General features: G+C 47.0%; 5 protein-coding genes, 1 long non-coding RNA gene, 3 other non-coding genes and 2 pseudogenes across 45 annotated transcripts, besides 23 other annotated features; 8 read left to right on the top strand and 3 right to left on the bottom strand.

Annotated features, from left to right (window-relative positions):
* On the top strand, positions 5,435–8,553 carry HSD17B10 (hydroxysteroid 17-beta dehydrogenase 10). Of its 2 annotated transcripts, none has more exons than NM_001037811.2 (6): positions 5,435–5,492; positions 5,925–6,089; positions 7,400–7,564; positions 7,695–7,823; positions 7,905–7,986; positions 8,217–8,553. In NM_001037811.2, exons 1-6 carry the CDS (start codon positions 5,466–5,468, stop codon positions 8,405–8,407), a joined length of 759 nt encoding a protein of 252 aa, NP_001032900.1. In that variant the 5' UTR covers positions 5,435–5,465; the 3' UTR covers positions 8,408–8,553. The 2 variants fall into 2 exon arrangements, with proteins under 2 accessions (NP_001032900.1, NP_004484.1); NM_004493.3 differs by having other exon boundaries at positions 5,441–5,492; positions 7,905–8,013; positions 8,217–8,550.
* RIBC1 (RIB43A domain with coiled-coils 1) lies at positions 8,696–16,938 on the bottom strand. Of its 5 annotated transcripts, none has more exons than XM_005261988.5 (8): positions 16,673–16,938; positions 16,409–16,497; positions 13,418–13,534; positions 11,727–11,808; positions 11,184–11,528; positions 9,839–9,957; positions 9,021–9,415; positions 8,696–8,904 (listed from the first exon to the last, which is right to left on the bottom strand). In XM_005261988.5, the coding sequence occupies exons 3-8, from the start codon at positions 13,532–13,534 to the stop codon at positions 8,823–8,825; spliced, it is 1,140 nt and encodes a 379-aa protein (XP_005262045.1). In that variant the 5' UTR covers positions 16,409–16,497; positions 16,673–16,938; the 3' UTR covers positions 8,696–8,822. The 5 variants fall into 5 exon arrangements, with proteins under 5 accessions (XP_005262045.1, NP_001026915.1, XP_005262047.1 ...); NM_001031745.5 differs by having other exon boundaries at positions 16,807–16,938; XM_005261990.5 differs by lacking the exon at positions 11,184–11,528 and having other exon boundaries at positions 16,807–16,938.
* Positions 16,054–17,025: an enhancer, noted in NCBI's record as "H3K27ac hESC enhancer chrX:53449735-53450706 (GRCh37/hg19 assembly coordinates)". NCBI's record gives its function as "activates a minimal SCP1, AML or CMV promoter by ChIP-STARR-seq in primed H9 embryonic stem cells {active_cell/tissue: H9 hESC(primed)}" and the evidence as "EXISTENCE:reporter gene assay evidence [ECO:0000049][PMID:30033119]".
* Positions 16,850–16,899: an enhancer, noted in NCBI's record as "active region_29662". NCBI's record gives its function as "activates an Ori minimal core promoter by ATAC-STARR-seq in GM12878 lymphoblastoid cells {active_cell/tissue: GM12878}" and the evidence as "EXISTENCE:reporter gene assay evidence [ECO:0000049][PMID:35858748]".
* Positions 17,026–18,000: an enhancer, noted in NCBI's record as "H3K27ac hESC enhancer chrX:53448761-53449734 (GRCh37/hg19 assembly coordinates)". NCBI's record gives its function as "activates a minimal SCP1, AML or CMV promoter by ChIP-STARR-seq in naive and primed H9 embryonic stem cells {active_cell/tissue: H9 hESC(naive and primed)}" and the evidence as "EXISTENCE:reporter gene assay evidence [ECO:0000049][PMID:30033119]".
* Positions 17,083–65,662, top strand: SMC1A (structural maintenance of chromosomes 1A). Of its 2 annotated transcripts, NM_001281463.1 has the most exons (26): positions 17,083–17,319; positions 17,771–17,916; positions 24,642–24,830; positions 24,941–25,053; positions 26,376–26,579; positions 26,673–26,911; positions 27,558–27,816; positions 27,910–28,050; positions 30,308–30,390; positions 30,542–30,749; positions 33,855–34,040; positions 34,139–34,318; positions 34,420–34,566; positions 34,662–34,799; positions 35,918–36,034; positions 36,139–36,245; positions 40,081–40,222; positions 43,194–43,339; positions 43,431–43,584; positions 44,923–45,033; positions 56,558–56,714; positions 57,151–57,305; positions 57,428–57,579; positions 58,724–58,793; positions 59,081–59,191; positions 59,625–65,662. In NM_001281463.1, exons 2-26 carry the CDS (start codon positions 17,874–17,876, stop codon positions 59,706–59,708), a joined length of 3,636 nt encoding a protein of 1,211 aa, NP_001268392.1. In that variant the 5' UTR covers positions 17,083–17,319; positions 17,771–17,873; the 3' UTR covers positions 59,709–65,662. The 2 variants fall into 2 exon arrangements, with proteins under 2 accessions (NP_001268392.1, NP_006297.2); NM_006306.4 differs by lacking the exon at positions 17,771–17,916 and having other exon boundaries at positions 17,157–17,319.
* Positions 17,190–17,369: an enhancer, noted in NCBI's record as "active region_29661". NCBI's record gives its function as "activates an Ori minimal core promoter by ATAC-STARR-seq in GM12878 lymphoblastoid cells {active_cell/tissue: GM12878}" and the evidence as "EXISTENCE:reporter gene assay evidence [ECO:0000049][PMID:35858748]".
* Positions 17,560–17,609: an enhancer, noted in NCBI's record as "active region_29660". NCBI's record gives its function as "activates an Ori minimal core promoter by ATAC-STARR-seq in GM12878 lymphoblastoid cells {active_cell/tissue: GM12878}" and the evidence as "EXISTENCE:reporter gene assay evidence [ECO:0000049][PMID:35858748]".
* Positions 17,730–17,909: an enhancer, noted in NCBI's record as "active region_29659". NCBI's record gives its function as "activates an Ori minimal core promoter by ATAC-STARR-seq in GM12878 lymphoblastoid cells {active_cell/tissue: GM12878}" and the evidence as "EXISTENCE:reporter gene assay evidence [ECO:0000049][PMID:35858748]".
* On the top strand, positions 34,046–34,138 carry MIR6857 (microRNA 6857). The gene has a single exon (NR_106916.1). It is a non-coding gene; the product is annotated as a microRNA 6857 (primary transcript).
* Positions 39,479–40,014: an enhancer, noted in NCBI's record as "NANOG hESC enhancer chrX:53426719-53427254 (GRCh37/hg19 assembly coordinates)". NCBI's record gives its function as "activates a minimal SCP1, AML or CMV promoter by ChIP-STARR-seq in naive H9 embryonic stem cells {active_cell/tissue: H9 hESC(naive)}" and the evidence as "EXISTENCE:reporter gene assay evidence [ECO:0000049][PMID:30033119]".
* LOC124905191 (uncharacterized) lies at positions 69,031–78,288 on the top strand. Its single transcript, XR_007068243.1, has 2 exons — positions 69,031–75,602; positions 78,102–78,288. It is a non-coding gene; the product is annotated as an uncharacterized LOC124905191 (long non-coding RNA).
* Positions 78,289–98,291: 20,003 nt separating this feature from the next.
* Positions 98,292–98,833, bottom strand: MPV17L2P1 (MPV17L2 pseudogene 1; annotated as a pseudogene).
* On the bottom strand, positions 116,093–116,784 carry RPSAP62 (ribosomal protein SA pseudogene 62; annotated as a pseudogene).
* IQSEC2 (IQ motif and Sec7 domain ArfGEF 2) lies at positions 118,461–213,998 on the top strand. 21 transcript variants are annotated; one of them, XM_006724582.5, is made up of 16 exons: positions 118,461–119,394; positions 147,887–147,916; positions 160,152–160,247; positions 183,750–184,011; positions 184,880–185,281; positions 188,637–189,532; positions 190,929–191,090; positions 191,575–191,697; positions 192,676–192,842; positions 196,340–196,479; positions 197,902–198,027; positions 200,517–200,616; positions 201,505–201,666; positions 203,316–203,489; positions 203,979–204,028; positions 211,946–213,998. In XM_006724582.5, the coding sequence occupies exons 1-16, from the start codon at positions 118,688–118,690 to the stop codon at positions 211,985–211,987; spliced, it is 3,639 nt and encodes a 1,212-aa protein (XP_006724645.1). In that variant the 5' UTR covers positions 118,461–118,687; the 3' UTR covers positions 211,988–213,998. The 21 variants fall into 21 exon arrangements, 20 of the variants coding, with proteins under 20 accessions (XP_006724645.1, XP_006724644.1, XP_006724642.1 ...); XM_006724581.5 differs by lacking the exon at positions 211,946–213,998 and adding an exon at positions 207,941–211,916; XM_006724579.4 differs by lacking the exon at positions 211,946–213,998 and adding an exon at positions 204,627–206,935.
* Positions 122,066–122,165: a silencer, noted in NCBI's record as "silent region_20858". NCBI's record gives its function as "represses an Ori minimal core promoter by ATAC-STARR-seq in GM12878 lymphoblastoid cells {active_cell/tissue: GM12878}" and the evidence as "EXISTENCE:reporter gene assay evidence [ECO:0000049][PMID:35858748]".
* Positions 122,176–122,225: a silencer, noted in NCBI's record as "silent region_20857". NCBI's record gives its function as "represses an Ori minimal core promoter by ATAC-STARR-seq in GM12878 lymphoblastoid cells {active_cell/tissue: GM12878}" and the evidence as "EXISTENCE:reporter gene assay evidence [ECO:0000049][PMID:35858748]".
* Positions 150,809–151,700: an enhancer, noted in NCBI's record as "H3K4me1 hESC enhancer chrX:53317293-53318184 (GRCh37/hg19 assembly coordinates)". NCBI's record gives its function as "activates a minimal SCP1, AML or CMV promoter by ChIP-STARR-seq in naive and primed H9 embryonic stem cells {active_cell/tissue: H9 hESC(naive and primed)}" and the evidence as "EXISTENCE:reporter gene assay evidence [ECO:0000049][PMID:30033119]".
* Positions 151,310–151,604: a silencer, noted in NCBI's record as "tiled region #3296; HepG2 Repressive DNase matched - State 9:DNaseU, and K562 Repressive DNase unmatched - State 10:DNaseD". NCBI's record gives its function as "represses a minimal TATA promoter and a strong SV40 promoter by Sharpr-MPRA in HepG2 and K562 cells {active_cell/tissue: HepG2 | K562}" and the evidence as "EXISTENCE:reporter gene assay evidence [ECO:0000049][PMID:27701403]".
* Positions 157,796–158,623: an enhancer, noted in NCBI's record as "H3K4me1 hESC enhancer chrX:53310370-53311197 (GRCh37/hg19 assembly coordinates)". NCBI's record gives its function as "activates a minimal SCP1, AML or CMV promoter by ChIP-STARR-seq in primed H9 embryonic stem cells {active_cell/tissue: H9 hESC(primed)}" and the evidence as "EXISTENCE:reporter gene assay evidence [ECO:0000049][PMID:30033119]".
* Positions 159,544–159,743: a silencer, noted in NCBI's record as "fragment chrX:53309250-53309449 (GRCh37/hg19 assembly coordinates)". NCBI's record gives its function as "represses an EF-1alpha promoter that drives an FKBP-Casp9 reporter gene in an ReSE screen in HepG2 liver carcinoma cells {active_cell/tissue: HepG2}" and the evidence as "EXISTENCE:reporter gene assay evidence [ECO:0000049][PMID:32094911]".
* Positions 182,555–183,150: an enhancer, noted in NCBI's record as "H3K4me1 hESC enhancer chrX:53285843-53286438 (GRCh37/hg19 assembly coordinates)". NCBI's record gives its function as "activates a minimal SCP1, AML or CMV promoter by ChIP-STARR-seq in naive H9 embryonic stem cells {active_cell/tissue: H9 hESC(naive)}" and the evidence as "EXISTENCE:reporter gene assay evidence [ECO:0000049][PMID:30033119]".
* Positions 214,210–214,504: an enhancer, noted in NCBI's record as "tiled region #5919; HepG2 Activating non-DNase unmatched - State 1:Tss, and K562 Activating DNase unmatched - State 1:Tss". NCBI's record gives its function as "activates a minimal TATA promoter and a strong SV40 promoter by Sharpr-MPRA in HepG2 and K562 cells {active_cell/tissue: HepG2 | K562}" and the evidence as "EXISTENCE:reporter gene assay evidence [ECO:0000049][PMID:27701403]".
* Positions 214,210–214,722: a biological region, named in NCBI's record as "Sharpr-MPRA regulatory region 5919".
* Positions 214,283–214,332: an enhancer, noted in NCBI's record as "active region_29658". NCBI's record gives its function as "activates an Ori minimal core promoter by ATAC-STARR-seq in GM12878 lymphoblastoid cells {active_cell/tissue: GM12878}" and the evidence as "EXISTENCE:reporter gene assay evidence [ECO:0000049][PMID:35858748]".
* Positions 214,343–214,722: an enhancer, noted in NCBI's record as "active region_29657". NCBI's record gives its function as "activates an Ori minimal core promoter by ATAC-STARR-seq in GM12878 lymphoblastoid cells {active_cell/tissue: GM12878}" and the evidence as "EXISTENCE:reporter gene assay evidence [ECO:0000049][PMID:35858748]".
* KDM5C (lysine demethylase 5C) lies at positions 214,604–263,534 on the top strand. 11 transcript variants are annotated; one of them, NR_148673.2, is made up of 27 exons: positions 214,604–215,071; positions 218,895–218,972; positions 221,413–221,535; positions 221,845–222,015; positions 222,537–222,668; positions 223,614–223,737; positions 223,835–224,016; positions 224,964–225,122; positions 227,905–228,024; positions 228,156–228,314; positions 228,954–229,135; positions 229,235–229,397; positions 237,838–237,957; positions 238,067–238,261; positions 240,653–240,834; positions 240,923–241,047; positions 241,174–241,321; positions 241,935–242,040; positions 242,767–243,125; positions 243,757–243,895; positions 244,401–244,580; positions 244,743–244,880; positions 245,073–245,672; positions 245,960–246,029; positions 246,175–246,374; positions 259,985–260,066; positions 263,189–263,534. NR_148673.2 is itself a non-coding variant. In NM_001353982.2 (26 exons), the coding sequence occupies exons 1-26, from the start codon at positions 214,922–214,924 to the stop codon at positions 263,228–263,230; spliced, it is 4,347 nt and encodes a 1,448-aa protein (NP_001340911.1). In that variant the 5' UTR covers positions 214,604–214,921; the 3' UTR covers positions 263,231–263,534. The 11 variants fall into 11 exon arrangements, 8 of the variants coding, with proteins under 8 accessions (NP_001340911.1, NP_001340908.1, NP_001340910.1 ...); NR_148672.2 differs by having other exon boundaries at positions 222,534–222,668; positions 245,960–246,038; NR_148674.2 differs by lacking the exon at positions 221,413–221,535 and having other exon boundaries at positions 222,534–222,668.
* Positions 214,963–215,062: an enhancer, noted in NCBI's record as "active region_29656". NCBI's record gives its function as "activates an Ori minimal core promoter by ATAC-STARR-seq in GM12878 lymphoblastoid cells {active_cell/tissue: GM12878}" and the evidence as "EXISTENCE:reporter gene assay evidence [ECO:0000049][PMID:35858748]".
* Positions 240,866–240,922, top strand: MIR6894 (microRNA 6894). The gene has a single exon (NR_106954.1). It is a non-coding gene; the product is annotated as a microRNA 6894 (primary transcript).
* On the top strand, positions 244,323–244,400 carry MIR6895 (microRNA 6895). Its single transcript, NR_106955.1, has one exon. It is a non-coding gene; the product is annotated as a microRNA 6895 (primary transcript).
* Positions 249,933–249,982: an enhancer, noted in NCBI's record as "active region_29655". NCBI's record gives its function as "activates an Ori minimal core promoter by ATAC-STARR-seq in GM12878 lymphoblastoid cells {active_cell/tissue: GM12878}" and the evidence as "EXISTENCE:reporter gene assay evidence [ECO:0000049][PMID:35858748]".
* Positions 250,353–250,632: an enhancer, noted in NCBI's record as "active region_29654". NCBI's record gives its function as "activates an Ori minimal core promoter by ATAC-STARR-seq in GM12878 lymphoblastoid cells {active_cell/tissue: GM12878}" and the evidence as "EXISTENCE:reporter gene assay evidence [ECO:0000049][PMID:35858748]".
* Positions 250,813–250,892: a silencer, noted in NCBI's record as "silent region_20856". NCBI's record gives its function as "represses an Ori minimal core promoter by ATAC-STARR-seq in GM12878 lymphoblastoid cells {active_cell/tissue: GM12878}" and the evidence as "EXISTENCE:reporter gene assay evidence [ECO:0000049][PMID:35858748]".
* Positions 275,914–276,448: an enhancer, noted in NCBI's record as "OCT4-NANOG hESC enhancer chrX:53192545-53193079 (GRCh37/hg19 assembly coordinates)". NCBI's record gives its function as "activates a minimal SCP1, AML or CMV promoter by ChIP-STARR-seq in naive H9 embryonic stem cells {active_cell/tissue: H9 hESC(naive)}" and the evidence as "EXISTENCE:reporter gene assay evidence [ECO:0000049][PMID:30033119]".

Genomic DNA, 279,992 nt, shown 5'->3' with positions numbered 1-279,992 from the left:
GGCTGAGGCAGGAGAATTGCTTGAATCCAGGAGGCAGAGGTTGCAGTGAGCTGAGATCGTGCCACTGCACTCCAGCCTGAGTGACGGAGCAAGATTCTGTCTCAAAAAAAAAAAATTCATCTTTATCTGAAATTCAAATTGAATTACTGAGCATCCTATACCTCATCTGGCAACACTACTGTGGGGGTATCAAGTAGTGTGTTGTTACTGGAAAGTGTCGTGTTATAGAGGCCGAAGTTAGCCAGCAGCCATCGGATTATGGAAAGCCTTAAAAGTGAGGAGGTGGGGGCCGGGCGCGGTGGCTCACGCCTGTAATCTCAGCACTTTGGGAGGCCGAGGTGGGCAGATCACCTGAGGTCATGAGTTCGAAACCAGCCTGGCCAACATGGTGAAACCCTGTCTCTACTAAAAATACAAAAATTAGCCGGGTGTGGTGGTGGGCGCCTGTAGTCCCAGCTACTCGGGAGGCTGAGGCATGAGAATGGCTTGAACCTGGGAGGTGGAGGCTGCAGTAAGCCGAGATTGTGCCACTGCACTCCAGCCTGGGCGACAGAGCAAGATTCCCTCCAAAAAAAAAAAAAAGTGAAGAGGGGGCACTGAAGGGGTTTGAAAGCAAGTGGGTAACAATAAAAATTGGGTTTTAGGAAGAGGCTTCTGCTGGTTTCTTGGATGATCCTTTTAAGAGCAACAATAGTGGAGTCTGACCAGTTGCAATTGTACAGGCAAGAGATTTTGGATGGTGATAATAGGAAAGTAGGTGGGAGGAGGTGCCAGATCCAAAAAGTATGTAGGAGTTAAATCAGCAGGACTTGGCAGTTGCTTAGATGGGGTGAAGAGGGCGTGAGTCCCAGGATCTGGCTTGGGTGTCTGGGAAGTTAGTACTGCAACCAATTGAGATACAGCAGTTTTAGGGGGCAATGATTGAGTTTAATTTAGGGCATCTGGTGTAGAGGGCCAGCAAATTATTTGCTATATGATTCTGAAGTTCAGTGGAGAAGATGAGCTCAAAGTAGAGACTGGGAAGTCCTCAGCAGAGAGGGAGTATTGAAACCAGGAGATGGATAAGCTCCCCAGAGAGGGGGCAGAAGAAAAAGAACCCAGGGAAGAGACAAAAGAACAATCAGGGGAGTACAAGAAACCAGGAGAGTCAGGCTTCCTGGAAGCCAAGTGGGAGTTTCTAGGAAGAGCAAGTGATGAATATGTCAAATGCAGCCAGAAAGGTCTGATTACACAAAGCCTGAAAAATTACAGTTGATTTAGGCAACGGTAAAGTCACCATAACCTGAGGCTGTCATCCTTCAGGTTCATTCAGACATCAGCCCCATTTATTCAAGTGGCAAACACTCAGCCAACATGCGTCCTCAGCATCCTCTCAAACGCTCGCCACAGTAATTTTCATGTCCCCTGCAGTCCTTCAGCGTTTAAACCAATCATTCAGATTGTGCCCCAGCTCACTCAGAAATGACAGGCTCTGTATAATCATCACTTGGGGTTCTTCTTTTCCCCTCACATAGATGATGATATAATTGGGATTCTTTATATTTGTCAATGTCACCTCAGAGCCAGCTGGAACCAGTGCAGCTCTGTCTTTGCAGAGGTAACTGCAGGTGCCCACAAGAGTTAAATGGGTTATCTTGTGGTTTTTATCTCCCAGGAGTGAAGACCACCCAGGAGTAAAGACCACCTTTATTCTTCTCTGTTTCCTGGCAGGGCTAATTTGACACAATGCTGCGTGTTGCTTGTTTTGGTGTCCTTGCTGGGCCCCTTTGCGCACCTCTGGCCCTCAGGTTCCCATGAGACATGCATCCAAACTGTTGAGTATGTGCGTGTAAAGGTTGACATCACTTTATTCCCTATTTTTTTGTGTGTGTGGAGACAGGGTCTTGCTATGTTGCCCAGGCTGGTCTCAAACTCCTGGGCTCAAGACATCCTGCTGCTTCAGCCTCCCAAAATGTTAGGATTACAGGCGTGAACCACTGCACTCAGCCCCTATTCCCTATTTTCTAATGGTTTTGAGACAGAGGTGCGTGCAATCAAGAGAGAGGATGCTCAGTAGCAGAAATCCCCAAGAAAGTGGGAGGGGCTGGGACACAAAACCCAGTGGAAGGGTGAGCCCTAAACAGGACATCTCTGAGACCCAAGGAAAGGATGGTGTGGGTGGGTAGAGACAATTTTGGAGGTGGCAAGAGAGAAGTATTCACTAATGGCTTCCGTTTGCTCTAAAAACAGTTCTTTTAATTGTGCAGCCCTCAGAACCAGAAGAAGTTCAGAGAGCTCCCTCTAAACACAGTTCTTAACCCACAATCCAAAAGACCCCTGAGGAGTCAGTGAATAGAATTCAAAGAGCCCATGGACTTGGATAGAGGGGAAATTGCATCATTATTTTCACTATTACTAACAGAAATATAGCATATCCTTCCAGGGGATGTGGGTAACAAACTGCAGTAATATTAGCACCTGTGACTTTGACACTAAGAGAGATCAGATTTTCATTATTACGGTTGTTGCATATCTCTCAAAATAACATCACTATTTCAAAAATCATGGTTGTCACTAGACCTGTTGATAGAGCTTGCTATTTAATGTGTTAATAAAGAAGCACATATATTACTACATTACAGGTGCGTTTCCTTTTATTTTGAAAATTGTACCCCAATATAATTGGTTTCTTTTGTAATCCTACTTATAGGACGCATGCATTATTCTGGGAAGGGGTTCCTAAGACTTCACCAGACTCCCATAGGTGTCCGTAGCATAGAAAAGGATGAGAAACACTGCTCTGAAGAGTAACCATAGCTAACACTTATATAGCTCTTGCTAAAGGCCAAGCACTGTTCCAAGTCCTTTTTAAATACATAGTTGTTAACTCATTTATTCCTAACAACCCTACGAATAGTCATTTGTTTATACTCATTTTACAGAAGAGGAAACTGAGGCACATCAGTTAAGTAACTTGTCCAGGGTCATTCGGCTAGTAAATAATAGAGCTGAGGCTGGGCGCGATGGCTCATGCCTGTAATCCCAACACTTTGGGAGGCTGAGGCAGGGCGGATCACCTGAGGTCAGGAGTTCAACACCAGACTGGCCAACATGGTAAAATCCCATCTCTACTAAAAATACAAAAATTAGCCAGGCGTGGTGGCCCATGCCTGTAATTTCAGCTACTCTGGAAGCTGAGGCAGGAGAATTGCTTGCACCCAGGAAGCGGAGGTTGCAGTGAGCCAAGATGCGCCACTGCACTCCAGCCTGGGCAGCGGGAGACTCCATCTCAAAAAAAAAAAAAAAAGCGGTAGAGGGGAAGAGATCCAAGACAACTCGAGAACATGGTCAGAGAGAGAAAAGATGGTGTGTAGATGCTGGGGAGGGCAGGAGGTTATTCCAGGGAATGACAAGTGCAATAAGGTGGCCTGGACAGGTGGTTAAAGTAGAGAGGAGGTGAAGGTTCCCGGAGTTGGGCAGGTGAAAGAATCATGAAACTGTGCCTGGAAATTCTTCCAAGATTAATTCATTAATTCATTTATTTCACACATTTGTTTTAAGTGTCTTGTACACGCCAAGCAGTGTTCTCGGCATTAGGTGAACCAGCTGGACAAGCCCCTGGTGCCATGGGGCTTACCTTCCAGCAGGGGGAGAACTACACAAACAAGGCCAGGTTAGCGGAGCATGCAGGCTCACAAGCCTGTAGGCACAATCCTGCAATGCCAAAACTTCTGAAAAGCATAAGGTTGTTTTTTCATACTTTGGAGCCCAAACTCAATAGATGACAAAACCTGACCTGAAGTAGTGTGAGGCTATTTATAGTCTTTATTCACACTTGGTGTGAATTTTCATACCTTTCACTTCAGAAATATTAATATTTCATTACGATGCTCCAGGCTTTTCTCAATAGTTATATAATATAGACTATACAAAAAGTTATGTTTGACTAGTTTTTTTAAAGAGTTATGTAATATAAATTACATGTCTTCCTTTCTCAAATTGAAAAAAACTCTGAATTCCACAGCACATCTGGCCCTAAGGTTGGAAAATGGATTACGGACATGCAAGTGCTATGAAGATAATTCAAATATGCAATGGGATAGTGTCTAGGTGGCTACAGTTTGAATATTTAGGGAGGACCCCTCTGGGAAGGTGATATTTAAGCTTAGTTCTGAATGAAAAAAAATAAAAGCAGTCATGCAAAGATCAGGGGAGAGCATTCCAAGCAGAGGGAGCAGCTAATGCAAAGATGAACACAAAGGAGGCCACTGTGGCTACAGCATATTGGGCCGGATGAAGAGTGCTATAAATTGATGGAAGCACTTCATGTAGATAGGAAAATTGTGAGACCGGTGTGCTAAATCCTTTGGTAAATACGGTGTAGTGATTATGAGTGTGGTGGCTGTCAACAACTAGAAGGCCTGGAGGGGAATCTTCCTGGGTGAGAAAGCAAGTGGGGGGAGATATTTCAGATAGAGAAAACATAAAGCAGTTCTGAGGCTGAAATGGTGGGCTAAGATTTATGGCCTGAAGACCTTGGTTTGAGGAAAAGTATAGAAGGAAGACAGATTAGATATCTGGGCTCAAGACTCTAATGACATAGCTTCTGGAAGCTGCCTGAAAGATGTTCTAGGATGACAAAGACCTGGGTCTTAAATAATAGTCTCTGGTTGAAGTCCAATCTGCAGTGTGTGATCTGGGCTTTTGGACTTAAATTAGACAAAGATAGAGGAGAGTAGCAAAGCCTGAACTGATGAAAGATGTTTTTGCCTCTTTAGGTTTGTGCTTCTCAGCAGCTGTCCTAGAATGTCTGTCTCCAAGCATCTCTCTTAGCGGCTTTCCACATTCATCTCTCTGTGATCCTACCTGGCATCTCTCTTCCTATCTCGGCCTCAACATATTTCTCTTTACATGGCTCTCTCTCTCTCTAACTCAGACTCCTCATCTTTGGATCTCCTTGTCTGAGTGTCCCAGAATCTGGTTCCGTCCATTCGTCTGTGTCTGTACTGTAATTCTCTTTCTCCACCTGGACTGTGCCCTCCTGGAAGGCATGAATCTTTTATTATTCCGCTGGGTATCCCAGGTGCCCCGCACACCGTCTAGCATATAGGAGTCTCAAATACATTCATACTTGAATTAAGACTTTTTCAGAGGAGAAAGGCATCCGTTCTCAATATCCACCCCTCTTCCCCCACGCGGAGCAGGCCACTTGCCAAAAGGCCAGCTAGAGAGTAGGGCGAGGGGTGTTGTGGTATTGTACTTCTGCTATTGGTCTCTTTCCCCAGTTGAAATAACTCTGGGGATACCTTAGCAGGCGGAATCCGCCCTCTGGCCAAAGGACTAGCGTACCAGGCCACGCCCCCACGTCTCATGCGGCAGCGGCAGACGCCCCGGCCCGTCGCATCCGCCCCTTCCGCCGCTTCGCCTCGGCCAATCAACGAGCGCCCGCGCCCCCATCCCCATCCCGTGGAGTGGCCGGCGACAAGATGGCAGCAGCGTGTCGGAGCGTGAAGGTAGAAGGTTCTTTGCCTCTGTTGCTTGCCTTCCTTTACGGGCCGGGACAGCGCGGCCGTGGAACTAGGAGAAAGAGATCGGTTTCGAGGGAAAGGGTCATGCTTATGTAGGCCTGGTATTGTGGCCGTTGGGCTCAAGAGGTGAAAGTCAGCACTCCGCGGCGCATCTGTCTGTCTGTCTGTCTGTCTATCTATCTATCTATCAATCATCTATCTATCTATCGTCACGGGACGGGCTGTCTGGGGATGAGATCCCTTCTGCCCCCGAGGTCCCAACGCTGAGGAGAAGCAGCACACCTAGTTTACCCGCAGGGGTGACCACGACCTCTCCCCTCCCCCCTTCTCCTCAGAAGCCTGGAGAACAGGCAGGCGACAGCGTGGGGATGGTCTGGGCAATGTAACAGCTGACCCTGACCATGTCCCTTTTGACAGGGCCTGGTGGCGGTAATAACCGGAGGAGCCTCGGGCCTGGGCCTGGCCACGGCGGAGCGACTTGTGGGGCAGGGAGCCTCTGCTGTGCTTCTGGACCTGCCCAACTCGGGTGGGGAGGCCCAAGCCAAGAAGTTAGGAAACAACTGCGTTTTCGCCCCAGCCGACGTAAGTGGGGTCACCTCTCCTCTCCCAGGGTGTGCATGAGGTCACCAACACCGGCCTGGGAACCTGTGGGGGTCCCTCCCATAAGGGTCTCCTCTATGGGGGCGGTAGACCCATCTCCTTGTCTCTTTTGGCCTGAGCCTTCAAGCACTGTGGGACCACCTGTGATAAGGATTCTCTAAAGCTGGGATTCACAACAATGAGGATGGGGATTGGACGTAACAATCTCCTGGAGGAGTTATGTATGGTTTGAAAATGCATTTTGTGCCTTGTAATTTTATATTTACAAAGTCAAAAAACTTGTTTTCATGAAACAAACTACAGAAAGTGAAACTTGATGAAATCATCTTAGCAGGTAAGGATACAAAAAAGCTAGTTTATCTTCCTATCAATAATTCTCACAAGAGGGTTATTTTTTATTTTTATTTTTGAGATGGAGTCTCGCTCTGTTGCCCAGGCTGGAGTGCAGTGGCACAATCTCAGCTCCTTGCAACCTCCATCTTCTGGGTTCAAGCGATTTTCCTGCCTCAACCTCCCAAGTAGCTGGGATTACAGGCACCTGCCACCACGCCCAGCTAATTTTTTTTTTTGTATTTTTAGAAGAGATGGGGTTTCACCATGTTGGCCGGGCTGGTCTTGAACTCCTGATCTCACGTGATCCGCCCGCCTCGGCCTCCCAAAGTGCTGGGATTACAGGTGTGAGCCACTGCACCCAGCCTCACAACAGGGTTGCATTAGTGCTCTGATCCACAGCAATTAAGAATCTTCAGGAGCATGTGAATTTATCAAGAAGGTATTGATTTGAAAAATGTTTTTGCAACACTGCTCTATATTACCTAATATTTTCACCTTTGACCTACTCTCTCAATTTTTTTTTTTGGGACAGAGTCTCACTGTTGCCCAGGCTGCAGTGCAATGGCACGATCTCAGCTCACTGCAACCTCTGCCTCCCGGGTTCAAGCGATTCTTCTGCCTCAGCCTTCCAAGTAGCTGGGATTACAGGCATGTGTCACTATGCCGGCTAATTTTGTATTTTTAGTAGAGACGGGTTTTCACCACGTTGGCCAGGCTGGTCTCAAACTCCTGATCTTAAGTGATCCACCAGCCTCGGCCTCCCAAAGTGCTGAGATTACAGGCATGAGCCACCGCACCCAGCCTATCTCTCAAGTTTTACAACCTTTCTCTTGGCCTCTCCCTTCTCACAAATCTCTTCTCACCCAAGGACTGGGCATGCCCTGCCCTGCCCTCCCTCAGGTTTAGTGGGAAGAGTGGGTGCTGGGAGATGAATACCTTCTCCACTTCTCTCTTTGAAGGTGACCTCTGAGAAGGATGTGCAAACAGCTCTGGCTCTAGCAAAAGGAAAGTTTGGCCGTGTGGATGTAGCTGTCAACTGTGCAGGCATCGCGGTGGCTAGCAAGACGTACAACTTAAAGAAGGGCCAGACCCATACCTTGGAAGACTTCCAGCGAGTTCTTGATGTAAGGCCTTGGAAGTTCTCCAGGGATAGTGGTAGTAAGAAGTATCTGGCTGTGGAGGACCCCAAAGTTTTTAGGGGACAAAGGCTTCTTCTGCCTCAGGTCCTATAGCATGTCTCCATCTGTCCTACAGGTGAATCTCATGGGCACCTTCAATGTGATCCGCCTGGTGGCTGGTGAGATGGGCCAGAATGAACCAGACCAGGGAGGCCAACGTGGGGTCATCATCAACACTGCCAGTGTGGCTGCCTTCGAGGGTCAGGTGTGTGGGCAGGGGTAAGACTTATGCCTCCTAAGTGACTTGTTGGGGCCCTCCCACCTATGACTTCTACTCTTTCTCCAGGTTGGACAAGCTGCATACTCTGCTTCCAAGGGGGGAATAGTGGGCATGACACTGCCCATTGCTCGGGATCTGGCTCCCATAGGTATCCGGGTGATGACCATTGCCCCAGGTAGACATATCCCCTCTCTCCATCATACCTGGGATTGGGTGGGATCCATGGACAGTTGAGAGGGGAAGGTATCCACCACCTAAGCAGCAGCAGCCTTTTATCTTTGGGCCCCAGAGAAGCACCAAGAAGTAGGGCTAAAGTAAGGAAGAACCAGGTAATCATGAAAGCAAGGGTGAGTCTCTGAATTTGGCTATATTGTTTAGGTCTGTTTGGCACCCCACTGCTGACCAGCCTCCCAGAGAAAGTGTGCAACTTCTTGGCCAGCCAAGTGCCCTTCCCTAGCCGACTGGGTGACCCTGCTGAGTATGCTCACCTCGTACAGGCCATCATCGAGAACCCATTCCTCAATGGAGAGGTCATCCGGCTGGATGGGGCCATTCGTATGCAGCCTTGAAGGGAGAAGGCAGAGAAAACACACGCTCCTCTGCCCTTCCTTTCCCTGGGGTACTACTCTCCAGCTTGGGAGGAAGCCCAGTAGCCATTTTGTAACTGCCTACCAGTCGCCCTCTGTGCCTAATAAAGTCTCTTTTTCTCACAGAGTGTAGGCAGTGTTGTGTGCTAGGGGGCCTGGCATGGGGAAGAAATGTGAAGGCTGTGACAGGGTTGGATGCTCAGAGCTCCAGGGTGGGGTGGGAAAGGCAGTACCTTCATAATACTTTGTGTCCTGTTACAACATGTGGACTTGATTTTGAGTGCAGAACTTTATTACCTAGGTTAGAAGGTGGGAGTATGCAGCATTTTTCTCTTTGACTCCTAACCACCTGTGAGCTTGATGGAGGAGAAGGGAGAGAGAGATAGACATCCTGAACTTAGCGGCTGCTGGTGTTAAACTGCTGGTGATACTGGGCTGTAGGTTGATTGGTGTAGATTACTGAATTCAGGTAATCCTGCCTGTGAAAGAAGTCCAGAGGTCTCAGCTGACATGCTTTCCCTCTCTCCATGGTTCCTCACCATCCCTCCTCTCCCTCCCTTGGCATTTATCTCCACCACTACCACCTAGAACTCACTGGGCTTTTTGCTCATTAGCCAGCTGCTGGTTGAAGGATCCTAGACCCCTTTGAAATACAGCACACAATTCCCTCTCCTGCTCTTCTAGCTCCAGCACTGCCTGGGCTGAGCTCATGGTCTGGCTTTTCCATTCAGTATCCAGTGTTTTCTCAGCCTGACGGTGTGCTTGCTTCTTAGAGCGTTGTACTTCCTGCTCTTTCCTGATGGCAGCTTGCTGCTCTGGAGTCATGCCCTTCCAGCAATAGGGCAGGACCCGGTAGGGAGCCATAGGGTGTTGGGCGACCTGGGGGTTTTCAGTCAGTAGGTCACTCGTGCTCTGGTGCTGGATCTCCGCAAGGTTGGCCTTCTGTTCACGCTGACGCTCACAGCGCTGACGCCCAGCCTGCACAGCTGCCTGGTGGAGCCCCCAAATGCAAACATTTGGGTGCCCAACCTCAGGGAACTCTGTCACAGGGGAGGGGGGAACATGGCCCTACTCTTCCATCTCAAGGAGAAAGAACAGATACTGCATGGCCTTTCAATGCCCCTAATATGTGTTGGGGAGAATGGGCAGGGAACTTCTCTGCCTTCAGGAAGCCTTTAGACTGGGAAGCGGAGGATGAGAGGGCAATGTTCTATTCTCAAGTCATCCTGCTTCTGGAGGTGGGGAGAAGTGACTTGTACCCTAAGAGGGGCCTTCAGTGAAGGGGGAGTACTCAGATGAGAGGGCTGATGCTGATTTAAGAGGGGATGTAAGAGGAAGAATATGGCTAAGGTTCTCCAGGATTTTGTTCAGGAGTTGGGGAGAGCCCAAGGTACTGCATGGCTCAGGCCATACCTGCGCTTTGTTGGCGTTGGCCATGGCACACATCATGGCCGCACGACAGGACTCCTCCAGCCTGGCCAGATGGGTGGCCTGTGCATCCATGGCGAGGCGCAGCTGGTTACTGAGCGCATCTACACAGAGAAATATGGCCGGGGTACTGTACTGGCTTGCTCCATTCCTGTTTCACTCATCCAGCCATTTGTTCAGCAAGTTTTGTGTTTGTGTGTGTACGAATGTTTAGGAGGGGGTTAGTGTCCGAGTTGTAGGGATGTGGAAGGAACTAGGTGCAGCAACAACGATTTCTCAAGCGCATAACTAAAAGATGCCTCCAATGGACCTGGGTCCCAATGTCAGTTCTGCTGCTTCTGAGCTGTGTGATTTTGGGTAAATCATTTCATATCTCTGAATCTCAGTCTAAGGGCCATGTGCTGGGTTCTAATGATACCATCGAATTAAATCCTGTCCTCAGAGAACTCCCTGTCTAGTTGGGGACACAGATCAAACATAGACCACAATCTGGCAAGAGCAATGGCAGGGATGTACACAGGGTATTAAGAGGGTTTTGGATGGTGGAAAAGAGGAAGGCTTCCAGGAAGAGGTGATCCTTGAAATACATTTTGTATACAGGCTAAAAGAGCAAAGGGCATTCCAGGCTGAGGGCATGGCATGAGCAAAGGTACTGACAATTTTTTTCTGCTCCAGCCACACTGAGCTCCTTGCTGTTCCTAAGACCTGTCAGACACTGTACTATGCAACTGGGAGATGGGTAGACATGAAAGAGATGGTTCATCTTCAGTAGGCTGACATTTTAGGGAGAAGACAGATATTAAACAAATACTTTCACAATTAGCTACAACTACAATAAGTGGTCCAGCAGAACAGAGTGCTGTAACAGGGTTGATGTGAAGGGTGAACAGTGCAAGTAGATAAGACATGGTCCTTGCCCTTGAAGGGCTTCTTCTAATGGAAGAGAAGGATGTGGCCACAGACAATATCATAATAGTAGCTACTCTATGTGGTATAAATTATTATTCTCATTTTAAAGATGAAGAAACTGAAGCACAGAAGGGAAAATTCATTTGCCCAAACCAGCTAGTAAGTGGCAGAGCCATTAGGTCTGTCTGCACTGTGCTGCCTCCACGTAATGGAGTGCCAAACTAATCAAGAACAATGCTACACTGTCAGTTACTGAAGGAAGTCAGGGAGGTTGGGGTCTGCACAACCTAACATTTCAGCACCAACCCTATGGATAAGTGGACCTCCCCACACAGTTCTGGTCCCCTGGCTGCTGTACTCAGCTTAGGACAGATCCCCACTAGGCCTCAGGTCTCTGAGTCTGGAGGGCCGGGCTGCTTACCTGTATAATTCTCATCAACCTTGGCTTGCTGTTGCTCCTGCTGTTGCCTTTCCAAGTTGTACCTGAACTGCCCCTGCTGCATTCTCAGCCGTGTGTCCCTGTCTAGGTCTTCCCCAGAGAAGTACTGCAGGCTGGCTGGACCAGGATAGGTATTACTGTAACTAAGATAGGTTGGAAGCCCCTTCCAGACTTGGCCTGGATCCCAAAGACTAAATTCACGCCCGTTCTTGAGCTGCTGCTTCTGCTCCCGAAACTCCTGGACTTTCTTGGCCAGCTGACGTGTTCGATCTGCCTCTTCCTTCTCTAACATCTGGACTACCACATCATACTGCACCTGGCTGGTACCTGGGGGTGGTGAGCAAGGATATGGAGAAGATACCCCAGGAGGGACAGAGTCCACTTAGCATGTCCTCTACTCTCAAGGTCCATCCAATTTGTCCCACCACCCCAGGGCCTCAGGCCACAGAGGCAGAACTGCCCTACCTCAGCCCACTCGAGCTCTTTCTTTACACCCTTGTCTGGCCCCTGGCTTTTGGCTTTTACCATAAGCTGCCTCCTTGCTTCTTTCTGCTGCTTCCCGACGCTTTCGGTCTCCCACCTGGTTGTTCAGGGCCTGGACATCCACCTGATCCCAAAGAAAGGAGCACAATCAGAGTAGGGGCCCAGCAGGGGGCCTTCAATGTCCTACCACAAACTAATTAGAATTTACCTGTTTCAGAATCCTGTAGCTCCCCAGTACCTACTGGATAAAGTTCTAGCTCCTGAGCATGGTTTGTAAGCCTCTCCATGGTCTAGCCTCTGCCTCCTTCTCTGGCCTCATCTCTTAGTCCCACCTTACCCTTATGAGCTGTGCTTACAGTTCCCTGAATATCTTAGGCTGTTTTGAACCAATAGCCTTTGCTCAAGCTGCTCCCTCCACTTGGAACACTTTCCTCCCCTCTTTACACAAATTCCAATTTGTCCTTCGAGACCAGCTCAGCCTTCACTTTCCTGACCCCTCAGGCAGGTTCTACTCCTGTAGAATCTAGAACCCACTGTCTACATTATATTGATGTTCGCCTCTCTGTATTCTCTCCTCCACCAGACTGTGAACCCTTTCAGGGCAGAAACTGGGCCTTAGTCATTTTCGTATCCCCACTGCCCAACACAGTGCTTGGCACAGAGCAGGCCCCGAGGAAATGCTTGTCAGCTTGTCAGCTGGATCTCAATCAGAACACTAATACCCTAGCCAACTTCTTACGGCAGGCACTATGCACTGGTTTTCAAAGCTGCCACTCTGTGTTAACACTCACCTGACTTCCTTCAGCCTCATTTTACAGAAGAGGAGCCTGGGGCTCAGAGAAGACAGGTGATTTATCCAAAGCCACACACATAACAGTCAGCAGACCTGGCCTTAAATACTTACGGGGTCTTTTCCAGAATACCATGCTGCATCCCCCCTCTATCCACTCACCTAGCAATCTTTTGTTTCTTAAACTATCAATATTTTCTCTTTTATTATAATTCATTTATCACATTTCAAAATCATACAAAAAGGAATACAGTTTAGTGAGGCGTAAGTGTCCCTTCCATCTCTGTCTCTCAGCCTGGTTAAGTTTCTCAACATAGCCTTGCAGAGATAGTTTAGGTATATGCAGTAATTTTGAGACAGGGTCTCACTGTTGCTCAGGCTGGAGTGCAATGGTGTGATCTCGGCTCACTGTAACCTGCTCCTCCTGGATTCAAGTGATTCTTGTGCTTCAGCCTCCCAAGTAGCTGGGATTATAGGCATGCACAACCACGCCCAGCTAATTTTTGTATTTTCAGTAGAGACAGGGTTTCACCACGTTGGCCAGGCTGGTCTTTAACTCCTGACCTTGTGTGATCTGCTCACCTCAGCCTCCTAAAGTGCTGGGATTACAGGTGTAAGCCACTGCACCCGGACTCCAAATATTCTTTAGGCCTCTTTTAGCTCCATGTTGCCTGTCTCAAGAACCAGGTCACATGGCCCAGAGCTGACTGGAGAAGGGTCAGCCGTCTCCCCTAGTCTCTTCCCCTGCACTGACCTATCCCTCTTCCCAAGCTCTTCCCAGGCCTGTAGGGGTGGGTGCCTTCTCTCCCTCTCTTTCCTTTCCTGCCCTAGGGGCCTACTTGAATCAGGGGAAGGGCTATCATGGGCACTGTTACACATTCCTCTCCAGGTGTAAGAGTGAGGTGGCCCTGATCCTGAGCAACAGTCCCTACTACCCACTCACCCCCATGACTCGGTTCCGCACATTGAAGAATCGGTTTTGTCGCTCTTTTTCTCGATTTCTTCTAGCCTCGATGGCTGCTGCTTCCTTGGTATCTGTTGACTGTTTTATGTTATACATCTGGAGCAAAAGGGAGGTGGAATGGCCCATCAGTGCCGACCACCGTCTTTGACTACACGCCACCCCCATTCCTTTCTCCCTATAATATTTCAGCAGTTATTGATTCCTACTGATTTTACTTCCTGATATATTTCGTATCTGTGCCCTCCATCTCTGCTGTCACCAGCTTAATTCAGGCCTCACAATCTGGTGTCAGGCAGTATCTCAGGAGCCCCACTGGGTTCTCTTGCTCCAACGTTACCCTCTCTGCACTGGATTTCTCTGCACTGGCTACCAGAGTGATCTTTGGGAAGCAAATCTGACCATGGCACTCCTCAGCGTAAAGCCTTTGAAAGCACCTTTAAAGCAATGGCTCCCCAGTGCTTATAAGGCCCAACCCCCTTTGCCAGATTTATAAGGTTCTTCATGATCTGACCCCTGCTCACCTTTCTAAGCCTCAAACACATCTACAACACTCCTTTTTCATTATACTCTATTCAGTTTTCCTTATTTCAGTAAGTGGCACCACCATTCACCAAGTTGCTCCGGTCAAAAACCTAGGAGACATCCTTTAATCCTTCCTTTCCCTCACTCCTTCTTCTTTCAAAATAACCCTTATCCAAGCCACCATTGCCAGCTTCCTGAATAACCACAACTGTCTCCATGTTGGTATTCCAGCTTCCTCTATTGACTCCTATAGCCCAATCACAGAAACCAGAAGCAGCTTTCTTTTCTGAAATATATGTCCCCCCACCCTTTTTTTTTTTTTTTTTTTTTTTTTTACTTTTATTACTTATTTTCTGGTCAAATGAAAGGCTAGAAAGCTAAATTTGCCTGTGTTCCTTCATATTTTGGGAAGCTCACTTTTGGCATGTAACCCAGCCAAAGCTGCAGCCAAAAAAACTTTAGCAAACATAAATCTGATCATGTCTCTCACCTGCTTAAATCCTCCACTAGCTTCCCACTATACTTAGAATCAGATCCAAACTCCTTACTGTGGGCTTTCAAGATCTAGTTCCTGCACACCTCTCCAATTTGTCTCAAACCACTGTCTCCCTTGCTTACAGTGCTCCAGGCAAGCTGATCAAGTCCTCCAACACAGTAATTGTTCCCACCCCGGGGCCTTTGTATGTGCTGTTCCTTTGTTTGGAGCGTGATTCTTTAATTCCTCCTATAGCTATTTGGATCTTTTTGGTGTTTTGTTTTGTTTTCCATTTTGTAACTGTGAAGTAGTTGAACATATATGCCCGGCTGATTTTTGTATTTTTAGTAGAGATGGGGTTTCACAGTGTTAGCCAGGATAGTCTCAATCTCCTGACCTTATGATCCACCCTCCTTGGCCTCCCAAAGTGCTGGGATTACAGGCATGAGCCACCACACCTGGCCCCATTTAATTTTTTTTAATATAGATGGGGTCTCACTATATTGCCCAAGCTAGTCTTGAACTCAAGCAATTCTCCTGCCTCGGCCTCCCAAAGTGCTGGTATTACAGGCATGAGCCATTGTGCCCGGCGTCACTTAGGTTTTTAATCCACTTGGAGTTGCATTTTGTGTATGGTGTGAGATAAGGATCCAATTTAATTTTCCCCCCAAGTGCCATCTCATCTTTTTTAAATTTAAAATTTTATTTTATTTTTGGCCGGGCGCGGTGGCTCACGCCTGTAATCCCAGCACTTTGGGAGGCCGAGGCAGGTGGATCAGGAGGTCAGGAGTTCAAGACCAGCCTGGCCAACATAGTGAAACCCTGTCTTTACTAAAAATACAAAAAAATTAGCCAGGCGTGGCAGTGGGCACCTGTAATCCTAGCTACTTGGAAGGCTGAGGCAGAGAATAAAATTTATTTTATTTTTAATTTGTTTTAGATGGGGTCTCTCTCTGTTGCCCAGGATGGAGTGTAGTGGTGCAATCATGGCTCACTGCAGCCTCAAACTCCTGGGCTCAAAGGATCTTCCTGCCCCAGCCTCCTGAGTAGCTGGGACTACAGGTGTGTGCCACCATGCCTGCCTAATTTTTAAAATTTTTTTGTAGAGATTGGGTTTTGCTATGTTACCCAGGCTCACCATCTCATCTTTTAAAAGGGAACAGTATTTCCCCATGGATTACATGAGATTGCTGTCTTTTAGCCATTTTATCCCCTCAGCCTGATTGTTTCTCCCAGCTGAACTTCATTTATGGCTCCCCTACTAGATTCCATCTACCAAGCTTCCTCCCTTTATTTATTTTTGAGACAGGGTATTGCTCTGTCACCTAGGCTGGAGTGAAGTGGTGCGGACACCACTCACTACAGCCTCAACCTCCCAGGCTCAAGTGATCCTCCTGCTTCGGCATCCTGGGTAGACCAGAGGTGAGAGCTGCCACACCCAGCTAATTTTTTAATTTTTAGTAGAGATAGGGTCTCACTATGTTGCCCAGGCTGGTCTTGAACTGCTGGTCTCAAGTGATCCTCCTGCCTTGGCCTGCCTCCCTCACGATGGGATTACAGTTGTCAGCCACCATGCCCAGCCACTTCCTCACTTTCCTGGACTTGTCCTAAGTCTTTAGGACTCTTTCTAGCCTTCGGACATAATTTAATAAATAGTTAAAGGAATAATTATGGCAACCACCAGATCCTTTCCATGTTTAAGTCTGAGAATGGCACCAACTTACCTACTGGTTTCACCTGCCATTACAGTATAAGGTCACTGAAGGGGAAGATTCAGCTGACATTTTAAGCTTCTTGGATTGCTAAGGCCCCTGCCTTATTAATGATAGAGAGCAGAGAGGGAAGAGAGGTAAGGTGGCATTGTGGTATAGAGCTGTGGGAATGGGATGGGGGAGAGGCATGGAGGCAGAGGTAGGTGGAGGTGGAGAGCGCTGGCTTAGGGACCCTGACTCCTGGGGGTTCACACAAAATACCTTTCTCAGTAAGGAATCCCGATTTTGAAGCTCTTAGGTTGGCTCTGCATGCAACTTTGTTCTTGGGTTACGGCGGCAGTTTCTGAACTCTGCTTGGTACAACAGGAGGGAGGCAGGGGATAGGGGTAGTATCTCAGGCCGTAGCCTTCCCCAGCCTGTATCCCTGTTGCCTGGGAGTAGCCCCAGTCCCATTCACAACCCGTCCGCCTTCGCAACCCGTCCCGCCACCAATCCCACCCCACCATTAGCAAAGTCTGAGCTCACCTAACACTGAATCCTCCCGTTGGCCCCTCCTTCCCGTCCAGCTCTCCGCTCCCCCCGGGTCCTTCCAATTCCCGACCCTGTCCTTGTCCTAGCCTTGAAAGCTGGCCAGGCTAAAGCCACAGCCGAGCTCCCACCTTCCTCTTGCCCTGAGGGGCATAATCCTGCTGTGACTTCTGTCTCAGCAAGCGTGAGCTCAGGTCTCCCCCGCCTCCTTGAACCTCAAGAACTGCTCTGACTCCGCCCAGCAACAACTCCTCCGGGGATCTGGTCCGCAGGAGCAAGTGTTTGTTGTTGCCATGCAACAAGAAAGGGGGGCGGAGGCACCACGCCAGTCGTCAGCTCGCTCCTCGTATACGCAACATCAGTCCCCGCCCCTGGTCCCACTCCTGCCGGAAGGCGAAAATCCCGTTAGGCCTGGACGTATTCTCGCGACATTTGCCGGTCGCCCGGCTTGCACTGCGGCGTTTCCCGCGCGGGCTACCTCAGTTCTCGGGCGTACGGCGCGGCCTGTCCTACTGCCGCCGGCGCCGCGGCCGTCATGGGGTTCCTGAAACTGATTGAGATTGAGAACTTTAAGTCGTACAAGGGTCGACAGATTATCGGACCATTTCAGAGGTTCACCGCCATCATTGGACCCAATGGCTCTGGTGAGATAAACCTGGCCGCGGCCCTGCGCACGTCCCGGCCTGGACCCCTTATCCGGTGCCGGAGTAGTACAACCCAGCCCATGTAACCTGAAACGTCGCGGACCCTTACGGGTTCCTTGCCCGTCCAGAGGGGGTTCTGCTCGAACCCACTCTCCCCGCGCGGGTGCTCTAACTCGAACCCCTTCCAGGTGTCACTTGCCGCTTCCTGCGCGGCCCCCGCCCCGGCCCAGTGGTACAGGCCGAGCTGCCAGTTACCCCGCCTACTTCCCCCTCCCGCCAAAGGAGTCGCGTCTGGAACCAGCTTCCCGCCAGCTCAGTCCTCCGCCGCGCGGCTCCCCGCCGGACCGGCCGGAGCCGGCTTCCCAGCCTTACTTGACCCCCTCCGGAGAATGTGGGGACGCTGGTAGCTCTCCCGTGGCCTTCGGTCCCAAACGGTGCACTTCTGTTTCAGCCCAGCGTCCTCTCTCGCCTCGCATTGGTACACTCCAACTCCTTTCTACTCTTCTCTGGAGGCGGCACTTTTGAATTTCAGACCCAGCGCTCCAGTCTTTAGAATGCTTGAGGTGTCGATCCCCACCCCCCACCGCTATGTCAGAGGTAGTTGCCTCGAACTCGCCCTTTTCCTACCACCGAAACCGTCAAAAGCCGAAATTAACTAATTTACCAAATTTGTTGAATGCTTATTGTTTATCAGGAGTTATTCAGTTGCAAGTTGTGGAAACAGCGGAGAATAGAATAAACCAACTCCATGCTCACAGGGAACTTATATTCCAGAGGGGAAAGAAGATAAGGAGAAAATAAGATGGTTTTAGGCTGTCATAAGTGCTATACAGGAAATGAGACAGGTGGATGTGATAAAGTGACTTAGGTGGTGTCTTTAGAAAGGGTGGTCAGGTAAAGCCTCTATTTTGTGTCTTCCCAACTCTAAACGATACACCGTGGATTCCTCTCACCTCAGATGTCCATTTGGAATCCTGCTGTATTCTTCCACCCCAGAGATGTTCTAGCTGAATGATATCCTAGCCTAAGAGGCTGCCCTTGCTGAAGTAGCACATACTGAGTACCTTTCCTGGAGACTGAGTGTCTCAACAGTGGCACTATTGACATTTCCAGCGAGATAATCCTTTGCTGTGGGATGTGCTCTGTGCATTGTAGGATGTTTAACAGCATCTCTGGCATCTACCTGCTAGATAACAGTAGCACCCCTGCTCCCCAGGCATGACAATCAAAACTGTCTCTAGACATTGCTAGATGTCACAGAGGGTGTGTGTGATTCCCCCAACCCCCCAACTTGTTTGAGAACCACTGGCCTGGAGGGCTAATGCTTGGTGTCCACCCAGTTTCCTCGGGTTTTAGTGTAGTGGCCCCTGTTGGAAGAGCTAGGATGTACCTCTTGGCATTCAGTCCCCTCAGCATTAGTAGATTTGTATTCCCAGCTGTTCTGAAAAGGGCTATGGCACTCCCCCACTTGCCCCCGTTCTTCAAGGCCCACCTCTACAAGCCATTCCTTTAGTCCCTTTGGTGAGTGAGTCTTCCTCTGTGGCATACCGTAGACACTTGGTACACGTTAATGTTTATTAAGTCCTATATTGATGGTGCATGTTTTTGTATCTTCATTGGCCTGTGAGTACCCTAAAGCAGACATTCCTTGAAACGTTTTACTGGTGTTCAGTCCATAATATATATTACAAAAATGTTTACCATATTGATTGTGATTAGAGAGGCTTGGGGTTGTGAGATGATGTTGTCCTCCCTGGAAATGATGGGAGAAGCCCAAAGGTTGGATATTGGTTCCTAAAAGGCTGACTCCTGGTCTGCATGATGTGCTAGTCCTGCTGTGATGAGGGAGACAGCTGAGTCCAGACTTAGGATAGGACTAATTAATTGAGTACCTACTCTGTGTGTCAAGTACTTTATTTATTGGGACCCTGTTTTTTCTTTTTCTTTTTCTTTTCTTTTTTTTTTTTTTTGAGACAGTCTTGCTCTGTTGTCCAGGCTGGAGTGCAGTGGCATGATGTTGGCTCACTGCAACCTCTGCCTCTTGGGTTCAAGTGATTCTCGTGCCTCAGCCTCCCAAGTAGCTGGGACTACAGGCGTGCGCCACCCCATCTGGCTAGTTCTTGTATTTTTAGTAGAGTTGGTGTTTCTCCCAGTTGGCCAGGCTGGTCTCAAACTCCTGGGCTCAAGTGATCTGCCTGCCTCAGCCTCCCAAAGTGCTGGGATTACAGGCATGAGCCACTGCACCCAGCCAAGGGACCCTTTACAATTAAATTCTCAAAATGACCCTAGGAGGAAAATGCCAATAGCTTCGTTTTATACATGAGGAGACTAAGGCACAGAGGTGTGATAACTTGTCCGTGGTTCTCAGAACCCATGCCTGTGCTCCTGCCACTCCAATAGAGAAGTATGTGCCGCACATATTTTTAGACCCGTGAATTGTGGTTTTTTTCATCTTTTTCCAGGTGAGGGAATGGAAGGTCAGCTAAGTGGTAGTGAAAGTAAGATTAGAACCTGGTCTGTTGGTTCTAAGCCCAAGTTTGCAAGCTTTTTTAGATGGAGTCTCACTCTGACGCCCACACTGGAGTGCAGTGGCATGACCTCGGCTCACTGCAACTTCTGCCTGCTGGGTTCAAGTGATTCTTTTCTTTTTTTTCTTTTTTTTTTTTTTGAGATGAAGTCTTTCTCTGTCGCCCAGGCTGGAGTGCAGTGGCGTGATCTCAGCTCACTGCAACCTCTGCCTCCCGGGTTCAAGCTATTCTCCTGCCTCAGCCTCCTGAGGAGCTGGGATTACAGGCGTGCACCACTATGCCCGGCCAGTTTTTGTATTTTTAGTAGAGACGGGGTTTCACCACGTTGTTCAGGCTGGTCTCAAACTCCTGACCCCGTGATCTGCCCACCTGGGCCTCCCAAAGTGCTGCGATTACAGGTGTGAGCCACCGCGCCTGGCCTATTTTTTTTTTTTTTGGAGTCAGGGTCTTGCTCTGTCACCAAGGCTGGCATACAGTGGCACAATCATGGCTCACTGCAGCCTCAACTTCTCGGGCTCAAGCAACCCTCCCATCTCAGCCTTCCCAGTAGTCAGGACAACTGGAGTGTGCCACCATGCCGAGCCAATTTTTGTATTTTTTGTAGAGATGGGATTTTGCCATGTTGTCCAGGCTGGTCTCAAACTCCCGAGGTCAAGTGATCCACCCACGTCTGCTTCCCAGAGTGCTGGGATTACAGGCGTGAGATGCCGTGTCCAACCTAATCATAGTCTTATACCGTCTCTATGGAAGGACTTGGGCTGCTGTTTTTATGGCTGAGTAGAAAGGTGTTGGAAATCAGATCTTCAGTTCAAAGTCATATATAAGTTCTTTAGGGACAGTCTTGAGATAGAAATTATAGAGACTAAACTGTTCCTCCTTATCCACCAGCCCGACTAAACTTTTTTTTTTTTTTTTTTTTTTTTGAGACAGAGTCTCTCTCTGTCGCCCAGGTTGGAGTGCAGTGGCGCGATCTCAGCTCACTGTAACCTCCACCTCCTGGGTTTAAGCGATTCTCGTGCCTCAGCCTCCCGAGTAGCTGGGATTATAGGCACACAACCGTGCCTGGCTAATTTTTGTATTTTTAGTAGGGACGGGGTTTCACCATGTTGGCCAGGCTGGTCTCAAACTCCTGACCTCAGGTGATCCGCCTGCCTCGGCCTTTCAAAGTGCTGGGATTACAGTCATGAGCCACTGCACCCGGCCTAAACTTTTAAAACAATATCTATTTTTTGGCCAGGAACGGTGGCTCATGCCTGTAACCCCAGCACTTTGGGAGTCCAAGGTGGAGGATCTCTGGAGCTCAGGAGTTTGAGACCAGCCTAGGCAACATAGGGAGACCCTGCTTCTGCAAAAATCCAAAAACTAGCTGGGCATGGTGGCTTATGCCCATGCTTCCCGCTACTTGGGAGGCTGAGACAGGAGGATCACTTGAGCCAAGGAGGTCAAGGCTGCAGAGAGCTGTGATACTGCTACTGCACTCCAGCCTGGGTGACAGAGTCAGACCCTGTCTCAATAAATAAATGAATAAGGTCTGGGCGTGGTAGCTTATGCCTGTAATCCCAGCACTTTAGGAGACCGAGGTGGGTGGATCACTTGAGGTCAGGAATTCGAGACCAGCCTGGCTAACATGATGAAACCCCATCTCTACTAAAAATACAAAAATTAACTAGGTGTGGTGGCACACGCTTGTCGTCCCAGCTATTCAGGAGACTGAGGCAGGAGAATCACTTGAACTTGGTAGGTGCAATCTAGCGTGGGCGATAGAGCGAGACTCCATCTCAAAAAATAAATAAAATAAGTAAATGAAACCTTTTTTGTTTTCGGATTCTAAAATGAACAAAGTAAAAGCTGTAACTCCACTACTGAAAAGATAGCCACTGTTAATGTTGAAAACCTTATTTATTTGAATAGCTGGTACATGTACATGGTATACAATTTTAAAAATCCTTAAGGATATACAGTAGTAAAAAGAAGACTCCCTTGACCCTAGCTGCTTAGTTTCCTTTTCAGAGGCAATCACTGCTGCACTGTTTACGTTTTCATATATTTGTTTCCTATGCCTTCTCTTCTCCCAAGTTTTATTATGAAAATTTGCAAGCATATATGTGCATTACTTAGTCATTTGGAAGTAAATTACAGACTCAATTACATTTCACCCCTAAGTGCTTCAGCATTCACCTCTTAAAATCATCATTCTCCTGTACTACCACTATTCAGTTATCACAACTAAGAAAATTTCCTCATGTCATCAATTATCCAGTTTATATTTAAGCTTCCTTAACTTGCTCCCCAAATGTCTTTTTGTTATTTTGGAACCAGAGTCCAGTCAAAGTTTGTGCACTGTTTACCTATGTCTCAGAAATCTCTCATGTTTTGGAATGGTTCGCTCACTTTTTTTTTTTTTTTTTTTTTGAGATGGAGTTTTGCTCTTGTTGCCCAGGCTGGAGTGCAATGGCGTGATCTTGGCTCACCGCAACCTTTGCCTCCCAGGTTCAAGCGAGTCTCCTGCCTCAGCCTCCTGAGTAGCTGGGATTACAGGCATGTGCCACCATGCCCAGCTAATTTTGTATTTTTAGTAGAGACGAGGTTTCTCCATGTTAGTCAGGCTGGTCTGGAACTCCCCAACCTCAGGTGATCCGCCCGCCTCGGCCACCCAAAGTGCTGGGATAACAGGCGTGAGCCACCGTGCCCGGCTCACCCTTTCTTTTTAGACACTGACTTTTTGAAAAGACCAGGCCATTTGTCTTTGAGAACATCCCACATTCTGTGTTTGTGTTAAGATTTCCTCATGAAAACCTTACTATGTTCCTCTATATTGTATTGCTGTATTTCCTAGGAACTGGAAGATAAGTCTGAAGGCTTGTTTAGATTCAGATTAGGCTGGATATGGTGGCTCATGCCTGTAATCCCAGCACTTTGGGAGGCCACGGCGGGAGGATCACTTGAGGCCAGGAGTTCAAGACTAGCCTGGGCAACACAGCGAGACCTTGTCTTTATTATAACAAAAAATTAAAAAAAGGAAAAAAATAGATTCAGGTTAAATATTTTTGGTAAGATACATCATAAATGATGCTGTGTGTTTCATATTGTTTCACAACAGGAATATGCACTTTTTTTAGATGGTGGTAAAATACACATAAAATTTCCTAAATTAACCATTTTTAAGTGTGCAGTTCAGTAGTGTTAAATATATTCACGTTTTTGTGCAAACGATCTCTAGAACTTTTTCATCTTGCAAAAATGAAAATCTATGCCCATTAAAAAACAACTCCCAGGCCAGGCGTGGTGGCTCATGCCTGTAATCCCAGCACTTTGGGAGGCCGAGGTGGGCGAATCACAAGGTCAGAAGATCGAGACCATCCTGGCCAACATGGTGAAACCCTGTCTCTACTAAAAATACAGAAAGTTAGCTGGGTGTGGTGATGTGTGCCTGTAATCCCAGCTATTCGGGAGGCTGAGGTGGGAGAATCCCTTGAACCAGGGAGTCGGAGGTTGTGGTGAGCTGAGATCACGCCACTGCACTCCAGCCTGGCAACAGAGCAAGACTCCATCTCAAAAGAAAAAAAAACCTCCCATTTTCCCCTCCTCCCAGCCTATTTTTAAATTTTACTTTACATTATTATTATTATTATTATTTTATTTTATTTTATTTTTTTTTTTTGAGATGGAGTCTTACTCTGTTGCCCAGGCTGGAGTGCAGTGGCACGATCTTGGCTCACTGCAGCCTCCACCTCCCAGGTTCAAGCGATTCTCCTGCCTCAGCCTTCCAAGTAGCTGGGATTACAGGCGCCCGCCACCACGCCCAGCTAAGTTTTGTATTTTTTAGTAGAGACAGGGTTTCACCATATTGGTCAGGCTGGTCTTGAACTCCTGACCTCAGGTGATCCACCTGCCTCAGCCTCCCAAAGTGCTGGGATTACAGGCGTGAGCCACCATGCCCGGCCCACTTTATATTATTTTAACATCGTTGAGTTTTGTGTCTTGTTTGTTTCACCTATTGTGGGCTTTTGTCCATGTCATTAAAGGTTGTAAAACTATCCATTCTGTGAATATACCATTTCTTTAGATTGGGTTCTAGCTTCTTTTTTTAAACTATTCTTTCCTCTTTTTTTTTTTTTTTCACTATTTTTTTAAAGAGAGTCTTGTTCTGTCACCCAGGCTGGAGTGCAGTGGTGTCATCATAGCTCATGCAGCTTTGAACTCTTGAGCTCAAGCGATCCTCCCTCCTCAGCCTTCTGAGTAGCTGAGACTACAGGCGCATGCCACTATGCCCAGCTAATTTTTTTTTTTTTTTTTTGAGATGGAGTCTCGCTCTGTCGCCCAGGCTAGAGTGCAGTGGCACGATCTCGGCTCACTGCAACCTCCGCCTCCCAGGTTCAAGGAATTCTCCTGCCTCAGCCTCCCGAGTAGCTCATGCCCAGCTAATTTTTAAAGTTTTTGTAGAGACTGGGTTTTGCCTTGTTGTCCAAGCTGGTTTCAAACTCCTGGCCTCAAGCGATCTTCCTGCCTCGGCATCCCAAAGTGCTGGGATTACAGGTGTGAGTCACTACGCTTATCCTGGGTTCTAGCTTCTGGCTGCTATATAGTAACTGCAAAAGGACTGTTTTTCCTAAGCCTTTGACCCAGAGGTTTGGTTGTGCTCAGTCTTTATGGGGACAGAGGAGTAGTCTCTCTTCCCATTAGTCTGAGTACTGAGTGATTAGGGGACATTTTTGTTCATCTCAATATCTTTATTCCTTTTCCTCTCCTCTTCATCCTGACTTTCCCTCTACTGCCTCGTCCCTCTTCCCTTAGGTAAGTCAAATCTCATGGATGCCATCAGCTTTGTGCTAGGTGAAAAAACCAGCAACCTGCGGGTAAAGACCCTGCGGGACCTGATCCATGGAGCTCCTGTGGGCAAGCCAGCTGCCAACCGGGCCTTTGTCAGCATGGTCTACTCTGAGGAGGGTGCTGAGGACCGTACCTTTGCCCGTGTCATTGTAGGTGGGTGAGGCTGGCCAGAAAGCTCTCCTTGGGTCCTGGGAGGTGGCTAGACTAGTTGATTGGGACAGGAAGGAGGCCTGACCCTTGCCAACTCATGCATTGTCTTGTAGGAGGTTCTTCTGAGTACAAGATCAACAACAAAGTGGTCCAACTACATGAGTACAGTGAGGAATTAGAGAAGTTGGGCATTCTCATCAAAGCTCGTAACTTCCTCGTTTTCCAGGTGGGCGTTTTTAACAGTTATTGGCTATCTGGTTTTTGCCAGACCATGTCCCATCCCCACTCTGTCTGCTCCATCTCAGGCTTTATCATCTCTCCCTTGAACTAATGTAGCACCTTGTTCACTGAGCTTCCCAACTTCAGTCTGGCCCCTGAGCCAGGTTCATCTTATGAGGACACACATTTGTTTTGTTTCCCCTCCCTTTTTTCCTTAAAACATTTCAGTGATTCCGTATTGCCTTACAATGGTGGTTCTTAAACTGTAGTCTCCAGACCAGCAGTATCAGCATTACCTGGTAACATGTTAGAAAATGCACATTCTCAGGCCCTATCCTAGACTTCCTGACTTGGAAGAAACTGTGGAGTGGGGCACAGCAGTTTGTGTTTTACCAAGCTCTCCAGTTTATTATGATGTCGGCCGAAATTTGAGAACTATTGCCTTAGGATGAGATCCAAACTCCTAAGCCTATCATTTAGGAAACACCATCATCAAAATCCAAATACCATCTGCATGTTCTTCTCCAGCCTTGCACTCCAGCCTACTTAAACCATTTATGGTTCTGCAAATTCACCTGCTTTCTTTGGCCTACAGGTCTTTGCATATTACTTTTCCTCTTCATAGAATAACTTTTTCTCTGTTTTTTTTGTTTGTTTGTTTTTTGTTCTTGTTTTTTTTTTTTTTTTTTGAGACGGAGTTTCGCTTGTCACCTAGGCTGGAGTGCAGTGGCACGACCTTGGCTCACTGCAACCTCCGTCTCCAGGGTTCAAGTGATTCTCCTGCCTCAGCCTCCCAAGTAGCTGGGACTACAGGCGCCCGCCGCCATGCCTGGCTAATTTTTGTATTTTGGGTAGAGATGGAGTTTTACCATTTTGGCTAGGCTGGTCTTGAACTCCTGATCTCAGGTGATCTGCCTGCCTCAGCCTCCCAAAGTGCTGGGATTACAGGTGTGAGCCACCGCGCCCGGCCACCTTTTTTCTTTTATTTTCTTGGTTAGTTTCCCTCCAGCTTCCAAACTCAGCACAGATGTCACCTTTGGGAAGCCTTCTGAGATAGATATCCCTATCAGTCTCCTACCCCCAAGCTTCATTTTGTCCTTTTCCTATGCTGCTTCTGTTACTGCACATAACACTTTGTTGTCTTTGTCCCTTTGGCTCCCTGTGCTCCTCAGAGGGCAAGGAATTTGTCCTCAAAGCCCAGTGTGAAATGTGGCAGCAGGGGCATGGGAGAGAAAGTTGGTAACTTTTTCTGGGTGAAGGAGTGGAAATGGGTAAGGTGAACTGGGTTGGCTGGGGTCTGAAGTGGAAGAGTGTTTCGACCTTTACTAGGGTGCTGTGGAATCTATTGCCATGAAGAACCCCAAAGAGAGGACAGCTCTATTTGAAGAGATTAGTCGTTCTGGGGAGCTGGCGCAGGAGTATGACAAGCGAAAGAAGGAAATGGTGAAGGCTGAAGAGGACACACAGTTTAATTACCATCGCAAGAAAAATATTGCGGCTGAACGCAAGGAAGCAAAGCAGGAGAAAGAAGAGGTAGGTGGCCAAGCTACCTCTTGGCTCTGAGGGACCAGGATGGAGCCAGTGCCTTATCGATGCACCCCTGCCACCATTCCCCTGTTTGCACAGGCTGACCGGTACCAGCGCCTGAAGGATGAGGTAGTACGGGCTCAGGTACAGCTGCAGCTCTTTAAGCTTTACCATAATGAAGTGGAAATTGAGAAGCTCAACAAGGAACTGGCCTCAAAGAACAAGGAGATCGAGAAGGACAAGAAGCGTATGGACAAGGTGGAGGATGAACTGAAGGAGAAGAAGAAGGAGCTGGGCAAAATGATGCGGGAGCAGCAGCAGATTGAGAAGGAGATCAAGTAAGAGGCAGACCTGGGCCTGCAACTTGTGGGAAACCAAGAGGCCGTGCTGTTTATTAGGGTTCCTCTGAGCCCGGAGTTCAGTACCTATACTCATTTCTCTGTTATTCTCCTAACTTGCTTTTGTAAGAACCAGGCACATTTCTTGACTTGCAGTTTAGACAAATAGAATATTTAAGCACTCAGGCCCTGGGTAGACAGGTGCTCAGATGAGGGAGAACTCAAAAGGGGTGGTGGCCTTGCCAAGAAAGAGGAACCAATGTGAGGCCGAGCCAATGGAGTGGCTGAGAAGGCCTTCCTAGAAGAGGAAACTGAAGCTAGAAGTTTAAAGGATAGGAATTTGAGGGGCCAACTAAGTAAATACAGGATGTTCTTGGGAGTTGTTAATGAGCTTCCTGGCCAGGGTTGAGGCAGAGTTGGTAGCTTTGCCTTATGGAGTGGCTGGAATGCCAGGCTGAAGTCATACCTTTCAGGGAGTAGTCAGACTGCCCCTTTTTTTCAGGATCTGTGGGGCATTACGCCCATGTTCTTTTAAGTAATTCCCTGAGGTTGGCTCAGGGGCTCAAGCTCTCCTTTGGGTGAAAAGCCTGGGAACCCTCCCTTCTTCCATAGTTCTCACTGGTTTCCCCCACCCCTCTGGCAAAAGGGAGAAGGACTCAGAATTGAACCAGAAGCGGCCTCAGTACATCAAAGCCAAGGAGAACACCTCCCACAAAATCAAGAAGCTGGAAGCAGCCAAGAAGTCTCTGCAGAATGCTCAGAAGCACTACAAGAAGCGTAAAGGTGACATGGATGAGCTGGAGAAGGAGATGCTGTCAGTGGAGAAGGCTCGGCAGGAGTTTGAAGAACGGATGGAAGAAGAGAGTCAGAGTCAGGGCAGAGATTTGACGTTGGAGGAGAATCAGGTAAGCTCTGGAAGGGGTTGGCAGGGAGGAGATCCCTGGGCTGACATCTGCTGACTTGGTCATCCCTGTTCTCCTTCCCTGTCCCTAACACAGGTGAAGAAATACCACCGGTTGAAAGAAGAAGCCAGCAAGAGAGCAGCTACCCTGGCCCAGGAGCTGGAGAAATTCAATCGAGACCAGAAAGCTGACCAGGACCGTCTGGATCTGGAAGAACGGAAGAAAGTAGAGACAGAGGTGGGCTATAGTTATAAGATTAGGGATGATGGTCCACAGAAAAGGATATATATAGGTTGAGCATCCCAAATCCAAAATAATCCAAAATCTGAAACGTTTCCGGTCCTAAGCATTTTGGATTAGAGTTACCCAACCTGTAATGATAGTCTTTTTTTTTGTTTTTTTGTTTTTTTGAGACAGAGTTTCGCTCTTGCCCAGGCTGGAGTGCAGTGATGTGATCTCAGCTCACCACAACCTTTGCCTCCCGGGTTCAAGCAATTCTCCTGCCTCAGCCTCCTGAGTAGCTGGGACTACAGGCGTGCGCCACCATGTCCAACTAATTTTTGTATTTTTAGTAGAGACAGGGTTTCACTACGTTGGCCAGGCTGGTCTCGAGCTCCTGACCTTGTGATCCACCCACTTCGGCCTCCCAAAGTGCTGGGATTACAGGCTTGAGCCACTGCGCCTGGCCATGATAATCTTAATGATAATGACAATGATAATGACAGTAGCTCACATCTGTTGAGCACTTACTGTATGATAGGCAATGTTCTTTACATGTATCCACTCATTTAATTCTTCATTTATTATTATCTTTATGGAATGGCTACTATTACCCTATTTTATGAATGAGGAAATTACAACACAGAGTAATTTGCCTAAGGTCACAAGATTATTGTTATTTTTGAGACAGAGTCTTTCTCTGTCATGCAGGCTGAGGTGCAGTGGTGCGACCATGGCTCACTGCAGCTTCGACTTCCCAGGCTTAAGCAATCTTCCAACCAGAGCCTCCTGAGTATCCAGCATTACTTGTGCTTGCCACCATGCCTGGCTACTTTTTTTTTTTTTTTTTTTGAGACAAAGCCTCACTCTGTTGCCCAGGCTGGAGTGCAGTGGCATGATCTCAGCTCACTGCAACCTCTGCCTGTCGGGTTCAAGTGATTCTTTTTATTTTTTTATTTTTATTTTTATTGTTTTTTGAGACGCAGTTTCTCTCTTGTTGCCCAGGCTGGAGTGCAATGGTGCCATCTCGGCTCACTACAACCTCTGTCTCCCAAGTTCAAGCAATTCTCCTGCCTCAGCCTCCCCAAGTAGCTGAGATTACAGGCACCAGCCACCATTCCCGGCTAATTTTTGTATTTTTAGTGGAGACGGGGTTTCACCTTGTTGGTCAGGCTGGTCTCGAACTCCTGACCTCAGGTGATCCACCCGCCTTGGCCTCCTAAAGTGCTGGGATTACAGGTGTGAGCCAACGCACCCAGCCCGGTTCCAGTGATTCTTGTGTCTCAGCCACCCGTGTAGGTGGGATGACAGGTGGGTGCCACCACACCTGGCTAAATTTTTTGTAGTTTTAGTAGAGATGGGATTTCACCATGTTGACCAGGCTGGTCTTGAACTTCCGAACTCAAGTGATCCGCCCGCCTCGGCCTCCTAATTTTTTAATTTTTATAGAGTCAGGGTTTCTGCTTGTTGCCCAGGCTGGTCTTAAACTCCTGCCTGCCTCTGCGATCAGCCTGCCTTGGCCTCCCAAAGTGTTGGGATTACAGGCGCGAGCCACCGTGCCCGGCCACTCACATAACTATTAAGTATCAGAACCAGACCCTGGGCATTGTAGCTCTAAAGCCCACACTCTTACCAAATATACTTTACTTACTGCCTCCCTGATATCAATATTGTAATAACAGCAATGATAGAAAGTTGTCATAGTGTCCCAGGAGTGTACAGTGTTCAGGCATTCTGCTAAGCACTTTTAAATATTTAAAAGAATGTTGGCCAGGCGTGGTGGATCACTTGAGGCCAGGAGTTTGAGATCAGCCTGAGCAACACAGTGAGACCCTGTCTCAAATTTTAAAAAATAATAAAAATTTTTTAAAAATAATGTGATAGTCATTAATATTAATAACAACCCTATATTAAGCACTTAATGTGTATTCTATGCAGTGGAGATTACCCACATTTTGCAGATGAGGAAACAGGTACAGAAAGGCCTGTGAAGCTTTATCTTGATTTGAGCCTCCATGGTTGGTGAAGAAGATGCCTTGGCTGGGTAGAACACCTATGAGAGGTTCTGGAGCTCTGGGAGGCCCCCATCATTAGTTAGTAGATCAAACCGAACACCATCTATGTCTGCTTTTTAGTAGGCCTCCTATATTAGTGACAGATTGTCCTGGACTGTTCGGCTCTTGGATGAGTGGGCACATAAAGGGTGTGATCTAGAGCCCCCATGGTCTTGGCGTAAACTCGTGCAGCCCCTGATGATGGAATGTTTGTTTCCCAGGCCAAGATCAAGCAAAAGCTGCGGGAAATTGAAGAGAATCAGAAGCGGATTGAGAAACTGGAGGAATACATCACCACTAGCAAGTATGTAGCTCTGCATCTGTCCCCCTTACTTCCAGGCCTGTTCTTGTGACCCTACCTACATGCCCCTCTTCATGCAGGACCCCCAGAGCTCTCTGAGCCAGGAGTATTTTCTCACCAGCAGGAGTAACTCCTGTGTGCCCTCACTTTGTAGGCAGTCCCTAGAAGAGCAGAAGAAGCTAGAGGGGGAGCTGACAGAGGAGGTGGAGATGGCCAAGCGGCGTATTGATGAAATCAATAAGGAGCTGAACCAGGTGATGGAGCAGCTAGGGGATGCCCGCATCGACCGCCAGGAGAGCAGCCGCCAGCAGCGAAAGGCAGAGATAATGGAAAGCATCAAGCGCCTTTACCCTGGCTCTGTGGTAAGAGCAGAGAGGGAACTCATTTCCTGAGCACTTACACTCACTGTCACACGATTTTCCCAGCAGCCCTGTAAGGACAGGGTTGCCAATCCCATTTTTATTGTTGGGGGAAATGAGGCTCGGAGAGGTTTAAAAAAGCACCGCTTCTAAGAGGAAGAACTGCAGTTCAAACCCAACTTGTTCTCCTGAGCTCATGTTCTTTTTTTTTTTTTTTTTTTTTTATTTTTCAACCTGTCATACTAGGCAATCATGTTCTTTTCATCATACCAATTGCGTCTTTCTGAAGGTTTTGTCTTGCTATGTCTATGCCTCTGGGAGGGGAATTGGAAAACCAGGAAAGATTTTGGAAGCAGGTGGGGCCATGGGGCTGGAATTACTCTCCCAGGAAGTAGCTCTGTGCAGTCTTATAAAGGGGCTCCCTTGGCATGTATTAACTGGTCCAGTAGCTTTTAGGGACACCCTGAGCTTTATCAGATCTCTTGATCTTTTGGCCTCTTTCACCAAATCCTGAGTTCCCAGGTTCCCTGAATATTATCCCATACCTGGGTTCAACTTAGTTTGGTTCCACTAATATTTCCCTATCACTTCTCTAGACACTGCTGGGGAGATAAGTATGGTTAGAGTCAGTCCCTGCCCCCTTAATCTGATAGTTCTTAGGGAACCAGGCTTGGTTTTGGAGGCTGCAGGAAGGGAACTGGTAGAAGAGATTGATTGATTGATTGATTGATTTTGAGATGGAGTCTCGCTCTGTCGCCCAGGCTGGAGTGCAGTGGCACAACCTCGGCTCACTGCAATCTCTGCCTCCTAGGCTCAAGTGATTCTCCTGCCTCAGCCTCCCAAGTAGCTGAGATTACAGGTGCTCGCCGCCATGCCCAACTAATTTTTTTGTATTTTTAGTAGAGACGGGGTTTCACCATGTTGGCCAGGCTGGTTTTAAACTCCTGACCTCAAGTGATCTGCCCGCCTCGGCCTCCCAAAGTGGTAGGGTTACAGGCGTGAGTCACCACGCCCAGCCAGATTTATTTTGCTAAGTGCTTGTGAGAATTTGAAATAATATATATAAGATACTTGGCATAGTGCCTGGGTGGTGGTGGTCTGTAAAATGGTAGATGTGAGGTTTAGAAAGATGATTCTGGATTCAGACACGACTGCCTGAAGTCATTGCTTGGGAACCAGAATAGGCTTTTCCTTGATAGCATGGGGGCTGTGTTCTTCTGTGAGATAGGAAAAAACCAAAGTGTTTTTTCTACTCTCACAACCAGCACAACACTTCACTTCTGACACCAGAAGTGTGGGGGTTTTTCCTCACACACCAAGCAATTCTCCAGCAGACACCAGCTGGGTGACCTATAATTCACTTCAGCTCTGACACTATTTATCTGGAGATAGCATCAGATCCTGTGGGTTAGGGGCTCAGTCCAAGACTTCAGGTGCCAATTGCAAGTCTCAGGTTGTGACTTGTGGTTCTGACTGACCTGCTATAAATTACAGTTCCCGAGAATCCCTCCCTGGGTTCGATTAATTTACTAGTGCAGCTCACAGAACTCAGGAAAATGTTTTACTTATGTTTACCCATTTATTATGAAGGATATTACAAAGGATACAGAGAACAGCCAGATGGATGCATAAGGCAAGGTATGGGAGAAGAGATGTGAAGCTTCCATGCCCAATCTGGGCAAGCCACCCTCCAGGTACCCCCACACAGGGGCTTCATTATGTAGTCATGATTGATCAGATCATCAGCCATCGGTGATCAGTTCAACCTTCAGCCCCTCTCCCCTCCTGAAGGTTGTAGGGGTGGAGCTAAGAGTCCCAAATCTAATCCTGCCTTGGTCTTTCTGGTAACCAGCCCCTATCCAGAAGCTATCTATGGGCCTCCAGCCATAATCATCTCATTAACATACAAAAGACACTGCTCATTCCTGAGATTCTAAGGGTTTTAGGAGTTGTGTGTCAGGAACTCACGGGTAGAAGACTAAATATATATTTCATAAAACCACAGTCCACTTTGATCTTCAAACACAGATCCCTTACATCAGAACAATCATGTAATAAATAGAAAGATGCTGGGAGCGGTAGCTCACGCCTGTAATCCTCGCACTTTGGGAGGCCGAGGCGGGCAGATCATCGGAGGTCAGGGGTTTGAGATCAGCCTGGCCAACATGGTGAAACCCCGTCTCTACTAAAAATACAAAAATTAGCCGGGCATGGTGGCGGGCACCTGTAATCCCAGCTACTCGGGAGGCTAAGGCAGGAGAATCACTTGAACCTGGGAGGTGGAGGTTGCAGTGAGCCAAGATTGCGCCACTGCACTTCAGCGTGGGCAACAGAGTGAGACTCCGTCTCCAAAAAAGAGTAGAAAGATACTGGCACATTACTAGAATCCCACTGAGTCATTAATTAATAATTAGTCTAGTCCATGATCATGTCATGTAAAAATGTCTCCTAGGGTGAGGCCATTCAGGTTTGCAGGCTTCTATTCAATCTTGTTAGGTTCCAAAACCAGGAGTGTTCTCGGCAAACATAGCTTCATACTTTCAGGCATCTGGGATAATTGTGCTAAGAGACAATATCATCTCTTGCTCTGAACCTCTTTTGAGGTGTTAATGTAATACTGAGTTTCCCTCATTACATAACTCATTTATTCATTTCTTTACCTCCCTTCTCTTACCCAAACTTTTCCACCTTTCAAAGGGACGTTAGGATTGGCCACTGTGCTGATCTGGAGTGCACACAGCAAGCTAGTCTGCAATTGCCTCCTCCTCAGTCCATACAGTCTCATTCAGATAGGGTAGGGTTGCATGGGTACAGAACTAGTGGGCTGTCTTTTTTGTTTGTTTTGAGACAGGGTCTCATTATGTTGCCCAGGCTGGTCTTGAACTCCTGGGCTTAAGCTGTCCTCCCATTGCAACCTCCCAAGTAGCTAGGATTACAAACACACACTACCATGCTTGGTATTGGGTTATCTTAACCACTAGGCAATACAGTTGCATTCACTTCCTGATATAGATTCTAGTCTGTCCCCCTTTCCATACTGGGAATTAGGATTCCTGAGCCAGCTTCCAAAAGCTTCATACTTCAGTTTTCCCTTCCTACTTTACTCAGTACGGCCGCCTCATTGACCTATGCCAGCCCACACAAAAGAAGTATCAGATTGCTGTAACCAAGGTTTTGGGCAAGAACATGGATGCCATTATTGTGGACTCGGAGAAGACAGGCCGGGACTGTATTCAGTATATCAAGGAGCAGCGTGGGGAGCCTGAGACCTTCTTGCCTCTTGACTACCTGGAGGTGAGGCTTGTTGGGGATTGGGTCAGGCCAGTGTTCAAGGGCCCCTCCTCTAGTACTCCCTGTTTGTGTTCTGCCACTGACTGAGCTTCTCCCCACAGGTGAAGCCTACAGATGAGAAACTCCGGGAGCTGAAGGGGGCCAAGCTAGTGATTGATGTGATTCGCTATGAGCCACCTCATATCAAAAAGGCCCTGCAGTATGCTTGTGGCAATGCCCTTGTCTGTGACAACGTGGAAGATGCCCGCCGCATTGCCTTTGGAGGCCACCAGCGCCACAAGGTGTGGATTCCCTTGCCCAGGCTGGAGCTGGACAGGCTCAGTACTGGAGATTCATTTGTTCAGCTTCTCCCCCTCTTCTCTCTTCCCCCTGCTGTGTGTAGACAGTGGCACTGGATGGAACCCTATTCCAGAAGTCAGGAGTGATCTCTGGTGGGGCCAGTGACCTGAAGGCCAAGGCACGGCGCTGGGATGAGAAAGCAGTAGACAAGTTGAAAGAGAAGAAGGAGCGCTTGACAGAGGAGCTGAAAGTAAGCCACAGGCAGTGCTGTTTTTAGCAGTGGGAGTCCTAAGCCTAGGTCAGCCACCACCTTACCACCTAGCCCTTCTTTCTTGTTCCCTTCAGGAGCAGATGAAGGCAAAACGGAAAGAGGCAGAGCTGCGTCAGGTGCAGTCTCAGGCCCATGGACTGCAGATGCGGCTCAAGTACTCCCAGAGTGACCTAGAACAGACCAAGACACGACATCTAGCCCTGAATCTGCAGGTGGGGCCTGGCCTTCAGCCCTGTTCTCCAAAGGCCATCCACACATTCCTGGCCTAGGTTTCTCTGGGGGTGGGGAACTTGTTTCACTTCCCCGTCTCCTCCCAGCCTGCCGCAGGGAGTCAGGTATAGCATAGAGTCAGACAGCCAGGGGTTCAGAGCTTGGCTCTGCCTTGAGTTTGACATTAGGCAAGTATTTTCACCTTTCAGTGTCAACCTTCACATCTTTATCTGTGAAATGCGAGTTAAGATGATACCTACTCGGCCGGGCACGGTGGATCACCTGTGGATCACCTGAGGTCAGGAGTTGGAGACCAGCCTGGCCAAACCTGTCTCTACTACAAATACAAAAAATTAGCTGGGCGTGGTGGCAGGCGCCTGTAATCCCAGCTACTTGGGAGGCTGAGGCAGGAGAATTGCTTGAACCCGGGAGGTGGAGGTTGCAGTGAGCCGAGATCATGCCATTGTACTCCAGCCTGGGTGACAGAGCGAGACTCTGTCTCAAAATAAATAAATGATACCTACTTTATAGGGTCATTATTGAATGAGTTAACATGTAAAGTGCTTAAGACTACCATGTGTTCAGTTTATGTTATGTGCTATTGTTAGCATAATTTATTCATTCAACAAATTTGAATTTTTGAAAGTGAGCTATGGGCATTTCAGTCCCTGCTTGTGGTAGTGGGCGGGGCGGGGGGGGACTGTTCTAGGTATATTAATGTGTTTTGTTTTTTTTACTGACTACTTCCCCAGACCGCCCTAGAGGTTTTATATGTAGTGTGTGTATTTATATATCTTTTTCTAAACTCAAAAAATCTAAACTGAATTCTGAAACAACTCTGCCCCCAGGGGTTGTAGATCAAAGACTGGGACCTATACCTAATGATGTTTACTGTGTCCCCAGCCCTGTGGATTGAAGCTGGCTGAACTGGATGCCAGGGAAGAAGCCATGTGATGGCTTCAGTGCAACATCATGGAGGCTTGACTAGGGCAGTAGTGCTAAGCCAGGTTCTCTCAGTTGTGGAGAGCTAGCCCTTCCTGACTGTGGGGCCAATGCAGTCAAGGTAGCTTTTTCTCCAAGGAGCCTGGTCTGCTTTGTCCTCTCAACCCATTGCCTGTAGGAAAAATCCAAGCTGGAGAGTGAGCTAGCCAACTTTGGGCCTCGCATTAATGATATCAAGAGGATCATTCAGAGCCGAGAGAGGGAAATGAAAGACTTGAAGGAGAAGATGAACCAGGTTGGTAGGGTGTGGGCCATGCCAGCGTGTGTGTCAGGGCAGGACTGGGACTGGAAGCAGGACAGACTAAAAGGGCCGATGCCCTCCCTGGCTTCTCTTCTCAGGTAGAGGATGAGGTGTTTGAAGAGTTTTGTCGGGAGATTGGTGTGCGCAACATCCGGGAGTTTGAGGAAGAAAAGGTGAAACGGCAGAATGAAATCGCCAAGAAGCGGTAGGTGGGAGGATTGGTAGAAGAGATTGGCATGCCCTTGAGCCTCTAGCTTGACATCCTTGGAAAACCAGATGCTGTCATAGGCAAGGGTCAGCTCTTAGAACTATGTGAGTTTATGTAGCTAGGCCTTAAAGAACAGAAATCAGGAGGGCAGTATGGCATAGTTATAGTGGTTAAGAGTGCCAACTCTAAACTTGATTTTCTGGATTCCTGGATTACAACCCCAGCTCCACAACTCGTTATCTTTGGCAGTGACTTGACTTCTGTAAGCTGCAATATCTGCAAAATGGTATAATGATACCTATCTCATGGCATTGTTGGGAGGATTAGGTGAAATAATTTTTTTTTTTTAAGATTACCTGTTTTACCTTTTTTTTTTTTTTTTTTTTTTTTTGACACAGGATCTCACTCTGTTTCCGAGACTGGAGTGCAGTGTCAATCTTGACCTTCCCAGGCTCAGGTGGTCCTCCCACCTCAGCCTCCTGAGTAGCTAGGACTACAGATGTTTGCCACCACGCCCGGCTAATTTTTCTTTTTTTGTTTTTTGTTGTTGTTGTTATTGTAGAGATGGGGTTTTGCCACATTGCCCAGGCTCGTCTTGATCTCCTGGGCTCAAGTGATCCTCCTGCCTCAGCCTCCCAAAGTGCTAGGATTATAGGTGTGAGCCATATTGCCGGCCCTTTTTTTTTTTTTTTTTGAGACAGAGTCTTGCTCTGTCGCCCAGGCTGGAGTGCAGTGGCATGATCTCGGCTCACTGCATTCTCCACCTTCCGGGCTCCCGTGTTCATGCAATTCTCCTGCCTTAGCCTCCTGAGTAGCTGGGACTATAAGTGCACGCCACCATGCCCGGCTAATTTTTCTTATTAGTAGAGATGGGGTTTCACCATGCTGGCCAGACTGATCTCGAACTCCTGACCTCGTGATCCACCCGCCTTGGCCTCCCAAAGTGCTGGGATTACAGGATGAGCCACCACGCCTGGCCCCAACCCCCGCCTGGCTTTTTTTTTTTTTTAACCTTTTTAAAAGGTATTTAGCAGCTTACATATCATCTACTAAGAGCAAGAAATAGTAGCTTTTGTTGTTATTATCATAATGGGCAACGTGAGGTGGAGGGAGGCGGGAGATGAAATTCTTGGTTGAAACAATAGTCAGAAGAAAATAATCTTCTCATTTTTCCTCACTTTAGTTGATTCATTCATTCAACAAACCTTTGTTGAGTACCTACCTTGTGCCAGGTTGTCTTGTGCTAGGTATTGGAAGGGGGACAAGGGAGATGGAGGTAAGACAGATGAACACAACACAGTCTTTGCTGAAGGAGGTCATCCCTTGTACCCTGGGCTTCAGTTAGCAGTTTAGCCCTTTGCCCATACAGTAAATATTCATTGCTGTCCTACTTCAAGCCAGTCTCAAGGGATATAGAATTGAATCAGACTGTATTTCTTTCCTCAGGAAACATATAGAGTACTGGGGGAAACATCAATTTGAGGACAGTGTGATCAATGGTGTAATTAAGGTAGATACAAAATACTGAAGAAATTTTCAAGGAACTGCAAATCAACAACAGGAAAAATAAAAAACAATGACAAGAAACCCAATGGAAATGTGGCTAAGTACTTATGATACCCAATGCAATGAAAAAAGTAAAAAAAAAAAAAGTGGCAAATAATATAGATAGGCTTTCATGGAAAGAGAAGTTCAAGTGGCTAATGACCATAGGAATTGAGGTCTAACCTCTTAATCAGAGAAATGCAAATTTAAAAGTCTGACAGTATTAGGTGGAAATCTATAGATGTCCTGTGTAGTATGTGAAAAAAATATATGTGTATATATATAATGTATATATATACACATATATAAAACCTATGGGTATATATCCCTGAGAGAGTCTTGCCATAGGGTCCCAAAGAGATACACATTCAGTGTCATTCATCTTGGCATAACTTGTAGTAGTGGGACATTGGTGGCAATGTAGATGGCCATTACTGGGGGAGCATAAGTCAAATGAATATATAGACTGGAATACTGTGTGGGAGTTCACAGCAAGAACTAGATTTGTGGGCAGTAATGGATAACTTATAAACCTGGTATTGACCAGAAAAAAGAATAAAATTTATAACACAGTAGATTTGTGTAAATTTTAGAACTAAGACATTTTACAAGGATATGCATTTTTAAGGAATGCATGTGTGTATGTCACTTTGTGGTGCATGTTCACAGTAGGGAAGGTAATGGGAATGGAAATTGGGGATTGAAACAAAGAGGACAAGGGAAGGGTCTTGCCCAGGCAGTGGTGATAAGTGTGTTATGAACTGTGGGATATGATTAACTTGCTTCTGCACCTAAAGTCTAAAAAGGGAGGAACCCAACAAAGTGTAATAGAAACTAGGAACCTGCTCAGAACCGTCAGGAAAGGTTTTACAAAACAGGGAGTGATGACTGGAGACCTGAAGAGTGAGTAGGATTTAGCCAGCCAGGCAGCGACAGAAAAAGTGAATTCCAAGCAGAGAGAACAGCATGCTTGGAAGTGTGAGAGAGCATGCCTTGTTCTGGATACTAAGTAGTTTTTAATGTCTGGAGCATAAAAGCAGGGTCAGGAAGAAGGTGGGGAGTGGTGGAGAGGTCAGCAGGGGCCGGATCACAGAGGCCTTTGTGAGTCATACTTAGGAGATTGGATATAAAATTGCATAGCTCAAAATTATAGAGTTAGTTATATTTCATTTGGATTATAGTGGCTAATAGGTTTAAGCTGCTAGCATGACATCTGGCAACATCTGTCACACCATATTGGGAGTTGGAGAGGGCAATTGGAAGTTAGTCCTGCCTGGCCTGCCAGTGCCTGTGTATGCTGGTTGCATACTCTTGAGTTTCTGAAGAGATGGAGAGGAGGACAATAGCAGGAATCCAGTATTTTCTCCATGTTTTTGTACTATCCAAGTTCTGCCCTTTAAGAGGTTCTGGGACCTTGGGGCAGAAGTTGGGATGCTGTAGTTGAAGCCCTTGGACAAAAGTAAGCTGAGTACAGTCAATATACCTGGTGATAATGGTAACTAAAATTGATTGAGTAGTTATCGTGGACTCGGTGTGGTTCTAAGGACTTTATACATATTAACTCATTTAAAAATCTCCCAATAACCCTGAGGTAGGTACTATTATTATGTTCATTTTGCAGATGGGGAAACAGGTCTGGAGAGTATAACCAACTTGCCTGAATGACATTACTAGTAAGTGGCAGAGTTGAGATGCCAGTCTTCTTAATCCACTACATTATGTTGCAGTGGTGGTATACTAGAAAGAGCCCGGGTTTTGGTGTTAAATCTGGGTTTCAGTCTCACATGTGCCATTTACTAGCTGTGTGGCCTTGGGCAAGGTCTTTTACCTCTTGGCCTAAGTTTTCCTCATTTGTAAAATTAGGATAATAATGCCTACTTGCAGAGCTGTTGATTAGAGGATTAGAGATAATGTATGTAAAGTACATAGAAGCCTAATAGGAATTACCATAGCTGGTAGAATCAGATGGACTCTTTTATGCCTCCTTGTAGGAACTTGGAGGGCGCTGGGGTCTTCATTGTTTAAAGGGGGATAAATAAGGTTTGGCCGAATCTTCCCTGCCTTATGCCATGTCCACAGGGCTAGGCTGAGGAACTTAGTTCTTCAGCTTCAGGGGACCGTTTTATGTGCATATGGATGGATGAAGCAAGTTGTGACTGAAAATCAGTAACTCTGGGTCCCTGAGCCCTGGGTCTAGTTTCCCTTTCTTCCCATAGTTGGATTTTGTACATTGGTTATCTCTGGCTGATGAGATTATGAGTGATTCTCCCCCCACCTTTATACACAGTTTGGAGTTTGAGAATCAGAAGACTCGCTTGGGCATTCAGTTGGATTTTGAAAAGAACCAACTGAAGGAGGACCAAGATAAAGTACACATGTGGGAGCAGACAGTGAAAAAAGATGAAAATGAGATAGAAAAGCTCAAAAAGGTAAGGAAGGAAAGAATTAAAAGACAGACTAATAACTGGGAGGAAAAATGGGAAGAAATACGACAGACAGAAGGATAATGTCCACAACTTAGAAATTTCTCATCTAAATCAATAAGAAAAATACCAAGACCTAAACGGGAAAAATGGATAAATGTCACAAACAGTTCAAGAAGACTTTCAAATAGTCCCTAAACACATACAAATAATTTAGTCTTACTAAAGAAATGCAAATTAAAGCAACAATTAGATACAATGTATTTTGTAACACATCGTGGAAAATGTAAAAACAGAAGACACAATGCTCAATACCAGCCATGGTATAGGAGACCAGTATTCTTTTTTTCTTTTTTTGAGATGGAGTCTTGCTCTGTTGCCCAGGCTGGAGTGCAGTGGCACTATCTTAGCTCACTGCAACCTCCGCCTCCCGGGTTCATGCCATTCTCCTGCCTCAGCCTCCCAAGCAGCTGGGACTACAGGTGCCTGCCACCACGCCCAGCTAATTTTTGTATTTTTAGTAGAGACGGGGTTTCACCATATTGGCCAGGCTGGTCTCGAACTCCTGACCTCATGATCCACCTGCCTCGGCCTCCCAAAGTGCTGGGATTACAAGCATGAGCCACCGTGCCTGGCCAGGAGACGAGTATTCTTATGTAATGTGGCACCATCCTTCAAGAAGCTTCACAATGCATTTATACTCTGTAACTCAGTAGTACCTGAGGAGATCATCCAAAATGCTGGCAAAGCTTTATGCAAACACTTTGATGTTTATAACAAGCATTATTTATAGTTCCAAATTGGAAACTACTCAGTGCCCCTTGGAAAGTGGGAATTTAGCAAATCATGCTACGTTTGTAACATTATTTATGTAGTGTCTTCAAACTTTAGTAATACACAGACCCTTTTTAAAGGAAAAATAGTCCCTAAGATTGCCAGTGTTGCCTTAAATCCGTGATGTTACTTAAGTATATATAAATATATATACTTAGAACACTTAACCAAATGCTAAGACAAAGTTAAAAATTAAATACTAACAAAATGAGCAAAATTTAGATTGACCATGTAAATTCAGTGCAACAAATGATGATGTTTTGCTGAAACCTAGTCACTTCACAGTGTGACTGTGCTACTGACTGCTACAGCTCAGTTCTTTTGAGTTTAGCATGCCTGTGCCACCATGTATTGTGTGATGACTCAATTTTCTCACACCCTTTCTCTTTAAACTACTATGAAGCCTTTGTTCCTTACAGCATTCCCTCCTGAGGTGATTTGGCCTTCTCTTGGTTTGAACTTATTGTTTGACTTATGTCTGCCTATGTTTGTCGCTTGTTTCTGTGTTTTCATCATTAACCCCTGATGATTAAAGTAGTCCTCTTTAGTGTCTGAAATCTTTTTTTTTTTTTTTTTTGAGACTCAGTTTTGATCTTGTTTCCTAGGCTAGAGTGCAATAGTACTTGGCTCACTGCAGCCTCTGCCTTCCAGGTTCAAGCGATAACTCCTGCCTCTGCCTCCTGAGTAGCTGGAATTACAGGCACCCGCCATCACGCCTGGCTAATTTTTTGTATTTTAGTAGAGATGGGGTTTCACAATGTTCGCCAGGCTGGTCTGGAACTCCTGGCCTCAAGTGATCCGCCCGCCTCTGCCTCCCAAAGTGCTGGGATTACAGGTGTGAGCCACCACGCCCGGCCTGGTGTCTGAAATCTTAAATGCAGTTGTAGCTTGGGCAGTAAAATCCTGAGGCAAGACAAGTTAGATACCTAGATGATTTGGGATATTACATATATGTAATTTTTTTACTTTTTATTTTGAAATAATTTTCAACTTTGCAAAAAATTGCAAGGAATAGTACAAAGAACTCCTATCTACCCATCACCAAGATTCATCGGTCATCAACATGTTGCCGCATTATCTTTTGCATTCTCTCTCTATATATATGCTTATTATTTTTTATGAGCCATTTGGGAGTAAGTTGCAGATATGTCCCCTTTATGTGATTATTATTTTTTTTTTTGAGACAAGGTCTCGCCCTGTCGCCCTGTTTAGAGTGCAGAGGCACGATCTCAGCTGACTGCAACCTCCGCCTCCCAGGCTCAAATGATCCTCCCGCCTCAACCTCTCAAGTAGCTGGGACCACAGGCGTGTGCCACCACACCCAGCTAATTTTTGTATTCTTTGTAGAGACGGGGTTTTGCCTTATTGTCCAGGCTGGTCTCGAACTCCTGGGCTCAAGCAATCTGCCCACCTTGGCTTCCCAAAGTGCTGGAATCACAAGTGTAAGCCACTCCACCAGGCCCCCTTTATGTGACTTAAGATCAAAATGAAAACAAAAATTTTCCTTTGTAAAAATCAGAACATTATACATAAGGCTATAATCCCCTTTGGCTGACCACTCTTCATCCTAGTCCCCTTCGTCTTGCCAGAGGTGATTCTTCCAGACCCTTTAAGGATTTACTTAAATACTTGTACATTTACATATGTGTATTCATAGAAAATGCACAGTATTGTTTGTGTGGGTTTAAAAAAAAAACAACAACAACAAATGTTACCATACTGCACATGACAAAGTTTTGATGTAGAAAAAAATGCTCAAATATAACATTAAGTCAGAATACAGAGTTTTAATTACAGTCTAGTCTCAACTATGTAAAACTGTCTGTAAATCAAATGCTGAAAGAAAATGTGCTAGAATGTTAATTGATTATCTAGCTGATGAGATTGTGAGTGATTCCCCACTTAATACTTTCTCTATACTTTTCTACATATATTAGATAACTTGTAAAATTGGGGTGTGTGGGAGAGGACAACCAAATTTTAAAAAGATAGGAGGCTGAGGGGTGATGGGGGTGTGAAAGCAAAGCTCATTGACGAGTGACTCCAATAAACTGCCTAGTAGGAAGGGTGGGAGCAGGAGAATATCCCAGGGTAAGATGGGGAAAGTCTTCACCTATTGTCCTGTTCCCACTGCTGGGACCAGGAGGAACAAAGACACATGAAGATCATAGATGAGACCATGGCTCAGCTACAAGACCTGAAGAATCAGCATCTGGCCAAGAAGTCGGAAGTGAATGACAAGAATCATGAGATGGAGGAGATTCGTAAGAAACTCGGGGGCGCCAACAAGTGAGTGGGTTCAGGCCTGGGGTGGGAGGACGTAGATAGAGCAGGCAGCCTGCCAGATTTGGGTCTCACCTAGCCCCTGGACCTTTTTTAGGGAAATGACCCATTTACAGAAGGAGGTGACAGCCATTGAGACCAAGCTTGAACAGAAGCGCAGTGACCGTCACAACTTGCTACAGGCCTGTAAGATGCAGGACATTAAGTTGCCACTGTCAAAAGGCACCATGGATGATATTAGTCAGGAAGAGGTGAGTATTGTGGCTGGTGGTGGGAGTGGGCGATGAACATCATTAACCAGGGATGGGGAGTGAAAGTGACCAGGAAGGGCAGTGAGAGAGAGAAAGATGGTGGGCAGATGGTGAAGGGACATGAAAAGGGATGCAGCAGAAATGAGGCAAGGTGCAGTGGTGAAGGCAGGTGAGGCGAAAGGTAATAATGGCTTTGGTGTGAGAGAGAAGTTGAATTGGGAGTAAAGCTGCAAGCCAGTGAGTGGGTGGTGAGAGAGTTGAGCCAGGAAAGAATGAAGTAATTCATTAACCTTAGGGACCTGAGCTATATTAGCTCCAGCAGGTGACAGAAATTGGTAGGAGTGGGAATTGAGGGACATTAGCCAAGAGCAAAGGAAGACAGAAAGCTAGGGGACCTGAGGGTGATAGCTTAGCTGCAGTGAGGAAGATTGGCCAGGAGAGGGTTAGGTAAGGGACATCAGCAATGCAGAGGTGAGGAAGTTTAGTTATAGGAAAACCAGAGATACTAGCCAAAGAGGAGCAGTGGAAGCAAAGATTTGTAGCAAGGGGATGGGAAATGTTAACTGAGAGGAGGTTTGCATATATTAATATCTTGTCTTAGACCTGGTTATATATCTCAGTCCCATGTATCTTTCTCCCTCCTCACTTTCCAAATGGCATTTCAGTTTAATTCAGTAAAATATTTTGAATACCAGAAATGTTCTGGGCATCATGGTAGCATGTGACATAATTACCCCAATCCTAACCACAGACCTGCCAGACAGGCATTATCCCCACATTACAGGTGAAGAGACTCAGGATCTGAGAATGTGACTTGCCCAAAATCACAATGTTAGTAAGTGTAGACCTCAAATTTTTTTTATTTATTTTTATTTTTATTTTTTGAGACAGAGTCTTGTTTTGTCACCCAGGCTGAAGTGCAGTGGCGTGATCTTGGCTCACTGCAGCCTCCGCCTCCCAGTTTCAAGTGATTCTTGTGCCTCAGTCTCCCATGTAGCTGGGATTACAGGCATGCACCACCACTCCTGGCTAATTTTTGTGTTTTTAGTAGAGACAGAGTTTCATTATGTTGGCCAGGCTGGTCTCAAACTCCTGACCTGAAGTGATTCACCTGCCTTGGCCTCCCAAAGTGCTGGGATTATAGGCGCAAGCCACTGCACCTGGCCATAGAGCTCAATTTTGAACTTGAGTCATTCTGCCTGCAAAGCCTCTGTTCCTTCTGCCATGGTGCTTTCTAGCAAGGTGCTTTCTCAAAGATTGAAGGCTGCAAAGGAGCTCCCTATAGAGGTGCACTCTCATGGCCAGTCTGCTCCACTTGACTCTCCGTTGCCATTGCAGGGTAGCTCCCAGGGGGAGGACTCAGTGAGTGGTTCACAGAGAATTTCCAGTATCTATGCACGAGAGGCCCTCATTGAGATTGACTACGGTGATCTGTGTGAGGATCTGAAGGTGAGGATCAACCACAGGGGTGTGGTGGGGGTGGGGGTTGGGTGGGAGTGGGACTATCTTCCTAGTTGTCCAGAGAGGAGGTCAGCCCATCTGGGGGCTCTGTGAAGACCATGGCTGGAAAGAGGGGAAAGCTGGCAAGGGTGGGAGGATTCAGTTGTGAGGCAGGATCTCCACCTCATATATTCAAACAGACATATGCACATTCCCTACCCCATACCCCAAGTTGCCCCTGCCCTTGCCTGCTATCAGTCTTCCCCTTCCATGTGTGTATATAACTAAGCTAAGCCTAGGTCCACACAGAGAAGAGACTTCAGTACAGTGAACAGATTGACCTCAGGTGTTCCTCAGGGCTCTTTCCTCCTCACTTGGCATTCTTTCATCCTGGATATCACTTTACTTCCGTGGCTTCCGCTGCAATCTCTATGCTAGGTCCCACAGGTACCTCAAGCCCTAGCCTTCCTCCCCATATTTACCCATCTCCTCAGTGCCACTCACATGCTCAGCCAGAAATTTGAGCCTCATCCTTGACTTCTCCCTCTTTCACTTTACATAATCAATTAATTACCAAGCACCAAGCCCTATGGATTCTGCCTCCTAAATATCTTTTTTTTTTTTTTTTTTTTTTGAGACGGAGTTTCACTCTTGTTGCCCAGGCTGGAGTGCAGTGGCATGATCTCGACTCACTGCTGCAACCTCTGCCTCCCAGGTTCAAGCGATTCTCCTGCCTCAGCCTCCCAAGTAGCTGAGATTACAGGTGCCCGCCATCATGCCCAGCTAATTTTTAGTAGAGGCGGGGTTCTACCATGTTGGTCAGGCTGGTCTTGAACTCCTGACCTCAGGTGATCTGCCTACCTTGGCCTCCCAAAGTGCTGAGATTACAGGTGTGAGCCACTGTGCCCGGCCCTAAATATCTATTGAATTCTGGTTTTTGTTTCCACTGTCTAATGCAGGCCACTTTCATCTCACATAGCCAACTACAGGAGCCTCCTAAATAGTTTATGATGTGTTTCAATCATCATTATATTCAGGAGGATTTGATTTTTTTAACTTATGGAAAATTTCAAGCATATGGAAGTAAAGAGAATGATAATAATGAACCTCAGGCACTCAGCTTCAACAGTTAAGCAATCTTATTTTTTATACCCCCCATTGGAGTATTTTAAAGAAAACTAGACATTACTCCATCCATAATTACCTCAGCATGTATCTCTAGAATATGAGAACTTTTAAGAAAAACAACCATAATATTATATCTGAAAATATTTAACAATAACTCCACAATATCATCTAATCAGTAAATGTTTAGATTTCCATGAAAGTCCCATAATATTTTTTTATTTTTATTTTTTTTGCAGTTTATGTGTTTAGATCAATATTCCAGTAAGGTCCATATGTTAAAATTGGTCTCTGCTAGTCTATAACATTTTCTTCTTCGTTTTTATTTTATTTTTTTCCTTCGTATTTATCTATGGAAGGAACTGGGTCGTTGGTACTATAGAATTGTCTGCATTCTAGATTTGGCTGATTATGTCCCCTTGATGTTACTGAACATGTTTTTTCTATTCCTTGTATTTCCTATAAACTGGTAGGTAAATCTAGGGTTTGATTGGATTCAAGTTCTTTTTTTGGCAAGAATATATCATAGGTGATGTTGTGTACTTGTGAACTTCCTTCTACATCACATCAGTAGACACCTGATGTCAGTTCTCACTTTCTTTGTAATGTTAACATTGACCAGTGTTCAACATTAGCTATGAAGTATTCTTGCCAAAAAACAAACGTGGATCTGATCAAGCTTCTATATCCAATCCTCCTGAATATGATGATTGAAACACATCATAAACTATTTAGGAGGCTCCTGTAGTTGGCTATGTGAGACGAAAGTGTCCTGCATTAGAGACAGTGGAAACAAAAACCAGAATTCAATAGATATTTAGGGCCGGGCACAGTGGCTCATGCCTGTAATCTCAGCACTTTGGGAACACTATCAGAAACACTGGTGCCAGAGGAATGTTAAAAAAGCACTTGAGGGTCAGGCGCGGTGGCTCACGCCTGTAATCCCAGCACTTTGAGAGGCTGAGGCAGGTGGATCACCTGAAGTCAGGAGTTTGAGACTAGCCTGGCCAACATGGTGAAACCCCGTCTCTACTAAAAATACAAAAATTAGCCGGGCATGGTGGTGCATACCTGTAATCCCAGCTACTCAGAAGGCTGAGGCAGAATCGCCTGAACCCAGGAGGCTGAGGTTGCAGTGAGCTGAGATTGTGCCATTGCACTCCAACCTGGGTGACAAGAGCAAAACTCCGTCTCAAAAAAAAATGCACAGGGATGTAGTTAACCAAATCCAGACTGGGAAATTTGTTTTTTTGTTTTTTGTTTTTTTTTTTTGAGACAGTCTCGCTCTGTCACCCAGGCTGGAGTGCAGTGGCGTGGTCTCGGCTCACTGCAAGCTCTGCCTCCCAGGTTCACTCGATTCTCCTTCCTCAGCCTCCCACGTAGCTGGGACTATGGGCACCTGCCACCACGCCCGGCTAAATTTTTTTGTATTTTTAGTAGAGACGGGGTTTCACCGTGTTATTCAGGATTGTCTCGATCTCCTGACCTCATGATCTGCCCACCTCAGCCTCCCAAAGTGCTGGGATTACAGGCGTGAGCCACTGTGCCCGGCCGTGGAAATTGTTAATATTTTTAAGTGTAATAGTGGTATTACTATTTTTTTTAAGTCCTTATCTTTTATAGGAGTGGTTCTCATTGAGAGGGTAGATATTTTGTTCCCCCAGGGGACATATGACAATGGCTGGAGATACTCTTGTCACGCCTACTTGTCGTAACTGGGGTAGGGGGGTTACTACTGGCATCTAGTGGGTAGACACCAGGGATGCTGCTAAACATCCTACTGTGCTCAGGACAATCCCTACAGCAACGAATTACCTGACCCAAAATGTCAATAGTTCAAGACCCTGTCTCAAAAAATAAAAAAATAAATAAATGTTGGCCAGGTGTGGTGACTCATGCCTGTAATCCCAGCACTTTGGGAGTCCAAGGCAGGAGGATTGCTTGAGCCCAAGAGCTAATTTTTAAAAATTAGCTGGGTGTGATGGCATGTACCTGTAGTCCCAGCTACTCAGGAGGCTGAGGCAGGAAGATCGCTTGATCCTGGGAGGTTGAGGCTGCACTGAACCTAGATCACACCAGTGCGCTGTAGCCTGGGTGACAGGGAGAACCTGTCTCAAAAAAGAAACTTCAATGTTTAGATGTCTTTTATGTTTCAATCTGTTGGAGTCATTTTTCTTCTTCTTCTCTTTTTTTTTTTTTTTTTAACGTGGAGACAAGGTCTCACTGTGTTGCCTAGGATGGTCTCGAACTTCTGGCCTCAAGTGATCCTCCTGTTTCAGCCTCCTGAAGTGTTGGGATTACAGGTGTGAGCCTCTGCACCTGGCCCATTTTTCTTTGTTTTTGTTTGAGACGGAGTCTCACTCTGTCACCCAGGCTGGAGTTCAGGGGCATGATCTCAGCTCACTGCAGCCTCTTGCCTCCTGGGTTCAAGTGATTCTCCTATCTCAGCGTCCTGAGTAGCTGGGATTACAGGCATGCGCCACCATGCCCAGATAATTTTTTTTATTTTTAGTAGAGACGGGGTTCTGCCATGTTGGCCAGGCTGGTCTTGAACTCCTGACCTCATGTGATCCCCCTGCCTTGGCCTCCTAAAGTGCTAGGATTACAGGCATGAGCCACCACACCTGGCCCCATTTTTCTTCTTTTTTTTTTTTTTTCTTTTTCTTTTTTTTTTTTTTTTTTTTTTTTGAGACGGAGTCTGGAGTTCAGTGGCGTGATCTCAGCTCACTGCAAGCTCTGCCTCCCGGGTTCACGTCATTCTCCTGCCTCAAGCTCCCAAGTAGCTGGGACTACAGGCACCCACCATCGCGTCCAGCTAATTTTTTGTATTTTTAGTAGAGACGGGGTTTCATCATGTTAGCCAGGATGGTATCGATCTCCTGACCTCGTAACCCACCCGCCTCAGCCTCCCAAAGTGCTGGGATTACAGGTGTGAGCCACCGCGCCTGGCCCCCATTTTTCTTCTTGATGCTCACATTGTTCATCCTTGGCCAGTGGGAACCACTTCAAGTTTATTTTTTTGTTGTTATTTTTAGATTTTTATTATGGAAAATTTTATATGCAAAAGTAAAATACTACAGTGCTCCCTCATATAGCCATCACCAGTTTTAACAACAGTCAGCTGCTGGCCAAACTTGTTTAATGTGCACCCCCACACAGTTCTTTTTTTTTTTTGAGATAGAGTCTCACACTGTGGCCTGGGCTGGTGTGCAGTGGCACAAGCTTGGCTCACTGCAACCTCTGCCTCCCAGGTTCAAGCGATTCTCTTGCCTCAGCCCCCCAAGTAGCTGGGATTACAGGCGCCCACCACCTCGCCTGGCTAATTTTTTTGTATTTTTATTAGAGACGGGATTTCACTGTGTTGGCCAAGCTGTTCTCGAACTCCTGACCTCGTGATCCGCCCGCCTTGGCCTCCCAAAGTGCTGGGATTACAGGTGTGAGCCATGGGGCCCGGCCCCCCCGCCCCCTGACACTTTATTATCCCTCCCTATCCCTAGGTTATTTTAAAGCAAATTCTGGGCCGGGTGCGGTGGCTCACGCCTGTAATCCCAGCACTGTGGGAGGCCGAGGCAGGCGGATCATGAGGTCAGGAGATTGATCCTGGCTAACACGGTGAAACCCCGTCTCTACTAAAAATACAAAAAATTAGCTGGCCGTGGTGGCACGTGCCTGTAGTCCCAGCTACTTGAGAGGCTGAGGCAGGAGAATCACTTGAACCCAGGAGTCAGAGGTTGCCGTGAGCCAAGATCACGCCATTGCACTCCAGCCTGGGTAACAGAGCAAGACTCCGTCTCAAAAAAAAAAAAAAAAAAAAAAAAAGAAATTCTGGACATCATATTTCATTTGCAAATATTGCAGGATACATCTCTGAAAGAGATAGGAATTCTTAAAAATAATTAGAACCATTACATATCTAAAAATAATTTTTTTTTTTGAGACAGAGTCTCGTACTATCACGGGCTGGTGTGCAGGGGCACAATCTCAGCTCTCTGCAACCTCCGCCTCCCTGGTTCAAGCGATTCTCCTGCCTCAGCCTCCTGAGTAGCTAGGATTACAGGTGCCCGCCACCATGCCCGGCTAATTGTTTGTATTTTTAGTAGAGATGGGGTTTCACTATATTGGCCAGGCTGGTCTTGAACTCCTGACTTTGTGATCCGCCCGCCTCGGCCTCCTGAAGTGTTGGGATTACAGGCGTGAGCCACCACGCTTGGCAGTAATTTCTTAATAATTAGTGTTACACATCCATGATGGTCACACGCAAACACACACTCTACAGCTTACCTGCTTGAATTGGAAGTCAAATAAGATGATTGATCAATAGTTAGTGGATGATTGATAAAGCCATTAATTGATATGTCACTTGAATCTCATTTAACTTATAGGATCCCCCTCCACCTGTTTTTATTTTTCTTTGCACTATTTTTTTGTTGTTGTAGAAATTGACTCATTTCTTCTGAAGGATTGTTCACATTCTATACTTTACTGATTGTGTCCTGCAGTGTTTAAAATGTTCCCTTCACCCCCCCGACCAAAAAAAAAAAAAACAAAAATGGTTCTGCTATCCTCTGTAGTTCTTGTAAGTGGGTAGTTAGATGTAGATCAGTGCTGTTCGGAAGAGGTAAAATGTGATCCACATATGTAATTTTTTTTTTTTTTTTTTTTTTTGAGATGGAGTCTTGCTCTGTCGCCCAGGCTGGAGTGCAGTGGCGCGATCTTGGCTCACTGCAACCTCCGCCCCCCAGGTTCATGCCATTCTCCTGCCTCAGCCTCCCAAGTAACTGGGACTACAGGCGCCCGCCACCACGCCCGGCTAATTTTTTTTGTATTTTTAGTAGACGGGGTTTCACCGTGTTAGCCAGGATGGTCTCGATATCCTGACCTTGTGATCCACCCGCCTCGGCCTCCCAGAGTGCTCGGATTACAGGTGTGAGCCACCGTGCCTGGCCAATTTTCGATTTTCTAGTAGCCACATTTTAAAAATAAAAAGGCAAAGGTGAAATTAATTTTAATACTATATTATGTTTAGCCTAGTGTCCTCAGGAGTATGATTTCAATGTGTGAACTATATAAAAATTATTGATGAGATATTTGATGATCCTTTTTTGTACTGTCTTCAAAATCTAGTATGTATTTTAACACAGCACGTCTCAATTCAGATGCTAAAATTTCCTCAGAAATACTTGATCTGTATTTAGATTTCCTAAAATTTACAATTGAAAAAGGAGACCCACATACCCAAGTTGTTCCAAATATCCATCAAAGTTTTCCAGTAACTGAATTGAATATCAGGTTTTCAATTTAAATGAACTAAAATTTCATAAAATTAAGATTTTATCTCCTCAGTTGCACTAGCCAAATATCACGTGCTAAGTAGCCACATGTGGCTACTGGCAACCGGATTGGACAGCACAGTGGCTTGGTTAGATTCAGATTTTGGGGTTCGCTTGTTTGTTGTGGCTACGGCTCCTTCACAGCTGGTGGTGTTACTTCCATCAGAAGGTACTTAATGTCCATTAGTGGCTCTTTTTGTGTGGTTTGCAGCCATGCTTCTTATTGCATAGATCCATTAATTAGTCAGGGGTTGCAAAATGGTGACCTTACTCTATCATTTCTGTGTTTACTGGCTGGAATACTATAAAGAGAGACTTCCTCTCATCATTTATTTGGTTATTCTGAGATACAGTTTGTATAGGAAAGGCAGGCTATATATGCTTGATTTTTTCCCCCCTTTATCAGTTTATAAAATAAGGAATTGCTTCCTTGGCTTTCTCAAGATTTGTCCACTGAGTTCTCATATCATTATGAATTTAAATATATTTGGTGTCTTTCAGTCTGTTGTGGTTATTATCCTTCTTGGTGCTCAGGTTGTCCCATCTTTGGCCAATGGTGACTCATTCAGTTTGGCTTCTGAATCATTTCAACACAACCCTGGTAGTCTTTGATATCTCCCTTGCTTTCCAATATGTCCAGATTCATCCTCCCCATTTTCCACCCAGACCTGGAATCCACTATTTCTCCAGGAAGCTCTGACTTCCTTTAGTGGGAAATGCTATTATTTAGCAACTACCATCTGGATATTGGAGTGTTCATGATTGCTGAGTTTATTAGTGCTTCTAGAACTTTTCAATAGATTGGGCTATTAAATGCGGTTTTTTTGTTGAAGGAAAAATGCATCATGAGTTCATATTGATACTTTGAATTGAAATTGTAATTTTTAGTTTAACGTCATTGATTTTCTTTTTGAGTCTTCCAGTTATTGTTGCTGAAAATCTCAGTTCCTAGCAACACTAACATAATAACACATTTACTTTATCCTACTCTGTATATACTAGTTTGAAAAATCACAATAAGATATTATTAGTAAAAGGGCCAGGCGCAGTGGCTCACGCCTGTAATCCCAGCACTTTGGGAGGCCGAGGTGGGTGGATCACAAGGTCAGGAGATGGAGACCATCCTGGCTAACATGGTGAAACGCCATCTCTACTAAGAATACAAAAAATTAGCCGGGCGTGGTGGCAGGCGCCTGTAGTCCTAGCTACTCGGGAGGCTGAGGCAGAAGAATGGTGTGAACCTGGGAGGCAGAGGTTGCAGTGAGCTGAGGTCGCACCGCTGCACTCCAGCCTGGGCGACAGAACAAGACTCCGTCTCAAAAAATATATATATTATTAGTAACAATTTGATTATTGAATGTAATTTTAAATAGTTTAAGATTTTCTGAGATTCTTTTTATTATTAAGCTAAGGAAAGCCTCATTGGGAATGTATAGTCATGTTCCTATGTTTTAAAGTAATTTGAAAGAATTATCTGAGTGTCTAACCAGCTTAATATATAGTTAGGTTTCTTTGTTTTAGTTTGTTTTTCATTTTTAGGGATTACTCTTTTTAGCATTTTGATTTTTTTTCCAGCTTTAATTTTGAGATGTTTCAAGCCTATGGAAAACTTGAAAGACTAGAATAGTGAACACTCATATGCCTTTCACCTTAGATTCACCAGTGAATATTTTACCACATTTGCTTTTTCTCTCATCTTTCCCCTGTCTTTCCCCTCCTTCCCTCTTGCCTCCCATTACTTGCAGTTTTTTTGTTTTTGCTGAACCTTTTGAAGGAAGTGTGGTCGTGATACTTCAGCCCTAAATACTTCAGCATACTAAGAGCAAGGGATTGTCTTACCTAATCGTAATTTCATATTATACCTAAGAAAATGAATAATTAGGTTTCATAATATTTAATCTTCAACCCATATTTGAATTTCTCTAGATGTTCTAAAAGTGTCTTTTGTAGTTTTTTTTCTTTTTGAAACTAGTATCCAATCAAAATTTATGAATGTCTTTTATTTATTATGTCTCTTTAGTTTCTTTTAATATGGAGCTATCCCTTTACCTTTTATTCATGGCATTGATCTTTTAAAGAGTCTATGAGAGTTTTCTTGGAAAATGTCCCACATTATGGATATGTTCTTTTTTTTTTACAATATTATTTAACCTGTTCTTCCAACCCTTGTATCTCCTGTAAATTGGAAATTTCATCCAGTCTGGAGGCTCAATGGATTCATGTTAAGTATTTTTTGGCAAGAACATTTCATTGGTGAACTTGATGTGGCATCCCTCCAGGAGGTACATCATGTCAGGATGTACCCACTATTAGTGATACTGAGTTTGATCCCTCAGTTAAAGTGTCAGTTGCTAGGTTTTTCAACGCTAAATGTACACTTTTACCTTTGTCATTAATTAGTAATCTTTAGAGTGATGCTTTGGCATCTTATGAATATCTTGTTCCCCAACAATTTTTTACCCAGTGGTTTTCACATTTTGATTTAATTTTGCTTTAATAGTTATATATAACATCTTTATGTGTTTCTAAAATCAAAAGTATAAAACAAGGTACATGAAGAGAATTCTTGCTTCCATTCCTGTCCCCTTCACCTCTCTTTCTCGATAGATAACCCTTTAATTAGTTTTTGGATTATTCTTTTTCTTGCCGTTATATGTTTAAAATAGAAATATATTTGTATTCCCTCTACCTTCACTTCAATAAAATATAGATACACTATTGTGTAGCTTTCATATTTTACTTAAAAATCTATCCTGGGGCCGGGCGCGGTGGCTCACACCTGTAATCCCAAGCACTTTGGGAGGCCTAGGCGGGCGGATCACGAGGTCAGGAGGTCAAGACCATCCTGGCTAACACGGTGAAACCCCGTCTCTACTAAAAATACAAAAAAAAAATTAGCCGGGCATGGTGGCGGGTTCCTGTAGTCCCAGCTATTCGGGAGGCTGAGGCAGGAGAATGGCGTGAAACTGGGAGGCGGAGGTTGCAGTGAGCCTAGAGCGCGCCACTGCACTCCAGCTTGGGCGACAGAGGAAGACTCCGTCTCAAAAAAAAAAACTTAAAAAAAAAAAAAAAAAACCTATTCTGGAGACCACTCCAAAGTAGTGTATAGAGATCTTCATAAGGGCTTTCTAAAATGTACATAAGTTTATGTCCTTCTTATTCTTGAAATCATTCACTGGTACCTCACCTTTCTCAGGATAAAGTCTAAACCTTATAAGGCCCTTTATAATCTGGCTTCTACTTGTCTATCTAGCATCTTCTCTTTCTGTGCCCTCCAACACACTTGTACGCATGCACATACACACACAATTGCTACTACTGCCATATATATATATATATTTTTTTTAGCTTTCGAAGTTTATTGAAGTTGATTACTCTTTTTTTTTTGAGACAAGGTCTTGCACTGTCATCCAGGTTGGAGTGCAGTGGCACCATCATGGTTCACTGCAGCCTCGATCTCCTGTGCCTAAACAGTCTTCTCACGTTAGCCTCCCAAGGAGCTGGGACCACAGGCATGTGCCACCACGTCTGGCTAATTTTTTTATTTTTGTAGAGACGGAGTCTCCCTATTTTGCCCAGGCTGGTCTCAAATTCCTATTCTCAAGTGATTTTCCTGACAGGCTCCCAAAATGCTGGGATTAAAGGCATGAGCCACCATTCCTGGCTTGCTTTCTCTTTTGAATTATTTTCAGTTTGATGAACGGACCATGAGCAACCTCCCCTGGCTATTTTTTTGTGATGCTCCCAACTGCATAGAAGTCTGTTCCTGGCCGGGCATGGTGGCTCACACTTGTAATCCCAGCACTTAGGGAGGCTGAGATGGGTGGATCAGTTGAGCTCAGGAATTTGAGGCCAACCTGGGCAACATGGTGAAACTCTGTCTCTACAAAAAATACAAAAATTAGCCAGGCATGGTTGTGCGTGTCCGTAGTCCCAGCTACTTGGGAGGCTGAGGTGGGAGGATCACTTGAGCCTGGGAAGTGGAGCTTGCAATGACCAGAGATCATGCCATTGCACTCCAGCTTGGGTAATAGAGCGAGACTCTGTCTCCAAAAAAAAAAAAAAAAGTCTAAAAAGGTCTATTCGTTTTCTCTGTCTTCACTTGTTCATCCTGTAGTCCTTAGCTTAAACATATTCCTGGAAGCCTACCTTAATTTTTATCACCCGATGAGGTAACCATCCAGAACACCTCAATGCAGGCACATATTCTATACACTAGTGGGATCCCTCCCTCTACTTATTATACTTATTTATACCCAAAATACCCTAGGCTCACTAAATATAATAGTACTAACATTCACCACTCAAGAACTATCAATCTCCTGATCTCTGAGTTAGGAGTCTGAGTCCTCCTGAGTCTGAGTTAGGTGTCTTTCTTGTGTGCTAAGTCAACACTGCCTGCTTATCATTGTTTTCACATTCATCCTACAGTATTCTGGTTGTTTACTTATGTGCATTCCTCTGTTAGACCCCTGAGCTCTGTGAGCACAGAAACCAGGGCTCACAGGACAGGATGGCCCCAGTGTCTGGCACTTGGTAGGCATTCAATAAATATTTATTGACTGAAAGTGGCAGAAAGGCACAAGCCCAGACATGCATTGCAATATCCATAAGAACTAAAACTAAACTCTAATGGAATTTGCTCAAATGTAGTGATCTAAGCAGAAAACGTGAATTGCCTTACTTATTGTGGAGCTGTAAGTGGAGTCCAAAGCGGCCAGTGTGGGAGCCTCCAGGTCACCCTGGGTTGGTACTGGCTCATGGCCTGGGCTGAGAGCCAGAGAGGGGCACCACCAGCTGCTCCTCCTGAGAGACAAAGCGGTTGGCAGGGCCTGGGGGAAGGGCTAGAGATTAGAAAGCAGCTAGAGATTAGAAAGCAGCCTCAGCCTATAATTTCCAGAGATGGTGGGAATGGTTACTATGGGTAGGATCTGGTGGAAGGAACCGAGCTGGAGAAGAAGAACCTGCCCTCCGTATAGGAGCAGGCGCCCAGGCCACACTCAGTCAGTCATCTTTCGGTGGGGGCCTTGGCACAGGGGCCAGGCCCTTCTTGACATTGCTGGGCCTGGGGCTTACAGGATGCCCAGGCTGAGGAAGAGATCAAGCAAGAGATGAACACACTGCAGCAGAAGCTGAATGAGCAGCAGAGTGTGCTTCAGCGTATTGCCGCCCCCAACATGAAGGCCATGGAAAAGCTGGAAAGTGTCCGAGACAAGTTCCAGGAGACCTCAGATGGTAAGATTTACCCTTCTACTTGGGCCTACGATGAGGACAAGAGGCTAAGGGTATGCCACGGGCCTGCTATACATCACAGCAGTTCCTGTTCTGACATGTTTTCTTACTTAAAACTCTCAGGAGCCCTAAACAGTAGGGGTTATTACACCTGCTTTATAGAACGGAAAATTGCTGAGGTTCCCGGAGAGTAAATGACCTGTTCAAGGTCACACAGCTGGTTGCTGGTAGAACACAGGGAGGAATCCATATTTGTGTGGCTCCAGGCCCCTGTTTCTTGCTCTGCATTGTATCCAGTGGCCAGTCCACTGGATACAGATCCTTCTGGGACCCTCCTCAGGCATTCCTCTCTCTCAGTGGGATGTTCCTGCTCTGGATTGTCATTTGCAGGTCCTTCTTGCCAGGGCACTGAGGGGTCTCCTGTCTTTCTTTCTGGCAGAGTTTGAAGCAGCCCGAAAGCGAGCAAAGAAGGCCAAGCAGGCATTCGAACAGATCAAGAAGGAGCGCTTTGACCGCTTCAATGCTTGTTTTGAATCTGTGGCTACCAACATTGATGAGATCTATAAGGCCCTGTCCCGCAATAGCAGTGCCCAGGTAGGCTGGAGCCCCTTACCCAACCAGCTGCTACCATCCTCAGTTGTCCTTCCCTCTAGGCTTCCTGTCCCTATCTCCATCCAGTCTCAGATACAGATCCTGACCCATCTGCCTTCCCCTAGGCATTCCTGGGCCCTGAGAACCCTGAAGAGCCCTACTTGGATGGCATCAACTACAACTGTGTGGCTCCTGGGAAACGCTTCCGGCCTATGGACAACTTGTCAGGCGGGGAGAAGACAGTGGCAGCTCTGGCCCTGCTCTTTGCCATCCACAGGTAAGGCTGATCCCCTAGGGCAGTTGACGAAGAGACTGAACTGAGGCCACCAGAGGCTCTGGGGCCCAAGGATACACAGAGATCTGCGAAGGTGATGGTTTGGTGGAATCTGGATTGCATCCCTGTTTCACTATCTACTGCAGCATATCTGGCTTTGGTTTTTCTGGACCTGTCTTCCCCATCCACCCTCATCTGCTCAGCATGTCCTCACCGGCCTCTGCATGTATTTAGTTCCGCCTCCAGGCTTTTGCTCACGAGGTTGCTGGCTAATAATCCCTTTCCATGTAAATCTAGCTTGATCATCACCTTTCACCCCTTCACCCTTCCTCATTCTCCTCCCCTTTAGGAAGCCCTCCTTGATCACTGTGGCATACCCTGACCTTCCCCTCCTGAATGCCAGTAGTACTTGAGTCTGACTCCCGCAGCTTATATTGCTTGATTGTACAGCATCAATTTCTTGAGTGCTGCTCTGTACCAGACCCTGCGGAGGGATTAGGGACACAGATGTATCAGACAGGGTCTCTGGCCTCGAGGAGCTCACAGTCTAGTAGAAGCCAGATGCATAAACAGACATGTGCTAAGTGTTGTAACCGGGTGAGCATGGGTGCGATGGATACACAGAGGAGGTACACTTAACCCAGTCTGTGGGGAGGGTATGGGTAGGCCAGGGAAGACTTTTAATGACAGGTGCCACTTGAGCAGGAGATGTAAAGGATGAGTAGAAGTGTGCCAGGTAGACCAGCAGGCATTCTAGGCTGAGGGTGCAGCATGTGCAGAGGCAAGGAGGCATGACAAAGCATGCTGTGATGGCATGTGTTGGAATGGGGTGGACCTCTAGGTAGCTCGGTCATTACAACTAGAACCTTGGACAGCTTTAGCTCCCCAGCCAGCCTGGAAGCTCCTGAGGGGACCATGTCTTCTTGTGGTTCTGTAGGAACCTGGAACACAGGGCTGATTGCAGAGGGGAGGGCTTTGTTGATGTCTTGGCTTTCAGGGGCTCAGGCAACTTTGAGACCTGGGTTTTTTAGTTTCTGAAGAAGTGGAGTGGGAAGCTGGCCTGTTTGATGGGCCCTGGGGCTGTCCCACCCCGCCTTGCCACCCCCTCCCCGCCTCAGTGTCAGCTCACCTACTGGTTCCCTCCCAGCTACAAGCCAGCCCCCTTCTTCGTCCTGGATGAGATTGATGCTGCCTTGGATAACACCAACATTGGCAAGGTGGGTGCAAAGAAAGTGGGGCCTGGGAGGGATGCCCCCAGGTCGGGGTTGGGTTTCAGGGAGCAACTCCTGAGCGTGCCCTAGCCGTTCCTGCTGCCTGCTCTCTGTGCCTGGGAGGCTGGGCCCAGAGTCATCCATGCTGTGGTAGTCAGTAGTCTCCTCTCAACCTCTCTTTTCCCCACCTTCCTCTCCCTACCCTACCTCTTCTGCCTTCTGGTTGTGGCTGGAAAATACTGGGGACTGTTAAGGTTTGAGCCTTGCTAAGTGCCTGGCGGCCTTTCCCACAGGTGGCAAATTACATCAAGGAGCAGTCGACTTGCAACTTCCAGGCCATCGTCATCTCTCTCAAGGAGGAGTTCTACACCAAGGCCGAGAGCCTCATTGGAGTCTATCCTGAGGTAGGGCGGGCCTGGCTCAGGAGCCAGTCCTACTCCCTGCCTGATTTCCCAGGGCAGGAAAGGAAGGCTGCAGTGGAGGGGAAAGGAGGTGGGGGAGCATAGGGAATCAGGTCCTGAATGGCCATTTGGGCTTGTTGGAGCCCTGCCTCTGGAGGCTTAGCCAGCCCAGCCAGGCAGGGCCATTGCATTTGGGGACAGGTGGAAAGGCAGGCAGAGGCAGCCAGACAGTGGAGAAAGGAGGAGAGTACAGAAGTAGGCAAGGAGCGAAGGCACATGGGACTGAGCATATCCTCTCACACCCAGAGAGAACCATTGACTGGGCTTTGGGCAGGTATGTAGGGAGGAGGGTTTGAGGCCCCTGGTCCTGGGGCACTAGACCCCTCTTAATTCTCTCCTTACAATTTTATTTTTCTTTTTCTCCCTCCTCCTTCAGCAAGGGGACTGTGTGATCAGCAAAGTCCTGACCTTCGACCTCACCAAGTACCCAGATGCCAACCCCAACCCCAATGAGCAGTAGCAGTATTTTTGCCCTCCCGCCCTGTCTGGATCCCTAAGCTGTCCCTCTCCCAATCTCTGGATATTTGACTCCCAACCTTCCCCCTACCTCCTGGCCCTTTTTGGTGTAGTCATGGGATTTAGGCACTGCTAATCAAGCATGAAGAGGAACAGAGGTGATGTTAGGTCTGGAGCAAAAATTCCTGAACGACAGGGAGTATTCTGGCCTCTGAAAGGAGGTGCTGAGCTGAACAGGGCCATCTGTTCATCACACACACCCCCTTCCTCCCCCTCATCACCCATAATCGTGGGCCCCTTGGGCCTCTTGCCCACTGTGTGTGTGGGTATGTATGTGTGTATGTATGTATCCGCATGTGTGCATGTGAGTATGTTTGCAAAATAATAAAGGATATTGGAGACCTGTTTTAGAAGGAGCCTAGGCTGAATTTGATTCCAAGAGAGCTTAGGATGACAGCACCCCTGAGCTGGGCAAAGGTACTCAGGACCTCATAGGAGTCTTAGGCAGTTACCTGAAACTGCCTTCATTCACTCATTTGTGTATTCATTCATTTATGTATTCATCAGACACATACCGAACACCCTCTATTTGTCAGGCTCTGTGCTTGGAATACAGAGTTGAATCAGACATGATCTCTACCCTCCTAGTAAGGAGATACAGTGGGTTCATGAATGACTATAGTTAGCTGAATGTCATATGTACTTTGAATTTGAGAAGTGGGTGATCCCCTCTAGGCTTCCTGGAGGTCACATTTAAGCTAGACCTTGACAAATTGGTAGGATTTGGTCAGGCACTAGGAGTGGAGCATGAGCTCTGGGGACAGACAGTTATGGGTTCTGGTCCCACTTTTTATCACTTACTAGTTGTTTGACCTTGGGCAAGTCATTTGACCTTCTGTGCCTCAGTTTCCTCATCTGTAAAATGGGGCTAACAATATTACCTACCTCATAGGATTTAATGATGTCAAGCTCCTCACTGGAGGCCTTATCCCTTCGTGGAGCCCACTAGGTGCCGACCCCTCAGAATATAACCCTCATGCCTGGACCCCTGAGAGCTTCTGATCCCAGCTATTAGGGACAGAAGAAGCCTCCAAATCTGGAAGGTGCTGAATGCCCTGCTGACTGGGAAAGTTTCAGGGCACTGATGGGGTCTACCTGGTAAGCGGAGGGCCTGAGGAAACCTGTAGCTTCAATCATGTCTGGTAACCGGGTGCCTGAGCCCCAATCTGGGTTGTGAGGAAATAGGGGAGAGGTATCCTGGGCCACATCCCAGCCTAACACCTGTGAGGTTCATTTTAGGAACTAACCTCATTAGCTATAAGGATCATGCAGAGGCAGCAAAGCCGGGTGCGATGAGCTCAGCCTTTACTCATTCACATACACCATCACACTTTAATTCCAATCTGTATATTGCTTTTTAAAAGTTAAGTCCATTCTAATTACCCAAATATGCATGAATTCATTCTCCTTTTGAGAAGTTAGATTGTTAAAGATAGTCTCATTCAGCTACCAACCACTCCTTGATCCTTCCCTTCTTAGTGGCTGTTGTTTGTTGTACTTCCGTTTAGACTTTGTTTTAATGCTTGTACGTACATATGTGAACTCATTGGAAATATTGTGTGTTTAATGCAAATGATATATTGAATTGTTTAGCAATTTGTTTTCTTTGCTTAACGATGTTTTTGAGATCTGTGCATGTTACTTAATGTAGCTCAATCCATCTTCTGTAATTGCTGTATAGATTGTCATCATATGATTACCACATTTTACTTACGCATTTCTTTTGTGATGGACATTAAGACTGTTTTTAGGTTTTGCTATTACAAAATACTACACAGGAGCATCACTATGCCTGTGTGAAAGTATATGTATGAAAGTTTACCTAGGGTTGATTCCTAGAAGTGGAATTGCAAAGTCATAGGATATTTATATATTGGTTTTTAATAATACTTCCAAATTGCCCTCCTGTACTATTTACTCAGTATTTTTCTTGAGGTTGATCTGAGGTCTAACATTGTTATCCTATATCATTTTCATCCCAAGTAGTGATATCTGTGAAATCACAGGTTTGATGTGTGCTAATTATGTATTCTTCTAATACATATTAAAAGACATAACTATCAAAACAAAATAAATTTGTCTGTTTTCAACCAAAGAAGTCACGTACCACTGGTGGTACTGTGTGCCATAATTTGGCAAATGCTGGCCTTTATGGACGAGCACAATTCGGGGGTCAGACCTGGTTCAAATTCTAGCTGTAGAAACTTGTGCAAGTTACTTCACCTCTGAGCCTAAGTTTCCACATCTGTAAAAGGAGATAATAAACACCTACCTTGCAGTAGTGAAGCAAAGAGAAAATTAAATATATATGAAGCAATTTGGCTGGCATCTAGATCATTCACAGCCCTTTAAAGGTCACCTTTGCTGTTCTCCCCACTTTACAGATAAGGAAACTGAGGCCCAAAAAGGTTTGAACCCAGGTCTTCCAAGTCATTCAAGTGCTTTCTCCACTGTACAGGTGGTTATCAACCTTGGCTGCGCATCAGAATCGTTTGTAAAGCTTTTTCTTTTTCCTTTTTAAAAAGTAAAGCAATATATACACAGGTAAAAAAATAAAATAGTACAGAAGGGCTTATAATGAGAAGCAGCAGTTCCCTGCTTGCACCCCCACATCCAAAGGATGTGGAGCTCTTTAAAAATAAATTGCTCTGGTCCCACCTCTGGAAATCTGATTCAGCCAGCATGGATAATAACCCAGATAACTAACCCCTACCTCACAGGATAAAAAGGATTACATGAGATGCCTTAGGCTAAGGCCCTGGCACACAGGAACACATGTGCTACAAAGGAGCTTTGGGGACTTAAGTCCTGAGGATCCAGGAGGTGAGGTGACTTGTCCAAGATTCCACTGGTTTAGTGGCAGAGCCTAGACTTCCACTCGGATCTATTTAGTGCTTGCCCCCTGCTCTCTCCTGTCGTGCCCCACCACCTCCTGGCATCACAGGGCAACCGTTGTCAAGGCTATGCTCACGGGAGGCTGGGCACCACAGTGTTTCCAAGAGCAAGCTGGATCCGAGTAGATTCCCTAGGGCTTGTTGGAGGAACTAGTTTGACTCCCTTATACTGTGGACGCAGTAGCCTTGCTGTAGGGAGTTGAAGAGTACTCCACAACAGTATCTTAAGTTTAACTGGGCACTTCCCTCTGGAAATCACAGTGTTGTGCACCAGGAACACAAAGATGAGTCAAATCTTTATCCTGCCTTTGAGGAGCTCACTGTTTAGTTGGGGAAACCATTTGTAAAACAGCCATTAACCATACAGTGTGATCAACACTGACAGGAGCACAGGAAAAACATCTAGCTTATGTGAAGATTCAGAGAAGGCATCCTGTAGTCTAGGTGGTGATACCTGAACTGAGTCTTGAGGGACGGGTAGGAATTAGCCAGTTGAGGAAGTAGAAGGAATTTCCAGATATTGGAAACAGTATGCATGAAGACATGAAGGCAAGAAACAGCAAAACAAATACTGAAGCATGAAGATTCCTGGGGTGGGGGGAAAGCAGCAAGAAAAGGTAGAGAGGAACCAGATTGGAAGAGGGTCGTAAATGCATGGCTACAGAATTCAGATTTGTTTTGTAGGACAGTGTGGTTCCCAAACTGGCTGTATACCACAAACAGGTACGGCATTCTGGGCCCCGGCCCCTAAAACATTCATTAAGTCTGGGGTGAAGATTTGGAATCTTGAATGCTTATAAAGGTTACCACATGACTAGGGTACAGCCAGATTTGGAAACCATAGCTTGAAGGCAGTGAGGGAGCCATGAAATGGTTTTTAATAGGGGGACTCCAGATCAGATGTGAACTTAACCTGTTTCTGGCTGGCTAGCCAACCAGCATGGAAAACAGATTAGGTTAGATGTTCATGCTGTATGTGCCCGTGCCTGTAGCTTCCCTGTTAATCAGCTTCTTACACTACTATATTTGCTTATTTTGTCTCTGAATAAGCTTTAGGCACCACAAGGGTGGGCCTGGGGATATTTTGCTTACCAGTATAGCCCCTGCAAAAAAGCACAGTGCCTGACACAAAACAGGCACCCAGTAAAGTTTTTGAATGAATGAATGCATGAGTGAATCCATTTGTGAGAGAGCGAATGGAGATGACAAGATTAGCTAGGAGACTGGAAAAAGACCAGGAGGCCTGCACTAGGGCAAAGGCCAGTAGGAATAGATTGGAGGTGTTAAGGTGTGAACTGTTAAGGTAAGATGATAACTTAATGACTGATTATTGGATGTGGAGGGTGACTGAGAGGATAGAATGAGTACCCATGAATAGCCATGATTCCTACCCTGTCCCAGTCATCTCTTTCCTTATCCATCTCTGAAACAATCTGCTTACATCCTCCTCAGCAACTGGAATTCCTCAAGTTAGTTAGACATTCTGTGTGCTGTGTGGTCTCTCACTGCCCCCCCACTCCCCACCCCTCCACAAGCCATTGATTCATTCATCCAGTTCAATAAATCTTGGCTAAGCACCTCCAGTGTGCAGTAAGGCTCTTCCAAGCCAGGACTCTGACTCCCTCTTTCCTACCTCAAGAGATGTTTTTGAGGGCTTTCCCAGGTAAGAGTCACATCTCTTATACAATAACTTATAGTGAGATACCCAGAATGTCAGACTTGTAAGGGAAGACTGCCCAAACCCCTTCTGAGGTCCTCAGAGGGGAATTAACTTCCTAAGGTCCGACTGCTAGGAAGTGTTGGAGCCAGAAATGGAAGCTAGGTTTCCTTTCTATGTCATCTCTGGAGTCTTGATCTTGATCTATCCCATTGTAGATCAGGACAGGCAGAGGTGGTCAGGGAGAAGGTGGGACTTAGGTTGAACCTTGAAGGTCAATGTATTGGACAGGTCAAACAAGATGGTTGCCAATTACACTGCCCCCTTCTGGAAACCCTTAGCAAACCTGCCATGCTTGCAGTCCCTTCTAAGGGGTTTCCTTAGCATAAGTTGCCATGCTCTGTACCATGTGACCTCACAATCCTGGCCACAGATAGCTAGATGTGGATAGTGTCTGGTTCAAGGGCAACCAATCTCTAGGCTGGCCAGTGGCCTGTTAGCTGGACTGGCATAAGGACTTCACCTTACAGGGGTGGCATGTATCAAATGGCAAATGTATGAAACAACCAGATCTTTCAGGGAGGCAGAATGTGAGCTATTCAGAAGAAGTGAACGTTAATTAGAATTTAATGAGGCATTAGTGGTGGTGGATGAGGGGTGGCCAGAAACTAAACAGCAAAAGCAAAGAGAAAGCTGCAGAAACCATAAGTAAGCAGAGGTCATGAGACATTTGTATAATGAGATCACGGAGCCACAGGGTGGCAGAAGCCATGAAGCAGCAAGGCAACAATGGGCTAGAAGCCATGAAGCAATAGGAGCCACGAGGAACAGAAACCGTGAGACAAAACTGACTATGAGATCCACAAAGCAGCAGAAGGCTTGAATAGATAAGATCATGAGACAGTAGAAGCGATGAGACTGCAAGAACCACAAGGTAGCCAGAACCATGTGGCAACATGGCAACAGGAATGGAAGAGGCAGCAGGAGCTACAATGCAGAAAAGCCATGGATTAATAGGAACTGAAGCGCCGGGAGCCATGAAGCTGCAGGACCCATGAGGCAGAAAAAGCCATGGGCTAGCATCGAGGGGGGCAGAAAGAAGTTAGTCAGTAGCAGTAGGAGGAGTATAAATACAGCCAGAAAGGAGTTGAGTCACCAATTTGGGAAGCACTAGAGAAGGGAGCAACAGATGCCTGCAGCTGAGGGGGTGACAAGATAAGCCAGGCTCTAGAGCTGCTTTGGATCATGAACCATTTTCAAGTTTCTGTTCTTCCATGAGGCTGCCTGTGTAGCTGTTCTTGTCTTCCTTATTTCCCTGTGAATGCTTTAATAAATCCCCATCACTAACCTGTGTGTGTCTTTGTTCCTTGGAATCTAAAAGGTTAACACTGGTGTGCAGTTTAGATAACAGGAAAGCAGGGCAAGAGGTCTTCCTGGTGGGGTTGAAGCAAGACACAGAGGTGGGAATTCACTCATCCTTTCCTGCCTCACTGGCATGGGCACCTTTCATTCACTTACTTATTTTTATCATTCATTCATCCACTCATTTATTTATTACCTTATATATGCACTAACTCACAACTTCACTCACTTATTCATTAATGCATTAATGTAAGCATTTACCAGTTCATTTGCTCTTTCCTGTATTCACTCATGCATCATTTTTCCATCCATTTGTTCAGCAGGCATATGTTAAATTCCTGTCATGTGTCAGGCCCTGTGCTAGGTTCTGGGAATTAGATATACATGCCCTCCAGGAATTCTTGGCTTAATTGGGAACTCAGATAAGTAAGTGGTTAAGCACACTAAGTGTGGAAGATGATATAATGGACGTCTAGGTGAGGCAAAGTGAGCATATAGGAAGTATTAGGTGGTTCTCCCTGGGGTGGGAAAGCCTTTATAGAGGATGGTACACTTGAACTGAGTCTTGAAAGAGGAATGAGTGCTTACCACTTGGAAAGGGAGGAAAAAACATTCCAAGCAGAGGAGCTGCCTAAGCACAGTTAAATCAAGAGGGTGAAAGTGCATGGATTTCAGGGGGAATGGGGCATCACCCATGCAGTGAGAGAAGTGGTGGAATCCAAGCAGTCAAGCTTAGCTTTGACTCTGAGCAATGGGAAGCTGTAGAAAGGTTTGAAGCAAGGGACTAACCGGGCCAGATTGGTATTTAGGAGGACCACTCTGGTAGCTGGGGTGAAAGAAGGTTGGGGGCATGAAACACTGACCTAAAGAATGTACTTCAGGCTGGGTGCGGTGGCCCACGCCTGTAATCCCAACATTTTGGGAGGCCAAGGCGGGAGGATCACCTGAGGTCAGGAGTTTGAGACCAGTCTGGCCAACGTACTGAAACCCCATCTCTACTAAAAATACAAAAATTAGGCCAGGCGCGGTGGCTCACGCCTGTAATCCCAGCACTTTGGGAGGCTGAGGTGGGTGGATCACCTGACGTCTGGAGTTCGAGACCAGCGTGGACAGCATGGTGAAACCCCATCTCTACTAAAAATACAAAAATTAGCTGGGTGTGGTGGAAGGCGCCTGTAATCCCAGCTACTTGGGAGGCTGAGGCAGGAGAACCGCTTGAACCCGAGAGGCAGAGGTTGCAGAGAACCAAGATTGCGCCATTGCACTCCAGCCTGGGGGACAAGAGTGAGACTTCGTCTCAAAAAAACAAACAAAAATTAGCCGGGTGTGGTGGCGTGCGCCTGTAATCCTAGCTACTCGGGAGGCTGAGGTGGGAGAATTGCTTGAACCCAGCACTCCATCCTGGACAACAGAGTAAGACTCCATCTCAAAAAAAAAAAAAAAAAAACAGTACTTGAAAAAAGTACATTTGCCAGGCGCAGTGGCTCACCCTATAATCCCAGCACTTTGGGAGGCCAGGGCGGGTGGATCACCTGAGGTCAAGAGTTCGAGACCAGCCTGGCCAACATGGCGAAACTCTGTCTCTACTAAAAATACAAAAATTAGCCGGGCATGGTACCGCATGCCTGTAATCCCAGTTATTAGGGAGGCTGAGGCAGAAGACTTGCTTGAGCCCAGGGGGCGGAGGTTGCCGTGAGCCAAGATCACGCCACTGCACTCCAGCCTGGGCGACAGAGCAAGGCTCCATCTCAAAAAAAAAAAAAAAAAAAAAGTACATTTAATTGTCATAATCAGAGGCATAAATGAAGACTCGTAGGAACCCCCAAGGGGAGAGAGAGTTCTACCAGGGGACAAGGAAGACTTTTGGAGGAGGTGGAATTTGAGGTGAGCCTTTTTAAAAGGGAGGATTCCAACTGGTGGAGATAAGGAGGAAAGGCTTTCCAGGCCTGGGGGACATAAAAACAAGAAGGTGGGAATAAATATGCCCTGTTTGGGCTAACAAATATTCCATTTTGACTAAAGCAAAGAGGCTTCACCTAAGGGAGAAGCAGGAAGAGAGACTGCAGGGTTTCCCAAACTTTATTATATTCTGCTACAGTAGGTCTGGAGGGATAAGGGAATTTGGGGGGAGGAGGGTTGTGGGCAGGAGTGTCCTTTTTAAAATTTTTTTTCTCATTTTAAAATAGAAGTAATCCATGTACCTTATTTAGAAAACTCAAATCAGTAAAGTCAAATCACTACAGACGGACTCGTGAAAAGCAAAAGTCTACTGCCCCACACATCCCCACCCCCACTCTCACTTTTTGCCACCACTTTTAGTTATTTATTCTGATTTTTATCTCCATACCTACATAATATGTGGGCATTTAAAAAATCATTACTTTCAGACATTACCCATTGATGTCCTGCTATGAGAAATGAGGATTTAGATCATTTACAGCAAGTTCAACTCCGTCCTGCTTCTAGTATAGTTTAGTTTTTCTGTGGGTTATTGAGTAATGCCTTTATTTCCTGTTCCATGAACTACAGACAATATTTCTAAACTAGAACTTTGTTAGATGAGAGAATACCCTTTCCTATAGCCCCCTTCCGCACCATTAACCTCCCAACTTCTGTCATCTGGTCTTTTATATTGTCAAAACATAATGTTAAATTCTGTTCTGTAATCATAATTGAGTTTTTTTATGTTTGTCTATAGTTGGGTTCTAAAAGTTGAAAAGCAATAAACTGCTGTTAATATGACTATGTATTCTTCATTGCAGAGCAAAGCAATGTACTTTTTAATACTTTTTCCTTGTAGCAGCTTTCTATTTTTTCTGAAGTTTCTAATTCTGTTTTTCCTCTTTATCATATATTCCTTTTTTTTTTTTTTTTTTTTTTTTTTTTCAAAATCTCCATTAGGAATTCCATCAAGTCTACTTTTTGCCCCTTGGGAGACCTTCCCAGAGCCCTCAATCTCCTTTTCAAATCTTCACTAGTTGCTTTCTAAGGTCTGATGCATAGCTGTCATCTTGTGGCTTCTTGTCACTGCTTTCTATGGTTATATCCACTGTTTGCTGGTTCCCAAGGTTTTTGTTTTGTTTGTTTGCTTGTTCCATTGTTTTGATGGAGCACATCATCAAGTAAGTTTCTCAGAAAGGTTGTATAGGAAGTAGACTTCCTGAGTTTTTGCATGTCTGAAAATATTTTTTGTTTGTTTGAGACAGAGTCTCACTCTGTCGCCCAGGCTGGAGTGCAGTGGTGCGATCTCGGCTCACTGCAATCTCCAACTCCCGGGTTCAAGCGATTCTCCTGCCTCAGCCTCCTGAGTAGCTGGGACTACAGGTGCGTACCACCACGCGTGGCTAATTTTTTGTATTTTTAGTAGAGACGGGGTTTCACCGTGTTAGCCAGGATGGTGAAAATATTTTTATTCCATCCTCACACTTGGCTATAAAGTTTGAAGAGCAATGTCATTTTCCCACAGAACTTTGAAGGCATTGTTTCACTTTCTTCTAGCATTCAGTTTTGATGATAAGATGCATGATAGCAGTCTGAGTCTCATTGTTTTATAATTGACTTTCCCCATCACTTTTTCTCTTCTTTTTGGGACCTCAGTGACACAAATGTTAGATCTTTTATAATAGCCTCACAGGTCCTTGAGGCTCTGTTCATTCCTGCCCCCCAACCCCCCGTTTGTTTTCTAGATTGAGTAATTCCTATTGTTCTATCTTCAAGATTGTTGATTTTTTTCCTCTGCCCTCTCCATTTTGCTGTTAGCCTATCTGTTGAGGTTTTTATTTTTTTGTATTTTTCAGTTCTAAAATTCTGATTTGGTTCTTTATATCGTCTATTTTTTTGCTGACAGTTTCTACTTGTTTTAAGCATGTTTAAGCAAATTGTTGAGGCATTTTTATGATAGTTCCTTAAAAGCTCTTGTCAGATAATTTTAACATTTCTGTCATCTCAATGTTGGTGTTTATTGAGCATCTTTTCTCATTCAAGTTGAGATTTTCCTAGTTCTTGGTTTGATGAGTGATTTTTGATTGAAACTGGGCATTTTTGGTATTGTGTTGTGAGACGTTGGATCTTATTTAAATACTCAGTTTTAGCTTGCGTCCTCAGACACCACTCTGGCAAGGGAGAGGGCACATTGCCTCATTACTGCCAGGTGGGAGTAGAAGTCCAGATTCCCCACTCACTCTCTATTGATACCTCACCAGGAGGGTTTCCTAGTTACTGCTAGGTGGGAGTGGGAGTTCCAGCTGCCCGTGCAACCTTCTCTGACACCACCCCAGCAGAAAGGGAGAGGGGCAACCACTTACAGCTAGCAAGTGTGGAAGTCTAAGCTTCCCTCTTGGCCTTTGCTGGTGGATGGGAGTGGGACTACAGCTTTCTTCTGTGGTGTTAGAGCAGTTATTATCTAATTGTTGGCTTCTCCAGCCCTAAGTCTGGGATATATGAGACAAAAAACAAACTCAGGGAACTCACCAGTATGTCACTTCTCTGCTACCAAGTTCCCTACCCAGTTTGTCGCCTTCTATCCACCTTTCAGAATTTTATGTTTATACATAATGTCCAAGTTCAATTTTAGCTGTATTTGGTGGGAAGCATAGGGAAAAGTACTTCTACTCCATCCATCCCTCCTCCTGATTTTTGTTTTTGTTTTTTTTGTTTGTTTGTTTGTTTGTTTGTTTTTTTGAGACGAAGTCTCGCTCTTGTTCCCCAGGCTGGAGTGCAATGGCGCGATCTCGGCTCACTGCAACCTCCACCTCCCGGGTTCAAGCGATTCTCCTGCCTCAGCCTCCCAAGTAGCTGGGATTACAGGCGCCTGCCACCACACCCAGCTAATTTTTGTATTTTTAGTAGAGACGGGGTTTCACCATGCTGGCCAGGCTGGTCTCGAACTCCTGAACTGAGGTGATCTGCCCGCCTCAGCCCCCCAAAGTGCTGGGATTACAGGCTTGAGCCACTGTGCCTGGCCTCCTGTTATTTTTTAAGAATTGTATTCTTGGTATTCTGAAACTTAAAAATTATGTGTTTAGGTTTCAGATCTTTTGTCATTCATTGTGCTGGTCATTTGTTACATCCCTTCATTTTGAAGTCTTTTAACTCTGGGAAATTCTCACATATTATGTCTTTGATCTATTCCTTTATTCCATTTCCTTTATTCTCTCTTTCTGGAAATCCTTAATGTTAGATGTTAGATCTCCTGAATTTATCTTTTGTAATTTTTTATCCACTCTCCTATTTTCCATCTCTCGCTCCCTTCCTCTTTCCCTCCCTCCCTCCCTAGCTTTGTCCCTCTCTTCCTTTTGTTTTTGTTTACTTTCTGAGAGAAGACTTAACTTTATCTTTCAACCCTTCTATTGCATGTCTTTTCATGTGGCAATCAGATTTTAAATTTCTTAGTATTCACTCTTGTTCTCTTTTCCTTTCTTATTGCATTCTGTTCTTGTTTTATGGATGTACTATCACCTTGAATCTGAAAATAATAGAGATATTTTTATATTTCTTTCTGTTCTTTGAAATATCTATTTCATTTGGATTATTTTTTCCCTTGTTTACTTATTTTGGTCTCTTTCAAGTTGCAGTCTTTTCTCAAATGCTTAGTGATCCATAGTTGTTTGCTGATATTTAAGAATGTAGCAATAAAAATCTGATCAGAAGCTCTGTATATGGGGGCAGGGCTAGGCAACTGGTGGCCTTCCTTTAGGATGACTAGAGAGCTAACTTGCTATGCTGCAGAGTCCCTGAATGCCAGAATGCTAACGTCTTTTCTTTGAGGTTGTTCAATAGCCTTAGCGAAGAACCCTCTGGTTTTTGCCTAATGGGTAGACACCTGGCTGCTGTGAATTGTGCACAAGGGAGGGGGAGGGGGATTCATGGTTTGATATGCAGCCTTCCCATTAAACTCCCAATTTTCAGCCCCACATTTGACTCCCATCCTTTATCATACCTGGCATTGTCAAGACCAAGACACTCCAGGCTTCTGCAGAGAAAGAGCAACTTCTTCCTCTGAAGCATCACCTCCATGCATACTCCAGGCTGTGGCTTCCTCCACCATGCTCCATCAGTCACCATTCCTCCATTGACTTCTATCTTCCAGAAATTTGTTGAAATCTCTCTTTTGCTGATGGACCTGTTCCCACTCTCTTCATCATTGTGGATTTATACCCTTTTTAATCCCTTTACAATGATTTTAGCAGGGTCTCAGGAGGAAGTGGAGAAAAACACATGGTAAGTTTATCATCTTGACCTGGAAATCTACTAGTCTACTTTTAACTGTTTGGGTTTTTTTTTTTCCAGTAATTATCTTCATATCTCTAAATAATATACAGATTTTTCTTTTTCTTTCTTTTTTTTTTTTTTTGAAACGGAGTCTTGCTCTGTCGCCCAGGCTGGAGTGCAGTGGTGCGATCTTGGCTCACTACAACTTCTGCCTCCTGGGTTCAAGCGATTCTCCTGCCTCAGCCTCCCGAGTAGCTGGGATTACAGGCATGCGCCACCACGCCCAGCTAATTTTTGTATTTTTAGTAGAGGTGGGGTTTTGCCATGTTGGCCAGGCTGGTCTTGAACTCCTGACCTCTGGTGATCTGCCCGCCTTGCCCTCCCAAAGTGCTGGGATTACAGGCGTGAGCTACCACGCTCAGCCAATATACAGATTTTTCTATTTATCAACTTTTATTGATCAATTTTAGTCATTCTCTATTAACTTCCTGCTATTTATACCACCCGAATGCCTTTCCCATGCCTCCAATATAGCCATGTCACTAATTATATATCCTCTATTCCTTATCTTTCTACCTTTAACTAATAGACTTACTCTCCCTTTTCTCTCTTTTAACTTGTCAACTGCACTTTTATATTAACAAGGTTAATATTTACACTTTGTTCTATAACCATAATTAAGTCATCCATACTTTGCCAGTAGGTCATTCTAAAAGTTTAAGGGCAATAAAGTGTTTACATTATTATGATTATGTAAATATTGTTCCAGAAAGATCCAATTAGTATATTAGGATTACATTGCTTTTCTTATACACCTTTTTTTCCTTAGAGTTTCTAATTGTCTTTCTTTTTTTCCTTGCATTGTCTGACTTTATCACCTTCTTAAGTTATTCCAAAGTCTCAAGGAAAGTATAAAATCATTTGAATCCCCTTTTTCCCCAGATACCTTCTTCCTGGAGTCCTCCGTCTTCCTGTTCCAATTTGGACGGATTGCTCTGTAGGCCTGCGGTGCAGCTGTCATCCTGGGACGTCCCTTCATTATTCTGGGTTGGACCCAATCTTTCTTGGACCCCATATCTTCCTCTTTCTTAGTTTACTCCCTTGTAGTGGACATTGTAGTTGTTCTGCAGCATCCATTCCACTCCTCTCCCGCTGTATAACAACTATGCAATGTGAGTGGGATTGACCCCACCACCAGCTCTAGGTGTAGGCCTTTATTGGTATAAACTGATCTGAGTAATTTCACCCTCCTAGCCACAGTGATGACTGGTTCAGGGATGACCCAATCACAATGAGGCTTAGGACTTTTATTCAGCTTTTGAGGGAGGAGATGACCTATCTTCCCTTGGATAAGAACAAAGAAGCATGTAGCCTGGTTGCTGCTGTTAGCCATCTTGTGAACATGTGGAAGGCCTACCTGAGGATGGAGCTGAAAAATGGAGGAGGCAGAGCCAAGAGAATCACAGAAATGGAACCATATTCCGGATCATGCCATGCCTGAAATCTCCCTGCCTGTGGACTCTTCAGTTAAGTGAGCCAATGAATTGCATTTACTATTCAAGACAGTTTGAGTTGGATTTTGTATTGCTTGTCCCTGAAAGCATTCTAATTTATGTTTTTGGTTTTCTCACTCTGGAAAGGGGATGGGTGCATGTTTGGTTATATGAGGTATATTTGCACCGTATTAGGTGGAAGCTTTTTTTAAAAGCATAAATACGGGAGGAAGGCTATATGTGGATGTTGGATGACCAAAGGAGCGAACTCTACTGTTCTCTAGCATCTAATTTCCCATGCTGTTTTTTGGGGGAATCCCTGCCAAATTGGGAGGCATGGCCCTATTTCCCACTATGGAAACTGATGGTGGTCAGATATTTTCTTTCCCAGCCCGCCAGGCAACAAGGGCTGAATACTCTGTTCATGGCCTTGAATCTGGAACCAGCAACAAAAAGAAGGCAGGAATATACAAAATTAACAAAAGGATGATAGATTAGGAGAATATATAAGGAAGATAGTAAACCCAATAGGAAAATGGGCATAGGATATGAAGAGTAATTTATAGAAGGGGAAACTTGAGTTTACACAAGGGGAAACTTGAATATATTAAGAGCTTTTTCAACTCTGCCAATAATTAGAGAAATGAAATTAAAATAATAATGAGAAGTCACTACAGGAATGGTAACATGTAGAAAGTCAGATATTATCAAGTGCTGATGAATCAGGATGTGAGGAAAAGGACAACCATGAGTTGGAATGTAAACTGGTACAGGTATTCCAGAGAGAGTTTGGCAGCACCCATGAAATTAAGTATGTGAATACCCTACAACCCAGTAATCCCGCTTCTGGGCATATATTCCAGAGAAATTCTCATACAGGTCCTAAGAAAATATAGTTGAGGTTGTTCATTGCAGCACTGTTTGTGGTAGTGAGGAATCAGAAGCAATCAGGTGTTCATCACTATAGGACAGGATAAACAAACTGTATATTCATACGATGGAAAACTACAAAACAAAAGTAATAAACTAGATTTACATATAGCCACATGGATAGGTCTCTAAAATCCCCAGCATTGAGAGAAAAAAGTAAGAAACAGAATAGTATTTATAGTACAATTCCATTTACAGAAATGTAAAACAACACTATGTATTTTCATGGATATGCATATAAATAAACATATGGAAGACGGATTGAAAGTATACATACGTTAATTACACTGGAGAGGCTCACTGAGTTAGGCAGGAGAATGGGAGTAAGGATAGGGACTGATGGGGAAGAAGAAGAAGATAAAGTAAAAGAAGAACTAAAGTAAAAGAGCAGCCTTCAGTGAACTGGTCATAATGTGCCATAAATTGCAGATTATGATTAACTAAACTCTGAAGTCCACAACAAATAAACCAAAACAACAGATGTGAGGATGGTTGGAGCTCCCTTGCAGTGGCATGTGCCAGTAGGATAAGGTCCACTGGTAGGAGCAGTGCAGGGAGCAGTGCCAACAGCAGCATTCTAACCAGGCTGTTTTTATGGTGGACCCTTAGCTGTGGTTCCTGATGCCTGCCTTCCTCGCTCCCACTCCATGTTCTCAGCCTGATTCTCTAGACTTCCGTGAGCTACCTGATAACTTCATAATAAATCTCTTTTCTAGGCTGGGTGCAGCGGCTCACACCTGTAATCCCAGCACTTTGGGAGGCCCAGGCAGGCAGATCGCCTGAGGTTGGGAGTTCGAGACCAGCCTGACCAACATAGAGAAACCCTGTCTGTACTAAAAATACAAAAAATTAGCCAGGCATGGTGGCACATGCCTATAATCCCAGCTACTCGGGAGGCTCAGGCAGGAGAATTACTTGAACCCAGGAGATGGAGGTTGCAGTGAGCTGAGATTGCACCATTTTGAGACAGAGTCTTGCTCTTTCACCCAGGCTGGAGTACAGTGGTGCGATCTCAGCTCACTGCAACCTCTGCTTCCAGGGTTCAAGCGATTCTCCTGCTTCAGCCTCCTGAGTAGCTGGGACTACAGGTGCACGCCACCACGCCTGGCTAATTTTTGTATTTTTAGTAGAGATGGGGTTTCACCATGTTGTCCAGGATGGTCTCCATCTCTGGACCTCCTGATCCGCCTGCCTCAGCCTCCCAAATTGCTGGGATTACAGGCGTGAGACACTGCACCTGGCCACATCGTACATTTTGTTGGAGAACATCCTCGAGTAACTTCTTAAGAAAGGTAAATTTTAGGGTCTTTACATATCTGAATATGTAGTCATTGTTTTACCTTCATATTCCAATGATAGTTTGACTTTAGAATTCTATGTTAGAAACAATTTTTCCTCTGAATTTTGAAGATACTGCTTTAGCCTGTAGTGTCACTGATTAAAAGTCACATGCTAATATTATTCTCATTCCTTTGCTGGCAACCTGTTTTCTCTACATCTGGAAGCTTAATTTTTTTTTCTTCATACTTAGTGTTTTGAAATGTCACAATCATGTGCCCAGCAGTGGGGTTTTCCCTCGTCTACTTTGCTGGGCACCTGGTGGGTGGGCCCTTTCAATCTGAAGACTTGTGTCCCCCTGCTCTGAGAAGTTGCTGTTTTATTTCTTTGCTTACTTTCTCCGTTCTTTCTAGAACTCCTGTTAGTTGGATATTGGATTTCCTGGATGATTATCTTCTCACATATGTATTTTCCATGTCTTTTGTTTTTTTAATTCTATATTATGGGACCTTGTTTTGACTTTATCTTCTACTGGACACCTTTATTTTGGCAGTCATTTTTCATTTCTCAGCATTCTTATTCTCCAAAGATGCCTTTTCATTGCATCCTTTTCTTCTTTTTTTTATGAATGAAGTATCGTCTGTGTATGTGTACTTAATAGAACTTTACTGGCGTCTTACAGATAACAGAAGATAATTATCAGGCCAGACAGGAAACATTTCAAAGGATACCAGATAGAACCTCTCTGGGAGAAGGTCACTTATGCCTTTCTGAGGGAGGCTGCCTACTGGCTGTCCCTCTCCATAACCTCCCAGTTTCATACCATGTGTGGGCAAGATTGTCTTCCACCACCCTATGGTTCTCGCCATGTGCTCCCTGCCTGCAATCCAGATCTCCAGCTCTCACCATGGCATCAAAGAGAGGAGGCCATTTTCACATTCTTCACTCCCAGGCCAACTGCATTTCCTGCTCCCATGTAACACTCCCCATATCAATTTTCTTTCTGGGATTCTAACACACCTGCCGCACAGTGGTGATCTGGGCTCCGTAGCCCATAAGAGACCATCACAGTACTCAGCAGCACATGTCACAGAGTAGGTTGTTTTAAAGTTAAATAACCATGTATGTAGTAGGGCCAACAATCCAGCCTCATTCCTTTTTACAGTGCTTCCTCCAACAGGAGTCCATAGCATTTCAAACCTGCATGTCTCCTGATGTGGTCCCAATGGGGTATCTTCTGTGAGCAAAGGCCTGAGAAAAAATATGCACACATACCTCTCAAAAACAAACAATTTTCACTTTGGCATTTTAGTCCCAACATGAATTGGGACTAAACATGAATCTAGTCCCAATTCATGTTTAGGATAAAAAATTAACTCAGTGGAAGCATAGTACTGTAAAGGACACCCAGATTATATCAGTACACAGAACATTTAACATTTTAATCATAGTGGATATTTGCTGAGTGCTTACTCTGTGGCAGGCACTTGAGTTACTTTCATTTCATAAACAAGGAAAATGAAGCTCCCGGGTGTCATTTGCCCAGGGTCACAGAGCTAATAAATGGCAGACAGGAAATTGCACCAGGACTGTCTAACCACAGTCAACCCATGTTAACTGCTGTACAGAGCTGTCCTGGTTTCCACCAGCCACATTCAGGTTAATAGTGATAGCACAATTTTCTCTAAGATCAGTAGGTGGATACCTGAGATACCTCAGTCTAAGTAAAGAGCGTATTCTGGTAAGTTTGCTTCCAAGATGAATTGCTATCCTTTGCTCTGGAGATAGAAAACTATTACCAGCTTTTATTTTTAAGATTTCTTTTTTCATAGAAACCATAACACTTTATTTTTTAATTTAAATTTAATTTTATTTATTTATTTTTGAGACAGAGTCTTGCTCTGTTGCTCAGGCTAGAGTGCAGTGGCGCAATCTTGGCTCACTGCAACCTCGGCCTCCTGGGTTCAAGCAATTCTCCTGCCTCAGTCTTTGGAGTAGCTGGGATTACAGATGTGTGTCACCATGCCTGGCTAAGTTTTGTATTTTTAATAGAGACAGGGTTTCACCATGTTGGCCAGGCTGGTCTCGAACTCCTGACCTCAGGTGATCCGCTCGCTTTGGCCTCCCAAAGTGCTGGGATTACAGGTGTGAGCGACCACACATGGCCTAATTTTTATTTTTTATCAAAGGAATATATATACATACTTAAAAAAATAAAACAGTGCTAAGAGATGCCTAATAAAATCCAACAATATCCTGTCCTACTCCTTCCCACTGCAAGTCCTGCTCCCTAGAGGCAACTACTTCCAAATCCCTTGTTCCTTGCCACCTCCCACTCAGAGGCTGAAGAACCAGATACTTTCTTAGCCTCCCTTGCAGCTAAGGATGACTACGTGACCTGGCTTTGGCCAGTGAGATGTTTGCTGCGGGCCTTCTGAAAAAGTATTTGCTTTTCTGAGCAGAGGCACAAATAGCTGATGTTGTCCCCTTCTTTCTTTCTGCTTTGAATATAGTCAAGCCGTCTGGAGCTGTGACAGCCATCTTGTGACCATGTGGGGATGAGCACGAGGAAGAAGACAACATGTGAAGGAAGAAAGTCAGAAAGAGCCCAATTTCTTGATGGCATCATTGAGCAGCTGAACCCATGCCACAGTTCCTGTTAACTTAAAAAAATAAATAAAGCCATATGTGTTTAAGCCACTATCAGTTGAGTTTTTTGTTACTTGTAGCTGAAATGATTTTTATTTGATGGACCGCCATGGTTCCTTGTCATATGCTTATATCATTCTTTCTTTCTTTCTTTCGAGACAGAGTCTCGCTGCAATGCCCAGGCTGGAGTGCAATGGCACGATCTCGGCTCACTAAAACCTCCACCTCCCAGGTTCAAGCATTTCTCCTGCCTCAGCCTCCTGAGCAGCTGGTATTACAGGCGCCTGCCACCACACCCAGCTAATTTTTGTATTTTTAGTAGACACAGGGTTTCACCATGTTGGCCAAGCTGGTCTCGAACTCCTGACCTCAAGTGATCCGCCCACCTCAGCCTCCCAAAGTGCTGGGATTACGGGCATGAGCCACCGTGCCTGGCCACCATTATTTCTTAACTTAGCAATCTGAGACATTATCTCTTGAGATCTTATGGTAGAACAGGATTTACCTCTTTTCTATCTCTTCCACACACACACCCTACTTTCCCTCCCTTCATTCTTCCAATATGTTTATATCCAAACTCCTAGTAAATCAGTAGTCACTACAGAGCCAAGAAGTATACTATAATTACCTTTTTTTTCATTTTTTTATATTCCTGATTTTAATAATTGCTTGGACTTTTTCCACATTGGAAATGTGCCTAATCTTAGTTTTTCCCATTTGTTTCATCCGTTCGTTCATAAATCTATTAGCATATTTCTTCACAAATGTTCAAACCTATCAGTCCATTGATTTTTTTTTTTTTTTTTTGAGACGGAGTCTTGCTCTGTCACCCAGTCTAGAGTGCAGTGGCGTGGATCTCGGCTCACTGCAAGCTCCGCCTGCCGGGTTCACACCATTCTCCTGCCTCAGCCTCCGGAGTAGCTGGGACTACAGGCACCCGCCAGCACGCCCGGCTAATTTTTTGTATTTTTTAGTAGATACGAGGTTTCACCGTGTTAGCCAGGATGGTCTCGATCTCCTGACCTCGTGATCCGCCCGCCTCGGCCTCCCAAAGTGCTGGGATTACAGGCGTGAGCCACCGCGCCCGGCCGATTTTTTTTTTTTAAGACAGAGTTTCGCTCTGTCCCCCAGGCTGGAGTGCAGTGGCGCAATCTTGGCTCACTGCAACCTCCACCTCCTGGGTTCAAGCGATTCTCATGCCCTAGCCTCCCCCAGGTAGCTGGGATTACAGGTGCCTGCCACCATGCCCGGCTAATTTTTGTATTTTTAGTAGAGACATGGTTTCACAATGTTGGCCAGGCTGCTTTCAAACTCCTGACCTCAGGTGATTTCCCTGCCTCGGCCTCCCAAAGTGCTGGGATTACAGGCGTGAGCCACCGTGCCCAGCCTGGCCCATTGATTTAAGAAGAACACAATAAAAAGTTGAGCCGGACATGGTGGCTCACACCTGTAATCATTGCACTTTGGGAGGCCAAGGTGGGAGAATCATTTGAGCCCAGGAGTTTGAGACCAGCCTGGGCAACACGGAGAAACCTGGTCTCTATTTTAAAAATAAATAAAAAGTTGATTGATTTGGAGCCCTGTGTAAGGGCAGGTGTTTGTCAAGTCCCATTAAAGTGACTGAGTAAGGACCTGTACAATCTGCTGGAGGACCCCTAAGTACCGAAAATAGAGGCCTTTGCTTTGGGACTGTTTGGTTTCTTTGGAGAACCCGCTGATATTTTGCTGGAGTGTAGAGACTTGTTGGCTGCTGTGATTTCTACCCATGAGCATGGGGGAGATAAGGAGGAAATTAACTGTTCCAACATTGAGTTGGGGGAGATTAACCGTTCCAACACACACTTTCAATTATGTTTGAGGCTTTATGTCTTGCTCCCACATCAGGATACCTTTACTGCACCTCTCCAGGATTTGGCAGGGTAGATGAGCTCTCTCCCGGTGGATCCCTTCCCACATGTGGACTCTGCTCATTCCTTCCCCTGCACTGCCTTCTCAGTTACCACCCCTCCCGCCCCCTTTCTGCTTGCCAGAAAGTTGTTGAAATCTCTCTCCCATTGATGGGAGCTCCTCCAGTTTTCTTTGGAGTTGTGAGTTTATACCCTTGATCTTTTTATTTTGTGGAGTCTTAGGAATTAGAGAAAACAAATGCATTCCACCTTCTTGAACGGCAGTACTATCTGAATTTTAACTGCTCCAGATTTTCTGGATACACCAAGTCTGTAGACCAACATTCGTGAACCATTGGCAATAGAAAAAGCCTGGGTTTGGGAATCTGATGGGTTTGGGTTTGAATTCTGACTCCTTTTTTTTTTTTTTTTTTTGAGACGGAGTTTTGCTCTTGTCGCCCAGGCTAGAGTGCAATGGTGTGATCTCGGCTCACTGCAACCTCCGCCTCCCAGGTTCAAGCGATTCTCCTGCCTCAGCCTCCCAAGTAGCTGGGATTACAGGCAACCGCCACTGCGCCCAACTAATTTTTTTTGTATTTTTAGTAGAGACGGGGTTTCACCATGTTGGCCAGGCTGGTCTCGAACTCCTGACCTCAGGTGATCCACCTGCCTCGGCCTCCCAAAGTGCTGGGATTACAGGCATGACCCACCGCGCCCGTCCGAATTCTGAGTCTTTGGACCTCCTTGCTCAATTCATATCCATGGGCCTCGATTTTCTTCTCTATAAAATAATGTTCCAGATAAAATATAGTCCCAGGTAGAATAGTCATGTCTACCTGATAGAGTGCTGGGAAGATTTCCTTAGATACTGTATGTAAAGCATCCAACACAGGGCTTGGTATACAGTAGGTGTCAAAAAAATAGGAGTGATCACTTTTTTTTTTTCTTTTTTTGAGACGGAGTCTCACTCTGTCACCCAGGCGGAGTGCAGTGGCTTTTTCTCAGTTCCCTGCAACCTCTGCCTCCCGGGTTCAAGAGATTCTCCTGCCTCAGCCTCCCGAGTAGCTGGGACTACAGGCGCGTGCCACCACGCCTGGCTAATTTTTTTGGAGTGATCGCTTTTTAATGGAAGCAAGTGGCAAATGTGATTGGAAAGATTTGAATCAGGGTTTTGGAGGGCCTGGAATGCCAGGACTTCTTCTTGTGACACTGAGAAACCTTGACCATCTTGTGAGAATCTATCAGATTGTTCCCTCAGTCTGGTCTGAGGAGGGAGCAAGAAGCCCTTGGCCCAGCAGCTCTTGGGTTAAAATCTTCGTCTGCATCTGAGTTATTTGTAACCCGTTGTCATGGCAACAAGTTTGGCAAGCAAGCCAGTGCTGCAAGCTCCTGACAGTGCGGAGGGGAGGGCAGTGGGAGAAGATGGAAGATTTGGAAGGGGGGTGGTCTGTGACCAGCGCCTCACTTTCCTCTGATTTGTCTGAAGCTTTCAGCTGGAGATGAGGGTGAGCGTCCTCTAGGGAGAATCATTGGACGTTGGAGACTCTCCTCCCCAATCTCCTAATATTTCAGATATGAAAATAGGGCCAGAGAGGTCCAGCAGCTGGCTCAAGGCCACACAGCAAGTCAGAGACAGGTCTAGACTTTTCTAAAAAGGACTTAGGGCCATGGAACTGAAGCATAACAAACCAGGAGGGGACCTTTGGAAATGTTTCGTCCACCTCCCCACCAACACACACATGCCTTTTTGTGTTGTTCATATGAGGAACCTGGACCCAGAGTGGTTCAGAACAGACTCAGCTTCACACAGCAATTCTGGTGGTGACTTGGGAACAAAACCCAGAGGACTCGGGCCTTGCAGACCTGGATATTTCCTGAGGAAGTGGCAGTCTAGGAGTCACAGTCCAGAGAAGCCCCTCTCTGCTAACTGCCAAGACAGGGCCTCCCAGAGTAGCATTGATTTGACTGCCTTGGCTTCTGACTGCCTTGGCCTTTGAGCTCCTCAAATCCAACATGCATGTGCCCAGGTCACATTTCCCCTTCCCTGCGCCCTCTTTTTTCTGCATGTATGTGTGTCCTCCTGCCTGTGGCATCGCTGTTGCCCAAATGGCAGCCCAGCCCCACCCCACCCTGGACCAAACAAACCTGCCACATGCTTCCCATCCATATTGCCTACAGGGCTAGGCATTTCTTGAACATTCTCTTATGTAATTCATTCCTCCCAATTATCATTCTCCATCTCCCAGTTTAGCAGGTGGAAACCTAAAGGACCAGAGAAAGATAGTGACTGGTCCAAAGTCACACAGTGAGTCTTAGCCCGAATCCCTCCTCCTCATAATGATCCTCCTCATTTTACATGTTTCTGCCCATTCTATCCCACACTGATTTCTCAGCCCTCAGAGTTCCTCTGGCACTTATCTTTGTCTTAATCACCCCCTTAAACTTGTGCAATTTCCTCTGTGTTCTCTGCCTTATGTGCAGCCTAAAATCCTCCTGTCTCCTCATAGCTGATTCCTCACCAAGTCCAGTTGAGTCTCTCCTTTCTGTACGTCAAATCTACCTTCTTTCCTCATCTTCTGCCACTATCCTGTTCCAGCCTCAACATCCCTCACATGAATGACCCCAAATCTACTCCCTGGCTTCCAGACTGGCCATTTTCAACCTAATACTTGGCACATCAGCAGTAAGAGGGCATTGATGCTAGTCAACACAACCTTTCCTTCTATGACACTCCATACCCCACAGGGTAAAGTCTAGCTGCTTGATAGGTCATTAAGGTCACATAAGTTCTGGCCCCTGCCAGACCTCTTGAGTCTCATCACCTGCCACTCTTGGCCTCACACCCTGTGCTCTGACCACTGAGCACATAACTATAAGTGCAACTAACTACAAGTGCTTCCTAGACTGCACCAGTTTTTTTTTCCCCCCAGGTGTCTTTGCAATGTCTTCTGCATGAAAGGCCTTTCACACTGACACCCAAACCCCATTAATTCAGCTGTTGAAGTGTCACTTTATTCACGCAGCCTATCTTTGTTCCCAAGTTGGATGAGATCCTGTCATCTGGGCTCCCACAGCGCCCCTCTGCTCCTGTACCGTGCAGAACTGTTGTCTGGGGCTCTCTCTCCTTTCAGATAGGAAGCTCCCTGAGGGCAGGAATTCTGTCTTCAGCAAAGCCCAGCACCTGGATGGTCCCAAAAGGAAGGGGCGGCGAATATGCATTGAAGGAATCCAGGAGCATGAATGGTTGGATGACGAATGAAATTTGTTTTCAGTTCTGTGATTGTGCACTCTAGCCCGAGGGCCTGCGTGACGTCACTTGTTGCCTAGCAACAGTTTTCCCTCCGCCCCGGGGCGTGGTTTATGGGGGCGTGGCTTGTGTCAGCTGACGCAGAGTAAGGTGGCCGAGGATCCCAAACCAGATAGGTCTTGAGCAGGGAGCCGTGGTAGAAGAGAAGTGCGGATAGAAAGTGAGGGCCTTATGAGGTAGGTGATATTATTTCCCCTCCCCCTTATAGGTAAGAAAACTGAGGCACAGGGAGACTTAGGTGACTTGTCAAAGCTACACAGCTAAGTACCGATGTGGTGGGCGCCCAACTCTGATCAACTCCGTCACTTTTCACATTGTGTCGTCCTCTCAGTATTCCCTTTGGACAACAGGGTAGTTAATGGCGAAGTCGTGCCTGGAACCTGGGTCTTAGAGAAATAGCTGTCAAGGTAGAAGAGAGAGAAGAAATTATATTTTGAGCACCTACTGTGACATTGTGCAGTGGATGGCCCAGAGCTAGAATGCCAGGCCAGATGGGGCACTTTTTATGTATTAAAAAAAAAAAAAAAAAAAAAAAAGGCTGGGCAGGGTGGCTCACACCTGTAATCCCAGTGCTTTGGGAGGCCTAGGCGAGTGGATTACTTGAAGACAGGAGCTTGAGACCAGCCTGGACAATATATTGTGACCCCGTCTGTAAAATAACAACAACAAAAATTATCCAGGTGTGGTGGCACACGCCTGTAGTCCCAACTACTTGGGAGGCCAAGGTGGGAGGACCACTTGAGCCTGGGAAGTGGAGGCTGCAGTGAGCCAAGATCACACTACTGCACTCCAGCCTGGGTGACAGAGCAAGACTCTGTCTCAAAAAATTCTTAGGAACTCCTTAAAATATATACACATGTGCAAATGTTTCTGATGTTAGAAGCTAAATTCATTAAATACATTGAAATGTTTGTCTTTGGGTGTAAAGGGAGTAGAAATACAGGAGAAAAAATAAAATTAACAAACGAAAGGAATCAAGAGAGGAGCCTTGAACAAACTAATGATGACTTCTGTCCCACCGGAAGTAATGTGTTCATTGATGAAAATTTAGGGAAAGAAAAACGTCCTACCATCTAAATACAACCAATGTTAGTATCTTGGTGTATTTAGGCTTTTATCTAGGCTTAGAAAAACCGTATTTGGGATCATGCTGTATGTTCAATTACATACTGCCATTTTCACATAAACATTTCCCATTAAAATTTTTATAAACATCATTTAAATGGCCACAAAATACTCCTTTGAGTGGATATACTTACGGAATTCCTTTCTGCGTGGGTTTTGGCATTTATTTTATTTTTTTCTTGCTTTGTTTAGATTTGTTTGGCCAGGGTTTAGGTTTGATTTTCTCTATGTCTAATTTTAGGAGATAGCATAAAGAGAGATTGTTGTTTGAGAGAAGTAAGGGAAAGCACGGTAGGCTTTTGGGAAGCAATAGTATTTGAGGGGAATTTTGGAGTATGTAATGCACACATAAGATAAAACCTTCAAGTGACGCAAGAGGTTATACAGTGAAAACTGTCTCTTTCTCACTCCTTATCCTCAGTTCCCCAGATCTCCACTGGGGCTCTCCACTGTTACCAGTTTTTTGTAGGACCTTTGTGTGAACATTCTAAGGCTACACAAGTGTGTGTGTGTGTGTGTGGCTATTTTTTTTTTTTTGTCATTTTAAACAGCTTTATTGAGATATAATTCATTTACCATACAATTCACTCCTTTAGAGTGTAGAATTCAATGGCTTTTAGTATATCCATAGAGTTGTTCAATCATCACCACAATCAATTTTAGAATATTTTTCATTTCTCCTGTCCGTTTTCACACTGCTATAAAGAACGCCAGAATCTGGGTAATTTATAAAGAAAAGAAGTTTAATTGACTCACAGTTTTGCATGACTGAGGAGGCCTCAGGAAACTTACAATCATGGTGGAAGGGGAAGCAGGCACGTCTTACATGATGGCAGGAGAGAGAGAGTGCGTGTGAAGGAGGAACTGTCAAACACTTAAAAAACCATTAGACCTTGTGAGGATTCTCTCACTATCATGAAAACAGCATGGGGGAAACTGCCCCCATGATCCAATCACTTTCCACTAGGTCCCTCCCTCAACACCTGGGGATTACAATTCAAGATGAGATTTGGGTGGGGACACAGAGCCAAACCATATCAACTCCAAAAAGAAACCCTATACCCCTTAGCCATAACCCCCCACTGTTCCCATTCCCCATCACTAGACAATGACTAATCTACTTTCTGTCTCTGTAGATAGATTTTCCTGTTCTGAACATTTCATATAAAAGGAATCATACAAAATGTGGCCTTCTGTGATTGACTTCTCACTAACATGATGTTTTCAAGGTTCATAGATGATGTAGCATATATCAATATTTCCATTTTTTTAATAAAAATATAGAGACTTTATTTTTATTTTTTGTCTGTTTGTTTGTTTTATGAGACAGAATCTCTCCCTGTTGCCCACGTTGGAGTGCAGTGGTGTGATCATGGCTCACTACAGCCTTGACCTCCCACCTCAGCCCCCCGAGTAGCTGGGACCACAGCCATGCACCACCACGCCTGGCTAATTTTTAAATTTTCTGTAGAGACGGGATCTCCCTATGTTGCCTAGACTGGTCTCAAACTCTTAGGCTCAAGTGATCCTCCCACCTTGGCCTCCCAAAGTGATGGGATTACAGGCATGACCACCATGCCCAACCCTAGACTTTATTTTTTTAGCTGTTTTAGGTTTACACAAAAATTGGGTGGAAAGTGCACAGAGTTCCCATAAACCCCTTCACCCTACTACAGTTTCCTCTATTATTAACATGTGATACATTTGCTAAAACTGATGAGCCAATATTGGTACATTATCATTATTATTATTATTATTATTATTATTATTATTATTTGAGACGAAGTCTCACTCTGTCACCCAGGCTGGCGTGTAGTGGTGCGATCTTGGCTCACTGCAACCTCCACCTCCTGGGTTCAAATGATTCTCCTGCCTCAGCCACCTGAATAGCTGGGATTACAGGTGCGCACCACCACACCAGGCTAATTTTTGTATATTTAGTAGAGATGGGGTTTCACCATGTTGGCCAGGCTGGTCTTGAACTCCTGACCTCGTGATCCACCCGCCTTGGCCTCTCAAAGTGCTGGGATTACAGGCGTGAGCTACTGCGCCCAGCCTGGTACATTATTATTAACAAAAGTTCATAGTTTGCTTTAGGATTCACTCCTGGGGTTGTACATTTTGTGGGTTTTGACAAATGTCTGATGTCATGTATCCACCATTACAATATCATACAGAGTAGTTTCATTGCCCTAAAAAATCCTCTGTGCTTGACTGGGCATAGTGGCTCATGCCTGTAATCCCAGCACTTTGGGAGGCCAAGGCGGGTGGATCATGAGGTCAAGAGATCGAGACCATCCTGGCCAACATGGTGAAACCCTGTCTCTACTAAAAATACAAAAATTAGCTGGGTGCGGGAGGCTGAGGCAGGAGAATTGCTTGAATCTGAGAGGTGGAGGTTGCAGTGAGCCGAGATCGTGCCACTGCACTCCAGCTTGGCAACAGAGCAAGACTCTGTCTCAAAAAAAAAAAAAAAATCCTCTGCGCTCTACCTATTGACCTTCCTCCTTCCCTCAAACCCCTGGCAACTATTGACCTTTTACTTTTCCATAGTTGGCTTTTCCCAAATATCATATAGTTGGAATCATACAGTATGTAGCCTACAGTATGAAGGAAGGATTAGTGTCCTCCACTTAGCAATATGCATTTAAGTTTCCTCCACGTCTTTTCATGGCTTGATAGCTCATTTTTTATTGCCAAATAATATTCCATTGAATGGATGTACCACGGTGTGTTTTCTCAGTCACGTTGGTTGCTTCCAAGTTTTGGCAACTTTGAAAACAACTGCTATAAACATTCATGTACAGATTTTTATGTGGACATAAATTTTCAGCTCATTTGGGTAAATACCAAGAAGCATGATTGCTGGATCATATGGTAAGAGTATGTTTATCTTTATAAGGAACTATTCCAATGTGGCTGTACTATTTTACATTCCCACTTTGCAATGAGGATTCCTGTTGCTCTACACTCCTTGTCAGCATTTGATGCTGTCAGTGTTTTGAATTTTAGCCATGCTAATAGGGGTGTGGTGGTATCTTATTGTTATTTTAATTCTCAATTCCCTAATGATACATGATGTTGAGCATCTTTTCATATGCTTCTTTGCCATCTGTATATCTTCTTTGCTGAGGTGTCTGTTCAGATCTTTTGCCCACTTTTAAATTGGATTGTTTATGTTCTTATCATTGAGGGTTTTTTTCTTTTTAAAAAAGAATTACTGGCTGGGCGTGGTGGCTCACACGTGTAATCCCAGCACTTTGGGAGGCTGAGGTGGGTGAATCACGAGGTCAGGAGTTCAAGACCAGCCTGGCCAACATGGTGAAACCTTGTCTCTACTAAAAATACACAAAATTAGCTGGGCGTAGTGGTGGGCGCCTGTAATCCCAGCTACTCAGGAGGCTGAGGCAGGAGAATCGCTTGAACCTAGGAGGCGGAGGTTGCAGTGAGCCGAGATCACACCACTGCACTCCAGCCCCGGTGAGAGTGCAAGACTTCATCTCAAAAAAAAAATTATTATTGTTTTTCTTATAGGGATGGCATTTTGCCATGTTGCCCAGGCTGGTCTTGAACTCCTGGACTCAAGCAATCTACTCACCTTGGCCTCCCAAAGTGCTGGGATTACAGGCATTAGCCACTGGGTCTGGGCTTATTGTCGAGTTTTAAGAGGTAATTGTATCTTTTAGATAGCAGTTCTTTATTAGATATGTGTTTTGCAGATATTTTCCCCATTCTGTGGCTTGTCTTTTCATTCTCTTAAACGTGTCTTCAGCAGAGCACAAGTTTTTAATTTTAATGAAACCAAATTTATCAGTTTTTTCTTTTATGCATCGTGCTTTTGGTGTTGTATCTAAAACGTTATTGCCAGCCTGGGCAACATGGCGAGATCCTGTTTCTACTAAAAATACAGAAAATTATTTGGGCATGGTAGCGTGCACCTGTGATCCCAGCTACTTGGGAGGCTGAGGTGGGAGGATCACTTGAGCTTGGGGGGCAGAGGTTGCAGTGAGCATAGATTATGTCATGCACTCCAGCCTGGGTGACAGAGTGAGACTGTGTGTCAAAAAAATTAAAAAAAAATTAAAAAGTCATTGCTAAAGCCAAAGTCACCTGGATTTTCTCTTATGTCACCTTCTAGGAATTTTATATTTTTGCGTATTATACTTAGGCCTATGATCCATTTTGAGTTAATATTTGCAAAAGGTGTAAGGTCTGTGTCTAGATGAGTGTTTTTGCATATGGATGTCCAGTTGTTCCAGCACCGTTTTATCAAAAAGAGTATCCTTCTTCCATTGAATTGCCTTTGCTCCTTTGTCAGAAATCGGTTATATTTTTATGTGTCTATTTCTGGGCTATTCTGTTCCATTTATCTATTTGTCTATTCTTTTATCAATACCACACTATCTTGATAACTGTAGCTTTATATAGTAAGTCTTGAAGTCAGGTAGTGTCAGTCTTCTGACTTTGTTTTTCTCCTTCAATATTGTGTTGGTTATTCTGGGTCCTTTGCCTTTCCAGATAAAATTTAGAATTAGTGGCCGGGCGTGGTGGCTCACGCCTGTAATCCCAGCACTTTGGGAGGCTGAGGCAGGTGGATTGCTAGGTCAGGAGTTTGAGACCAGCCTGGCCAACATGGTGAAACCCCGTCTCTACTAAAAATACAAAAATTAGCTGGGCTCAGTGGCAGGAGCCTGTAATCCCAGCTACTGGGGAGGCTGAGGCAGGAAAATTGCTTGAACCCGGGAAGTGGAGGTTGCAGTGAGCCGAGATCGCATTACTGCACTCCAGCCTAGGTGACAGAGCAAGACTCCATCTCGGAAAAAAAAAAAAAAATAGAATTAGTTTGTTGATACCCAACAAATAACTTAGTGGGATTTTGTTTGGGATTGTGCTGAATTTGTAGATCAAGTTGGCAAGAGCTGACGTCTTGATAATATTGAGTCTTCCTATCTATATACAATAAATAGCTCTCCATTTATTTATATTTTCTTTGATTTCTTTCATCAGAGTTTTATAGTTTTCCTCATGTAGATCTTGTACATATTTTGTTAGATTTATACCTAAATATTTCATTTTCTTGGTGCTAATGTGATATTGTGTTTTTTATTTTAAATTCCAACTATTCATTGCTGGTATATAAGAAAGCACTTGAGGCCGGACACACCTGTAATCCCAGCACTTTGGGAGGCCAAGGCAGGAGGATCACTTGAGCCCAGGAGTTCAAGACCAGCCTGGGTAACAGTGAGACCCTGTCTCTATTAAAAAAAAAAAAAAGAAGAAAGCACTTGACTTTTGTATATTAACCTTGTATCCTGCAACCTTGCTATAATTGCTTATTAGTTCCAGAAGTTATTTTGTTGTTGTTGATTCCTTGGGATTTTAAACATAACAATCATGTCATCTGCAAACAGAGATTATTTTACTTATTCCATCCTAGTCTGTGTACCTTTTCTTGTCGTATTGCATTAGCTAGGACTTCTAGTATGATATTGAATAGAAGTAGTGAGAGCAGACATCCATGCCTTGTTCCTGACCTTGGGGAGAAAGCTTCTAGTTTCTCACCAGTAAATATGGCACTAGCTATAGGTTTTTTGTAGATTTTTTTTTCTTTCTTTTTTTTTTTTTTTTGAGACAGAGTTGTGCTCTTGTTGCCCAGGCTGGAGTGGAGTGGTGCAATCTCAGCTCACTGCAACCTCTGTCTCCTGGGTTCAAGCGATTCTCCTGCCTCAGCCTCCCAAGTAGCTGGGATTACAGGCATGCACCACCACACCCAGCTAATTTTGTGTTTTTTAGTAGAGACAGGGTTTCACCATATTGGTCAGGCTGGTCTTGAACTCCTGACCTCAGGTGATCCACCCGACTTGGCCTCCCAAAGTGCTGGGATTACAGGCATGAGCCATCGCGCCTGGCTTTTTTTTTTTTTTTTTTTTTTTTGAGGTACAGTCTTGCTCTGTTGCCCAGGCTAGAGTGCAGTGGTACAATTATGGCTTACTGCAGCCTCAACCTGCCAGGCTCAAGCACTGCTCCCACTTCAGCCTCCTGAGTAGCTGGGACCATAGGTGCGTGCCAACACCCCGGCTCATTTTTGTAGAGACTAGGTTTTGCCATATTGCCCAGGCTGGTCTCAAACTCCTGGGCTCAAGCAATTCATCCACCTTGGCCTTCTAAAGTGCTGGGATTTTTGTTTTTTTGGTTTTTTTGAGATGGATTCTTGCTCTGTCACCCAGGCTGGAGTGCAGTGGTGTATTGTGGCTCACTGCAACCTCCGCCTCCCTGGTTCAAGTGATTCTCCTGCCTCAGCCTCCTGAGTAGCTGGGGTTACAGGTGCCCACCACTATGCCTGGCTAATTTTTGTGTTTTTAGTAGAGATGGGCAAACTCCTGACCTCAAGAGATCCACCCGCCTTGGCCTCCCAAAGTGTTGGGATTTCAGGCGTGAGCCACTGTGCCCGGCTGTAGATGTTTTTTAGCTATGTTTTTTCCATTAGGATTTTTTTGAATTTTTATTTTGACAATTTCAGACTTACAGAAAAGTTTCAAGAATAGTACAAAAAATTGCTGTATACTCTTCACCTAGATTTGTTAAATGTTCACATTTTACCACATTTGTTTAGCCTACCCTGTTTCTTCCTCTGTCTCATAGATGTATTCTGTTCCATTGATCTATTGATGTATCTATGTATCTATCTATATATATTTATATGTGTATTCTTTATATATATTCTTTATATATATTTCTGTTTTCCCCTGAACCAATTGATAGTCAGTTGCAGACGTGATGCCTTTTTATACCTAAATACTTCAATGAGTATTTCCTAAAATAAGGAATTGTGTTATATAAACACTGAATAATTATCAAAAATCAGGAAATTCACATCGATAAAAATACTATTATATATAGAATCTACAGACCTTATTTAGAACTCACAAATTTCCTCAACAATAGCCTTTATAGCAAAAAAAAAAAATCCTCTGAATAATGTGCATTTGGTTGTTATAGCTCTGTAGTCTCCTTCCATATGGAAGAGTCCCTCAGTCTTTCTCTGTGTTTCATGACACTGACATTTTTGGAGAGTGCAGGCTAGTTATTTTTGGACAGTTCCTCAATTCGAGTTTGTCTGATGCTTCCTCATAATAAGACTCAGGTTATGCATTTTGGTAGGAATCTCACAGAAGTGATGCTGTGTCTCTTTCAGTGCATCATATCAGGATGCACATGATGTCTGATTGTCCCATTAATGGCAATGCAAACTTGCATCACTTGGTTAAGGTAGTGTCCATCGGGTTTCTCTGCTGTAAAGTTACTGTAGTATCTTGTAGGGAGATGCATTGGGCTTATGTAAATATACTGTTACTCAAACTTTCACCCACCAGTTTTACCATTCACTGACGATTCTCACTTGGAAAAATTATTATGGCCGAGGTCGACAAATGTTGATTTTCAAATGCCATCTTTCTTTTGACGTGGCTTGGTTGGCTTTCCAGTATAAGGGAGCACTTTTCTTTCTCCTGCGTTTATTTATGTATATCCTCATAGACTATAGTTGTCTCCTTTACTCAGTGGGTTATAACACATTAAACTATTCTTTATTTTGATTTGCAAATGTCCCATATTTGACCAGTAGGACATCTCTAATCTCCTTTGTCCTTGGACACATTTTCATCTCTCTTTGAACAATTTCTTGTTTTCTGGCACCACAAGATGCTGCAGGCCCATCTTATACTTTCCCTGCCACACCCCTGGAACCAGCCATTTTCCCAAGGAGCCCTGTCTCTTTTTACTAGAGAATGGCATTTAGTAACCTAGATTTGGGCACTAGGTGTTATAGCTATATTTTAAGAGTTTGCTTTCTTGTTTGAAAAAAAAAAAAAGCTGAAGCCACGTTACTGACAATCAGATGCTCTTTGTTGGAAGTGTTGGGAAATAGGCAATATCTGCCTGTAAAAGTTGTTGGGCATTGGTGTCTTCTGAAAGCAAGTTGTACCTTGGGATGTGGTACCACAGAGATTCAGGGGAAGGAGCAGAAGTAGAGGTGACTAGCAATGAGGGTGGACTGGAACAGTTGAAAGGATAATAACAGCTTATAATTTGCATTTAGTGAGCACTTACTGTGTGCCAGACAGTGTGCTGGGAGCTTCACAAACATTTTCTCTGATCCCTACAATAATTCTAGGAGGTGAAGTAAGGTTGACTTACTGGCTAGTAATAACTGAGCCAGGATAAGAACCCAGAGAGGGGCCGGGCACGGTGGCTCACACCTGTAATCCCAGCACTTTGGGAGGCCGAGGCGTGCAGATCACGAGGTCAGGAGTTCAAGACCAGCCTGACTAACATGGTGAAACCCCATCTCCACTAAAAATGCAAAAATTAGCCGGGCGTGGTGGCTTGCACCTGTAATCCCAGCTACTCAGGAGGCTGAGGCAGGAGAATCACTTGAACCCGGGAGTTGGAGGTTGCAGTTGAGCCTCTGAGATCGCACCACTGTACCCCAGCCTGGGTGACAGAGCGACACTCCGTCTCAACAACAACAACAACAACAACAACAACAAAAAAAAAAAAAAAAAAAAGAACCCAGAGTGGGAGGAAAACGGTGGGAGAAGCCATTGAAGAGGGAAAATGGCATATCTCTGGATTTTGGATAAATCACTCCAGTGTAATAGGTTAGGAATTTGAAGACTGAGGCTCTAGTCCCAGCTCTGCCACCCACTAATTGTGAGATCAGGGGTAGCCACATAGCCTCTTTGAACTTTAGTTCTCTTGCCTGGCTACCTCACAGAGTTGTTAAGAGAATCAAATTAAATAGTGACTCCAAAAGCAGATTTGTAGACCATGAAGTGCTACACAAATGGAGGTGGTTACTATTTATTTATTTATTTTGTTTTTTAGAGACAGGGTCTCACTCTGTCACCCAGGCTGGAGTGCAGTAGTGTGATCACAGCTGCACCCAGGCTGGAGTGCAGTAGTGTGATCACTGCAGCCTTGAATTCCTGGGCTCAAGCGATCCTCCACCTTCACCTCCCAAGTAGCTGGAACTACAGGTGCATGCCACCATGCGGAGATATTTTTTTTTTTTGGTAGGGACAGGATCTTGCTTTGTTGCCCAGGCTGGTCTCAAACTCCTGGGCTCAAGCCATCCTCCTGCCTCAGCCTCCCAAAAAGTACTGGGATTATAAGCATGAGCCACCTTACCCAGCTGGAAGTGGTTATGATCTACTTAGCCTTATGAGCCTAGGGGTTTCCTCTTCCATCAGAGACCATAATTCTCTTGAAAATATAATTGATCACTGGGCACGGTGGCTCACGCCTGTAATCCCGCACTTTGGGAGGCTGAGGCGGGCAGATCATTTGAGGTCAGGAGTTCGAGACCAGCCTGGCCAACATGGTAAAACTCCGTCTCTACTAAAAATACAAAAATTAGCTGGGCGTAGTGGCGGGTGCCTGTAGTCCCAGCTACTTGGGAGGCTGAGGCAGGAGAATCGCTTGAACCCGGGAGGCACAGGATGCAGTGAGCCGAGATCGCACCACTACACTCCACCTTGGGTGACAGAGTGAGACTCCGTCTCAAAAAAGAAAAAAAAAAAAAGAAAGAAAGAAAAAGAAAATATAATTGATCTAGGTTACAGGAGAACCCCAGTGATCTGTGTCCCTCCTTTACCTCATGTGCCAGTGAATTTCAAGGACACTCCTTTGGCAAATATTGAGTTAGCTAATGCTACCAAACCTCCCGTCACTTATACTTCTTAGTAACTGTGGCAGGTAACCTCTAAGATGACCCCCAGTGATCCAGACTCTTGGTATTCACTCCTTTATTATTGTGTTTTTTGTTTTTTTGTTTTGTTTTGTTTTTTGTTTTTGAGACGAAGTTTTGCTGTTGTTGCTCAGGCTGGAGCGCAATGGCGCGATCTCGGCTCACTGCGACCTCCGCCTCCTGGGTTCAGGCGATTCTCCTGCCTCAGCCTCCTGAGTAGCTGGGATTACGGGCGCCCGCCACCACGCCCAGCTAATTTTTGTATATTTAGTAGAGACAGGGTTTCACCATGTTGACCAGCCTGGTCTTGAACTTCTGACCTCAGGTGATCCGCCCACCTCAGCCTCCCAAAGTGCTGAGATTACAGGCGTGAGCCACCGCGCCCAGCTCACCCCTTTGTTTAATCCCCTCCCCTTGAGTGTGGGCTGACCTAGGTACTTGCTTCAAACTGATGGAATTAGGCTACTAGCCTAATCACTAAGTGAAATCCTATCACCTTTGACACATTCCATCAGTTTGAAGCAAGTACCTAGGTCAGCCCACACTCAAGGGGAGGGATTAAACAAAGGGTTGAGATGGGCACAGTGGCTCACGCCTGTAATCCCAGCACTTTGGGAGGCCGAGGCGGGCAGATCACCTCAGGTCAGGAGAGCGAGACCATCCTGGCCAACACGGTGAAACCCCGTCTCTACTAAAAATACAAAAATTAGCTGGGCGTAGTGGCAGGCACCTGTAGTCCCAGCTACTCGGGAGGCTGAGGCAGGAGAATGGCGTGAACCCGGGAGGCGGAGCTTGCAGTGAGCCGAGATCACGCCACTGCACTCCAGCCTGGGCGACAGACCGAGACTCCATCTCAAAAAAAAAAAAAAACAAAAACTGTGACTTCTGACCGGGTGTGGTGGCTCACACCTGTAATCCCAACACTTTGGGAGGCTAAGGCAGGATGATCGCTTGAGCACAGGAGTTTGAAACCAGGCTGGGCAACATAGTGAGATCCCATCTCTACAACAACAACAAAAAAAAAAAAAAAAGAAGAAGAAGAAGAAAAGAAAAGAAAATTAGCAAGGCATGGTGGCATACACCTGTAGTCCCAGCTACCCAAGAGGTTGAGGTGGGAGAATCACTTGCGCCCAGGAGGTCGAGGCTGCAGTGAGCTGTGATCACGCCATTGCACTATAGCCTGGGCAACAGAACAAGGCCCTGTCTCAAAAAACAAAACAACAACAACAACAACAAAAAACTATAAAACTATGCCTTCTAGCTTGCTAGAGTATGATTATCTCTTTCGTTGGCTTTGATGAAGCAAGCTGCCATGTTGGGGAGGTCCATGTGGCAAGGAACTGAAGAGCAGCATGCAGCCAGAAACTGAGGCTGTCAGTCTAACAGTCTTTGACGAATTGGAAATCTGCCAATAACCAGGTGATCTTGGAAGTGGCTCCTTCCTCTGTCAAGCCTTCAGATGAGACTCCAGCCCTGGATGACACCTTGATTACAGTCTTGTGAGGGAGCCTGAAGCAGAGGACCCAGTTAAGCTATGTGTAGATTCCTAATCTACAGAAACTATTAGATGAAGAAATGTTGTGGCTTTCTTTTTTTCTTTTTTCTTTTTTTTGAGATGGGGTTTCACTCTTGTTGCCCAGGCTGGAGTGCAGTGATGTGATCTTGGCTCACTGCAACCTCCACCTCCAGGGTTCAAGCGATTCTCCTGCCTCAGCCTCCCAAGTAGCTGGGATTACAGGCATGCACTACCACGCTGGCTAATTCTTTTTTGTATTTAGTAGAGATGGGGTTTCATCATGTTAGTCAGGCTGGTCTCGAACTCCTGACCTCAGGTGATTCACCTGTGTCGGCCTCCCAAAGTGCTGGGATTACAGGTGTGTGCTACTGCGCCTGGCTGAAATGTTGTTTTAAGCCACAAAATTTGTGGCCATTTGTTACTCAGCAATAGATAACTAATACAGTAACCATCTTTTATATAAGCTCCTCTTATCATCTGTTTGCTTCTTTTTATTTTTTGAGACAGAGTCTTGCTGTGTCACCCAGGTTGGAGTGCAGTGGCACTATCATAGCTCACTGCAGCCTCAAACTCCAGGGCTCAAGAGACCCTCCCACTTCAAACTCCTGAGTAGCTGGGACTATAAGCATGCACCAACACAACTGGCTAATTTTTTATTTTATTTTATTTTATTTTTGTAGTGACGAGGTCTCGTTATGTTGCTCAGGCTGGTCTGGAACTCCTGGACTCAAGCAGTCCTCCCATCCCAGCCTCCCAGAGTGCTGGGATTGCAGGTGTGAGCCCCTGCGCCTGGCCTCGCCTGTATTTCTTACAACTCTGCATTTTCCCTCCCTTGAGCCAACCTTGAACTGCTTTGCTTCCTTCAAAACCTTTCTACTATACCTTCTGGAAACCTCACTCTATAGTTAAGAAGCTCCCCTTGACCGGGCGTGGTGGCTTACGCCTGTAATCCCAGCACTTTGGGAGGCCGAGGTGGGCGGATCACGAGGTCAGGAGTTCAAGACCAGCCTGACCAACATGGTGAAACCCCGTCTCTACCAAAAATACAAAGATTAGCCGGGCATGGTGGCACGCGCCTGTAATCCCAGCTACTTAGGAGGCTGAGGCAGAAGAATCGCTTGAACCTGGGAGGCGGAGGTTGCAGTGAGCTGAGATTGCACCACTGTACTCCAGCCTGGGTGACAGAGCTAGACCCCGTCTCAAAAAAAAAAAAAAAGAAGCTCCCCTATAGGATATAATATATTTGGGGTTTTTGTGTTTTGTGGGTTTTTTTTTTGTGTGTGTGTGTGGTTTTTTTTTTTTTTTTGAGGTGGAATCTCCCTCTGTCGCCCAGGCTGGAGTGCAGTGGCGTGATCTCGGCTCACTGCAACCTCTGCCTCCCGGTTTAAGCGATTCTATGGCCTCAACTTCCCGAGTAGCTGGGATTACAGGTGGCCCCCATCACGCCTGGCTAATTTTTGTATTTTCAGTGGAGACAGGGTTTCACCATGTTGACCAGGCTGGTCTCAAACTCCTGACCTCAAGTGATCCACCCGCCTCGGCCTCCCAAAGGGCTGGGATTACAGGCATAAGCCACTGCCCCCGGCCAGGTTTTGTGTTTTCTAGAATGGGATCTCAGTCTGTCACCCAGGCTGGAGTGCAGCAGTGCGATCATTTCTCACTGTGGTCTCCAACTTTGGGGCTCAAGCAATCCTTCCACCTCAGCCTCTGGAGTAGCTGGGACTGCAGGTATGAGCCACCGCACTTGGCTGGATATAACATATTTGAATAAAAAGGGAGACATACCTCGTTCCTGGATGGGCAAACTCATTTATTAAAATGTTAATACTCTCCAAATTAATTTATAAATTTAATGCAACCCAAATAATTTTTAGTTGATATTACATTTCTAAACTGTATCCCTTTAGAAGAGTAAACATCTAGAAATAATCAAGAAAATTCTGAAAATTGAGTAATGCATACCAACTATTCTTAGCACTTATTGAAAGACATTGTGAGGCTATAGGAATTAAACAGTGATACCAGTTCAAAACTGACAACTAGATCAGTGGAACACAATAGAAAGTTCAGAAAAAAACATTGCCTATGGACAATTTAGTAATTGACAGATATTTTAATTCATTGGTGAAAAGATAGATTGTATAATAAATGGTGTTGGGATAACTGGCTTGTGATTTTGGTGAAAATGAAATTGGATCTCTAATTCCTTACACCAAAATAAATTCCAGGTGTATGAGATAAATAAATAAATAAGGCTGGGTGCCTGGCCTAATTTTTGTATTTTCTGTAGAGACAGGGTTTTGCCATGTTGCCCAGGCTAGTCTCAAACTTCTGGCCTCCCAAAGTGCTGGGATTACATGCATGACCCACCACGCTCAACCCTGCTCCCCTTCTGGGAGTCAGTCTTGCATCTTGTCCCTAGGGGTGGGCAGCTTAGTCTGCTCAGGTGCCCAGGCCATATAGCCTGGGGTGTCAGAGGAACTGGTACTTCAGGTAGGACAGATATGTGTCCCAGCCCAATGTCAGGCCATTGATGTAGGTGACTCGGAACTGGGAGGAGGGGGGTGCACAAAGGGAAAGTTCGCCAGCGTGCAGCCGGCCACATGCACCAGTCAGCCTTGTAGAATTCCCAGAACTTGTCCTGCAGCTCCTGGCAGCTCTCTCCCAGCGTCTGGCCTTCCAGGCAGCCAAGGCCCAAGACGTGTCATATGCTCAGCATGGGAGAGGCTACCAGCTGATCGATCCATGAGGACCTTCCTGAGGGCATTTGGGAGGCCACAGAGGCCAGACACAGGGAGTAGGTGGTCCAGCCAGAGGTACCAGTAGTGCGGGAAAGGATCCACGCTGCCATCCACTGCAAGCATGCTCACTGAGTGCCACCTGTGGAACATCTGGTCAGGCTGGGTGTAGACCTCCCAGGACTGTCACACACCATCCCGGGCTACCATAAGCACACCACAGCCCAGTGTGTTGATGACCAGCAGCACACAGCCCTGGAACAGGGACTGCCCCATAGTCCACAGGCCATACGGCCAGTGCCAGTAACATTTGGCCCTGTTGTTACTCAGTTGTTGTCTGAGTAACATTTGGCATTGTTGAGCTCTCCCCTCCATTTGGAAGATTTGCCCTTGGTTTCTGTGACACCGTACTCTCCTGGCTTTACTCTTTACTGTTTGGCCACTACTTCTCAGTCCCTTTTGCGGGCCCCTCTTCCTCTGCCCTTTCCTTAGAATCTGGTGTTCCATAAGGCTATGTCCCAGCCTTTTTCTCATTTTTGTGGAAATAAATGAAGACCCACCAAATACGAAAAGCAAAGCCTATTTTTTTCAGAGCTTGCTATAGCAAGGGAGTCGGCCACCATCACTTGCCTATTGGCAGAGACTCAAAGGCAGGCAGAGCAGTGGTAAAGCTTTAGCATGGAGAAAAGGGAAGGCTTCAGGTGTGCCCTGACTGGAGGCTGTTGGTGGGGGAAGCTGGAGGTGGCTAGCTAGAAGCGGGGTAGCCTATGTGGTTGGTTGGGGATACATATTTGTCTGTCTCTGGTTAGTACTAAGTTGGAGGCAGGGACAAAAATTAGGGAAGCTGCTAGTTATTCATCAAGTCCTGGCCATTTGGGGCCAATGTTTTTTTTTTTTTTTTTTGAGACACAGTTTCACTCTGTCACCCAAGCTGGAGTGCAGTGGTGTGATCTTGGCTCACTGCAGCCTTCGCCTCCCGGGTTCAAGTGATTCTCCTGCCTCAGCCTCCGGAGTATCTGGGATTATAGGCACAAGCCACCACGCCCAGCTATTTTTTGTATTATTAGTAGAGATGAGGTTTCACCATGTTGACCAGGCTGGTCTTGAACTCCTGACCTCAGGTGATCCACCCACCTCGGCCTCCCAAAGTGCTGAGATTACAGGCGTGAGCCACCACGCCCGGCCGGGGCCAATTGTTAGAGAAATATTTGCTTAGCTTCCTGGATTGTCACTAGAGGTGGCAAGCTGGTTTCCTGCAAGTCTGACTTAAGGCAGGCTGGCTTCCTGGGCTGTTTATTGTACATAAGGAGTGGGCTTCCTGGACAGGTTAACTGCAGGTTGTAGGTCAGAGTTCTGTTTTTATATATGGTCTGGCCATTGTCAATTTGTACGTTCAGGCTCTCATTCTGTGCAGTCTTGGTAGACGACCTCACCCATTCCTATAGCTTTAATAGCCATCTACATGTTGATGGTTCCCAACTCTTTCGCTCTAGCCTATATTTCTTTCCTGCACTTCATATCCATATGTCCATCTACCTCCTGGAAATCTCCCCTTGGACATTCCAGACACTTAAAATTTGGCAGGTCCAAAATTGAATTCAGTATTTTCCCCAGAAACCTGTTCCTCTTTGGGTGTTCTCTGTCTCAGTGGATGGTTCTATCATCCACTCAGCTACCTCAGCCATTAAACCCAGGCTTCCTCTCCGACCCACTCTGTCAACCATCACATACCATCCATCACTAATCATGTTGATTTTTATCTCCTAAATATTCTATATGTCAGAGATTTGACACACAGGCTTATGGACCCTTGAGGATTCCAAAGCATTCATGAATGTGCTGAATTGTAGACAAAATTTGGTCTACAATATCTAGTGGCATTTTTCTGGGGAGAGTGTGCAGGCCATGGCTTCCATTCACAGACAGGTCTATGACTGAACAAAAGGTTTAGAACCACTTCTCCAAATGCATCCATTCCTCCTCATCCATCCTCCCACCCTGACCAGATGTAGTCACTACAGAGGACTATGTCTCCCAATAACAGCCTCTTTGCTCTCTTAACAGCTGCAAATAAGGAGGGGATCTTGCTGTGGCCATGGGCAGAGGCCAGCAGTGCTGGATGCTCTGTGCCCCAGGTGTGCCATTGTGGCCTGCTCCCCTCCCCACATGTCCACAGGTCACTTACTCTTTTTTCCTTTTCCTCCCCTCCCCCATCTCTCTTTCTTCATCTTCTTTTCTCTTTAGCTCATTCTCTTTCCCTTCCCCAGCTTGTCTCATGCTTCCTTAACGCTCTGATTGTAGGGCATTGGGATCTTTGACACACATAGCTTGAAGCCTCTTAAAACCAAGACTAGAGGCAGCATTCACCCTGCTCATTGGCTCCCACTGGCAGAGCCCTCAACACCCCCTCCATGGAAGAGGAAAGGGAAGTGGGAGGGAGGCTGAGCTTGGAGATGTGGGGCCAGTAATTAGGGAGACCTCAGCCCCAAGAATAGCTGTAGTGTTAGGAGGAATATGGGGGGCAGCTCAAAGAATCATAGACCCGAAAATCCTTGATTAAAACTTAAAGTTGGGAAGACATTTTACGTTCTCTAACCTGATCTTTCCCCCATCTCTTACAGACGGTGCTTGATTCCTTTTTTTCCTCAACTCATATTTCCAACAAGTCCTATTGGCTTTACCTCAAAATATATTCCACTCTGTTCTATTGATCTCTGTATGCATTCTTTCTTTAACACCACGGTGATTATTATAAAATGTATATTTGGTCTTCCCCATTTCCTGACATACAACTCCTAAAATCCTTTAAAATCTCCAAAGTGATGTCTTTTTATATGTCAATGAGTTGGCTGATGGCCAACAGCCCCTAGGTAGCTTCAGGATTGGGGATTGGTCCCCAAAAAACCAAGGCAGGATTAGAGAGTTGGGACTTTCAGCCCCATTTCCCCACCTCAGGGGAGGGGAGAGGGGCCCGGAAGGTTCAGCTGATCACCAATGACCAATGATTTAATCAATCATGTCTGCATAATAAAGCCTCCATAACAACCCAAAAGGCCAGAGCTTGGGGAGATTCCAGATAGCAAAACACGTGGAGACTCCTGGAGGGTGGCACACTCGGAGAAGGCATGAAGCACTGTGCCCCTTCCCACAGGCCTTGCCCCATGCATCTTTTCATCTATATCCCTTGTAATATTCCTTATAATAATCCAATACCCTTTTGCTGCCTGACCGTTGCCATCATGGGTCGCATGCATGCTCCTGGTGGCTGACGTTGACTTCCGATAACGTGAAGGAGAAGATTGACAAACTGGCCAAGGAAGGGCCTGACTCCCTCACGAATCAGATAAGGATGCTAAATTCTATCTGATTCTGATAGAGAGCTGGATTCATCATTTGGCCCGATATTATAACACCAAGTGAGTCCTCCCTCTTGATTGGAAATATGAGTCATCCACAGCCTCTGCCCTGGTCACATAAATTGTCTATGTACTCAAGCAATAAAATGATTGTTTAACTAAAAAAACAAAAATCTAATACATATAAGTAAGTGCCGGACGCAGTGGCTCATGCCTGTAATCCCAGCACTTTGGGGAGCCGAGGCAGGTGGATCATGAAGTCAGGAGATGGAGACCATCCTGGCCAACATGGTGAAACCTCGTCTCTACTAAAAGTACAAAAAAATTAGCTGGGCGTGGTGGCGTGTGCCTGCAGTCCTAGCTACTTGGGAGGCTGAGGCAGGATAATCACTTGAACCTGGGAGGTGGAGGTTGCAATGAGCCGAGATCGCGCCACTGCACTCCAGCCTGGCGACAGAGCGAGACTCCGTCTTAAACAAATAAACAAACAAAAAATAATAAATAAATAAATAAGTAAATAAATTATGTAAGTGTTTCCTTGAGTTCTGTGAAGACCGTGTCTAATGATGAAACTTTGACAACTTCCCCTTTTCCTTGTATCTGGAATAGAAACTTTTCTGTGAGCTACTCTAACAAATTAATGGAACTCAGTGAGGGGGTTGTGGAAACTCAGTTTATAGCCAGTCTGTCAAAATCACTGGTAAAACAACCAGGAGTCACATCTGAAGGCGGAGGTGAGGATGAGCGAGGGGAACATGGCATTCTTGGAGACAGCTCTCAACCTGTGAGATCTGACGCCATCTCCGGGTAGTTAGTATCAAAATTACATGAAATTAGAGGACATTCATCTGGTGTCCACAACAAAACTGATTGCTCATTTGGTGTGTGTACTCCCACACATCTGGTCACAGAAATCTGTGTTGATTGTTCTGTGAGAGCGGAGCAAAAACAGTTTGTTTTTTTCCACACTCAACCACACTGTCTTGTGTACCATAGCTTTATAGTACTGTGGCGTCTTGACATTAGATAGTGCGAATCCTCCAACTTTGTTTTTCAGTATTGCTATAATATAGCTTGCTGAGATTTTGACTGAAATGATACTGAATATATACATTAAGTTGGAAAGAAATGACATCCTAAAAATATTGAGTCCTCTTTTTCATGAACATGGAATAGCTCTCCCTTTATTTAGATTTCTTTCATTCATGTTTTGTAGTTTTGTAGATTTGGGTCCAGTACACATTTTGTTATATTTTATTCCTAAGTATTTCATTGTTTTACTGCTATTGAAAACAGTATTGCAGTCGGGCGTGGTGGTTCATGCCTGTAATCCTAGCACTTTGGAAGGCCAAGACAGGTGGATCACTTGAGGTCAGGAGTTCGAAACCAGCCTGGCCAACATGGTGAAACCCTGTCTCTACTAAAAATACCAAAAAATAGCCGTGTGTGGTGGCGTGCACCTGTAATCCCAGCTACTTGGGAGGCTGAGGCAGGAGAATTGCTTGAACCTGGGAGGCAGAGGTTGCAGTGAGCCGAGGTCATGCCACTGCACTCCAGCCTGGGCAACAGAGCGAGACTCTGTCTAAAAAAAAAAAGAAAAAAGGCTGGGTGTGGCGATCACACTGGTAATCCCAGCACTTTTGGGAGGTCAAGGCAGGAGGATTGTTTGAGGCCAGGCATTCAAGACTAGCCTGGGCAACAGAGCGAGACTCTGTCTAAAAAAAAAAAAACAAAAAAATCAGTATTGCTTCCCTAAAATTTCAAATTCTAATTGTTTATTGCTGGTATATAGGAAAGCAATTGTTTTTTTGTGTATTGACCTTGTACCCTGTGACCTTGCTATATATATTTTCATTAGTTCCAGGAGTGGTACCCCCTATAGATTGTTTGGGATTTTCTGCTATCCCACACATTTTAACAAATTGCATTTTTATTTTCACTTAATTTGAAATATTTAAAAATTTATCTTGAGACTTCTTCTTTGACCTCTATGTTATTTAGAAATTTGTTGTTTAATTTCCAAATATTTGGGGATTTCCCAGCCATCTTTCAGTTACTGGTTTCTATTTTATTTCTTTTTTTTCTTTTTTTTTCGAGAAGGAGTCTCGCTCAGCCATCCAGGCTGGAGTGCAGTTTGGCACAATCTCAGCTCACTGCAACAACCATCTCCCGGGTTCAAGCGATTCTCCTGCCTCAGCCTCCCGAGTATCTGGGATTACTGGCACCCGCCATCATGCCCGGCTAATTTTTGTATTTTAATAGAGATGGGGTTTCACCATGTCAGCCAAGCTGGTCTTGAACTCCTGACCTCAGGTGATCCGCCCGCCTCAGCCTCCTAAAGTGCTAGGATTACAGGCATGAGCCACCACACCTGGACGGTTTCTGTTTTATTTCTATTGTGGTTTGAGAGCATACTTTGTATGATTTCTATTCTTTTAAATTTGTGGGGTTTTTTTTTTCTTTTCTTTTTAGAGACAGGGTCTCACTCTGTCACTCATGCTGGAATGCAGTGATGCAAACATAGCTCACTGCAACCTCGAAATCTTGGGCTTGCGGGGGTCTTCCTGCCTCAGCCTCCTGAGTAGCTGGAACTACAGGTACGTACCACCATGCCCAGCTATTTTTTTTATTTTTAATTTTTTTGTTGAGACAGGGTCTCGCTATATTGCCCAGGCTAGTCTTGAATGCCTGGCCTGAAACAATCCTCCTGCCTTGACCTCCCGAAAGTGCTGGGATTACCAGTGTGATCGCCACACCCAGCCTTTTGAATTTGTTAAGGTGTGTTTTATGGCCCAGAATATAGTCTATCTTGGTGCATGTTCCATGTCAGCTTGAGAAGAATGTGTATTCTGCTGTTATTGGATGGAGTCTCTATAAATTTTGATTAGATCATATTGATTGATAGTGCTGCCCAGGTAAAAATCTATTCCAAATCTGTCCACATATCTTTCTCCACAATTACTATCCTAGCCCAAGCTATCACGGTCTCTTGCCTGGACTGTCTAACTGGCTTCATAACTAGCCTCTTAGCTGGCCTTCTTGTTTCTGGTTTTGCCTCCACTATAACCCATTCTCCATACATCAGACAGAGTAAGCTTTAAAAGACAAAATTCAGATCATGTCACTTCCAGCTCAAAATCCTCCAATGGCTTTTCATTGTATCTGAAATAAAAACTAAATGTCTTCCATGGCTGGCGTGGCCCTACACCATTTTACTCCAGAACTTCTTTCCTACCTCATCTAGTACCAGTCTTTCCTCTTGCTGCCTCCAGCTGGACTTCTTTCTGAATTCCCTTGAATACACCAAGCTCATCTCTCACCCTGGGATCCCATGCCTCTGGGCCCTCATGAAATGACTGACAACTTCTTGTCATTCAGGCTCACCTCAACTCTCACCTCCATGGAGAATCCTTCCCTGACTAACCTATTTCATCTTGTTCTCCATCCTCACCCTATTATACTACCTTTGTACTGTTTTTTGTTTTATTCATTTGTTTTCATAACACTTTTGACTTTTTGAAATGTTCTTGTTCATATATTTGTTTGGTTGTTTGTGTCTGTTATCCTTTCTCTAAAATGTGAGCTCTAGGAGAGCAGGGATCTTCTTCACCACTAAGTAGCCAGAACCGAGAACAGTGCCTGACACCTAGATATTTACTGAGTGGCTGCACTTCTACTTGAACATTTCCAGTGACTTGGAATTGACTACTTTGGTCCATGGGGTGGCTAGTGCCTCTTTGGATAGTTTTGTATGTTAGAAATTTCACCTGTCTCTTGAACTAAATGCTGCATTCTTGACCATGTAAACAGATTAGAAGAGAAATGTATGATCATTAGAAAAGATGCTGATGAAGCATTTGGTAAAACTTAACTCCTGTTCATAACAAAAGAGATTCTTAGCAAGCCGGGCACGGTGGCTGACACCTGTAATCCCAGCACTTTGGGAAGCTTAGATGGGCAGATCGCTTGAGCCCAGGAGTTCCAGACAGCCTGGGCAACATGGTGAAACCTCATCCCTACAAAAAATAGCCAGGTGTGGTGGCATACACCTGTGGTCGCCGCTACTTAGGGGGGCTGAGGTGGGAGAATCTCTTGAGCCTGGGAGGTCAAAGCTGCAGTGAGCTGTGATGGCGCCACCACACTCCAGCCTGGGCAACAGAGCAAGACCCTGTCTTAAAAAAAAAAAAAAAAAAAAGGAATGAGAGGAAACTTCCCTAACCTGATAAAGAGTAAAGACTATCCTCCAAAATCCTCCGAATCCTCCAGTGAAGACCATGTCTAATGATGAAACATTGACATCTTCCCCTTTAACATAAGTAACAGCACAAGGATGCTCATTATCATCCCTTTTGGTCAGAATTGAACTGGAGATCCTGCAAAACAAGGCAAAGAAACGAAACAACAGGAATACGGATTTAGAAGGAAGAAACAAAACTGTCATTTAAATCTTCTGCCTTCTCGGGCGGCTCACACCTGTAACACCAGCACTTTGGGAGGCCGAGGCGGGAAGATCACTTGAGGTCAGGAGTTCAAGACCAGCCTGGCCAGCATGGTGAAACGCTGTCTCTACTAAAAATACAAAAATTAGCCAGGCATGTTGGTGGGCACCTGTAATCCCAGCTACTCGAGTGGCCGGGGCAGGAGAATTGCTTGAACCTGGAGGCAGAGGCTGCAGTGAGCTGAGATCATGGCACTGCACTCCAGCCTGGGCAACAAGAGTGAGACTCTGTCTCTAAATAAATAAATAAATAAATCTGCCTTTTCATAAATCGTACTCACTGGTCCTCCTTCTTTTTTCTGGAGGCCCACAGAACAAAGCTGTCCCCTCTTCTGCATGGTAGCCCCAGGTCTTCTTCCCTCTCTGGGCCTCGATCACCTCATCTGTAAAATAAGGTTATCCAAAAAGCTCCTTGTGTTTCTATCCTTCCATGCTCCTCTGAGTCCATATCCTCCTTTCTACGGGCAAAACATCTCCGTTTTCCTAATAGTGATGATTTCTACATCCCTCCTTTCCTAGCAACACACTCCATTTTGTTTTGTTTTGCTTTGTTTAAATATGGTGCCCAGAACTGGAGCAGAAGGTGAAGAAAGGCGAGGGCACAAAAAGATGAAAATAGAAGGAGTTAGACTGAAAACAGAGCTTGAAAATGGTAGAGAGAGGCAGCCAAGGGGAAGGGCTTGGGGGAGGGAGGACAGAAGACGCAGGGGACAGCCTCTGAGACAGAAGTGGCCTGGTGGGGCCAGCCTGTGGGCAGTGCCCCATCTCCTTAACTTATTTCCCTGGGAGGGGAGGAAGTTCCCCTCCATAGTTTGGGAGACGGTGATGGGCACAGAGTCTGTGGTCAGCCACAGCCCTGGGTGGCTCTGCCGGTCCTCCCTTCCAGCTTTCCTCCTCCTGGACTCCAGGACTCTCTCTCCCAGAGCTGGGGTGGGGGTAGGGACAAGGGGCATTGACAAAAGCCAGCTCCAGATGGGAAGGGGAACTGCACAGCATTGGGTCCATGTCCAGGAGGCAGGAGCAGCCGCCACAGTGGGAGGGAGCAGCAAGCCAACAGCTGAGTGCGACAAGGCCTGGGTTATTTTTTTTCCAGTTTGTTGGCATGTGGGTGGATTTTTTTCTCCTTTTTTCTTCTCTCCTGCTCTCTGCCGTTTCCACAGAGATGTGGGAGTTTGCAAATTTGTCTCAGTGGAGGGGAAAGGCAAGAGCTGATTTTGGGGGTCCTTGTCAGGGACCAGGGGAACGGAGAAGGGCACAGCAATTTTGGCAGCAGAAAAAGCAGGACCCATTCCCTGGCGGCATCCCTGGGGCAAAGAAGGCTCTCACTTTCTCCTTTTGTCTTGAGGCTGCAAGGATGCCTTTTCACCTCTCCTCAGCTCTTGGCTCTCAAATCCATCCCACCTGGTGATTGCAAAAGCCTCCCTCTGCTTCCTTTCTTGCTCTGCAGTGCCAAATGCACTTTCCTCGGGGCCCTGGACCAACTAGGGCCACTCCTGAGACTCTTCTGACCAGAGGCCGCTCTCCTTGTTAGTATCTCTGGGGGTTGGGCTTGTGGGGAGCTGAGGAGCTTTCTTTTTTTTGAACTATACATTTAAGGGATAAAAAACGGTACCTATAGCACATGCTAAGTGTCAAATGAGTGTTTCAGGCTTTCAGAGGGGGAAGTTTTCTGAAAGGATTAAGGGGTGAGTAGTTTAGCGAGTCTGGAGGACATGGGACCTAGACAAACTGACAGAGTAGCTGAGGGCATGCCAGCCAGGGGCAACAGTGGCCGGGGCTGTGGACCTGGACACCTAGATGCTGATTCTGGTTCTGCCATTAATTTGTAATGTAATGCTGACGAAGGAAATTTTTTCCCTCCTCTTGGGCTTTGTTTCCTCATCTGGAAAATGGGCTGGATCTCTAAAGCTCTACAGATCTGTGCAGACTGAATCCTGATTCCTGGCATCGAGGGTTAGGAGCCATGTAATGAGATCATGTGTATACGAGTGCATTGAACACCATCAAGGAGTAGGCTTGCCTGAGACTCAGAGGTTTCTTGAGATGTGGGTCTTTCAAGTGCTAAAACAATCTTGGGCAAACGGGTATGGTTGATCTCCCAAGCAAGGACCACATCCACTAGTTGTTATTATCATTATCATTATCATTATCATTATCATTATCATCATTATCATTATTATTACCACTAGAGGGCAATACTCTCTTATGCCTGGGAGTAGGTCTTATCCCACCGGAAAGGTGCAGAACTGATCCCTCATTCCAGGACCAATCAGATCTCTCTCTCTTTTTTTTTTCTTTTCTTTTTTGAGACAGAATCTTGCTCTGTTGCCAGGCTGGAGTGCAGTGGCACGATCTCGGCTCACTGCAACCTCCGCCTCCCGGGTTCAAGCGATTCCCCTGCCTCAGCCTCCCAAGTAGCTGGGATTACAGGCGCACGCCAACACGCCTGGCTAATTTTTTGTATTTTAGTAGAGACAGGGTTTCACCATGTTGGCCAGGGTGGTCTCTAACTCCTGACCTCAGGTGATCCACCTGCCTTGACCTCCCAAAGTGCTGGGATTACAGACGTGAGCCACCGCACCCGGCCCCAATCAGATCTCTCAATCTTCCTCCTGGAGAGCAGAATCCTGAGAAATAGAGAGATTTGTGAATTCCGAATTCCAGGAGTTTCCTTTCAGTTCTGCCCTGTGGTCTGACTGCCAATTGTGCCCGAACCCGAATCAGCAGGTGGTGGCCAGTCTGTCCCACTGTGGCAGAACTGCCTGCTTCCTAGGGGACTGGGGAAATGGAGAGATGCTGACAAGTAGCTTTGGTTTGTCTGAACACAATGGGCGCTTTCACAAAGCTATGCCGTTTGCCCCATGCTTTGATTGTCTGGCCGTATATGCGTTCTGCAAGGCTAGCCAAGGCCAGCTCCATAGATGCAGGAGCTGGCCTCCTCCTTTCTAAAGAAATGATTTCAGCCAGACACGGCGGCTCACGCCTGTAACCCCAGCACTTTAGGAGGCCAAGGCAGGCAGATCACCTGAGGTTGGTAGTACGAGACCAGCCTGACCAACATGGAGAAACCCTGTCTCTACAAAAATACAAAATTAGCCGGGTGTGGTGGCGCATGCCTGTAATCCCAGCTACTGGGGAGGCTGAGGCAGGAGAATCGCTTGAACCTGGGAGGCAGAGGTTGCAGTGAGCCGAGATCTCGCCATTGCTCTCCAGCCTGGGTAACAAGAGTGAAACTCTGTCTCAAAGAAAAAGAAAGAAAGAAATGATTTCTCTATTACCCTATACCTCTTATCACATTGAATTGTAGTTATGATTTATCTGTCTACATAATCGATTAGGTTGTCGATTCATGCATTCAACAAACATGGACTGCTTATCCTGGCTTTTGGCCAGGCTTATGATACAGTGGGAAGCAAAACACAGTATCTGCCCTTGTAGAGCTAACAGTCTAATGAGGAGGCAGGAGGTTAGCAAACCAAGAACTGCACAAATCAATATAGAATTACAAACTTGCTAAGTTCAGGAATGAAAAGGACTCACTGAGAGAATGTATCAGAGGGATCTGCCCAGTTTGGGAGTGAGAGAAGGTGCCGCTGATGAGCCAACATTTCATCTGAGATTTGAAGGATGAATAGGCAGTTTAGTGGGCAAAGGCAGCAAAGAGAACTTTCCGCGCCAAAGGAACAGCAGGTGTGCAGGGCCCGAGGTGGGAAGAGCCTAGCTCCCTGGAGGAATGTTTGCTCCTTGAGGGCACAGCTTGCCTCTGGTTTATCTTTTACTGTAGCTCCAGATCTGGCACATAGAGAAACCAATAAATGTTTGTTGAACTGAATTGAATGAGATTTTGTTATGGAAAGCATCATAGGTTGGGGGTTGAAAGGCCTAGCTTCTACTTGCAGTGCCTCTGGGCAATTCAGTTCCATTTTCCAACTGCTTACTGTTCACCCACAGTGGGCAAGAACCCAGGGCCAAGCCTGGTTGGGGGATTGAAAGGTCAACAAAACCATCTCTGCCCTCCTCAAGCAATCCTCCTGCCTCAGTCTCCTGAGTAGCTGGGACCACAGATGCATGCCACCACATCCAGCTAATTTTTTTTTCAGTAGATACAGGGTCTCACTACATTGCCCACGCTGGTGTTGAACTCCTGAGCCTAAGTGATCCTCCCACCTTAGCTTCTCAAAGTGCTGGGATTACAGGCGTGAACCACTATGCCTGGCCAAAATTATCTTAATTCAACTCCTCCATGTAGTGTTTCCATTCCCTAGGCAACAGACCCTCCTGATGAGGTTGTCCAGCCACTATTTGAAGACCTCCAATGACAGTGAACTCCACCACGGCCCTGGTGGAGTAGCAAACAAGGAGACAAGTCCTTTCAACTCTCTGAGCCTCTTTTTATCCGGTTATAAAATGAGGGGTTTGGATTACATGATCTCTAAGGTTCTTTCCAGCTCCAGCAGTCTTGACCTGTTCTTCCTTGAATAATAGCCAGTTAGATGGCAGTGGAGAGCAATGGAACGGATTTTTTGATTTCTCCTGCCCTGTAGGAGTTACATGCAGTAGGACTGGGGAAATGCAGGCTTGAGTTCTGTTTATGGACCATTCTTCCTTTCAGGAGTGTCTCAGGGGCTGTCAGGGTTCATTGCTTCTGGCTGGAATGTTCCAGCATTCAAAGACCTTTGTTTCTTTTTTTCCTGTCCCCCCTCCTTACCTCCCGGCCAGACTTCTTTTCTACATCTAGGACTGTGTAGTGCAAATCAGGGCCGGAAGGAGCCTTTAAAATTATCTTTTTTTTCTTTTTTAGAGACAAGGTCTCCTGTCTCCCAGGATGAAGTACAGTGGCACAATTATAGCTCACTGCAGCCTCAACCTCCCGGTCTCAAGCAATCCTCCTGCCTCAGTCTCCTAAGTAGCTGAGACCACAGATGTGTGCCACCACATCCAGCTAATTTTTTTTTTTTTTCAGTAGAGACAGGGTCTCACTACATTGCCCACGCTGGTGTCGAACTCCTGAGCTTAAGTGATCCTCCCACCTTGGCTTCCCAAAGTGCTGGGATTACAGGCGTGAGCCACTGTGCCTGGCCAAAATTATCTTATTCAACTCCTCCATGTAGTGTTTCCATTCCCTAGGCAACAGACCCTCCTGATGAGGCTGTCCAGCCACTACTTGAAGACCTCCAATGACAGTGAACTCGCCATCTTCGCCAAGCATCGCCTGTGAGAGCTTTCTTCCCTCTGGGATCATCTCTCTGTAATTTTCACCAATTGCTTCTGGCTGTGCCCTTTGGAGCTAAGCAGAATAATTCCACTACATTGCCCCCCTGACAGCCTATTGGATATTTGAAGACAGTAATCATGTCCTCATAAGCCTGCTCTCCTCTAGGCCAAATATCATCTGTTCCTTCAAATGTTCTTCATTGTTTCAAATCCCCTTAGCATCTGTAAATATAATTTAGTTTATGTAAGATTTATATCCCGCCTACTTTAAAGAGGATATTAGGCGACTCATCAGTTTATAACATGAAAGAAAGACAATTAGGGATAAAAATGTGGAAGAAAACAGACCAGATACCATGTAAAGGAAGCACGAATAGATGTTGCCAGGTACCTAAAATGAACTGGATTATAATTGGACTCTGAATTTGGCTCAAAGTTTTATGGCAGCTAGGACAAAATTGGAAACACATTGGGTTATGTGGTTTTATGTTCTGACAGGATCAAGCTTACAAATCATCTTCAGAGAGAAAATTTTCCTAAAACGAAACCCCAGACTTGCCTATTAGAATTGCTTTCTGTGCAGCTGTTTGAGACTGATAGGTATTTTGGTTACATCTCACCCCTTCCCCCACTAGGGGAAAGGGGGCTGGAAGGATAATTAATTAATTAGCCAAATGCCGTCTCAGTTTTAAGCACCGCTATCTCTTTAGGGATCCCCACAGAGAAGAGAATCTTCCTTTTCCTTTTCTTTTTTCTTCTATGTTCCTCACAGATGGTTACTTTCCTACCTTTCTGCCCTCTAAAGTCTGCAATCTTAAGACTCTGGAACACCAGACCGCAGGAAATAGCCTGAGAAAAGGGTCATATCCTAGTGGTGACTGATCATAGCAATTGTGTGCAAATCACTTCTCTCTGGTCCTCAGTGTTCTTATCTGGAGATGGAATTCACCTCTAAGTTCCTTCCTTTCAGCTCTGATATTCTGGACTGTAAAGTCTGAGAGAAAGACCAATTTTTTTTTTTTTTTTTCGAGAGAGTCTCGCTTTGTCACCCAGGCTGGAGTGCAGTGGCATGATCTCAGCTCACTGCAACCTCCGCCTCTTGGGTTCAAGCGATTCTCCTGCTTCAACCTCCCCAGTAGCTGGGATTACAGGCATGCGCTTACACGCCTTAATTTTTGTAGAGACAGGGTTTAACCATCATGGCCAGGCTGGTCTCAAACTCCTAGCCTCAAGTGATCCTCCCGCCTCAGGCTCCCAAAATGCTGGGACTATAGGTGTGAGCCACCACGCCCAGCCAGACCAATGTTTTTTTCATTTTGATTTTCCCACCTCGTGCTTGGCAGCTAACAGGTTTGGGAGAAAAGGTCTGCTCACGGAAGGGAGAGAGCTGTGAGGATCCAGTAGGAAAAACCAATTTGAACAGATGCCACCTTTGGATCTGAGGCAAATGCTTCATGGTTCTCAGTATTCTGACGGGTTCTTGTTGACTAGATCCTGGCAGTGGTGAGATGTGGTTTTTAAGGCTCTTTTCTGCTCTAGCTCCACGTTGCTTGGCAAAGCTGGTCCCAGGGACTGAGGCTTCTGGGAAATGACTCTGGGAGGCAGCAGGTGGGTAAAGAAGGTAGTACCACAGTTTCTGATGAACAACAACAATGAACCAATGCTAAACTCACCTTGTAGTGTGTGATACTTGGTGCGTGCAATATCCACGTGGGCCCCTCCCCTCCCACCATGTCACTCTCCCTACCGTGTCACTCTCCTGTTCAAAAACCTTTCATGGCTTTTCATTGCCTATAAGGGAAGATCCAGATCCTTCAGTTTGGCAATGGAGTTTTCTCTAAGCTGAATCAAGCTCTGTCTTCCCATCTCCCATCCCTTGCTACACACATACATACACACACCACACACGTCTCTTGCGCTGTCTTCAACCAAACTACATGTGGTTCCCTAAACAGACACTGTTTTCCTGACCCTGTTCCTTTCCTCACAGGCACAGGGTTCCTATTAGCAGGTCTTGCCCAGTTCTAGTACCTTCTACCTGTTGAAATCCTAGCTTAGCTCAAGGACTTTCACATCCATAAAGACCTCCCAACCCTTCCCCGCCATCCTTGTACCTCAGCTCTAGTGTTTTGTACATTCTGTCTCATTAGTCATGTTTGTGACTTATTGTTGTGGCTCTCTGAGTAGGTTGGGAGCTCCCTGAGGGCAGAGGCTATATCTGATTCACCGAAGCCTCTCTATCATCTTTTGCTGCCTTGTCTTTCTCCAGAGCACCTGTCACCATTTGTATTAGTGTCCCAGGGCTGCCATAACAAAATACCACAGACAGGGTGCTTATAACAACAGAAGTGGTTTCCCTCACAGCCCTGGAGGCTGAGAGTCCAAAATCCAGGTGTCAGCGCGGCCATGCTCCCTCTGAAGGCTCTAGGAGAGAATCCTTCCTTGCCGTTTACAGCATCTAGTGGCTGTGGCAGTCCTTGGCATTCCTCGGCTTATAGATTCATCTTTCCAATCTCTACTGCTAGATTCATGCGGCGTTCTCTTCACGTATGTGTGTTTCTGCATCTAATTTTCCTTCTTTTAAGGACACTAGTCATTGGATTAAGGCCTGTACTCATCCAGTGTGACCTCATCTTAAGTTGATTACGTCGGCAAAGACCCTTATTTCAAATAAGGTCACATTCAGTTTCTGTGTGGATATTAATTTTGGGGGGACATTATTCAACCTCATTCACCATCCAGTGCGCCCTACATATTCCATTTGCTTCTTGTCTGTCTCTGCCACTAGAATGTTAGCGCTATGAGGTTAAGGATCGTTGTCCTATTTTGTTCATTGCTATATCCTCAGTGGTGGACAGCAGTACTTTACTTATTGTAGACAAAATAGTTTGTAAATAAATCTAAATACCCATCTGCTTTAACCCCAGAGGGCATCTGAACAATAGAAGAAACAAGATAAGGACGGAAACATACGCATTGCCTAGAACATAATGTTCTGCTAGTGTTTGTTGGATGAATGGACATATTTGGTGGATATACTGTATTACTTTAACATTTATGGAGCACTTATTTTGTACAAGGTACTGAGGGAAAATATAAAGTGAGAAGTGAGAATGAATCATCTGAGTATCCTCACTATGCCTCTGTGTGACCCTGGGCAAGTCACTCAACCTCTCTGTTTCACTTCCCTCATCTGTAAGATGGGAGGTAATAATAGTACCTACCACATAGGATTGTCATGAGGGTTAAGTGAGTCCTTATATGTAAAGTGTGTAGCACAGTGCCTGGCACACAGTAAGCGCCAGAGACATGTTAACTATTACCATTGTAGGTGTTGTTATGTGATAGCTCTGTGCAAGGTGTTTTTTTTAATAAAGCTTTATTGAGATATAATTTATATACCATAAAATTCACCCTTGTAAAGGGTACAATTCAGTGGTTTTTAGTATATGGGCAGGATTGTGCAACCATCATCATAGTTTAATTTTAGAACATTTTCTTTTTCTTTTTTTTAAGACTAGTCAAGTGCAGTAGTGAGAGATGGGAAAAGAGTAGAACAAGGAGTTCGATCTGTAATTGACTGTGAACAACCAATTGAGATAACTCACTGCCTTTGGACCAGCCTCATTTTAGAACATTTTTATCCCCCTCCAAAAAAGCCCCATACCCGTTAGCAGTCTTTCCCCATTTTGCCACCCACACTCCAGACCCGGCAACCATTACTCTAATTTCTGTCTCTATAGATGTGCCTATTCTAGGATTTCATATAAAAGGAATCATACAATATGTGGTCTTTTGTGACTGGCTTCTCATTAGTATAATGTTTTCAAGGTTCATCCGTGTTTTAGCCTGTATTAGTTCTTGATTCCTTTTTAATGACTGAATACTATTCCATTGTGTGGTCATACCACATTTTGTTTATCCATTCATCAACTGATGAGCATTTGGTTGCTTCCACTTTCAGGCTGTTACAAATAATGCTGCTGTGAACATTCATGTACAAGTTTTTATGTAGATGTATGTTTTCATCTCTCTTGGATATATACCTAGGAGTGGAATCCCTGGATCATATGCTAACTCTATGTTTAACATTTTGAGGAACTGCCAAACTGCTTTCCAAAGTGACTGCACCATTTTACATTCCCATCCGCAATGAATGAGGGTTCCAATTTCTCTACATGCTCGCTAACACTTCTCATTGTCTGTTCTGTGGATTTTAGCTATCATAGTGGATGTGAAGTAGTATCTCTGTGTGTGTGTGTGTGTGTGTGTGTGTGTGTGTGTGTGTGTGTTTAAGAAACTGATATTTATTTTCCGTCAATCTGATTTCTGTTTTCTGTTCAAGAGCCTGTGGAAGAATAGCTTAAGACCACTCAGTGGTTATTCCTATCCAGTCAGCTATCTGAGAGTGACTGCTACAGACCAGCCTCCAGTGGCAGGCTGAGTGCTCCAAACTTGAGTAGAGAATTATTGAATAGGTACAAAGGGCACCTGCATGCCTTCAGACCAGTCTGTACCCTCAGGTTGAATAGCAGTAGACTCAGGAGCTGGCGCAGTCCATTCACCCTGAAGTTCCTCCTTGGTCACAGCCTTTTCTCCAGCAGCCTGCTCTTCGTTTTCAATCTTTTCAGGATCTCTGCAGAAATAGAGATCAGGCATAACTCCCATGGGTGTTCACGGGAGGTGGTACAACGCACGTGCAGAACCTCCTGGGCCAGCATCCATTACACTAGACCCCCTGAGGGAACTCCTGGGTTGTTGCATGGGATGGCAGTGTCCACACAGTGCAGGGGAGACTCTGTGTGACCCAGAGCAATGATAGGCAAGTTAATATAAGATGCCTCTGTGAGAGGTTAGTGGTCAGCCCTGGGATCAGTAACCACCAGCAGACGTGGCTCCTGGAAGGCTGCCTGGATCTGATTAGTGAAAGTTCCAGGAGTGAAGTGCCCAGCAATAAGAGTGGCCCCAGTGGAAACAGCAAACTTTAGCACAGCCCACTGGCCAGTATTCCTGGAAGATATAATACTAGCATCAGTCTGGTTTTCAATGGCAACAATGGCAGAATCTTCTTCCAGGTCCTTTTCAGATTTATGATGTAGATGCCACCACTTTTCCTTCTGTAATGTACTGTTCCATTTGGAAGTCAAGGTTGGTGCCATTCAAGTGGGGTTCTGCTGCAAGGAATTTGAGGATATCTCTTCCTTCATCTGCAGGACATTAAGGGCTCCAGACATTGTGGAAGTTTCCCTTTAGGTTATGGGAGAATGCAGGAAACGCCTGATGGGTAGCACTGAGAGCTCATTGTGGTTTTGATTTGCATTTCCCTGATGGTTAATGATGTTGAGCATCTTTTCATGTGCTTATTGACCATTTGTATATCTTCTTTGGAGAAATGTTTATTCAAATTCCTTGCCCATTAAAAAAAAATAGTTGTCTTTTTGTTGCTGTAAGAGTTCTTTATATATTCTACGTACAAGTCCCTTATCAGATACATGATTTGCAAATACTTTCTCTCATTCTGTGGGTTGTCTTTTCTGTGCAAGGTGTTTTTTGCATGCTTTTATCCAAGACCACCCTGTCAGGTAGCTGTTATTGATAGGGAAATTGAAATTAAGAGAGAAGATGGAATTTAAATCCAGTTTTGTCTGACTGTAAAACTCATGTTTTCTCCTCTAACCCAACCTGCTCACAAAGATAAATTAAGACACGTTTCTGTCTTTAAGGAGCTCCGTCTGGCAGAGGACATAAAACAAGAACACAGACGAATGTGCTGTAAAGCAAGTTCCACTTGTTCCACAAATTCCACAAGATAGGGAGTGCAGCAGGAGGTCAAGAGGGGAGAGAGAGAGAGAGAGAGAGCAGCAACTTGCACTTCTGGCTGAGGAAATCAGGGTTGGCTTCAGTAAGGTGGCATTTGAGTTAAGTCTTGAAGGATGGGTACAGTTTCAGTGGATGGGGATGATGGAGTGAATGGGGAGAGCATTTCTAAAAGAGAGCAGGAAATGAGGGTTGGTTGAATGAATGGAGCCTTGATCCCAAGACTGGCTGTGATGTGGAGTCCCAGGGCTTGTTGAGTTGAGAGATCCTGGACTGCCTTGGTTAGAGGACCCGGGGACTGGCTGAGATGGGGGATTCTGGGGTTGGCTGGGGTAGGAGATCTGGGCACTGGTTTGAATGGAGAGTGTAAGGGCTGGCTGGAGTGGGAGATGCCTGCGATGTTGTACATGAGTGTGTGTGTGCGCATCCTTTGGGAGTCCCAAGGGATGCCTGGGATGAGGGCAGCTGCAGACAGTCAAGGGACTGGCCAGGATGGGAGACTCAGGGACGACTGCCCATGATGGGGGCTGGAGGGAGGTCGCCTGAGGTAGAAGACACAGGGGCTGGCTAGGAAGGGGAATCTGACACTGCTTGGGATTGGCAGACCTAGGGCATGGGGAGTCCACGGGTTGTCGGGACCTGGGGACTGCCTGGGATGGGGGTTCCTCCCGGGATGGCTTTGGATGAAGATCCCCAACCTGGCGAACCCGAGGGACGGGCGGACTCTGGGAAGGAGGGCTTCTTTAGGCTCCGTTAAGTGAGGACCCAGGGACGGGTGGAATGGAGAGATCTCTTGCGGGCTGTCATGGGGGCTGGCCCTGGCCGGGCGCCGGTGCCTTGGGGCCAGTCCAGCTGCGGGTGCGGGTGGCAGCCGCAGGTGGGGCGCGCGGGGGCGGGCCGGGCGAGCCGGGTGGGGGCAGGGGCGGGGGGCGGGCCGGCGGCCGGGGCGGTCCCGCGCGGCCGCGCTGCGCAGTGACTCCGCAGCGGGCGGAGCGCCGTGGGCCGCGTCCTCCCGAGCAGTGGCTGTGGTGGTGGTGGTGGCGGCGGCAGCCTCAGCTCCTGCTCCCCGTGCCGCCGGCCCCAGCGCTGTCTCCCGGGCCCCCTAGGGCCCCCGGGCCCTCAAGCCCGGTGCGCGCCCTCGCGTCCCGCCGGCCCCCTCCCCCGGCTGGGCCCGGGGGAGGGTGGCGCCGTGAGAGAGCGGGGACAGGGCTCTCCTGCCCGTTCCCCTGCCCCTGGGCCGCCAGGATGGAGGCGGGGTCGGGGCCCCCGGGCGGCCCGGGATCCGAGAGCCCAAATCGGGCCGTGGAGTACCTGCTGGAGCTGAACAACATCATCGAGAGCCAGCAGCAGCTGCTGGAAACCCAGCGGCGGCGCATCGAGGAGCTGGAGGGCCAGCTGGACCAGCTCACCCAGGAGAACCGCGACCTGCGAGAGGAGAGCCAGCTGCACCGCGGGGAGCTGCACCGGGACCCCCACGGCGCGCGGGATAGCCCGGGCCGCGAGAGCCAGTACCAGAACCTGCGCGAGACCCAGTTCCACCACCGCGAGCTGCGGGAGAGCCAGTTCCACCAGGCGGCCCGGGACGTGGGCTACCCGAACCGGGAAGGCGCCTACCAGAATCGGGAGGCTGTGTATCGGGACAAGGAGCGGGACGCCTCCTACCCGCTCCAGGACACTACCGGTTACACAGCCCGCGAGCGTGACGTGGCCCAGTGCCACCTGCACCACGAGAACCCAGCCCTGGGTCGCGAGCGTGGCGGGCGGGAGGCCGGGCCGGCGCACCCGGGCCGCGAGAAGGAAGCGGGCTATTCGGCGGCGGTGGGCGTGGGGCCGCGGCCACCGCGGGAGCGGGGCCAGCTGAGCCGTGGCGCATCCAGGAGCTCCAGTCCCGGCGCCGGCGGAGGCCACAGCACCAGTACCAGCACCAGCCCGGCCACGACCCTCCAGAGAAAGTAAGGAATGTGTGTTTGTACCCCCGGCTCTTCCCTCTAGATCCCTCTCCAACTTGTCCAGCTGATAGAGTAAGAAGCCAGTGTCTGGTTCCGTGTCTTCCTCTCCTGTCCCAACCCGCCAGGAGAAGCCAGGTCCCCCTCATCCAGCCGACACCCCTTCCCTGGCCACCCCAGGCTGGGTTGGCCAGATGAGTGCAGGCGTCTCTTCTTTCCCGGTACCGCGGCCAGCGAGGGACTAGAGCAGTCATCGCCGCCTCCCCCGCCTCCACTTCTTCAACCCCTAGCTGCATCCTTGCCAGAAGATAGGTTTTCATTTATTTATTTATTTTGGGTATGCTGGTTGGAATTTTTATGGTCGGCGAGGGTGTCTACTCAGAGCCCCAGGGGAGAGAAAGCCCCCCACCCCCGCCTTTTTTTTTTTTTCCTTTTTCTTTTTGCCTGATCTTTTCTCCTCTGGCCGCCTCAGCTCCATCCCTTACCAAAGAGGCAGGTGGGGACCAGAATGGCTGCTGGAGGCTGAGACATCCCTCTGAAGGGAACTGCAGCACATTCTGGCCGGGGGGAGCAAAGATGGGGGAGCAAAGATGGAGGCCAAGCCCTTGGCTAGTTCCTCAAAGTCCACCCCCTCTCCACCCTTCAAGAAAAACAACACCCATTTAAAGAGCCCTACCGGGAAGGGAAGTCTAGATTGCCCCTCTGCTGGATCGGTTCCAGTTCCTGCACTGGGGTCTGTGTGTCTATTTGGGACACCTTGGCACTATCTCTTGGGTTGGTGGGACATGGGCTGGGTCCACTTTTTCTGTGTAGATACCATGGTGAGCTGATTGGGTTACATGTATCAGGCTGAGAGAGTCAAGGGCGTGCAGACTCCCAAGGCTGCCCTAAAGGCTCCCTTATTTCTTTTCTGCCGTATTCGAAGGAACACTGAGCTGGGAGTTGGGAGACCTGAGTTCCCCTTCCAGCTCTGCTGCAGATTGGCTTTGTGACCTTGACTGAGTCTCTTTCTCTCTTAGGCCATCAGTTCCCCCGTATCTTTTTAAATGGCAAGGTCTGCCTTGGATGATCTTGAAGTACCCCTCCAGCTCAGATTTGATGGTTCTATGTTTAATCCAGCCACACTACAGAGCAAGTCTGAAGTCCTGTAGCGAATGGACAGGCTTCCCCCTCCTCTCACTGCTCAGCTGGTCCTACCATGTGCCACAACCAGTGGAGTGTCTCTTGGAGGCTGGGCTGGGGGTGGGGAAACCTTCTGCCTCAGGAAATCTGCCGGGAGACAGCTCTCTGCAACTCCCCCGTGGTGAGGCAGCAGGCTGGGGTGCTGGGTTGAGATGGCTGGGCCCCAGGAGCAGCAGCTGTAGCTTGAGGGCTCGGCTGGGCTCCACTGCAGCACACCCTAAGCTGAATTTTAGTGTGGACTGCCCCTGAGGAGTCTGGGGGCAAAGGAAATGGGCTTTCCTGCCCAGGCAGGGCTGCTGCGAGCTCAGTCCGGGAGGACCGACTGTGTGCCTTGGGGCGCCACACTGGAAGAGGGACAGAGGTAGACCAAGGTCCATTCAGGGAGGGTCATGGTGGGCCGGGGGCAGAGGAAGACTGCATGGGGTATGGTCGAGCCTGGCTGCAGAAGACTTTTCTAGAGGGGTCAGGCCTGTGACAGAGGGAGCGGACTCATTATGTGTGGCTTCAGTGAGCAGAACCCGAAACAGTGGGAACATTTGAGATAGATTAGGAAGAACTTTCCAACCTGGCATTCTGGTGGTGCAGTGGACTGCCTCGAGAGGTGGAGGTGGGAGCTGGATGGACCTGGAGCTCTCAGCGGAGCTCGGGTGGGAGTCTGGGAGAACTGGAGGAAGCATGATTCCTGAATCAGGTAGAAAGCCCAGTGAAATGACCTGGGTCGTCCCCAGTTATGGGATTCCATGACTCTGGCTCTCCACCCTGCAGACATTGGTCTGAATCTCTTGGCTGACTGGTTGCCTGTTTGCTCCTGAGCTCCATGTTTCTGCTATCCGTGCAGGCCTACCTCTTGGTCCTTCCCTCTTTTTGTGAACCCCCCCAGGTTGCTTGTTGCGTTTCCTTGCTTTGCATTTCCTACTGGATTAATAAAGGGGTTTAGGTAGTACTTTAAGTTTCTCTCCTGACCATATATTAACTATTTGCACACCCATTATTACCTCTTTTTGACTTCACAACAAGCCTTCTGCAGTGAGTGTTGGCAACTGCATTTTAGAGATGGGGAAACTGAGGCTCCAAGATGAAGGGACCTCACTCAAGGTTACCCTACTAGTTGCTAATGGAGCTGGGACTAGAACCCAAGTCTTCCTGTCTCCAAGGCCTGGTATTTTTTTCTCTAGAGCTCTCCAACCCACAGGAGTCTCTTAGCCTCAGGACCTGGCCTGGCACTGAGCTAGGAGAGGCCAGGAGAGCCTTAGGTCTCTAGAGGATTTGAGCAGGAGGAGATGAGTCTGGGATGAGTGGGGAGTTGACAGCGGCAGGGAAGAAGGCTCTGTCTCCCTCCTTTCCACTCTCCCTCCTGGCCTGGCATCAGGAGGGCCTGTTGATGCAGTAGCCATTGCTGTCACTGCTGCTGCTGCAAGCGACTCCCCTGCTAGGTCTGTTCTGGGTTTGTAAGGAGTGGGTGAGAAGCCGCTGGAAGCGAGGGCAGGCAGGGTGGGAGTTTAGCAGCAGAGGCTGCAGCATTGGGGGAGGCTAGGTAGAGCGGGTACAGGCTGGGCTCTCTTGGTCCCCAGGCTCCCCCTGGTGGAGGAAGAGGGGAGAGTGGTGCCTGGGCCGAGCTGCAGCTTGTTGGGGGGGCCCCGCTGTGCCTAGGGACTTTCTTTAGTCCTCCCAATGATCCCGTGCTTCTGTCACCACGATCCACATTTTACAGCAGAAGAAACTGGGGGATCAGAGAAGTGAAGCCCACCAGAGCTTACATTACTCATAAGACAGACTCCCAATCCTGTGAACTTTCCCTCTACTGCATTGGACATCAGCTGTCATGTCCACCCCCATCCATGTCATCCACCCAGGATTCCCATATCCTCCTGCACCGTCCCCTCTGGACAGGTTCCAGGATGCCAGTATCCCTTCTGCTGTGCTCAGGGTGTGGCCTTTCTAGTGCAGATAGAGTGAGATGCGTCCCTGTCTCCTTTTGGTCCTGGGTCCTCTGTACGCGAAGGTTTTGTTTGCTTGCTTTTTAGTCGTTGGTCCTGACTAATGCTCAGGTCTTTTTACCTGGAATTGTCCACATACCCCCCCAAGCCTGGTTGATTAGAGAATAGCTCTGCTTTTGTTGTTGATCTTGGCTTGGCCCCCTTGCAGTCCTGCCACCTAGAGTGATATATAGGAGTGCTAGGGGCCCCTGCTGAGTTGCTCCACGCTGAAGAGCTGCGTTTCCCACGCTCTTTGCATGGGCCCAGCTCCGGCTCTGCTGTAGGCGGTGGTGGGCTGAAGCTGGTATGGTGGCAACTCTCCTTCCTTTACCCCCACCCCCATCCACCCTGCAAGCTGGCTTACACTTGGAGATAGCAACTAGAGGGGCTGGCCTGGTGGTGTTTTTTTTCTTTTTCTTTTTTTTTTTTTTTTGGTTTTGGTTTGTTTTTGGGACAGGGGTCTTGCTCTGCTGCTCAGGCTGGAGTGCAGTGTTGCGAACATAGCTTACTCAAGTGAGTTCAGGAGTTTGAGGCTGCAGTGAGCAATAATTGCAAAAAAGGAACACCAGGCTGGCCCTTCTAGTTGCTATCCGCCCAATTCTTTTAAGCAGAGACGGGGTCTCTCTGTGTTGCCCAGACTGGTCTCAAACTCCTGGGCTCAAGCGGTCCTCCCTCCTTGGCGTCCCAAAGTGCTGAGCCACCACGCCCGGCCCAACGTGGTATTCTTGACAGCTAGGGCAGTGTATGGTCTACCACATGCTGTCGTCTGCTTGCAGTGGGATGTCAGCATGCTCCCCGCAGGGGCTAAGGCCACTGAGAGACAGCACGTGAGACAGTGAGCCCAGGGAGAGGCTCAGGGAAGTCTCTCCTTTGGGGTCTTGGGTACTTTTCCCAGGGGGTGTCTCTCCTTCCCAGGAGGGAAAACCATTTATCTTCCCTCCCACTGTGTTGTGAGCATTATCTTCGTGTGGGAGGAAATGGTAATGTTGAATTTAATGAGAATGAGAGTCTTGCTTCTCTATCTAGATCTGGGGCAAGAATGGGGTTGTTATCATCTACAAACATTTCTTGGCTGTGTGCACAGCGCAGGAGGGGCCACGAGGCTGAGCAAACACTGCACTCTTAGCGCTTGCAGAACCCCTGCTCCCCTCCATCCAGGGAGACAGGGTTGCAGGCCTAGCCATGCCATAGAGGCAACACTCAGGACAAAATGAGTGGCAAGAATGGTGAGGAGTGGAAGTTCTCAGAGGAAGGAGGGATCAGGCCAGGCCAGGCTGCTGTTTGAGTACCTGGGCGGTGGGTGAGGGATGAGGGGTATGGAAGGAATGTGAGTGGTCCCTTCATGGAGGTGGCAGCTGGGAGGAAGACGTCAGACCAGACTTGCTGCCTGCCCTTTCCTCATCTGTCCCACCCCTGCCTACCAAGGTCTCTGAATTTGCTGGGCGCAGAGTAAAGGCCTGGAGCATGGGGAAGAGGCCACACGTGTACCGAGTGAGTCTCAGCCTTCTGCCAGGCCCCACGCTATGTGACTTTATGTAATAATAGCTAACATTTTTTCACTGCTCTTACTGTGTGCTAAGCACTATTTGTTCTAAGCGCTTTCCATGTATTAATTCATTCAATCTCCACATGAATCCTCTCGTGTAGATATTGTTATTAACTCCATTTTACAGATGAGGAAACTGAGGCCCAGAAAGGTTGGATAGCATACCCAGGATCACTCAATGAATAAGTGGCAGAACTGTGAAGGAGCTGGAGGAGCCCAGGGAGTTGGGCTTCAGGGTCCGCAGTGTTCTAACCCACCCTGGAGCACTACTTCTTACCTCATTTGCACAGAGCCCCTGTCAGATGGGTGTGTTCGTTTGTTTGTTTGTTTTATGAGTTTCACTCTTGTTGCCCAGACTGAAGTGCAATGGCACACTCTTGACTCACTGCAACCTCCACCTCCTGGGCTCAAGCAATTCTCATGCCTCAGCTTCCCGAGTAGCTGGGATTACAAACACGTGCCACCACCCCCGACTAATTTTTGTATTTTTAGTAGAGACGGGGTTTCACCATGTTGGTCAGGCTGGTCTCGAACTCCTGACCTCAGGTGATCCGCCCACCTCTGCCTCCCAAAGTGCTGGGATTACAGGCATGAGCCACTGCGCCCAGCCTATTATCTTCATTTTTTCAGACAAGGAAACAAGGATCAGAGAGGTACAGTGACCTGCCCGAGGTTATTCAGGCAGATGGAGCCCAGAACTGTCTGGCTTCCAAACCTATGGTACACCGCTGCCTCCCGCAGGTGGGCTTTAAAGACATCAGAGCTACTCCAGGTATGTGGCTCTAGCTTCCTCCAACAGAGCTCCCAGGACCCCTGCTCTAGGCAGGCTCCCTCTCACCATCACCCCCTGAATTTTGGCCATGGTCTCCTAGTAGATTGCCCCTCCTGCTCTCTCTCCATCAAGCCTCTGATGAGGTGCAGCCAGACCATGTTCTGCAGTCCAGCTCCAGTAGTTTCACTCTCTCTTTGGCCTGAGAACTCCTCCGCCTGCCCTGCATGGTCTTCTTAGGATCTGTCCCCAGTTTGCCTTTTTCCTCTCGTCTTTGTACAGACTATGCTCCAGCCAGGCTGACCCGTGTGCCCCCCTGGTTAGCCCACTCAGGCCTTCTGCTAGCCTCTAGGTCTTTGCTCATGTTGTTCCCTTCTCTTGGGCTGCTGTACCCAGTTCCCAGGCTGGACTCAGCTGTTACCTCTCCTATGTCTGTTTGCTGGTGTCTCTGATGTTTGGTCTATCCTTGACCCTCTCAATGAGCACATTGCCCCTTTTTATTCCTTCATGGTTGTTTACATCTCATGTCCCCTCTGTTAGACTGAGACCCCCTTCAGATTTACATTTAACTGACATATACTGAGTGCATTTTGTGTGTCAGGTTCTGTGTTAGGTGCTGTGGGCATGAGTGAAGGAGCTAAAAGCTTGGAAACACATAGCACAGCACATAGTAGCTGCTTAATAAATACTGAGTAGATAAATGAATGTCTGATTGAGTCCTGCTGAACTAATAGCCAAAGGTACCTAATTTTTTCTTCCTTCCAGGACTCCTGTAGTAAGAAATGACAACTTCAGAATTCTCTTGGGGTAGGCACAGTAGCTCCCAGCACTTTGGGAGGTCAAGGCGGGAGGATCACTTGTGCCAGGGAGGTTGAGGTTACAGTGAACTATGATTGTGCCACTGCACTCCAGCCTGGGCAACAAATTGAGATCCCATCCCTAAGGAAAAATAAATTCTTTTGGCTTTTCTGTGGCTTTTTTCTCATGCTCCCTGGAGCCATTTTGGCCTTTGCTGTCTCTTCTCACGCTCACCAGCCTTCCGATTCATAGAATGTCAAGGTAGCAGACTTGGACGAGACTTTGGAGACATTTAGACCAATCTGCTGATCATTATCTCTCCCTGCCATGTCAGGCTGTGGTCCTGACCCTCGATGCCAAGTCTTCTGTTCTGAAAGGAGCAAAGAGGCCTGCACAGGACCTGTGTGCAGTTCACTCAGCCCAGTGGGAAGTTGCTTATTTATCCATCAAACCTTTCTTGAGCTCAGACCCTGAGCTGGACATGGTATCTCAGGGTTGACATAAGACTTGGCCCCTCTGCCTCACTCACTGCAGTGTTCCCTGGCAGGATCATAAACATTGGTCATGGGGAAGAATGCTTAGTAAGTGACTTACTTCCTCTTTTGGGGAAGCTCGTTTAGGGCAACATAATTTGCCAGTTACTATAACTTCCTCATGGTATTTGGTTTCTCTCCAAGCCTGCCTGTTGGAAGCATTTACACGGGGAAGCCCATTCCCCAGTGCTTAGTAGCTGAAGCTCTCTGGGACCTTAGCATTCAGAGAAAGTGTGGTGCCATGGAAGGACTTTGTGTAACTCTAGGCAAATCACTTCACTTTCAGAGCCTCAGTTTTCTCAAGTAGTAAATAGGAATAAAACTGTATTTTCTGATGCATGAGATTCATGTTGCCAGCCCCCTACCTCCCTCAAAAAAATTGTATCAGAAAATTTCCTGGCTGCCTGGCATACCGTACATCAAGGTCCTGATCAGGCTGGAAAGCTGAGAATGGAAAATAATACATGAGACTGCCCTGCCCCCTAGAGGCGGAATGTGGCAAACACACAACAATGCAAAGACCGATGCATCGCATCCCTTTCAAAACAAAGATGACAAGCCAGAGCTACACGGCTGATCAGGATTATTCCTCCAACATTTTAGATGTAAATGTATCACTATCATCACCTAATAGGTACCATTTCACTAATGTTTCACTAGTGCATTTCGTTGGAGCGATGTGATTTTTATACCTTTTTAAAGGAGTGATAGGACTGCATATCCAGGCCCTGTGATTTCCTGCTGGATTCCAGGATACAGCATACTGCATTCACCTGAATAAAACCAATATTTTCCTTCATATAACCACTTTAGAATTATTGTCATTATATCTGTGATGAAAAGTACCTAACTTGGCTCTTCCCCCACATTTTCTTATAAATCTGAGAGGCATCTCTCACAACTGTATATCTGATATGCCAGCCAATTCATAAACAACCCATCTCATTGTGATGGTTGTGAAAATTAAATAAGATGACGTAGGTGAAGCGCTGAGCACACAGTATGTGTTTACTCAGCGATAGCCATTATTATTAATAATAACTCTGTAAAGCTCTGTGCTGTGGGAGGACAGGAGGAGAAACCATGTGGCAGCTCACCACATTTCAGAGAGAGAGGTCAGTCCAGTGAACATTGCATGCCAGGATGTGCCATGCCTTGTGCCATCACAGGCAGAGAATTCTATGATTAGTATATAGTTCCTGGCTTCAAGGTGCTCATAATTGGGTGGAGAAGGTGGTGGTGGAAATAGACGATTGCAGTGTGCTATCCAGTGTGTCATGCCAGAGGGGAGCACAGGGGGCCACAGGTGCTCAAAGGAGAGACATCACCCTGGACTGTCAGGGAAGGCTTACTGGAGGAGGTGATACCTGAGCTGAGGCTTGGAGGATGAGTTTGAGTTAGCTAGGTGAAGAAGGACAGCATGTGGGTTGGTGGGAATTGGGGGCAAAAGGGAGGTTAAGGCAGAGGGGCCAGCATGAGCAAACACACAGAGGTATGGGCCCAGCAGGATATGTGTATGGGGAGGTTTTTTGTTTGTTTGTTTTGTTTTTTTATGAGTTCAGTACAAACTAGAGCACAAACAGAGAGACTCGCAGGGGAGTCTGGAGGGTTGGCCGGCTCACATCTTGAGGACACTTCACTAGCAGCGTCAGGAGCTTTCTGCTGTTTTGTTTTTGTGTTGTTTTTGTTTTTATTTTTTTGAGACGGAGTTTTGCTCTTTCGCCCAGGCTGGAGTGAAGTGGCGTGATCTCAGCTCACTGCAGCCTCTTCCCCGCCCCAGGTTCAAGCAATTCTCCTGCCTCAGCCTCCCGAGTAGCTGGGATTACAGGCGTGTGCCACTATGCCTGGCTAATTTTTGTATTTTTAGTAGAGACAGGGTTTTGCCATATTGGCCAGGCTGGTCTCAAACTCCTGACCTCAGGTGAGCCACCTGCCCTGGCCTCCCAAAGTACTAGGATTACAGGCATGAGCCACCATGCCTGGCCAAGTAGCATTTTAAACTGGGGGAGAGGTGCTTATTGTGGTGTGGGAGAACATGTCAAGAGCCACGTTTTGGAGAGATCCCCCTAGAGGGCAGTTTGGAAGATAGATTGGAGGGTATCCAGGGAGGAGGCTGGTACAGCAGTCTAGATGAGAGATGATCAGGCCTGTGCTTGGGCAGTGGGAGTAGAGATAACCTATGTGGGGAGAAAGATGATGATGGAGGGGAGCGCAGCCTGCTCTGGAAGCTCAGAGGAGTGGCAGCGTTCATGACCAGTAGGGTTTTAATAATACCAGCATAGAAATCAAGAAATCACAAGTTGGAAGGACTCTGACAAATCATCCAACTGAAGCTATTCATTTTACAGATGAAAAGACTGAGGCCCAGAGAGAGAAAGGACTTGTATAAGGCCAGTCAGGGTGTGAGCAGAAAAGAGAACGCTGATTAGAAGAGTCACCCTAGTATGAATGCCAGCATTCAGAGCATCTTTTCTTTTCTTTTCTTTTTTTTTTTTTTGAGATGGAGTCTCTCGTTCTGTCACCCAGGCTGGAGTGCAATGGCGCGATCTCGGCTCACTGCAACCTCCGCCTCCTGGGTTCAAGGGATTCTCCTGCCTCAGCCTCCCGAGTAGCTGGGATTACAGGCATGCACCACCACACCCAGCTAATTTTGTATTTTTAGTAGAGACAGGGTTTCTCCATGTTGGTCAGGCTAGTCTCGAACTCCCGACCTCAGGTGATCCGCCCACCTCGGCCTCCCAAAATGTTGGGATTACAGGTGTGAGCCACTGCGCCCAGTGCATCTTTTCTTAAATGTGCTGTTCTCTTTCTCCCCCTAGCTCAGGCCCAGCCTTCTTTCTGCTGTTTTTTGTCTTACGTGGCTTCATTTACTGTAACTGAGGCAGCTCAGAGGCAGTTTCTGGCCTGACAGCCAGGTCTCTCATCCCTGTTTTTCTGTTTTCATGGAAGAGGGTGGACCTGTGTCTGTCTTTAGTATATCCCCATTACCTTGGGCTGGGCAGCTCTACCCCGGGTGTCTTTGTTTTGAGGCTCGATGATATGATACATAAAGAACGAGCTTTGGAGACAGACAGACCTGGATTTGAATCTATGTTCCACCCCAACCCGCAGGATGGCCTCAGCTAGGTCATTTTACCTTTTCTGAATTTTAGTTTTTCTGTAAAATGGGATAACAATGCCTATTATGCCTATTTCTCAAGTTTTTTGTTTGTTTGTTTGCTTGCTTGCTTGTTTTGAGACAGGGTCTCTTTCTATCAGCCAGGCTGGAGAACAGTGGTGCGATCACAGCTCACTGCAGCCTCGACATCCTGGGTTCAAGTGATCCTCCTACCTCAGCCTCCCAAGTTGCTTGGACCACAGACATGCACTACCATGACCGGCTAATTTTTTTTGTAGAGACAGAGTCTCCCTCTGTTGCCTGGGCTGGTCTTGAACTCTTAGGCTCAAGCAATCCTCCCACTTCGGCCCCCTAAAGTGCAGGGATTATAAGCGTGAGCCACCATGCCTGGCATATTTCTCAAGGTTAGCCAAGGTAATTTCGATGGCATTCCCTGATACTGTAGGTGCTCCGTAAATAGATAATTTCGATGGCATTCCCTGATACTGTAGGTGCTCCGTAAATAGTCATTTTTCTTCTCTTTCATGAAATCTCCCATGGACAATGACTTAACGAATCAAAGCTTTGCTTCCCCTGAAAACTGGTATATTTCTTCCTTCCTAATGTGAGGCTGTCATAGCTCATTGTATCTTCCTTTTTGCCTCAGCCACCAGTTAATTTGAAGCATAGCTCTAGCATCTTTGTTGATTTCTTTTTTGGACTTATTTTCGAGTTCAATTTCTATTCTGTGTTCTTGGAGTAAGCACCCTCAAATCCTTTGTGACTCAAGCAGGTATAAATAACTAATGGGTGTAAATAGTTGAATGAAAGTAAGGCTGAAGAGGCTGGACTGGCGATGGTGGGATTTGAAGAGGACCAGAGGTGGAGCAGGCTGGGGCAGCCAAGACAGTATCTGTGTGGATGGCTGTGAGGAACCAAGGGGTTAGTTAGGAGGGGCCAACCCGTCACCCGCCTCTCTTACCTCCTGTTCTCAAAAGAAGCATAGATATTGGAGAACAGGACCTCATGTCACCCAGAATCATCAGCCTGCCCATTTCATATTTACAGTGTGGAAGCCAGAGTTCTAAAGAAAGAGAAGGGCTTGTTTTGACAAACTAAATCAAAGCAATGCACATGCACAATTTTCAAAAGGCAAAGTAGTACATAAGGACTCATGTAGTAAAAAACTGACGTCTTCCTATCCCCTGCTTCTCAGCCCCAGATGCAACCACTTTTCCCATTTAGTTCTTCTGGCGGTAACTTCATATCTCTAAATAACGTGCTTGAATGGGTATTTCCTATTTATCAACTTTAAACATTATCTTGACTTTTTCCTACCATGACAAAATAATTTAGCTTATTTACAACAGCTGACTCTTTCTCAACACTCCTTCCCACTTTTTTTTTTTTTTTTTTTTGAGACAGGGTCTTGCTCAGTGGTCCAGGCTGGAGTACAATGGTGTGATCACAGCTCACTATGACCTCAAACTCCTGAACTCAGGCAATCTTCCTGCCTCAGTCTCCTGAGTAGTTAGGACCACAGGTGCATGCCACTACACCTGGCAAAGTTTTATTTATTTTTTTTTTTTAGAGACGGGGTCTCGCTATGTTGCCCAGTTAGGTCTCGAGCTCCTAGGCTCAAGTGATCCTCATCCTTCGGTCTTCCAGAGTGCTGGGATTGCAGGGGTGAGCCACTGCGCCCGGCCCCTCCCAGATTTTGAGAGTTTTATTATTGTGTGGGCTCCTCTATTAGTTACCTTTGTAACTTTATTAAGTACTATTTTAAACTGACTTCTTATTTCATCAGTTTTCCACAGCATCTCTTGACCACGTACTTTGTAAGACATAGTTATTAGTGCCATCCTTCCCTCCATCTCTCCTTCCCCTCTTCCACCTCCCAGTCTCTATGTTCTGTACTTGTGTATCTAGCAATGTAGATTACATTTGCATTCTATTCTGTAAAAATAATTATGTTTTCAATGCTTTATCTAGAGAGATTGATTATAAAAATTACCTGGCAGTACACTGTTTATGTGATTATGACTATGTCACTATTAGTCATCGCAGGGCCAAATAGTGTACTGTAATTATACCTCATTACTCACAGTTACACAACCTTTGTACTCCCAGGATTGTTTTAAAACTTCATACCGAAATATAATATGAATACAGAAAAGTGCTCATATCAGAAGTGATATGACCATATCACAAGTGATATAGTCACTTTTTACAAACCAAACACCTAGGTAACCAGCATTCAGAACAAGGTCTGTTTTTTATTCACCCTGAATAGTACTCAAGCAGCCCTTTCAGTTTGAAGGACTAAGTCTCTTCTTTTTTTTTTTTTTTTTTTTTTTTGAGATGGAGTCTCGCTCTGTCGCCTAGGCTGGAGTGCGGTGGCGTGATCTTGGCTCACTGCAACCTCTGCCTCCCGGGTTCAAGCGATTCTCCCATCTCAGCCTCTCTAGTAGCTGGGACTACAGGTGCCCACCACTATGCCCGGCTAATGTTTGTATTTTCAGTAGAGATGGAGTTTTGAACTCCTGACCTCAGGTGATCCACTCACCTCAGCCTCCCAAAGTGCTGGGATTATAGGCATGAGCCGCCGTGCCCGGCCTTTTTTTTTTTTTTTTTTTAGACAGGGCCTCACTCTGTTGCATAGGGTGGAGTGCAGTGGCTCAACCTCCACCTGCTGGATTCAAGTGATTCTCCTGCCTCAGCCTCCCGAATAGCTGGGATTACAGGTGTGCACTGCCACGCCTGGCTAATTTGTATTTTTAGTAGAGATGGGGTTTCACCATGTTGGCCAGGTTAGTCTCGAACCCCTGACCTCAAGTGACCTGCCCACCTTGGCCTCCCAAAGTGCTGGGATTACAGGCGTGAGCCACCATACCTGGCCCTCTCCTTATGTTATTTCTTTGATCATTCCCTTCCCTTAATTTGCTCTGTTTTCTTGTTTGGGAATGTCTCTTAGTTGGGTGTTGAACTTCCTGTAGGCTGTTGATCCTGTAGGCTGCTTACCTTTTCTCTCATACTTTCTATTTTATGGTATGTGAATAAGTTAATAGAAAGTCTGACTGAGCCAGGCGTGGTGGCTCATGCCTGTAATCCCAGCACTTTGGGAGGCTGAGGCGGGAGGATCGCTTGAGCCCAGAAGTTCGAGACCAGCCTGGGCAATATGATAACATGATGAAACCCTGTCTCTACAAAAAAAAAAAAAAAAAAAGAAAGAAAGAAAGAAAAAGAAAAAGAAAAAAAAAGAAAGTCTGACTGAGTGGTGAGCTGCCTATGTATCCAGGCTTGCTTGTCCACTCACTGGCTTCATTTTGGCGAGCTGGCAGGGAGTTGGTTGTTATAATCCCCAAAGGCCAGAATGAATAGCACTTTATTTTGGGGGCACCAACATGCCACTAGGTGTCTTGACTCATCCTAGATAGTTTAATTCCTTTAGCAAGCAGCCCTCTGATACTTTGCCTACGGGTGAATGCCAGGCGGCCTGTGTTCTAGGTCTGGGGGTTGGGGTGGCAGGGAAGGAAGGATGTCATATACTTACCTTCCATTTATCCCTGTGTCCAGTGCCGTGGTTCCTCCTACCCTCTCTTGCAGCTACCATCTCCAAGTCTGGAGTCTCTCTGGGCCTCTGCTGGCCTGACTGTCTCCCTCCTCAGCTGCAAGCCCCTAAGTGGTGTTCCTGGATCTTCCTCAACTGTGAACACCCTGCTGTTTGTTTTTTTGCTTCCAGAAATTTGTTGAAATCTCTCACCCACTGATCTCACCCTCTCCCATCCTCCTCCCTGTTATGAGTTCATACTTTATTTTATTCCTTCACTTTCATTATGGTGGGGTCCTGGGAGAGAGAGGAGATAAACATTTATGCCCTTGAGGTGGAAACTAAGGCGAAAGCTACTTTAAAAAATGGTTGTTTTGCTTTTTCAACCCAGACTGAAACTGGAAACTATTAGTAGGCCCCCCACATAGCCAAGCCTGGATGACCTCATTTGGGGTCATCCAAGCTGTGTTGCTTCTGGCCCCAGCCCTTATCATAAGCATTCCTCCATTGGCCTCCAGAGCACCCCTTTCCTCAACCTCTGCTGCCTAGACCATGGAGTCAAGCGAGCCCTCAGCCGAGGAACCGGACACCTGGGTTCTGATCCCAGCCCTGCCCCTGCCTCCCTCTGGACCCCTGGGCCAGCCCCTCCACCTCTCTGGGTGCCCTCTCTGTGGCTTGAGAGGCTCTCCGTCTGCTGTAAGCTGGGCTTTGCCGGGATTGGCTGGGTGCTTGGAGGGCAGCCCAGCCTCTTTGTCCAGGCGGTGGGAGCAAGTGGGCCAGAGATGGGCCCCAAGCACTCGGGGGGGCTTGGAGGCTGAGCTGAGGCTTCTGCAACAGCAGGCTGTGCTAGCTGCTCCCCCTTCCGCCCACTCTTTCCCATCATGGCTGAACCTCTATCTCTCTGCCTCCAGCAGAGAGAGGAGAGAAGGCAGGGCTAGAGAGCTAGTTCTGTTTTCCTTTGCTTCTTCTCTCTCTCTGTCATTGTAGTACCCAGCTGATCTGTGCTACAATACCTGTGCCTAACCGCACCTTCCTTTTTTGGTGTTCCCCCTTTCCGTCCTTGAATGATTGTCTCTTCTAGAAGCGCTCCTTGAGTGTTCATGGGGTGGGGGGCTTTGGGCTGCACTGTGTGGTGGGGAGACAGGAGACAGATGAGGGAGAGGGGCCAAGCTTGCAGGCTGGAATGGGAGATGAAGTGCCACTTGGCTCTGGGATGACAGAAGGAAGCAGCAGCTGTAGCAGTTAAAAGCATTGGTTTTGGAATCAGACAAACCTAGACTTGAATCTCGGCTCTACTACTTATTAGCTGTGTGAGTCTGGGTAAGTCACATTGCTCCTCCGTACCTCAGTGACTGCATCCATACAATGAGAAGAACTACTTTGCACAACAGTTATGAAGACTGTGCAAAGTAGTAGGTACAACTGTGGACCACTGTAGGTGCAACTAAATAGTAACTTTATGGCTGGGCATGGTGGCTCATGTCTGTACTCCCAGCACTTTGGGAGGCCAAGGCAGGATTGCTTGAGGCCAGGAGTTTGAGACCAGCCTGGGCAACATAGCAAGACCCCATCTCTACAAAAAATGAAAAAATTAGCTGGGCGTGGTGGTGTATGCCTGTAGTCTTAGCTACTCGGGAGACTGAGAGCAGAAGATTACTTGAGCCCAGAAGTTCAAGGATGTAGTGAGCTATGATCATGCCACGGCACTCCAGCCTGGGTGACAGAATGAGACCCTGTCTAAAAAAATAAATAAGGCCGGGCGTGGTGGGTCACACTTGTAATCCTAGCACTTTGGGAGGCTGAGGCAGGTGGATCACTTGAGGCCAGGAGTTCGAGACCAGCCTGGCCAATATGGTGATACTCCATCTCTACTAAAAATACAAAAATTAGCTGGATGTGGTGGTGCACACCTGTAATCCCAGCTACTCGGGAGGCTGGGGCACGAGAATCACTTGAACCTGGGAGACAGAAGTTGCAGTGAGCCGAGATTGCACCACTGTACTCCAGCCTGGGTGACAGAGTGAGACTCTGTCTCAAAAAATAAAAAATAAGAAAAATAAATAGTAACTTTATGATTATTTGGATTATTATAAGGCAGAATATGCTAAGGCCCAAATAAAGTCTGCTTATTACTTTATTATGATTATATAACATATAGTATTTGCTTATGATTGAAAGGAGCATGAGGTTAGGGAAGGTATTCTCTAAGGAGGCAGCTTTTGACCTCATCACTCCTTGGATCAAGCCTCCCAGGGGCTCCCTGGCAACTACAGAATGAGGTTCACGCTGTGCTGCCTGGTATTCAAGGCTCTCTTGGTTGTAATCTCTGCCTTTCTTCTCTTCAAAATGTAAATGTGAAGTGATACTTTTCTCTTTACTTCCTGAAAAAGACATTTGAAAAGTGATAGACAAATATTTCATTTGAGGTATATAGCAGTCTTCCTCATCATTGTCATCATCATCAACATCATTTTTATCATCCCAGAACCTGTACAGTGAGTTGTGTTAAACAAGGACTATAGGAACAATAATCACCAGCAAAAGGATAGCCAGCAACTGAAACCATCATGGCCTTCATTTTGTCCTTTACCGCCATCTTTGCCTTCAGGATTGTTTGGCTCCATTACTAAAAGTGATTCCAGTATCCAACAAGCTTTCTGATTTGTCCTATGGTTCTATTTCTTCTTTTTAAATAATCTTCATGAGACTTTCTTGCATAACACCATTACCTCATCCACCTGTTCGCTATACTTTTTGTCATTTCTAGGTCTGATTCTTGGCTTCCTTAGAAAAGAGTCTTCCTCTCTACCTGAATCATCTTCCTTTTTTTTTTTTTTGAGACAGAGTCTCACTCTGTTGCCCAGGCTGGAGTGCAGTGGTGCAATCTCGGCTCACTGCAACCTCCACCTCCCGGATTCAAACAATTCTCTGCCTTAGCCTCCCAAGTAGCTGGGATTACAGGCACCGCGCCCACCACCACGCCCAGCTAATTTTTTTGTATTTTTAGTAGAGACGGGGTTTCACCATCTTGGCCAGGCTGGTCTTGAACTCCTAACCTTGTGATCCACCCGCCTCAGCCTCCCAAAATGCTGGGATTGCAGGCGTGAGCCACTGCGCCTGGCTACCTGAATCATCTTTCAAAAGGTTTTCACTTTCACTTTTTTTTTTTTTTAGATGGAGTTTCGCTCTTTCACCCAGGCCGGAGTCAAGTGGCACGATCTGGGCTCACTGCAACCTCTGCCCCCCAGGTTCAAGCGATTCTCCTGCCTCAGCCTCCTGAATAGCTGGGATTATAGGCGCCCACCATCATGCCTGGCTAATTTTTGTATTTGTAGTAGAGATGGGGTTTTACCATGTTGGCCAGGCTGGTCTCCAACCCCTGACCTCAGGCAATTCACCCGCCTTGGCCTCCCAAAGAGCTGGGATTACAGATGTGAACCACCACGCCCGGCCTACTTTTACTTTTTACATTGTCATGATTTAGGTGTCACTTGAACTTGGGAATCATCTTTACCTCCCCCTAGTGCTTTTCTCCTTCCTCGCTGTCACAAGTAGGTCTTCACGCCACTTGTGGTTTAGGGAAGTGCTTGCATGCTCCTTTGGGTAAGGCTACAGCTCCACTCATTCCTCAAGTCACTCTGTTTCCTTCCTAACCCTACACTCAAGTTGTACTGAACTATGTAGAGTTTGCTAAGCATGTCAGGCTTCTTTATGCTTCCATGACTTTATTCTGGCTGTTCCTATGGCTAAATGCCCTTTTTTTTTTTTTTTGACAGAGTCTCACTGTGTCTCCCAGGCTGGAGTGCAATGGTGTGATCACGGCTCACTGCAGCCTCTACCTCCTGGGCTCAAGTGATCCTCCCACTCCAGCCTCCCAAGTAGCTGGGACCACAGGCATAGGCCACCACACCTGGCTAATTTTTTGGTTGTTTGTAGGGACAGGGTCTCCCTGTGTTGTCCAGGCTTGTCTCAAACTCTTGGGCTGAGGCAGTCTTCCCATCTCAGCCTCCTGAGTAGCTGGGACTATAGGCACACACCATCATGCCCACCTAATTTTTGTATTTTTGTAGAGACAGAGTTTTGCTATGTTGCCCAGGCTGGTCTCGACCTGGGCTCAAGCAATCCTCTCACTTTAACCTCCCGAGTAGCTGGGACTATAGGCACACACTAAAATGCCTGGCTAATTTTTATTTCATTGTAGAGACGGGATCTCCCTGTGATCCCCAGGCTGGTCTCAAACTCCTGGGCTCAAGCGGTCCTCCCGCCTTGGCTTCCTAAAGTGCTGGGATTATAGGCATGAGCCGCCGTGCCTGGCCCCAAATGCCTTTTTACCCTTGTCTACATGGCAGATAACCAGTTAACTTTTTTTTTTGACATAGGGTTGTGCTCTGTTGCCCAGGCTAGAGTGCAGTGGCATGATCATAGCTCGCTGAAGCCTCAAATTCCTGGGCTCAAGTGATCCTCCTGCCTCAGCCTCCCTAGTAGCTGAGGGAGGCCTAGAAACTTATTTCTCTCTGGTGCCACCACGCCTGGCTAACTATTCAAATTTGAAGAACATCTAAGTACCTCACACTGTTCAAGGCACTTGGAAACAGTGAGCAAAATAGACAAAACCTCTGCCCTGTGGAGCTGAGATTCTAGTGTATGGATGTCTGGGATGGGTGTGGAAAAGAAACAAATAAACAAGAAGACACATAATATGTCAAGTAGTGGTAAGTGCTATGGGGAAAATAAAGCTGCATGAGCCTGGGGATTGCAGAAGGCCCAGTCAGCTCCACCACAGCCAGTGTTTGCACAACCATTATTAAGCAGCATTTTCTCATTTAAGCATTTTCCAATGTTATCACATATTCTTTATAACCATAATCCTCCCAACAACCGTATCATATTAGTGCTATTATTATCTCCATTACATTGATGAAGAAACTGAAACTTAGGGTCATAAATCGCATAGCTGGAAGAGGCAGAGCTGAGACCCAAATCCAGGCCTGTCTGACCTAAAGCCTGGACTCATAACTACTGTCATTCTACAAACCTCAACACAATTCTCTGAAGTCAGAATTATTATGCCTATTTTATAGTTGGGGAAACTAAGTTCAGAGAGGAGAATGGATTCATCCATGGGTTGCACAGCAAATGAATGGATTTGAACCCAGATCTGTGAAGGCTAGGGCCTTCTACAAACCCTGAGGCCTAAGGCTCTATAGACTTGCCTGCCTCTACATTTCTAGGGCCCAAGCAAGTTACCAGTTGAAGCCCTTGGCCCTCCACACTTCTCTTCCCTCCCATAGTTCATATGGAGCCTTGAGATATGTGGATACCCCAGCCAACACCTCCAAGCCCTGTCTATCTCCCCTTCCCCTTAGGCCGCTCCTTGGTCCTAACAGATGGACCTGGGTAATAAGACCATGCAATTCCTGAAAGTAAGCCCAAGAAATTTAGGCAGGAAATTCTGAGGTCCTTGGTGCTTGAAGTGCAGCCTAGAAGGGACAGGGCCAAAGATCCTTATGGGTCCTGATGGCATTACAGACCTTTTGCCTGATGGAGAGTGGCCCCTAAAATGTGGGCCCCAGTGTAGGGCCTTCTGTTTATCAGTACAACCCATAAGATTGTGATTCGTAATAGGCTGGCCTCCAAGATCCTCCTCCTTTGGCTTCCTGAGCTAGGTCCTGCTTTGCAGGGAAGGGAGCAGGGGGTGTTCTGTGGGCCTGGGCCTTCAGAGGCTGTGGCCGGTGAAGAATAGAGCTTTCCCAGCAAGCCCTGGTGGACATGTGCACTGATTCTTATGCCCCCCGCCTCACAGTATTTTGTTCCCAGTACTCTCAGGCTACTTAACCAATTTAATTTCTTAGTAGCGTTTAAAAAATTATACTTTCAATGCATTTTTAAATTAGGAAATTTAGAAAAACTAGGAAAAGTAGAGGAGAAAAACATTACACATAATTACAGCACCCAGAGGCAGCCACTCTGAGCATCTGGTGTATTTGCCCTTGTTCTCTGCATTTTTTTCATGTAGTTGAAATGATTTTACACATACAATTTTTGTTCTTGATTTTTCCATTTGAGCATTTCCCATGTCATTGCATATTCTTCATAACCATCATTTTTAGTGGCAACTGATATACCACGATGGACTTAACCATCCTCTTAATGTAGGGTGTAGAAGCTGTGCTCATTTTTTTCACTGGTTTAAATCATGCTGCGATAGGCTTCCTTGCACACACAGCATCAAAGGAACTTACAGCTTTTAGGGAATTGACCTTATATAGGGACAATTGTATTCAGCTTATTTCCCTTTCTAGATGGTCCCTCTAGCTGGGTCCAATTCGTTTATTTAGTCATTCATTTATTCATTAATTTCGTCACCACATATTTACTCCATACGCCTGGAAGCCAGACTCTGAGATCTGGGGGTCCAAGCAGGAATGAGACAGAGCGCCTGACTACCAGGAGCTCCCAGTCGCTGGGAGAGTCAGCCATGGAAATAGACAATTTCAGAACAGTTTGATCAGGGCTGTGATGGAGTCAAGAAAAGGATACTGTGGGAGAACAGAGGAGGGGCTCCTAACCCAGCCTAGGGATGTTAAGATACGCTTCCTGGAGGAGGTGGTGCCTAAATGGGTCATGGAGGATGAATAGGAGTTGGCTGGAATAAGAAAGGGAGCTTCCTGTTAAACACAATGAGTTGGATAAACTTATTTCTCTCTGTTGCTTTCCCAAATCTCATTAAAATATGAAAAAAGGAGTAAAAAAGGTAGAAACACATAAGGTCTGGGATGCTGACCAGAAGTAAACTATTCTACTTAGAGAATCCCAGCAGTGCTCAGGATTGAGAGGTACTGAAGGTACATCCTCAGAAGGCAGGATGAAGTATGGACCTGAGAATGGGAATGTTGAAAGTCTTTTCTGTCCGGGCACAGTGGTTCATGACTGTAATTCCCCCCCCAACTTTGGGAGGCTGAGGTGGGAGGATTGCTTGAGCTCAGGAGTTTGAGACCAGCCTGGGCAACATAGTAAAACCCTGTCTCAAACAAACAAACAAACAAACAAAAGATTGGCTAGGTGTGGTGGCATGTACCTGTGGTTCTAGCTACTCAGGAGGCTGAGGTGGGAGGATCGCTTGATGAGCCCAGGAGGTCAAGGCTGTGAGCGATGCTCACACCACTGCCTCCTAGTCTGGGCAGCAGAGAGAGACCTTGTCTTAAAAAAAAAAAGTCTTGTCTTTTTGGTCCTTCCCCAACCCCATCCAGACAGTGAGTCCCCCACTCCCAGCTGCATCCCTGCAGATGGAGGTTGCTTCTTTGGAGAAACTGAAGTTAAGAGGCTTTGACTTGAAGTCACCAAGTACAGTGGAGGATGGGGTGAAACAGGCCTGCAGGCAAAGGGATCTGCAGCCTAAAACAGTGGAACCCCAACTTCCTTCCACTTAAAACAGTGGGACTCCAACCTCCTTCAACTCCCCCACTTCTAGGACACCAAAGTCAGGTACACAGATGAGATCAAAGGATTGTTCTCTGGGGAAACTGAAAGGCCCCAGAAAAAAAGGCCTCCAAAAGCCGACATTTGGAAGTCTTCTAACAAAAGAACAGCCTTTCAGCCCAGTAATTTGATAGTGAAGCCCACCACCTGGCAAGCCCCACCTGCACACAGAGTTTCCAAGCAGCTTGGTAGTGTCATGGGAACTAATCTAGGAACACCAGCCAAGAACCCTTAAGATTAGGTATATTTTATTTTAATGTAAACTAAACCTCAGTACACTGGGCCAGGCATGGTGGCCTATGCCTGTAATCCCAGCATTTTGAGGGGGCTGAGGTGGGAGGATCACTTAAGCCCAGGAGTCTGAGACCAGCCTGGGCAACATAGCAAGACCTTGTCTCTAAACTAAAAAAAAAAAGAGAGAGAGAGAAAGAAAGAAAAGAAATAAACCTCAGCATATGTTTTTAAAAACCCCAAGCTCTTGGTAGCCAGAGATAATCAGATAGTCCAAGGCTATTTGAGGAAAACCATCAACTTGGAAGACTGATTGAAAAAGCAAACAAACAAACAAACATAAAAAAGGAACTTGGAAGGTAATGAAGGGAGGAGAAGAAACCTGGGAAATTAAAAATAGTGAGAGCTAAAATAAAAATTTCAGCAGAAGGATTAGAAAATAAAAGGTGAGGAGGTATCCTAGGAAGCAGAATAACAAGACAAAGGGACAACAGAAGAGAAAAGATGAGAAAATTGGAGGATCAATTGAGGAACTCCAACAGCCAACAATAGGAGTTCCAGAAATAGAGAATGGAGGGAACAGCAGGAAGGAAATTCTCAAAGACATAATACAAGAACATTTCCTAGAACTGAAGGAGTGAAAACTCCTGCTGAGTACCCAGCAAGATAAATGATAAAAAGACCCATGCCAAGATATGCCGCTGTGACATTTCAGAATACCAGGGATTAAAGGGAAGATCCTAAAAGCTTCCAGAGAAAAAACATCATATGCAAAGAATCAAGAAAAGGAATTACGTTGGACTTATCAACAGCAACACTGGAAGCTAGGATATGATGGAGCAGTGTTCTCAATATTCTGAGGGAAAAGAATTTCCAACCTAGAAGTCTATACTCAGTTGAATGGTCACTCAGGTATGAGGGTATATAAGATCTAAAGGTTTTAAGTCCTATGCCTCCTTTCTCAGGAAGCCCTGGGGAATGTGCTCCAGCAAAATATGAGCATAAACTCTAAAAAAAAAAAGAAAGGAAAAAAAAAGCCACGGAATCTAGGAAACAGGAAGTTCAACGCAAAGGAGAGGTGAAAGGAATTCCTAGATGATGGAAAAGAGAGAGGTTCTTTTTTCTTTTTTTTGAGACGGAGTCTCGCTGTGTCGCCCGGTCTGGAGTGCAGTGGCGCGATCTTAGCTCACTGCAACCTCCGCCTCCCAGGTTCAAGCTATTCTTCAGCTTCAGCCTCCCGAGTAGCTGGGATTACAGGTGTTCGCCACTGCGTCCGGCTAATTTTTGTATTTTTAGTACAGACAGGGTTTCACCATGTTGGCCAGGCTGATCTCAAATCCCTGACCTCAGTTGATCTGCCCACCTCGGCCTCCCAAAATGTTGGGATTACAGGCATGAGCCACCACGCCTGGCCTGAGAGAGAGGTTGTTAGGGCAACATCTGGGCAGGCCTAGAGAGCAGCCAGCCTAGATTGCAGCAGGAAGGTGGGTGTTTTTAAGGGAAACAAAGAGTCCGATGGATTACCTGATATGTCAAAGCATATTGAGAGGAGAATTGCGCTTCTGACAGTTTGGGGAGAATTGATCATTTGTATGAAGAGAACTAAGCCGACAAAAAAATAATGGACAGTAATCAGGCTGGGCACGGTGGCTCATGCCTGTAATCCCAGCACTTTGGGAGGCTGAGGTAGGTGAATCTCTTGAGCCCAGGAGTTTGAGACCAGTCTGGGCAACATGGCGAAACCCCATCTCTACAAAAAATACAAAAATTCACCAGGTGTGGTGGTGCATGCCTGTAGTCCCATCTACTCAGGAGGCTGAGGTGGGAGGATCACTTGAGCCCAGGAAGTTGAGGCTGCAGTGAGCTGTGATTGTGTTACTGCAGCCTGGGTAATAGGATGAGGACCTGTCTCAAAAAAGAAAAAATATAGACAGTAAACAATAGCAGGGAAAATAAAAAGTTGTATGGGAAAGGAAATGTAATCATAGTATGTCATATGATTTATCCATTATTAGTATCCATGCAGTCATAATAACGTAGACCACCAGCCTAGGCAACATGATGAAACCCCATCTCTACAAAAAATGTAAAAATTAGCCAGGCATGATGGTACATGCCTGTAATACCAGCTACTCAGGAGGCTGAGGTGGGAGATACTGCTTGACCCCAGGAGGCAGAGGTTGCAGTGAGCTGAGATTGTGCCACCGCACTCCATCCTGGGTGACAGAGCGAGACCTTATCTCAAAAAAAAAAAAATGTAGACCACCAATGTTGATTTAACCCAAACTTTGTGATATAACTCTGATGGTAGAATGAGAGGAGGGCACAGTTGTTCAGTTGCAGGACACTTGGAGTGAATGGAAGTGGTCACTGCACAGTCGTGTGTAAAAACAGCATTTAGGCTGGGTACGGTGGCTCACAGCAGTAATCCCAGCACTTTGGGAGGCTGAAGTGGGCAGATCACTTGAGGTCAGGAGTTCGAGACCAGCCTGGCCAACATGGTGAAGCCCTGTCTTTACAAAACAATATGAAAATTAGCTGGGCATGGTGGCACATGCCTGTAATCCCAACTACTCAGGAGGCTGAGGCAAGAGAATCGCTTGAACCCGGGAGGCAGAGGTCGCAGTGAGCCAAGATCATGCCATTGCACTCCAGCCTGGGCGACAGAGTGAGGCTCCGTCTCAAACAAACAAAAAAAAAGTTCCTTTAGCAGACAGTGTGAGAAAGGAGCTGACATTTGCGGTTAGGTGTAAGGTGATATTCAGGAGAGAAAATGAAAGGCTGATTCGGGGCCGGTTCTCAGCTTTTGGAGAGACCCGCATGATTTCTGGGCCAGGGTACCTGTCTCTTTTTCCTTAGGACGCTCCTGGGAGGAGCCCCGTTCATAGTTGCCCTTCAAGTTTCATTCTTCAAAAAATCTACTTCTGGGCCAGGCGCGGTGGCTCACGCCTGTAATCCCAGCACTTTGGGAGGCTGAGGCAGGTGGATTGCCTGAGGTCGGGAGTTCGAGACCAGCCTGACCAACATGGTGAAACCCCATCTCTACTAAAAATACAGAATTAGCCGGGCATGATGGCAGGTGCCTGTAATCCCAGCTACTCAGGAGGCTGAGGCAGGAGAATCGCTTGAACCCAGGAGGCGGAGGTTGCAGTGAGCCAAGATCGCGCCACTGCACTCCAGCCTGGTGACAGAGTGAGACTCTGTCTCAAAAAAAAAAAAAAATCTACTTCTGTTGATGTTCAGTCTCCTTTCTGTAGGAGACATAATCTTTTAGGCATGTTATTCAGATTCTGGCTTGAGGACCAGTCTGTGATCATTCAAGTTACTCCGCATTATCTCATTTCTGATGCATTTTGTATTTATTTAATTAGTTTTGCTTTCAGGGACAAGCTTCTTGATCTAATTTCAGGTTCCTGGGAAGAGGCACCATATTGTTCCCCAGTTACTGCTTATGGGTGGCTTGGAGCATGGCAGGAAATCTAGTCAAGAGGCAAGGGCAGAAACTCCAACACAGCAGCTCCAAGGCCTCCATTCTTTTCAGTCATTCTGCTCTGTCTTCCCCATAAGTCCCCAAAAGGTTCAGGAACTTTCGATATTCTGCCATTTATTCTCTCATCTTCCAGATTGCTTCTTCTTTTTTTTTTTTTTTTTTTTTTTTGAGACGGAGTCTCACTCTGTTGCCCAGGCTGGAGTGCAGTGGTGCAATCTCGGCTCACTGCAAGCTCTGCGTTCTGGGTTCATGCCATTCTCCTGCCTCAGCCTCCCGAGTAGCTGGGACCACAGGCACCCACCACCATGCCCGGCTAATTTTTTGTATTTTTAGTAGAGATGGGGTTTCACCGAGTTAGCCATGATGGTTTCGATCTCCTGACCTTGTGATCTGCCCGCCTCGGCCTCCCAAAGTGCTGGGATTACAGGCGTGAGCCATGGCGCCCGGCCAAATTCTTGTACGTGGAAGAAGCAACATTAAAATCTCTGGTCAGATTACATGCCTGTTTTTGATTCAGAAAATATGGTTACTATCCTCAAAGCTCCAACAAGTTACTATTTATTGGCCATCACTGCTGAGGATGGGAGTTGGCATATCCAAATCTCTTGAGAATCCTGGGGCCTAAGTGGCCTTTCATTAAGACAAGGCTGGCCAGGTGCAGTGGCTCATGCCTGTAATCCCAGCAATTTGGGAGGCTGAGGCAGGTGGATCACTTGAAGTCAGGAGTTCGAGACCAGCCTGGCCAACATGGCGAAACCCTGTCTCTATTAAAAACACAAAAATTAGCCAGGCACAGTGGTGGGCACCTGTAATCCCAGCTACTCAGGAGGCTGAGGCAGGAGAATCGCTTGAACCTGGGAGGCGGAGGTTGCAGTGAACCAAGATAGTGCCATTGCACTCCAGCCTGGGCGACAGAGCAAGACTCTGTCTCTAAATAAACAAACAAACAAATAAATAAATAAATAAATAAAAGGCTGTGGGGAGTAGCAGGAGAAATCGGTCTCCTTTACTGACATGGATTGATGAAGAGGGATCTAGTCCTTGGGTCTATTGCTTCTCCTTGTAGACAGCAGAATCTAGTTGATAAAAGAGATAAACTTTGGGGTTCTGAAGAAATAGAATATTTTAAGGCCTAAAGATTGCTTGGAACTCAACTAACACAGCCCTATCACTTTACAGGTGAAGAACCAAGGTCCAGAGGGAAATGACTTGTCCGAGTTCACACTGCCAATTAGGGAATGAGCCATAAAAGGACCTAGCATTCTTTCTACCAGTCTATACTGCCTCCCAAAAGAATGGTGGCCCAGCTTCATGAACATTGGACAGTGCATGAGCCTCTGAGGAGGTGTAGGATAGCACTGATGATTGTTCTATACATAATGAATAATATGCTAAATGCATAAAGGGTGATGGACCCTGGGGTGAGCTGCACCCCCACATTGAGAGTCATATGATGCTGTGTACCCTCAAGCTAGTAAGAATCAGTCCATAGCGAGAATTGGCGAATTCCCCGCTGCATCATGACTTGGAGCTCTTTTGCTCCCCTTTGCTGCCATCTTGAGGACTGTCACATATCACATAGAAATACTTTTGGAGCAGAGATATATTTCTCATAATCTCTCAGGTGAAAGAGCACTGGAGAGGAAAGGTCTGTTGGTGCCTCTCTGGCTTGATATTGAGGAATGAAGATAAGGGAACTCACCGTCATAGTGCGTACGTGCCCGGCACTGAGCTTCTGGTACAGTGGAGCGTGGTGGTAGGAACATGAGCTTTGGGGTTCACTCTGAGCTTCTCTGCTTGTGTGACCTTGGGCAAGTCATTTTGACCTTTGTGAGTCTCAGTTTCATCATCTTGAAATTGGATGAATAACCCCCACTTTGCAGGATCAAAGGAGATAATGTACAAAAAGAGGCTAACACTATGCCTGGTACATAGTAGGTACTCATAGTTTGTTCACAGTGGTGGTGGGGGTGATTAGATGTGTTGCTTAAACCTTAGGTAGATTGGGACAAGTGGCCAGTCCACGAGCTCCTTGAGAGGTTGTATTCCCAGGGCAGGGCCTGGTAGACAGCAGACTGAATACATGTGTGCTGGGTTTGGGGGTAGGTGGGTGGTGAAGAGATCGGTCTGCCTAGAGCAGAGGGTTAGTGTTAGGGAGAGAGGCTGAGAGGCTTGGCCTCAGTTCTGTAGGCATCTGGGGAGTCATTGAAGTCAGGCCCCTCAGGCCTGGTACCTGAGAATAATTGGGCCAGGCCTCAGAAGCAATCTTGTTGCTGCAGAAGGAGATGGAACATTTTAATAAATGTGATAAGGTGCGCTGTGGCCCTGGTCCTCTGTTCCTTCAGGGGGCTGAGAAGGCTAAGGATTGGTGCTACTGGCATCTGCTGAGCATGTACCATGTGCCAGGCACTGTGCTAGGCTGAGCCTCACAGCCACACCCCATAAAGGGAGTGACTCTCACCGCAGCCCACCCCCAAAGCCCCATTTTACAAGGCAAAGCCCTGACACTCAACATAGTGAAATACCTTCCCTAGGATTCCATGGCTTGTGAATAGTGGAACCGGGAGTGCTGTGGTTGCAGCACCCTGATGCTTGCCTGCCCCACCTCGCCAGCGGGGCCTCCTTTCATTCTTTCAACAAATGCTCCCTTCTGAGGCCCACCTGCTCCTCTCCCTGTGTGTATCTCTGTCATTTAGCGCTTAGCATAGATGGACACTCCCCTCACTAAAGCCACGTCTTGGCTCTCTCAGCTGAGGACAGAGCCTGTGCTGTGTTCATCTCTGTCTCCTTCGCAGCATGAGTGAGGGTGGGAGGCCTGAGGTGAAGATGGAGGAAGATGACAAGGGGGATGTCCGTGTCCCACACGCTCCCACTTTCAAATTCCATGGTCCTCCTCTGCCCCTTCCCTGCACGCAGTGAACACCAGCCCCACTGTCCTGATCCTCCCTCCCGTACACACACACACACGTGCGCGCGCACATACACACACGTGTACACACGTGTGTGCACTCACGTATACACTCTCACACTCTTCTTGGGAAGGCGTGGTGGGAGAGGAAGGGTGTGGTTCAGATTTCACTCATTGCCCGGTTCCCTCAGTGATGTCCCCAACTCCATTCTCTTCTTTCGCCCTTCTTTTGCCTCTAAAGAGGCCTCACAATGAAAACGGCAGACCAGTGTAGTAGAAAGGAGCCCAGCGGCTGACTCATATATCTCCTCAGCCTCGTTCTCTTCATCTGGAAAATAAGCAGGTTGGACCAGGCAGTTGGCAAAGCCCCTTCCATGGTGTTAATAATACCTGGCATTTGCGTACCGGGTTCCAAAGGGCTGAATTATCCCAACAGCCCAGTGAGGATCGGCCTCGTGTCACAAACGGGGAGACTGAGGCTCAGACTCAGAGAGGTGAAGTGACTTGCCCAGGTCATGGGGCTGGTAAGTGGCAGAGCCAATATCTGAACCTAGGTCTTCCTGTGTTTCAAGCTTGGGCTTTGCCCCTGCCCACGGCTGCTGGCTGCCTCGACGAAAGCCACGCTCCTCACTGTGATCCACTAGGCCCCACATGTTTGGTTCCTGGTGCCTCTTTGACCTCACTTCTGACCACTCTTCCCCCTTGCTCACTGCACCCCAGCACCACCGTCTTCCTCTCCATCCCTCCAACTGGCGAGGCACTCTACTGTCTCTCGGCCTTGCACTTGCTATTCTCTTCTCTCCGCATGAAATAACCCTTCCCCTCATTTTTGTGATGTGCATTAGGCCTCAAGGCCCCCCAAAGCCACTCTACCTAGGGCAGAGGGAGAAGAGAGCGTATACTGACCGTTTTGGTTTTTTTTCTCTGTTTCCCTTTCAGATCTGATGGTGAGAATTCCAGAACAGTCAGGTCAGTACCTCCTTTCTTTAGTACTAGTTGGGAGATGGGGCAGGGCCTGGGGTGGGGGCCTCTGGTTTGTAACTGCAGGATCCATGGGCAAGGGGAGGGGCCAACTCAAGGGCGTCTTCCCTGTTGGTATTAGGGGTGGCTATGGAGTGGGGTGAGAGGGCAGTTGGGGGATGTGGCAGCTGTGGGGAGGGGGTTCAAGACTGTTCCTTAGTCTTTCTGACACTAGTTGACTTGGGAGCTTGGCTGAACACCATAGGGGCTCATAGGAGCTGCCCAGATATGAAAGCTGAGAGGTCAGCTCTGGACAAGGACCTTTTCCACCTTCTCCTCCCAGGGTAAGAGGGCATGATCGATGCTGAGCTTCCCTGGTCTAGCGTTCACTTTCCACCCTGAATCTGTGCCAGCCCTGAGTAGTGGGATTTGAATGGACTCTGGATGTAACACATTCTAGACATTAGAACTATACATTATGGCGACAAGGAAAATTTTTTTGTGTGTGCTTGGTAAAAAAAGTTTACAAGCTTCAGTACGTTTTATTTTATTTTATTTTATTTTATTTTTGTTGTTGTTATTGTTGTTACTGACCCATTGGTAGACATAGTAAGTTTTAAAGATGTGCTCAATCTGCCAGTTGGGGAGGCAGGAGTAAAACTTGGGTAAAGGTAAAGACAAGGGACCTTTGTGCATTTCCCAGGCCTTACCCCATCAGAAGCTTCATGAAGGCAGAGGTGTCAAGTATAGGGATTATATAGGAATGATGGGGGTGCTCAGGATAGGACCCACTCAGCCTTAACATCCAGGCTGGGGGCTATGGGATAGGCCACTGAGCTGAGCTGAGCCCAGGCAGCAGAGGCACAGATGGGTACAGTCTTTCCCAGCCACGGCTGCCAGTAGCATAATTGGCACCTTTGTGAAGAATAGAAAAAGATGTCCCTTTCAAGGGCACCCCCTCTGAGTGGCTCCATTGAGCATAGCACGGGTTGGATATCAGCCCCTGTTCATATCCTTTTGGCTGTGACCCTTTGTGAAAGGCACAGCTTGCCTGACTGTATGCAGGAGCCCTGGTCCTGTCATTCAGGCAGTGGATATGGGCTGGGGACAGAGGATGCCAGCATACAGACAAAAGTGTCTAATGAGACACACTCTGTTCTAGCACCCCAGACAGGGGATCTGGGGTAAACACACGGATACCCAGAGCCAAGAATGGGGCTGTGGGATAAACACATGCTGAGGCCAGCTTTAATGCAATCAGTCCCAGTGTCCAGGAAAGGGGTTTGTGACAAGACATAATTAGTCCTAGCATGCAGCCAAGGAGCATGTCATGGGCACAGCTTGTCCTAGCACTTAGGAAGGCACCTGTCTAGCAAAGGGAATAGATCTCAGTGTCCCACCGTGGGTTTGGAGAGAGGCCACCCGAGCACGGGGCTCCTGCAAGCATCCCCGGTGATGTGCCTGCTACTTGTTGAAGAAGAAGATTGAAAACATCTCTAGTTCTCAGCTCTTCCCAGCAAGGAAGTTCCTGGGACCTAGAGCTCAGGACATTTAATAACGAGCATAATCATAAGTCATGTGATGATATACATTTGGGCCTTTACAACTTACAGAAGTTGTCAGGGACTTTCTTTTGTCTGATCCTCCCAGTGACACTGTAGGTAGAACCTGAGCTGGCCTTATCATCATTGTTTTACAGCTGAGGAAACTGAGGCTCACAGTGGTTATGGGTTTTGCCTGCAGCCAGGCAGCTAATATGTGGATTCAGCTAATATATGGATCCTGAGCCAGGATTCAAACCCAAGTCTGCCTGGCGCCAACCCAGAGTGCTACCCATACCATCACCACGGGAGCTCTCGACAGCCTGGCAGATAATAATCATCATCCTCATCCTCATCCTAATATTAGCAATTATAGCAATCACCATTTGTTCCTCACATACTAACAACTTGGAATATGATCTTATTTAATGCTCACAACAGCCCTAATAGGCATGGATTACAATCCCTGATTTACAGATGAGGAGAAGGAGGTTCTGAGAGAGTCAGTGCCTTGGGCTGTCTGATTCCAAAGCCAGCATTTAATTTATTCAGACACGCTTCCTGACATCCATCCTGGGCCCAGAGTCAAGGAGGCTGTAGGGGCCTAGAGGAGTCAGCATCTGGGAAGCGAGGGTCAAACTCAGGCTATGGGAAGGGGCTAAAGCATGGCGTGTATGGGGCAATATCTTGACAACATGGTGGGAAGGCAACTTGAACTTGCAACCAGGGCTGGGTAGGGACCTACTTGTAAATTTTTGAATTCGCTCCAGTTAGGGTGAAGGAGAGCTTGCTGGAGCAGGCAGCGTCTGAGCAGGGCTGTCGGGGACTGCCGTGCAGATTTGCATAAGGAGGGTGTCCCCGGAGGTGGGATCAGCTTGTGGAGGGAAGCGAGGGGGGTGGGTTTAGAGACAGGGAGCCATCCGTGGGGCTAAAATAGAAGATCTAGGCAGGAAAAGAGCAGTAAGGTCAGAACGCGGGTCAGGACTGGGTCACAGCGACCTTCTGTCATCAGTGGGGAGCTGGGGAAGTTGGAGGAGAGAGGCGAGGCTCTGTGGCCTAGGAAGGGCAGAAACACTGGATCCATGCACAGGCCTCCATTTGGGGGGTGGGTTGCTCTCTAGTTGTGTGACTGGACAATCTGTTTGTCTCTTGGAGCCCCAGTTTCCTCATCTAATAAACTTCATGTGTGTGTGGAGGGGGAAGGGCTAGGGAGGTGGAAGAAACACCGAGGAGAGGCGCTAGGCCTGGGCTTTTATGGGAACTGAATAGCAAGGAGAGAGCAGAGTCGGTAGATTGCAAGCCACCCTTGGCATGACCCAGGCCTGAGGGCTTCTAAAGTATGGGGTGCCAGAGGAAGTGTGGCGTCTAATTAGAGCTGAACAGTTGGTGATGGGGGTGGGGGGTAGGCATGGGCAGAGAAAGGTGCCTGGACTTCTTGTGGGTCCCTGAGAAGTGTCACAGATCTGACCTAAAGATACCTTAAGCCAAGGTCCAGAGAGGGATTGGCCATCGCTCGAGGTCACAAAGCTAGCTAGCAGCAGAGCCTGCTTCCTAGCTGTGCACTCTTTGCAGAATCACTTAACTTCTCTGGTTCTTAGTTTCTCATGGGTAAAATGGAAACAATAGTCTTGACTTCTCTGGGTTGATGAGAGAACTTAAAGTAAAGCAATGCTTGGTGTGAAATAGTGGTGCAACAAACTGTAGTGTCCTCTGCTTTCCCCTAACCCAATCCATTGTCATATGCTATATAGTCAGGCTGGAAGAATGTGAACAAGTGTAGAACTTGAAAACAGAGAGGGCAGGACGGGCCTGATGAGGCCCTCACCAGAAGATGAGGGGGCCCAGGCCTAGAGGCACTGCTGCAGTGAGGGTCAGCCTGAACTTGTTGGCCCTGGGGACCAGGCTGGGGTTGCTAGGCACGCAAGGATGAAAGCAGGAGGAGGTGGCCTGTTGCTAGGGAAGGAGGGAGGGGGTGGGGGAGCCGCTGACACCCGCGGAGACAGGGACGTCCCTATGGCAACGGGAGCCACTGCAGTTGGAGGAGAAGTGGGAGGAGGAGCCTCCCACTGTGGGCCTCAGTGCTCCAATCTGTCCTACAGGAGTTTGGATTAGATAATCTCTTGTTTTCACCTCTTGGCAATCTGGGATGGCCAAGACCTCATGAACCGTCTGTGGCTCCCCCATCCACATGTCCAAGACACTACCCATCCCCAGAGCCATCCAGCTGCATCACCTCCCATGATGCCTCCCATTTGGCTCAGCCCGGTTGCCCACCCTGCCCTGTTCCTACCACTTCCTTTGCCTGGAACCTTGCCACTTACTGCTTCACAGTCTGGGGTTGCTGCAGACACAGATGAGCCAGCTCGGGCCAGCCCAAATGGGAGCGTGATGATGGTGTAGACAGCCAGTTTGTGAGGACAGAAGTCTAGAGGAGTCAGAGCTGGATTTTGACAGTGGGAGAGAGGAGGAGGTAACTTTCCAGGAAGCTAAAGAAGGGCAAGAAGGGGTAAGAGGTTTCTCTTCTCCTCCCCTTCCTCTCTGTGTTCTGCCGCCGCCTGGCCCAGCCCCAGGAAGTGGGTGACCCCTAAGCTGGCTGAGTGCCTGGTTGGCACCGAAATAAACTTGCCTTCTCTCTCTTCCCCTCCCCTTGCCTCTGTCCCCTCTGTCCTGGCTTTAATTAGCAGCCCTGGGGATGAGTCACTTGGCAGCTGGGGAGGGAGGCTGCACAGAGCTCAGTGAAGCTTCGACTCCTGCCCTGAGCCTTACGGGCAGCACCTCTGTGTTTATGCATGTGGGTGTGCACTGCTGCATGGCAGCGTGGCTGTGAAGAGCAAAGTGCAACACTGCATGCTGGCGCGTGGCCCTGCATGTCAGGGGGTCTGCAGAGAACCATATCTGGTTGCTGCTGCGTTTGTTGCTGTGTGCCACTGAATGTCAGTGTGTGTGAGCGTGTGGCTGGAGCGTGTGGCTGTGGTTGCAAGTGTCAGGGAACCAGGGAGCTTCTGGGTGAACAAACACAAACGCTGGACAATTGCATTCACCCCTCTCTACCTAAGTGTTCTTTATGCGATTTTGCTTACACAAACCCTGCACTTACATTCCCAATTTTCACTTGTCTTAGTCTGGGTACACTTTGTTGTGAGGAACGGAAGCCCACTCAAGCTAGCTCAAGAATAAAGGGCTAATGAGGGGACTATTGTGAGGCTACATTTCACAGAATCTAAGAACAGTTAATGAAAAACAGCCAGGCCTCACACCAACTGGAAGTGGGACCAGGAAGTCGAGGACCAAGGTTGCTGTCTCGCTGTCTGCATCTCCTGGGCCCATGTCTCATCTTTCTCCATCTCTCATGGCTTGCCTGGTCCCTGTCATCTCTTTTTCTTTCTTTCTTTCTTTTTCTTTTTCTTTTTTTTTTTTTTTTTTGAGCCGGATACTTGCTCTGTCGCCCAGGCTGGAGTGCAATGCCATGATCTTGGCTCACTGCAACCTCCACCTCCTGGGTTCAAGCGATTCTCCTGCCTCAGCCTCCCAAGTAGCTGGGACTACAGGCGTGTGCCACCACACCCAGCTAATTTTTGTATTTTTAGTAGAGATGGGGTTTCACCATTTTGGCCAGGATGGTCTCGATCTCTTGACCTCGTGATCCCCCCTCCTCGGCCTCCCAAAGTGCTGGGATTATAGGTGTGAGCCACCGCGCCCAGCCTATCATCTCTTTTTCATGGACTTCTCTCTCTGGACCAGCTTCCTCTGCTTGCCCATGGCCTGACATGGCCACCAACCTGGAAGCTATGTGACCTTTTCCAGCTTCAGGATCTGCCCCTCCTGCCATTGGACTGCAGTGATCCTCCAGCCTGTGGTAACACAAGGCAGCAAGGGGCCGTGTGAGATAATTGATTCCCTCAGAATTGGATGAGAGGAGAGAGAGAAAACACTTGGTACTTCTTGTTTCTTCTGCAGTAAGCACAGTTTTTATGTGTACCCAAGTGAGGTCAGAGCTGGTCGGCTCAGAGGCAAACACTTGTAAGATTGTTTTTGGTTCCTATTTTATAGCAAGATGACCTTTGCTCACTGTGCTTTCAAGTTCCATATCCTTGCATCAAAACATGCTGTTTTGTCTAAAAGTGCCCTCTTATTTTATGCCGAAAAAGCTTTTAAATGTACAGTGAATATTACCATTGCTACCAGCTTGTGGTAATTTTTCATAACCTCAGAACAACTGGTATAAAGCTACTGATGGTACAGCTGCTACCCAGCTCTTGGTGGCCTCAGGAATTTTGATATTTTATGAGTTCAGTGACTGAATTTATAGTTACCTCCAGTATATAATTACAAGTACACATTATCAATGTTATCAGCTTGATGCTGGAGCTTACTTTTCCACTAATACAAACCCTGCAGGTTTTACATTAATTACAGAGGGAACTAATGACCCCTTAGACAAGTTTTCACCTATGAATAAAGAGTTAGGAATCAGCTGTGCCAGTAATGACTGTTCTCCAGACACAGGAGCGATGTCCACAGCTCTGGCCTTGGCCCTGACCTCGCATCCTCTGGCCGAGACTAGGGGCTTCCCATCACCTCCTCAGAGGCCTCCTGACTCTGGCCTGGCACACAGCAGGTGCTGTTATTTTTAATAAAATTGATAGTTTTATGATTGCTATTAAAGCCATCTTCCATATCTAAATGGTAAACCTAAGTGAGAGAGATTATCCCAGGTTCTGGGCAGTCTCCTTCAACTCCTCCCCCTGCCCTTTTCTCACTGTTCCAAATAGTAATAATTGCTTTGAGTCAGAAAATGTCTGCTAAATATCAGGTACTATTACAGAGCACTGGAGACACATTATCTTTAATCTTTGTGGCCACCCTGCCAAGTAGGGGTGACTTACAGGTGGGGAAACTGAAACCTAGAGAGGTAAAATGACTTGCCCCAAATTGTCCATCCACACATCCATTCATTTATTCCTTCATTCAAGGATTTATTGAGTGCCTACAATGTGCCAGATGCTGCTAAATGTGGCTGATAGGGTGGTGAGTAACAGCCCTGCTGTGATGAAGCCCACTGTCTGGTCAGGAAATAGACAAGGAGACAGACAATTACAGACAATTATAGGGGAAGTGCAGGGTGCTGTGGGAGCACCACGGAAATATACCCAACCCAGCCTGAGGGCCAGGGAGGCTTCTCCAAGCTGACATCTAAGTGGAAGCTTGGAGCATGAGTAGAAGTTAGCCAGGGGAGGGGTTGGGTGGGGCAAAGTGAAGTGAAGAGTGTTGCAGGCCAGAACTGCGAGAAGAGTGTTTGGCACCCACGTTTGTGAAGAACTAAAGGAGTATCTGCAGTGAGATGGCACTGTCATGAGAAACGGTCTCATCTGGAAAGGGAGCAGAAGGTTTATCGGGAGGCTGGAACTGTGGCCCTGGTTGCTTAAGTCCAGAGCTGAGGAGCTGCAGGACCCAGTAACAGTTTCCATGTGACAATTGTGGGCCTGGGAGCCTCCTGGGTCGGCCTGGCCAACAGCAGGCTGGGATTCTAGTGGCCACAGTGCCCTCTAGTGTCCACTGGCCCACCTTGCAGCCTCCACCTCTGTCCATTGTCCCCCCACCATGTGTGACCAGGTGCCCGGTGCTGAGTGCTGGGGACACTGGGATGAACAAGACACAGCTCTCACAGAGCTCCCGACAGAGAAGGGGCAGCAGGCATCTGAACACAGTGTTGAGAGAAGCCGGCTGAGAAAAGAGCAGGGCGGAAGGACACAAGGGAGGTGACCCAACCTGCTTGGGTGGGGTCAAGGCAGGTTCCCAGAGGGCACAACATCTAGCTGACTTTTGAAGAACAAGGGGGAGCCAGCCAGGTGGGGAGATGACAGTGGGGGCACAGCGGGACAACAGAGGTACTATTACAGAGCATTTGACACACATTCTCTTTAATAAGGCTTGGAGCAGCAGAGTGTAGCTGAGAGAGTTGCAGGTGCTTCTGTCTGGGTGGGGTGCAGGTTGAAGGTGGGGGGAAGGCTGAGACTAGCTGGAGGTATGGGGTAGGGGCTAGCTCACAGAAGGTTCTAGGATGCCTGCCACCAGCTCATCATGGGCACTTAGTGAATGGAATCATATAAGAAGCTTCCCTACCCTTTGGGATCACAGACCCATCCGAGGATCTGATCAAAGCTAGAGATGTTCTCCCCAGAAATTAATGCTTTTCATACAACTTTAGGGGCTTCAAAGATACTCCCCACCCCACATGCCTGTCCCAAACCACAGGCTTCCAAATTGCTCTTCCTATAGATACGGAAACCCCGACAGAGGCCTCCAAGGCTCTGCATGCTGGGCCCCCACCTCCATCTCCAGTCTCACCTTTCTCCCCTGTGCTCTTCCCACCCCGCCACGTCAGTCTCTTCGTGCTTGCTGGAAATACCACCTCAGGTCCTTTGTCCAGGTTGTTTCCTCTGCCTGGAATGCTCTCCTCCTGCCATCTCTACTTTTTGCTCAGTTGAATTGCATTAGTTGGTGAATGTCTGTCTCTTCTCACTTGGATATAAGCTCCATGAGAGCAGGACATTGTCTACCTGTAGTCACTGCTGTATCCAGCACCGGGGACAGTGCCTGGGCCACAGTATCTGTCGAATAAATGCATGAAGGCCCTGCCAGTGTCCCGTGGCTGGGTCAGGCTCCTCACCCTTCATTCCTTCCTCCCTTCAGCCTCTGGTGGGTCATCATCTGAGTCTGTTCAGCATGCTCAGCTGTAACTGAATTCCAAAAGTGGTCCCAGGTTCAGGGATATTTTCTTAGAAATCTTCCTCACTATCCCTGAAACAAACAGGCTTCCCATGGGTCTCCTCTGCCTCTCTGGGAGAAGGGACAGACTCTCTCAGGTTCAGGCTGAGACTATTTACCATGTGCACACTTTGTCTACCTACCAAATCCCTACAAGAACTGTGAGGTAGGAATTTCCACTCCTCTTCCATAGATGAGCAAACTGAGCTTCAGAGGGCTTACCCAGCTAAAAAGTGATAGGGCAAGGACTTGTACCCAGCTTTACCAGGCACCAAAGTGTAGGTTCTTTGTCTCACCAGAGAGGGAAAGGGCCTTACCCAAAGTCACACAGCATCATCCCTTAAAGCTACCACTACACTTTCTTTCTTTCTTTTTCTTTTGTACAGGGTCTTGCTCTGTCACCCAGGCTGGAGTGCAGCGGCATGATCTCAGCTCACTGCAACCTCCGCCTCTGGGGCTTAAGCGATCCTCCCACCTCAGCCTCCCAAGTAGCTGGGACTACAGGTGTGCACCACCATGCCTGGCTAATTTTTGTATTTTTAGTAAAGACAGGGTTTTGCCATGTTGCCCAGGCTGGTATCAAACTCCTGAGCTCAGGTGATCCACCGTCCCCCACCCACCCCACTGCTCCCAGCCTCCCAAAGTGCTGGGATTACAGGCGTGAGCCACTGCACCCGGCCCAGCACTACACTTAATGTCTCTCGGCTCCTGCCAGGTCAAGAGGGTTCAGCTCTTAGGGCAATAACTACAAATGGGCACAAGGTGAAGCTGCTGCAGGAGCTAGGAGAGTTCCTCAAGGAGAGTTAAAAAAAAAAAAAAGGCAGATGCTAAGGCCAGAGCCTTGAGGACCAGGGCTTTGAGGGGTGGGCAGAGGGAGAGAAGGTCACTAAGGACCCACAGATGCCAACCTTGTGGTGTTCCGGAGGGCCTCTCTCTCTCAGTAGCTTTGGCTTTCTTGAGAGGAACCAGCTGCCCCAGCAGGGAGGCAGGAAGGCTGGCCTGTTGCCTGTCAGCTTCTATTTCTTCTAGATCACTGGCCCCCTGGCCCCTCCCAGGGCCGCCTTCTGCTCAGAACAGCCAGGGGCCTGGGCTCTGGGACCGTGAAAGGACAGGAGCACTTTGAGCTGGACCTGTGGTATTCTCAGGAGCCCTACATCCTTCAAAGCCAAAAAACTCTCTCCTTTCTCCAGTCCCGCCCATGTGGAGGACAGAGATGTTGCTGTAATAGGCAGGCAGGGAGCCAGGGCACCTGGAGTCTACTCTGACCTGCTGCATGAACTTTAGTAAGACCCTTTTCCTCTCCAGGCCTCAATTTGCCCATCCATAAAGTCAGGCTGGGCAGTTTACTTGGAAGAACAGCCTCTTGGCATTTCTTTTGATTTTCCCTCTTCTCTTCAGGAAGCATTTCTCTCAGCCAGTCTAGAAAACAACATAGAAGAGTGAGAGCTTATTGCAGTGAGAAAGAATATTGGCCGGGGCCCCATCTTGATACCCCAACATGGGTGATTTGAATTGCACTTAATATGCAGAGTCCCAGAACAACTCCTAAACATAGTCTCTTTAACTGTGCTGAAAATAAGGGTATTTGTGAAAAGCTTCTATGGAAAGGTTTCTGTACTCACAAGGTAGCAATATGGCTGAAGGGGCAGATTCCAGGTTTGGGAATAGCCAAACCGGGTCTTGATCTTGGGGTTCTGCCACTTACTAGCAGTATTACTTCACCTCTCTCCATCTCAATTTTCTGTTCAGGAGAATAGAGCCAGCGATACAAACTTGATGGGGTGCGTGGGGAGATTCTAGCAGAGGTGCACTGAGGGAGCCCAGCCTGGGGTTTGGCCCAGAGGAGGGACTGTGAGCTCTCCAGGCCGCTTCCTCGGAGGAGGAGTTCCCAGCCCTCCTGGAGGAGTAGGGGAAGGAGCAAAGTTTCCAGTTGCAATCTGGCCCGCAGCCCAGCTGGCCTGGCCCCGCCTTCTTGGTTCCTCCTTCTAGGGAAGGGCTGGGGAGGAGGGGGTGGTGACACGGTGGAGACACCGGCTAGGCCAGGGGGCCTGCCCTTGGGACAGGTCCAGACCCATGGAGCCCCCCGGGAGGAGCAGCAGGTAGGAACCTGGGCCCCGCAGCCTGGCCCCCTCCCTTCCTGCCCAGGCCTGGACCCAGTCCCTGGGCTACTGATTCAGCAGCCTCCTGGCTTCCTGGTTCCTGGCTCCCTTCTTGGACTCTGAGAGGCCTTTGGCCTGGGGGAGGGAGCCAGTTCAAGTGGGAGATCCCATGGGCATCCAGGTGCCCAGCTCTGGAAGGACCCTGGAACCCTGAGCAGCACAGCCTGTGGCCTGTGAGGGGTGAGCTTGGCTCCTACCCTGCTCTACTAGCCTTGTGTGCGAGGCACTGCAGGGCTCCAGGCTCGTGGCCTCTGAGATTCTAACACCAACATTCCAGCAGCCTAAGAGTCTCTGAGTCTCAGATTCAAAAGAGATAATGAGTCAAGGACTTGGGCTGGAGACTGGCACCTGAGAAGCAGTTGCCCTGATGATGATTAATCCAGAGCCTTCGATAAGAAGAGTCTCAGATTCAAAGATTCCCTGTAAGGTTCTGAGATTTGGACATCCTCAAATTCGCAGCTGGCCTGGCCCGCAGCCATGTCTCCTGGCTTTTACATGGGCTTTTGAATGGCCAGGCCCTGACCACAGTCTGCCTCTGTGGGCTTGTGGGGGACAGGGGCTGGCTGACCTGGAAGGGGTCGGCTCCACTCCCAGCTTGCTCTGGCTCCAGCTGACTGGCATACCTCTGGCATCTGCGCTGCACTGGGTAGGGCAGGGACCAGGCCCTCAGCCTCCCTGCCCTGCTGTACCTCCTCCTCCCCTTGGCCATTCTCCGGACTTTAATCGCAGGAGGCAGGAGGTGGAGGGGTCTTTGGACCCTGCACTAGGGGTGGTGGGGGCACAGCATCAGGGGTGGAGTGTGGGCCCCGCCTTGGGGTGGGGGGTAAAGCACTGGCCTTCAAAGCAAAAGACTCCTACCTGGAACCACCCCATCCTCTGCCTCACCCACTCAGCCCTGAGTCCCATCCTGTCACCAAGACCACTGAGACCTTGTCAGCCTCCTCCGCCCTCACCCTCCTCTGCTCTGGCGCTCTCTGCCTCTCTCTGGCTTCTCTCTGTGTCTTCTGTCTCGCCCTTTCTCTGTCTTCCTCTTTCTCTGTCTTTCTCCTTTTCTGTCTCTTTCGGTTTCTCTCTATCTCTCTCCCTCTCTTCCTTCAGTGTTCCCCTTACCCACCCACCTGGGTTCTCCCCCTTCTTTGGGCCCAGAGCTTCTCCTTCCTCCATCCCTTCCTCCCTTCCTGTGAGGGATCTTCTCTAAGGGGAGCCCCCATGCATCTTTCCCCCTTCTCTTTCATCCCCCCTTCCCCTCCCGTCCTCCCTACCCCTGTGGCGTCTGGTGTGAGGAGGGCTCCCTTCCCCCTTCCCTACTGTGGTGTCCCAGCGTCTCTGTGGCTGAGGTCCCCACGGAGTCACCTGGAACACAGGAGGCCCAGCCCGGCTCTTTCGTCTCTACTGCCCCCTGTTGTCGTTGTGTTCTGTATGTGGTTCGAGTGCCGTCCTCTCTTTCTTGACTTTGTGGTTTTTTTCTTTTTTTCTTCCTTCCTTCCTTCCTTCCTTCCTTCCTCCCTCCCTCCCTCCCTCCCTCCTTCCTTCCTTCCTCTCTCTCCATCTTCCTCCCTCTCTCCCTTCCTCTTTTCCTTTCTCCCTTATCTTCCTTCCTTTCCTCCCTCCCTGCCTCCCACGCCTCCTCTTCCATTTCCCATCCTCCATTCCTCCCAGCCTTCCCTTTTCCCCTCCCGCACTCACTCTCACCTTCTTGCCCCCATCGCCCACCCTGCCACTTCCCTCCCTCCCTGTCTCTCTCTCTGTCTCTCTCTGTCTCTTGCTGTCTCTCAGGTCCACAGCGTCTCATACTCTACACCAGTATTGCTGTCCTACTCAGGTCCTTGACTCCATGAAGCTTACCCCCTCAGGCAGGCTGGCAGAGAGCAGGTAAGAGCTAGACCCATCCCTCCCCCAATTCCTCCTCCTTCCAGACAAATATACAGTGTCATTGCCAGCCCCTCCCACCTCCCTGAGCCCCTGCTGTGCCTGTGGAATGGGTGTCCGAGTGTATGAGGAGAGTGCCTGGAAGATCAGGTCAGCAGACCAAAGAGGACATTTGGGATCTATCTAATTTGTCCTTCCTTAAAAAAATCCTTCCCTAGAGACCTGCCCCAAAAGGCCTGAGTGGTTGGTCCTAGACTATGTGATAATCCAGCTTTTTTAAAGGATGAATAGGAGTTTGCCAGTTGGATAGACTGAGGAAGGGCAGTTAGGCAGAGGGAACAATCTGCCCATATCTTTGCAGAATGTTATTTCTTTTTTTTTTTTCTGAGATGGAGTCTTGCTCTGTCGCCCAGACTAGAGTGCTGTGGTGCGATCTCGGCTCACTGCAGCCTCTGCCTCCTGGGTTCAAGCAATTCTCCTGCTTCAGCCTCCCGAGTAGCTGGGATAACAGGCATGCGCCACTACACCTGGCTGATTTTTGTATTTTTCTTTTAGTAGAGACGGGGTTTCACCATGTTGGCCAGGCTGGTCTCGAACTCCTGACCTCGTGATCCGCCCGCCTTGGCCTCCCAAAGTGTTGGGATTACAGGTGTGAGCCACCACACCCGGCTGGAAAACATTATTTCTAAGTTAATTAGAAAACCTATTTTATGTTTTCTAATTACAGCTCAATAAAAGGAAATATTAACAGCAGCAGCAAAAAGGCTAGGCCCTCCTCCCTATTTGAAAGTTTAAAAATACTTGTGTTAAAGAGGAAATAAGAGTGGAATTTATGGACTATTTAGAATAAATGTCAGTGAGAATACTACAACTTAAAACCTATAAAATATGGGCACAGGGATTCCCAGAGGAAAATTTATAATCTTAATTGCTTTTATTAAAGAACAAGATGGTTTAAATTAAATGGACTAATTATTCCACTCAAGAAGCTAGAAAAAAACAACCAAAACAAAGCAGAATAATTACTACAAATAAAACCAGAAATTAATGAAATGGAAAACAAAAGATTTGATAAAGTATTAATAAGTAAGTAAATATGACTTTTGGAAAGACCAGCTCTACCTAGTTTGGTAGACATTCTTTGGCAGATATGACTAAGAAAAAGGCTAAATAAATAAATACATTAAGAAATAAGGAAGGGGATTTAACCATAGATTCTAAGGAGATGAAAAAAAAGTTATTATAAGAAAATATTGGGGCCAGGCGCAGTGGCTCACGCCTGTAATCCCAGCACTTTGGGAGGCTGAAGCAGGCAGATCACGAGGTCAGGAGATCGAGACCATCCTGGCTAACACAGTGAAACCCCGTCTCTACTAAAAATACAAAAAATTAGTCAGGCATGGTGGCGGGTGCCTGTAGTCCCAGCTACTCGAGAGGCTGAGGCAGGAGAAGGGCTTGAACCCGGGAGGCGGAGCTTGCAGTGAGCCGAGATTGCACCACTGCACTCCAGCCTGGGCGACAGAGTGAGACTCCGTCTCAAAAAAAAAAAAAAAAAAAAAAAAAGAAAAAGAAAAGAAAAGAAAAAAAGAAAATATTGGTTGGACACAGTGGCTCATGCCTGTAATCCCAGGACTTTGGGAGGCCAAGGTGGGTGGATCACCTGAGGTCAGGAGTTCGAGACCAGCCTGGCCAACATGGCAAAACCCCGTCTCTACTAAAAATACAGAAATTAGCCGGGCGTGGTGGTGTGTGCCTGTAATCCCAGCTACTAGGGAGGCTGAAGCAGGAGAATCACTTGAACCTGGGAGGCAGAGGTTGCAGTGAGCCAAGATCGTACCACTGCACTCCAGCCTGGGTAACAGAGCAAGACTCCGTCTCAAAATAAAATAAAATAAACATTGTATATACTTTTTTACCAGTAAATGTGAAAATATAGATGAATTGGGTGGTTTTCTAGGAAAATGTAAATTACCAAAGTGACTTAAGGTGGGACAGGAAACCTGAATAAAATGGAAAAGTAGGGAAGAAACTTAAAAGATGGTCAAAGTGGCCGGGCGTGGTAGCTCACACCTGTAATCCCACCACTTTGGGAGGCCGAGGCGGGTGGATCACGAGGTCAGGCATTCAAGACCACCCTGGCCAACATAGTGAAACCCCGTCTCTACTAAAAATAAAAAATAAAAAATAATTAGCCAGGCGTGGTGGCAGGCGCCTGTAATCCCACCTACTCGGGAGGCTGAGGCAGGAGAATCGCTTGAACCTGGGAGGCGGAGGTTGCAGTGAGCCGAGATTGCGCCCCTGCACTCCAGCCAGGGCAACGGTGTGAGACTCCATCTCAAAAAAAAAAAGAAAAGACGGTCAAAGTTTTCTCCCCAGAAATGGTACCAGGTCCAGTTGGTATTCTGGAAGTTCTGGTATGATGGAAATTCTAGCAAATCTTGAAAGATCAGATAATAGGAAAAGATAGATAGCTTCCCAGTTCATCCCATAAGGCTAGTATAACTAGACAGGTTTAAACAAAATAAAAAAAAAACAACAACTATAGCCTAATGCCACATATTAATAGAGCAACAACTATTTTCAATAAAAGATTATCAAATGGAATCCATCAGTGTATTAAAAGAAGAATATATTGTGACAAATGAAAGTTTGCCCCAAGAGTGCAGGGATTGTTCAACATTAGGAAATGTTATTGTAATTTATTGTATTAAGATATTAAAGAGAAAATATCATATAATCATCTCCATAAATGCTGAAAAGTGATCTGATTAAATTATACATCTATTCTGCTGTATTGGGGTAGTTTGTTACACAGTAATAGATGACTAAATAGTAAGCTAGGAATCATGAAAACTTCCTTAACTTGGTAAAGAATTTTTATCAGAAACCAAAGAGAATCATCAAATGTAACAGTGAGGCCCTAGATACATTTCCATTGAATTCAGGAACAAAATAAGGATGGCTGCTATCACTGTTATTAACCAATATTTTTCTGGAAGTTTTAACCAGTGGGATTAACAAAAGAAATACATGGTATAAATGTTAGAAAGACAAAGTTAGAATTAGCATTATTTGAGGATGGTATGATTGTCTACTTAGATAATTGAAGAGAATAAAATGAAAAATTAGTAGAACTAAGAAGAAAAGTCAGTGCAGTGAGTAGACACAGATAAATATACACGCAAACCATTAACTTCTCTGAGTACCAGCAATAACTAATTAGAACACATAATAGAAAAGATCCCATTCACAATAGAAAAAATAATTCTATAAAACCACTATGAATTTACAAGAAATGTGAAATACTTCTCTATAGAAAACTATAAAATTTAATCAACGGCTGTAAGAAGACTTGAGTAAAACAAAGTTATATCTTGTTCTTGGATGAGAAGAGTCACTGTGGTAAAAATGACATTTTGTTCCTAATTTGGCCAAAACATTCATTGCATTCCTTATTAAAATTTCAGTGATATTTTCTTTGGGATTTGAGTGATTGGAGTTTAAAGTTCATTCAGAAGAGTAAATGTTCATGAATCACTAAGAAAATTTTGAAAAAGAATGCAGGTGGCTGGGCGTGGTGGCTCACGCCTGTAATCCCAGCACTTTGGGAGGCCGAGGTGGGCTGATCACGAGGTCAGGAGATCGAGACTATCCTGGCTAACACGGTGAAACCCCATCTCTACTAAAAATACAAAAAAAAAAAAAAATTGCCAGGCGTGGTGGCGGGTGCCTGTAGTCCCAGCTACTCAGGAGGCTGAGGCGGGAGAATGGTGTGAACCTGGGAGGCAGAGTTTGCAGTGAGCCAAGATCTCAGTCTCAAAAAAAAAAAAAAAAAAAAGAATGAGGGCAACTTGTTGTTCTGTTAGATATAAACTTACCATAAAGCTGCAATAATTTCAAATGTTCTATCACAGAAATAGAGGACTACAGACATGAAACAAAATAGAGAGTTTAGACACAAACTTATGTTCATATGGGAATTTAATTCATGACAAAAGACATCTCAAATCAGTGGGGAGTCAATAAATGAGATGGGACTATTGGTTACCCATTTGGGAAAAAAAATTTAAGTGAAATCCTTGTCTCATATGAAAACAAATACAGGCCAGGTGCAGTGGCTCATGGGGTTACATGCCTGTAACCCCAGCACTTTGGGAGGCTGAGGCGGGTGGATTGCTTGAGCTCAGGAGTTCAAGAGCAGACTGGGAAACATGGCAAAACACCAAAAATACAAAAATTAGCCGGGCCTGGTGGCACATGCCTGTAATCCCAACTCGGCAGGATGAGACAGGAGAATTGCTTAAACCCGGGAGGTGGAGGATGCAGTGAGCTGAGATCTCGCCACTGCACTCCAGCCCTCCAGCCTAGGCAACAGAGGGAGACTCTGTCAAAAGAAGAAAAAAAAAGCCATAAAAGTACCAGAAAAAAATCTGGAATATTTTAATAATATTAAGGTGGAGAAAGCCTTCCTGAGCATGACTTAAAAACCCATAAGCTATAACATAAAGAGTAATAATTTTGGCTACATTAAAATTTAAAACTTCTGTGTGGAGAAAGATGCTATACACAAAATTAAAACATAAACAGGCTAGGAGAAAGTGTTTACTACACAGATATCAGGCAAAAGGTTAATATCTCTGCCTATATCTATATCACCTTCTGGAAACTAGTAAGAAAAAGATACAAAACCCATTCAAAATGGAGAGATAACATGATATGGCAATTCAGGGAAGAAATAGACAATTAGCTAATAAAGGAGAAAATATGCCCAAGCTTACTAATAGTTAAAGAAATGCAGCTAAAGCAGGCCGGGTGCGGTGGCTCATGCCTGTAATCCCAGCACTTTGGGAGGCCGAGGCAGGCGGATCATGAGATCAGGAGATCGAGACCATCCTGGCTAACATGGTGAAACTCCGTCTCTAGTAAAAATACAAAAAATTAGCCAGGCGTGGTGGCGGGCGCGTGTAGTCCCAGCTACTCAGGAGGCTGAGGCAAGAGAATGGCGTGAACCCGGGAGGCGGAACTTGCAGTGAGCCAAGATTGCGCCACTGCACTCCAGCCTGGGCAACAGAGCAAGACTCCGTCTCAAAAAAAAAAAAAAAAAAAAAAAAAAAGAAATGTAACTAAAGCAATGAAGTGCCATTTTTAGGTTCCCAAATTAAAAATATTGGAAGGGTTCTGGAGAAACAGAACCTCTCAGATACCTTCTGCAAATTGGTAACATTTTTTATGGGGCTAGTTTGTCAGTTACCACCAGAATCCTAAATGTCTGTATTCTTCCATGCTGAGAACCATATCCTGGAGCTAGATTTCTCCAAGGTCTTGCTTCCAGAAGGACCTCAACTTGGCCAACCAGAGGCCTTTTCTAAAACACCACAATCCAAACTGCAAACATAAGCCAGACTGTGCAACTCTTTATCACCTGCCCTTGTAGGATATCATTCTCAACCAACTCTTAACTAAAAGGTGCATGATATATGCTTCTCAAAAGAAAGACAAGATTATGTGAGTAGGAATAATCTTTCTTTACAGCCAGACTGCAAACATGTTAAAGTAACGGAAATAACTTTTATGTGCACTTTAAACAAAATGTGCATTCCTTTGACCCAGCAGTTCAACTTTTAAGAATCTTAACCTTCAAGAATACTTGGAGACATATGCAGAGATGTTCAGTGCAGCATTGCTTGTGATACTGAAAAATTAAAACAACCTAAATGTCTATCAGTAGGGAATAGATCTTAGTCCATGATATACCCATATTATGGATTACTCTGTAGCAGATCCAAAGAAAAGGTAGCTCTGTATATACTCGCACAGCAAGATCTACAAGACTTACTGTTACATGGAGAAAGCAAGTTGCAGAACAGGGTTTACAGTATAATCCCATTTTTGTAAGGAAAAGAAAACCCCCATAACAACAGTGAAAACATGTTATGAACACCCTGTCATCATTTCAAAATTACTGGCCTTTTTCCTTGGTCCCATTTCCTTGCTTTTATTAATTCATTTCCCTCCTCCTTTATACCTTGTCCCTGTATCCAGCTGTTCAGATTTTGTTTAGATCCTTTTAATAATTAGCTCAGATACCACATCATTCATTCAGCAAGGATTCTGTCTTGCCTGCTTTAGATTAGGCCTTGTGCTGACCTTTGGTGGAATATTGGAATGAATTGTATCTGATCCTGCTCTCATGGAGCTGAAGTCTAGAAGGGAGAAAGGCACATAGACAATGACACCGTAGTGTGATTTGGGATGGGACAGAAGTAGGCCCAGAAGGCTGCCAGATGAGGGGCAATTAACCCCATCTGGGAAGGCTTCCTACTGGAGGGGACGTTTGTACTGAGTCTTGGAAGAGTGCTAGCTTTCCTTCATCCCCTTCCTCCACCAGAAATGGTCTTGTTCACTCTTTGGCCCTTCCAAGCAGGATGACGTCATAGGGGAAAAATAGTGGAGTCAGTACCTTTATTCAAGTCCGAGTTCTGCCACTTACCAACTCGGTGACTCTGGGCAAGTCATTTATCCTCTGAGCCTCTGTTTCCTCATCTATGTAATGCGGCTAATGCCAACTTACCTCTTAGGGCTGTCTTTAGGATTGGAGATAATGCATGTAAGGCTCCTGGGTGACTGTCAGCTCTAGAAGAGGAGGGACTACCTGTGTCTTGTTTTCCTCATAGCCAACTGTGTAGCATTGAATTGGATTCGATCTCAAAGCTGTGTGTATTAGACGGTTCTGGAGCAAAGAATGGGCCTGACCATAGCAGGGCTTTGGGATGAGAAGGCTGAGAGGAGTACAGGGTACATGGGTTGCATCATAAGAAGAGAGAACCAGGTGCCTGGTCTTGCCTTATATAAAGGTGATGCAGGAGGGAAAATAAGAGTAGGCGTTCCTGGGAAAGGGATTCCAAGTAGGGAGTTCTGGCCCTGGTTCTTGGTCCTCTTCTACTGATACCATCTCCTAATCTCACAGTTCAGAGCAGTGAGGCATGGTGGACCACTACTTGCCATGGCATTCATGGCAATTTCAGTCCCAACTTTGTCACTCACTAGCTAGCTGACCTTGACCAACTCACTTCACGTTTCTGAGCCTAGTTCCTTATCTGTTAAACAGGACTCAATACCACCAACATCATGGGGTTCATTTACTGAATGAGCTGAGCTCATTCAGATGAATGCATTCAGAATCTGAGTGGCTGGCACATAATGGGTACTCAGGAAAGAGTAGCTATTATTAGTGTTGATTTCAGTAGATACTTTTGGAGTACTGCTGTGACCAGGGTCTCTGTTGAGTAACAGTTCTTGCCCTCCATGAGTTCCCAGTCACTCAGGGAGACTGAGAAGGGCCCTGACAGAGGAGAACACTGAAGGGTATGGAAGCCCAGAGGAAGGAATTTGGCCCTGTCTGGGGCTGGTACAGGTCAACTCAGCCTAAGAGCTGGGTCTTAAAGGTTAAGTAAGAGCCAGGGACAGAAGGGTGAAGTGTGGAAGAGCATTCCAGGCAGAAGGAATAGCATACAGCATATGGAAAAGAAACGGGATGTTATTGGGAAGGGCCAGAAGTTCCTAACCTGGGGTGCATGGGTCTCAGATGGGCTTCAGGAACCCCACGAACCTCCGGAAATTGAATGCAAAATGTTGCATTCATATACCTATGTGCATTTTTTGGTGGAAGAGATGGTCCATGGCTTTCATTAAATTGGTAAAGGGGTTTGCATTCCCCTCAAAAAGCTTGAGAACCAATATTGTTGGTGACAAAGTGTCAGTTGAATGGATTCTAAATAGGAGAGTAATTTGGCAAAATTTGTGTTTTAGAAACATCACATTAGCAGTCAGTATGAAAAATGGGTTGTATGCAGGGAAACCAGCTGGAAGGCCTAAACTGGGGTATTGGCAGAGAAGAAATGGATTTGAGCAGGGCTACGGTGTTGCACGACTCCAGTGAGCACCATTTGTTGAGAAGCACTTTAATTTCAAATTATAGAATCCAAATCCTTTGAGAGTTATTAATGAGATAGACTCAATAGAAGTGTCAGATGATATAAACTGTTGTGGATGTATAAGGTGAGGGAAAGGGAAGAGGCGAGGATGAGTCAAAGTTAGCAGAGGGCCAGAGGGACATGAGTCCATGCCAGGGTGATAGTGCAAGGGGAAAAGGGAACCTCTATTAATGCTCACCCAGCATCCAGAGTCCTTAGTCTCAGACATATTTACTAACTTTCATCCTACCCCTGGTTCTCAGAGATCCCAAGTGACACTGGCAATACTCATTTCCCTGCGGATTTTGCAGAGGAATTACTTTTGCTTTGTGAGTTAGGTCAAGTTTCCTGAAGAAAGCTGTGTTTAAGCCAGTCATTCAAGGTCCATGAGGATTCTGAGAGTTAGAGATGGGGGAGGAGGTGCTGACAGTGTCCGCAAAGGCCTGGAGGTGAGCAAGGTGAAATCAGACATTGGAGGGTGCAGAGGTCAGGCTTACCTCAAGCAGCTGTCTGAAGAGTATAGGCTTTTTATTTTATTTTATTTTTTTTTTGGTAGGCAGTTGGAGAGCCATGAACAGTTCTTGAATAGGAAAAGATGAAAAGTGACATGATCAAATTAGCGTTTTAGAAGGGAAATGAGGGAGGAGGCTATGCAGTAATCCAAGGGAGAGAGAAGCCAAGGTCGTGGGCATAGAGCCGAGGAGATGGATTTGAGAGGTGATCAGGAGGAAGAGAGGACTGGAGTCAGAGACTGAAGAGGTAACCGGGGAGAGAGGAGGAGGTGGAGATGACAGAGGCTGGAGTTCGCAGTAAGTTCAAGTGTTCATGCCTGGCACTGGATTCATTCATTCACTGAATATTTATTGAATGCCAGGCACTGTGTTAGGCACTAGGGGTTTAGCACTGAACAGAACAGATGCCTGTCCTGATGGATCTTACAGTGAGTGAGACAGAAAAATAAATAAACAACTAAATGTCTAGAGTGTATCTGATGTCGATAAGTGCTATGAAGAAAAAGCTGGGGTGATAAGGTAGAGAATGTTGGGGTGCCTTTTGAGAGGGAGGGCCTCTCTGATGAGGCAGTATTTGAGCAGAGGCTTGAAGGAGGTAAGAGAGTGAGCCGTGTACCTCTCAGGGACGATGTTCCAGATAGAAGGAACCGCAGGTGTAAAGGCCCCGAGGCAAGAGTGTGTTTGGTCTGTTTGGGGAGCAGCAGGGAGACCAGTGTGATGGGGAAAAGGCTGAAGAAGGAGTGAGAGGAGTAGAAGATGAGATGGTAGGGGCAACATCACAGTCTATCTTTTAGAGCTATTTAGGAGGTAGAGTCCACAATAATTGGTGACTGACTTGCTAAGAGGGCAGGAAGAATCTAGGGTGACTCCAAGGTATGTTTTGGGCTCAGGTGACTGGATGAATGGTGGTGCCTTAAGGACAATGGTGAGATGCTGAGTCAGAGGTCCCTATGAGAGCTGAAGGCCCAAAGGGCCATCCTGGTAGAGCTGTCCAGCAAGCATTGGGCTCGACGGGTCCGGGACCCAGGAGAGGGATCTACACCTGAAGTTATGAAATGGAATGAGATCACTGAAAAAGTGTGGAGTGAAAGAGAAGAGGGCCAGAGCAGAATTGGGAAGGGGAAACCAACGCGTAGGGAAGGAGCCCAGGAAGAAATGGGGGCGGGGTCAGAGCAGTAGGAGGAAAAGCAGTGGGGGTGGGCTCACAGAAGCAGAGGAAGGAAAGGGCCATGCAGAGGAGGGCCTTGTTAAGAGTGTCAAATGTTGCAGCCTGGGCTAGTAAGCCGAGGGCGGAAGAGAGTCTATTGGCTTTAACCATCAGGAGGGCCTGGGCGACCTTCCTCAGAACAGCTTCCATGGAGTGGTGGGCGCATGAGGCAGATTGGAGTGGGTCGAAGAGCTCGTGGGAGGTACCGAAGTGAAGCAGAGATGGCCAGTGTAGACGGGTTTCTTAAGAAGAAGCTTAGCTGTGAAGAGGAGAGAGGGACAGAGGGGGATGTGGGGGCAGATAGAGGGTTTTTATTCCCAGATGGGAGAGACTTGAGCTTCTATAAATGTTGATAGGAAGGAGGCAACAGAGGGGGAGAGGTTGAAAACGCAGGAGGGAGAGGGGATGATTGTTGTGGAGGAGGTAATGGGGATGGGCTCCAGAGTCCAGGTGGAGAGACTGGCCCTAAATGCTAGAGGGGCCCCCTCTTTCTTACAGAGGAGCAAAGCAGTGATAGTGGTGGGGATACAAGGGTATTGGGGGATTGGTGAAAGAAATGCTTCAGGAAAGTTCAAAGCAACAAATGGAGAGCCCTGGCCAAGGGAACGGATGCTGGAGCTGGAAGGAAGCAGAGAATACTTCTGGCTAGGACTTCCTTAGGAAGTGGCACTTGAGCTGGGTCAGGAAATTCAGAAAGGATGGTAATAGGCAAAGATCTGTGCAGAGGGAAGAGTATTCTAAGTGGAAGAAACAGAATCAGCACACACATAGAGATGTGAAAAGGCCAGGCATGCTGATGGAATAATGAACAAGCTAGCTTGATGAAGGCTGGGCATCAGTGAGTAGGGAACATGGATACCACTATAATGGCCGTTATAATAATAGTTACCATGCACTAAGCACCAGCCTTGCTTAGTACATATTTGAATTCCTTTAGTCCCACTGCACCCTGCAGAATAGGTATTTCCTCAGTTTGCAGGTAAGGAAAGTGTGTCCTGGAATGGTGAAGAAATGGACCCAAGGTCATCCGGCTAGTAAATGATGGGGCTGGTATTGAAACTCAGGTCCGTCTGATTCCATAGCCTGTGCTTTTGCCATCTAACAGGAAAGGCCTGGTGAGGCCATATGGTGGGAGAGCCTTGAATGCCAACTTGAGGACCCTGAACTTTATCCAGGAGGCAGTGGGTGTCTGAGCAGAAGAGATGCATGCTTGAAGGTGGGCTTTAGGAAGGCTAATGTGGTTCAAGAAGGGAGGGAGAAGAAATCAGGAGGTGACTGCAGTGTTAGGGGGAGAGGAAGCAGGGGCCTCGCCTGGAAAAGAGGGGAGTGAGCAGTGGGAATGGAATATCACTTGTTCCTCATGACAGCCTGGAGAGGTGTGGATCTTCTGTTTTTATAGATGAGGAATGGGACACTCAGAAAGGGAGGGCTACTTGCCCAGAACTTGCGCCCTGCTTCATGTGATTTTGCTGATTCAGGAAGTCCGTGGAACAATGTGTCAGAGGGAGCTCTGAGTCTGAGAAAGGCGTGTGCGTGCGTGTGTGTGCTTGTCTGTGCATCAGATGGACAGCAATGCCTTCCTTTCCTTTCCCTTCACTTCCCTGTCTGCGTTCCTTCCCACCTCTTCCCATTCTTCCAGTCTCCTGGATTCCATAATTCCTGCATCCCCTGAGCCAAGGGGTCTGGGAATGAGGGTAACTGTTTCCTTGTCTGTCCCCAGAAGGTCAGCCTTGTCACTCCCAAGTCACCTGGTCCCCTCCCAGCCCAACTGTCTGTCCATCCACCATATGAAACTGTAGCCCAGCACCAGTGAATGCCACATGCAGCCTGGCCCCTGGTACTGCTCAGCAGCACCCTAGGGATAGGTGCTTGTTCCTGCAGCGACTCTTCTCCCACTGCTGTGGCTGCTTCTGTGTGGGCAGACGGCCACTTTGGGAATTAGATTCAGCTCACGAGTAGTTAACAATAATCACCACCATGTTCCCATTGCTGGTGTTTGCCAGACACTTGATATATGTTCTAGTTCTTGCAACAGTCCTGGGAGGTTCACATCACGAGCCCCATTTTTACAGACGAGGAAACTGAGGCTCCAAGAGTGACAATAATGCGCTCAAGGGCATATAGCCTGGAACCACTTGTAGAGCTGGGATTTGAACCCAGGTCTGTTTGCTTCCAAAGCTGTGGGCTTTCCGTACTCCATTTCCAAGTATCTCCCATTTTCCTGAGCCTGAACCTTCAGGAAATACAAATCCTTGTCCTTCAAGAGCAGGGTGGGTTTCTAGAGATAGTGCCAAGTTCACCCAAAGGACCTAGTGGGATGAGTCTGAGACTTGGAGCTCCAAAAACTCTGGGTTCAAATCCTGACTCTACCACTTACCCAGCTGTGTGACCTAGAGCAAGTTATCTAACCTTTCTGAGTTTTAATTCCCTCATCTCTAAAATGCTCCTCTGCAGAGCTGTTGTAGGGGCTAAGTGAGATGATGCGTGCAAAATGAGAGCAGGTTGCTGTTATTATATTAAAATGAGGGTCAGGCACCTGGCAGGGTTAGAAAGGGAGTTGATATACGCTGAGGGTGACCTTAAGACTGAGCCCAGGCTGGGTGTGGGGGAGGGCTGTCCCAGCACACTGAGTTGGGTGTGACCCTGGATAATCCATCACACTGGCCTCCCCACCCTGACCCCCATTCTCGTCCCACCTTCTGGTTCCGGTCCTGGCCCTTCGCGTATCTCCCCTGCTCTGCAAACTAATGCCTCTGCCTCTCTCTGTCACCCACCGCCTGTGGCCTCTACCCCGCCCTTCCTGGCCCCAGGGAAGAGGAGGAGGAGGAGGAGACTGAGGAAGAGGAAGAGGAAGACGCTCACCAGTTCTGCTGTCCGGCCTCCGAGTGCAGTAGTCCCTCCTCTCGGTAACTGAGAGGACAAGGGCCATTTTCTATGCAGAAGCAAAAGCCTTAACCAGCCCCTCCTTCCCCCCACCCACCCCCCCGCAGATTCCCCCATGGGACCCTGTCCCCTGCTTCAGGAACCAGATGGGCAAGCATCGTGCCCCTTCCTCCCCCCACCTTCTTCTTGGAATTCCCATCCCCACTGCTGTCTCCTCTGGACTCCAGCCCCTGAATTAAAGAGAGCTGGAGCCCTAGGTCCGACTAAAATGTGGGAGAAGCAGAGCTTGGAGCTTGGAGCTTGGAACCTGGATCCTCCCGTACCCGCACTCCCACTTCCCAGGCACCCTGGAGCCTGCCACTACTGGAGAGGTCTCCAAATGACATCCCAAGGACCTACCTCTGTCCTCTGTGAGCACAAACAGAGATGCAGGGTGCCTAGGGCTCAGAGGACCAGACGGGGGCAGGACCCAGCCTGCCTAGTTCCCTGTCGTTTGTTCCCTTGCTGTGGCCATTGCTGCCATCTCCTCCACTGCTTGAAGGCCTCACCCCATGCCCTCTGCCACTCCCATAGTGCTCTGTAAATATTATCAGGAGGAAAAGGCCTCTCAGAGTGCGTGTTGCTGTGTACAAAGGAATTTCCATCAATAAAAGCTGATCTCTTCTCTCTGTCTGATGTATATTCCACCCACCCCCACTTCCCTCTTCCAATCCCCACCAGGGCCTTGCCTTCTTTCCTATCCAGGGCTGGGAATAGGGGCCGGGAAAGAGAGTAGGGTTTGATTCGTGGTTTTGTCAACACCCAGGAGGCACTCAATAAATGCATGAATGACTCCCAACACGGGCAGGCTAACCTTGGATGTGTCGCATGACCTCTTTGACATCTATAAAAAGGAGAAGGGTTGGATTAGAGGGTCTCCAATGACTCTTCCAGCTGTGACATTTTGTGAATCTGAGATGCTACAGTTTTAAGAAGCTATGATTATGTGAATTTAATAGACAATGATTCAGTGACACATTCCACTGCAATTTTATGATTTCTATTTCTACAATGCAGTGATTTTGGGATTTTCCAGTCCTGTGGTTTTAAGATTGCATAATTCTACCATTTGAACAAATTCTGATGATGCAATTTTAATATTCTGCAATGTTTAGATTCCTTGATCGTTTACTTTTAAGGTTCTGATTCTACAACTTTAGGGATCTCTGAATCTGAGAGGAAGCCATTTCCCTCCAATGCAACGACCCTAAATATTCCCTGCACCTGGGCAGAGGCTGGTTCTAAGACTCCCTGGAGGCTCTCAGCTGGAGGGTGGAAGATGTCCTTTACGGGTTTGTAGGACTCACACCTTCCATGATGTGTCTGAAGTGGGCTCATACCCCCGACTTTTCCTGTCTGAGCCTTTGGTATTAGACAAATCTGAGTTTACCTTCTGGTTCTGCCACTTACATCTGTATAACCTTGAGCAAGTTTTTTCTTCTCCTTGAGCTTTGTTTTCCTCCTGAGTACAGTGAGAATATACCTACCTCTCTGGGTTGTCATGAAGATTAGCAAGAAAGAACACAACGAGCCCAGCATAGGAGCTTGTGCACTGTTGGGCAAGTGTGCTGTGATTGGTGGCTCTTGTTTTGATTAAGGCCCAGGTGAGAGTTTTCTCCTGTCTTTTCTTTCCTCCCTCCCTTCAGCATCTCTATCACATTGAACCTCTAGGTTTCCTAGAACCTCACCTCCTTCCCTCACTTATTGCCTCACTCGCTCAACTCATCTACTCATTCACCCATTCAAAGTCTCATTTATTTCTCCCCTCCCTCCCTGCCTGTCTCCCTTATTTACTCTTCCTCATTCTACTCAACAAAGCATTGTTTGAGCCCTTACTGGGTATAAGACCTGACGCTAAATACTGTGAGAGATCCAAAGTAAGACAGAGGCCAGGTGTGGTGGCTCACACCTGTAATCCTAGCCCTTTGGGAGGCTGAGACAGGCAGATGGCTTGAGGCCAGGAGTTTCAGATCAGCCTGGGCAACATAGTGAGATCTCATCTCTACAAAAAGATTTTTTTTTTTTTTTAAGCATGACAGTGGCTGTGTCCTCTGCGAGCTCTCCATCTCCCAGGGGAGATGAGAGATGAGAAATCCTTTGGGAAAGTAGGAAGGATGCAAAGGGTTAACATGATTGGACAGGAACGGCTTCAGTAATGAGCACATTTTGTTCCTGGCCCAGAGAGGAAGGAGATGTCAAGGTGGGTGGGGAGGTGTGGTGTCCAGGAGGGCTTGCTGGAGGAAGAGGTGCAAGAGTTGAGCCTTGAAGGCTGGTAAGGGTTTGAAAAGGTGGCAAGGGGTGAGAAGGCATTATAGGAGACAGGGACCGCATAGACAAAAACCTGGGGGAGCGCTCCAGGGTCATGCAGGGGAATGGTGGGTACATTACTCTGTTTATTCTGCTCTCCAGGGTGTGTGAATGTAGGTGACCTGGGGCTGGGGACGAGGAGACCATTCTACCCTTCCGCTGAATGGAGAGAGAAGCAAGTGTGGGGGTGGGGACGGGGGTTCAACTACATGGGGGGAGGGGGCAAGTCAGGGTCAGATGACCCTCCCGACCCGTGGGCAACTGAATTGGCTGAATCGGGCAGAGGGCTTGTGCTGTGGGAAGGGGGTGGGGTTTTGATCAGCCGTGAGAGAAATATGTGTGCACGCATGGCCTCCATGTGGCCGGCCATCCTCACACATGTCTTTGCACAAGGCTCTGCAGGTCTCACAGTTGTGAGACTGTGCACACTGCTGCAGAGCTGAGGAAATGTGATGATGTGAGACTGGGTGTGAGGAATTCTGAGTGTGAGGTTGATTGTGTGAAGTGGTGACTTTATGTACCTGGCAGCCTTGATGTCTGTGTCTGGTGGATGTAATCACAAGGCTGGGTGTGGGTGGCTTTTAAGCACGTGAGGCTGTGGCCTTTAGGGTGACAGTTGTCAGGCAGGATGGTCACACACACACAGACACACGTGATTTCTACCTGTGGTCTTCGAGGACCCAGGGTGGCTGCTGAGTAACTGCTGTGTGCTTAGTACTGGCATGAGTGCCATAGGTCCGCAAAGGTGAATCACACCGGGCCGCTGCCCTTGGGAAACAGGACGGGGGTGTGGGGTGGGAGACGGACACTTTAAGAGAGAACCACAAGTTAGCCAGGAAGAAAGACTGACTGTGATAATATGGGTATGCATAAGACACAGGGGAGGGAGTCACTGACCCTGTCATGTTCCGTGAGCGGCAGGAGTGAGTCAGCATTGACTTCCCAGAAGGACCAACCTGCCCAGGGTACTGCAAGATGAAGATGAGCTCACCCAGATCAAGCAAGTCGGGGGGTGAAGGGGAGACAGAAGACATTCTGGGCAGAAGAAACAAAGGAAGAGTATGAGCATGGGCTTGGTTATGTGGATCAGCTTGCTGTAGTCTAGGAATTGCAAGTAACCTGCTATTGCCTGTGACATTGAGGAACTTACAGGGCAGGGTGGGAGGTGAGGGGTGGGGAGACAGGCCAGATTCAGAGGGGCTTCTGAAGCTAAGAGTGGGATGCTGGCCAGAGGTGAGGGGGATTCTTGTCCTGTGCAACCCTGGGCAAGTCACTTTGACTCTCTGGGCCTCCATTTGGGTCTGTGGGATTGGATGGTTCATAAAGCCTAGTCCGTCCAGTCCATCCCAGCTCTGTGCATCTTCTGCCACCCTTGGCTAGCCACATCCATGAGTCATCGCTCTTGAGGTCAGGAGCTTCTTCCATCTAACCTCAGTCCTTCCTGCTTCCTCCCGGGTTGCTTCCTCGTTCACCCACTCCACAAATATTTACCCAGCATGCGATCCTTTGTGTGCCACTGTGGGAAGGCACGGGGAGATGAAGAATGCGAGGACTGTACCTTGAAGGGACTGCTTATAGTGCCTGGGACAGAGGGTGGGGTGGTGGTAAGAGCACGGGCTTTGTGTTCAGATACACTTTTGTTTGAATCTTGGCTCCACCAGTGCTGAGCTTCAAGGCTTTGGGCAGGTTACTTCATCTCTCTGTACCTCAGTTTCATCATCTGTGCTGTCCTCCTCAGAGAGAACAACCCAAACCTTGCAGTGTTGCTCAGCCTAGCAAAATGACAACTCAATAAATGACAACTATTATTTTTAGGGCTGCACAGCAGCAAAGCTGGGATTCAAGCTCAGGTCTTGCGCTCCCAAAGCCCGTGTATGCAGCTCAGCTCCTCTGAAGGCTGCTTTCTTCCCTGTCAGTTCCTGTGCCAAGCCAGGCTGGGCTAGGGCTTAGATCCCTGTGACACTGGGATTGGGCAGCAGAACTAGCTTGCAGAAGAAATATTGGAGGGAGAGGTGGCTGCAGTCCCCCTGCCTCCTCTCTCCCCTGCCACTGGGTCCAGTCTCCTGGCCCAGTCTGCTCCTTCCAGAACCCAAAGCCCCTGGTCCCATCCAGGTGCAATGACCTTCCTCGTCTTGTTTTCTTGTCTCTACTTCCAGTCCGTCCCGTTCCCCCCACTGCCACCTAAGTTGTCATGGGGATAGTCCTCACCATCCCTAGCTTCCTCTTGCCCTCATCTTATGATATCCATGGCAACAGCCCCCATTCGTTTCCATGACAACTGCATCCTGATCCCATCCCCTGCTGGCTGCCTGGTTCCGGGCAGTGCCAATAAAGGGAAGGAGGGAGAGAAGACCTCCCATTAGAAGCAGCATTTGAGGAGGATTAGTGCCCCTGCCATGGGCAGGCCAGCCCCAGATCCCTGTGGAACATCCTACACTGCTTCTCCCCATCTTAGTGCTTTGGCACACAAGGTTCCCTCACTCTTCATCTCTACCAACTCCTTCCAGGCAAGACCCAGTCCACAAGCTTCCTCCCCCAGGAAGCCTTCCGGGCAGCAGAGGAACTAGCACAAGCTTTGGGGTTTGAATCTCTGTCCTGCCACTTGCTAGCTCTGAGACCTTTGGCAGTCATTTCCCCTCTTGGAGTTTTTTTCTTCATCTGCAAAATAGGAATCCTAATTCTTCCCTCACGTTTGCCATGCAGATTAAATAATGTGTGGAAAATGCCTGACACAGGGAAGGTGCGCAGTAAGTGCGAGTTTATTTTTATTCTGCTCAACCACCCCCAAACAGAAGGGATCTCTCTCCTGCACTCCCCCAGCACTTCCTCTGTTCCCCAGCCCTGATAACTTTCTGCTTTGTACTGTGGTTATTTGTGTAGCATAGCTTATTTCCCCCTCTGCAGAGGATGCTCTCCAATTTCCCCCACAGAATAGCCCAGCAGACAGCGCACATGGGCGTGTGTGTGTGTGTGTGAGTGTGTGTGTGTGGTTGTGTCCGTATATGTGCATGTCTGCATGTGTTTGTGTCTATTTTCTTGTGTCTGTGGATGTGTTTTTGTTTCTAGGTTTGTCTGCCTTTGCATGTGTCTGTGTTATTGTACCTCTGCATGCATGTGTGTGAGTGTATGTGTGTGTGTGTGTGTGTGTGTGTGCACATGCAGATGTTTTGCTCCTGGCTGGGAAGAGTCCAGAGAGGGGGTGCTCCCAGACCGTTTCTGAAGTCCAGGAATCCAAAGAGGGAGTTGGTTTTGCTTGACCCCTGCACAGATGAGAAACTGAGTTGCAGAGAGGAAAAGTGACATGCACGGGCTCACACAGCTGGTCAGTGGCAGTCAGGACCTGAGCCTTGGCCTGCCCAGCGTCTTACTCTACAACAGGCTCTTTCTCTCTCTGTGTGTTTGCATGTGTGTGTATGTGTGCGAGAGAAAGAGAAGAAGAGAGATTTTCCATGTGATCAGCATGTCCCCGAGTGTTGTTCTGGGGGCTCTGACTTGAGGGATTCCACATCCCCAGTGCTGTTTCTTCAGCAGTATGTATGATGTCAGAAGCAACGCCGTCAAGCACCCTCCTTTTTTTGCCAGGCTCCCTTGTGGGAGGCTGTGCTGACAGCCTGATCTCCCTGCCACTATTCCCTTTGCAACCAAAACGGGGGTGAGCTCTCAAGGGAGGAATTGCCAAAGAGTGCAGAGCCAGGGGCAGCACGGAGCCGGGAGTGAGGAGAGGCAACAAGATGTCATGAAAAGCCTGGGCCCTGGGTTTGAATCCTAGCTTTTTTACTTAATAGCTATGTGACCTTGAGCAAGTTTATGTCACCTCTCTGAGCCTCAGTGTCTTCATCTATGAAATGAGGCTAATGGTGCCTGCCTTGGTAAGTTTCAAGAATTCAATGAGCTAAGTAGTGCCTTTGCCCTAGGAATTAGAGGTGACAACAGGGCCCTACTGCAGCCCGAGAGGAGCGGGTGTAAGACAGCCTGTGTGGAGGAGGCAGGCAGGCATGGAAAGGCATACCTGAGCAGAGCATTGAAGGCTGAGCAGGAGGTAGCCAGGTTGGGGCAATGGGGCAGAGAATATATGAGGTGGGGGTCAAGTCAGGAGAGCCATCCATGGCCACAGTGAGGAAGTTGAAGGTTATCCCATGGCTGCTGATTCCTGGAACACCCAAGTTAGATCATGTCCCTCCTCTGCTCACCTCAATCAGAGCAAAAGCCAAAGTCTTTATTGTAGGCTCATGCCCTTTCCGATTTGGCCCCCATGACCTCTCTGATCTTACCTCCTATCTCCTCTCATTCACTCTGTTCCGGCCACACTGGCCTCTTCACTGTTTCTCGAACATGCCAGACACAGTTCTACCTCCGGGCCTTTGCGCTGGCTGTACCCTCTCTCTGGACTGCTCTGCCTTTGCCATGCAACTTCCTCTCACTTCCCTCAGCACTCTGCTTATATGCCATTGCTCCAGAAAGGCCTTCCCTGAGCACCACTTCTCAAACAGCACCTTTTCGCAATCTGCTATATTTTCCTTCCTAGCACTTCACCCCTACCTGAAATGGCAGGATATATTTACTTGTTTCTTTCTTCTGTAAGCCTCCAACCTTGTGCCCCCCATAATGAGACCATTCTCTGGGTCCCAGCCACACCCATTCCCTCACTAGAACATCACCTCCCTGAGAATGTTCTCGTGCATTTTGCTCACTAGTATATTTCCAGCACCCAGCACTGTGCCTGGCATACAGAGGGTGCTCAGTTGTTGTTTGTTGAGTGAGTTATCTGGCGCTGTGGAAGGGTTTTAGTGAGAGAATGAAATAGTTAGGTTAGTACAGTTTTGTTTTTGTTTTTGTTTTTGTTTTTGAGACAGGGTCTCACTTTGTTGCCCAGGCTGGAGTGCAGTGGCAGGATCACGGCTTACCGCAGCCTTGACCTCCTGGGCTCAAGCGATTTTCCTGCCTCAGCCTCCCTAGTAGCTAGGACCACAGGCATGCGCCACCACGCCTGGCTAATTTTTTATTTTCTGTAGAGACGGGGTCTCCCTATGTTGCCCAGGCTGGTCTTGAACTCCTGGGCTTAAGTGATCCTCCTACCTCAGCCTACCAAAGTGCTGAGATTATGGGCCTGAGCCACCATGCCTGGCAATACTTTTTTTTTTGAGATGGAGTCTCACTCTGTCACTCAGGCTGGAGTGTGGTGGCACAATCTTGGCTCACTGCAGCCTCCACCTCCCGGGTTCAAGCGATTCTCGTGCCTCAGCCTCCCAAGTAGCTGGGACTACAGGGGCCCACCACCACACCTGGCTAATTTTTTGTATTTTTGGTAGAGATGAGGTTTTGCCATGTTGCCCAGGCTGGTCTTCAACTCCTGCCTTAAGTGATCCTTCCATGTCAGCCTCTGGAGTAGCTGGGATTACAAGTATAAGCCACTGTGCCCAGCTAGATTTGTACTTTTTTTTTTTTTTTTTTTTTTTTGGAGACAGTCTCACTCTATCTCCCAGGCTGGAGTGCAGTGGTGCGATGTCAGCTCACTGCAACCTCTGTCTCCTGGGTTCAAGTGATTCTCCTGCCTCAGCCTCCCAAGTAGCTGGGATTACAGGCACACCCACCATGCTCAGCTAATTTTTGTATTTTTAGTAGAGATGTGGTTTCATCATGTTGGCCAGGCTGGTCTTGAATTCCTGACCTCAGGTGATCCACCTGCCTTGGCCTCCCAAAGTGCTGGGATTACAGGCATGATCCACGGCGCCAGGCCTAGATTTGTACTTTTGGTGGTGGTGGTGGTGGTGGGTTTTGTTTGTTTGTTTGTTTGTTTGTTTTTAGACGGAGTCTCGCTCTGTCTCCCAGGCTGGAGTGCAGTGGCACAATCTTGGCTCACTGCAACCTCTGCCTCCTGGATTCAAGTGATTCTCCTGCCTCAGCAGGAGATTTCAGGCCCCCACCACCACGCCCGGCTAATTTTTGTATTTTCATTAGAGACGGGTTTTCGCCATGTTGCCTGGGTTGGTTTTGAACTCCTGGCCTCATGTGATCTGCTCGCCTCAGCCTCCCAAAGTGCTGGGATTACAGGAGTAAGCCACCACGCCCGGCCCAGATTTGTACTTTTGAAAGCTCTCACTGGCCACAGGGTGAAGAATGGGTTGGAAGAGGAGATCGGAGGCTGTGGTAAAAGTTCAGGAGAGAGTATTTCTTAGAGCAGCCTCCTGAGCACATTCATTGACTCCCTCTGGACGGCAGCTTTTATTGAGCACCTACTCTGTTCCAGGCCGTGTGCTCTGTGTTAGCTGGGAGATTATCAAATTCTCTTCCTGAGCTGGGATTCTGGGAGTCATGAACACAAATAGCTGTCATGCTTTGCCAAAGCTAACCTGTGCCATAAAAAGCAGGACAGACATGTGCTGTGTGTGGGAGCTCTGAACAGGATCAGCAATAATTTCTGGCTGGAGGCGGGATTCAGGAGGGCTTCTTAGTGGTGGCATATGACCTGAATCTTGACGGAACTAGGATGTGGGGGAATTTCTCAGATTGCAGATGGCGGAGACGATGGGGATTGCATTTCAAGTGGTAGGTACTGTATGAGCAGTTTTGGAGGTAGAAAGCAGAGGAGCATTTGGGAAAAGCAGGATGTGGGCCAGGCTGGAATGATGGGTGGATGGAATAGGGGGCTGGCAGCCAACCCTGAAGTATGGCTTAATGTTTAAGAGTGTGGGCTCTGGAGTCAGACTGCCTGGATTTGAATCCTGGCTCTATCATTAGTAGCTGTGTGACCATAGATATGTTACTTAACCTCTCTGGGCCTCAGTTTCTTTATGTGTAAAATGAAGATAAATTACAGTACCTACCTCATACGGTTGTCTTGAAGAGCAAGCAAGTTATTCAGTGTGAAGTGGTAAGAATGGTACCTAAATGTGCTAAATGGTCTATAAATATTAGCTGTTGTATCTTGGAGAAGCCTCAAATGCCAGAATAAGGGACTTGGGCTATCTCTTCTGAGCAGTGGAAGTTATAGATGATGGTTCATGCATACAGGAGACAGTTGATCAAAACTGGGCTTGAGCCGTGTGCTGGGAGGGGAGGTTTGAGAGATTAATGGGCAAGATCCTGCAGTCCTGGCAGGGAGGAGAGGAACATCTTGGATGCCGGGGGTGGGCTGAGCTGGGGCTGAACCCTGGAGTGGGGGTGATGTCAGGGCCACCGCCCCAGGCCCAGGAGGAGAGAGAATTTGGGGTGGAGAGCGAGCGATGGGTGGGAGCTCTCCCCAGGGCGGAGCCGAGCTCCACAGCGCTGCAGCCCGGGACCGGGCCTCGTGGGCGCAGCCTTCACACCACATCCAGCCCCCAGTGCAAAGCGCTCTGCTGCAAGGCTGGCAGGCCTGTTGCAGTTCCAGCTCCTGCACTGGTAGGGTCCCCCCCAGTACCTACCCCAGCCCATTTCTGCCCTTTGCCTTTGCCTCTGCCGAATAGGGGCTGGGGAGTACCCCTTCACCTGTTTACCAGCCAAGAGCCTCCAACCTTGTGCCCCCCATAATGAGACCATTCTCTGGGTCCCAGCCACACCCATTCCCCCCACAGCCTCCTCCATGCCTCACCTGCGTGTTCCTTCCCGCCCGACTCCTTCCCTGTCTTCCCCACCTCTGTGGCTCTTCACCGTGCAGGCTCGGCTCAAGGCGCCTGGGCTCTGTCGCCACCTGGGTTCCCTGGCAGCCTGGTTGCCATGGCACCATGGGAGCAGTTCTGGTGGAACAACAGCTCTGGGAAACCAGGGCAGGCAAGACCCGGGGCCCAGCTCCTGCCACGCGTGGAGACTCCCCTGCCCCCTTCCCCCAGCTGAGCAGAGGAGGCCATGAGGAGAAAAAGGAAGCTGCCCCGCAGGGCTGCTCTTTACCTGTGAGGATGCTGGATGGGAGGCGCCTCCCACTGTTGCTGCTCGCCCTGCCCTGCTGCTGGCCCTGCCCTCGCAACCAGGGAACCCTGGGAACTGGCTTGGCCTGGCCCGGAGTCCAGGCACCAGGGGGCAGGGGCCAGGCTGCAGGGGACAGGGCTGGGCGGATGAGGGGAGAGCTGTGTGCAGGGGTGGGCCTCACACAGCTGGGACAGGGCTGGGAGGGGGTGGCGCTTTGAAGGAGCTAGTCTGGGGTGGTGCTGGGAATCGGACTGGGAGGGAAATCACAGCGAGCACTGCGTTGGGGACAAGGCCAGGAGGGGATGGAGCTGTAAGGGGAAGAGGTCTGTGGGGAGGGGTGGAGCTGTGAGGGGGCAGAAGAAAGGGCATGAGGAGACAAGACTGGGAGGAGAGTGGTCTAGGGGAGAAGGCTGTGAGGGGTGAGGAGGACTGGGGACCAGGCAGAGCCTTGAGGGAAAGGAGTCTAAGAGGATCTTGCCGTAAAGGCAGGGGGGCTGGAAGGGAGGGGACTTGGGTGGGAGTGGGGAGACGTCCAAGAGCTAGGACTCACCGTGGCCTGTAAGTGTTGGGTCCCTATATCTGTGAGGAAGCTGGGGTGGATGGGATGGGGGGCAGGGATCTGGCTCACCCACTCTCAGTATGGCCCAGTAGGCCCCTGTCCTGTCCCCACATCCTGGCTCATCTTATCTCATCCCCACAGTGTGGAGGGTGATGCCCCAGGCAGTGACCTGAGCACAGCGGTTGATAGTCCTGGGAGCCAACCCCCCTACCGGCTGAGCCAGCTGCCCCCCTCCAGCAGCCACATGGGGGGCCCCCCTGCTGGAGTGGGCCTTCCCTGGGCTCAGCGGGCACGCCTCCAGCCAGCCAGTGTCGCCCTGAGGAAGCAGGAGGAGGAGGAGATAAAGCGCTCCAAGGCCCTATCGGACAGCTATGAACTCTCCACAGACCTGCAGGACAAGAAGGTGCAACAGAGGCATCTGGTTGGGAATGGGAGTCGGGATGCAAGAGAGCGCCAGGGGAGGGTTTGGGATGTGGCTCTTGGGGGTGGTATCAGGGAGGGATAATGAGGCTGGAATTGGAGAAGACTGGCCCAGGACCCTTCACCCCACTGGGGATGCACTCATTCACCACCCATCCACTGAGGCTTGTATTCACTCAAGAAACATTTACTGAGCTCCCTGCCCGGGTCCTGGCGATGTAAAGATGAATGAGTCCTGGATCCAGTCCCCAAAAAACTCAGTCTAACAGGAAGAACACACATCAGTTGACCTTTTCAGAAGAGTGCCATACAATAGATTGTTTGGCTAAAAAGAAAGGTGGAGGGAAAACAAAATACTACATATAGGAAAAAACTGGAAGGACATATACAAAAACATATACCCTACACCAAAAGACATATTCTAGTTATGCTTAGGTGTTTGGAATGTAGGTAATTCAACCTACCTACCTACCTTCCTTCCTTCCTTCTCTGCCTTTCTCTCTCCCTCTCTCCTTCTCCTTTCTCATTCTCTTTCTTCCTCCTTTCTTTCCTTCTTGCTCTCCATTTATTTCTACCTTGCTTTCTTTTTTTTTGGCTTCTCTGTTTGTTTCCTGTTTTCAAATAATCAATATGTTCTTCTTGCAAATAAGAAAACAAAACATAATCCAATCCCATTTGACTAGTGTTATCTGAAATTCAAGTGAGGAGACAACACTGAGCACCTAGCCTGGCGCTCTCGGTGGCTGTAAGCAGTCAGCCATGATTCCAGTGGGGGTGGTGTGGTTGAGTGCCTAGGGAGATGAGGCTGCCATGACTTTCTGACCTTGTTCCCCTCGACCCTTCTCTGCCAGGTGGAAATGCTGGAGAGGAAGTATGGGGGCTCCTTCCTGAGCCGCAGGGCTGCCAGGACCATCCAGACAGCCTTCCGCCAGTACCGCATGAACAAGAACTTTGAGCGGCTACGCAGCTCAGCCTCAGAGAGCCGCATGTCCCGCCGCATCATCCTTTCCAACATGCGGATGCAGTTCTCCTTTGAGGAGTATGAGAAGGCACAGAACCCCGCGTACTTCGAGGGCAAGCCTGCCTCGCTGGACGAGGGTGCCATGGCTGGTGCCCGGAGCCACCGGCTTGAACGGGGGCTCCCATATGGAGGCTCCTGTGGTGGGGGCATCGATGGTGGTGGAAGCTCCGTCACCACATCTGGAGAGTTTTCTAATGACATCACAGAACTTGAGGACTCCTTCTCCAAACAGGTCAGGATCCCTGAAAAGGACCTTTCTTCCCCATCCCCGTGTTCTGGCTACTCCTGCTACTTTTTACCTAGATTGCAAACTGAAAGAAGTTGCGTGACAGGCATTTAATAACAGCAAATAGCTACCATTTGAGTTGGGACTGTGAGAATAATGAGAAAGAACTGGTAAGATAGAAATTACCTTTTTTTTTTTTTTTTTTGAGACGGAGTTTCGCTCTCGACACCCAGGCTGGAGTGCAATGGCACGATCTTGGCTCACTGTAACCTCTGCCTCCTGGGTTCAAGTGATTCTCCTGTCTCACTCTCCCGAGTAGCTGGGATTGCAGGTATGTGACACCACGCCCGGCTAATTTTGTATTTTTAGTAGAGACAGGGTTTCACCATGTTGGTCAGGCTGGTCTCAAACTCCTGACCTCAGGTGATCCACCTGCCATCACCTCCGGAAGTGCTGAGATTACAGGCGTGAGCCACTGTGCCCGGCCAGAAATTACATTGTTAAAACAAGCAAGTTATAAATATGGGTGTTCCATGTCGTTCCCTTCTTGTGGGAAAAAATATGTATGGGTGTATAGAACAAATAAGAAAAAAGTTCTCACTACTTGGAACTTGATCTACTATAAAATAAAGCTTAACTCACAGGTAGTGAGCTCCTACTGTGTGCCAGTGCTGTATATGCCTCACAGCAGACCTGTGAGACAGGGATTATTATTCCCATTTAATAGAGGAGGAGACTGAGGCTAAGGACCTGGAATTGGTCCTTGTCCTCAAGGATCCCAGGGCAGTGGGAAATGGCAGACATATGTGTGCATTACTGTCTCCTGAAGTAGAGTGTGCTCTGAGCCATGAGAAAGGCTATAGTATAATGTATAGTACCTTGGGAACCCAGAGGAGGGGGAGGAAACTTTCTTCTGGGAGAACCACAGAAAACCTGTTTGAGAAAACAGCATTGGAGCTGGACCTTACCAGACAGAAAAGATTTAGCAAGTTAGAAATACTTGGGAGGGTGTTGCTTACATAGGCGTTGCATCAGCAAAAGTGTGGAGGGTGGAATTGTAATGCAGTAAAGGTAGTGGGTGATCGTTGTAGGCTTGGGGTGTGTCAACATACTTGCCCAGGTGTGAATCCCAGTTCTGCCATTTCCCAACTGTGTGGCCTTGGCAAACTGTTTAACCACACTGAAACATGATCAATAAAATGGAGAGAAAATAAAATGGAGAGAAAACCCTTTTAGAGCTGTTTGGAAGACTCGGTGCAACTATACAGGTAATATATATGAAAACACCTAGCACGTAGTAGCTGCTAAGTACGTTAGTTTTCTTCCTAAAACCAAGAAGGTACTTGGTAGAGATTGTTGAATGAATGGAAGAAGCTTTATAAGAGAAAAAGTCACCCTGCTCTAACCTCTATGATCTGGCCTTGCCATCAGCCTGGGCATGCCTCCTTGGAGCTGGTGAAGAGGTGGAGGGAAGGACAGGAGTATTGAAGGGAAGATCTATATCATTCGTCTGTTCATTCATACAACAAAGATTTAATTGAACATCTCTTCTGTGTCAAGCAATGTGTTGAGCTGAGCTAAAAAGAGAGAAACCAGGCCTGGATCCCTCCCTCAAGGGAGGAATGGGAAATAGGAGATCAGTCTGGGAAGCAGGTCTGGTCCCAGCTCTGAGTGCTATTGAAGTCTGATGGGGAAGTATATCTGTTATCTGTTGCTGTGTAACAAATTACCCCCAAATTTGGTAGCTTAAAACTGACCCAAGAGAGTGAGCCTAAACAATAAACATTTATTATTTCATACAGTTTCTGGGTGCCAGGAAGCTGGGAATGGCATGGCTGAGTGGTTCTGGTTCAGGGCCTTTCATGAGGCTGCGGTCAAGCTGTAGGGAGAGCCCGCAATATCTGAAGATTAGACTGGGGCTGGCAGTCTGCTTTCAAGCTCACCCACTTGGCTGTTGGCAGGAGGATTCAATGCCTCACCCTGTGGGCCTCTCCATAGGACTGTTCGTGATGCGGCTTTCCCCAGGTTGGGGGGTCTGAGAGAAATAGTACAAGTGACAAGCGACCAAGAGTGCTCAAGATGCAAGCTGCAGTCATTAAAAAAATTTTTTTTAATGTTTTAAATTTTTAAAAAATGTTTTGCAGTTTTTTTTTTTTTTTTTAATAAATTTTTTTTGGCCAGGTGTGGTAGCTCATGCCTGTAATCTCAGCACTTCGGGAGGCCAAGGTGGGCAGGTCACCTGAGGTCAGGAGTTTGAGACCAGCCTGTCCATCATGGCGAAACCCCGTCTCTACTAAAAATACAAAAATTAGCCAAACATGGTGGTGCGCACCTGTAATCCCTGCTACTGGGGAGGCTGAGGAAGGAGAATCGCTTGAACCTGGGAGGTGCAGGTTGCAGTGAGGTGAGATCGTGCCACTGCACTCCAGCCTGGGTGAGAGCAAGACTCTGTCTCAAACAAACAAATAAAAATTTTAGAGACAGTATCTTGCTCTGTTGCCAGGCTGGAGTGTAGTGGCGTGATCATAGCTCACTGCAGCCTCAAACTCCTGGGCTCAAGTGATCCTCCTGCCTCACTCTCCTGAGTAGCTGGGACTACAGGTGTGTGCCACCACACCCAGCTAATGTTTTTATTTTTTGTAGAGATAGAGTCTCGCCATGTTGCCCAGGCTGCTCTTGAACTCCTGGGCTCAAGGGATCCTCCCATCTTGGCCTCCCAAAGTGCTGGGATTACAGGCATGAGCCACCATGCCCAGCCTCTGCAGTCTTTTAAAACCTAATTTCAGAAGTGACATACATTCGCTTCTGCCATATGCTGTTTGTCACACAGACTAACTCTGGTACAATGTGGTACCCTAGGGTGTGAATACCAGGAGGCAGGGATCATTAGCGGCCAGTTTAGAGTCTGGATACCACAGGGAGAGAGCATTACCAGCTGTGGTCCAGATGCTCAAGGTCAAATGTTATGGATTTCCTAAGAGAATTCCCACAGAGGAAACTGGGATTTTGGTTTACTCTGGGGGATGGCAGAGGCAAGAATGTGGCTTGAATCAGGGAGGAGGTAACGTTTGGCTTGAGTCTAAATGGACACAAAGGAGGTATTGGGGTGTGAGCTGAGTGGGGAACTTGTGGGCATTAGTCTCAGCTCCTGTGAGCTCACAATGGTTCCCTGGGAGTCATTTTACAGACCACAGAGAGCCTGTCAGGGCTGGGGGAGGGGAATCCACCCTCCTTGCTGACCTACCAGGAAGACTCCCCCTTTTTCCTTACCTCCCTCCCTCATTCCCACCTTCCACCATTCTTCCCTTTATCTTTCTTTCTTTTCTCTCCCTTTCCCTCCTCTCCTCCCCCCCTTGCACAGGTAAAGTCTCTGGCTGAATCCATCGACGAAGCCCTGAACTGCCACCCGTCAGGGCCCATGTCTGAGGAGCCAGGGTCAGCCCAGCTGGAGAAGCGGGAGTCAAAGGAACAGCAAGAGGACAGCTCAGCCACATCCTTCAGTGATCTTCCCCTCTACCTGGATGACACAGTTCCCCAACAATCCCCTGAGCGACTGCCCAGCACAGAACCCCCACCCCAGGGCCGGCCCGAGTTCTGGGCGCCAGCCCCTCTCCCGCCAGTTCCTCCACCAGTGCCATCAGGAACCCGGGAAGACGGTAGCCGTGAGGAAGGCACTCGCAGGGGTCCCGGGTGCTTGGAGTGCCGGGATTTCCGGCTGCGGGCTGCCCACCTTCCCCTGCTTACCATTGAGCCTCCTAGTGACAGCTCCGTGGACCTGAGTGACCGCTCAGATCGCGGCTCTGTCCACCGCCAGCTGGTGTATGAGGCTGATGGCTGCAGCCCCCATGGGACCCTGAAGCACAAGGGGCCACCAGGCAGGGCCCCGATCCCACACCGCCACTACCCAGCCCCTGAAGGCCCAGCCCCAGCCCCACCAGGGCCCCTGCCACCAGCCCCCAACAGTGGCACTGGGCCCAGTGGTGTGGCTGGGGGTCGGAGGTTGGGGAAGTGCGAGGCAGCAGGCGAGAACTCTGATGGTGGAGATAACGAGAGCCTTGAGAGCTCCAGCAATTCCAATGAGACCATCAACTGCAGCTCCGGCTCCTCTTCTCGGGACAGTCTAAGGGAGCCTCCGGCTACCGGCCTGTGCAAGCAGACTTACCAGCGGGAGACAAGGCATAGCTGGGACTCGCCAGCTTTCAACAATGATGTGGTCCAGAGGCGGCACTACCGAATCGGCCTCAACCTCTTCAACAAGTGCGTGCTCCCCGTTCTAGCCTGCTTACCCCTTCCTACCCTGCCACATGCACTTGGGTTCCTGGGACAGAACTCCACACAGTGATCCCCGTTCTGCCATCCTTTCATTTTGTGGAATGGTATTTCTCCCCAGACATTCAGGGAAGAGGATTGGCAACAGGGTGGCAGAGTAGAGAGTCCCTTAACACACCTGGGCTCGGGTCCCAGTACTGCCCCTGGCTGGCTGTCTGATCTTGGGTGAGATGACCCCACTAAATGGATTCTGAACCTTGTCCTCCCCACCTTCCCTTTTTAGAGGGGAGGTGATATGGTGTAGAAAGAGCCCTAGTCTGGGAAACAGGAGACCTGGCCCCCTCAGTCGGCCTTTGGCTAGACTCACTGCATAGCCCTGGGCAAGGTGCATTCCTCCCCTGGGCTTCCATTTTTCCACCTACCACTAGCAGAATGTGTATGTAAGAGGTGTTGGGGGCAGGGTGGTGTGCTGGACCCTTCAGTGACTGTGACTAAGCTCTTTCTAGGTGCCTGGTCTTCTGCCAGGTGTTTAGGAGTGAGGTGGGAGTGTGACATTTGATTAGAAAATAATTGGAAAATATTAGATGTAATTGGAAAACATTAGATGTAATTGGAAGCCATTACTTGAATGCCTTACATCTTTATAGCTTATTAAACACTGCCACCTATATTTAATTCTTACAATAACTCAGCAAGGCAGGCAGTAGTGTTCCTATTTTGTAGATAAGGAACCAAGGCTTGGAGAAGCAAAAGGAATTGTCCAAAGTCATACAACTGGGAAGTGATGGATCTGAGACTCCTATGGCATCAGTCCCTTCCAAATTTTAACCTTGTGGGGTCCTAAGGTTCTGGGGTTCTGAATATGGGATAGCTGTGACCCAGATTTTGGCCCAGCTCCCTGGAAATCTAGGGGGCACCTTGTCTACAGAAACACTCAGAGAAAGTTGGTGATACCTGCCTGAGTGGGATGTGGGACGTGGAACAAAGTAACCTCTTCACTTCTTCCCTACTCTGAGGGTCTGTGACTCAGAGGGAAGGTGCTCAGCCCTCTCCTCGGTTCTTGCTGGGAATGTCAAGCCTGGCATAGAGCAGGCTCTCATTAGATACTGATTTTCTTTCAATTGTGATGTGGCTCCAGTGAAGGGGGATGTTGGGTTGAAGATACCTTGGGATTTTGAAGCTCCTTGAAATGGGCAAGTGGCTTCTTCTCCCTGGGCCTCAGTTTTCTCACTTGTGCCATGATGGGATTGGATCAAATTATGTATTTGACTTCGTTGGTCCTCTGAGGCCGGACTTAGTTGGGCCCAAAATTAGTTCAACAAATGAGACAGAGAGCACAGTTCCAGGAGGACAGTCATCTCATCTACCTCTCCTCTTTCTGCAGGAAGCCAGAGAAGGGTATCCAGTATCTGATCGAGCGGGGCTTCCTGTCAGACACACCGGTGGGAGTGGCTCACTTCATCCTGGAGCGGAAAGGCCTCAGCCGGCAGATGATAGGGGAATTCCTAGGGAACCGGCAGAAGCAGTTCAACAGAGACGTGTTGGAGTGAGGACCCCAGGATGGGGCAGGCTGGGCCAGGGATTCCTGGAAAAGGACAGCAAGAGGGAGGAAGGGGGCAGCCTGTCCCTTTAGCTCAGATAAGCTTTTCAAAACAGGATGAATAGACCTTCCTGCCCCTGTACCCTTCTGCCCCAAAGGGGTCTGATCTTGTTTGGCTCTATTCCTAAAGTCTTCTGGGTGGCCCTGGGCAAGACATGCTCATCCTGTAGCCTGTTTTGGGCCTCAGTTTTCCTGTCTCTGAAATGAGTGGCTTGATGGAAAGGACCTTTAGTGACCACGTGCCTTGCCTCAATTTTCTGAGATGGATTTGATTTCAAACATTCTGTCCTCATGTGTACTTGCTCGGGCCACAGGTCCTGAATTTGAGAGTCTATCAGTGGGGGTGTTGGTCCATTTGAGCAGGTCCAGGTGGGTCAGAGGTTTTCTGCAGAGGAATTGAAAGCGCCACACCTCCTTCTTTGCTCCTTAGCTGTGTGGTGGATGAGATGGACTTCTCCTCCATGGATCTGGATGATGCGCTCCGGAAGTTCCAGTCCCATATCCGGGTTCAGGGTGAGGCCCAGAAAGTGGAGCGACTCATCGAAGCCTTCAGGTGTGCCTACCTCCCACTCGCGAAGCTGCCCCTCCCTCCTGTGGGCATCGACGTAGTATGTGTTTATAAGTCACTTCTCTGAGCCTCATACTTTCTTCACCATAAAACAGAGATGATAAATCCTATCTTGCAAGGCAATTGTGAGGATCAGAGGTAGTGCATATAAAGTATCTAGCTCAGCCTCTGGGACATGGGCATTCGATAAGTGACAACAACATCAGCAATAACAGCTAACATTCACGGAGCACTTACTAGGTATCAGGTGCAGAGCTGAGCACTTTACATGATTATTTCACCGAATAATCACAACCACCCCATAAAGTAGGCACTTCTGTTATTATTCCCATTTTACAGATGAGAAATCAGAAGTTTAGAGAGGTTAAGTAACTTGCCCAGGCTCATACAGTGAATAAGTGGTAGAAACAGGATTTGAACTCGTATGTGTCTGAGTCCATGATCCATCCATGCCCTTAACCATTTTACTGTACTATAAATGCTTTGGAGATCAGATAGACTGGGGTCTAAATCCTGGCTCTGCCACTTTAGGGTATTTAGAAGAGAAACAGGAGTTGCTGAGAACTTGTTTCCCACAATGGGGGAAGGATTTGCTTTGCAGTCAGAAATAACTGGGTTTTCATCCTGGCTTCACCATTTACCAGCTCTATTACCTTGGGCAAGTTACCTCGCCACTTTGAGTCTTAGTCACTTCATCTGTAAAATGGGACTGCCAATAGCTACCTTGCAGGATTATGATAGGATTACGTGAAACAACGTACATAAATCCCCTGGAAGAGCTCTGTAAAAGGTAGCGATTGTGATTTTTACATGCTGGTCTAGGGGAAGCTCTGAAGAGGACAGACCCAGAGATCAAGAAAGTATTTCTTGCAGGAAAGGGTTGCTGGTGCCAGACTGGGTGGATGGTGGGTAGGCAGAGATGGCTGGTTCCTGAGTCTGGCTTTGACCCCTCCTGCCCTGCAGCCAGCGGTACTGTGTCTGTAACCCAGCCCTCGTGCGCCAGTTCCGGAACCCAGACACCATCTTCATCCTTGCTTTTGCCATCATCCTCCTCAATACCGACATGTACAGTCCCAGCGTCAAAGCTGAACGAAAGATGAAACTAGATGACTTCATCAAGAACCTGAGAGGTGACTTCCCTGTCAGCTTTTCCTGCCCTTCACCTGGAAAGGGAAAGTGGGGGGTAAGGGGAAGGATGCAGGAGATCCCATCTGTTCCTTGGAAATTAATTTGTGATGCTGTCACTTTCTGCCCTAGCTGGATGTTCCCAGGATATTCACTTATTAATTCACTCAAATCGTCATTTGCCCATTGTACTGAGCTTCTACTGTGTACCAGGTTTCTAGGTCCTGGGGTTCAAGCAGTGAACATGATAGATTAAAGTCCTGACTCTTACAAGGCTTTACTCTGATTCATTCATTCATTCATTCAGTAATTCACTTGTCCTTTCCTCGCTCCTTCTTTCCCTCTCTTATTTATGCCCATGAGGACTCATTTAATTATTTTAGGTACCTTTTCCTCTATTCATGCATTCATTTATCACTCGACCAAACAACCAGCCAGCCAGTCAACACTTAGCGCTTAGTGTGTGCCAAGCCCCATGATGGGTGCCAAGGACAATGGAGGGGAATCTGCCATACTCCCTGTTCTGAGAGAGCTCCCTGTGTGTGGGAGAGGCTGACTTGTAGCACCCAGATAACTAACATAAGACAGAAAGTGAACAGTGACATCAGAGAGGCCAAAAGTGCAGTCAGAGCTCAAAGGAGGGAGAGCCCACCTCTAGCTAGCTTCCTGGAGGAGGTAGTATTTTTATTTTAAGGTGGGTCTTGAAGGCATGGAGAAGGTGACACAATAGAGATAGAGGAGGGCTTACCTAGCAATGAGAATACCAAAGGCGCAGAGGCAGGAACATTTATTTTCTTTAGGGAACAATTGAGGGCTGGGTACGTTGGCTCACACCTGTAATCCCAGCACTTTGTGAGGCTGAGGCAGGTGGATCCCATGAGGCCAGGAGTTCCAGACCAGCCTGGCCAACATGGGGAAACCCCATCTCTACTAAAAATACAAAAATTAGCAGGCATGGTGGTGCACACCTGTAATCCCAGCCACTCAGGAGGCTGAGGCAGGAGAATTACTTGAACCTGGGAGGTAGAGGTTGCAGTGAGCTAAGATCGCACCACTGCACTCCAGCCTGAGTGACAGAGCAAGACTCTGTCTTGAAAAAAAAAAAAAAAAAAAAAGAACAATTGAGATGAGGTCATTGATGGGTTGGGAAGGTCCCAATATATGAGGTTCCAATATATGGAACCAATATATGAGGGCCTTGAATGCCAGATGAAAGGTGTCACCTTGCTCTTTTTGCTTATTCTACTGATGTCGAGCCCTGCCTATCACCAAAGAGCAGCTACTAAAAATGGTACAGATGTTAAGATTATTTAAGCAGAAAAGAAAGAGGGAAATAGAGTCAAAGAAAAAAAGCAAACTGAACACAAGACAAATTGGCTGCCCATCAGGTTTGTGCCGCTGTGGCTGCTCTGGTAAGAAAGTCAGTGCGATGTAGTATGTTCCTTTAGCACCTGTCCAAGGAGGAGATGTGACATTTCCAAGGAAGAAAACATTTTTTTTGTTTTCTGTTTTTTTATTTTATTTGTTTTTTTTTTTTTTATTTTTAGAGACAGGGTCTCACTCTCTCACCCAGGCTGGATTGCAGTGGTGCTAGCAGAGCTCACTGCAGCCTTGAACTCCTGGGCTCAAGCGATCCTCCCACCTCAGCCTCCTAAGTAGCTGGGACTATAGGCGCGTGCCACCATGCCCAACTAATTTCTAAATTTTTTGTAGAGACAGGGTCTTGCTAGGTTGCCCAGGCTGGTCTCAAACTCCTTGCCTCAACTCGGCCTCCCAAAGTGCTGGGATTACAGGTGTGAGCCTCCACGTCCTGCCCAGAAAACATTTTCTCTAGTAGAGGATTTAGAGAGAAGAGTGAGTGGGTTTCACTCAGCAATCAGAAGTGGAGAAGGATGGTGAACATGGGAGGAGGGAGTTAGATCAGAGGCCATTTGGAGCTGTCTCCTAGAATTTTGCCATCATTCATTCATCCATTCTTTTTCCCTCTCTCTCTCAATATATGTGTGTGTGTGTGTGGGTGTGTGTGTGTGTATGTGTAACTTCCCCCTCTAATTATTAAATAAATAAGCAAATAAATGAAGGTAATACATACTTTATTTCAGAAATGTTGGAAGATTCAGAAAATTAGAAAATTTCTTTTTATCACCCAAAATGTGCCCCCTAGAGGCAATCATAGTTAATGTTTTGGTGCGTTCTAATCTTTTCCCCCATGCATATGTAACTTTTTATATAGTTCAGATCATACCACACATGCAATTTATCTTACTCTTTTCCCATAATTTGCTACTGTAATTTTCTCATGCTATTGAAATGTTTTTGTAAATGTCAAGTTTTTAATAGCTGTGCATTATCTTATTAAATGGATATACTATCCTCTATTGTTAAAATTTAGGTTGTTTCAAATTGTCCCCATAAGTAACACTTAGTGAGTTTTTTTTTTTTTTTTTTGAGACAGGGTCTTGCTCTGTTGCCTAGGCTGGAGTGCAGTGGTGCAATCATGGTTCACTGCAACCTCCTCCTCCCAGGCTCAAGCTATTATCCCACTTCAGCCTCCCAAGTAGCTGGGGCCACAGGTGTGTGCCACCACACCCAGCTAATTTTTGTATTTTTTGTAGAGATGGGATTTTGCCATGTTGCCCAGGTTGGCTCTCGAATTCCTGGGCTCGAGCGATCCACCTGCCTCAGCCTCCCAAAGTGCTGGGATTATACCACGCCTGCCCTAGCATTCTTTTTTTTCTTTTTCTTTTTTTTTTTTTTGAGACAGAGTCTCAATCTTGTTGCTCAGGCTGGAGTGCAGTGGCGCGATCTTGGCTCACTACAGCCTCTGCCTCCCGGGTTCAAGCAATTCTGCCTCAGCCTCCCGAGTACCTGGGACTACAGGCACATGGTGCCATGCCTGGCTAATTTTTTGTATTTTTAGTACAGATGAGGTTTCACCATGTTGGCCAGGATGGTCTTGATCTCCTGACCTCGTGATCCACCTGCCTCGGCCTCCCAAAGTGCTGGGAGTACAGGCGTGAGCCACCATGCCCCGCCTGCACTAGCATTCTTGCACATACCTCTTGCACATATTTCTGAGTAGTTCCTTAGGGTAGATTCCTAGAAGAGAATCACTGGGTACAAACATTTAGGTTCTTGCCAAATTACCTTCCAAAAGAGTTATGTTACCATACATGCCCACTTCCCTGCACTCTTCCTAGCACTGGATTTCATTTTAAATTATTTTTGCTAATTAGGAAGGCAAACAATAGTATCTGATTGTTTTAATTACAGTGTATTCTGAGTTGTTGAGAAAAAATTCCCCACTCTGGGGAAGATAGCAACTGGCTGTTGTACTGAAGGACACCCTCCCTGCCCCAATCCTGGCTAAGGGGCCGAGGGTACCCATTGACCCTCAGTCCTGACTATCGTGGCCCGTGCCTGGGTGTGGGGGTGGTGGAGCACCCCTACCACCCAGTGCCCATAATTATGTGACATATCCCTGTGTTACTCCCTCCCCCAGGGGTTGACAATGGTGAAGACATCCCCCGAGACCTCCTGGTGGGCATCTACCAGCGCATCCAGGGGCGTGAACTGCGGACCAACGATGACCATGTGTCCCAGGTGCAGGCTGTGGAGCGCATGATTGTTGGAAAGAAACCAGTAAGTGCCTTGGGAGGCTGCAGAGGGGCCAGGGTTCAGGTCTGCCTCTGCCACTAAGTGGTAAGTCACTGCACCTCCCTGAGCCCCAGGTGCCCTTTACCTGCAATACAGAGTGGGTGATAATGCATTCCTCAGAAGGCTGTGGTGCAGAGTGAATGCATCGAGCACATTCCAAGGCCCATAGTGGGTACTATATAAATATTAGCATCCTTTTCACCTCCGGCTTTGCCTGTCCATCCTAAGTGAAGAGCCAAGCTAATGGTTAGCAGAAAACCAAAGTAAGAACACACTTTAGGCCAGGTACAATGGCTTGTGCCTGTAATCCCAGCACTTTGGGAGGCCGAGGTGGGTGGATCACCTCAGGTCAGGAGTTCCAGACCAGCCTGGCTATCATGGCAAAACCCTGTCTCTACTAAAAATACAAAAATTAGCTGCGGGCGTGATGGTGCATGCCTGGAGTTCCAGCTACTCAGGAGGCTGAGGCAGGAGAATTGCTTGAACCCGGGAGGCGGAGGTTGCAGTGAGCTGAGATCGTGCCAACGCACTCCAGCCTGGGGCCACAGAGCAAGACTCCGTCTCAAAAAAAGAAAAAAAAAAAGAAAACGCTTTAGCCAACAAACATTTGTGGATGCCTTTCCACTGAGCCCAGCATTTGCTGGGCACCAGAGTTGGTGCTGGGCATTCATAGATATGAATCAGACGTGTTCTCTATCCTTGGGGGCACTCACAGACCAGTCGGGGTGTGAAACAAAGACACATATAATACTTCTGCTTTATGGTCCAGTTTAGGAGAGGAGAAAGGAGAGAGAGACCATTTTCAGCCTGGAGAAATCAGGGAAGGCTTCTTGGAAGAGATCATTTTGGGATTGAATTTTTTTTTTTTTTTTTTTTTTTTTTTGACATGGAGTTTCACTCTGTCACTCAGGCTGGAGTGGAGTGGCATGATCTCGGCTCATTGCAACCTCTACCTCCTGGGTTCAAACGATTCTCCTGCCTCAGCCTCCTGAGTACCTGGGATTGCAGGCGCCCACCACCACACCCAGCTAATTTTTGTGTTTTTAGTAGAGACGGGGTTTCACCATGTTGGCCAGGCTGATCTCGAACTCCTGACCTCAAGTGATCCGCTCGCCTCGGCCTCCCAAAGTGCTGGGATTACAGGCGTGAGCCACTGCGCCCGGCCGGGATGGAAATTTGAAAGGGAGTTGAAATATGACCATGCAGAGCTGGGCAAGAAAGACATTCCAGACAGAAGGGCAAAGGCAAGGTAGCAGATAAGTTTAGGTCTTAGTTGCTGATACCCCTTGTGTCAGAGTGACACACATGTATGAGTGGTAAACTTCTTGCGGTTGAAAGTTAAGGTGCCAGGAGGCCTGAAGCTGATGGGCTGGCCTTGCTGACACCTGTTTCTTCATGCCTGTCTAGGTCCTGTCTCTCCCTCACCGTCGACTGGTTTGCTGCTGCCAGCTCTACGAGGTGCCAGATCCAAACCGCCCCCAGAGGCTAGGGTTGCATCAGCGGGAGGTCTTCCTCTTCAATGATCTCCTTGTGGTATGAGCACTGTGGGGGAGGAGATGGGAGGGAGAGAGTGAGCTTGACACCTAAGTCTGGTGTGAACCATATTGATGTAGGTGTGTGGTGTGTGGAGTGTGGCGGGCGAGGTGTTCTGCCATGCCATCTGCATGGTCTCAGGCAAGGCCCAGGCCTTCTCTGCCCCTCCTTTTCCTCACAGATGCATTTGGAGGTAGTAACAGACACACAGGGACAGAAAATATGAGGACCAAAGGAGATGACAGACTTACAACCTGGGAAGTGGTAGGAAATATCCCTGTCCACCTCAATAGCCCATAGGGTTGTGTGAAGAGGGGTGAACCTGCGACCCCCCAGGTCAGTCTGGAAATCTTCAGTAATCAAGATGCTTGAAGTGGGCTCGGCACTGTGGCTCACACCTATAGTCCCAGAACTTTGGGAGGCCAGGGCAGTTTGAATCACTTGAGCCCAGGAGTTTTGAGACCAGCTTGGGCAACATGTCGAAACCCTGTCTCCACAAAAAATACAAAAATTAGCCGGGCATGGTGGTGTGCACCTGTAGTCCCAGCTACTTGGGAGGCTGAGTCGGGAGGATCACTTGAGCCCAGGAGGCAGAGGTTGCAGTGTGCTGTGATCGCACCACTGCATTCCAACCTGGGCAACAGAGCCAGACCCTGCCTCAAAAATAAATAAATAAATAATAAAAACAAAATTTAAAAAAGATGCTTGGGCCAGGCACGGTGGCTCATGCCTGTAATCCCAGCACTTTGGGAGGCCGAGGTGGGTGGATCACCTGAGGTCAGGAGTTCAAGACCAGCCTGGCCAACATGGAGAAACCTCGTCTCTACTAAAAATATAAGAAATTAGCTGGGCGCAGTGGCGCATGCCTGTAGTCCCAGCTACTGGGGAGGCCAAGGCAGGAGAATCGCTTGAACCCAGGAGGCGGAGGTTGCAGTGAGCTGAGATCGCTCCATTGCACTCCAGCCTGGGCGACAAGTGAAACTCTGTCTCAAAAAAAAAAAAAAAAAAAGATGCTTGAAGTGATTCTTCAAACTGAGCTCATTACAAGTAGAGATGTTTGTCTTTTAGGGATGGGACTCTTAGGACTTTGCAGGTTGGAAGGGACTTTCAGGGTCCAGCTTCCTAGATGGCCCACTGGATGTATGACTGCAGGGACAGAAAGCCGCCTTCCTCTAAGGCAGCCAGTTGCCTTGTTAGGCAGCTCTGACTGCTAGAATTTGTCTCCCTGTGGGTTTCTTCCAGCCATCTGCACTCAACCCTTGGCATCACAAAGAACAAGTGTTGTACCTCTGCTCCAAGACAGCTCTCCAGGGATTTGAGGACTCTCTTGATCCTGTTCTCCCTGTGGTCTTCTCTCCTTTAGAGCAGGGTTTCTCAGTCTCATCACTGTTGACATTTGGGGCTGGATAATTCTTTGCGGGGACTGTCCTGTGCACTGTAGGATGTTTAGCAGCACCCTGGTCTCTACCTACTAGGTGCTAGTAGCAACCCTTCAACCAAAAATGTCTCCAGATGTTGCTCCGTGTCCTCTGGGGGCAATATCACCCCCAGTTGAGCATTGCTGCTTTAGCCGAAGTATTTCCATGCTCCCTCTGAGCCTTAGTTTCCTCCTCTGTGAAATGGAACTAACCCCTACTTCACAGGATTGTCATGAGGATGAAATGAAATAAGAGGTTATATGTGGAATCTGCCCTACCCCAGGGAGTACCTGGCCCACACAGTCAATGTGTAGACATCCCTCAGGTACTGAAACTGGTGTATGTCCAGCTCTATGCTAGGCACTGGGTATGCCAGGATGAATCAGACTTAGTCCCTGTTCTCAGGGAGCTCACAGCCCAAAGGACCTAAAAAAGTGCTTTGCGTCATTGTGCCATCCTGAAATCAAAACATTTCCTTTTACGAGCCACTTGCAGACCGCCTGAGGTGTTTGCAGCCTGTGTTAGTTGAGTCCAGAGTGCCCAAGTACTCGACAAAGATATTGGGTTGTTGAGAGGAAGACTTATTAACTCTCTACATGGGTTCAGCAGAGATTGCCATTAAGTGCAGGCTCTGGTAAGGCCTGGTGACAGAACCCGACAACCAGACTCCTGCCCTCCAGTCCAGCAGGGGGCGATCACACACTCAGAGGACTAGCATAGTGCCTGACAAGGGAAAGGCACTGAATCACCATTCTGGAGCTCAGAAAAGGGGTTTACAAATCTCTGTGGGATGTTGGAGCAGGCTTCCTGGAGGAAGCAGGATTCAGTTAGTTTCTGGAAATGTGGTAAATGTCTGTGGTGCGTGGTCATTACATCAGGAACTTGCGTTTTCTTCCATGTCTCCCATTCTGTCCCTCAAGCTTCCATTCTCCCCAGCTTGTGGGCATGTGTGTTTGTGTGTGTGTGTCTGTTAATGGGGTGGGAGGGGAGGGTGGTTACCAGAAATAGGTGCCACGTGGAAATCCCCCACCCAAAGCGCTGCCTCTTGTCTTTTTCCCACCCCTGCCAAAGGTCACCAAAATTTTCCAGAAGAAGAAGATCTTGGTGACGTACAGTTTCCGTCAGTCTTTCCCCCTCGTGGAAATGCACATGCAGCTCTTCCAGAATTCATGTGAGTCCCTTCTTGGATCCCAGCTCCTGAGAGTCTATGTCATGGCCCCCATGCTCACCCGTCATCTATACCAGCTCCAGTTTTCGGAGTCCCTTACAACCGGACTAAGGGTCTCCAAAGCACCTACTTGGTCCCAGGATGAGGGGCAGGCCAGGGTGGAGTATGACTTGGGTCTAGCCCCTGGTTAGCTCATGGTCTTGCAGAGAACCACAGTGCATGTGTTCTCTGGTGGGCCAAAGAGACGGTGATCATGCTGTGCTCTGAAGGATGAACCAGGAGGAGCTTTGTTGCGTGGTATTCCTGGCAGCAGAAGCAATGTGAGTTGAGGCAGAGGTGAGAAGGAAAGGGTTTCGAGAGAGCAGTGCATAGTTGTGTGCCTTTACATCCTGCAGTACAGGGAGTAAGAGGGCCACAGCTACCAGGAGTTTGAGGGCTTTGGGGCAAAGGGGAGCTGCTAAACATGCTCAAGCAGAGAAGAGGCATGATCAGAGTTAGACAGTAGAAAAATTATTTCATGGGCTAGGCATGGTGGCTCACACCTGTAATCCCAGCACTTTGGGAGGCCAAGGCAAGAGGATCGCTTGAGCCCAGGAATTCGAAACCAGCCTGGGCAACATAGTGAGACCCCATCTCTACTGAAAATAAAAAAAAATCTGCGCATGTGGTGCGTGCCCATGGTCCCAGCTACCCAGGAGGCTGAGGCAGAAGGATCACTTGAGCCCAGGAGTTCAAGGCTGCAGTGAGCCATGATGGCACCACTGCACTCCAGCCTGGGTGACAGAGAGATGTTGTCTCAGAAAAAAAAGAGCAGAAAAGAAAAATTATTTTATGTATGAGCCACCTTGCACCAGTCCCAACAGAGGTGCCCAGTCTCCCCTTTCTCCACAGATTACCAGTTTGGGATCAAGTTGCTGTCTGCAGTACCTGGTGGGGAGCGAAAAGTCCTCATCATCTTCAATGCCCCCAGCCTCCAGGACCGGCTGCGCTTTACATCCGACCTGCGCGAGTCCATTGCGGAGGTGCAGGAGATGGAGAAATACCGTGTGGAGTGTGAGTAGCCCAGCCATGTCTCCTCCCTGCTCTCCTGAAACAGTACCCTGCAGAAACCAAGAATCCTATCCTCAGAGAATCTCAGAGTTGAGGGTTAGCTTGTCCAACCTTCCCATCCTCATTTCAAGAATTCTTCAGCCTCTGCTTGAATACCTTCAGTGACAAGGGGCTCATTACCTCCCAACCCCATTATTATCCTGAACTCTAATTATGAGCCAACTATTCCTTCTAGTGAAAGGTATCAGGGAGAAGAATCAGAGTATTGGAGGTAGGACTATAGTTTTAGATCCCAGGTATACTACTCATTATCTGGGTGAACTGCAGCAAATTGCCTAACCTGCCAAGCCCCAGTTTCTTCCTATACGAAATTGGGGTAATGAAGTCTCCTTCACAGAGTCATGGAGATGAAATGAGACAAGGTAGCCGAAATGTCCCAACACATCTTAGGCATTCAAAAAATCCGTATTTCCTGTCCCACCCTCTCTCCTCCTCTGCCCACATATCAATTCCTGAGCTGAATCCCAGTGGGCTATCCTCTCAGCCCCCAGGGGCCACACCAAGTCATTTTGATCATATATATATAATGGAAAATAGTGATTACATCTCATTCCTCCCGATGCCCTCCAAGTTTTCTCTTCTCCAGGCTAAGCAGTCACAGTTAAGTAACATGGTGTTAAGGAGAAAGAGGCAGGCAGACAGAGACGAGGCGGCGGACAGCTCCTTGGTGAGGCCTTCACAGCTCCAGGGCCACTCTACTTCTCAGCGAGGCAGGGATAGAAATTTCAGTTCACCAGATCCTTTGAGACCCTGGGGAAATCCTGAGAGAGGGATTAGTAGCCCAAGACGAGGGGAGGCCAGTAGACACGTGTTTCTATGAGCTCCGTGGGGAGGTGGGGCTGTAGGAGGCCGGAAGCACCCAAGCTCTGGAATCAGGCAGACCTGCTTCCAGAATGTCGGCTCTGCCATTTCCAGCTGTATGACCCTGGGCAAGCTCTAAGACTTCTCGGATACTCAGTTTCTTCCTCTGCACAATGTGGATGCTAATACTGACCTCAGAACTGTTGTGAGGACTGAGAGAGATCAAGTATGTGTAGCGCCCAGCATACTGCCTGGCACATAATAAGAGGATTTGATTCCTGTCAGTTTCCTGCTCCTGCCCTTCCAGGAGCCCCTCTGCTCCGGAGCAAGGTATCTGAGAACTGACTGAACTCTGGAAAGATTGCCCTTTGCCATAGGCTAGAAGGGCCTTACCATCCTTACTGTGAACCATCTGCCATGAAGCTCTTTTTTGAAGGGCAGGGGTGCTTTGGGAGACCTGATTGCAAGAGGGCATGGGAGGGGAGAAGTCAGAAGGGTGAAAGGAAGGGAAAGGGAACAGGGAGAGCAGGCACCAAGAGGGATGAAGGGAAGGCTGAGCAGGAAGGGAGGGTGCAAGACAGGAGCTGGGCACTAAGGGTGCTTCGGTGATGGAGCTGCAGTTTTGGGGGAGACAAGGGCTGGTCGTCCAAGGGGCAAAACACGAAGCCTGGGGACAGAGGGAGGGAGGAGGGAGGAGGAAGGAGAATGGCCCATGGAGGGCTAGGGTCAGTCAGATGGGCTCTCACTCCTGTTCCTGACCTTTGCTCCCTGTCTCCCCGACTGCCACCCAGCGGAGCTGGAGAAGCAGAAAGGTATGATGCGGCCTAACGCCTCACAGCCTGGAGGGGCCAAGGACTCAGTGAATGGGACGATGGCCCGCAGTAGCCTGGAGGACACTTACGGGGCAGGCGATGGGCTCAAACGGGGCGCACTCAGCAGTTCCCTGCGAGACCTCTCTGATGCAGGTAAGCCCTCTGGGCCCCTGCCCTGGCTGGGGAGACACGGGACCGGGTGTCCTCTTTGCCTCCTGTCACTGGCCGCCAGCCTTCCCTCCACCTGCCACACATGCACGCACCCTGCCTTCACCCAGAGCCCTGGGCGCTGCGCCACAGGGGGCCTGGGAGCCAGGTCAGAGCAGGGGGAGCCCAGCTTTTGGGCCAGGGAGTGTGAAGTGGGGCCACAGTCTTGGTCCCTCTCTCTCGCTGCTCCCCCTCTCCTCCTCTTCTCCCTCTTCTGTCTCTCCTGTACCTCCACTCCTCCTTCTCCATCTTTTCCTCCTCTTTCTCCTCCTTCTCCACCTCTCCTCCTCCCCGCCTCCCCCTCTTCAATGGGGGAAAGGGATAATGGGGTGTCTGTCCCCGGGAGGGGCCCAGTCCTGGTGCCCAGCTCTGGAGCCCAGCAGGGTAGGGGGGGGGTTGCTGCTCTGACGCTGGGCTCCTTGCTTGTGGGTGCAGGGAAGCGGGGGCGGCGTAACAGCGTGGGATCGCTGGACAGCACCATCGAAGTAAGTGCCAGCTCCTGCCCCACTCGTCCTCTGCATGAGCCCTGCCCCGGCCATGGAGACCCAGAGGAGGAGGGGACCTGTTGCTCCCCCTCTTCCCTGCTGGGAACCATGCGGCTGCCTCTCCCAGCCAACCACTCTCTCCATCTGTCCTCAACTCTGTCTGTCCTCATTCTGCCTGTCTCTCAGTCTGTCTTCCACTCTCCCGTGCCCCCTCTCAACCCCAGGGCCGACGGCGAGTAGGGATGCCCTTGGAGTTGGGCCACGAGAAGCTCTTACCTCCAAGTCCTGCTCTTTGACCCTGGGCGAGTCACTCTGCCTCTCTGGGCCTAACCTTTTCCCTGCCTGCAAAATGGGGATGAGGAGGAGGTACTGCTAATTTCTCCTCTCCCAGCTGAGGCTCAGCTGAGATAGTGGATGTGACAGCCGAGCTTTGCAAGCTGGGGAGCTCCACATACGCGTACCGGACTGTGATTTGGTTTTTATTACAACTTGGGGTTTGCTGTCTCCCCAGCTCCAGCCCTCAGGGACAGGGGTGGAATTTAGGGCTGGGGGTTTAGGGCATCTAGCCTGGCCTGACTTCCCCCCTCCCCGCTTCCAGGGGTCTGTTATTAGCAGTCCACGCCCTCACCAGAGGATGCCACCTCCGCCCCCACCCCCGCCGCCAGAGGAGTACAAGAGCCAGAGGCCCGTCTCCAACTCCTCATCCTTCCTGGGCTCCCTATTTGGAAGCAAGCGGGGCAAGGGGCCCTTCCAGATGCCACCACCGCCAACAGGCCAGGCCTCTGCCTCCTCTTCATCTGCTTCTTCCACGCACCACCACCACCACCACCACCATCATGGCCATAGCCACGGTGGCCTGGGGGTGCTGCCTGATGGGCAGTCCAAGCTCCAGGCCCTGCATGCCCAGTATTGCCAAGGACCGGGCCCTGCCCCGCCACCCTACCTCCCACCCCAGCAGCCCTCTCTTCCCCCACCTCCCCAGCAGCCCCCACCCTTGCCCCAGCTGGGCTCCATTCCACCGCCTCCCGCCTCAGCCCCACCTGTGGGGCCACATCGCCACTTCCACGCCCATGGCCCAGTCCCAGGGCCCCAACACTATACCTTGGGCCGGCCAGGCAGGGCACCCAGACGGGGGGCTGGAGGACACCCTCAGTTTGCTCCACATGGCCGCCACCCCCTGCACCAGCCCACATCCCCACTGCCCCTGTACAGTCCTGCCCCCCAGCACCCTCCAGCCCACAAACAGGGCCCTAAGCACTTCATCTTCAGCCACCACCCACAGATGATGCCAGCAGCAGGCGCGGCTGGGGGCCCTGGATCCCGGCCACCAGGGGGCTCCTACTCCCACCCCCACCACCCCCAGTCACCATTGTCACCACACTCACCCATCCCACCCCACCCCTCCTATCCACCCCTCCCCCCACCCTCCCCTCACACCCCGCACTCACCCCTTCCACCCACCTCCCCCCATGGCCCGCTGCACGCCTCTGGGCCCCCTGGCACAGCCAACCCCCCCAGTGCAAACCCCAAGGCCAAGCCAAGCCGGATCAGCACCGTGGTCTGATGAATGGAGAGAGTGAGCTGGGGAACAGGAAAGTCTGGGGAGCCACAGGAGAGGGACCTTGCACCCTCTTTGCTTCCTCGGTTTTTTCAAAAATATATATACACATAGCAATGTCCTCCTCCCCATGTCCTCCCTGCCTTGGGACCCGTCCTCTCACCCCCAGCAGTTGCCATGGGGTTTCCTTCCAGATTCGAGGATCCTTGCCACTTGAAGCCTGGACTCAGGGTGCTCCAGCGCTGGGGAGTGGTGAGGGCCTTCCAGAGATCCTCGTACTCTTTCTCCCGTCTTCTTCTTCCCCACTTTTCCCTGGAGGTCTAGCTCTGTGGCCTCAGACCTCTGGGCCTGTGTGAGCTCTCTGTGAGCTCTGGCTGGCGGAGAAGGGCAGGTGTCCGGAGCTGTCGGGGTGAAGGCTTCCCTGGGGCTCCTCTGGCCGTGTGGGGCTAGGAGAGCGCTCTGTAGAGTTGTGGCCAAACTTCAGCTGGCTTGGCCCTCTCTCTGACCTCAGGGCCTGGCCACACACTTCCATGTGTCTTTTTGCCTGCTGGAGGACACGGACCATTGATGCACTTGGTGGGTGGGACCCTGCTTGTGTTGGCCCCACGTGGGGCAGTGCTTCCTCTCTCGAGCCAGTCTATGCCCTTTCTCCAGTAGGCCCCAGCCCAGACCTCTTCGGCTTCAGGAACTTGCCTCGCCCTGCAACGTTCTTATCCTGATCAAAGTCCAGACAGGTTTTGGGGGGGGCTCAGGTCTGGGATGAGAAGGGCACTGCCCTCCCTCACCCATATTGCATGCCCCCCCGCCATTCCCTTACACCTACCCCACCTACAACTGAAGACAATGCACTTTACAGATATCACCCACACACACCTCGCTGGGGCAGGGGCACCCAGCATCAGCCCTGGGGAGAGAGGCTCCCAAAGGGCCACCATGAGCCCAAGATATCCTTCCTGAGGCAGAGATTGAAGCCATCAGAGCTGGGGTTGGGAGCCAGAATGCCTGAGTCCTTCTGTCCGTCAGAATCTCCGCTGCCTCTCCAGCCCTTTTGCAGCCCTGTTTATTTATTATAAATATATTTTTTACAAGCCCCAGCTCCTCTTCTTGCCCCGCATATCCAGCTCCTCACTCAGCTCCTGCCTCCCTCTCCCCTCTCCACCATGGGCTGCAGTATAGACAGACAGATGGACCCTGGCTGTACGAAGGGCCAGGGCCACTGGGGCTTGGGGGCGGGGGAGGGTGGCAGTGGGAGGGGCTGTATGGAGAGGAGCTGGGGTTCAGGCATTGTCTTTTTTCCTCCTTGTATATAAGAATGTATATTTGATGCCTCATAAAAGACCTTGTGCTCACCTCCTGCCTCTGCCTCCTACTTCTGCGCCCCTTCCCCACTGTGGAGCCCATGGAGAGAGGCCTTAGCCCAGGGAGGCAATGCGCTAATGGTAGAAATTCAGGCACCTGGGTGGACGAGATGCTTTGCTTGGAGGGAGGTGGGAGTGAGGGAGGTTTTCCTATCTCATTTCATACACAGTTTGTGCGACAGAGTGGCAAGAGTATGGGCTTTGGAGTTGATCCAGTTCACATCCTGGGGTTTTCACTTCCTAGGCATGTGAATTCGGGAGAGTCACCCTCTCTGAGTCTCAGTTTCCTCAGTGTAAAACTTGGGGTGATAAGCCATTGCCACATGGAGATATGATGATTCCCAGGGGTAATGGGTGCCAAGGAGCCAGGACAGAGCTGAGCAAGTTAGTTCCCTTGTCTTCGTTTCATAGGATGAATGCTTCCTTCCACTCTTGGGGCATCTCCTCTCACCCTGGATGTGGCTGGCCTGGCCTGGCCTTGGAGCTCCTCCTCATCCCCACAATGGCTGGCCACATTTCTATCCTTGAGGGTAGGGGAGTGATTTGGAAGGCACAGGGCTAGATACATTTTAAGAGTTCTGCATATACACTTAGGATGTCAGATAACAAAGAGCTGGACTCCCTTTCGTTTACAGAGAAGGGGACAGGCTGAGAGAAGGGAAGAGTCTCTCCCGAGGCCACTCAGCAAGTCAGGATGGGGTTTCCTGACTTCTAGCCCCAGGGCCCTTTCCAGTCCTCCCAAACCTCTTCCCTCCGAAACGGACGTGTTTCTAGCATCACTGATTATGTCCTGGATCTTAGCCTAGCGCAGGAGAAGTGGGGTTGAGCCATGGTTCTTGGTTAGAGTCAGCAGGGTCCCCAGAAGCAGCATTCAGTTACTGTTTTTGCTGCCTTCCTAGAATCTGGAATGGCCTCTAAAAGGGAATGGTTTGGATGGCCCCGCTCTTAGCAGCTCAGACCAATTCTTTGTTTTCTTCCTTGTATGCATGTTTAAAGGTGTCCCAGGGAAGACAACTAGCAAAAGCAGCAGCTGGGGCCACCTACGCATTTGATGCCGCCTCATGGACCAGACTTGAGGGTTTGAAGAGCTTAGACCCACAGGGTCCTGAATCAAGTCCAATCAACATTTTTTAGTTTTCTTCCCTGCTGGACCAAGCTGCACGATCATTTCCCCACCTTCAACTTGATTCTGGTTGCATTTTTCCAAAGCTCAGCTTTTAGCGCTCAAATCCTGGCTCGGTGACTTGCCTGTGCTGCATTTGGCAAGTCACCTAGCCCTTCAGAGCCTGGCCTTCCACCTGTAAGATGGGGATAACAACCTTGCAGGACAGTTAACAGATGCATGTGAAGTGCCTACCTCATGCCAGACACACAGTAAGCCACCTACAGAAACCCCTTATCTTGACATGGGAGGTGTTCCACAAGGTGGCCCAGCCAATCTCTGTGGTCCTAACTCTCATTCCTCACCCACACATTGGCCATCCACTTACTATTCCCCAAAAATGCCTCTGTGTACTTTCCAAACTCAGCATTTTACTTGTGGCTTTCCCCCCTGCCACAATACTCCCCCCAACATCCCTGATGAAGGTTTTCCCAACCCTTGCAAGATGGGCTTGAAGAACCCATCCTTCACAAAATGTGCCCTTCATCACATACTCTGAGATCCTTCCCCACCAGGCCTTAAGTGGCTTGGGAGTGACACTGGTCTGAATCATCTCCATCCAGAACATTGCCCCATATAGTGCCTGGCACAGCACAGATGGCACTAAAATTTTGTTGATCAAATGAATGAATGAATGAATGGTTCTAAGTCTCAGAGTTAGATATCTTTGCATTGGTTGATTTATTGATTGATGCAACCTGTGTACCAAGTTTCCGGGCCCCTCTGGGAGCTCCTCATGCTTCCTTCAACTGTTTCCTACGTTCTTCTCCTCCAGTCCTCATTGCAGTCCCAGCGCTGGGCTGTCCATGCTCCTCACTCCCTCCACCCCTCCAGAAATGCACTGTCCAGACTGTGGAGGGGGTAGTTCATCTCCTCACCTCCCCATTTCTCTGAGGACCCAAAGACAGCAAGCCCACTGACTATTCTTACATCAAAGGTGCTGCTGCCAATCCCTCTGGGGATGCAGATGGGGACAGACAACACATAACAAAGAACAGAACTGCTTGAACCCGAGAGGCGGAGGTTGCAGTGAGCTGAGCGAGCTCGCGCCACTGCACTCCAGCCTGGGTGACAGAGCAAGACTCTGTCTCAAAAACAAACAAACAAACAAAAACAAAGGACAAAGGTCCTAGCATCTCAGAGTTCTTATGTTTGTTCTCTAGTGCTGTCCAATAGGTCTGTCTGTGATAAGCAAAATGTCCCATACCTGTGCTGTTCAGTACGGTAACCACTAGCCACATGTGGCTACTGAGCACTCGAAACATGGCTAGTGCAACTAAGGAACTGCACTTTTCATTTTATTCAATGTAAATGTAAATAAATAAGCACATGTGGGTAAGTAGCTGCCACGTCAGACAGTGTAGGATAAGAGTTTCAGGAGTGGACAGAGCCTGGTGGGGATAATGTGAAGATGATAAAATAAGTGCAGGCCCAGAAGGAAGCCCTGGGTATGTGGGAACACAGAGGAGGGGAAAACCCAACTTGGGGTGTGTGGGTGGGGTCAGGCACCATTTTCTGGAGCCGCTCCTTTTAGTGGAGTAGTCTTGAAGGGCGAGTAGGACTTAGCCTGATAGAGAAGGGAGGGAGGGAGCAGCGCATGAAAAGGCCTGGAGATGCGAGAGAATGCAATGTGTTAGTGGCACCGTAAGAAAGGAATGGGAGCTGGAGCTCCAGCGGTGGGCACAGCACATGGCACCGCGTGGAGACAGGCGGGTCTCCCCAGCCACTCCCTGTTACTCTGTTGCCAACAGATTTGTCACGCTGGCCTCAGCAGCAGCTAAAGTAAGACCAGATAACAAATTGGGCTATCTAGTACCTGCACTGTAAAGTTACCACTTTCCCCGTTGTAGTGGATGAGTATCTTGTGGAGACATGAATGGAAATGTTGTTACTCCTTAAATTTTACTCACTAGTTTTAGCGTTCGCTGGAACAATTATTATGGCTGAGGCTGTCAAATGGTGATTTTCAAATGCCGTCATTCTTTCAATATGTCTTTTTTTTTTCTTTTTTGAGACAGGGTCTCATCCATTGCCCAGTGCAGTGGTGCGATCATAGCTCACTGCAGCTTCGAACTCCTGGATTCAAGCGATCCTCCCACCTCAGCCTTCCATGTAGCTGGGACCACAGCCACACACCACCATGCCCAGCTAATTTAAAAATTTTTTGTAGAGATGGAGGTCTTGCTAGGTTACCCAGGCTGGTTTCAAACTCCTGGCCTCAAGCAGTCCTCCCACCTCAGCCTCCCAAAGTGTTGGGACTATAGGCATGAGCCACTGCCCCCAGCCTGGGCATGTCTTAGTTGGCTTTCCACTATAAGGGAGGGCTTTCCCTTCTACATTTATTTATTTATATCCTTATGGACTTAATGATTGTTTATTTTACTCAATGGGTTATATATAACCCATTAACATCATTCTTTATTTTGATGTTCACAGCCCCAGATTTGGCCAGTAGGAAGCCCTCTAAGCCCCTGTGTCCTGTGGCACATCTCCATCTTTTTCTGAGCCCTTCCAAGGAGCCCCGGTTCTTTTTAGTAGAGAATGACATTTAGAAACCAAGATTTGGGCACTAGGTGTTACAGCAATATTTTAAGAGCTTGCTCTTTTATTTTGCAAAGGTTTGAGCATCCATTGATGATTTCTAGCTCCATCATTCCTTCTATATAATTTAGAATTCTACTTTCCCTTTTCTCTCACTTTATTTACTTATATCAATGTGGAGTCATGGATTTTTATTTTAACCAGTGAGTTGTAATCCACTACTATCATAATTCATTTTGAATTAACATTACTTTGGATAAATCATTTTATTGTTATGTATATGTATAAGCACATACTATACATCTATATTTCTATACTAGACATCGATATTTCTCTGTCTCTGTCTAATAAACCATGAGTTCACACAGATACCTTGAGGAGGCTCTTTTAAGAGTCCAGGCTAGAGACAGTAAAAGGCTCACAGGAGGAGTGGAAGATGGCAAGGAGGAGGGGATGGATTCTAGAGCTATTTAGGAATCAGAACCAACAGCTTAAACCTACTTCAGAACTGGAAGAGATCATATTTTACAAACCAAAAAAAGTGAGACACAAAGTCAGTGTCAGCCCAGTTGATCCACAAAACATGAATGGGGTGCGTGTGGTTTTGAGCCCAGACGAGCCTTCCAGTCACTGCTCTGCACCAACTCCATGTCAGACCCTGTCTCCCGGGTGGATGGGTGAGGCCAAGCCAGCCCCCAGCCTGGAGTGAGTTTCCTGATGCATCCCAATTCTTAAGTCCCCAGCGTCTAGACTCCGGTTGTCCCCCAGCAAGACCCATGGCTTGGGGAACAAACCCATTTCCTGAATGCCTTACTACATGGGGAGCACCATCTGAGACTCTTACAGGCAGAATTGTACGGCAGTCAGACAGACCTGGGTTTGAGTTCTGGTCCTGCCACTTACTAGCCATGTGACTTGAGTAAGTTTACACTTCCCTGAGCTTCAGTTTCCTCATCTGTAGGATGGGGATAACAATACCTACTTCATAGCACCTGGCCCTTGATGAATGGCAGTCATCATTATCTCTAATCCTCCTAACAACACTGTGAGGAAGGGATTATTTAGCTTCATTATACAAAGGAGAAAATCAAGGCTCAGGAAGATGAGGTACTTGGCAGATCTCAGTGGGTGCATGTCAGCTCCAGGAAAGTAGAGACTACATCTGTCTTGGTCACCATTATATTCCCAGTGCCCAGAAAATTTGCTGGTGCATAGTAGAAATTTAATAAATATTTGTAAACGAATAAATTCTATCTCATTGGCTTCAAAGACTACATAATTTCTATTTAATCTTCTAGGACGGGTGTGTCTGGGCTAAAGGACCTCAAAGAAGGCTGTAGGAAGACTGTGCAGAGCTGAGACCCAAAATCTGGCCTCCTGATTCCTGATTCATGCTCTTTGTACTTCCTTGAGCCTCTAGATGGAAAGGCTGAACTTCCTTCGGCCTAAGATCTACCGTATTCTCCCACCTTCTAGATTCTCCTCACCCTTCTCTGGCCAGGCCTCTGCCTCCTTTTCATCTGTTTCTTCCACGCACCACCACCACTACCACCATCACGGTCACAGCCACGGTGGCCTGGGGGTGCTGCCCGATGGGCAGTCCAAGCTCCAGGCCCTGCATGCCCCATATTGCCAAGGACTGGGCCCTGCCCCACCACTCTACCTCCCACCCCAGCAGCTCCCTTTTCCCTCACCTCCTCCACTCCTGGTGAGGGCAAACGACAGGAAGAGCATTTGACCAGAGTCAGCAACTTCCTGTGTATCATTGGGCAAGTTGTTTAATCTTTCTGGAACTTGGTTCCTCATCTACAGACTGGGTAAATTCACCTACATCTTTCTGAAGACTGTTGCAAAGATTAAGGGAAATAATTGGTATGAACTAGCCATGTAGGCAATTAGATGCTTATCCATGTGAGAGGCTAGTGATATTACTGTGATTAGCATCACTTTGCCTAGTTTTCCTGCTTCCTGTCCAGACAGCTGTTCAGTTGGATCATCCACCTGTGTTTCTGGTGGAGAGGGGCTGAGGTTTCCCCTGACACCTAGAAAACTAGAAAGATGTCACTTAATATCTGTGTCACTTGGGACAAGTCTCCACACGAGCCAAGTGGGGATAAAGATCTTGAACATTCAAGGTAATATAAGGATTCAGGTGATAAAAAAAAAAATACAAAAGCACTAGCACAGTGTCTGACACAAAGGAGATTCTTAATGAGTTTTGGCATATTGGTTGTTGACTCTCAGAAATAAAAATAACAGCTACCAGATACTGAGGGCCTGCTATGTGCCAAGTACACAACAATTCTGCAAGGTATGTATTATCCCCATTTCAGTTACAGAAGTTGGGACTTGTTCAAGGTTACAAACTAGAAAATGGCAGAGCTGGTGGGACTGCAAGGCATGACTCTTTTGAGCCCAGGGCATGAGCTCCTTCCTACCTGTGTGCCCTGTTCCCTCAGCCAGGATGTCCTTAGCTCAGTCCTGAAGTAGGCAGGATGGACCTAATTGGCACAGTATCTGATTAGGAACAGTTAACTGCACGAAGGTATGACACTCCCTATCTGCCTCGAGCTTACAGTGGATGTTTAATATGTTAAACAGGAAATGTTTGCAAAAAGTATTCATATTTTTCAGTCAATATATACTAAGGACATTTATTCATTTTTCTTTTGTTTACTCAACATTCATTTACTGCTTAACATGCCAAGTGCTAAGGATGTATAAGGCCACATGGTCCCTGCCCTTAAGGAATTCATAGTCTGATGGGGGAAAACAAAATTACTTAATCAGCATGTACGCAAGTACTCAAATATTTGCACAGTAGGTGTTCAAACTATATGCAGTAGGTCCACAGCTGATGAATGACACAGATGATCCTCCAATCAGTAGATGCCTGATGTATATGTACAAAGTACTGGTTTGATGATACTCATTCAAAGTACTGTAGTTGCAATGAACCTATTCAGAAACTGCTCAAGGAACATGCACACGATAGGACTAAATGTACATACAGTTGGTACCAAATGCACAGGGGCTATACACAATAAATACAATAAAAGTACACGGATGTTTGGTAAGTGCACTGTAGGCTCACAAATGGGCAAACAGGTGTTTTACACAGTTGACACTGGATAAATACGCCGTTGCTAAACATCCAATAGTTAAAGTATACATACACACAGGCTTATTTTGTAGGAGTATATGCCACAAATGTGTACATGGTAAAAGTGAATACAGAACAGTTGAAAGCGTTCATTAAAATGCTGACTCCCAGTGACTTTTGGGGGGTAAGAATCGAAACCCCATCTCTCTACCTGTAACCTTGGATGAAATAAAGATTTCCTTCCTTTACTTGGGACTCAGAATCCTAAAAATCCATAATCCCCGGGGAGTGAGCAGCTTCCTGCCTTCCTTATTTCAAAGCCCCAGAGGTGTCAGTGTCTAGAGCTGGAGCCTAGTACATCTCCCCCCATCCCGCGGGCCAGCATAAGGGGTCCTTTGCAATCAGGCTCCCAGAGCCGCCTTCCGCGGCCCATACCGTTAAGACCAGGGAGAAGGGACAGAGAACACTGGTGCGGGGCTAGCGACCTGGTTGAGGTCTGCGGGGGAGTGCCGGTTTGACTCCACCACCCACGGACACCAGCTCCTCTTCCGGTCTCCATAACGCGCATGCGCATCACTGGCCTTTAAACGTGCACCGCCGGTCCATCCGGAAAGACGATCCGGCAAACTAATTACAATCTTGTTCCTCCGCCGTTGCAATGAACTATTTTCTCTCAGTCCGGGGTGGTACTTTTGAGTAACCCCTTCCAAATAGAAACCCATACCAGCCTATTTAGCTCGGTCTCCACTATATGAAGGTTTCCTAGGGCTTGGTGTGACGCAACGTATACGAGGCTCGGAAGGACACCCCGCGGAAGGATCCGGTTTGTTGTGGTGTGGGGAGGGGAGACGCTGACAAACCAAGATGGCGGCGGCGGCGCTGAAGGCCGCGGCGTTTGGGAGGTAACTGTGGTGGCGAAGGCTGCGGTAGTGGGGAGGCAACCACACAGTTTGGAAGAAACGGAGCGGGACGAAGAGGCGGTAGCAGTAGAGTCAGCCTGAGACTCTCAGAGCACGACGGCCACACGCCCCCTTAGGCCCTCGGCGGGCGGCGGCTGCCCCGCTTAGGGCCTAGCCTCCGAGCATTGCCTCGGCTTCAAACAGCGGCGGCGCCATGAGTCCTTAAGGGCGGTCCAAGCCTCCCGATCCCTGGCCCAGACCTCGGGCCCACCATGGAGCCGGGGTCCGACGATTTCCTACCGCCACCGGAGTGCCCGGTGTTCGAGCCTAGCTGGGCCGAGTTCCGAGACCCTCTTGGCTACATCGCGAAAATCAGGCCCATCGCAGAGAAATCGGGCATTTGCAAGATCCGCCCACCCGCGGTAAGCCCCGGGGCCGGTTTTCGCCGGCGGCGAGACGGAATGAAGCAGTAGGATAGCCAGCGGCGAAGTCTGGGGCGGAGGGCAGCTCGAGGTGGGGAGAGGGGGTGGCTGGGACCGTTGTGGTTGCGGCGCGGATCGGAAAAAGGGTGTTGGGCCAGGGGTCCTCTCGTGGTGTGAGGCCCACAGGTGACCTGGAGTCAGAGATCCACCCCCACCCCGGCCCTTCAGAATCACTCCGGGTTTAAGACAGGGATTCCTAGTGGGCCGGAGGGAGTTCACAGAGAGGCACCCCGCACATCTCTTAGCCCGGGCCACCTAGGTCGAGGCTGTAAAAATAAGACGTTTCTCCAATCTGTTGTCATCACTTCCTTTAAGGCAGGCAGCATAGTATAGTATTAATAGAAAGATCGCAGTCCTGAAGGGAGACAGACTTGAGTTCAAAACTCCACTTTGAAGCTGAGCAGCTGTGTGACCTTGGGAAAGTAGAAGTAATCTCTCTGAGCCCGTGAAATGGATCCCAGAAATGGTTATTTAGAGGATTGAATTAAACTAGGTAGCGTCTGTATGTAGTACGCACTAGATAAGTGGTAATTATTGTGACTGTGAGGGTGTTTGATGTGGTCATTGGTTTATTCCTATGTAGGTTGACTCATATTTACTCATACCTTGCCAGGCCAATTCATCTATGATAATATCCTGGCCTGCTGGACCAGTCAGGAAATCAGTCTCACAGGGATTGCTCTGTCTCCCTTGAGGTGGGTTCAGGGAATTGTCCTCTTCTTTTCCTCGTTGAAGGCAATGTCAAGGCCTTTTCTGCACATCATCCCGCAGACTTGACTTCCTATGGAGATGTTTGGACCGGTCAGCTTGGTGGTGGGGTGTGAGTCCTTCTCAGAAGATTTCTACTCTCCTCTGGTCCAGGATGTAGGAGATCCCAGAGGATAGGGCACTCTTGGGCCCGCAGAACAGAATGGAGCCATGGAATTCTGTCCCTTTTGGAACATGATTGCCAGGGGTCAGCAACAAAGGCCATAGCTTTCCTCCTAGGCCTGGCTTCAGGCTAGAAGTCTCCCAAGGGCTAGGGCAAGCTGCTGCCTTGCTGATATGGTGGAAAAGTGATGATAATGTTCAGTGATCAGTTGGGATTCCAAGGGCAGAAATTGAGCTTTGCTGGAAAAGGGTGTTTTTGAGTGGGTGTCTCCTGGCTGAAATGGAATAGGAAGCTTCATTCCCACCTGAGGAGGGCACCACAGGCCTCCTTATCCAACTTGGTGCTTTCTGGTGCTCAGCCACAGATCTAGGATGGTTTCAGATAGATCCTCTAGGAGGTGTTGGGTAAGCGAATTTCTTCCTTCTTGGAGTCTGGCCACAGATTTCTGAGGTATCCTTGTCCATGGTGAGGGAGTGGCAGTGGGTAGAGGGTCAGGAAGGCTAGTGGAAGGGAGAGGCAGGAGTCCTGGGCAGCCTCAAGGAGGCACTCCCTGAAGTGGTTGGGCAAGCCTGTGGGAAAAAGAGGCATAGCTGACGTAGGGGGTAGTTGAGGCCTGAATTCCTTTTTTCTATCTTGGACTGACTTAGGCAGGCTGGCCTTGTGTAGGTGTTGTTACCCTGCTTTGGGGCATCAGGAAGGGGAAGAGTGACATGTCCCAGGTGTGCATGGCCAGCAGGAGGCCGTCCTTTTCACTGCTCAACAGTGTGCTTCTCTCTAATCCAGGATACCTGGCTCTCTGGTTTGGTTTTGTTTTTTCCTTCTCTATGGCAGCTCCTAGGCCACCTTTAGGCAGCTGGCCTTCTTCTGGTTGAAGTTTGAAGTACTCGCTCAAGTGATGCTTGGGCCCAGGGTGGGAACCTGTATATGGGTGGGTACCTGGGAATTGGAGGTTTGCTGGAGGAAGGATGGTTTGGGGCCTGAATTGCTGGGCAGGTGACTGCTACGCTTGGGAAAGATGGGTGGGAGGAGAGTGTGGGTACCCTGAGTAGACCCAGTGGAGTTTGGAAGGATCTTGCTTTCTTCATCAGGTAGCCAGCCTTTTTTTTATCACCACATCCCAGTAATACCAACATACATTTGGCATACAGTAGTCTGGAGATGAAGGCAGGCGGTTTGCAGGGCCTTCCCAGGTATCTGTTGCATCCATGGCTCCTGCCGTAGCATTCCAGGGCTGCCATTTCCTGTCAGGTGCTTGATGTTGCACTGATTGTCTAGAACTTGATTCAGCAGGAAAGAAGGGTGCCCGGAGTTTTGGGTTTGAGCACCTTTTTAGCTGGGTTACCTGTGCTGAGGGGAGTGCCCTATCCTGATGAGAGGCAAGAGGGCATGGGGAGCTTGTCTGGATTTGAGCCATACCATTTTGGCCTGCCTGTTTTTTTTTTTTTTTGTCCCTGCTTACTGAGCCCCAGATGTTTGCCACCTGCTTTGGCTGGTAGGGGCAGGGGAGTGTGGTCTGTGTATGCATGCAAAATATGAGTCCTCTAGCCCATTTTCTAAAAGTGTGTGTGCAGAAGAGGTCAACAGTTTTTCTTCTCTTTCACTGTCTCTCCCCCCCGCCCACGTGTATGCATGTATGTATGAACATTGATGTCTGGTGTAGTGCAAAGGCCTTGGATCAGAGGTCAGAAGACGTGGGTTCTTGGCCCCACCACTAACTCAGCATGTAATTTTGGAAATTTCACTTTTTTTCTCTGAGCCTCACTTTCCCCATTTATAAAATGAGAACATTGGTTTAGGTTACTTTAGGTTGATTTCACCACCCCAGCAGGAGCCAGGGCTCTGGGAAGGAGAGGTCTGCATAGGAGGTTGGAAAGGGGTGTTGGAGAGGGGGTTCTTCACAGCTGACCTTTGGGCAGGACACAGCAAGCTCCAACTTGGCAGAGCAGAGTGTCTCCCACTTTCATGATCTTTCCCTGACTTCCCTCCCCAAATCCTCCCATTCTTTGCCACCACAGTCAGGCATCCCAGCACTTACCCCCACCCCCTGGGGCTTCCTCCCCTGCCTCTTCCTGTACCAGGCAGGTGTATGAGAGAGGATCTACAGGAAGCCTTCCAGACTGGGTGAGTGATACACATACTTGCTCCCTGTTCCTTGCTCTTCCCTGCAGTGTCTATCTCAGGCCCTTTAAACTGAGAGAACAAACATTAAAGGCCCAAACCTTTACGTCCTGCCACAATCGGACCTGAGCTACCCTGCATGTGTATTGTGAGGTGTGGTCAGCCTTAGATGTCAGGTCATAACGGTGACTCCTTTGAATAACATTTTCATTTGAAAACTAGTTTTAATTTTCCATATTGGTCTGGCAAGGAAGCCAGGGCTAGAGTTCATATTCCCACCTCACAGATGAGAAAACAGGTTCAGAAAGCTAAAATCTCATAGCTAGTAAGTAGCGGATCTAGAACATGAACCCATATCTTCTGACTCTAGATCCTGTGTGCTTTCCAGTACTCCCAGGCCTGTGTGTCCTACAGCACGTGCCTAGGGGATAAGGAATTAATGTGGGTGTGGAGAAGGTTTAGGGTCAACAAAACAGAGGCTCCATCTCTTAATTTCTTGAAATCCTGGCACTGTACTGTTGGGTGGGACTCAGGAGAAGTTTCCTAGGGCATGTGCATGGGGCCTTGGGTGCAGACTTGAGGGGCTGCTAGACTCTTGTGAGTTCTGGGGGGAGGTGGGGGTGGGTGGTTGGGTAGGATGTTTGCAGGTTAAAGGGTCTGGAGTGGCTAGAGGTTTGGGAAGGTGCCAGTGGGATTCCGAGCTGCTTTTGGTGACTTCCGGTCTTACACTATGCTGAGATAACTCAAGTCCCTTTCCCCTCTCTACCCTCTCAGGACTGGCAGCCACCCTTTGCTGTGGAAGTGGACAACTTCAGGTTTACCCCCCGAATCCAGAGGCTGAATGAGCTAGAGGTGAGAAGACTAGGAGCTGGTGGTGGGGTTGGGAGAATGTATACCTGAGTTCTAATCCCACTTCCCTTATAGTTTCTCTGGCTGAGGTACTTTACCTAGCTAGGCCTTTATTCTCTCTTCTGTGAAATTGCATTACTTTAGTGTGCCCAGGGCGTGGAAGAAGCTTTAGAGCTCTAAATATAACCAAGAGCCAGGGGCATTTAGCATTTGTGATTTGATAGCCCAAAGGCTGGGGACATATATCCCTTTCTCACAAAGGTTTGCTACTTCTGAAACTCCCCTGTAAACTAGCCTACCCTAGCTGAGTCAACAAAAAGGAATTATGGAACTGGCTGATACCCCTTCTTCCTTGGCCAGCTGAATGTGGCTTCATATATCCAATTCATCCACAGCCCTGTGCTTTCTACTTTGCTTCCATGGGTGCTTGGTAAGGTGGGAGTTTGGGTAGATGGGCAGAACAACACAAGAACTGGGCTCTGTGGAGGCTGGAATGGTTAGAGACTTGGCCAGGGGTCAGGCAGGTAGGATTTTCCTTCTCCCTTTTGTTCTGTACAGGAAGTCCAGGCCCTTTTCATGGACAGGTGGGGTTTTTCCTGCTTGAGAATGCCCTGGGGTAGTGAGATTAGGTTCCCTAAAGCCAGTTCCACGTAAGATCCTGGAGTTTTCCATGGCAGCTCTAGGTTAGGCATATGTTGCCACTCCCTCCCCCATTATTATGTACCCACAAATCTTAATAGATGTCCAAGGGGTGGGGCATTAGGCCCAGGCCCAGCTGAATACTTATACCCTAAAAGTTCACTTGTGTTCTAGACCAGAGTTCCTCAGCCTCGGCACTATTAACATTTTGGGAAGCTAAGGTGGGAGGATTGCTTGAGCTCAGGAGTTCAAGACCAGTTTGGGCAACATAGCAAGACCCCATCTCAGAAAAGAAAAATATATCTTGTCAGGTTTATAGGGGTACAGCTTGGGCAAGATGTTGCCTAGCATGACACAAGGGCAGGTTTTCTGTAGAGGGAGTGCTGACTAATAAGAAGGAGCAGGGATGAGGCCAACTTCAGAAAGCTAAGGGGCTGAGGTTGAAGGAGCACTTCCTTGCCCTTTGAGAGTTCTCACAGCCAAGGAACTGTAGGTTGTTTCTTTCTACAAATAGACCTTAGTTTTTCTCAACTATGAAATGGAAAGAGCTGTCTTTGTTCCCCCTAATGGGATCAGGGCAAGGTAGTGAATGGTAATGACTATCTAGTTCTTCCAAGAACCAGGCTCTCTGACTGGAGTGAGGAGGTTGTAGACTTGGGGCCTATGGGAGTCCTTCTTGGTTACTGAGATTTCAGGGAAGCATCATACATATCTTGTTTCTAGTCTCCTTGGCCCACATTGGGTCCTGGGTTGGCCAGGTGCTAGTGCTACTCTGATATACCATCTCTTAGTTCTAGGCCATTCTGTCTATAGTTATAGCATGCACTTTCACCCTTTAGCCACCATGGAACAAGTTTGGTGGTACATAAGGAGGTGCATGTGCCTTTTTGGAGCTTGCTTTCTCTGAAACATGCCTAGAGCTTAGATATAATTCTGAAATCTGCAGAGGATCTTCACTGGTCCCCTCATTAAGTCTACCCCTCTGGGGTAAGTGGACTGTGCAGTTATTTTCCTTTTATAATTATTAGTAAAAGGAAAAAGGAGTCCACAGTGGAACTGATTTGCTCAAGGCAGCATAGCAAATCAGTAGCAGAGGGAGAGCCAAAGCTCAAATTATTTGGCACCAAAATATCTTGATGCTTGCTGTGTGTCCTAACTCCTCTGAGCCTCTGTTTCCTCATCTGTATAGGAGATGATAATACTCACATGACCTTGTCAGGGAGATTAGAGGACATATCTAAAGCTTTTGGCAGTTGTGACCCTCTCTATTGGGACCTTGGGCTTCTCTGATTGACTGGAAGGTGACAAATGAGAGAGAGGTGGCTGGGTGCAGTGGTGCAGTGGCTTGTGCCTGTGATCCCAGCTCTTTGGGAGGCCGAAGTGGATGGATTGCTTGAGCTTAGGAGTTTGAGACCAGCCTGGTAACATGGTGAAACTTCATTGCTACAAAAAATACAAAATTAGCCGGGCGTGGTGGCGTGCGCCTATAGTTCCAGCTACTCAGGAGGCTGAGGCAGGAGGATCACTTGAGCCCAGGAGGTCAAGTCTACAGTCAGCCGTGATTGCACCACTCCATTCCAGCTTGGGCGACAGAGCAAGACCGTCTCAAAAAAACAAAAACGAAAGAAATGAGAGTGAGGTGGGGCTAAGCACTGCCTAGAGTCTGGGATCCGGTTCATTGGGAGAAACCCTGGGTAGTGAAAGTGTGGAGTGCTGTATTCCTCTGTTCTCCCCTAAGACTGGACCCAAAGATAGTGGTCAGTGGGAGGGGGTGGCCAGCCTCTTTGAGCCATTTCTTCTTCAGGCCCAGACGAGAGTGAAACTGAACTACTTGGACCAGATTGCCAAATTCTGGGAAATCCAGGGCTCCTCCTTAAAGATTCCCAATGTAGAACGGCGGATCTTGGACCTCTACAGTCTCAGCAAAGTAAGAACAGGTTTTTGTCAAGCACCCCTCCCACCAAACCCCAATATCCTTGATACTCTGGGGGCCCCCTTAGTTTGGATATTAGATCTTTAGGCTGCAATGGAAGGGGCACAGCTTGGTAGCACACAAGCTGTCATCAGAACATCTTGGAATCTTTTGCTGCAATTTGAGGTTGGGATAAGGGGATAGCCCCCAGTGAAGTGAGGGACTAGAGTTGCCCTCATTGCCCTTTTGCCCTTTCTACAGGCCTACTCCCTCACATATAAATACACGTGGCACATCCATGTCTTTTCCTACTTGTTTTTTCAGATTGTGGTGGAGGAAGGTGGTTATGAAGCTATCTGCAAGGACCGTCGGTGGGCTCGGGTAGCCCAGCGCCTCAACTATCCACCAGGCAAAAATATTGGCTCCTTGCTACGCTCCCACTACGAACGCATTGTTTATCCCTATGAAATGTACCAGTCTGGAGCCAACCTTGTGGTAAGGATGTCACAGTGGGGCAGGGTGCGGCTTTACCCTTCAGCACAGATTTCCACACTTGCTCTTAATGAAACTGGTTTAGTGGACTGGAGACCTGGGAGTTGGACTCTGCTCTTTCCTAGTGATGCTTATTCTCTTTCTACACTGCTCAGGGTCAGAGGTCCTGGAGTTATCTGTACGGCTAGCTTATTTGTTATGTGACAAAGTTTTAACTGATAGAGAAATCAGAGAAGGGAGAGCTTGGGCTAGAAGGTGTGGGAAGAGATGGCGTCTGATTTAGTTGGGGAGATGGTTGGTGGAGGAAGTGACTGGAAGGGAGGAGTGATACAAGCAAAGGTACTGAGAATTCCCAAAATGTGTGCTGGTGTCAGTGCTAAAGACCAGTGGAACAGGGGCTGTTGGTGTGGGTCAGGTGAGTGGACCACAGCTTTGGATGCCATTGGGTGAGGGTAGAGGGAAGTTATTGCTTTTGCGGGCTGGAGTCCATGTCCTGACCCTTACCCCTTACCTGTCCCCAGCAGTGTAACACACGTCCATTTGATAATGAGGAGAAGGACAAGGAATACAAACCCCACAGCATCCCCCTACGACAGTCTGTGCAGCCTTCCAAGTTCAACAGCTATGGCCGGCGGGCCAAGAGACTGCAGCCTGATGTGAGTACTCCCCTTCTTCGAACTTAGAGCTTTGAGGTGGAGGGAGTCCTCTCCTTCCTTCTGGCTAAGGCTGTGTTCCCTGTTCCATTATCCCTTCTTTTGTTCTCTGAGTTCTTCTGAGCATTAGTGTGCCTCTCTCTGGCTTCACTCTTGCTTTTTTCTCCCCTCTCAGCTGAGCTGCTGAGCTGGGTCTTGATCTGTTTGTGCAACCTCTTTTGTATGTCTGCTCTTCTTGCCTGTTTTGTTCCTTTCCGGACTTACTCTGCTCATAGAAGTAGAACTCTTCTTTCTCTTTATACCTGTATCTTTTGTTTTGTTTTGTTTTGAGGCATAGGGTCTTGCTATGTCGCCCAGACTGGAGTACAGTGGCTATTCACAGGCTTGATCATAATGCACTATAATCTTGAACTCCTAGGCTTGAGTGATCCTCTCACCTCAGCCTCTGGAGTAGCTAGGACTACAGGTGTGTACCACTGTTCCCAGCTCCTTGTAGCTATGTCTTCAGGCAGAAGCTTATGTGCCAGGCATTCTTGGCACTGGGAATACAATAGAGAACAAGATGGACACTGTCCCTGGGCTCATCGAAGCATGTAATTTAGCAGATCCTATTAGACTGCCATTTGTTGGTAATGCCAAACACTGTTAGCTTTTTCATATGTATTGTCCCTAACCCCCCTCATAACTATAAGGGAGGAGGTAATATTCTCATTTTACAGTTGGGAAAACTGAGATATCCTGTCTTTTATTCCTTTCTGAGAGAGGGCCGAGGGGGCAGCTCACCTACCCTCAGTCTCCAAAAAGCAACTCTGAGTTCTTGGCTTAGCCCATCTGTGCCTCAGCCCTCAGCATGAGATCAGGTGATATGTAGTCCGAGTTACTGTTCTTTTAGGATGGGACAGTCTGCCCCAGATAGCAGTCTTGATTCATTTCCTTCTTTCCTTCCAGCCGGAACCCACAGAGGAAGACATTGAGAAGAATCCAGAGCTGAAAAAGCTACAGATCTATGGGGCAGGCCCCAAGATGATGGGCCTGGGCCTCATGGCCAAAGACAAGACTCTGCGGAAGAAAGGTAAGGCCTAACAGGCTGGGGTGGCCTCACCTGGGGAGAAAAGTCAGGGCCCTAAGTGTCCTAGACCTGTGTTTACAGCCATTTTTCTCTCTCCCAGATAAGGAGGGGCCTGAGTGTCCCCCCACAGTAGTGGTGAAGGAGGAGTTAGGTGGGGATGTGAAGGTGGAGTCAACATCGCCTAAGACCTTCCTGGAGAGCAAGGAGGAGCTGAGTCACAGCCCAGAACCCTGCACCAAGATGACCATGAGGCTACGGAGGAACCACAGCAATGCCCAGTTTGTAAGGACCCAGCCCTGACTTCTTAATGCTCTGCTTCTTGTCCCTTCAATAAGCATTCCCCTGCATGGCACTGGACCAGTTCGCATTAACCACAAAAGCGGGCCTCCATGGGCCCTGCCCTCAGGTAGCTCACTTAATTGGGGAAACAAAGCCAACTCATATGGAACAAAGAGCAAGAAAGGGTGATCAAGTGCTGTCAACATGAAGTGCTGGAAGGGTCCAGAGAAGGAGTCTCACTCTCCATTGCTTCAGGATAAAGGCTAAGCTCCTCATTACCATGCATGATCCAGTCCCTGCTGACCTCTAGCCTCATCCCCCAGCACTGCCCACCTCACTCCTCTGCTATAGCCACACTGAACTCCTTGTAGGTATGTTCATTTTTCCCCGTAAGATGCAGTATGCTCTTTCATCCCTATCCTTTGCACATGTTGTTTCTTCAGCCTGGAAGAGATTCCCCCTGTGCTCTGCCCTGTTGCCATGTTTTGTTTTGCCTTCAGGTTTCAGCCAGTTTCAGGTGTTACCTTTTCAATGAAGTCCTTTCTCAAGGCCATCCCTCCTTATCTCCAGCTGCTTTGAGTGCTTCCTTCTCTAGGCTCCCACAGTGCCCTTTATGGACCGCTATTGGCAATTTTTAATTTTTATGAACACATGTCTCTAGAGTACTGTATATACTTGGAAGGATACCATGTCTTGTCTTTGTGCTAGAGTCCAGCGTAGTTCTGAATACGGGTTTAGTAAGTGTTTATTGGATGAATAAAAATGGGAGGATTCAAGACTGGATGATAAAAGACTGCTCTTGCAGCTCTACCTGCTTATTTGGGGAGATGGTACATACGTGCAGTTGAGCTCCAGACCTAGCATGACTAGCCTATACAGGGCTGTAAATCATTCAGCCAGCAAACACAGTGGATTTCCAATGGAGAACTTTTGCTCTTCTCCCCTGGCAGATTGAGTCATATGTCTGCCGGATGTGTTCTCGAGGGGATGAGGATGACAAGCTCCTGCTGTGTGATGGCTGTGATGACAACTACCACATCTTCTGCCTGCTGCCTCCTCTGCCTGAGATCCCCAAGGGTGTCTGGCGGTGCCCAAAGTGTGTCATGGCGGTAAGGCCTCCCCACTCCACATCTGCCTCATAGGGCTTCCTTGCCTTCCTTCATCTGGCCTTATTGAGGGCAGCCTCTTAGCTCAGCCATAGTCTTAGGTTTTGGGTCTCTGTGGTGGGATTAGGCTGGGCAGAGCTTTGGGAGAAAGGAGCAGGAGATTCAGCCTTTGCTTCTGTCCTCTAAGAGCTCCCAGACCACCTGGAGAGGTAAGCATCATAATTAGACTATATGTGGTGACATATAAACAGAGGCTAAATTGTGTGTTAGAAACTCTGAGATATAGAAGTTCAGAGGAGAGGAAAATAGCTAAGGGTAATAATCAGGGAAAATGTCAGAAATGAGACTTGAAGGATAGGAATATTAAGAAAAAAATGTTCTTTCAATTTCTGAGTTTTTGTTTTGTTTTTTTTTTTCTTTTTTAGAAAGTTTGAGGCCGGGCGCGGTGGCTCACGCCTGTAATCCTAGCACTTTGGGAGGCTGAGGTGGGCGGATCGTTTGAGCCCAGAAGTTTGAGACCAGCCTGGGCAACATGGCGAAACCCCGTCTCTACCAAAAAAGATACAAAAATTAGCCAGGCATGGTGGCGCACGCCTGTTGTCCCAGCTGCTCGGGAGGCTGAGGTGGGAGGATCGCTTGAGCCCAGGAGGCGGAGGTTGCAGTGTGCCAAAATCATGCCACTGCACTCCAGCCTGGGCAACAAAATGAGACCCTGTCTTCAAAAAAAAAAAAGACATTTTGGAAAATAGGCAAATTACTTGTGTTCCCACCACCCAGTGATAACCATTGTTAATAGTTTGATATATTTTTTTCTCATCTTTTTGCTGTTACTTATATGTAACTATCTTTAACAAGTTTGAGATCTTGTTATATATTTTCATTTGTTGCTTTATAACCATTTCTCTATATTACTAAGTTTAATTAAGGTCTGGAATTTTTTTAGATGGTGTATCATGGGTATAATATTTATTTAGTTGTTTTCCTCTTGTTATATTTAGATTGAGGCAGTGCTACAGGCTTTAACTAGAGAGGTGGTTGGCTGTTCAGGACTGGGAGGTGGAGGACTAGCAGGAACAGAGGTATAGCAGGAGAGCATGCCTACTATGGGTATAGGGGCAGTAAGGAGAGCAGCTGAAGCAGCAGTAAGGGCCAAGCAGCCAGGAAGTTGGGCAGGTACATTTCATGAACTTCCTACCTTCACCCAAATTCTCGGTACTTACCTTCTACATTTCCCTCTGGATTTCTGTAGAGCAGACATTCGCCTTATCTTAGGGACTCAACTGTGGTTGTAGAGACCGGGTGTGCACATGCATACATACACACAGACAGACATACACAGATGAGGAAAAATCAGGGCAGTGCATATTGGCCTTGGTAGTGGTGGAGATTCTAGTTGGGGAGGAGTTTGGATACCAACAGTATCAAGACTGTCGACTCTACTTGACTCTCTTCTCTAAGTGGTTATAAGTCAGTGGACCAGACGGACATTTATTTTTCAAACATAAGCATGGTGTGTGTCTGATTTTGGGGTACATATTGTTCTCATCTAAAATAATGAACATAGGTACAAAATGAGGTAGACCCACATCCTATCTTCTGAGACAGTCTCAAGAACAGGATTAGTGGAGGGTTTGATACTGTAAAAGCCAGTGTCTTCATTTTCCATCTTTCTTTTTTCTTTTTCTTTTCTTGCGACAGAATCTTGCTCTGTCACCCAGGCTGGAGTGCAGTGATGCCATCTCTGCTCACTGCAACCTCTGCCTCCCGGGTTCAAGCGATTCTCCTGCCTCAGCCTCCTGAGTAGCTGGGATTACAGGCGCCTGCCACCACACCTGGCTAGTTTTTGTAGTTCTAGTAGAGACAGGGTTTCACCATGGTGGCCAGGCTGGTCTCGAACTCCTGACCTCAGGTGATCCACCCCACCTCAGCCTCCCAAAGTGCTGGGTTTACAGGCATGAGCCACCATGCCCGGCCCTGTTTTCCATCTTTCAAGGTACTGGAATATTCAATGCCATTTTCCCAGCCTTACAGTTCTAGTCTGGGCATAAAAAACCTTCTCTAAGCACCCTGCATAGAACCACATTTTAGAGGCCAGGCGTGGTGGCTCACGCCTGTAATCCCAGCACTTGGGAGGCCAAGGCGGGCGGATCACAGGGTCAGGAGTTTGAGACCAGCCTGGCCAACATGGTGAAACCCCATCTCTACTAAAAATACAAAAATTAGCTGGGCGTGGTGGCGGGCACCTGTAATCCCAGCTACTCGGGAAGCTGAGGCAGGAGAATCGCTTGAACCTGGGAGGCGGAGGTTGCAGTGAGTTGAGATTGTGACCCTGCACTCCAGTCTGGGTGACAGAGCAAGACTCCGTCTCAAAAAAAAAAAAAAAAAGAATCACATTTTAGCTAGAGAGGAAAAATGGTGGCAGAAGAACACAGGATAGCATATTAAAGTCAGAGCCATTTAGATAAAGTCCTAAAGGAAGAAAAGAGCATGAGATGACTCCCTGGAAGTTGTGAGACTGGAATTGAGTTTTGAGGAACCAATGAAAGAAAGTGGAAAAGGACATTTCAGTAGGGAGGAACTGAGCAAAAGCATGATGGGGAATGAAAAGACTAAGCCGAAGTGGTAAGAGCAAAAGGTACAGCTGTAAAGTAAGGCCTGCCTCAGGGGCCTTGAGTGCAGACCTAGGGCTCTTCTCCCTCCCTACCCCTTATATTCCAGTTCCACTTGGGAGGATTCTTCACCTCTTTGCCTCTGTTTTGGTGACATGTTCTCCTTTGGGTTTCAGGAGTGTAAGCGGCCCCCAGAAGCCTTTGGCTTTGAGCAGGCTACCCGGGAATACACTCTGCAGAGCTTTGGCGAGATGGCCGACTCCTTTAAAGCTGACTACTTCAACATGCCCGTGCATGTAGGTGATGGAGGGCTGAGGTAGTGTTGGGCTAGGATCATAGGTATTGATGCCAGATGGTCTCAGCTCACCTGGATCAGTGGGTCCAGGGTGTGATGGGCCATAGTCATCTGCTACCTGTCTTCCCCCAGATGGTGCCCACAGAACTTGTGGAGAAGGAGTTCTGGAGGCTGGTAAATAGCATTGAGGAAGATGTGACTGTTGAGTATGGAGCTGACATCCATTCCAAAGAATTTGGCAGCGGTTTCCCTGTCAGTGACAGTAAACGGCACCTAACCCCCGAAGAGGAGGTGAGTGGATGATTCATGGTTACGTGTCAGCTGTGTGAGCTTAGGCAAATCATTTAGTATCTGAAAAACTCAGTATCTCTGTAAGATGAGGATAATTATGCCTGTCTTATGTAGCCATGAGATTTAGATGAGATGAAAGAAAACAGTCTGGTACCTGGCATGTACAAACATGAGATGGGTTCTTTCGCCTCTGTGAGCCCATTTCCTTATCTTTAAAATGGGGATAATATCTACTTTGCAAATTTGTTATAAAAATTAAATGAGAAGGTATATGAGATCCTGGCTCATCCATAAGTAGTGTTCAGGGAGTGGGGTTTGTATGCACAGGAGAAAATGAGGGCCTAGTTGTGCTTCCAAGAAAGGGTACATTTTGATCCAGAGCAGGATTTTTTTAACTTGCAGGTATTTTGGTAGGTGGATATATCGGTAAACTTCGTAGAAATTGAAGTGAATACAATTGAAATTTTGTGTGTATGCTTTTTGGTGGAGAGGTAGGGAGAAAACCTATATGTTTCTTAAGATGTTTCAAAAAAGTCTCTGACCTCAAAATTAAGGTTCCCTAGGCTAAAGAAAATGACTTAAGATCTCAGTTCCTTAGCATAACCCTCATGCCCTTTTTACAAATACCTGACCTGGCAGGAGTATGCTACCAGTGGTTGGAACCTAAATGTGATGCCGGTGTTGGAACAGTCTGTACTGTGCCACATCAATGCAGATATCTCTGGCATGAAGGTGCCCTGGCTCTACGTGGGCATGGTCTTCTCAGCCTTTTGCTGGCATATTGAGGATCACTGGAGTTACTCCATTAACTACCTCCACTGGTGAGTGGGACCCTGGGGAGCCAGGGAATCAAGTCAGTGTGGGCTCCCTGCATGACCAAGGTGTGATTTACTGTGTGTGTCCCTTTTCCACTTGTGCAGGGGTGAGCCGAAGACCTGGTATGGGGTGCCCTCACTTGCAGCAGAACATTTGGAAGAAGTGATGAAGAAGCTGACACCTGAACTATTTGATAGCCAGCCTGACCTCCTGCACCAACTTGTCACCCTCATGAATCCCAACACCCTCATGTCCCATGGTGTGCCAGTGAGTACCCAGGCAACAGGGACAAGCGGCAGGAGTGATTTAGTGATGTCCTTTGTGATGGTGGTGGTGGCGGTGGTTGTCATCTGTATTCTGCCCCTGGCCTTTCTTCATTGCTGTTCTTAATTGGGCTACGGGTTTGACTAGTCTAGTAGAGACCCAAAATAATAGTGATTAGATGCACCGTATGATGGTATGCCCTCTGGGCCATGTGTTTGACGGTAACAGCTAAGGGGTGGCTTATTATCACATCTACATTCCAGCCAGTGGAAGAGGGAAGTGGGGAAGTGCAGGGCTAGACAAATCTTTTAAAGGCACACATCATTTCCATTCACCTTCTGTTAGTAAAAACTTGGTCATATGACCACATCTAGCTGCAGGGAAAACTGGGAAATGTAATTCTTATTTTGGATGGTCAAGTACCACTTAAAACTGGAGGTCATGTTGTTATGACAGAAGACAAGAATGAATATCGAGGTACAACTAGCAGCCTCTGCCATACTTTGTATACTCTTACCCTTCTCAGAGCAGTGGATAGGTCTTTTTATTTAACAGGTCAAAAGTTGAACCCAGAGTTCTGGTCTATCCTCTGTGTACTTCTTTCTTACCCTTTAAAACATTTTGCTGGGTATACAACATGGCTTACCTGTGAGAGACTTTATATTCCTGGGAATTTCTAGCATTGATTAGCATCAGCCAGTTTTCTGGTGTGGATCTTAAAACAGCCTGATCACTAGTCCTGTAAGAACAGGAATTAGTAGATCCTCTATCTCTGCTTTAAGTATTATCCGGGGCTGCTACTCTTCCCTACACCCTTCCACGCTCTTTGGCCTTGGACACATTACCACTTACTCTAATGTATGAGATAGTCAATAAATACTGAATTAATGTCTCCTTCAGATATTCCTAGATATCTGTACAGTAGGGCTTTGGACTAGGTCAGTGGTTCTCACCTGCATTTCTTTTTGCCTTCTCCTTGTTTTGGTATACTATATGCCCCATGAGTAATATTTTTTTATTATAAAATTTAGTGATATTTAACCAAGGACTTGGGATATCTAGGGAATTGGACAGAAGGAGGTGTCCTATAACAGTTCAGGCAATCTTCCTCCACTCAGGGAGTTATCCTTTTCTCTCTCTACCTCACCCCATTTAAGGATGATGATCAAGGGCTTGAGTTCTGCTGCTTTACAAGTAGACATGGGGTCTGACTTTCCTTAGACTTCTCTCTTCCTGACCCATAGCACAGCATCAGTCCTTGTCTATAATGCCATGGAAAACTGTAAAAGAGGATTCTCTTGGCCAGGCACGGTGGCTCACGCCTGTAATCCCAGCACTTTGGGAGGCCAAGGCAGTCAGATCACTTGAGGTCAGGAGTTCAAAACCAGCTTGGCCGACACGGTGAAACCCCAGTCTCTACTAAAAATACAAAAATTAGCCAGGTATGGTGGCGCACGCCTGTAATCCCAGCTACTCAGGATCAGGAGGCAGGAGAATCGCTTGAACCCGGGAGGCAGAGGTTGCAGTGAGCCGAGATTGTACCACTGCACTCCAGCCTGGGCAACATAGTGAGACCCTGTCTCAAAAAAAAAAAAAAAAAAAAAAAAAAAAGAGCCGGGTGTGGTGGCTCATGCCTGTAATCCCAGCACTTTGGGAGGCTGAGGCGGCCGGATCACCTGAGGTCAGGAGTTCGAGACCAGCCTGGCCAACATGGTGAAACCTCGTCTCTAATAAAAATACAGAATTAGCCGGGCGTGGTGGCACGTGCCTGTAGTCCCAGCTACTGGGGAGGCTGAGGCGGGAGAATCACTTGAACCCAGGAGGCGGAGGTTGCAGTGAGCCGAGATCGTGCCATTGCATTCCAGCCTGGGCAACAGGTGGAGAGACTCCATTTCAAAAAAAAAAAAAAAAAAAAAAGGATTCTCTGAAGGATTTGGGTAGCTAAGAGGCATATATATATATATGTGTGTGTGTATATATATATATATATATATATATATGTATGTGTATATATATGTATATATACATATGCAGAAGGTCATGGAGCTGTTTAGTCCTTACCGCTTTTTAAAAAACTTTATCACAGAATCCAAAATACGTGCTTTTTGCTTACACCTCCACAGCATTTCTCCTGCTCGTGGCTCATCATCTTCTCTGGCCAGCTGCTACTTTACCACCCAGCCCTCTGTCTGCCCTGCCCTTCCTATAGGTAGTTCACAGCATCTCCAGGCCCTTTGGACTTGGCAGTATCCCCTTAATTCAAGTATCTGTGATTTTTATGTTCTCATGCTGGGAGACTGCAGTTTAGCCAGCTGGAGCTCCCCCAGAGGTATCTAGCTCCCTGCCCCCATCACCCCACCTTCCCCTTTGGTGGGAGAAGGCCATTTCTTTTTATAGATATGTAATGTAAGTATTATTTTCTTTTCTTTTTTTTTTTTTTTTTTTTTTGAGACAGAGTCTCGCTCTGTCACCCAGGCTGGAGGCTGGAGTGCAGTGGCACGATCTCGGCTCACGATCTCAGCTCACTGCAACCTCCTCCTCCCGAGTTCAAGTGATTACCCGGCCTCAGCCTCCCGAGTAGGTGGGATTACAGTTGCCCGCCACCACGCCCAGCTAATTTTTGTATTTTTAGTAGAGACGGGGTTTCACCATGTTGGCCAGGATGGTCTCGAACTCCTGACCTCAGGTGATCCACCCGCCTTGGCCTCCCAAAGTGCTAGGATTACAGGCGTGAGCCACCGCGCCCGGGCCTATTTTCATTATAAAATAAACATGTCCTCTTTCCAGAAGATGGAAAACAGAAAGTTCGCCCCTATTCTCTCCACTGTAAACATCTAAGCATTGTTATGTTTCCATCTGTTATATTTTTCTATGTAAAATTTGACATAGCAATAATTAGTGTATGGTTTTTATAATCAATTTGGTAAGTTTATTGGTCTAGAACTGCACTGTCCAATTTGGTAGCCACTAGCTACATGTGGCTGTTGAGCACTTGAAATGTAGCTAGTCCTCACTGAAATGTGCCAAAAGTATAAAATGCATGTTGGCTTTCAAGACTTAGTACGAAACAAAAGAATGCAAAGTATCTCACTTAATACTTTTGTGTGCCAATTACACATAGAAATGGTAATATTGTGGATATGTTAAGTTAAATAAAATATATTTAACTTAATTTTACCTGTTTCTTTTTGCCTTTTTAATGTGGCTACTAAAGATTTTTTTTTTTTTTTTTTTTTTTGGAGAAGGAGTCTCACTCTTGTTGCCCAGGCTGGAGTGCAGTGACGTGATCTCAGCTCACTGCAACCTCCGCCTCCCGGGTTCAAGCGATTCTCCTGTCTCAGCCTCCCAAGTAGCTAGGACTACAGGCATGAGCCACTGTGCCTGGCTAATTTTTGTGTATTTTTAGTAGAGATGGGGTTTCACCATGTTGGCCAGGCTGGTCTCGAACTCCTGACCTCAGGTGATCCTCCTGCCTCGGCCTCCCAAAGTGCTGGGATTACAGGCATGAGCCACTGTGCTTGATTTTTTTTTTTTTTTTTTTTTTTTTTTTTTTGAGAAGGAATCTTGCTCTGTTGCCCTGGGTGGAGTGCAGTGGTGCGATCTCGGCTCACTGCAACCTCCATCTCCTGGGTTCAAGCGATTCTTCCGCCTTAGCCTCCCGAGTAGCTGAGATTACAGGCGTGCGCCACCACATCCAGCTAATTTTTGTATTTTTAGTAGAGACGGGGTTGTACCATGTTGGCCAGGCTGATCTTGAACTCCTGACTTCAAGTGATCTGCCCGCCTCGGTCTCTCAAACTGCTGAGATTATAAGCGTGAGACACCGTGCCCAGCAAAAGAATTTAAAAGTACCTATGTACCTAGCATATTTCTCTTGGACAGCACTGGTCTAGAATGATTTTCGCTTTGTTACTATATGAATTATAACCATTTTTTAAAGTTTTATTGCGGTATGATTTGCTACATACCGTAAAATTCACCCATTTTAAGTACACAATCCAGTAAATTTATGGAGTTGTGCTACCATCTCTACAATCCAGTTGTAGAACATTTCTACCACCCCAAAAAGATCCCTTATACCCATTTACGGTCACTCCCCTTTCCAGCCCCTAGTCCCAGTCAACCATTCATCTGTTTTCTGTCTATAGATTTGTCTTTTCTGGACAGTTCATAAAAATGGAATAATATGTGGTCATTTGTTTCTTCTCTCACTTAGCATGTTTTTGGGGTTCATCCACATTGCAGCATGTATCAGAACTTTATTCCTTTGATGGCCCAGTAATATACACCAGTTGATGAACCTTTTGAGTTGTTTTTACTTTTTGGCTATTCACAGTTGTCATTTTTAACAGCTGCAGAATGTGAGGAGAACTTTTCTAAATAACCACATAGGAAATAGTAAAGTGACATTGCCAGCATCAGGGTGCAGGGTGAGACAGAGTTATGAGCATCAAGTTCTACTCCTGGCTCTGCTACCTGAGGCTTATCTGAGACTTAGTTTTCTTGTCGATAAAATTAAGGCTGGCATAGTAAGACCCCTTCTAATTAATTAATAATAAATAAAACTAAGCCTGGGACTAGATCATTCAGTGAATGTTGCTAGAGCTCATTCTTTGTGCAAGGCCTCTCTGGTCAACACTCAGAAGGCAAATAACCCAGTGCCTGCGTTTGTGTATGCATAGCTGAGTGCTGGACAGAGGAGTAAATAAGTGGAATAAAGCATTAAAGGTGCTGCAAAAGAGCAACAAACTAGGTCATTTAGGAAGCGGGGGTTATCAGGAAAGGTTTTGTAGGAGCAGTGATCCCTGAAAGAAGAGTAAGAGTTTACCTGTCAGAGCTGTGGCTTAATCATGTGGGCATGGGGATTCCAGTGAGAGGCTCTCAGCTGAGGCATTACATGGTCAAATTTGCTATTTTTGGAAGATAGTTCTGGCAGTTAGTAATTGAGGCCAGTGCAGTAATACAGGTAAGAAAGAAATGCTGATGTTGCCTCTAAGTAGAGATAGATTTGAGAAGAAAATATGACGGAGGTGGGAGCTGATGCATGGTCCAAATAAATGTGGAGATATGTTTATGAATGGGAAGATTTGATATTGTTAGGATGTTAATTCTCCCCAAATTAATTTAGACTCCTGGCAGAGGAATCATTGGGTTGAAGGGTTCTTGATATACATTAGCAAATTTGTTTTCCAGAGAGTAGAATGTATTTATTCCCTTACCGGCACTGTACCTACTTCACTGTGTCTTCACCAAAATTGAATGTTTATCTTAAAAAGCTTTGTGAGACTTCTCAGTAAAGATGACAGATTAAGCATACACATGGCTACTTCCATTCTGTACTGAAACTCCACAAAAATTACATAAAGGGATTTTTTAACGTGAAAAAAATTACAGAGATGGAGAATACGAGAGAGGAGACAATGATAAAATTCTTGAAACTAGAAAACAGATAGATGAGAAAACTGAAACATAAGCCACTACTGAGGACATCTTGAGAACCAGCCCGATTCATACCTCAGAATCCCCCAAAGATTTGTTATCAGTGGCACCAGGCATTCTAGGGGTAAAGATGGATGGGGTGAAAATAAGGATTGGTTCATGTCTGTATAAGAAGCTGTGAGGGCCGGGTGCAGTGGCTCACGCCTGTAATCCCAGCACTTTGGGAGGCCGAGGCGGGTGGATCATGAGGTCAGGAGATTGAGACCATCCTGGCTAACACAGTGAAACCCCGTCTCTAACAAAAATACAAAAAATTAGCCGGGCATGGTGGCGGATGCCTGTAGTCCCAGCTACTCGGGAGGCTGAGGCAGGAGAATGGCATGAACCCGTGAGGCGGAGCTTACAATGAGCCGAGATCACACCACTGCACTCCAGCCTGGGCGACAGAGCGAGACACCGTCTCAAAAAAAAAAGCTGTGAGATACCCTCCCATGCTGGGCAGCTAGAAATGTCTAGTCACTCTAGTAAAAGACTGAAGATTTATTTCTGAAGAGGTTAAAACAGAGTCTCTGGTTTAAGGTCTCCTAGGTACAATTGAAGGTGGAGTTATAGGGAATGTAATTAGGATTTATCATACTGGATGCTGAGGTTCCCAGCCATCATTCTCCACTTGGCTGTTAGAACACTGGCTGCCAGGCCTTTTTTCCTACAGGCAAAAAAAAAAAAAAAAAAAAAAAAAGGATTTTCTTTGGGGAATCTGACTGGCCTGCAAGGAAAGACCTGGAGTTTCCCAAACTAAATGGCTTAGCTAGATCACCCTACAGTGAAGCTCACAGTTGACAAGCTTCATCTGTGTACTCAGAGCTTCCATTTAGCTTTTTAATCTCTTCCTCTTAAATATAAGCAGGCAGCCACAGATTAACAACTGAGAGGCCAGTGCGGTGCAGTGGCTCACGCCTGTAATCCCAGCCAAGGTGGGTGGATCACCTGAGGTCAGGAGTTTGAGACCAGCCTGGCCAACATGACAAAACCCCGTCTCTACTAAAAATACGGCATAGTGGCGTGTGCCTGTAATCCCAGCTGCTTGGAAGGCTGAGGCAGGAGAATCACTTGAACCCGGGAGGCCGAGGTTGCAGTGAGCCGAAATTGCACCACGGCACTGTAGCCTGGGCGACAAAGTGAGACTCTGCGTCAAAAAAAAAAAACAAAAAACTGAGGAAACCCTAAAAAATCCCCCAAAAAACAGAAGCAACTTGGAGATACAGAGGCTAGGCAGGGAGAAATAAACTTCAAAAGAAAGGCATATACTGTAAAAATGAATGAAGACCAGAATACTGTTTAAAAAAATAGCATACCGCAAACAAAGTTATGATAGCAAAAGTGAAAAATGTAAAAAGTGTATGTTTTCCACTTTTGAAAGATGAATAGTTGAGGAAATCTCCCAAAAAGTAGAGTAAAAAGATGGAAAAGGGTAGAAAAAATTAGGGAATTTTTCTAGGAGGTTCAATATTCAAATAGGAGTTATGAAAAGAAAATAGATGAAAACTGAGAGGATGAAATCATTAATGAAATCACTCAAGAAAATTTCCCTGAACTGGAGAACCGATTTTCCAGAGTCAATGGGCCTACCCAGTACATGAGTGAAAAGAAATTCATACCAAGATATATCCTGTAAATTTCCATGTCAAACACTGAGACCAGAAGAATCCTATAAGCTCGAGAGAGAGAGAAACAGGTTTCAAATGCTTATCAAGCATTAGAAATCAGAATGGCTTCGAACTTTTCAACAGTAACACTAGAAGATCAGAGCAGTGTGCCTTTAAAATTATTTTCTGAGTCAACAACTATGGGAGTTTTTAAAAAAAGGATTTTTGCCGGGCGCGGTGGCTCACACTTGTAATCCCAGCACTTTGGGAGGCCGAGGCGGGCGGATCACGAGGTCAGGAGATCGAGACCACGGTGAAACCCCATCTCTACTAAAAATACAAAAAATTAGCCGGGCGTGGTGGCAGGCGTCTGTAGTCCCAGCTATTCGGAGAGGCTGAGGCAGGAGAATGGCGTGAACCCGGGAGGCGGACCTTGCAGTGAGCCGAGATCGTGCCACTGCACTCCAGCCTGGGCGGCAGAGCGAGACTCCGTCTCAAAAAAAAAAAAAAAGGATTTTCATCTTAGAATTCTATATACAGTCAAGTGTGAGAGTAAGAATAGAGACTTTCTTTAAAAAAAGAAAAGTAGGTTCTTCACACCATTTCTCAGGAAACTGTTGGAGGATGTTCTTAAGCATAGCAAAGGAATAAACCAAGAAAGAGGAAGACGTGGGATCTAGGAAATAGGAGATCTGTCACAAGAGAGTGATGATCCAGGGAGGACAGCTGGTCCAGATTGGGACAGATCAGAAGGTTGCATGAGACTGCTACAGAAAGATGAAAATTGATAGGAAAAGAGATTTAAATATTGGTCAGAAAATTAGGGATATATGCATAAAAAACTGAGCAAATTGAGAAACAGGAGGCTGTTTTTAACATAGTCTAGAAGCATGTTATTTAAGGTAGTTATAATCAACGCCAAAATAATCAGAAGAGGTGGAAGTGATTGGCTGTGGGGAAGGGAGAATGGCAAGGCTGGCTGATTTTATAACAGATCTTTATAGAGCCATTTGACTCTACAAACTGCATATATAACTGATGAAAGTAAATAACTAAAAAAGCTTGTCCAGCTTGATTAAAAGTGATATTTATAATTTTTGCAAAAATTACTAAGGAAGTTGGAATATTTTGACAGATATATTTTTTAATCTCAAATCTTCCTATCATCTCAACACACATCAAAACCTTGAGAGCAGAGACCAGTGGTCCTTCCTTTCAGAGTTGGAGAGTCTGGGATTCTGTTGTCAGACTGTGTTCCCTGAGGCTTTTCTTTGTCTCCTTAATTACCTTGCACTTAAGTCAGGTCTGTATACAGGAAAATCTCTATCTCAACAGCCATGGCCTTTTGTGTTCTTCAGGTTGTCCGCACAAACCAGTGTGCAGGAGAGTTTGTCATCACCTTCCCCCGTGCTTACCACAGCGGCTTCAACCAAGGCTACAACTTTGCCGAGGCTGTCAACTTTTGCACTGCTGACTGGGTGAGTCTAGAATGTGGTGGGATGGTGGGGAGAAGCAGGAGGGTTGTAGAGAAGCTGGGGCATCATGGCCTCCAGACTTGGCCACACTCAACCTTGAACCTGCCCACAGTTGCCTGCTGGGCGCCAGTGCATTGAGCACTACCGCCGGCTCCGGAGATACTGCGTCTTCTCCCATGAGGAGCTTATCTGCAAGATGGCTGCCTGCCCAGAGAAGCTAGACCTGAACCTGGCGGCAGCTGTGCATAAGGAGATGTTCATCATGGTGCAAGAAGAGCGGCGTCTACGAAAGGCCCTGCTGGAGAAGGTGGGGAGAGTACCCCAGATCAAGCACCCTATTCTGGTGGAAGTTCGGGGAGGCAGAGGCAGCACCAAGAAGATGTAGCCTCTACTCTTGGCGTATAGTGAAAAGAACTAGATGCATCTCGATTGAAAACCACATACCATTCTCTGCTATACCCTTTACCAGCAACCTTAAGTCGATTTACTTCATTGTCAGTTTTCCCCTCTGAAAAATGGGATTATGATAATGCTTATCTTTTTGGATAGTTGATTGTATTAAAGATAATGTTTGCTTAGTGACTGACCCATGGCAGGTACTGGTATAGCAGCTATTTATCATTATTTACATGACCTAGCAAAATAGACTGGCATATGAAACCTCACTGCTGATTATCTAGGTGACTGTATCAAGTTACTTGATCTTTCATATCTCACTTTCCTACTCTAAAGTGGGAATAAATACCTAACTTGCAAGATGTAAGGTTAGAGTAAGGTGATTTATATGAAAGCCATCTCTCTAACATTGCCTTTGCAATGTTGCAGCTGCTATTATTGGTAATGTTAATACATGAAGAAACTGATTGAAATTTGGAATGTTTCTCAGGAATTGCCATTTTATTACATGCAGATGGTTTATTAACTCCAGCTAGGGCAATAATATTACCAAGCTGAAGGTGGTCCTGCTTTAATTGATTTCTTGTAAGCTTGTGTCAGTTGTGTGTGTAGCTGAGTGGAAGCTGCTACAGAGCTCTAAAGTCCACTCGTGTAGTTTCAGCCATCATCTTCAAATTTCACACTTGCCCAGTTAGGGAATTGACTTTGTGAGAGTCTTTCATAAGATTACAAAGGAGTGCTGGTTCTGTGGGATCCCTTGCTGCCTATCTAGGGTAATACTTTCTTATTTTAAAGCTCATTTATAGCTTTCCTGTGAGTGTGGGCTATAGGGAGAACTATAGCTACAGTAGTGTTGGAAGTCTGGGGCCTCTCAGTCGTGGTGTAAGTTGTTGAGTCCCTGGGCTTTTCCAGGCATCATTTTCTCACTCTGTTCAGTACTGTTATTAAATGATGGCCGTGTGGCTGTGCCAAGCTGTGGGAAGGAGCCAAAGCAAGGTGGGGAGAATAGACCTTCTCATCTTGACATTCAGAATTCTTCACACTTGGCCCTTACCTCAGAGAAGCATTCTGGACACCATAGTCTTGGAATCCTGTAAGAGATTGTATGTGTATTTAAGTATGTTTCTGGGAAGAGGACTTATAGTTTACATCCAATTCTCAGGAGTCTGTAGTCCAAAAAAACCCTAGAGACTTCATCCTTAGAATATTCTCTGGCTTTAGAGTCAAAATTAACTCAGTTTGGCAAGTTACTGACCCTGAGACTTAGTTTCTGCCTTAGTAAAATGAGATAGGCCTGTGGAATATATATTCTTATCTGAAAATTAGAGCTAATAACAGTAAATATTTGATGAACACTGAATCTAAGTGCTGAGATACTTGTCTGATTCCATAGCTGCTTTATTTTTGTTAATCCTCATAACAACCCAACAAGGATGATACTGTTTATCTCCATCTTACTAGATAATGAAACAGACCCAGAGACGTTAAATGATTTACTCATGATCACACAGCATATAAGTGGCAGAGTGGGATTTGGGCTCATAACTTATGCAGAGATTAGGTGTTAAAGTTGGTATGTAAGACAAAAACTGTTAAGAGTTGACATTTCCCATTAAAATCCCTAAAATTGCCCATTAGATATACACACTGGGTTGTCTCTCGATTACTCCAATATAGCCAGCTTTTCCTTCATTTTTGAAATGGATTGCTTTTTCTTTATCTGAGCAACAGATGAAGTCATTGGATTAGGTTTGGAAACCATATTGTTGGGAGAAAATTATTATATCTCTTTAAACCCTGAACACAAGCACATACGGTTGAATTTCTCTAAGTTATATATGTGCACAAGTATCTCCTGCCTACTAAGTGGCCAGCGTGGTGCCTGGAACACAGTGGGCTCTGAGTAACTGGAAGCCGATATTGTTCCCCAGTACACATAACTAGCCAGGCCTGTCCCTTGGCCACTTGCACTCATTGCCACCTCTCTGGTATCTTGGTCCACCACTTTCCTCACTTCTCACCCACAAGACCCTTTCTGCTGATCTGGATCTTACCTGATTTTTCTTCCTCTATAAAATTATCTGACTCAGCGCACACTGATCTTGCCCTGGTTTATCTGATTCCCCAAGCTTTGAGAGTCTAGACTTTACAAAGGGCAGGTATGCTCCCTGGGGTTTGGCCTCTTAAACCCCATGACCCTCAGCATAGATTTGAATCTAAAGTAGGGGTCGGTGGTGGCTGAGATGGAGGATTTTGCTACCTGGTTCTGGTTATATATAACGCATAGGTTAAATGCCCTTAGGGTATCACAGAGGCTGAGCGAGAGGCTTTCGAGCTGCTCCCAGATGATGAGCGCCAGTGTATCAAGTGCAAGACTACGTGTTTCCTGTCAGCCCTGGCCTGCTACGACTGCCCAGACGGCCTTGTCTGCCTTTCCCACATCAATGATCTCTGCAAGTGCTCCAGTAGCCGGCAGTACCTGCGGTGAGCATGGGCCTTTCTGGAGGAAGTGGGGCAAGAAGGAGGATGGAGAGCTGGGCCAGACATGCTCTTGCCTGCCCTCTTCCTCCAGGTATCGGTATACCTTGGATGAGCTTCCTGCCATGCTGCATAAGCTGAAGGTTCGGGCTGAGTCCTTTGACACCTGGGCCAACAAAGTGCGAGTGGCCCTGGAGGTGGAGGATGGGCGGAAGCGCAGTGAGTGATGGGGGGGATGGAGGGACTCCACAGGCAAGTTCTATTCCCTTTCTTCTGTACTCTGACCCCCTTCCTCTGCCTCTATTCAATACTGCCTACTCTTTGCTGCCCTCATTTTTCTTCCAGGCCTTGAAGAACTGAGGGCACTAGAGTCTGAAGCCCGTGAGCGGAGGTTTCCTAATAGTGAGCTGCTGCAGCAACTAAAGAACTGCCTGAGTGAGGCAGAGGCTTGCGTGTCCCGAGCTCTGGGACTGGTCAGCGGCCAGGAAGCTGGGTATGACAGCGTGAGGAGTTAGGGCACACATAAGGTGCTGAGGATCCAGCACCGAGGAAAAGTGCTGCAAGGGGTAGACTGTGAATACCATTTGGCAGAATGGACATCAGCAGGAAGCTGCCAGGCACAAGAGTGTGAGATGGCCTGGAAGGTGTTGGGGGGGACAAGGAGACCAGGCCACCTAAAAAGGAGAGGAGAGCCTCTGTGATAAGAAAGCTAGAAGTGTTTATTTTTTATCAGTACCTGGAAGTGGCCTGAGAGAGAGGCTGAGGGGTTTTGTGGGCAGGGAAGAGTTGTGGGAGGCTTACGGGTAAGAACAGGACAAAGATGTATAGACCTGATCCCTGCTAACACAGCTTTAGAGTTCACAGTAGAGGATGGATTGCAAAGTGTAGCTCTTATTACAACCCATTAGTTTCTAATTCTTTCCCCTCATAATATGAACATGCTCTATAATTTAAAACCTTCCCTCTAACCTGGGCAATTGGGGCAAATTTGAAATATGCGAGATCAAGGTGGACAGGTGTAGTGAGGAAAGGTGTTCAGTCTTAGCATAGACATGGAGGGAAGGCACTGAGTTTGGACCTGAAACCTCACATGTGATACTTCATAGCCCCCACAGGGTGGCTGGTCTACAGATGACCCTGACTGAGCTCCGGGCCTTTCTGGACCAGATGAACAACCTGCCTTGCGCCATGCACCAGATTGGGGATGTCAAGGTGAGGACGCTTGGAGTGCTGATGAGGGATCAAGGGGACCAGGGGACCTGAGCAGCAGGCCATGCTTGGCTCCTTTCAAAAGCTTAAAGTGTTCAGGCAAGACAGGACACACGTGTGAGAAAAGAACAGGTGGGAGGGGTGAGGCAAGGGTCTAGTGACTTGTCTGTTAGAAATGGGCCTTGAGGGTCAGGTGGCAAGGGTATGGGTATAGGATACAGAGTCCAGGTAAGGTTTCCTGGAGGAGGGGTAGAGGAGAAGGAGGTAACAGGGGTGCTTGTTGGGCTTGGAAAGTGGAGGGAAATTCATGAAGGTGGAGGAGGAGTGAGATGGAGAGGGCAACAGACCCCAGGGTGGTGAGCACAAGGGTTTATGTGAGGACTAATCATAGCAATTTTTAGGGCAGGGAGGTCTCTTGGTGCCCTGAGAACAGAGCCCTCTGAAAAGTTAAATAAAGCATAGATTAATAATTATTAGTTAATTAAGAATCTCTCAGGGTGGGGCCCAGGAATCTGCATTCTTAAATTCCCCAGGGCATTCTAATGAGCAGTCAGTGTTAGGAACCCCAACTGTCTTAGGGCTTGGAGAAGGAGAGCTCAGCCCATGTTAGGCTCCTTTGCCCCAAAAGCTTGGAGGGTAAGAAGATAGGTGGGACAAGGTTCCATCTGGTGGTGGAACCCCTCAGTGGGCCCAGCTGAGGAGTTTGTTCTTCATCCTGTGTCCTGGTAGGGTGTTCTGGAACAGGTGGAGGCCTACCAGGCTGAGGCTCGTGAGGCCCTGGCCTCACTGCCCTCCAGTCCAGGGCTACTGCAGTCCCTGTTGGAGAGGGGGCGGCAGCTGGGGGTGGAGGTGCCTGAGGCCCAGCAGCTCCAGCGGCAGGTGGAACAGGCGCGATGGCTGGATGAGGTGAAACGCACACTGGCCCCCTCAGCCCGAAGGGGCACCTTGGCTGTCATGCGAGGACTGTTGGTCGCGGGTGCCAGTGTAGCCCCTAGCCCTGCTGTGGATAAAGCCCAGGCCGAGCTGCAGGAACTGCTGACCATTGCTGAACGCTGGGAGGAGAAAGCCCACCTCTGCCTGGAGGCCAGGTAGGTCCAGCTGCTGCTTCCCTTCCCTGCCCTATTCCAAACATCAAAGTTGAGTGGAGACCCAGAAGAGGATGCCCATGGGTGGCCTTAGGTATCACGCTCCTGTGTTACTGTATTGACTCTCCCCTCTTTTGTTGTCTATCTTGTCGTTTTTTTAAAAAACAACTCTGTATACTTAAAGGCAAAGAGAGGCTGATGGAGAAGCAGAAATGGACAGATAGAGATTATCTAGAAGACTAGCCCTACAGGCTAATGTGCGCATACCCAGAAGCACAAGTGACAGGCAGATGGGCAGATGTTGGTAGAAAGACCCCACACAGGGCAGTTGACAAACTGCAGCAACAGATTACACAATACAGGTTGTATATGTAGGCATTGCTAGCAGGCCAGCAGACTGGCAGACAAACAGAGGTGCAAGAGCTGTGGCAGAAGGGATGAAGTTGGGTGCATGCAGTCTTGGGGAAGCAGGGACTGGCAGCTACCCTTAGGTGGAATACAAGCAAGTAGGCCCAAGTGACAGCAGGAATAACAGACACCCAAGGGGCCCATGCAGATATATCTGGTGGTCAGGCTGGGCTTCTGGTCAGGCAGACCACATCAGACTGAGCGTTCTTTTTTTCCTTACCTTTAGGCAGAAGCATCCACCAGCCACACTTGAGGCCATAATCCGTGAAGCGGAAAACATCCCTGTTCACCTGCCCAACATCCAGGCTCTCAAGGAGGCTCTTGCTAAGGCCCGGGCCTGGATTGCTGATGTTGATGAGATCCAAGTGAGGACCCTGCCACTCCCACCCCAGGCCTTCAGTCCAGCTGGGAAGAGATGGCATATACACTGGGATGTGCTGGGTTGCTGGGATGGGTTGGGTTGGCTGGAGAGAGGAAGGGGGCATGGCATGTAGTCAGGAGGCAAGATGTGCCTGATGAGCAGGGTGAGAGGAAGAGTGTGAGGCTGGCCTGAAGGAAGAGAGGGCACTGGTTAGGATGAGATTGGTGGGCCAGGGAAGCAGGTGGTATGGGACTGAGCAGGGCAGGGGCATGGAGGAGAGGAGAAGAGGCAAACCACAACAGAAGGCTGACTAGATATTTGGGGCTGAGCCAGTCAGTAGATGCCGGTGTTGTGGGAGAGAGCCAAGTGGTTGTTCCTTAGGATGACACCTATTTTTTTAATCCCTCAAGACTGAGCCCAGTTCATCTTTCCAGCTCAGGGCCAGGCACAGAGTAAGCATCAATAGCATTGGCAAGTTGAACTGAGCTGTCTCTCGCCCTTGGCCTTAGAATGGTGACCACTACCCCTGCCTGGATGACTTGGAGGGCCTAGTAGCTGTGGGCCGGGACCTACCTGTGGGGCTGGAGGAGCTGAGACAGCTAGAGCTACAGGTACTGACAGCGCACTCCTGGAGGGAGAAGGCCTCCAAGACCTTCCTCAAGAAAAATTCTTGCTACACGCTGCTGGAGGTGAGGCCTGGGACCTTGACCTACAGCGTCTCTTAACGCCTGCCCTGGCTTCTGTGAGATGGCTCATGAGATAACATGGGTTTTGTAGGGGCACCAGGGAGGGAAGGAGGCGGGGGATGTAAGGGAAGCCCAGTCATTCCCTCTCTTGTCTGCCTGCCCCAGGTTCTCTGCCCATGTGCAGATGCCGGCTCAGACAGCACCAAGCGCAGCCGGTGGATGGAGAAGGAGCTGGGGTTGTACAAATCTGACACAGAGCTGCTGGGGCTGTCTGCGCAGGACCTCAGGGACCCAGGCTCTGTGGTAAGGAGCTTCGACACAGATGGGGAGAAGGGCTTGGTGATGATAGAGTGTCTGAGCTGGGTGGCCATGAGCAGACCGCTTGTCCCCTGAGCCTCAGTTCTCCTGGTTTGGGAGTGGGGGTGTTAAGGGGGGGCCCAGAGAAGGGAAGGGGTAGGCTGCTGACCCACTTTGCTCCTGTCCTGGGTATGGCAGATCGTGGCCTTCAAGGAGGGGGAACAGAAGGAGAAGGAGGGTATCCTGCAGCTGCGTCGCACCAATTCGGCCAAGCCCAGTCCACTGGCATCATCGAGCACGGCCTCCTCTACAACCTCTATCTGTGTGTGTGGGCAGGTGCTGGCTGGGGCGGGAGCTCTGCAGTGTGACCTGTGTCAGGACTGGTTCCATGGGCGGTGTGTGTCAGTGCCTCGCCTCCTCAGCTCTCCGAGGCCCAATCCCACCTCATCCCCACTGCTGGCCTGGTGGGAATGGGACACCAAATTCCTGTGTCCACTGTGTATGCGCTCAAGGCGCCCGCGCCTGGAGACCATCCTGGCACTGCTGGTAGCCCTGCAGAGACTGCCTGTGCGGCTGCCCGAGGGCGAGGCCCTGCAGTGCCTCACAGAGAGGGCCATCAGCTGGCAAGGCCGCGCCAGGCAGGCTCTGGCCTCTGAAGATGTGACTGCTCTTTTGGGACGGCTGGCTGAGCTCCGCCAACGGCTACAGGCTGAACCTAGACCTGAGGAGCCTCCTAACTACCCTGCAGCCCCTGCTTCTGACCCCCTCAGAGAGGGCAGTGGCAAGGATATGCCTAAGGTGAGCTACTCAGCCCAGCTCTTGTCCTCAGATTCTTGTCTCCTAGCCCCTACCCCAGTTTAGGCTCGGCCCTGCCCCTTGTTCTCCAATTTTCAGTTTTCTTTGGACCAGCCTTCCTACTCCATTCTGCATCTGTCCAGATTCCTAGACTCTGCTCCCTGCTGGCAGCCTGTGTCTTCCCTCCTCCTCCAGAAGGCGGAGGGTCTCAAGTTTGGGGTTGGCGGAGGAGGAATAGGGCCTGGTTCTTCACTTCAGTTGCCCCTACCTATTCTTGCTCTCCTCCGCAGGTCCAGGGCTTACTGGAGAATGGAGACAGTGTGACCAGTCCTGAGAAGGTAGCCCCGGAGGAGGGCTCAGGTAAGAGAGGTAGGTCTAGGTGTGGTGTGGGTAGGCTGTTGACTGCACATCACCATAGTGACCCATGTAGTCCTCAGCTCTGTTGTAGTGGTGGGGATAAGACCAAGGGCAGCCTCTAATGCCGCTTGTTCCTGCAACCTCCTAGATCTGGAGCTGCTGTCCTCGCTGTTGCCACAGTTGACTGGCCCTGTGTTGGAACTGCCTGAGGCAACCCGGGCCCCCTTGGAGGAGCTCATGATGGAGGGGGACCTGCTCGAGGTGACCCTGGATGAGAACCACAGCATATGGCAGCTGCTGCAGGCTGGACAGCCCCCAGACCTGGAGAGGATCCGCACACTTCTGGAGGTGAGGAGAGGGGTCATGGGCCGGGCCAGGAGGTCAGGCCGAGTAGGGAGCCCAGGCCTGACCACTGGCCCACAACCTGTCTTTCTGCCTGTCTGTAATCACAGCTGGAGAAGGCAGAGCGTCACGGGAGTCGGGCTCGGGGCCGGGCCCTGGAGAGGCGGCGGCGGCGGAAGGTGGATCGGGGTGGGGAGGGCGATGACCCAGCCCGAGAGGAGCTAGAGCCAAAGAGGGTACGGAGCTCAGGGCCAGAGGCTGAGGAGGTCCAGGAGGAGGAAGAGCTGGAGGAGGAGACTGGGGGTGAGGGCCCCCCTGCACCCATCCCCACCACTGGCAGCCCCAGCACCCAGGAGAACCAGAATGGCTTGGAACCGGCGGAAGGGACCACTTCAGGCCCCTCGGCCCCTTTCTCCACTCTGACTCCCCGGCTGCATCTGCCCTGCCCACAGCAGCCGCCTCAGCAACAGTTGTGACAGTGGCTGAGCCTAGCACAGACCCTGACAGAGACCCCCCTCGGCCTCAAGGATCCTCTTTCTGACCATCAAGCCTGCTTCTTGGGGGGTGGGCGGGTAGGGGGGTGGCCATCCCTGCTACCCGCCCACCCCTGAGTCCCTTGACTTTTGTATTCTGACTCCAAGGTATTGTTCAGACCTCAGCTCCTGGGGGCCGGCCCCTGGAGTCTTCCCTCCCTGGTAGCCTCTAACCAGCATTCCCAGACACCTGAGGCAGATAGATGGATGGGCTGGTGGGCAGGGGGGTGGCTGGGGCTGGGCCATCACCATTCCAGAGACAAGGCCAGTGTATATGCAAACTGGGGGACTCTCCTCCCTTCTCTCCCCAGTTCTGGTCCTGGCCAGGCCATGCTACACTAACCCCTGCCCCCACTCTCCTCCCCTCTTTTCCTTCCTTCCTACCCCCTTCTCCCTCTCCCTTCCCCTGACTGTTCCACCCAGGAGGAGGAAACTTCACATAGCCGTGCTCACAGTTTTTTATTTTAAAGGAATTTGGCTGGGGAGCTGAACAGGGCTCCCTGTGATCTGAAGAAAGCTTTTGGTGCTTGTCCTCACAACCACCTCAGTCCTCCCTCCCTGTCCTCCCCTGTCTCCTTTCCTCCTCCTGGGTTCATGTTGTAATAAAAGAAGATTGTTGGTGTGTAATTAATTTGTTCAAAAGAAAAAAAAAAGCAAAACAAGAAACTTGGTTCCAACTGAAGCCTATTTTAATTTTATTTTATTATTTTCCTCTTGTTAGAAATAAAACCCTTAGAAACATTTTTTGGAAACATGTTTCTGAAGTGCATTTCTCTTAGACGGGGAAGACAGTGCTTCCATCACCAGTCAGTGGAGCAGCTGTAGTGCTGGCAGGAGCACTAGGGCTGAAGCCAGGGAGCTCTGGGTTCTGAAATCAAGTTCCACCAGCTTCTTAACCTTGGGCAAGACATTCTGATCCTCCCCCGACTCTAACCCCAAGCCACTTTCCCTCAAGTCCAAACAGATGGGCTCGGGCCCCCTCACCCAAACTCCTACACTACAACCTCCCCCAGTTGATGCCCTCCAGTTTATCCTCCTCAAGCTCCCAAAGGGATTTTTTTGTTAATGGCTTTATTGAGATATAATTTACATACTATAAAATTCACTTGTTTGAAATGTACAATTCAGTGATTTGGGGGGTTTCTAAAGTGTAGATCTGATTATATACTGCTTAAAACCTTCCATGATGCTTTATTGCCCTTAAGATTATACATAGAATCTCGTTCTTCCTAGAATGTTTTCCTGTCTAACCCATCTACTGCATAATTCCCTGATTTTTCTCCACAGGTTATGCCCCTGATGAATGGGGACTAAAGCTCAGATGTGTGGTCATTTGCAACCCCTGAGTTCACTTTTTTAAGACAGCTTATTGATATATATAATGTACATACCATACAGTCACCCACTTAAAAGTATACAATTAAATAGCTTTTAGTATATTCAGAGTTGTGCAGCCATCATTCGAAAAAAAATTTCAGAACATTTTCATCACTGCAGAAAGAAACTCCATATCCCTTAGGCGTCCTTTACCCCTCATCCCATTTGCCTATTCTGGACATTTTACATAAATGGAATCGTATAATATGTGATCCTTTGTGTCTAGCTTCTTTCACTTAGCAAAGTGGTTTCAAGCCCATTAATGGTCCCATAGTAGTTGGAAAGATCTCTCTTCTGAGTCCCAAAGTCTTTAAGATGAGGGTGCTGGACTAAATCAGGGACCATCAACAGATTGTTTACATGTTTTTGTGGGTGTTTGCATGCATGTGTTTTTCTGACAAGAAGACTAACCAGCTTGTATCAGATTCATAAAGGGATCCTTGACCCTCCAAAGGCTAAGAACCATTCTTTGTGGTCTTGAGTGTTCTGTGTTTGGAGTCTGCCCATGATACGAGGATACAAAGGAGGAAGCAAGAGTATGGAAGCCCTAAGCCAGTCAGCTTCCTATCATGCCTGCCTCAAGGGCTTTCCGTCCTCTCAAGGGGCTGTGAGGAGGCTAAAGGCTGGGTCCTGATCCCTAGCCCAGGAGCTTAGCACACTGCCACTCTTATTTTGCTTTCTCATCTGAACGTTCATGGGTTTCATTCCCCCTTCCCAATATTTGCAGCTGATAGGAACCTAGTGGTAAATAAGAAAGCCCGCCCTCTTCTGGCAGCTTTGATTGGTGGGAAGGTCTGGCTCAGCCCTGCTTCATCTAGTCTTCCAGTTGGGACCCTAGGCTATACAAGTAAGGAGAGAGAGAGGAGTCCGTGGACAACCCTGCCGGGTCCAGCTTGACCCCAGGTCTCAGTCTAGGGGAAAAGGCTGACCTTTTGGCTGGAATTGATCATGAAAAGGGGGTTGGAGGAGCTGACAGGAGAGATGAGTGTGAGAGCTGGGATGGGCAGGAAGGGGCTCAATCTCAGCACTTAACTACCACTGCCAAGGCAGTCAGCCACAGGAAGTGTCCAGACAGGAGAGGAAGAGATGGTGCCTACAACCTGAAGCAACTCCCAGGTTAGAGAACTGCTTGGCCCAGGACGGAGGCCTCCCTGGTATAGGCCCATCCTTCACCAGTTTTCAGACAGCCTTTACCATGTTGGCACGTCTGTGTCCCATCCCTCACACACTCCTTCACAGCAGACATGCATTCCATGAACTCTGCAGGAGAGGCCCTGGCCATCATCCTGCAAGACCCAGATCAAATCTAACCTCTTCCAGAGAGCTTTCTCTGGTTCCAAATCTGCCCTCTTTCCCAGATACTCCCCTAGAAAGGGAGGGGGACTGGCTCAGGGGACACCCTCCCCCTCAGATAAGGGGCTGGGGAGAATGAGGTCAGGGAAGCAGTGGGTATCTTCTCACCTCAAAGTCATTTTCTATTATAGAGATATCACCTAGCTGCCGAGTCCTCCCAAATGTTGCCACATCCCTCAGGATGGCTCCTGAATCTGCAGGTGACAAGGGGATGGAAAGAGACATCACTTCTATTAAGGACTTTACCCAAACCCTTCAGGCCCAACTGAACCCTTCTTCCCCTTCTCCTTAGTGTCTCCACCTGTGCCTTACCTGGTGTCTGAAACACACTAAGATTAATAGGTCTGTCTCTCCTCCCACCCCCAAGCTCTGGAGCTTCTGGAGGGAAGGCAAGGCCCAGGCCTCAGTCTGTCTCCACTTCCAGGCCAAGGGCCCGCAATCTAGCTTAGAAGGAGGTAGGAGCATCAGTTGGGGCTCCACACTGTGCATATGACTCTGTTTCCTTTGCATTGCAGAGTCCAGTGGTACAGGATACCACCCCTTGGGAGTGGCGCCTGGGGTCTGAGGTACATGGTCAGTGGGTCCTTGAAGGGGCAGACACTAACCATGCTTCCCAGAAGACCTGAAATTGTGATGGGAGAAGAGGGGTTAGGAAGCAGAGGAACAGGGTTCTTGCCCCTGGGCACTCACATGAAAGGAAGGGGAACAGCCCCTTGTGAACCTCCACCTGGGTGCTCAGCTCCATGTGAGGTATTTCACAAAGTCCCCAACAGACACAGGAAACAGACCCCTAGGAAAACAGGCCTCACCTAAGCATATCAGCCTGGCAGAGCTGGGATTTTCACCAAATCTCTGTGACCCTAAGGCCTGTGCTAGACAGAAGGGGTCCAAAGTAATCAGCCTGCAATCCGGAAATAGTTCACAGTGGGAGCTCAGTGTTGATCTCTGCTGTTGGTAGGTTGGGAATTCAGCAGTGCTAGGGCCACAGTGGCCTTGGTAGGTTAGAAGTTCATATTGCCGAGGTACATAACCTCCACGCCTATCTCTATTGGTTATATATTTGCTACATAACAAATTATCTCAAAAACAGTGGCTTAAAACAACATTTTATCTCACAGTCCCTGTGGTTAGGAATCTGGGCACAACTTAGCTGAGTTTCTGTTTCAGGGTCTCACAGCCAGCAAGGTGTGAGCTGGGGCTACAGTCATCTCAAGGCTTGACTGGGGAAAGATCTGCTTTCAAGCTGACTCATGTGGCTGTTGGCATATTCAGTCTTGCTGGCTGTTGGCTGGGGGTCACTCTCAGGTTCCTTGCCATGTGCACCCTTTCATAGGGTGGCTCATAATATGGCAGCTTGCTTCATCACAGCAAACAAGTAAGATGAGCTAGAGATAGAAGGAGAGTGCCCACATGCCAGACAGAACTCATAGTCTTTATAACTTAATTTCAGATGTGAGATCCCATCACTTTTGCAATATTCTATTCGTTAGAAGTAAGTCAGTTACTGCCGGGCACAGTGGCTCACACCTGTAATCCCAGCACTTTGGGAAGCTGAGACGGGCGGATCACCTGAGGTCAGGAGTTCGAGACCAACCTGACCAACATGGAGAAACCCCATCTCTACTAAAAGTACAAAATTAGCTGGGTGTCGTCGCGGGTGCCTGTAATTCCAGCTACTCAGGAGGCTGAGGCAGGAGAATTGCTTGAACCCGGGAGGCAGAGGTTGCGGTGAGCCAAGATCGCGCCATTGCACTCCAGTCTGGGCAACAAGTGCAAACTCCGTCTCAAAAAAAAAAAAAGTAGGTCAGTTACTAGGTCCAGGCCACACTCAATGGGAGGGGATTACACAAAGGTGTGAATACCAGGAGGCGGGGGGTCATTGGGGGTCATCTTGGAGACTGACAACTATAGTTTTTCCACTGGTCCTGGTGATTCATGTTGCTTCCACATGCAATATACATTCACCACTTCCCAAAGTCTCTCAAAGTCTCATCCAATTACAGCATTGCCCCAAAATCCAGAACATCTAAATCAGGTCCATATATGAAAGAGGCTGTTTGAGTATGGCTTCTTAACTACTATTTTTCTCCATCTTTAGATTTGTGAGACAATTGTTTTTTTGTAAAAAATTATTTTTTGGCCGGGTGCAGTGGCTCACGTCTGTAATCCCAGCACTTTGGGAGGCCGAGGCGGGCGAATCATGTGGTCAGGAGATCGAGACCATCCTGGCTAACACGGTGAAACCCCGTCTCTACTAAAAATACAAAAAATTAGCCGGGAGTGGTGGTGGGCGCCTGGAGGCTGAGGCAGGAGAATCGCTTGAACCCGGGAGACGGAGTTTGCAGTGAGCCGAGATCACGCCACCGCACTCCAGCCTGGGCTACAGAGCAAGACTCCGTCTCAAAAAAAAAAAAGAAAATTATTTTTTATTTTTATTTTGTTATAGAGACGAGATCTTACTATATTGCCCAGACTGTTCTCAAACTCCTGGGCTCAATCCTTCCACCTTGGCCTCCCAAAGTGCTGGGATTACAGGCATGAGCCACCGTGCCTGGCTGATTTGTGAGACTTAAGAGGCAAGTTATCTGTCCCCAACACACCCTAGGTACAATGGTGGGATAGCCATAGGACAACTACTACAGACATTCTGGTTCAAAAAGAGGGGAAATGGGAGACATAAAGGAGTTACTGGTCTATAACTAACAACTCTGAAATCCAGCTGGGAAAATGGAAGTTTCTTGATTAGATGTCAAGGCCTGGGAATAATATTCTAAGGCTCTGCCCTCTGATCTCTTGGTTTTACCCTGTGTGCCTTCCTTTTTCATGAAAGGCAGCAAATGTTTGCAGCTGAACTGTTTCCCCAGTTTGCTTCCTGCCAGTAGAATTTTGGGGGTCCAGTGGCTTTTTTTCATTTTGTCTTGTCTGTAATCAGCTGCCACCAAGAAATAGTTCCACAGGGGGGCTTGGGTTACTGTTCTGTTGGCAGGTTGGGCACTCAGCAGTGGCTTATAGCCAGATTGGTCGTGGTGGAAGTCCATATTGTGGAGTCCATGCATAACCTCCATGCCTGCCACCATGGCCATTTTGTTCAGGAATCCATTGGGCAAAGAAAAGGGTGACAGATAAGAGGCTGACTGACATCACAGAACAGGACACCTACCTGTCTACTTGATTGAGCTCCTCTTCTGCAGTGGACTCTCTCTGGTGCTTATTTATGTGGGACGTGAATATCTCTGCCCATTCCAAGAGGGACAGCCATATGCTCTTCCTCAGACCTTGTCAATAATATTTCAGTCCTGTTATTTCCAAGTCCTTCACCATTTAGCCGAATCATTAAAAACTACTCATGAAACAGTGGAAACCTATCTATACCTCTGACCAGCTATGTGACCAGGCAGTTGTTCTACTGGGAGAATTTCCCTTCTCACTGTCCTTCAGGATCAACCCTAAGTAGGGCTGTAACACTACAGCTAGCTACTTCAGCAGGGCCAGCATATCATGCAGGGCTATGTATAAACCAAGCTGGAATAGAATATTGTATCCCTTAGTCACCTGGTCACAGGGAATTCCCCATGAGGCTTCAGGTGTGGGTGAGAGAGGGATGGCAGTACAGCAGTTGGGAGTATGATTCACTTGCTCAGGCAGCTTATTCATCATCTAGGCCTGCTTGTATAACTCTATTCTATTCGGTGGTGGAGTGCTACTGCACATAGATAACTTCGTGGCTTGATGAGACAGTTAACACACAACTCACCATGGGGAGCTCAGCTTGCCTGGGTCACTTGGAGTCCTATGCTCAGCCATTCATTCACAAAATAGACCCACTTTTCCATTTTTATTTTTCTCTGCTCCTGGGACTCCTGTTGTCACGATATTGCCACCTCCAATTTTATCCCCCATTTCTTGAATCTTTAACTTGCTCTTCAGCTGTAGTCCTCCTCCCCTTTATGCCATCTATACTGTGTAGATTCGAATAGTATATCCAAGAACTGGAGAAATCACCACAGGATTTCTTCTGGGCCCAGTGTAAGAAAGACTCAGATCAAAACTTCATGTATAACCCCATCCCACTCTGACTGATGGGCTGCAGTGGCAATCTGGATCACCAGAGATTAACATTAATTCAGAACCAATATCCAGTCTATTTCAAAGGCCTGGATATTTCCCTGTCCCCAGTGTACAATGACTGTGGCTGCAGGTCTCTGTGAGGAAAGCAAGGAGGGAGATTTTGCCATACACACTTGTGAAAAGTGTAGCAAGGTCCTTCTTCAGATGGACCCTCCCCTTCATTCAAGGGGCTCTGGTCTATGAACTGGGGAAGAGGCTGGGATGCCACATTTTTGAGGACAAAATCAGGCCTCCATTTTCCAGAGTAGAAGATTATTGGGGTTATATAACAACTAGGACTTTATCAGGCTACCTATTTTGGTCCTAGGGAAACTATCCTTAATTATCCACTGTTATACAAACCTCCACAGGTCAAACCTGATTATTGCTATGGCTCTGCTATCCATTATAAGAACGAGACCCAACTTCTCTTTGGAGATGAACCTGTCACCTCCATTGAAATCAGGGAGCCCATTCATGATTTCTCACCATGACCCTCACCTGCAGAAATAAATCACTGCAATGCTTTATAATACTGGTACTCATTCATGTACTAGTTAAGGTAAAGCTAGCTCCTGGGACAGAAAAAAATTTTCTGAGATTTAAGACAAGTTTACTTCTTGCTTCTGTAGTATTCCAAAACAGGTGTTAATAATTGAGTTTCCCTCTTCTAAGTGATGATTCAGAGGCTTAGGCACTTTCTGTCTAGAAGGTCTGCCATCTTCAAAACATGGTCATCATTGTATTTATTGTCATCTCCATCCTTAATAGCCAGAAGAGGAAAAGACCATGTGGGAGGTTTCTATGAGCCGGATGTAGCACACATCACTTCTCATATTCCATTAGCCAGAACTCAGACAATGGGCATACCCAACTGTAAGGGACACTGACAAATGTAGTCTAAATCTGTCCCTAGGAGGAAGAGGAAACAAGTTTAATGACCACTTAGCTAGTCTCTACCACAGTGTATTTCTCAAAGTCCTGTGAAAGGAATGTCAATGTCCACATAGTCAAAAGGGTGAGTTGAATGTGTTACATATGACTAATCGATTCCAACATTCTTATTGCCCTAAACGATGGATTCCCCTGCCTACACTGTACCATGGAATTTCTGGCATCTTAACCTCATTTAACACAAGCTACTATTGAGTAGAGGTTTTGGTCAATCAATAGAACAATTTTTAGAAATACTCCTAGCTGCTTCAACTAACAAAGTACATCCAGGATTGCTGATGAGTGTACCCATACTGAAAAGTTTGGCCCTACCCAAACCAGATAAAGACATCACAAGAAAATAAAATTACAGACAAATATCCTTTATGAATATAGATGCAAAATCCCCAACAAAATACTAGCAAACTAAATCCAACAGCATATTAAAAGTAGGATACGTCTTGGCCAAGTGGGATTTATCTTAGGAATGCAAGAATGGTTCAACATAAGAAAATCGATCAAGGTAATAACATCACATTAATAGAACAAAGGAAAAGAAACACATGATCATCTCACTTGATGCAGAAAAGGCATTTCAGGCTGGGTGTGGTAGCCAACACTTATGATCCCAGCACTTTGGGAGGCTGAGGTGGGAGGACTGCTTGAAGCCAGGAGTTCGAGACCAGCTTAGGCAACATAGCAAGACCCCATCTCTACAAAAAAAATTTAAAAATTAGCTGGGCATGGTGATGTGTGTCTGTACTCCCAGCTACACGGGAGGCTGAGGAAGGAGGCTCCCTTGAGTCCAGGAGTTTGAGGCTGTAGTGAGCTATGATCATGCCACTGCATTCCAGCCTAGGTGACAGAATGAGACCTCATCTCTCTTAAAAAAATAAAAAAGGCATACAGCTAATAAATTCAGCAAAGTTGCAAGGTGCAAGATCAACACATAAAAAGCAGTGTGCTTTTATACACTAGCAATGAGCAATCCAAAATGAAGTTAAGAAAACAATTCAATTTACAATAGCATCTGAAAGAATAAAATATCTAGGAATAAATTTAATCAAGGAGGAGAAAGACTTGTATATTGAAAACCATGAAACATTGGTGAAAGAAATTAAAGATCTAAAGAAATGGAAAGGCATCTCATGTTCATAGATTGGAAGACTTAATACTGATAAGATGTTGATACTAGCCAAAGTGATCTACAGATTCAACACAGTCCTTATGAAAATTCCAACAGCTTTTTTGCAGAAATGAAAAAGCTAGCGGGGTGCGGTTGCTTATGCCTGTAATCCCAGCACTTTGGGAGGCTGAGGCGGGCAGATCACGAGGTCAGGAGTTCGAGGCCAGCCTGGCCAACATGGTGAAACCCCCGTATCTACTAAAAATAATTTAAAAAAATTATCCGGGCATGGTAATCCATGCCTGTAATCCCAGCTACTCGGGAGGCTGAGGCAGAAGAATTGCTTGAACCTGGGAGGCGGAGGTTGCAGTGAGCTGAGATCGCGCCACTGCACTCCAGCCTGGGTGACAGAGCAAGACTCCGTCTCAAAAAAAAAAAGAAAAAAAAAAGAAATGAAAAAGCTGATCCTCAAATTCATATGGAATTACAAGGGGCCGTGAATAGCCAAAACAATCTTAGAAAAAAAAGAACAAAGTCAAATGGCCAATTTTTTTTTTTCAAGACACAGTCTTGCTCTGTTGCCCAGGCTGGAGTGCAGTGGCGTAATCTTGGCTCACTGCAGTTTGAGGCTCACTGCAGCCTCAAACTCCTGGGCTCAAATGATCCTCCTACCTCAGCATCCCAAGTAGGTGGGATTTAAAAGGCATGTGCCAATACACCCAGCTAATTTTTTTTTTTTTTTTTTTTTTTTGTAGAGACAGGGTCTCACTCTGTTGCCCAGACTGGCCTCAAACTCCTGGGCTCGAGCAGTCCTCCCACCTCAGCCTCCCAAAAATGTTGGGATTACAGGTGTGAGCCACTGTGCCCAGCCACCAATTGATGTTTTACAAGAGTGCCAAGTCCATTCAACGAGGGGAGAGATTAGTCTCTTCAACAGATGGTGCTGGGACAACTGGATTTTCACATGCAAAAGTATGAAGTTGGATGCCTAATTCACACCAGATACCATTAACTCAAAATGGATTAATGACCTAAATTTAAGTCCTAAAACCATAAAACTGGAGGAAAACATAGGAGTTAATGTTCATGACCTTGGATGTGGCAACAGTCTCAGGTGTGACACTACAAGCATGAGCAACAACAGAAAAAACAGATAAATTGGACTTCATCAGAATTAAAAATTTTGTGCATCAAAGGACATCAAGAAAGTGAAAAGACAGCCTACAGAATAAGATAACATATTTGCAGTCATATATCTGATAAGGATTTACTATCCAGAATATACAAACAACTCCTACAACTCAACAACAAAAAGACAAGCAATTCAATTTAAAAATGGGCAAAGGAGGCCAGGCGCAGTGGCTCACGCCTGTAATCCCAGCACTCTGAGAGGCCGAGGTGGGCGGATCACCTGAGGTCAGGAGTTCGAGGCCATCCTGGCCAACATGGTGAAACCCATCTCTACCAAAAATACAAAAATTAGCTGGGCGTGGTGGCATGTGCCTGTAATCCCAGCTACTTGGGAGGCTGAGGCAGGAGAATCACTTGAACCTGGGAGGTGGCAGCTACAGTGAGCCTTTCCAGAAATTTTTATGTTATATATAGTTTACCACAATGAAAAAGTTTGGCCCAGCCAGGCGCAGTGGCTCACACCTGTAATCCCAGCACTTTGGGAGGCTAAGGTGGGTGGATCACCTGAGGTCGGGAGTTCGAGACCAGCCTGACCAACATGGAGAAACCCGTCTCTACTAAAAATACAAAATTAGCCAGGCCTGGCGGTGGATGCCTGTAATCCCAGCTACTCGGGAGGCTGAGGCAGGAGAATCACTTGAAATCGGGAGGCGGAGGTTGTGGTGAGCCGAGATCAAGCCATTGCACTCCAGCCTGGGCAACAAGAGCGAAAATCCATATCAAAAAAAAAAAAAAAACAAAAAAGGGTGGCTCATGCCTGTAATCCCAGCACTTTGGGAGGCCGAGGCGGGCTAATCACGAGGTCAGGGGATCGAGACCATCCTGGCTAACACAGTGAAACCCTGTCTCTACTAAAAATACAAAAAATTAGCCAGGTGTGGTGGTGGGCGCCTGTAGTCCCAGCTACTCGGGAGGCTGAGGCAGGAGAATGGTGTGAACCCAGCAGGCGGAGCTTGCAGTGAGCTGAGATCGCTCCACTGCACTCCAGCCTGGGAGACAGAGCGAGACTCCGTCTCAAAAAAAAAAAAAGTTTGGCCCAATCAAAAATTACACTTCTTTTTCCCGATCTATCATCCATAGAATCAGTTCTCACATATTATGGAGGTTTCTTTTTTTCTTTTTCTTTTTTTTTTTTTTTTTTTTTTTTGAGACATGGTCTCACTCTGTCACCCATATTATGGAGGTTTCTGCCAGTATAAATTAGCTAAATCTTATCATTTGTGTGTGTGTGCTTTCTCCTCATAGGTTTGACTTTACTTCCTGGGACATACAGGAATCTGAATTCAGTAATGGGTCTGGAGGCAGCAAGAGATGATACGGGTGGATCTTGAAAAGATTAGCCTAACAGTGAGAGGGTCCCCAAGTCAGGCAGGACCAGCCCCATAGACTGGGGAAGAAGGGCTGCTTCTGCTGCCAGGGGAAACTCAGTGAGGGTTGGGGTTTAGGGTGCTCAGATCTATCCAAATCAATCCTGATGTTCCTATTCCTAGTCTCAAGGTCCCATTGTTCCCTAATCAGTAGCCATGTTTTTGCATATGAGACCTGGAGATCCTATGAATTCAACCTGCGTTGTAATTCAGCAACCTGCAGGATTTGGTTTTATGTCTGATTTCAGGCTGCATCAGTCCTGTGCCTGGAAGAGATAAAAAGATTACTTAAAAACAAAAAACAAACAAACAAAAAAAAATATATATATATAAATATAGGCTAGGCGTGGTGGCTCACACCTCTAATCCCAGCAATTTGGAAGGCCGAGGTGGGCGGATCACTTGAGGCCAGGAGTTCAACACCAGTCTGGCCCACATGGTGAAACCCCTCCTCTACTAAAAATACAAAAATTTCCGAGGCGGGCGGATCACGAGGTCAGGAGATCGAGACCATCCTGGCTAACACGGTGAAACCCCGTCTCTACTAAAAATACAAAAAATTAGCCAGGCGTGGTGGCGGGTGCCTGTAGTCCCAGCTACTTGGGAGGCTGAGGCAGGAGAATGGGGTGAACCCCCGGGGGGTGGAGCCTGCAGCGAGCCGAGATCGCGCCACTGCACTCCAGCCTGGGCGACAGTGAGACTCCATCTCAAAAAAAAAAAAAAAAAAAAAAAAAAAGCCGGGTGTGGTGGTGGTAATCCCAGCTACTCGGGTGGCTGAGGCAAGATAATCGCTTGAACCCCGGAGGCAGAGTTTGCAGTGAGCCGAAATCACACCACTGCCCTTAAGCCTGGGTGACAGAATGAGACTCTATTTCTTTGAGCAGTTTTAGGTCCACAGCAAAATTGAGTGGAAAGTATGTATCCCATATACCCCCTGCTCCTACACAGGCACAGCTTCCCCCACTATCAACATCCCCAGCAGAGTGGTACATTCGTTATAGTCAATACACTGGCACATAATTGGTCAAGTACATAGCTTACATTAAGGTTCACTCTTGGTGTTGTACACTCTATGGGCTTTGACAAATGTATAATGACATGTATCCACCATTATAGTATCATACAGAGTAGTTTCATTGCCCTAAAAATCCTCTGTGTTCCACCTATTCATACTTCCCTCCCATAACTCCTAGCAACCTCTGATTTTTTTTACTGTCTCCATAGTTTTACCTATTCCAGAATGTTATTATTTAGGAATCATATAGTATATAGCCTTTTCAGATTGCCTTCTTTCACTTATTAATATGCATTTAAGATTCTTCCATGTCTCTTGGTGGCTTGATAGCTCATTTATCTTTATTGCTGAATAACATTCTGTTGTCTGGATGTACCACATTTTATCTATTTACTTACTGAAGGGCATCTTGGTTGCTTCCAAGTTTGGGCAGTTGTGAATAAATCGGCTATAAATATCCATTGCAGGTTTTTATGTAGTTGTAAATTTTCAAATCACTTGGGCAAATACAAAAGAGTGTGATTGCTGAATGGTAAGGTAAGAATATGTTTAGTTTTGTAAGAACCTACCAAACTGTCTTCCAAAGTGGCTGAACCATTTTGCATTCCCATCAGCAATGAATGAGAGTTCCCGTTGCTCCATATCCTCATCAGCATTTGGTATTGTCGGTGTCCTGGATTTTGGCCATACTAATAGGTATGTGGTGGTATCTCCCTGTATTAATTTGCAAACCCTAATGACATATGATGTGGAGCATCTTTTAACATGCTTATTTGCCATCTGTATATCTTTTTTGGTGAGGTGTCTGTTCAGGTCTTTTCCCTTTTTCTTATTATGAGGTGGGGTATTGCTGTGTTGCCCAGGCTCATCTCAAACTCCTCAGTCAAATGATCCTCCTGCCTCAGCCCTCAAGTAGCTGGGACTACATGCATGTGCCACCATGCCAGGCTTCTTTTGCCTGTTTTTAAATCGGGATGTTCCTTTTCTTATTGTTGAGTTTTAAGAGTTATTTATGTGTCTTAAAGATCCTTTATCAGATATGTCTTTTGCAAATACTTTATACCAGTCTATAGTTTGTTTTCTCATTCTCTTGACAGTGTCTTGTTTTTTTTTTGGAGAGGGAGTCTCTCTCTGTCACCTAGGCTGGAGTGCAATGGCACGATCTCGGCTCACTGCAGCTAATTTTTGAATTTTTTTTTTTTTTTTGAGACGGAGTTTTGCTCTTGTCACCCAGACTGGAGTGCAATGGCACGATCTTGGCTCACTGCAACCTCCGCCTCCAGGATTAAAGCGATTCTCCCGCCTCAGCCTCCCAAGTAGATGGGACTATAGGCACCTGCCACCATGCCTGGCTAATTTTTGTATTTTGGTAGAGACAAGGTTTCACCGTGTTGGCCAGGCTGGCCTTGAACTCCTGACCTCGGGTGATCCACCCACCTCAGCCTTACAAAGTGCTGGGATTACAGGCGTGAGCCACCACCCCCGGATTTAATTTTTGTGTTTTTAGTAGAGATGGGGTTTCACCATGTTGGCCAGGCTGGTCTCAAACTCCTGACCTCAGCTGATCCACTCACCTCAGCCACCCAAAGTGCTGGGATTACAGGATGAGCCATCACACCCGGGTGACAGTATCTTTTGCAGAGCAGAAGTTTTTAATCTGAATGAAGTCAAGCTTATCAATCATTTCTTTCATGGATCATGCCTTTGGCGTTGTACCTAAAAAGTTATTGCCATACCCAAGGGCACTTACATGTTCTCCTATGTTATCTTCTAGGGGTTTTATAGTTTTGCATTTTACATTTAGGTGTATGATCCACTTTGAGTTAATTTTTTGAAGGGTGTAAAGGAGATTTCTTTTTTGAGGGCAGTGAAAGAAGCTCCCCAGTGTCTGACCATGCCTTGAACTAAAAGTTTACAACCATGATCTTGCCTTTTAAAAAGTTTTTTCTTAATTATGTCAGCAATATGTATTTATTGTTGTTCATAAATGGTCAAAATATGCTACCTATTATTAGACTAAAACAAGGTATAACTTCTCAAATACAGCATCACATAGAGACAAAGAATGAAAAGGCCAGTCATGTGTATACTTTAAAACACCCATATATACACATATACCCTCATGTCCAATACAGGCAAATGTTCTCCATTTAAAAGTTCCCAATTTAACTTTGCTTTGAAAGCAGAAAACATTGAGTTGCAGAGGTTCTAAGATATAGACATATTGAACACATTTCAGGCATTTAAAAAATGCACTGAAATAGCAAGAATAAAGTTCTTTTCTGGCCAGGCATGGTGGCTTAGGCCTATAATCCCAACACTTTCGGAGGCTGAGGCAGGAGAATCGCTTGAGCCCAGGAGTTCAAGCCAGCCTGGACAACATAGTGAGACCCTGTCTCAACAAAAAATAAAATATTGGCTGAGCAGAGTAGCGTGCACCTATAGTCCCAGCTACTTTGGAGGCTGAGGTGGGAGGATTGCTTGAGCCCGGGAGGTGGAGACTGCAGTGAGCCGTGATCACGCCACTGTACTCCAGCCTTGGTGACAGAGTGAGACCCTGAAAATAAAGGGTTTTTTTCTTCAAACATTTTGATCTGAGCCAAAGCAAAGAGTACATTAGAACAGACCAGAAAGACGTGTACAAGTAGACCTGTTTCCTTCTCAAACATTTAACAATTTACTTATTAAACATTAAGCTGAGTCAGTTTAAATCAAATGATATAACTGATTATTACTCCAAACAGGAATCTGTTGTTTCTTAGTGTCTGTAGGTAGAAGTTTCACAGATGCAAGGACATTATTTACCTGAAGGATCATTCCTGTTACAATTAGAGGGCATTCATACAAACATTGTTTCCTGTTTTATTTGCCTTTTAAAATCGTGAAACATGACATGAAGACATTTCCTTATGTAATTACAAAACGATTAGTACACCTAACACAATTCACAATCATTCCTTACTGTCATCATAGTCAAATGAATGTCATTATATTCAGATGTTCCCAATTTAACTAAAAACATATTTGAAAAATTATTTACAAATAAAAAACATTTTTTTAAAATGCAGGGTCTTGTTCTGTCATCCAGGCTGGAGTGCAGCACAATCATAGCTCAAACTGTAACCTCAAGCTTCTGGGCTCCAGTGATCCTCCAGCTTCAGCCTCCCGAGTAGCTGGGCCTACAGGCATACACCACCACACCTGGCTAATTTTTATTTTTTTCAAAGCAGGAGTGAAAGTTTATTTAAAAGCTTTAGAACAGTAAGGAAAGGAAAGAAAAGAAGGAAAGTACAACTTGGAAGAGGGCTAAGTGGGTGACTTGAGAAACCAAGTGCACCTAATTTGAATTTTTTTTGTAGAGATAGAGTTTTGCTCTGTTGCCCAGTCTGGTCTCTAACTTCCAGCCTCAAGTGATCCTTCCATCTTGGCCTCACAAAGTGCTGGGATTACAGGTGTGAGCCACCACACCCGACCAAAATATATCTTTTAATAGTTAGATTGTTTGATTCAGGATCCAAACATTGACTTTTATGGTCACCACTTCCTTACTTTTCTTTAACATTTTACCACTTAAGCATGACTTCCTATTTGTGTAGTTTAGTTTTGCCTGTTTTTATTAACATCATAGAGTCGTACAGTATGTATTCTCTTGTGTTTGGTTTCTTTCATTCAACATTATGCTTTTAAGATTGATCCACGTTTTAACATATAGCTGTGCTTTATCTTCTTGCCTGTATAGTATTGAAATCAACCCAGTTTTTGCACTAAACTGAAAATTGAGAAACTTATATTTGTTTTTATCTGAGTTCCTTTCTCAGGAAACCAACCATCAGGCCTCCCAGAGAGAATCGAGGAACTGAAATCTCCCATATCACCACATCCAGACAATGAGACATGGCTGCTGCCTGTTGACAAACTCCTCTTCTTTATACCTCCCGAATTTCTGTTTTCCTGCATATGGTTACGGTGAGACACCAGACCCCTCATCCAACCACCTGCTGCCCGTTGACCAACTCCTCTTCCTTACTCCTCCCTAATTCTTGTTTTACGTTCCTTCCCTACTATATAAACCCCTAACTTTAGTCAATTGGAGAGATGGATTTGAGACTGGTCTCCCATCTCCTGGCTGACATTACTGGCATTAAAGCTGTTCTTCCCTGGCAATATTCATCTCAGTGATTGGCTTTCTGTGCGGCAAGCAACCAGGCCTAGGCTGAACCCCTGGTGTTCGGCAACAGTATTTCATTTTATGAATCTACCATAATCTGTCAACTCTACTTTTGAAAGGCATTTGGAACATTCTGATATTTAACTGTATAAACAATGCTGCAAGAACATTTTTGTACATATTTCCTGGTATACATAAGCAGACTTTTTTTTGTTTTGTTTTAAGACAGAGTCTTGCTCTGTCGCCCAGGCTGGAGTACAGTGGTGCAATCTCAGCTCACTGCAACCTCCACCTCCCAGGTTCAAGCCATTCTCCTGCCTCAGCCTCCCGAGTAGCTGGGACTACAGGTGTGCACCACCACACCCAGCTAATTTTTGTATTTGTAGTAGAGATGGGGTTTCACCATGTTGACCAGGCTGGTCTCGAACTCCTGACCTCAGGTGATTTGCCCACCTTGGCCTCCCAAAGTGCTGGGATTACAGGCATGAGCCACCGCACCCGGCCCTAAGCATACATTTCCGTAGGGTGTATGACTTATTGGGACAAAAGGTATGCACATCTTTAACTTTTCTAGCTAGTGTCAAACTTTTCTGAAGAAGTAGTTTTACTAATGTATATTCCAACCAGCAGAGTATGAAAGGTCCTATTATTCCACATATTTCCCAACCCTTGGAACAGTCAATTTTAAATTTTTGCCAAGCTGAGGATTGTAAAATGGTATCTCATGTGTGTTAAACAGGCATTTTCCTGATAATTAATGAAGTTGAGCACCTTTAATATTTTTTTCTTTTTAGAGACAGGGTCTTGCTCTGTTGCCCAGGCTGGAGTGCAGTAGCATGATCACAGCTCACTGCAGCCTTGAACTACAGGGCTGGGCTCAGGCAGTCCTCCTGCCTCAGGCTCCTAAGCAGCTGGGACTACAGGCATGCCACCATCATGCCTGGATATTAAAAAAAAAATTTGTAGAGATGGTCTCACTATGTTGCCCAGGCTGGTCTTCAACTCCTGGTCTCAACTGATCCTCCCACCTGGGCTTCCCAAGTTGCTGGGATTGCAGGCATGAGCCAGCACACCAGGCCTACCTTTTCATATTTTTTTACTGGCCATTCAAGTACTCTCTTGTAAAACTGTTCAACTCTTTCACATATTTTTCTATTGATTATCTATCTTTCTCTTGTTGAATTGTAGAACTTCATCTTACGATCTGGATATGGAATCTGATTTTAAGTGATGCAAACAAATTTTCCCATTTTGTGGTTTTCCTTTGTACCATTTATGGTGTCTCTGGGTGAAGAAGTTATTATTTTTGACGGAGTCAATTTTATCAGTCCTTTCTTTTCATGGTTTGTACTTTTGGTGTCTTGTTTAAGAAATCTTTTACCATCCCAGGCCCAGCGCGGTGGCTCATGCCTGTAATCCCAAGACTTTGGGAGGCCAAGGTGGGAGGATCACTTGAGGCCAGGAGTTTGAGACCAGCCTGGGCAATGTAGCAAGACCTCCCATCTCTATTTTTTAAAAAATAAATACTTTACTATTCTAATGTCAAGAATATACCCCATTTGTTACTTTCTTTGCTTTTCACACTTAGGTCTATAATCTACCTGGGAATCATTTGAGTTTTAAAAAATATATAATGTGACGTAAATACCCAATTTAGCTTTAGTTATTTATTATTATTTTTTTAACTGGGCACCCAATTGTCCCAGCACCATTTGTTGAAAAGACTGCCCTGCTCCCATGGCTCTACAGAGACACATTTTTGATAAATCAAGTATGCGAATATGCATGGATTCATCCTTCTTTTCTTTTTTCTTTTTTTTTGATGGAGTCTCGCTCTGTCACCCAGGCTGGAGTGCAGTGGCACAATCTCAGCTCACTGCAACCTCCGCCTCCCGGGTTCAAGCAATTCTTCTGCCTCAGCCTCCCAAGTAGCTGGGATTACAGGCACCTGCCATCACACCTGGCTAATTTTTGTATTTTTAGTACAGTCGGATTAGTAGAGTCGGAGTTTCACCATGTTTGCCAGGCTGGTCTCGAACTCCTGACCTCAAGTCATCCTCCTGCCTTGGCCTCCTAAAGTGCTGGGATTACAGGCGTGAGCCACCATGCCCGGCTGCCAGTACTACACTCTTAATTACTATAGCTTTATTTTTTTAAAAAACCCTTAACATCTGAGAGATCAAGTCCTCCATCATAGTTCTTCTTCAGGAGTCATGGCTATTCTTAACTTTTTCATTTCTATTAATATATACATTTTAGAATCAGTCAAGTTCCACCAAAAGAAACAAACCAACCAACCCACCCATCAGGGTTTAATTGGAATCACATTGAATCTGTAGAGCTACTTGGGGAGAACTGGCATTCTTGTAATACTGAGTTCAGCAGCTTATGCATGTGAATATGGTATCTCACTTCATTTATTTACATCTTTTTTTTTTTTTTTGAGACAGAGTCTCACTCTGTCACCCAGGCTGGAGTGCAGTGGTGTGATCATGTCTCACTGCAGCCTTGACCTCCCAGGCTCAAGTGATCCCACCTTAGCCTCCCAAGTAGCTGGGACTATAGGTGCGTGACACCACACCCAGCTAATTAAAAAAAAATTTGTAGAGACAAGGTCTCACTCTGTTGCCGAGGCTAATGTTGAACTCCTGGGCTCAAGTGATCCTCCCGCGTTGGCCTCCCAAAGTGCTGGGATTACAGGCGTTATTTACTCTTTTTTTTTTCTTTTTCTTTTTTTGAGACAGTGTCTTACTCTGTCACCTAGGTTAGAGTGCAATAGTGCGATCTTAGCTCACTACAACCTCCGCCTCCCAGGCTCAAGTGATCCTCCTGCCACAGCTTCCCAAGTAGTTGGGACTACAAGCATACACCACCATACCTGGCTAATTTTTGTATTTTTTGCAGAGACAGGGCTTCACCATGTTGCCCAGGGTGGTCTTTTTTTTTTGAGATGAAGTTTCACTCTTGTCGCCCAGGATGGAGTGCAATGGCTCGATCCTGGCTCACTGCAACCTCTGCCTCCCGGATTCAAGTGATTCTTTTCTCTCAGCCTCCCGAGTAGCTGGGATTATAGGTGCACACCACCACGCCCAACTGATTTTTGTATTTTTAGTAGAGACGGGGTTTCACCATGTTGGCCAGGCTGGTCTCAAACTCCTGACCTCAGGTGATCCTCCTGCCTCGGCCTCCCAAATTACTGGGATTACGGGAGTGAGCCACCATGCCCGGCATTGGTCATCTTCCTTAATCTCTCTTTTGCAAGTGCTATAGTTTTCTCCAGAAAGGATTTACACATTGTCTGTTAGATTTATTCCTGGGATTTCTAGGTAAGTGATTTTTTAATGCTATTTAAATAATTTAATTTTTTGTTTTTCAGCTGTATTTGTTTTTATATAGAAATACAATAGAATTTCGTAAGCTGATTTTGTATTCAGCAAACTTTATTCCTGGGATATTTACCTCCATTCTTCAAATATTTTCTTTATTTATTTATGATTATACTCTAAGGCTATTATCAAAATGCGGACATTTCTCCATTTCTCTTGTTTTTTAAATTATTGTTTTCTATATTTTTATTCTTTCCTGCTGCTTTCTGGGAGAGGTCCTCAATCTGATCTCCCAATTCACTTATTCATTCTTCATCTGTGGTCAACCTGCTATTTGTCCCATCTATTGTGTTCTTTCTTTCAACTATATATTTTTCATAGCTAATATTTTCACTTTTCTGTGTCTGAAGGAAGGTGAAGGAAGACCCCAGAGAAGGTGGTGATGAACTGTCTGGAGAGATGAGTAGGGGTTTCTCAGGTTGTGAGAAGGAGGAGAATCCACCTCAGCAGTAGCTAAGGCCTAGAAACCAGACGGTGGGGCCCAGCTTGTCCTGCTGGGAACGGCTGGGGCACTGGAAGTAAGATGGGAGGGAGATCAGGTGGAGAAATGCAAGGCTTTATAGGGCCAGGGTCACTGGGGGTACCCTGACTTGCGACCCCCGCAGACTGTGATGGCCTCCAGAAAGACGGCAGCTTCAAGGCAGTGTTGGTCACCCAGTCCTCTGAGGTGAAGAGACCCACCCGCCCCCACCACCACATCATGCTCCAGCTCCATCCCCCTTTCCCCAGGGCACCTGCCAGAAGGTCCTCCCTCCCACCCTCCCTCCCTCCCTCTTCTTCCTCTCTTTTCTTTCTTTCCTCTTTTTCTTTTTTCTTTCTTCTTTTCTTCTATTTCTTCTTTTTATTTCTTTTTCTTTTCTTTCTTCTTTCCTTTCTTTTCTCTCTTCCTCTCTCTTTCTTTTTGAGACCGAGTCTCACTCTGTTGCCCAGGCTGGAGTGCAGTGGCACAATCTTGGCTCACTGCAACCTCCACCTCCCAGGTTCAAGTGATTCTCCTGCCTCAGCCTCCCAAGTAGCTGGGATTACAGACGCCCACCACCATGCCCGGCTAATTTTTAAATTTTTAGTAGAGACGGGGTTTCACCACGTTGGCCAGGCTGGTCTCGAACTCCTGACCTCAGGTGATCCACCTGCCTCGGCCTCCCAAAATGCTAGGATTACAGGCGCGAGCCACACTGTGCCCGGCCCCATCCTGTCTTTCTTGAGGAGGCAGGTTAAGTGGAGAAGGGGACCTAGTCCAGAGGGGTTTAGGAGCTCAGGTTGGCTACTGAGGGACTCAAGCTCTGGAGATGCCTTCAGGGCCAGTCTCCTCTCTGGCCATTTTATTTCCCCAACTACCACCAGGAGGTGCTGCTGGGATTGAACCCCTTCCTGCCCTTTACCTGGCATTTAGGCCTCATTCTCTTCTGAGGGCCTCCCTTCATCTCCCTGCCCTTGGTACGATGGCATCCCGTTTGGTCCTGGGATCAGCTCCAAATAGGAAGGCAGGTAAACAGCCAGACCTTTCCGCTAGACTAAGGCTTAAGGCCAGGCCAAGTCAGCGCCTGTGCATCCATTACTTCCTGCCACCCCTAATTGCAGACATCAGAGTCCCCAGCTGGGCCCGTCCTGCTATGTGGCCTATGTGGCTACCTGCTCAACCTGTAGCCTGGCTTGGGACAACCCCAATACTGATCCCTCTACATAACCAACCATTGCAGACCAAAAACAGAGGCCCAAGGGAGCAGAAAGGATCCCAGGAGGAGCAGGCACATTGAGGGGTACTCAGATGGGAAGGGCCACCCGCCCAGGAACTGCTGAACTGCCTGGGTGCAAGACCTCCCTGTGTCTCAGTGGAGACATCCCTCTGGCTGTTTCTCTGACTCTATTTGGAGGGAGTTTGAGGGTGATGAGAAGGATGGGAAGGGGGCTTGGTAAAAACGTGTTACTTTGTATTTATTTCATATAGTTATTACAAAAAAGAAAATACGCGCTGTTAGAGAATACAGTAAATCTTTAATTTGTATAAATATTTAAATAAACTTCATATTTTTCATGACATACTTGAGCATCTTCTATGAATATGCATTTTATATAAGGTTTTATGCTGGAAACAGCTATACACAATTTCTGATCAAGACTTTTTACTCATGATCTCTTCAAATTCTTGACTATTAATGAGAAATGATTGTTGTTCACACAGGTGGTGGTAAGTGGAAAAGGAGAATTTACCTATGTTTCTACCCATTACCAGGATTTCCATTTCATTCCTGAAATCATTTAAATCCCATTAAACAATTTAATAGTTTTAAAAGAACAATTCTTTCCTCCAGTTATTGGCAGATATTACTCTACTCCTTTTGCTACAAAACGAATGTTTGTCCCGCTTCCCCCAAATTCACAGGCTGAAATCAAATCCCCCATACGATGGTATCTGCAGGTAGGGCCTCTGGGAGATGAATAGGTCATGAAGGTGGAGCCCCATGGATGGGATTAGTGCCCTTAATAAAAGAGTACCAAGAGAGACCTCTTGCCCCTTCCATCACGTGGGGAGACAGTGAGAAGGTGCCATCTATGAACCAGAAAGTGGGCCCTCACCAGACACTGAATCTGCTGATGCCTTGATCTTAGACTTCCCAGCCTCTGGAACTGTGAGAAATACATTTTTGTTCTTTATAAGTCACCCAGTCTATGATGGTTTGTTACAGCAGACTTTTAACAACTTTTATGATTCAAACTATAACAGCAACAACACCTGGAAACCATTTTCACCTAACTTTTCCTTTCTTTTTTTTTTTTTTGTTTCTGATTAAGTACTTGCTCACTTTTCCAAAGTTTAATTTTTGCTTTGAACACCAAATCTTTGTCAGTTCACATTAGTTAATTTTGACATGGTCCTTCCAAATTTCTATTAACTATATTCAGGGATCCAAAGAGTCAGCTAATCTTTCCATAGATCTGCCAGGTGAGAATCATTCAAGGAAAAAATCTTCACCTTTTAAATTTTTTTTGCTACAAACTTTTGAAACTATTCTTCCTTTGGATCAGCTCCCACACTTAAGTATGAAATAGCAGAAAGGGATGTTTTGATCCCTTGTCTTTACACAAAGCTGAAAACAGGTGAGAGGTTAGTGCCTTGTATGTAATTAAGATTCTGAGTATGATACTGATAGTATCATTTCCGGTGGAAATCAGAAAGGCAAACTCTTAAAAATGAGGGCTTCTCTGTGTAAAATAGTAAATGAAATAATGTACTACTTGAATCTCAGGGTTTTCAGAACAAATTCTAGATGCAAAGCCTTTATATATTCCTATCACTGTGGCTTCACTCACTACACAGACTTAATTGTTTTAAAAATTCATAAAAATGCAATGCATGCTCCTGGTTTGGATCATTTTGCTATAAATTATAAGAAACTATTATGATAACTGGTATAATTTGAATAGGGTCTGAGGACTAGGTGGTAGTAATGTACCAACATTAATTTCACGACATTGATGGGTGCATTGTGGTTATGCTGGAAAATGTCCTTGTTTGTAGAAAATGCACACTAAAATATTCAGAAATGATGGGGCACCAGGTCTGCAACCTACTCTCAAATGGTTCAGGAAAAAAGTTATCTGTACTGTTCTTGCAACTTTAATTTTGCAATACCTTCAAAACATATAATAATTTATGAATTATTAATTTGACTATTTTGACCTGGAATAGTCTGCTTGGCATTGTTGCTTCTCTTGATAATTCTCCATGCAAATCAGACATTTAGTCTGAAGAGTGAGGGCTTGACAGGCATCCAAATCCAAATCCGAGATGATCCTCATGACTTAAGCATCATTTGTGGACACTGAGTTAGTCTTGGAAATGCGATGACATTCCAGCTTCACTCCAAAAGTTGTACAGTACGGTATTGTGAGGGTTAATTTTATGTGTCAACTTGAATGTGCCATTGGTGCCCAGATATTTGGTCAAACATTATTCTGGATGTTCTGTGAGGATGTTTTGGGATGAGGTTAACATACATACATACATATATACATACATACATTATTTATTTGACAGGGTCTCAGTCTGTCACCCAGGCTGGAGTGCAGTGGTGCGATTTCAGCTCACTGCAGCCTCAACTTCCCCAGTCGAGGGTGATCCTCCCATCTCAGCCTCCCAAGTAGCTGGGACTACAGGCGTGCTACCACGCCTGGCTGTTTTTTTTTTTTTTTTTTTTTTTTTTTACAGAGTCTTGCTGTCGCCCAGGCTGGAGTGCAATGATGCAATCTCAGCTCACTGCAACCTCTGCCTCCTGGGTTCAAGCAGTTCTCCTGCCTCAGCCTCCCAAGTAGCTGGAATTACAGACACACAGCAGCACACCTGGCTAGTTTTTTGTGTTTTTATTAGAGGCGGGGTTTCACCATGTTGGCCAGGCTGGTCTCGAACTCCTGACCTCAGGTGATCCACCTGCCTAGGCTTCCCAAAGTGTTGGGATTACAGGCGTGAGCCACCACACCTGGCCTGGGTGGACCTGGTTTCTAATGGCTTACATTTGCATATCAAAGGTTGCCAGCCTGGCTCTAAGAGCCGGGGCTTTACAAGAAACTTTTCCAGAGATGCTTTAAAAAATGAAAACTTCCCAAGGACCCCTTTTCCTCTCTATCTGCCTAAAATAATTTCTTAGTAACTCCTACAACATTACTTCCTGTGGAGATGCCACACTAACTGCTGTTAGGGGATTTTGGGCGGCGACTCCTTCTGGCTACTTCCTGCTGAAAAGGGGCGTTGAATGGGGAATAGCAGCTAGGGCTCCCCCTGGGATCAATCTAAGGGTCCTCGGAAGAATGGCCTGTCCATGTGTGGTTCAGTTTACAGCACCATTTGGAGTTTGATTGCTTCTAGGCGAGAAGAAACAATTCGAGTTATAGTATTGTATATACAGAGTCCAAATATCAATACAAGACATATAAGCAAGAGAGGGCTTAATAAAGGCGTTAACCAATTCCATAAAGAAGACTGGAATTTATTAAAGAGGGTTTGTAGCCACTCAGGGCTGAAGCTGGCATTTTTCCTGAGCCTATCAATAATTTTGATTTGATTTTTAAGTATCTGTAAATTTTCCTTTACTAGAGGTATTAATCCAAAAGCGGCATGTTTCATTTAAAACTGCATCACTAAACCCAATAAAAAGTCCTACCAGGCTCAGTGATAGTAAAACTTTCATGCTTCCTTTTTGTTAGTAACTATTATCCCTGCTATAAGGATAATAATTAAGCAAAATACGACAGCAATGGAAACTCTGTTTAATACTTCAGTTAGAAGGTGCTACTGTGTATAACCCTTTTGCAAATAATAGAGTGAGGATAGCAATTTCCGTAAGTGTGGTGTTGTAGATAATTTCCATCTAAAATTTTACTTGTCAAGATATAGAATTCCCCTTTGGGGGGGGTCTATGAAGTTCCTTGTTTTTATTTTCCTAAACAAAGAAACTTCCGGATTATGGGCACCCTACTCACTTTTATTACCTGGCAGAATTTGCAGGATAATTGCCCAGAACCAGTATATTGATCCAGATTTTTACATTACCCATCCCTTATTTTTTCTTCCAAGCTGCAGGAGACCACTACTTGATTCACAGGAATAAGCAGGGTTAGTCTAAAATGTAGGCGAAAAGCTTGAAAACAATTAATGAGACTAGGACTTAATGACAAATGTATGATAAGCTTTGGAGCACCATTTTTCTCTCTAGTCCTCATTTTTGGTAAAAACAAATTGTAAATAAACTGTAGTCTTATATTTGGCCTGATTATTTGCATAAAGTGCAGCAAGAATGGTTATTTTTACATAGGCCTTTTGGATTGGCTTTGATGAAACTCTGTTTCACAAGGAATTTCAGATAAGACTTTTAAAGCCGAGCCCAGCAATGGGTTTGTATCCTCAAATACCTGTGAACTGGGTGATCCTCTCCTCTTGAGTTCCCAAGATAAACTCGGAGCTTCCAGACCTGTTAGAAAGTGACATTCTTTACTAACCACAGGTTAGGAACCCTGTGCAGGGACTGTGTAGACAAGGTATGAGGCCAGTTCTCCCCAAGGGGCTTTTATTGGCTCTGCATGTCAAGCTTGATTCCTTAAAGAGAAACACACCCTTTCAGTTAAAGCCTTGGTAAAATAACCAGTTTTTCCAATTGTGTCCCGCTGACAAAGAAAAATGGATTCTTATTGCACCGATGCAAACAACTATATTGCCATAAGTTAAGAGTATTCACAGATAGTTCCCAAATTCCAGAGGAACCAGGCAGAGAAATAAACATGCTCTAAATTTTGTTCATAGGAATATACCTTACTCAATTATTAAAGGCCATCAATAGTTTAAAATAAGTTTCTCCTTGACTCTGAAAAACAAAACAAGGATCAGCAGTATTCCAAGCAAAAGATAAAAGACTTGCTTTAACTTTCTGAGTGCAACTCATTTAGTTAACTCTTGTTTTGCTTGATATTTGTGAACATGTCAGTTCTTTAAAAGTTTTCTATGTTCTTTCTCTGTTCCAATGTTACAATCTGTAAAGCTATTAAAACCTGCATTTGAGAACACCTGTTAAAGTTCTTAATATAGCTTGATTACAAACCGTCTTTTGAGAAGGAACAAAACACTTGTCTGCGAATGGCAACATTTCCTGGGTAGTTACAATTAAAAACATGACTGACAAAGAAGTTTGTGTATATCCATGGTCTACGATAACTTTACCTTTAATTATGACTGAGAGCATATACTTAGACATTAGAATTTTAGAAATCCCATACAATTTTTGAACATATATTAGTATTATTCACCAAAATATAACTTAAAGAAGATTGGACATCATTTTGGCAATCTCATGTGACTAAACATGTCAAATAATCCTGTTTATCTCTTTTTTAAATGTTTCAGGGGCCCTATGAACCATCCAAAAAGCCAATTAGGAAGGACAGTTCCCAGACTGCCATAGATTATTTTGCCCAAATGATGACTTAAAAGTCAAAAACCTTTTATTAGCCTTTACTATGACATGGAAATCCTGTTTAAAACCAAATTTTACCCTTGTATTAGTTTGTTAATGTTAACCCTAATTTGTTTAAATAAAACCTTATAGATTATTCCATCTAATCCTAACCAACTTGACCATGAAGTGAAATTTCTACAAACTTTTTATAACCCTTTTACTAAAAGGCAGAGTAGTGTTTTAAGACCTCCTTGCTATGCTTTTATTTCAATGCTTAATTTATGAAAAGACCATATAGATACTAGAGGAGAAGACAGTATAGTGCTTCTACCATGCATTTCATTGCAAGGCAACCCAAAGCCAACTGGCTTATTTTGTAATTAGCCCATCTCTGACGGGAGTCTCATCTCCCAGTGTGGGGTGGGGATGTTTCCTTATTTTTCAGGTGGCCAAGAGCATGCTTTTCTGATTTATAACTATTATTAGCCACCCCTTACAGGGTATTTTTTACCTAGTTATTATACACCAAAGCTCTCTTACAATGCGGAGTAATTTCTGATACCGCAAAACTCAAAACCATCAGATAATGCAAAACAGAACAGAGCCTTTGATTTTGAGAGGGAACTATTTGCTTTTAATTTCTGGGGTTTCATGAGGAAAACAGGTTTTTCCCCAAAACAGGGTCTGTGGCACCTCCTCTATTTTTCCCAAGGAGTCCCATGCTACCAGAAGTTATCTCAGGGCCTTTCATGCATGCACTAAGAGTGGCAAGACAAAAAAAAAAAAAAAATGGAAGAAAATAATTCAGCCGACTGAGAAGAACCTTTTTCCAGAAAACAAGATCCAAGAAAAGAAAAACATAAAGGCCTTTTAAATATACCTAAAACTTGAATATTCACTTTTAATTAAGCTGAGCGCTCTTTAAGAAATTCTTTTTAAATCCCTTGTTACTTGACTTCAGCCACGCCAAGCAGTTAAGATTTTTGGCTTTTGAACTTTACAAAGAGTAACCTCACAGGTGAAACCAACGAGCCTTAATTAGGTTATGACTTAACCGCCAGTGTACAAGGTATTTTCAAAGGAGTGATAGGTAGCTTTTGAAACTGTCATTGCAAAATTGTGACTGAGACCGTGAAAAAGATCCAACCCAAACAACTTCATTTTGTTTCCAGCTCACAAGCTGTCCTTGCCAATCACTGGGCGTAGGCTGAACCAACTTTGGGAGGAGTCAGGTTCACAGCCTGGCTCTAAGAGCTGGGGCTTTACAAGAAACTTTTCCGGAGATGCTTTAAAAAATGAAAACTTCCCAAGGACCCCTTTTCCTCTCTATCTGCCTAAAATAATTTCTTAATAACTCCTACAACAATACTCGTCTTCCCTGAATAGCAATGTTTTCCACGAGAACCAAAAATGCTGGAGAAGAGCTGACTTTTGATTATCAAATGAAAGGTTCTGGAGATGTATCTTCAGATTCTATTGACCACAGCCCAGCCAAAAAGAGGGTCAGAACTGTATGTAAATGTGGAGCTGTGACTTGCAGAGGTTACCTCAACTGAATTTTCAGGAAATAGGGCTGATGATCATTATAATTTTTTCCCCCTAAGGTTAACATTTTAAAAACTACGTATTTGGGACTCTTATTATCAAGGTTGTACCTATGTCAATTTACAATTCATGTTTCAAGACATTTGCCAAATGCATTACTGATGCCTCTGAAGAGAGGGCCACTGGGTCACATAGACTGATTTGAAGTCTACCTATTTAGTGCTTAGAGACCAAACATGGAAGGCAAACTATTTACAGCCCAGTATATATGTACTTAAGTCTATGTGAACGGAGAAATGCCTCCTGCACTGTTTGAAAGTGTTAAGCTGATAATGCAACTAACAATTGCTGAAAGAACAAACATTCAACTTGCCATACACCTCAAATTTGGAGAAAGAGAGTTAATTTGGGCAAATCTACAAGTTCTGTTTTTGTTTCTATATTGTCATTGTTGTTTAATACTCACTGTACTTGTAGTTGAGACAAATAGGTGATATTGAATTTTACACTCTATTTTCTTTTTCACTAAAACATTGGCATCTTAGTGATACAGAAATTTAAGGTATACAATTGCAGGGAGCCGAAGGCCTGTGGGATGTGACCAACTCAGCATTCTGCTGGAGGCTATATGATCAAAAAACAGTTTATCATGAATGCAGGATGTGGGCAAACTCACACTGCCCTGCCACCAAAAGGTTTGCTGAGGGACATCACTCCCCGGCGTTGGGCTCCTTGAAGTTACCTACTGAGAAAATCAGCGCCTATTGTTCAAAGGATGCAGTCTTGAAAGCCTGCTGTGAACCAAACAGCCGATGGACAATTACCTGAAAATCACCCCCCCACCCCCATTTCTCGCTATCTCTTTTGCCTAATAAATACAGAGGGTTGTGTAAAGCTCAGAGCCCTTGTCCACTAGAGGCAAGGTACCCCGGACCCCTTCTTCCAAATATACTCTTTTGTCTCTTGTCTTATTCCCGTGTTTGCCCCCCTTTGTTCAGTCCAATAGGTCAGCGGCATAGTGGCGCCCCAGAACAGGGACTTCGAGGACGTGAACGAAGGTCTGCTGGAGCAGAGGAACTGAATTTGACAAGGCAAACGGGGACCCCAGGACGAGTCTGCCGGCAGTGGATATAAGGTCGGTGCCCTAAAGAGGTAATGGGAGCAGTGCTTTAAAGAAGTACTGGGAACGGGAAGTTTTCTGAATCAGGGTAACAAGGGGAAGAATTCGTCTATTAAAGAAAAACATTATGTGCAGTTGCTTAAAGTTCTGCTGAGACAATCTAGAGCTCAGGTTAATTCGCAGACACTAACCTCCTGCAGAAGCCACAAAAGGTTATTACACATAACCCACGGTTTCCACAGGCAGGCACTCTCGATGTGGAAAATTGGGATAGGGCAGGAGAAGGATTAAAACAGGCTCATCCAAAAGGTCTTAAAGTTGATTCTTCTGTTTTCTCCACTTGGAGTTTAGTTCATACTGTACTTGTGCCATTATCTCCTCATTATTCTGCTGGACAGCAGGCTAAGTCTAAAAATCTGAAAGAATCTGTTGTCCCACCCACAGCTCCAACTGAAAATAAAAAACAGGAGAGGGAGATAAAAATTGGCCTATACCACTTCCTCCAATTGCAGAAACATCTGTACCACCTCCTTCAGTAGCAGAAATACAAACCCCAATACAAAGAATTTTACACTCTGCTGCCATAGCTGGAGAGCCCTTAGGACCTTGCGCTTTTCCTATTTCTGTAAGGCCTGATCCAAATAATCCACAGCAGGTTATTCATGAACACACACTAGAGTTTAAGTTGTTAAAGGAATTAAAAGTGAGTGTGGTAAATAATGGCGTACAAAGCCCATTCACCTTAGGATTGCTAGAATCTGTGTTTGGTGCTATGCATTTTTTGCCCTTTGATGTGAAACACTTGGTGCGAACTTGCTTGTCTGTGAGTGTATATCTGACATGGAATTTAAATTGGCAAAAACCTTAACTCTAGCTTTTGGGAATGCAAATGTGCACTGGCACCGGTGAGGTGTACAAAAAACTTGGGAAATTTTCTCAAGAGCTTGTCAGGATGTAGGAACTGAGCTTCATCGCTCTGCAATGTTAGCGCAAGCAATGGCTAATTTAGCAGTTGACAAATCTAAAAGAAGCCAAGGGTCAAACCCTAAAATGGGAAAATGTTATAATTGTGGAAAAACTGGACATTTTAAAAAGCAATGCTGCCAGATCTCAGGACAGAAAGGACCTTACAATGCTGTCCACCGCCCCCCCAACAGACTCCAGCGGAAAAAACGCCAGGACTTTGTCCTTGCTGTAACAAAGGAAATCACTGGACTAATCAGTGCTGCTCAAAATTTCATCAAAATGGCACCCCCCTGCCGGGAAGTGAGACGGGGGCCTGAACCCGGGCCCCACAAACAATGAGGGCCTTCCCAGTACAGACCTCAACCCCGTTTCAGGGATGGGTTCCCGGAGGCCCATTGATTCCCTCACCCCAGAAACACCAGGAAGTGCAGAATTAAATCTACCCACCAGAGAAAAAATCATGTTAGTTGGTGGAGACAAACCTATCAAAGTTACCACTGGTATTTGGGGACCTTTACCAACAGGATACATGGGACTAATTTTAGGCAAAAGCCGTCTTAATTTGCAAGGCATCACTATAGTCCCAGAAGTGACTGACTCCTATTATGAAGTAGAAATTCAAGTAGTTTTAATGTCACAAAATCTTTGGGGTTTTGAACCAGGAGAATATATTTCTCAATTATTGCTTATTCCCTGCAAATTACACCCTTCTCAACAAAAGGAGAAACGAGGAAATAAAGGGTTTGGGAGCACAACTATATGGGAAATCGATCTATCCTGACCCATTGCCTCTAATAGACCCACCTGTGTAGTACAAATTAAAGAAAAGAAATTTTATGGGCTTATGAATACGAAAGCTGATGTATCAGTAATATCTAAAGACAACTGGCCCCTATCCTGGCCCTTACAATTAACTTCTACGTCCCTAGTGGGAGTAAACAGCTCAAAGTGTTCAACAAAGCGCTGAGATTTTATCTTGTATTGGTCCGGATGGACAGTCATATACTTTTCAGCCTTATGTTGCAAATATAGCTATCAATTTATGGGGTCGAGACTTACAGCATGGGATATGAGACATACAAATGAAAACTTTAATAATCCAGGATTTAAAATGTTGAAAGACATGGGATATCAAAGGGAAAAAGGTTTAAGAAAATTTCTACAATGAAATCCTAACCTGATATCAGTAACTGGAAAAACAAATAAAGAAGGGCTAGAACGTCAGGATTTCTGACGGGGGTCATGATATTTCTCCTCCACCCACTGCCTTACCATTAGAATCGCTTAGTGACAAACCTGTGTGGGTGGATCAATGGCCCCTAACACATAAGAAGCTAGATCAACTTCATCTGTTGGTAAAAGAGCAATTAAATGCAGAACATATAGAAAAGTCAGTTATCCCCTGAAATTCACCGGTATTTGTTATTCCAAAAAGGTCCAAAAACAATAATGACCTCTGGGGTTTCAGCTCAAAGCTTAAAGCTAATTGCAGTCATTCAGGTTTTACAGCTCATAGCTTCAGATCCTATCAACACTGTGATTCAGCTTGGGTTATAAATGTAGCCAGTTGCATAAAAACTGCTACAATTAAAAGTACACTAGACCCAGAACTGCTTAATTTATTTTTAAGACTTCAATAAGTTATTTGCGCTCATACAGCTCCTTTTCATGTTTCTCATATTCGCTCTCATACACAACTTCCTGGGCCACTATCTCTAAGTAATGAGAAAGCAGAAAAACTAATTGGTTCTGTGTTTCAGCAAGCTCAAGTGTCTCATGCACTTCTGTACCAAAATACTTCCGCCCTTACTCGCATGTTCCATTTATCTTGCCGACAAGCTAGGGCTATAATACAAGCCTGTCCTATTTGCCAGCATGTCCCTGGAGCCACACCTGTAGAAGGCTGTAACCCATGAGGTTTGGCTCCAAATGAAATTTGGCAAATGGATGTTACACACATAGCAACCTTTAGCAAGCTTAGCTATGTTCATGTGACTATAGACACTTATTCTCATATGCTGCATGCTACATGCCAAATAGGTGAGACAGCTGGTCATGTACAGCAACATTGTCTGTCATCATTTGCTCATATGGGGATACCTAAACAATTAAAAACTAACAGTGGACCCGCTTATACTCGTCATGCTTTTCAAAATTTCTTACAGCTTTGGGCTATAACCCATAAAACAGGAATTCCTTATAATCCTAGAGGACAAGGCATTATAGAGCAGGCACATCAAACATTACAACACATGTTGAAAAGACAAAAGGGGGTATACGAGGCCAACTACCACCTCAATCAAAACTACATTTAGCCTTATTTACTGTAAATTTTTTGACTCCTGGTATGAATGGTTAAGACTCCAGCAAAAAGACACTGGCAAGCGTTAGAGGAAAAGAGGAAAGTTTATCCGAAAGTGTTATGGAAATCCCCAAAAGAAGGACAATGGAAAGGTGTGGTGGACTTACTGATATGGGGAAGATGGTATGCTT

Source organism: Homo sapiens, chromosome X, assembly GCF_000001405.40.
Source record: "Homo sapiens chromosome X, GRCh38.p14 Primary Assembly".
In the NCBI taxonomy this organism is placed as follows: Eukaryota; Metazoa; Chordata; class Mammalia; order Primates; family Hominidae; genus Homo; species Homo sapiens.
The sequence above is the reverse complement of the archived record's forward strand: the minus strand, read 5'-3'. Positions and strand labels throughout refer to the sequence as shown.

Bases quoted from the DNA above. Each gene is read 5' to 3' on its own strand.
- HSD17B10 (NM_004493.3), top strand. From the start codon at position 5,466: ATGGCAGCAGCGTGTCGGAGCGTGAAG. The intron at 6,090-7,399 runs GTAAGTGGGGTC...CTCTCTTTGAAG, and splicing joins GCGTTTTCGCCCCAGCCGAC to GTGACCTCTGAGAAGGATGT. The intron at 7,565-7,694 runs GTAAGGCCTTGG...TCTGTCCTACAG, and splicing joins ACTTCCAGCGAGTTCTTGAT to GTGAATCTCATGGGCACCTT.
- RIBC1 (XM_005261988.5), bottom strand. From the start codon at position 13,534: ATGTATAACATAAAACAGTCAACAGATACCAAGGAAGCAGCAGCCATC. The intron at 11,529-11,726 runs GTAAAAGCCAAA...CACCACCCCCAG, and splicing joins AAGCAAGGAGGCAGCTTATG to GTACCAGCCAGGTGCAGTAT. The intron at 9,958-11,183 runs GTAAGCAGCCCG...TTCTCTGTGTAG, and splicing joins GGTTGATGAGAATTATACAG to ATGCGCTCAGTAACCAGCTG.
- SMC1A (NM_006306.4), top strand. From the start codon at position 17,211: ATGGGGTTCCTGAAACTGATTGAGATTGAGAACTTTAAGTCGTACAAG. The intron at 26,580-26,672 runs GTAGGTGGCCAA...CTGTTTGCACAG, and splicing joins CAAAGCAGGAGAAAGAAGAG to GCTGACCGGTACCAGCGCCT. The intron at 40,223-43,193 runs GTAAGGAAGGAA...TGCTGGGACCAG, and splicing joins AGATAGAAAAGCTCAAAAAG to GAGGAACAAAGACACATGAA.
- IQSEC2 (XM_006724579.4), top strand. From the start codon at position 118,688: ATGGAGGCGGGGTCGGGGCCCCCGGGCGGCCCGGGATCCGAGAGCCCA. The intron at 189,533-190,928 runs GTGCGTGCTCCC...CTCTTTCTGCAG, and splicing joins GGCCTCAACCTCTTCAACAA to GAAGCCAGAGAAGGGTATCC. The intron at 196,480-197,901 runs GTAAGTGCCTTG...ATGCCTGTCTAG, and splicing joins TGATTGTTGGAAAGAAACCA to GTCCTGTCTCTCCCTCACCG.
- KDM5C (NM_004187.5), top strand. From the start codon at position 214,922: ATGGAGCCGGGGTCCGACGATTTCCTACCGCCACCGGAGTGCCCGGTG. The intron at 238,262-240,652 runs GTGGGGAGAGTA...AAATGCCCTTAG, and splicing joins GAAAGGCCCTGCTGGAGAAG to GGTATCACAGAGGCTGAGCG. The intron at 241,048-241,173 runs GTGAGTGATGGG...TTTTTCTTCCAG, and splicing joins GGAGGATGGGCGGAAGCGCA to GCCTTGAAGAACTGAGGGCA.